Source organism: Sylvia atricapilla, chromosome 8 (genome assembly GCF_009819655.1).
Source record: "Sylvia atricapilla isolate bSylAtr1 chromosome 8, bSylAtr1.pri, whole genome shotgun sequence".
Taxonomy (NCBI): domain Eukaryota; kingdom Metazoa; phylum Chordata; class Aves; order Passeriformes; family Sylviidae; genus Sylvia; species Sylvia atricapilla.
Genome location: NC_089147.1, coordinates 3,537,485 through 3,822,935, shown reverse-complemented (window position 1 = coordinate 3,822,935; position 285,451 = coordinate 3,537,485). Strand labels below are relative to the sequence as shown.

The 285,451-nt window shown below is 46.9% G+C and overlaps 8 protein-coding genes across 10 annotated transcripts; 4 read left to right on the top strand and 4 right to left on the bottom strand.

The window, feature by feature from the left end:
* Positions 1-81,175: 81,175 nt before the first annotated feature.
* LOC136364453 (PHD finger protein 7-like) lies at positions 81,176-83,163 on the top strand. The gene is given in 7 exon segments (XM_066324423.1): positions 81,176-81,262; positions 81,352-81,441; positions 81,574-81,752; positions 81,981-82,247; positions 82,463-82,576; positions 82,736-82,961; positions 82,963-83,163. Coding segments are annotated over 7 exon segments (1,164 nt in total).
* A 253-nt stretch (positions 83,164-83,416) lies between these two features.
* On the top strand, positions 83,417-87,967 carry LOC136364451 (PHD finger protein 7-like). The gene is given in 8 exon segments (XM_066324421.1): positions 83,417-83,651; positions 86,001-86,092; positions 86,182-86,271; positions 86,401-86,579; positions 86,785-87,051; positions 87,267-87,380; positions 87,540-87,765; positions 87,767-87,967. Coding segments are annotated over 8 exon segments (1,404 nt in total).
* A 13,957-nt stretch (positions 87,968-101,924) lies between these two features.
* Positions 101,925-113,740, bottom strand: OAT (ornithine aminotransferase). Its single transcript, XM_066323439.1, has 10 exons — positions 113,608-113,740; positions 110,255-110,481; positions 109,530-109,754; positions 109,308-109,403; positions 107,535-107,662; positions 106,116-106,238; positions 105,332-105,460; positions 104,574-104,687; positions 103,658-103,802; positions 101,925-102,799 (listed from the first exon to the last, which is right to left on the bottom strand). The coding sequence occupies exons 2-10, from the start codon at positions 110,451-110,453 to the stop codon at positions 102,639-102,641; spliced, it is 1,320 nt and encodes a 439-aa protein (XP_066179536.1). The 5' UTR covers positions 110,454-110,481; positions 113,608-113,740; the 3' UTR covers positions 101,925-102,638.
* A 12,247-nt stretch (positions 113,741-125,987) lies between these two features.
* On the bottom strand, positions 125,988-127,920 carry NKX1-2 (NK1 homeobox 2). Its single transcript, XM_066324463.1, is given in 5 exon segments — positions 125,988-126,556; positions 127,490-127,651; positions 127,752-127,763; positions 127,766-127,875; positions 127,877-127,920. Coding segments are annotated over 5 exon segments (897 nt in total).
* A 2,292-nt stretch (positions 127,921-130,212) lies between these two features.
* On the top strand, positions 130,213-201,774 carry LHPP (phospholysine phosphohistidine inorganic pyrophosphate phosphatase). Of its 2 annotated transcripts, XM_066323437.1 has the most exons (8): positions 130,213-130,349; positions 141,452-141,639; positions 141,871-142,024; positions 144,415-144,478; positions 145,373-145,465; positions 151,629-151,720; positions 164,403-164,580; positions 201,076-201,168. In XM_066323437.1, the coding sequence occupies exons 1-8, from the start codon at positions 130,228-130,230 to the stop codon at positions 201,085-201,087; spliced, it is 903 nt and encodes a 300-aa protein (XP_066179534.1). In that variant the 5' UTR covers positions 130,213-130,227; the 3' UTR covers positions 201,088-201,168. The 2 variants fall into 2 exon arrangements, with proteins under 2 accessions (XP_066179534.1, XP_066179535.1); XM_066323438.1 differs by lacking the exon at positions 164,403-164,580 and having other exon boundaries at positions 201,076-201,774.
* Positions 201,775-204,074: 2,300 nt separating this feature from the next.
* FAM53B (family with sequence similarity 53 member B) lies at positions 204,075-248,701 on the bottom strand. Of its 2 annotated transcripts, XM_066323435.1 has the most exons (5): positions 248,593-248,701; positions 231,707-231,938; positions 228,633-228,684; positions 221,297-222,012; positions 204,075-207,870 (listed from the first exon to the last, which is right to left on the bottom strand). In XM_066323435.1, the coding sequence occupies exons 2-5, from the start codon at positions 231,773-231,775 to the stop codon at positions 207,568-207,570; spliced, it is 1,140 nt and encodes a 379-aa protein (XP_066179532.1). In that variant the 5' UTR covers positions 231,776-231,938; positions 248,593-248,701; the 3' UTR covers positions 204,075-207,567. The 2 variants fall into 2 exon arrangements, with proteins under 2 accessions (XP_066179532.1, XP_066179533.1); XM_066323436.1 differs by lacking the exons at positions 231,707-231,938; positions 248,593-248,701 and adding an exon at positions 230,834-230,972.
* A 7,138-nt stretch (positions 248,702-255,839) lies between these two features.
* EEF1AKMT2 (EEF1A lysine methyltransferase 2) lies at positions 255,840-265,311 on the bottom strand. The gene is made up of 6 exons (XM_066323446.1): positions 265,226-265,311; positions 263,420-263,485; positions 262,782-262,896; positions 259,521-259,628; positions 258,459-258,675; positions 255,840-257,702 (listed from the first exon to the last, which is right to left on the bottom strand). The coding sequence occupies exons 1-6, from the start codon at positions 265,279-265,281 to the stop codon at positions 257,575-257,577; spliced, it is 690 nt and encodes a 229-aa protein (XP_066179543.1). The 5' UTR covers positions 265,282-265,311; the 3' UTR covers positions 255,840-257,574.
* Positions 265,312-266,641: 1,330 nt separating this feature from the next.
* Positions 266,642-282,074, top strand: ABRAXAS2 (abraxas 2, BRISC complex subunit). The gene is made up of 9 exons (XM_066323445.1): positions 266,642-266,750; positions 268,029-268,119; positions 270,998-271,034; positions 272,921-272,987; positions 273,406-273,596; positions 274,081-274,200; positions 274,875-274,959; positions 276,502-276,616; positions 279,831-282,074. The coding sequence occupies exons 1-9, from the start codon at positions 266,679-266,681 to the stop codon at positions 280,298-280,300; spliced, it is 1,248 nt and encodes a 415-aa protein (XP_066179542.1). The 5' UTR covers positions 266,642-266,678; the 3' UTR covers positions 280,301-282,074.
* The last annotated feature ends 3,377 nt before the right edge of the window (positions 282,075-285,451 follow it).

Below are 285,451 nucleotides of genomic sequence, written 5' to 3'. Positions count from 1 at the left end.
TAACAGCTCTTGCACTTAATTTGTCAGGGGGGCAGATGCAGCTTCACCATCAGTGCTTCAAGTGCTTAATGTCACAACGTCAGAGGCCAGGCCAGGAGCTGCTGGTGATTTATGTCACTGGAGCTGCCTCAAGCAATAAGATTTGGATGGGTCCCAGCACCTGCGTGGGTGAGGAGTCAGGGATTGAGGAGATTCTTTCCCTGCCTACGTGGATTTAAAGATGGAAGGCTGATTTTGTGATACCTGCCACGATCCCGTGGTGGATTTTTATATAGTCTCATTTTTCAACTGAGATGGAAAGCATTCCTCTTTGGATAAATCTGCTTCGGTTTAGTAAAGCTGGGAGCCTTTCTCTTCTGCTTGATTTTAATACCTAGATTTGTAACTAAGTCCCACTGTAGCTTCTCTACTGACAAAATTTGAAAGTTGAAAACTTCTTGCACGCTGACTTTCAAAAGAACAGACTTTAGCTTAGAAGATTTGGAGTTTGGATGTTTAAAAAACGATGTAAATTACGATTCTTCGTTGTTTTGAAGACAACATATCTGCCTTGTGGAGACTCCTTCCTCTTTCTGGGTTGCTTGCCTTGGGACAGCCATGAAAAGTGAGTGTGAAAAACATGCACAATCCTTTTGTCTTCTTGGTGAGTCACTCCAGCCTCCTTGTCTCTCCCTTCCTGCATCCCAGAAAAAATAGAAAAGCTGCATTCCAAGCAGACAAGCAGCAGCCAGTGCTGGCAGTGACAGGAGCAGGTAAGCAAGCCCAGCATGCCCAGACCTGTGTGTGTGTCTCAGGTATGGGAATGGGACCTGCTGAAATGGAGCACAGGGAAGAGGAAAAAGATCTGGAGAGCTTGGAGCAAGGGCTGGGATTCCCCATCCACAAGTGGTTAGCAGAGAAAATGTAATTGCAAGTTGAAAGCCTCTTGGTTTTGCTGCCATTTATAGCAGCCTTAGTTCTGGGTGTTTGTTTTAGGATGCTGTCCCTGTGGCAGGGAACCATTAATCCATTCCAGTTGCTGTGGAGAAGGAGCCATTGTCAAAGGCAGAAATGCTGTGCAGTGCACAAAGGCCCTCTGGGGTTGCTGGAGAAACATCTCCAGCACCAGCCAAGCCAGTTATCATGTCCTATTCATAGTTACCCTACACATCTTCATCTCTTTTCATGGAATCACAGAATCACGGAGGAATTTGGGCTGGAAGGGACATAAACCCCACTCAGTTCCTACCTGCCTTTGCCCAGAGCTCCATGGGCTTTCCTCCTTGATTAGTTCTTGGGATCTCCAGGCGCATAAATGTTCTACCTCAGCCTCCACAGCTTTGTGTGCTCCTTCCACAGCCTCCCCCGTGGCTGGCTGCAGGATCCCTCCTGCCTGAGCATTCATGGAACCCCTGCACAATCCTGAAAGGACTCTGCTCTCTGCTGCTCCTGAAGATTTTGAGCATGTGGCTCTCAAGCTCTCTACAAAGCTTTAATCACAGGAAAATACAATGGTTTTTAAACAGATTGTCCCAGAGGAAAATAGAGCTGGCAAGCTGTTTTCCGTGTCCAGTGGGCTAGGACTGCTTGTGTCCAGCAGACCCAGCACCAACACTCACAGATTAACTTCCATTAGGACTTCAGGCTTCATCTCCCGGGGTTTTTGCACAGGAAACTTGAGCCCAGATTGACTTTTGGAGCTGGTTGTTGCTGGAATAATTCACCACCTTGAATTATTCATGCTCAGCCATGGTGCAGATGGTTGGTGGTGGTGGCACAGGGTGGCACTGGCACAGGGCACGGCTGGGAGTACCTGGGTGGGAGCAGTCCTCTCCCCACCTGAGATGAGGCAGTGCCAGTGATTTTGATGCCTTAAGTTTGAGCTTTCATGTTTTCAGGTTCTGTGGTGCCCAGGGCTCAGCTCTGAGCTCACAGTCAGTGTCACTCAGCTCTGCACACAGCAGGGACACAAAACAAATCCTTCTCCTGCTGCACACCAAGGACAAATTTCAGCCCAAAAGCACAAACAAGGGTGGGCTGGAGGGAGGGACAAGAAGGATGGGACCTCACAACCTGGAGCTGGAATTGGACAACTAAACTCCAGTATGGAAATGGACCAAAACTTATCAAAGTGTGAGACCTCGTGACTGGTCAGCAATTTTTGTGCCCATTTTGGGTCCACCTTGGGTGTAGCCCTGGCCAGGCTCTCGTCCTGCCCATGGTGGATCCTAAAGGCCTTTCAACAAATATCTACTTTATGCTCTAGCTCTGTCCAGTCTCTGTTTCAGGTCAGCCTTCCCAAGGCATCAATTTCACAGCCTCTGGAGGGTTTAAAAGACGTGTGGATGTGGGGACATGAGGTGGCAGTGGCCTTGGCAGTGCTGGGTGAATTGACACGATGATCCCAGAGTTCTTTCCCAGCCACAACAATTCTATGATTGTGCACAAACTTTTCAGAACTCTCACCACACTGAATGATGTTGTGGGAAGCAGCTTTCTTGCTCATGCACGCTTCAGTGGTTTTTATCCCAAAAAGTGCTTTCTGCTGCTCCTGAACAATTCTTTGCACAGCACATCACATCTTCTGTGCCCCACCTTGGGCAGTGTCAGCCCACACTATCCCTCACCTTAATTGTCCTCACCCAGCACCAGGCACAAGTGTTGCATCACATAAAACTTTTGCTTTATTTCTCTCTTTTTCAACCTTTCTGAAGCACCCAGCTCATTCAAAAGCCATCATTTTCAGGCATGGCCATTATACACTTGTAAATGCTCTGTAAATGTTCAGTGTTATGCCTTTGAATTTGCCTCCCAAAACCAGATTCCCTCAGCTGAACCATTCCCCAGCTTCTTTTTCAGGGTGGCTCCACCACCTGAAGCTTTTTTTTCAAAAGGCTGCTTACTCTTCTGGTTTATTTTGTTGACTTCTGATAGAATTTTCTCCCTTGCTAATGAGATTCCTTGACTCAGTCCACTTGTGCTGCAGTAATCCCAGGTAAAAAAAAAAAAAAATCAGCCAAGAAGATTGGGAGGACTGTGAGTGAATAACATAATTCTGAAACAAATCCACCTCCTGAGCCCCTTGGCTTTATTTGCATAGGAATGAGCTGATACAGGAGGTGCATCTCTCTGCTGAAATGTGTGACTGCTCCTCCACCCAGCTTCAAACAGAAATCCCACTTTTTCCTTGTACAACTCAAATCTGTGTCTGCTGGTCTGGCACTGACCCACATTTTGTGCCCCCAGCTCTCTGGAGACAGGAGGGTTGGGAGCTCTGCTCACCCCCAAGCAGGGCTCCACATTTCTGAGTTCATCACCAAGACTTGAACTTTCCCACGTGGGACTTCCAAACTTTCCCCTCCTCTGTCCATCAGCTCTCCTTCTGCAGAGGGAATTAGCTGACTACAAATTGAGTAAAAAACAAAAACTTCAGTCACTTTCAGGTTACTCCTAGAGAGAGACAAAGCTGAGAAATGACAAATTATTGGAGGGAATTTGTCGAACATCTTCCTGTTTTCTCGGCTCTTTGACATCACTGGGAGCTGGGATCTTGCATCTCTAATTGGCCATAACTTTTTCTTCTTGTAGAAAATGGGGTATTTAATGTAATGCTCATTTTTTGTCCCCCCTGAAAATCTTCTTAGGGACATAGAAATGGATGTTAATGTATGCGAGTCCATTACTGAGTATGGTAATGAAGAAGTCGTGGCCAATGGTGAAGCTTAAATTAAGCACGCTTCAGAAAACAAACACAACTCCTCTAGAATTCCTATTCAACATTTGTAATGGAATAAAACTCCTAATAAAATGTTTTCCCCAAGAAGTAATAAATTCTGGAAACATGACTGTATTTACTTAGGCCTTTTGTAATGAAAACGTTTTTCTCAGGCAGGAAAATGGCTCTTTATGGGAAAATTCTGTAAATATAATTATGCAACTGTTTTCCTGAGGCTTTTACAAACCTGTGCTGCTGCAAATGCTCAGCAGACCAGCAGTCCAGCAGCGCGTGCAGAACTCAGAGAAAACATTTCTCAAGCATTGCAAACACATATGTACTTTTCTTTTTCTGTATCTCATTTATATAATTAAAAACTCCACCAAACCCTCAGCAGCGATCTGAAAAAAAAAAAAAAAAAAAAAAACACAACATTTTTCACCAGGAGCGAGTTCGTTCAGGCCATAAATCCTCTGAAATGAAACGTAACAAATCTCTGCTTGCAACTTCTTGAGAAATGCTTTTTCTTAAAAGCATTAAAAGTAAAAAATGCCATATTTATTTATTTGTTTATTTGCGGGAAGGGAAATAAATGGATTTAAATATATGATTTAATCCAGGAAAAATGCATCGAGTATCATTAGGATTGATTTTTTTTAAAGTAGATGCACACCACCTAAATGCTGTTGTTGCCTCTGGAATTAACAGGGGGCTCACACACACCCTGGAGCCAATGTGATACTGGTTTTACTGGTGTGTGCTGGAGTCACAATCCAAATTAAATGCTCACCACTAAATTTCAGCGGGTTTTTTACATTTTTACATTTTTTACCCATCTTTACATCCCCTGGGGTGCTTCAGGAGGCTCAGAAGGCACAAACCCACCCTCACAGGGATGCTCAGGCAGCTCTGCTGAGATTTGCTCAGGGAAACACCAACTTTCCCTTGAATTTCTGGGATAACAGGAACCCTCCCAGAGCTGCATTCCCTGCTGTGGCCTGGCCAGGGATGCTGAGCAGCACTCACAGAGCTGACAGCTCTGCCTCAAGCCAAGTTCAGGGTTGCTTTGCATTTCCAGCAAAGCAGCTGGAGAGCACCGGCAGCTTTGATCCCAGACTAGAGAGGAAATCCTGAGTATTGAGCTGCCCTGATCCCAGGCAATCAGATATTGCTTCAAATGCACAAGAAAGCTCCTCTCGAGGAGGCTGTGCCCTTCCTCCTCCAGCACAGAAAGGGTTTCAGAGGAATCAAAGCTCGACAATCACATTTGCACAGCACATAAAAGGAGCAGCCCCCTTGGCCATCCTGCCAGCTCCAAAGGCTTGGTGGGATTTGTCACCACATCCCTGAGCTCCGGGTCACAAAAGCAGGGGATCAAAGTGATGCCCTGGGAAGGCTGAGCTGGAACAGAGACTGGACAGAGCCAGAGAATAAAGTAGATATTTATTGAAAGGTCTTTAAGGATATATCTTGGGCAGGACAAGAGCCTGACCAGGGCTACACCCAAGGTGGACCCAAAATAGTCACAAAATGTCTAACCAGTCATGAAGTCTCACACTTTTATAAGTTTTGGTCCATTTGCATAATGGGATTTAATTGTCCAATTCCAGACCCAGGCTGTGAGGTCCCATCCTTCTTGTTCCTCCCTTCAGCCCACCCTTGTTTGTGCTTTTGTGCTGAAAATTGCACTTGTTGTCCTTGGTCTCCATCTGGACAAGGATTTGTTTTGTCTCCCTACTCTGTGAAGAGCTGAATGACAGATACTGAATGTGAGGCTCAGAATCTGTAAAAATGAAAGCTAAAACTTAAGGCATCAAAAGTTCAGGCAGTCTGGGAAGGCATCAGCCCTGGCTGGCAGGACTCAGAGGATGGGGTTTGGAGGGGCTCTGAGGCTGTGACAGCCAAGGAGAGACACTGGAACCCCCCTACACTCCTTAATGGGGTGAAAAAACCTCTCCCATCCCTCTGGGAGCTCAGGGTGCAGCTTCTGTCACTTGTCCTGTGGTTTCAATCCATTCAACCCCCTAAAATATTTTAATTTACAATAAACAATGTGTCAAATGACATCTCTGTACACATCTGCCCGTGTTTCCTCTGGTAAGTTTGTGCTTCACCACATCATTAAAAAAAAAAAAAAAAGAAAAGAAAAAAAAAGAAAAAATAGCGAAAGGAGTTATTTGGGTTTTGTGGCTTTTGGATAGGTAAGTTTTAAAATATTACACAAACATGAAATCATTTTGTTTGGGTTTTCTAGTGCAAAACCGAAGACAAACACAGATAAATCAAGAGCAAATATTTTCTGATTTTCTGGGGCAAAGATGGACTGGAATGGTGATACACTGTGCAGTTCCTGTTAAAACTTCAGTTCACAACATGGTTTCAATGTTTTATACCTCTTTTGCATCTCTGAGAGTTAATTATTTCCCTAACAATATTCAAAGAGGAAGATTCTGAATGAATTATTTTCCAAACAATATTCGAAGAGGAAGTTTCAGCTCCTAAGGCCATTTGGAATAAGTTTGGCAAGAAAGCATCTGCATTACTTAAGGATGATGTTTTTTTACCCTGAAAACAAAATACCCTCATTTCTCTCTCAATTAACTAATTATCCAGGTGGTGACAATGCCAGACTAGAAAACTACCTCTAAATAAGCTGGGAGATCCATCAGTTAAAGCAGTCTAATGTAAAAATTTTATGAAGTATACTCTAGACCATCTGCATTCATATTCATTTCCTTTCTCCTAATTCTGTAATTTCTCATATTTCATGAAGCTTTAATCAGGAGACTTAAGTCTTCTTCTATCTCAAAGTTTTAAACAGAATATGAAGGGCGAGTACTGCTAATTTATAATATTTTATACCCCCTAATCTTGCTGAAGACTGGACTGAAGGAATTATTGCATTTCCATCTCACCTGGCCTGGAAAGAGCCAAAGCCTAAGGAGAGCCTCAGGCTGGAATCACCCAGGTGCAAAGCAGCCAGAGCAACTCTCAGCATCAAACTGCAGATTTTTTCTGTCTCTAACACATGATCACTCAGAGAATCCCAAATTCCCCCCTGATTTTGAAAGATTAACCCCGATTAGGTTTCAAATTTTAATATTTTTAATTAATACTCCAAGGAAGGGAGGGAATTTATTGGGCACGAGGGAGAAAACAGGGATAATTTGGAAATGTATGAACCAGTGAAGCAGGAAAGCTAAAAAATTATTCCAGACGAGAAGAAATAAGTGAAGGAAAGAACTTTCTCCAGCAGCAAGGCTGTGAGGAGACCCACAGGGTAAAACATGCTCAGACAAAGGGGACCAGAGCGGCTGGCCTGTCTCAGTGCCTGTAAAGAGGGACTGTCCCCTCTCCTGAGTGTTTCCTTCAGCGCTGAATTGGCAGAGGAGGAATTCAAGGTGCTGGGGGTCAGTTCCTGGGGTCCTCCTTTGAGCCCATCCTGATTTGTGGCAGCAGCACCCCCAGCATCAGCCCCTCCAGTTCCCTGGGTGCTGCAAGGAGGGCAAGGTCAGGCCACAGCTCGGCTGAGAGGGGGGATTCACCTCAGCAGAAGAAAAAAGCAACTTCTCAGGTTCAAAATCTGCACTTGAATCGGGTTCTTAATCCCACAGTGCAAATCAGAGGAGAGGAGAGGAAGGGGGGAAAGACGTGAGAAACTCACAGAGTCCAGGACAAAAATAGCATTATTAAACACTTTGTCTCTTTTTTTGGACATTTTCCCGATGACTTTTAAATCTCCCTAGGCTTATAGGGAAAGGAAAAAGAAGAATTTACATCCTTTATGTGCAGGTTTTAGAAGACAACCTCGTGCAGTGGTGCCGTAGGGAAGGACTGCAGCTGCAGCTCTCCCACCCTCGTGTCTGGGATCTCAGCACCAGCTGATGCATCTTGTCTGCAGCCCCCCAAAACAGGAGCACAGGTGAAATATCCTGTAAAATAAAGGAAGAGAGAAATGCCACTCAGAAATAATCCTAAAGGGAGCGGGCGGGGGTGAGGATTATGGCAGCTTCAAACAAAAGTCAGAATGAAATGAAAGATTATGCAGTTCTTTTGTTCTTCAGGAGGAAAAGAGCTTGTGTAGCACTTCTCCCCAAACTTTGACAGCCTCAGCAGAGAATAGGAGAAGTATATGCAATTTTTCCTTCCATTAAAAAAAAAACTCTGCCATTAAACGTTACTTGACAACCTTAAATTCAGTAGCTGATTTTGGTAGCTCCACTTTATCTCCAGGCTTGCCAAGTGTAAATTCACTTCTGTTTGTCTCTTTTAGTGAAATACAGCTAGCCCTGCTTGCTCTTGTGCTGTAAAATACAGTCATTCCTTAAAAAACACACATGGAACAGAGCAGGAAAGGGATAAAGTGACTGGGATGTATGTTGGTAGCTGGGCAAAGGGAAAGCACAACTTTTGCAAAAGAAGCTTTGCTGGAAAGATTAATTATAACCAGAATCAGTTTCAGATGCAGCAAGACAGGTTTTCATGGACATTCCCCTTGGCAAATCCCCTTAAATCTGGATTCCATAAGTATGGCAGAGATGGAAAGGGTGGCTGAAATAGGATAGGATGATAACAGGAACAGGAGCCAGCCCCCAAATCAGATTTGTGCATCATCAGCTCAGGCAATTGGAGCCTGGGAAAGCTTTTAAAGGCTCATGTGATCCTAAATGGCTGAGGTGAAAATGTTACTGTCTATGTCCACAAAACACAGAGTTTATTGGAAATGCAGTGAGTCTGGCAGGCCTGAACTGCAGAGGGCTGGTAGTGGACTGGAGGGTATTTTTTTTTTTTTTTAGTTTAATTCCAATTCAAGCATCGGCAGCTAAAAGTTGGGTGTTTTCCTGTGGCCTGCAGGAGCTCTGTCCAAGGCTGTGGAACTGCAGGAGCTCCTGGGAGACCCACCAGGATCAGGAGTGGTGGGAGGAGAGAGCACAGGGATTTGCTGCAGAAATCCCAGAAGAGGCAAACCCAGTGGGAGTAGGGCACAACCTCCTCCAGAAACCCTTTTGGGGTTGGTTTTGAAGCCAGCCCATCCACCCCAGGTGCTTTGCTGCAGGATGCCCAAATCCTGCCCCTGCAAGGGAGTGAGACATTCCTAGAGTACCCAACATTTAGCTCAAGGTGCTGTTTGCACAGTTAAATCAACACAGCCCTGAGGATGTGGTTTAACACAGGAATGGGTCAGTGGTGGCCCTGTCTGGCAGGGCCACAGCAACTGCTGCAAGGCACCTCCTTGTGAAGAGCACAATCCTCCAGAGGTCATGGCTCATCCAAATCACTGCTTCAGACAGCTGAGAGCAAAGACAAAGAAAAAAAAAAAGCAAGGTTAAATCTGTACTTGGCAAAAAAAACAACCAACCAACCAAAAAAAAACTCAACAAACCCCCCTGCAAAAAAAAAAAAAAACAACCCCAAAAAAAAACCCAACACAAAACAAAAACAAAACCAAAACAAAACAAACCCAAAAGAAACAAACAAAAAAAACCCAGAAAAACTCAAAAAAAACACCCCCACACTAAAGTTTCATTAAAATATAAAATAATAATTAAAAAAAAAAGTTTATTTGCTGATAACCAGAAGCCAAATAATTGCAGGACAAGCAATGCAGACAGACCCAAGCAAATGGCACTGGGTGGGTGGGACAATGTGAAGTGATGCACAAACATGAAACACTGACTGGCCATCACCATCCCTGCAAGTGTTCCCAAGCCACGTGGATGTGACACCTGGGACATGGTGGCCTTGGCAGTGCTGGGGGACAGCTGGACTCCATGATCTTAGAGGGTTTTTCCAATCTAAATGATTCTGTGAGAGGGGTTTAGGCCCCAAGGCCAGTGTGGGTGACACCTTAACTTGCCTTCCAAATACTCAGGAAGAGTGAGGATTGGGCTCGAAGGGCAGAGGAGGTGACTGGAGGGGACACAGGAAGGCTGAGCAGACAACAACTCCTTTCCTAACACCAGCTCTGAGGGCTGCAGCAACAACAGGCAATTGATTCCATTCAAGGCAATTGACCCCATTTGGGGCAATTAATCTCGTTCCCATTTGCCCAATTCTGGGACAAAAATGGGATTTTACCACCTGCACAGCCATTATATATTGAATGGGGTGAGGAGGACTCGGATTGAGAGTGGAGGAATGTGAAAAACGGGAGTTTTAGTAGGAGGGAAGATGTAGGGTGGATTCTTTGACATCCCTCTGCAGACCCAGGGCTGCCACCCTGATGTCCCACAATTTACAGTTTGCAGCAGGATTCCTCATAGACTGAGAAAAAAATGCTGCTGAGTATTGCCAAGTGAGTCAATCCTCCTCCCTGCCCTCAGCTCTGGTTTGTTTTGAAGGCACCAGCTCTTCCCCAAGCATGAGGATGGAGTCAGGGGCACAGGGAGGAGGCAGGGAAGGGGCACAGAGAGGTGACCAGACACCCAGACAGCTTTGGCTCCTTCAGAACAAATCCCTGCTTTGGGCACAGCTGACCAGACTGTCTAGGCACTGTATATATAGGATGGAGCAGGAGTTTGCAATTACATTCCATTTCTGTGGTTTACATATAGCAGTGCTTTATAAGCCAAGCACACATCAAGGCTGAGCCTTTCACTGAGCTTTTTCCAGGGAGTGGGGTCCTTATCTCCTCTTAGGAAACGAAAACTCGGGCAAATTTGCTTTTCCAGATTGAAGAAACCACAGAAATGTGAAGGCCATTTTTATAAATAACATCATGCGCCGAATTCCACTATTCCCTTTTTACTGTTATTCACGGCTCAGCTGCATGAAGTGTTTCTTACTGGAACAAATGTGTCTTTATTTTTTTATTTAAAAAAAAAACCCAACCCACCAAAGTAGATTCAGAGCAATTCTTCCTATCAATAAACAAACTAGTTGAAGCTCCTGACTCCCAGTTTTGTCCCAACCAGCCATGATGGTCACCTCCTTTGTGGCCACAATTTGAATTAGAGCTGATCTATTAGAGGAGCTGAGCTGAGCTCCCACCCTGCCTGATGTCCACCAGTGTCACCTCCTGCTCCTGCTCTGAGGGCAGGGAAGCTACAGCAGAAAAAACCAGGATGGTTCACTAATAAGGGCTTTCTCAGTCCATGCCAATGGCAACTCGAATGTTCCTATTTTCAAAGGATACAAGACGTTTCCTAGCGAGGCTGGAAAACCAAACTCATGGTAATCCTTCAGAGTGGAAAAGACTTGCAGCTTGAATCAACAACAAAAAAAAAAAAGGTGAGAATGTTGCCTTCACTCCAGTAATGCCACCAACTCCGGCTGCATCCATCTCTGGGCAGAAGAATGGTGCTTTCATATTACAAATGAGAAAAAAAATACAAATGAGAAAAAAATACAAATGAGAAAAAAAACACAAATAGGAAAAAAAAATTACAAACTGCAAACAGGAGCCACAAGTGGAGATGGGCATTTCAGCCTTAAACTCATCACAACCTGCAGTTGCAGCCCCAGCTATCTTCAATTCTTTGCATGGTTTTTCTAGTAACAATTTTTCAAACAAAGCACATGGAAATCTGTGATGTGTTACAGAGCAAGAGATTCTTGCATGCTACAGCTTCTCCAGCAAAACAGTTCAATTAATTTCAGCAGGGAAATGAATTAAATGAAATAAATTCCAGCTTAAATGAAACGTCCGGAGACCTTCCTGTGCAAGATGTAAAATGAAACACAAGCGAAAACACAGAAAATTGGTTGCAATACCCAGACATTGGGGAAGATAACAGAGATGCCCAGGCAGTTTGGCCTGGTTTTTTTAGCCACAAGCAGCAATTTAGATAGAAAATTTGGACTGCCTGGTTTGAGACCCATCAGGATGTGTGACTTGAGGCTGTTTGAACACACAAGGCCAGCGTTTGTCAGCCTATTGACACTTTATTGTGCCTGACACTTTATTGCTCTCTCTTTAAAGACGGAGCCATTTCCTGGCTGAATTGGCCAGCAGAATTCAGCCAGACCCAACCAAACCCCGAGGAGATGGCAGGGCTTTTAATTCACCCCAGAGACCATGGGAAAAAGGATTTTTTTTTTTTTTTTGGCCCGTTGAAAACCAGAGTCAGTGTTGGAGAGAGAGGATTCAGTGCTTTGCATAAAATGCAGATGAAAATAAAACCCTGCAGCAAGCAGAAGCCGTGCTTTCATGTCATTTGTGCTCCTCTTCTGAAGAGCCAAGACGTGCGCAAGTTGGTCATTTTTCCAGGCACAAGGCATTTGAAATAATTTCAAGAGGGGGTTTCCCATCCTTTAGCTTCCCTCACTGCGAAAAATAGGTGGAAATATTTTCACAATGGAAAATAGGTGCAGGATACTTGGTGCTGCCAAGGAGTGGCTTAACATGGAAACTTTCCTCCCTTCTTTGCTGAGCAGCAAACATGGACCTCAGAGACTTCGTGACGGCCCATTTTGAGGGAAAGGACTGCAAGTGCTGAAAGAAAAGCCACATTTTTTCCCCAAGTATTTTTTCCCCAAGTATTTTTCCCCATATTTCCCCAATTGAGCAGAAGTGAAGGAGAATCCAGCAAAGGCCATTCAGACTGGTAGAGAAGGGAATCGTACACTGAGAGCCTGTTCACAAAACCCTGTACAGAGGAATGAAATCTTTCATTGAAGAACAATTCAACTCGGGTGCGCCATAAACTGCTACTCAGGCAAGTGTCATACCAGAAAATAGAGTTAAAAATCAACCAGGAGGACCAGTAAAGCAGAAATATTACATTGGGAAAAAAGAGTTCTGTAGCCTAAGACATTAAGTTAAAGTTAAGATTGTACCTTTGAAGATCGTTACGTTTGGGGGGGAAGAAAAAAGAGGTAGAGGTAGGTTTAAAAATATGGTTAATTCTCAAGAACCGTGGGATTTTTGCACAGGAAGAGAAAAGCATAAATGTAGCACCATGGTACAACGTATCCATCATCAGATGAATATGGAAATATAAAATAACCGATGAAATGTGTCAAATCTGCCAAAGGATTCAGGCTGGGGAAGATCCATTTTGATGGTTCCAGACAAGAATGGAGCTGCAGTGCAGATGCCTCCACGCTACAGGCAGAGGCTACAATTTAATGCTTCCTTCATAAGGATGCAATTGTGCTTTTTTGATAATCCCACCTCAAAACAGGCCAAGCACAGTTTGATTCTCCCAGGAAAGAAAATCTGGAGAGGACTTCGTCCACCACTGGTCATCTGTCCTGCAGGCAGGACCCTGGGTACACCAGATGGATTCCTTGGGTATTCCAGATTCCTTGGGTATTCCAACCACTGATGCCAGAGGTTCTCACCCCAAGAGTCTGGGGACAAAAATGGAGCTGAGACAGTTGAAATGCTTTTCAAATAACACCTAATAATATCTCAGCTTCTTCAGAGCAGCTTTTCAAAGCACAAAATGTCAGCAGCTTCAGTTTTGTATAACAAAAGAGCTGAGAACTAAGCTTCCTAATTCAGGCAGAATTTTATCACAGGGCAGGAAAGCTCTGATCTCACATGAAACACTCTGAAAGGTGCACCAGAGGCAGATCCTAGCAGGTGCACAGGAATTTCCAAGCCTCTGGCAGGAGGAAATGCATTTTGCATACCTGATGGCCGTGGGGAGCTCAAGGCTGCAGCGACTGGAGGAGTCGTGGCTCAGCCTTTTGAGAGACTCAGAAGGAACTGGAACAATTAGAGCTCATCCTTTTTGGAAGGAGAGCCAGCAGGTGCAACCTGCAGTGGTGGAGCCTGAAAATAAATCGGAAGGAGCTGACAAGAGCAGCTGTGGGGATGGAGGTGGCTTCTCAGAGAATTTTAGAATATGCAGAGCTCCTGGAAGGGAGCTGAAGACGTGCTGTGAATTGCTCTGATGCTGCTGGGAGATTTTGTGCACAGCAAAGACACTCTGGGACTGTGAGAAACCTGCAGATGGGCTCAGTTATCCTCACCTTGTAGCCTGAGCAAGCCAAAGGCAAACATTCCAGCTGGTTAATCCCCAAAATCCACCCCCTAATTCTCCCCCAGCACATTCTGTCCCTCAGGCTGAAGTTGGCAGGGTGCTCCTATCTTTATAGTGAAGCAAAGCCTTAAGATTAAAGAATCCTGGAATGGTTTGGGTTGGAAGGGACTCAATGTGCCACCCCCTGCCACGGGCAGAGACACTTTCCACTGTCCCAGGCTGCTCCAAGCTCCATCCAACCTGGCCTTGGACACTTCCAGGGATCCAGGGGCAGCCACAGCTTCTCTGGGCCTCACATCCTCTAGGAAAGAAAACTTCAGCACTCCTAGACTGAGAAATCACCAAAATCTGGGGCTGAAGGTGTCCATATGGACCTTAAAGCACCGGGTCATCAGAGATTCTTTTGGCCAAAAGCCTGATGCAATAGGCTAGTTTAAAACGACAGATTTGAAGAGAAGGGAAATGATGAGTAAAGCAGTAAATCCCTAAAAACCTGAGTGCTGGGGAGAGAAGGATTTGTGCCATGGATATCCAGTGAGAATGGGGAGGGTGAGGAAGGAAGAGTGAAAGTGGGAGTGAGCAGGGGGTGTGGATTATCAAAGGGACTGGGGGCAGAGCAGGGGCTGTGTGGGAGTGCCAGAGAGCCCACAAAAAGCAGCTGAGGACATGAAAGCACAAGAACAACCAGGACAGGCCTTGCTGCTCTTCCAGTCTGATGTTTCCCTGCCCAAACACATCAAAGATGCTCCAGAGGAGACAAGATCACACTTCCATTACTTTTGGACAGATGGAGAGAACTCCACTACTGAAACTCTGAAGTCGCAAGAGAACAAAAACTTTTGAAGGCTGTGCACAAGAAGCCTCAAGGGAAGTGGAGGCATTAATGCCAGAGCCCCTGCAGCTGGGACCCTCCAGTGTCACCCCATCGGGATCAGGACCACCCCTGTCCCCAGGGACACCAGCTCCAGCCTCTGGATAATGCTGAGTGTCCCTTGGGAAGTGCTGGCACAAGCATCAGAGGCTGAGGATGCTGAAGATGAAGCTTCACAGCTGCAGGTTCTCCTTCACCTCTAGACCTGCAATGATTTGTGACAAATCACTTCTGATGGTGCTGGTTCTGCTCTCAGGCCACTTCAATCCTGCAGAGCTGTTCCCAGGCTGGGCTGGGGCGAGGGGAGATTTCAGCACGTACAAATTCACACTAATTTGTCATCGGAATTACCCCGAGCTGGCAGCAAACAGGAGCACTGCCTCAGAGAGACCAGTTGTGAGAATTGTTTTTAGCACAACATTGGGTGTTTTATGTGCTGTGCCAACTCCTTTTGCAATAAATCAGAGCTGCCCAGCACACGCCTCTCAGGAGGTATAAAAATCACCTGAGAAAAAAGTAAAAAAAAAAAAAAAAAAAAAAAAAAAAAAAAAAAAAAAAAAGTTCTGGCCACTTGCCTGCACTGTAATTCCTTCCAAAGGTACATCCCCCCAAGTCAGACACGGGGGATGAGATGCTGACCCCTGAGAGGGGCCTCTGCAGAAAGGGCCAAGAGCAACACTCTCCCCTAGAGCTCATAAATGGGATGAGCCAAACCTGTTAAATAGCATGGAAAGACTCCCAGGGATTTTAATGGGTTTCATGCTATTCCACGGGATGCAAAGACCCTCTTTGTTCCTGAAAGGGTTGTCTGTCCTAGGGCAGCACACTGGGAGAATGCAGAAGCAGCAGCCTGGGGAAATTAAATTCTATTAACCATTTCATTTTAGTATTGGCATTTGCATAGTTCATTGATTACCTGGCTGTGCAGGCTCCTTCAATTACTTAAAAAAGTCCAAAATGCTCCCAGTCTGGGGTGTTCTTTGCCAGGAGCAGCCCTGTGACAGCAGCAGGGCAGGAAAGAAGGGGGCAAAGAGGCCACTCCAGCACTTCACAGCTCATAGGAGGAAAATGTGGACAGAGGAAGGGCTGATTTATCCTCACTCTTGCAAATATTGTTTTTTAAATTGTTCACTGGGACTATTCACTTGAAAACTCCCAGGGATAACAACACCCTGCCACCTCCCCTGCCTCACTACATCTTTTCCCTCTGACCACAGCACCTACAAGGTCAGCTCCTGTGAAATACTGCCCAATAGAATGCTGTTTCCTCATCAAGGAGGTGATTTAAAGGCAAAAGAGTTGTGATTTAGCAAGGCTCAGCCTTTGGGTGTTATGGGAACATGTCGTCTTGAATCGTAACTCTTTGCTGAGGACAAAAACTAGTTTTAAAACTGTGCATTGTTAAAACCAGATTCAGTGTCGCATTGGTTCCAAAAAAAAGAAAAGAAAAAAGAGGCTGGTTTTAGCAGATGGTTCTTATGGTAGTCAGACTACTCTGTTTTGAAAATAAGGTTTTGAAGAGTTTGGTTTTCCTTCCTGGTGCTTTTCTGCTGCCCAAGAAAAAAACATCCGGTGACTCCCATCCTATTTAGCCCTCCAGAATTATAAATATCATTTCAAAAGGTTTTACAATTGATTTTTGCTTTTTTCCCTTCCAAATTCTGTGTTTCACGCCGTAAATGCATTCAGAAGAGAAAGCAATTCTTTCTTTTCATGCCCTCCTTTGCAACCGAAGAAATAAAAATACTACCCAAAGTTTCCTTTCCATCTATGCCCATACCTAAGAGAACTTAAAATGTTAATTAAAGGGGGGGGAAAAAACAACCTTCTGTTAGAAAGATTTAAAAAGCACCTTCAAATGACTGCACAGCACAGAAGTAGAAGCCATTTGTTGGTGGGTTTTTTTCTTTAAATTTGTGCCCTGCAGCTGTCCCAGGGCACCTCAGGGATTTTTTTTCCATCCTCTGGCTCTTCCATCTCGTGTTTCCCAGAGCTGAGCATACCCAGGACACGCACAGCACGGCTGATGACACAGCAGAGCTGCATTCCAGGCCGTGCCAGCACACCTGGATGCTCAGCTGAGCAGCCTTTGTAGTGCAGCACAGCGTGAAATGGCCAATTTGTCCTGCCCGCAGCAAGGCGTGAAATCCTGAAGGGGAAAGGCAGCTCTGACATTTACCTTTGGGATTTGCTGGTGAGTCAGGAGAGCAGCGCTGCTGGAAAATCTCTGCTCGGGAAGCCTGAATCACAGAATCACAGGATGGTTTGAGTTGGAAGGGACTCAAAGATCTTATTCCACCTCCTGCCATGAGCAGGGACACCTTCCACTGTCCCAAGGTGCTCCAAGTCCCAATGTCCAACCTGGCCTTGGGCACTGCCAGGGATCCAGGGGCAGCCACAGCTGCTCTGGGCACCCTGTGCCAGCCCTGCCCACCCTCCCAAGGAGGAATTCCTGCCCAAAATCCCATCTAACCCTCTCCTCTGTCAGTTTGAAGCCATTTCCCCTTGTCCTGTCACTCCAGGCCCTCGTCCAGAAATCCATGACCCAGCTAATGAAAGGCAATGACAATTGTCCATGAAGCTCAGCAAGATCCAGCCAAGGCACAAAACTGCCTCAACTCCCTGAGACGTTCTCCCAGCCCCACTCTGACCCTGCCCTCATGGATTTCTCCCTTCCATCTAAGCTCATTTTCTTAGCCTTCACACTTCATTCGCTGTGGGAAAGACATCAAAGCCCAAAAAACAACTTTTCTGTGGATTTGTGGAAGGTAAGGATGCCACAGGGTAGTGGTGGGGTGTCCTGGGAAATTGGGAAGAGCAGGAGAACAGCATGGAAAAGCTGCTTCTCCTTCCTCCCCTCCCATGGTGCTCCCTGAAGGGCAGCCCAAGGAAAAAGCCTGCAGGATTTCCAGACCAGGCAGGCGAACGTGAGATCCACGCTCCAGCCATAAATTGAATTCCAAGCGTTAAAGCAAATGGAAGTGGCATTTTGTGAGATGTAAAGCCCCAATTCAGAAGCGGGAATGAAAACGACTCTGGGCGTTTCAAGGGATGTTTGCAGAAATTGTTATGGAAAAATCTCACACGTGGCTGGAATTACCCAGGGAATGGTTTTCTACTGAGAAAATAAAACCAGTGCTGGGCAGGGTGGAGACAAATGTTTTCTTGCAAGAACAGTGCCCAAGATTGGGAATTTGCTGCCCTTTCACAACTGCAGTTGCAGGAAGCTGCCACAAAACATCTTCTCCTGGTTTTAGGGAGGTTTTCTGGGCAGAGAGCAGGCTTGACCTTTCCCAGCAGCTTCCCAGGAAGGTGACTCTGGGAAGGTTACAGAGAGTTTATTCTTCGATTGCAGTGGCTCTGCATGGCTCTGGTCTGTGTTTCTGCGGGGTTATTCAGAGCTACACTTGTAACACAATCCCACCCATTTTGAGGGGATAAATGCACGTTCTGAAGTTATTTTAGGTGAAAAGAAACAGGCTGCACTGCCTTAAATAACTGCTGACCTGCAATTATGAGCTAAGAGCTGCCGCATACAATGTAAAGAAAACCTCAGGATGACAGGAATGGAGAACGTGCCTTTTAACTGAGGCACAGACACATTTCTTGGAGCACACGTCCGCTCAGGCACAGCTCCTGCATGCCATGGATGCATGTGCTGTGCTGCTGGATAATGTGCTCTTCTGAGCAGATGTAAAGACTGAATCTGCTGCTCACTCACTGCCAGGCTGCGAGGGAAACCTGATCACAGCATTCCTTGGTCCATAAAAGCTGGAGTTAGAGGGATGATGCTGGCCAATGCACATGGGAGTAAGAGGGGCTTTGCTGCCCTTCCTGCTGGCACAGCCCCAGTGTGGCTCTGGGGATGTCCCCAGTGCCCAGGGAAGGATCACCCAGGTGGACACTGCTCCACCACCCACCCCAAACCTGGGATGGAGGAGAAAGGGTCTTCTGGCTTCTGATTGTGACAGTGTGAATTATAACGTCTGTACTGTCTCACCCTTCACATGAGACTGAAAATGGAATGAAAGGTGTCCAGAGGAGGCCACCAGGTTGATCTCCATGGGAGGGATGGAGAACCTCTCCCATGAGGAAAGGCTGGGACAATTGGGATTGTTCAGCCTGGAGAAGAATTTGTCACCCTGGCTTCAGAGTGATAAAATCAAGAGTTTCCAGTATCTGAGAGATTGTGATTGAGAGAGACTTTGGACAAGGGCCTGGAGTGACAGGACAAGGGAGAATGGATTCAAAACTGACAAAGGGCAGAGTTATGTGGGACTTTGGGCAGGAATTGTTCCCTGGGAGGGTGGGCAGGCCCTGGCACAGGTGCCCAGAGCAGCTGTGGCTGCCCCTGGATCCCTGGCAATGCCCAAGGCCAGGCTGGACAGGGCTTGTCCCTGGCAATGTCAGGGGGTTGGAACTGGATGATCTTTGAATTCCCTTCTAACCCAAACCATTCCATGATTCTTCAATCCAAGAAAGCCCAAATACTAAAGGAGTGATCTGGATTAGATTCAGCAGAACAACATAACAGAGTGTTAAGAAAAAGGCGATTTCAATCATTCACCCACAAGATTACCTGAAGACCTGGAGAACAGTCGTAAAGTTATATCAAAAATGTAGAAAAATGCAATAATTTAAGAGCAAAACCATTCGAGGGACTATTTGCAAATGGCATTTCATGGATTAAATAAACTGTGCTTCAGTGACAAGGACGGGGCACCAAACTTCAGCCAGGTATTCAAGGACAGCACATGTTTTTGAAGCAGCTGCTACAATTCACCATAACAGCCTGAGTCTCTTCCCACCGAAATCCCAGGGCAGGCCTAGGACTTGCTAATGGTTTATTATTTATTGGTTTATGTTTCATTAACTGAAATATTCTGAGCATTGCACAGGGTTGGCAAACATCATAAAACTAGCATCAGTTTCTGATTCTGCTGCTGAGCTGGTAATGGATTTGGCATAAATAATTTAAACTTTCTGGCTTGTTTCTCTATATGGAAAGTAAAGGTTTGTTGCCTTTTTTTTTTTTTTTTTTTTTTTTTTTTTTTTTTAATAAAATGTTTTGATATCTAATAGTAAACACGCTACATTAAAAGTAAATATTTTATCACCATATTGTCCTACCAGATTGTCTCTCCCATTTACATGCTACAAATGTTATACAGGGGAGTGATAACAACCCTTACAAAAACATGAAAAGTTGATCCATAAGTACTGTGAGATACCTGAGCATTAAAAAAACAGATTTTTTTTTGAATAGCTGAGCTTTCTGCTAGTATAGGTTTAAAAAAAAAATCAGAAGAAAAACAAAGCTTTAAATTTTATATAAAATGGTAATTGTGCATAGAGAACAAATGAGGCCTTGCAGCTTTAGCAGCTAACCATGACTGTGTGTTGGACAGTGTGGTTTTCATTATTGGCAAACACATTGTTAAACATGAGCAGACCCAAAATGTACACATGCTTTACATTACATCTGCACAAGGGAACTCTTCCCACAGCCAGCAGCTCTTTCCAAATCCCAAATGATGACTGTTCTAAGGAGCCCTTGCTTGGAACACTCCTCGTGTGTTTTATGGAACATGCATTAAAAATCCAGGATCAAACAGTGCTGGTTTTTCACTTGTGATTACAGAACTTGGAGCACCAGCAAGTCCAGCCAGGCATAAACCCACATGATGGAAATTAGGCAGCCCCAAGGAGAAATGCCTGTCCTGGCTGGCTGAAAAAAAAAAAATAAAAAAGGATAAACTGATTTTAAATAGTACAATAGTAATTAGCAAGGCTAACAAGGATTTCCATGTGGGATATCACTAAGCACAGAAAAGTATTACATGGAGTGGAGCGGAAAAAAGGACAGAGGAGCTCTGCTACCTCAGGACCACCATCCATGGTGGGAATGGGATATAAACCAGAGCAGCAGGGTTCAAGAGTTAATATCACATGAAAGAGATGGGGAACGAGGGCGGACAAACACTTGAGTGGATTTTGCTGCTGTTAAAGCTGATGGTTGACCCCACTGATGCTATCCACAGAGGTGGGAGATGCCCCATCCCTGGAGGTGTTCAGTGTTGGGTGAAGCTCTGAGCAATCTGGTCTAGTGGAAGGTGTCCCTGTCTGTGGCAGAGGGTGGAATGAGACGGTCTTTAAGGTCCCATCCATCCCGAACCATTCTGTGATTTTACCATTTTATGTTTGGCTCTTTCAAGGTCAGGCCAGCCTTGGACTGCAAGTGTAATCTGAGCCACCAGAACATCTGCTGTGGGGTCTTTCCAGACCATCCTGGCACAAGAGATACCTGAATTGTGTGAGAAAACCGATTCTCACAAAATCTTCAGGCAAAAATGGCCAATAAGCTGAGCTAAGCATGAGAGCTCCAGCTCAGATGAGAGAGCCAGGGCCTCACTGCATCCCCTGGCACCCTTCCACTGAAATAAATGGAGTTCTGCTGATCTGGCTCTCTACCTGGGAAGGGTTGCCAACAGACAAGCTGATGTGACATATCAGTGTTAGAAAGGAGAGGAGAGGAAAAAATCTGTGAGATACCATAAAAAATTGAGGGTTTGGTGTTTCTCAACCTCGTAAAATTCATGAGGTAATTCAAAGAAAATCACAGCCCGTGTTTATGGGTGACCCAACAGATCCAAAGTCCTCAGCCAGGACATTGCATGTGGAAAGAGCTCTTAGGTGCTCCCTGGTTTCTAGAGGGCATTTTCTGCTCTGTGCTGCTAAAAATTCCCTCTAGAGTAACAAGGAAGACTGAAGAGTGACACAGGATGCTGGATTTTTCTGCCTCTTTAGAGCAGAGAGGAATGCAGGAAAAAAAACCCCTTAAATTCTGGTGAGATAAATTTTTCCTCCATTAGTCCAGTGTTTTCTGCTGGGTTTAGGTTTCAAATGAGGATGAACTACAGGTAAATTCCAGGTAAAGGCACTGGGGTTTATCTGCACCTTGGCATCAGGGCTCAGTCCTGATAGTGGTTCACGGAACCCTAAAATGATCTGGTTTGGAATGGACCTTAAATCTCATCCCACAGGCAGGAATCACAGATTCCACTCTCCCTGGTTGCTCTAAACCCCTTCAGCCTGGCCTTGAACACTTTCCAGGGATAATTGTTAAAAAAGCCAGGAGTTATTCCAGTGGCTTCAGGTTGGCCTTACTTCTGAGCTTGAAGGTACATTGCTGTCAGAAAACCAGAGCTGGATTTGGGGAGACGCAGCTAAAAAATATCTGTATTTGTCAAAAATCCTTCCTAAATCCTTCCTGTCATTTCACTTTAATCCTAGATAGTTTATCACTTTTCAACCTTTTTTTTTTTTTTTAATTTAATATTTGATAGCAAATCTCATCCCAGATGCCTGTGCCCACATTACCATTACAGCTACACCTCATCCCTTTGACTTGATTACTGTTTCTGGTGGAGTCTGGAGCAAATCAGAGCTGAGTCCTGAGCAGCTCATGCTGGCAGCCTGATGAAATCAAGAAAAAATGTAGCTCTTGTTTATTGAGAAAGCAAAGCTGCTTCCATAAAAAAGAAGGAGACACAAAAGAGAAGCAAAAATGAAATAGCACTCTGAGGGAGGCATTTCAATCATTTTAGAAGGATTTCAGGGCAAAATGGCAAGAGGAAAAGAGATTCTTTCTCTAAAAAGACAAATGTTATGTTTTTAGTCTTCTCAGAACACATCAAATCTCAGAAAGGATTATTAGGGGCGACCTCAGCTTTAAACTAGGAGGCAGCCTCCTTTCTGTGGGTATGGAATTGTTCCCAAAGGGATTGTATTCTAAAATGGGGGGTGTGGGGGAAATGGCACATAAATTTCTGGGACAAGAATTTCTCTTAGAAGCTGCTCCCAGCTCTCTGCTGCTGTTCAGCACCAAAGTTCATCCAGCCCTGAGTGACACAGGGCCGTGGTGACTGTCACTGCCAGGTGCCATCAGCTGCTGCAGCTGGATCAGGTGAGAGCAGGAGCACAGAGGGAAGGGAACAATCTGCTGCCATCTGGGGTGGGGAGGTCCCTCCCCAACACCTGCACCTGAGGCTGGAGCTGCTCCTGCAGAGCTCCCAGGGAGCCTTCAAATGACTTGTCAGACCTCTCCTTCCTCCTCTGGGGATGGCTAAAAAGAAAACACAGAGCAAAACAACAACAACAGCAACAAAAAAAAGAAAAAAAAAAAAAAAAGAAAAAAAAAAAAAAAAAAAAAAAAAAAAAAAAAAAAAAACCTCACCCCAGAACATGATAAAGCAGAAAAAAACAAATGCTAAAAATACTGAACTTGGCTCCCATCTGACATCAGCCTCCTACACAATCCTGGGAGGTCTCTCAGCCTGCACAATCCCCTTTCCTTTCCTTTGATTAGCCAAGGTTCAATGTCCTTAATTTTGTTACCAGCACTTTATAAGACTGATGGAAAGTAAATCCGGCCCAAGATGATGGAGATGCAAGTAACTTTCTCCCGCTTTTTCATGGCTCTCTTTCCTCCCTCCCTTTCTCATCAGCACCTTGCACACCTTCCTACCAGAAGCCACATCCTGACAGTAAAACCAGACCACAACCACCTGTTGCAGACACATCTTTGCTGCAGTTTGCTCAGTGAAACACAGGAATGCTTTCATGCCTGTCCAAGCTGACTGGTGTTAAAGGAAGGGCTGGATTTTCTGTACCCAGAGACACATGCAAGAAAAGTCACGTCAGCAGAGCAGTACAGATGAGAAACTCCCAGTTTATGTGACCAGAGCCATGCTGGTGTATGTCAGGGACTTGATCTCCCCTCCAGGCTGCAGAAATCAGCTCCTTGGCATCCAGGGGATTTCTGGGATGAGATGCATCACAGCTCCTTAGTTAAGAAAGGTTAAATTACATCGAGAGCATTGTTGGAGGTCTCATTAATATCATTTGCAAGTGTTCCAATGAAATCCTCAGCCCTGGGCAAATCTTGCTCATAATTCCATGTCATTGATTAGTTTAAGCAAGCCACAAATGGCAAAACTGTCCCACTCCCTTGTTAATGCAGGCACCTCCTCTCCTCTGCTGCCTCTGAAACAACAATGAATGCAGCATCCTGAGGCCTGCCAAATGCACTTTAGGCTCATGAAATACCAGCTTTATGTCAAAAATAGGCTTTTTTTGAAAAGCAGAACTCAAGAGTCTGACAAAAACTGAAGAGAACTGCGGCATATCTAGAGAAATTTCAGCTCAGTCCCAAAATTTGACTCTACCTTCCCTTTCTGAAGGTTTTGGAATGAGAGTTTTTGCTGAGGCATGGGCTAGCTAGAGAACTGATTGTCAACTTCAGACTAAGGGTGAAAAACAAACTAAACAAAACAGAAGAACAGTTATGAATAGGGTTCTCAAAAGTCAGGGCTTTCAACATCCACATCCACTGCTGGCATTTCCCAGCCTTCAAAGAGAAAAACTCCTTAATGGCTCACCAAGGTCTGGGCAAGGAGCCTGGGCTGTGAATGCAGCCTGTGCCCTGTTCCTGTGGAGGATCCATCATCCCCAAAGGCATCAGAACCAGCCCCAAAGGCCGAGGGAAGTGAAGGGAATTTCAGTCCTCTGGCAGCTGTCACAAAAAGCCACCACCCCATTTGCTGCCATCAGGCAAATGCATCACAGCAGCTCCCGTCCCTGCCTGGCTCCCAAGTGACGGGGGTTTTATGGCCATTACTGCAGCGAAAGAAAGTGTCATCACATTTACACGGGAAGAAACCTCTCAGTCTTCGCTGCCAGACATGGGCTTCCTCCTCTCCCTCCATCCCACCCTGCAGACGGGCACATCCTGCCCTTTGTCTGCTGCCATTCAGGGAAAACTTCAAAGAAATCCCTCTCTACAGCTCCTCCTGGCCCGTCCTGCTCTCCCAGGGGGGCTACAGGATGACAGCAATTTGAAGGTTTTTCCTTCCTCTGCGCTGTGTTGATGATCACCATCCATCACCACGTTTGGGTACCACGAAGGGCTGGACCAGCGCAGGAGCACGCACCGAGGATTTGTGGCTTCTGCCAGCGGAACGAATATCGCAGAAGGAATTACAGCAGCTCTGGAGTAATGGCAGGCCTTCCTTCAGATGCTGAAAGCGTTTATAGGCTTCTCCCTGAGAGCAGGGTTATGAATGGCTGTGCGTGGTTAGGCTAATGGTTGGGGAAAATCCAATACCTGCTGAACTCCTCCCTTAGGGAGAGGGGAGAAGTCTTGTCTCCAAGCTCTGTGCTGATTGTACCCATGCACTGCTGCTACTCTTGCCTCAATCCCCTCGTGCACATCCCCTCGTCAGGAGGACCTCACCAAGAGGGTTTATAAACCCTGATTATTAATAAATACTGTACTGCACCAAAGCAGATTTGGGGCACTTTAGCAAGTTTAACAGACACTGTATTGCAATAATCCAGATTTGGGGCAGTTTGGCAGGATTAATAGACACTGTACTGCAACAATCCAGATTTGGGGCAGTTTGGCAGGATTAATAGACACTGTACTGCAACAATCCAGATTTGGGGCAGTTTGGCAGGATTAATAGACACTGTACTGCAACAATCCAGATTTGGGGAAGTTTGGCAGGTTTAATAAACGCTGTACTGCACCAAACCAGATTTGGGGCACTTTACCAGGTTTAACAAACACTTTTTATATGATCCATGGAGTTGGAAATCTTCCCTCCCCGTCCCTTTTACCTGTGCCCCTGCCCAGCTCCCTGCAAGGTGCTGCCCTGGGTGGTCACTGCCCCTGTCCCCTCTGTCCCCAAGGGGGACACTGAGGTAGCTCTGCTCCCCTGCTTGTTTTCTCAAGTGGTGAATGTGCTCTTTCATAAACAGCCTTGTCGTGTCTCTGACCCTTTTGTGAACACTCACCCCCGCAGCAGACCGGGCAATAAAATCTTATTTTCTCAGGAAATGGTATCACTTGCGTATCTTAATGAAAATGCTGTGGTTTGTTGTTTTACACGGCGCTGCGAGCACCCAGATCAAAGAATTAACACGAGATTCAAGATCAGATCGAGCTTTTTGAGCGAGCTGTGTACTCCCTGTCTTTGATATGCAAACAAAGAGTCGTTAAATAAATCTGATAGCATCAAGCTAATAAGAGGCTTCGAATGCAGATTGAGCAACCACGAGCTAGCTGGAGACAAGCATTTTGATAAAGCCACACTAAAAGTATAAATAAATTCCAACTTAGAACTTTGGAATCCATTCAAACACAGATCAGAAAGCATCAGCAGTTGTGTGAGACAGTATTTTGTCTCCAGACATGTTACTTTAACAAACTCTGGGGGTTAGGGTGAGGCTGATGGGATTATTTTCATATCAGCAACAAATTTTATTGATGCAGAACTCTCATTATTTGTGGGTGGACAGAGCTCAACTCCACTGGCTTCATCTTAAACAGAGGAAAAGGTTTGAGACCAGCATGGACAGCATGTGTCAACATGCTTTCCTTTTTGTAACCTTTTGGCCTTCTGGAGGACACCTACAGAACACCATGAGCTCAGCTGATGTAGATACTTGGAAAAGAGGATGTATTGTAGGGAGAATTAAAATACAGCTCCTGCTCAGTGGCTGCAGCGTGTCAGGAGAAAAAGGAAGTTCCTCTATCAGTGAGTGAACAAAAGCTGCTTTGTGCTCCAAGTTATTTCTGCTTCTCCACTTTGGGATATTACCATTGGCCGTGGATGAAAGCAAGATTGCTGGAGAACTCCTGCAAATGACTAATCGCAGCCTGCTGGTGCCAGGGATGCCTTCTCCTGAGCACCTCCCATCCAAAGCACCAGCAAGGCACAGCTGGAGCAGGTCACAGGGACCCACAGAACTGTCCCCAAATGTCCCCATCATCACCCATGTGTAGAGTTTTTGCACCCCAAAAGTGGGAACCTCCAGAGTTGAAAACCTTCTCCCACTTTGGAGTTTGCAACCCCTCCAGGCAGAGCAGCTCCCAAAACAGCTGGCAGCTCTCTAGATTTAGGATCTCCTGATTCCAGAGGCAGAGCTGAGCCTTCCCCAGGCTGGTACCCAGCCAAGGGATGTGCCAGCAGCATTTATTCAGCATCCCAGGAGCCTTGCCCAGAAAGCTGCAGGTACAAGGATTAGCGGATTAAAGAGCAATAGGGGCACCTTAAACCCACTCAAAGCAAGATTCTTCCAGGGCTTTTACAACAAATCAGAAGAGTTTTATATTAAGTCTCTGGAATAAAAGAGGGTTCAGATACTGCAGCCACACAGGCTGGCATGCAGTTGAGGCTGTAATCTATGGAAGTTATTCTTTTTAAAGGCACAAACGAGCTTTTACTGTTTCGAAAGGGAGATATGGAGAAGAGGGAGACTGTCACCACGATGTGGTAGCCCATTCTGCTGTGAGATTTTCATACATAAAAGCCACCAGAGCTCAGAGGATGATTCTCAAGAGATCTGTACCTGCCTCTGTGGCTGGACCCTGCACAAAACAGAGCAGAAAAGACGAGTTCATCCCAGGCCAGGGGGCCACAGAATGCCCAGCAATTCCCCAGTCTGGGGTAGGGAAAGGCTGGGGTGAGACTGACTTCAAGGACACACAGGAGCAAAGGGTTATTTCAGAAAATCACACCCTCTCCAGCCCCTCCTCCCATCCCAAGCACCGCAGGAACCATCCAGCGCTGTTTTCCCAGGGAAGACTGAGGTAACACTATTTCTTTTTAACACAGCTCTTTATTGCATGCAGTACTTCGGAGCTTCCATTGCTCCTTCTGCACAGCTGGAGAGAAAACACACACTGGCTCAGGAATGCATGCTCCGAGTGGCCCAGGAGCAGCAGGCAAACCCGGGGGCTCTGCCACCACTTTGTGTTTAACGAGCTCTAGAAAAATATCAGTGGCAGAAGCGAGGTAGATAATCCATCAAACTCAACCCAGCCAAATAAACATTCACCCTCTTAGTGCAACACATCACGGGAAAGGCTGCACACTCCTCTTAATGGCCACATCATCACCAGTCCAGAATTAATGTTCATGCCAGCAGCATTAATTACCCCCACTTTGATTTCTCTCAGGGATGAGGTTTCGCTGCAGTCCCTCCTTGCAGCACTCTTTTTCTCGAGCCCAGGAAAAAGTGTGATGATCAATATTGATTGATCGCTGCGCTCGGTCCCGCCGCTGCTTCTAAATCACAGCAAGCACTTCATCAGATAAATGCATCTGTTTAAATTTACCAAAGAAGAGGCAGTTACACATCAGCTTTTCGGGGGCCAGACAGGCAAGAGCGCGCCGCCGGCTCCTCAAATGGATGGAAATAATTAAATGCCTGAAGCACACGATGCAGACAGGAGTGCTGACACAGATATGACGCTGCTGGCTGAGCAGCAGGCTGGGGAGCAGGGATTAAACTCCCTTCCAACAGCTGGGCTTGTGCCTGCCCCACCATCCCTGGCCCTGAGCCTGCTCCCAGCTGTGGGTGCAGCTTCTGGAAGAAGAGGCAGCGGATTTGTCTTCTTGAGCTGTTAATTAGCACGGGGGTGATGTGGGTTTAAAATCCCTTTCCACCCGAGACGTGGCACGAATCCTTCATTCCCCACCTCCCACGAAAGATCCCTAAACAAATAGACCTCAGGGATGGAACAAGCCCAGGAGTCTGGATAAATATTTTGGGAGGAACAAGTGGGAGCACACCAGCTCCTGAATCCCACCTGGATTTCAGTCTCACACTTCTCTGTTCAACAGCGATAAACCTGAGCAAGAGAAAATGAGATAGAAAGCAGAATTTCATGACAGAAAATAAGGCAAGCACAGGTGAGTGGGACAGGAATTAAGGATGGCAGAAGCCATTTCTTTGTGGGCACTCAACCTCAGGTGTCAGTGACGCCTCAAAAATAAAATCTAAATTCCCCAGGCATGCACAAACTCACAAATGTGTCGCACTTAGAGTAAAATATTTATTTTTTTATTTTGATTTCCATTGAAAACCAGCCCCAGGAACCTACCCAGCCTTTGACTATTATGGGAAAATTTGTTCTATACAGACACAAAGACTGGCAGGCTGTGTTGTCGGGGTATTTTGAGGAAGAAAAAAAAAAAAATCCAAAATTATCCCTGAAGACCATTTTCCAGCAATGTTACCCTAAAATCTTCCATTCTGTACAATCAGGATGGTGGTCAAGTGTGCTGAAAAGAAGAGTTCAGATTTATAGCACCCATGTGCAATATGGGCTCATCAAAAAGTATTAAATCACTGCTCAGGAAAATAAATATTTCCTAACATCCATTCAAGGCCACAGTTGAAAAGTATTTTATTAACAAAATCTAAAATGGGTTAAAAGATAAAAAAAAAATAAAATTAAGCCTGCCTATTTTGCCTTGGCTGCTTCCTCTAGATTTGATTGTAACTTTAGAAAGACAAATGGCACTTACTTCATCAGGGAACAAGCGTTTTCTGTGGCTCAGCTGAGCTGCATCCATAGATCTTCCCTGAAACCTGTGGAGCTCCTCAGCCCCCAGCCCTGGGAGCTGCACTTTCAAGGGCATAAACTTGACACCACATAAATATTATGTGCTTTTCTTACACTTTGTAGCTCAGAATTGATTCATTCTCGAGCACAGTTTCAGGGCTGAGTGTAACATAACTCATCTGCAGCTGGCATTTGCTCTGTGAATAACACACCAAGCAGCCCTTCACCCAGGGATGAAGCCTCCAAGAAAATAACAACACATCTTTTCCCTGCTCACACCACCACAGCCCTTCTTGGGATTTTGCCCTCAGATTTTTTTCCATTCCAAAAAAAGTAGATTTTACCAATTCCTTACACTTCCTCTTCTCTCACTTGGTTTTGTTTTCACCAGCAATTCCAACCCTAACCCAAGAATACCATTTTTGATCATCTACAACAAAGGTCACCTGCGACCAGCCTCTGAAAGAACAGGCAAATCCCTGGATGTTTCTTAATAACTGGTTGTATGTACAGTTAAAATCTGAAAACTAGAAATTCGTTGTTTGTCAACTGATCAGCTTGGTTGGCTTAAAATAATAATATTAATAATAATAATAACAACAGCAATAACAAGATAAAGCAGAATTCAGGTTACCCTGGAAGCAGGCAATTCTCATTAACACCAGCAAGGTGTCAGTGGGATGACACAACATTGCCAGGGAATTTATTCCTTTAATAGTTTTCAAATGACATCCATGGACTCCAACAACGTTCCACGACAGTATCTCCACACAGAGGGTTTGTTACACCTCCCTGGTCTCCCACATTTGTCAGCACTGAATTGATATTGGAATTTAGCCTTTCCAAAAGCAGTGTCACCTCTTTGGGGGATACACCTGCAGGAGTTTCTCAGAGCTCAGGTGTGTCCTGAAGGACACGTTCTGCTGGAAGGTGTTCTTGGGTAAGTGTTGATACTTCTCCACCAAGTGTCCTTATTTCACATTAAACCAGACTTCAGTAACTCTGGTTTTTAATAGGTTGTTTTCAATGCCATCGAAATGGCATCAAAACCATCAAATGCCCATCAAAACCTTTTAGGTTCAGGTTTCTCATATTCCCCATATTCCTAAAGGATCGCTCTGTGTCCATACAGCTCCCGGAATTGCTTTCCTCTGATTCTTATCTAATTTTCTCAGCTGATGTCTTCCAAATCCCCCCAAATCCCCTACTCCAGTGTGGGCTGCCACATCTGGCAATATGGATTTGCTGAAGTCCTCCCCACACGCCTTTGCCAGGATGTTTTACTGCACTGTGGGAAGTGGTTCCCCTCACTGTGCCAGAGCTGCTCACACAAGAGCTGTGGGAATTGCTAGATGAACTCAGAACCCCTTCTGACAACTTCTTAAAAGTGCTGCATTTTATTTTGCATCGCTGATGTGATGAGCAGAAGTTCTTTCACCAGGGATCCTGGCCCTGAGGCTTCTCCAAGGGGCAGTGTGATAACTCTGATCCCTCACAGACTTCACAAAAGGGACTCTCTAAGAAGTCATCTGCAACTTCTTTTCCCATCCCTTTTCGCTCCTACCCCTCTCTTTCCTCTGCAACAGCTTCTTCCCGCCCTTTAGCAATTGCTCCCTGATCTTTCAGAGGTATCTTTGGAGAGAGTGCCACCTCAACAAGCCCTGAAATAAGAGTTGCCTCCTCCAACTTCAGGGATGATGGAAACTCTAAACACACTGACAAACAGCAAAGGCCAGTCTGCTTTTAAAAATGTCATTTTTAATGCCTTAAATGAGGTATGAATTGTAGAATTTCATCTACAGATGCACAATCAAGTCCCTATTCTATAGCTACCTTTATAATAAAGGTCAAAGAATTTTTTTTTTTTTTTTTTTTTTTTGCTGTTTGGCTTTGCTTCCTCCTAAGGGATCAATAAAGTAACTCATATTTCCTTTCTACTTTAACTGTGTTGTTGAGAGTATCTTATCCTAGGCAGTGAACTGCTGGCACTACCTTTTTTATTGCCTATAACCTTTAAAAGAATAGATAACTCAAACACCACCTCGAAAACAAGCAGGAATAAAATGCAACACCAGAAAAACAGCACAGAGCAAAACTTCCAGCAGAGTCTCCTTTATCAAGACTCTTCATGAACCTTCTTTTCCTCTCTCCACACCAGTGAGTTCAGAATGAGAACATCCCATCCCAAAGCATGACTGGTTTTGGGATCACCACCACAGGACTTTGGTGACTCCAGCTCAGTGCCCAGAATGGGGACATCTGGAGAAGCCAAGATGATTTTTGGTGGAGGAGATGCAGAACTCCGATCCCCAATTTCAACAGAGAGGCTGCTGCAGGAATACCTCAATGGCTTTAATTTTCTCCCCTTCCTACCTTGACTCTGAGCACAGACATCAAGCAGCCAGAAAAGCAGGGGGAAAGGAGGGTCACAAAGTAAAGGCTGCTGCAGGAGAAGAAATTTACTTTAATCCCATTCCCAAAGATGACTCATGTTCTTCAGCAGAACTTGAAAGTCAAGATTCTCCCCTTTAAAGTCTTCATCTTCTTGCAGCATTAGTCTCAGTGATTTTCCAAGTAAACAGAGGAGTTTTAATTGCATAATGGGTGCTTCTGCTGTTTTCACAATAATTCCTTTATTCAGAGGCAATGCTTAAAGGAAGCTGTTCATCTTCAGAGGCTGTTGAACAAGGTGAGTTACTGTTCAAAGCAAGTGAAGGAACGTGGAAGTACATTTCAATTGAGTGTTATAATCCATAACTCCATGAAATGCTTGTTACAGTCCCTTAACCCAGGCCAGATCCGAGATGGGACCAGGAAGTGTCTGTTAAAAGGTTTTGCAAATGAAAGGAGGCACAGTGTGCAAATTAATGAACTGTGATGCCCTAAAGAATAACTAAAGAATAGAATAAGAAATTAATCTTCTCCTGGAGCCTGCTGGAGCTGCTTCAGTCCCCCAGGGTGACAATGGACACTGGCAAACGCCCCAAAAGGAAAAAGGCATCAACATTTGTGAAGGACACTAAGTAAGGCAGGCTACCTCCAGAGCAAATCAGGGGGAGCAAGTAGAGAACAAAAAACCCTGAAGTTTATCGAAGAGTTCAAGGTAACTTCCTTTTATAACACAAATATTTGTTTCATGTTACTGGCTGTTCTGTTGTACCAAAAAAAAATATTAAAAAATCAAGTTGGCTTTGCTGTAGGCAGTTAATGCAACTCCTCAGTGCCTGGCAGCATTAATAACAGAAAAGGATGTCATATTTAAAATGAAACCTAATCTAACCTGACACAGTGGATTGTTTACCTCTGACCTTCGCACAGCCAAAATCCTTTTAAAGATATGAAGAGGCTTTGGCTCATTAGGATGAGCAGCAGCAGCCCAGCTTAAGCTGTTTTGCTTGAGAAAGTTGATAAATGATTGTTGTCATGCAAGGTGGAGAAGAAGGAAGCTGGGCAGCAGTGCCAGGTGCTGGGGAAGGTGAGTCAAACCTTCCAAGAGAGGAGATCTCCATTATTTTACACTCCTGGGGGAGAAGATCCTTGGGCTGATTCAGCAGTAAATCAAAGTGAGCTGAAGCTTTGGGCTCCTCTGTTTTGGGTGCTGAGAATGGCCCCACCTGGCCTTGCTCTGCAGGTGAATGATCACACAACTAAAAAAAGTGGGAGCATTTGAAGAGTCTGTGGTCTGTTCAGCCAAGAAAATGCTGTCGAGAGAGATATTGGCAAATAGGTAAAAGAAATAGTTAAGAGGAAGGGAATAAATGTTTATGCCTAGAGGAGAAAGAGCAATAAACATAAAGGATGCAGTAAACATAAAGGATACAACAGAAGAGCCAAGTTCAGTATCAAGAAAAGTCTAATAAAAAGAACAGTTAATCACTGGAAGGAGTTTATCCTTGAAGAGCGGGTGAGAGAGCACCAGATGAGATGTGAGGCTGCTCCTGGTGCTGCACACGGCTGAATGAGCCTCATGGAACAGTTTGGGTGGGAAGGGACCCCCAAAAATCCTCATTCCAACCCCCCTGCAATGAGTAGGGCCTGCTGGTTAGTGCCTGTCCCACGGCAAGGAGAGGAATGCTCAAGTTGCCACCTTGCCTGGGGACTCAATTTTTGGGGTGCTCATGCCACCTCACACCTTTACAGTGGATTTAAAGCTCCTCCTCCACGGAGTGTCCCTGCAGAGGACGAGCTCAGCAGCTCTCCAGCTCCTCTCCCTGCACGGCCCATCCATGATTTATCAGTTCCTCTCCTGCCCCAGCGGCTGCTGTGGTGGGTGAGGGATGCCCACAGTGTCTCACAGCCCTCCCAGAGCTGCTGCTGGCACCATCCCAGGTGCAGCCAGAGCCAGCTGCTGCCTGCTTTTGGCTGGTGGAGCCAGAGAACTTCTGTCAGCTCCACTTCCACCAAAAAAAAACCCCCAAAAAACCCCTGGCTTTTCTCCTGCATGCAGGCAGGTGAAGGAACCTCACATCTCTCAGCTGGGGCTCTGTTGTCTGCCCAGTGATTTCAGGAGTGCCCCTCTGTCTCATCAGCCAGGGGATTAAAGCCCTGACTGATGAAACCCTCACCCTGGAAACCTGGAGAAGCCCAGGGAGAGATGCAGCTGAACTCCAAACCCTGACTCAAGTGGGTGCATTCCACACAGCAAAGCTAAAACCTGTCAGGATTTGAGGCTGCTCCTTGTAGGCAGCAGCTGGTTAAAGGCTCAGGTGGTAGGGTTTGTTTTTTTTTTTCCTCACCAAGTCTCTGCTTAATTCCTACAATTTAAAACAGACCATTACAATGAAAAGCATTAGACTGTCTCAGGAAATAGTTGCTACCCAGCCCTTAATTGTAAAACTTCAGAAAAGGCGTTTTAAATGTAGTGTAGAGATGGAGAGAAGACTTGGCACTCACATCTTTTTTGCCTCATGAAAACTAAGGCTGTAATAAAAACGTCCCACCTTTTTTTTTTTTATGCTATGGCCCACTTCAGAAAACTTCAAAACTCTGGCTTTAGCCCAGCATTTTTGCTAGGATAGGCTGTGGCTTGTAGCTTCAATCATAAACAAAAGTCCAAAAAGTCTCCCAGCTGTAAAATTGTCTATTCAACACTGCAAAATTTTCATGGCTAAGTGCGCTGAGTGCATCAAAATGCCAAATAATGCTGATTTGAACTGTGCAAATGCAGATCATTTTACTCCTCTTGACAGACCCCAAACGCAAAATAAATAGCTGATGATTTCAGTGTTGTTTATACTCAGAACTTCAGTAACCAAGATGAAAAAATACATCTTGAGCTCTTTAGAAATCAGAATCACAGAAAGCACCTGCTCCAGGAACATGTAATCAAAGGAGGTAGAGATGCTCCTAGAAGCTTCCCACAACACTCTTGGCTCTGTCCTTAATGGCTCTTGTGAGTCATTTTACAAACTTCTTTACCTCATTATCCCCTTCTCTGCAGGCAAAGTGTTTACTCATGTTAATTAACAAATCAAAGTGATAAAATTAAATATCAGTAGAGCTGTCTCCATCTTCCTGGTGGCTGAAGACTGCTGCAGCCTGGAGACTGGAATGCTATAAATCAAACCAGTTTTTCAGTGTGGTCCACAGCCTCAGCTTCAATGCAGGCATGGTCAGAAGGGAGAGACATGAGTAAATCTCCTTTTCTTCTTCCATTGCAGCACCAGAGAAATCTGGAAATTTCTAATTTAAAAAGCCAAGTGGCCGTGCACTTATATGTAGCATGCATTGCTTTTAGAAAAAAGGAGGGGTCGTGTTGTGTGATGCTGCTGATTTGAGAAAATTCATCGAGTGTTTAATGAAAACTTTAAGAAAATTATTCAGAGGGCAGCTCGAGAAAAGTGTGTATTTAGTGTTTTTCTGCTGGTTATGTTTGTGCTGAACCAGTGGCTGATTTATGAGGAGCCACCTGGCACAGGTATGACAACAGCTCAGCTGATTTAATGTACAGCACTGATGAAACTTTAAAAAAAATATGAGCATAAATCACATCATCGAGGCCTTTGGGCTGCCTGGATGATTTCCTGCTTGGAAGCACCATCTCTCCTCATCACAGGTGGCTTTTGCTGCCCACAGGTGTCACCTAGTGAGCAGCACATGGGACTGTCACTTTTGCACCACCAATGGCATCATGAAGCTCCTTATTCCTCCTCAGTGTAGCTGAGAGACTTTCTCACACGGCAATGAGTTACTTTGGGTGGGTCACCAATAATTCCCATGCACAATTTCTTCTTGCCTTCTCTACCATGTGCTGGGATTAATCATTAATTTTCATTCGCAGCTGCCTCAACAAGTTAATGAGATCACACTTATTATAAACAGCAAAATTTCATTTCATATGCCAGGCTCTGAAAACCAATTTTTCATTAGTATAATTGAGAAAACTCTACTTTACTTGTCAGCAAATCTCCGAAAATTATATAGAAGTGAGTGTAGTGTACTGTTTAAGTAATTTGCATTCTAGTGTGAAAGGTTAAAATGATAGATGCATGAAACATCTATATTTGCAACAAATAAAAAACTAAGAATGAGGTGAATTATAGTGTCCAAATCTGTGAGGGATCTGATCTGAGCTGGCACCATTGCAGCAGGTTTTTCTACAGGAGAAAAAACCCTTTTCCTACTAATTTCTGGAAGATATGAATGGGGACTTTTTTTTTTCTTCTGCTCATAAAATACAACCTCGTGTTGTCAGACTTGGCTGCCGCTGGTTTTGATGTGGATTCCCTTACTCTGTGGAAATTGCAGAGTTTAATCTCATCTAGACTATAGCTTTCATTTGAAGATTTTTCAGCGAGGGAATCTAAAGCCAGCTCCGTTCACAATTATTACATTGTTCCTTTTAGGACAGGGGTCCAACCAGATGTGCTGTACTCCAGCTCAGGGCAGCCCTCCCCAAAACCATTAACTTCCCATTCCTTTCCCATCTGCCAACAAACTGTCTTTGCTTTTTTTTTGTTTTTTTTGTTTTTGCTTTGGTTTCCTTTGATTGGTTGTGTTGTCCAAACGAACGTTCGGATGCTGTTCTCGCCGTTCTTTTGCATTAAAATATCAATGGAAATCCCTTTGTCTGCACGTGGCTGATTTCCCAGCACAGTTCTCTCCAGCCTTTCCCCCAAAGGAGGTGTTTCTTTTCCTCCAGCAGCCATAAACGCCAGTGGGATGAGGAGTTCCAGCTCTTTCCATTCACTGCAATAAACCTTTTTAGCATCAGTGTGATGGATCTGTTCCACTATCCCCAAGGATAATGGGAAATGTGGAATTCAGGGGAACTAACATTAGACAATTTTGCAAAGTTTTCTCTGTAACATGAGGTCTCTGATGCCATTCCAATTTTTAAATATATTCCAAAAGGGGGAATATATGATCTACCAAAACATGAACACTAAGTGAATCTCTTATGGCACAAATCAGGACAACTTTGATTCACTTGGGCTCTGCAAGCATTTACAGATGGTTACATCCTACTGATTTTTGGTTTTAAATAATCATCTCAAAGTATAACTTATTATTTTCAAGAGTAGGCTGGGATCTCAAGTTCCAGAGTGATCTAAGGAGACAGAATTTCCTAATGAAACAGAATTTTCATTATTAGAATTTCATAATTCTAATTCATGAATAGAATTCTCCAACAGAATTCCTAGTGTGAAGGAGAAAAAAATGGAAAAAAAAAAAAAAAAAAAGTATAAAAGAGTCCTGCTTTCAGCTAGCTAGTAAGGATTTTAAAATCCATTTTGGACATGGCTTCTTTTCCTGTATTTCTAATTTATTTTTTGGTTTGGGGTGTCTTTTTTGGGCTAGTTTTGAATTCCTCATGTATTTGCTGACGATGAGTGTTTCCATCACATCTAGATTGCACCAATCTCCTGCTCCAGGGCTTCTCTTGCTCACACATAGAAGGGAAAACAAACTTTTCCCCACTTGAGTTTTGCTTTGAGAGGGTGCTGGAAGAGGCAGGCACTCCCTTCTCTGCAGAAGAGCCACAAGAAGAGGCACAAGCTGTGCTGAAGCTCAGATATTTGAGTCCTGGGCTGCTGGGTGTGTTGGTGGTGGTGGAATTGCCCAAAAGGAGCTCTGGGCCCCTTCCTCACTCCAAGCTTTGCAGGGTTCAGCTGCAGGGAATCTGCACATCCAGCAGCCCCTGGAGTTTAGGAATGGTTGGTCTGAGCTGGGTTCACATCCCCTGTGCCCTGCCTTGTACTTGTTGAGCTTTGTGAGCTCTTGGCATCTCCAGAGAGCAAAGCCTCTGTTGGTAATTTTTCAGTGAAGCATTAAAAGATCTGTTTAAAGATCTGTTATAAACCAAGCTGTGTGTTTGTCCATTTTCACTTTACTGGCCAGCAGTGTGTAATAATACTTCAAGATGAAAGATGATAACTTCACAGACACAAACAAGTCGGAGCAATAAATGCATTAGTCAAGCACATTGCTGAGGTGCACGAAGGTTTTTTTTAGTGCTAAATCCAATGCAAAAACTAGACAGAGAGGGATCCTCCACTTGAGCTGAACCTATCAAGAGCAAAATATTTCAATGAGACTAAAACTCCTCAGCATAAGTGGTTTGCTTCATACTGTGAGGGAGGATAAATGGTAAAAAAAAGAGATGTTTGCGTTCAAACAGAGGAAACGCAATGAAATTCTGTGGAATAAAGAGGTCACAATGACACAAGGTAGAAAAGCCATAGCTTTGAAGGCAGCTTTTAGTAGGTTCAAAGAGAGTGGATGTCATTAAATATACACTGGGGGCATTAAAAAAAATATGTGGGTGTGCAAGGAGTAACATGGAACAACACAGAGGTACATAAGGGAGAAGGGGTGGAATGGTTACTGAACACAATTAAAGACTCTAAAGAAATAACATGGAAAGTAATGACATGGAATAAAATGTAATTCCACGAGATGATGAGCAATAGGAAGTGTTTCCAGCATGAGAAGAGTGAAGTGTTGATGAAGGAGACTGTGGGCTTTTCAAGGCAAAGAAAATAATTTCTAGACAATAGACTCAGCCTCGGCAAGCAAAAAAAAAAATTAAATAAATTCCCTGCTTCAGTGTTCATAAAGGATATGGAACAGATGCCAAGAGCAGATGTACAGTTTCCAAAAGAAAAAAAAAAAAAAGAGAAACACTGCAGAAAATCATTGCTGTAACAGCTGATCAAGAAATAAAACAATCTCAGCAGTGGGGAAGAAAGCCAAAATTAAACAAAGATTCATCTCACTGTTCAGAAGACATCCAGAAAGGAAATATGAGCCTGGGTCACAAATGTTAAAACAGGGAAGCAAGGATAGACCAAAGGGATATTAAATAGGGATATTAAACTCAATGCCCCAGAGCCTCATCTTTCAACTCAGAGAGAATGAGAGGGAATGAGCCTTAACTTTGTGGTTTTCTTATAAAGGGCTTGAGGTGTTATGACAATAGAAGCATCAGTTTAAAAAGGAAAAAAAAAAAAAAAAAAGAAAAAGGGGAAAATAAGAATTTGTTTTTGTTTATTTCCTCTGAAAAATCCATTTTGTGGCTCATAACTTTCTGGACCATGCCTTCCCTCCTTCCCTCTACAGCACTAGATGTGGACCAAATACATCATAAAATAATTGGGTTTTTCCATTTTGGCACATTCCAGCCACTGAGTATTATGTTTTCAAGATGAAGAAGGACATTTTTCCCTTGTGTTCCCGTGCTTCATAGGATTTATAACAATAAATATGGGCTGGTAGCTGAGGGGAATTGTGCTTTGCAAAGTGGCTATCACCAAAGTAAAGCATCGTGGGCTAAAATTAAACTTGGGGTTTGGGCTGGTTTCCAGCGGTGGGATCCAATTACCGGCGATGAAAGGAAGGGAGCAGAATAAATCAGAACAAAGTTATTCCTGCAGCCAGAAACCAGAGCTGTGCAAAACCTTCTGGATGAGGTGGGGGACAGTTGGAAAACTTTTTTTTTTTTTTTTTTATTTGGAGCACCAGTGAGTTAAGAAGGGAGCTGATGCAAAAGTTCTGGGGAAAACGCTTTCCTGTCAAAAAACACTCAAACTAACAAGACTCTGCACTTCAGCTGAAGTTGGGTGGATTGTTTTAAATTTCCCTGGGAAGCAGCCAAAACACTTCAAGAAGTTACAGTAAATTCACAAACTTATCAAGAGAAAAATAAGGTGCGTTATGATATTTGCAGGGAAGGAAAATGTCAGCACGTGAAAGGACTCGTGCAATAATCAAATGTATGAAATTAATCTTTGAAAAAGAAGTCAAAGGTTAAAATAGAGAATGGAGAAAATGGTGTGTCCTAAGTGCCAGGTGACATCTCTGAAAGCTGTGGGTTAAAGGGTGTAGAATATGTTTTGGTTGGTGGAGGACATTGAAAACATAATGATCACTGGGGATTTTTTTCCTCCTGTTATAATTGTGCAGTCAGAACAGCAAAATGGGGCCATATTCTGCAGCCATTCCTATGTAGCGTGGCCAAAATTACTGGCAGTTTTCTTTGCATGGACACATGGCACAGGTGAAACTTCCTGCATTAGTGAGAAATCTGTGAAGAAAGGAGCCTCACAAGGATTCAGGAGGTGTGGGACACTTGCACTGGCTACTGAGGTTGAGTCATTTTGAACAGAGAGTGGAGTTATTTTTTCCTTTTTTCAGAGACTGAGAAGTAGAAACCATTTACTGAAGAGGAGTATCCACCCAGAGGAAAGATAACATCATGGCCACTTCAGTAAACAAGTTTTGAAAGAAAGTTGAGAGGGAATAAAAATAAGATTTAAGAGGGAGGGAGAGTTTCATCAAAGGAGGTACTACGTGGGAGGGAGTCGTGTTTGTCTTTTTGCTCAAAGTGCAATAACTCCCGATCATTTCCTGCACTTTATTAATAACTGCTCTTCTGTTTAAAAATATTTTAATCCCTTTCAGAGCTGGAATGACTCACCAAGTCTTTTTTCATTGTTAAAGATGATTTCTTCCAGTCTCTCAGCCACCAGAACAGCATCCCCAGGGAACAGCATGGTGCTAAACCAACACTATGTCTATTTTGTTCCCCCAGATCCAGTCTAATTATTCTCATTAAGCTTAACAGAGAGCTAAACATCTATGGTTATTAAAAATAGAAGAGTCAGAAAGCAATGCTGTACTCTGAGCTGTAAAAGAGATGTGAATCTGTCAAAAACCAGAGGATTCCTGCCGCATCACATGGAGATGTGGTGCTATTTTATACCCCAGGAATCACAAATTTGCCTGTTCTTGCTCTCAGCATTCATGAATAAATCATCCTGGGGAGGCTTCATGCTTTTCCCAGCAAACTGTGCAGGGAGGCTCATGTCTGACCCTCTACCCCGCCACTCCAGCTGGAGTTTTGCCTCCAGCTCTGGGTCCCCAGCACAGGAAAGACAAGAACCTGCTGGAATAAGCGCAGAGGAAACCACCAGAGTGATCAGAGGGATGGAGCAGCTCTGCCATGGGGAAAGGCTGGGACAATTGGGATTGTTCAGCCTGGAAAGGAGAAGCTTCAGGCTGACCTAACTGAGGCCTCCCAGTAGCTGAAGGAGCCAACAAGAAAAGATGGAGAGAGACTTTGGAGAAGGACCTGGAGTGACAGGACAAGGGGGGATGGATTCACACGGACAGAGAGCCGGGTTAGATGGGATATTGAGCAGGAATTGTTCCCTGAGAGGGTGAGGAGGCACAGGGTGCCCAGAGCAGCTGTGGCTGCCCCTGGATCCCTGGAGTGCCCAAGGCCAGGTTGGACATTGGGGCTTGGAGCAGCCTGGGACAGTGGGAGGTGTCCCTGCCATGGCAGGGGTGGAACCAGGTGATCTTTGAGGCCACTTCCAACTCAAACCATTCCAAGGATTCTGTGGCAGATGGAGCCCAGCACGTTTGGTTAGAGGAAAGGTCTGGTCCCAATCCATGTTTGCCCCCTGGTTAGTTGTCACCCTGCTGTTTTGCCCTCCTGTGAGGGACACGGAGCTCAAGGAGAAGCTGCAGCTCCAGCCTCCTCCCCAGAGGACAGGGAGTGCCAAAAGGCTGCACTCAGGACAGGGAGCTGCTCACAAATGGCACTTCCCAGCCATGGGAAATGTTGCTTTCCCCCAAGCTTTAATCCCTCCATTTCCATTCTCTGTGCTGTCCCATGTCCCAGTGCAGAGCTGTGCTGTCACCGCAGAGGATGGGACCAGGCCACCACATCTCCTCCTGATGTCAGGTCTTCCAGCCCAGCCCAGTGCAAAACAGAGATGTCATCAAGTCACAAAGGTGCTGTGAGGACACAGTTCTGGCTGCTGGTTAAGTGTAAAAGGGTGAGTTTATGGTGCTACATCAGACAGGGATATCTTAATTTAAAAGCAATTATTTTTGTAGCATATTGAAGTTATTTTCCCACTTGTTGTCTCTGTCAGTGCTGTATGCAGAGAACATTAGGCCTAGGGGATGTTGGCTCACCAGTTTTTGATTTGAAGTCTATGAGAAAGGAAAATGTGGTAGAGTCTCCATTTTTTTTGAGGTCTGTGTTCCAATGCATCAAGACAATAACTCCCTGAGAGATAGGCTATATTTCAAGTGTGCTTTATGAGCTGAAGACAGAATTATTGACTTGGTTCCTTTAGCCTGTCTTGTGCAGGAGATCAAAGAAGGTGTCTGCAATTGTATTCTAGGAACCTGACCAATGCCAGTGTCACAAATCCAACATAAATAACCAGTGTTTGCCACCCAAAAAGTCACAAACATGAGGGAAAAAAAAAAAAAAAAGTGACACAGAGAAAAAATGGAAATAATAGGAGGAGAAAACCTGACAGCTTTCCAAGTGTGAAATTTGTTTGAGAGTAATTATGTAAGAATACTATGCATAGTTTATTCCATGCCAGATCTCCTGGTGAGCGTATAAACATATTCATGCTGTTAATGTTTCCACTCAGAAGCAAATTGCCATTGCACTACTGAGAAATTTGTCAGCAGAGAGGTGGAAAAGGTGGGAATTAAGGTCCTGCTGCAGTAAAGACAGTCTCACTGTGAGAAGTGAGCCAAGCTCAGGCACAGCCCTGCAAGAAGATGTTTGCCACAAATTACTTGGTCCCAGGAGGAGGAGGCTCATTTCAGGAAAAAGAAACTGGAGCTACCTGTCTTCCTCTCACCCAGAACCAAAGCACTGGGAAAGCTTCTTCGGGGTAATAAACAATGGGGGTGTTGCTTCAAGAACATTCCTTCTATTCAAATCTAAATACAATGGATTTTATCTTCACTGGGCTCACTGGGGCCCTCGATTGTCAGATCTGTAACCCTGAGAAGCAGATCCTCATCACTCCCCATTGTTTTCCACCAAATGAAGATCTTCCATAGAAGCTGCATAAATAGCCCATTCATAAAAATGTAAAAACATCTTGCACCAAGACAATAGCCCAACATCATCCATGGTGAAGTTAGCAGAGTTAAACATGCAAAGAATTTCCCTCTCTCCTCCTCCTCCAGTGCAGAATCCCAACCACCACCATCTCTGCCTCATCTCCATTTCCATCACCACTTCATAAAAACTGGGAAGTAAAGATCAGGATCAAAGGCTTTGGTTACCTGGAGAGCTCTTGTGCTCATGATACAAATGGACTGTGATAATGGGCAGTAAAAGAGAGTCTATTATCTTGTCCTCTTTAAGAGGACTTCTTAGGAGTTTTCTTTGATGTTTGCAAATTGGACAAGTTATTGATTTTGTTATTCATGATCCCATTTTTCTTTTTTTTTTTTTTTTTCCTTAATCAGAGTTGGCTGCTTTCCTCTATGCTCTACACACCCAGATGGGAAGCAAATGGAGCACCAGGACAGAAAGGAGGGGTTAATTAATTTAATCCAAGAATAGGTTTCCTCACAGTATTGTCTGCATGGGAACATCCAAGTGTGATCCTTCCCTCTTCCACATGTACCACTTGTATTCTGCTTTGCTGAAAAACTGAGGAAACATTGAATTGTTCATCACAAACCTACATTTGGCCACAGGAGCAATTTCTTTTGGACGTTGCTTGAAAAGAATTAAATGTGAGGAATATAAGAAGGATGTGGATGTAGCCCACTCTTTTACTCACACAATTCCAGGCTCTTGGACTCTTTCTTGGACATAAAATGTCTCATTAATTGTGCCACACCACTAAGAGCATCGTGGCAGCCCTCAGTGGGGATTTACTGGCCACTTCTTCAGGTCAGCACCAGCCTTTACCCAAAGCAGAAATGTTCCTTCTACCTGATTAGGCACCACTGCAAGAGAGCAGTGGGAGGCCAGGGATTCTCTGGTTAAAAGGCTGATTAGCCTTCCTCGAAACAAACTCAAACTGAACCAGGGGTGAATGATCTAGGAAGCAACAAAGTGCATCTAATTGGAGCAGAAATGGAACAAACTGTGCTCTTCCTTTTGGCTTCCTTTTATGTTCTAATGAGAAGTGATAAGCACCATGTCTGATATTATTAAAGAGCTTGAGTGGATGAGCATCTTGTCTTGGGCCAGATGCTGCTACCCTTGACACCAACATAAACAAGAGTTTTCCCTGGTATGGATCCAAGGAGCAGAGGCCTGTCTTACACTGCCACAGCCCAAGTCTGAACCTTGAGAAGCCCAGGCTTCATTTCAGTCCTTCACATTGCAATGAGAACATTTGACCTCTCCCATTAACCCTAAATTAAATTTGCCTTTGGTTTCTCGGGGCAAGGAGGGCAAATTTCCAAAACATTTGGAGCTACTTGGTTCCCACCAGCATAAAGTTCAGGGAAGGTCACCTCACAGCAGTGCCACAGAGGCCAGCCTTGTACATCTGCCCATTGTCCCACGTGGAGCTGCACATCAGCTGTGCTGAGGACAGAATTCACACAGTTTCTCCTTGGGGCAGCTTCTTATCCTCAAAGTGCACTGAGGCTGAAGGAGAAAGCACAGGAATTCCTACAGAAGTCTCTGGCTGAGTTGAAAAGGAGGCACTGAAATGTGCTGCTGTAACAGGAATGTAATGAAAATTCTAATATCAGCACTGGGTGCTGGTGAAATTATCCAGTTTTTTAGTATCAAGCCACAGATTGGTCTGCTGTCCTGTACCCTCGTATTCTTGTGGGATAGCTTAAAAGAAATAAAGGTGCTGCACCAGAGATGTTTGGGATCTGATAAAAATCAGTCTCTCTTTCAGCAGTATCCCTTAACTATGCAACTAGGGATAATATATTAGTTTCAAAGTGGAAGGAAAAAAAAAAAAAGAGGGTAGAAAGTCCTTTCCTGTGTTTAATCCTAAAATTATTTCCTGTAGATGCTGAATACTCTCCCTACAGCCCTGGAGGAGGTTCAGTAAGAACACATTTGACTGTACTTTGAAGTTCACCAAGGGCAGGGCTGTCCCCTCACCAAGCACACAGCTGTACAGCATCCTACACAAGGCAAGAACCAGATCTGAATGGGGTTTGAATGACTTCTTGGTCCAGACAGGAACCAGCCTGAGCCAGCTCTCTTGCCTTGGTGTGCTTTAGGAAGCCGACTGGGATTCTGGGGAACTAAGCCAAGCCTTTGTCCCTCCTAATCTGCCCACTCTGAGTGAGAGGTAGCAGTGCCAGCCCTCAGAAAAGTGCCAGTTGTGTTCTTGAATGCATTCAGATTTCCAGGCTGAAGGTGTGGGCATGGGCCAATCACTGGCTCCCAGTTTAATTTGTTTTCCAGAGGTGTTGTGACCTCCTGCCCACGGAGGGCTGTGCACAGGGCCAGGATGTCAACCCTGGCGTGCACAGCTGCCAGCATTGCTCAGAGGTCAAGCTCCCAAAATTAGGAGACAGTCCAAGAGGGGAAGGAAGAAACCTAAAGCTTGGAAAAAGGCAGGGAGGGGGAAAAAAAATAGTCTGAAGCTTAAACATTTGTGGCAGTTCCTAAACTATAGCAAGAAGGGTTCCTGTCTCTGCTATCCAGTTTGAAGCCAGGTTCAACCAAGAGCCAGGCTTCACTCCCAACTCCACCCTCAACTTCAGCCAGGCCAGACCAATTCTCCCAACACTTGACAAAGCAGATCTATCCCAGGGAAGAGTTTTTCCAGCATGCTGGGAAAAAAAAAATCTGGCAACGCCTCTGGACAGCTTCAGGGATCAAAACACTCTGGGGCCTCTCATTTGTTGGTAAGATTTTCCTACAATTCCTTGTTTAGTTTTCTTTTTATAGATTTTTGTCTTGCCTGTGAAATGACAAACCCTCAATGTGTCTGCTTTATTTCTGTCCTTTTAAAACCGTTCTTAAGAGGGTAGCAAAGAGATGCAGGAGGATGGAAGAGGCTGTGGAGGGACCAGCTGCTGGGTCATTGTCAGGGATCCAGTGGCTATGGACCACTCTAAAATTTGGCTCCATCATTCAGGGCACAGGGGAACATTTTTTGGAGGCTGAGGGACATTAGGTTGTCCCTTTCTTGCTCCCTCCATCCCAGCTGATGCTGTCCCAGCTCCATTTCACAGCACAGGGCAGGAATTCCCATCTCCTGCAGAGTTTAGGAGAGCATTGAAAGATTGCTTCGTGCCAATCCAGCTCCAAAAAAGCAAGCGAAGGCTTTGAACAATTTGTGAGCAAGTGGTATTTTTATCTCTATGGAAATGCTCAGACCTTCAAGCACAGGCTGGATTTCTGCATTAACTCAAAGTGAAGGATCTCATACCCCTGAATTAAATCACTGGGGAGGCCGATGGTAAAGCTGGCTTTATACTGATGGTGTCACCTTATTGTCCCTGAAGAACAGTGAGAAGCTGATTCCAGCCTGTGGGGATTGCATCAGGCTAAATAATATTTATCTTTGCTCATTCAGCCACCAGATTCATGGATTAAGACACAGGTGACTCACTTGACGGGATTCCTAACTCTATTAAACACTATTAAACTTTTGGAGAACTCACAGCACTAAACTCTCACTGAAGTTTCTTTTTTATATGTACAAATTTACAACAGAAAACAAAATCTATTTGGTTTTTTTTCAAGAATTCAGCCAATTCTTGAAGGCAGACTGGAGGCTTGTCCCTAGAATACAGGATGGTATCACATGAATTTCTGTGTTTCAACTCCATTTAATAACACCCGATTTTTCTAACCCGATGGCAAAATAATTTTTTCTAAACCACCAGCAAATTTATTCTATTCTCTCTCTCAAAAAAAATCAAGATGTCCTGATCAAGGGTTTGATGCAAAAGTGAAAGAAACCAGTGATAATCTTTCCACTGACCTCAATAAGCTTGGATAGAGACCCTGAAATAAAAGTTAATGTGTATCAGGAGAAACAGTGAGCTGGAAGTGAAACAACATAGATAAATCTATTGCCTAAAATTGCTGCAGGAGTAGCATTAGTCTGATGTTTTAGTATGGTTACATTCTAAAATACATTCTCTGTGTGGCTAGAGCAAGCGTTTTCCTTAAATGAAAAAAAATGGAGCCAGTCAGACTTCTCTGTTTGAATGCTGATGGCATTTTTCATTTTTATGCCCTTCTCCAAAGCAGAAAAGCAGGAGATTTTGCTGAAGCGATAAGGGAATTTATACATTCAGAACAGATCTGCACTATTATGACTCCAACATGTAATGCTGAGGCAATAAAATTTATGACTGTCTTCCTCAGTGCTTTAATGAGGCATTGCAAGGCTCACTGTATATTTGCAAATGTCTTAACAGATAATGATTTTAAAAAGTACTGGAGTACAGCTGCCAGCACAAATGGTCATAACACCAATTATCTTCCCAGGATTTAGTCATTATGTGGAATCAGAGGCAAAACTGAAGCACGGGCCAGTTTTCTCCTCCAGTCTGTGAGGGAAGTCAAGGGAATATGTTTCTCCAAACCCATCTCCCATTAGCTTTCCTCTCCACTGCTGGCACAATCCCAGCAATTAAACTGAGCCTCCTGATGAGACTTATGATTTTTAATCCGGCGTGTTACGGGCTGTAAGTGGTTTCACTAATCTGTTTTTGGCACACCTGCTCTGCCCAGGTCAGCCCTCCTTGTGACAGGAGCAGGGGGCTCTGGAAAAGGCTCCCCAGTGGATGAGGGGCTGACATCCCACTTGGGTTATGATCCTAAATCCACAATCAGCTCGGAGTCAAGTGGGACCAGGGAGGGATGGGGAAGTGAGCGGATTGACAAAATTAATGGTGGAAATAAATTCCTGGCGGAAAACTCTGCATTCCCGTTAATCCGTGGGGCTGGAAACTGCCAGAGAACTAGTGGGATCTACATTGTTGCCTATCTCCAAGCTCCCCAAACTCTTCCATGGTTTTTGGAGTGAGTCTGTTTGTCTGGGGAGGAAATGGCAAACCATTAAGAGCTTCCATCCCTTCAATGGCCAAACCCATGGGCTTGTTTTAGGTTAGGCCAGGGTATGGGAGTTTGGAGCCTTCCAGGAAGGTGCAATCATAGAATCATGGAATGGTCTGGGTTGGAAAGGACCTTTAAGATCATCTAGTTCAAACCCCCTGCCATGAAATGAGATGCCACCCATGGGATCAGCTTGCTCAGGGCCCCAAACAACCTGGCCACTGACTGATGCTAATCTCACTGTCCCTAAATTCTGAATCAAATAGAAAGTAGCAACTTCTTGATTTCTCTTCAAGAGAAAAACATCTGTGGCCCATTGACCTCTTCAACCTCCCCTGCCAGCTTTTAGAGTGAAGGCAGAGCCCTTTATGTGTCTTTTTTTTCCTGGGGAAACTCAGCTGACCAAGGGAGTACTGGTTCCTGCGAAGAGGCAGGAACCACACAAATACCCAAATACCAATATATTTGGACCAAATACCCCAAACCTGAGCACCTCCACCCTCAGAGGCCTCCAAGAGCAGCCTCTGACAGAGCACAGGGTCAGCAGCTGAAGGCTGCTCCTGGTTTTCAGAGCCCTGCTGGCTCCTGGGGGGTCTCTATTCCAGCAGCAGTGGGTTTGTGAGACACCGAGGGCTGCTCTGCTGTGCAGTGACTCAGCTCCCCACCAGAAAGGCCAGAGCTTTACTCATAGGTCGGGATGAAGTCATTATTCCTGAATTTCCATCAGGCTGGACTGCAGTTCAACCAGCTCCCACGGCCTCAGAGTTTATCTGAGCAATTCCTCCGGGCTGGGTCCGAGTGAAGCCATGGAGACATGTCCAGACACTGCTGTGCCCTGCACTCCTCCAGCACACCCAGTTTATTGCCCAGCTCTGAAGGACAAACCTTTACCATGCCTTCTTGTCTGCTCCCACACCTGACTGGCCAGACAAGGCAGAGATCTGTTTATTAATTTAGCTTCCAGGTCAGGCATGAAAGCAAAGGATGTGATGAGCTCACTGGTCTAATGTCCTTAGCTGCTTGGGTTGATTTAAGCTATGTGTTTTGCTAAGGTCCAGAGACCAATTTTTCCTGTCTAATAAAGCAGATAAATGAAAAGGAAACATTTGCCTCAAAATATTTCATGTGAATGCCCGTGGTTTTTCTCCTTGAAATAAATGAGATTTTTTTTTTATTTTCGTTTCATTCACTTGGATGCACTTCATAGGATCATGGAATAGTTTCGGTTGAAAGAGATCTTTACAGGTTACCCAGTTCCACCCCTGCCATGGGCAGGGACACCTTCCATTATCCCAGGTTGTTCCAAACCCCATCCAACCTGGATTTGGACACATCCAGAGATCCAGGGGCAGCCACAGATTCTCTTCCACCCAAAGACAGAGCTCCATGTGACTCTAAATAGTAACATTTTGGTGATTTACTTTAGCTGGAAAATCCTGAAGAAAAAAAAAATGATGCTGTGGGTTGCACTTCTTCCCATTGTCATACCCTGCAATTTCTTCTTAATCTTAATATTCCATAAACACATGCACCTGAGTATATGGTGCCACTGCAGGATGAAAATTGCCTTGGAACAAGTGTGGTGTAAACCATGAAAGGCAGAGAAATCCCCAAGCCAACCATTAAACACGAGAGGAAATGGTGACAAAACAGCCTGGAGCTGCCTGCCCACACCTGAGACCAAACACTTCTGGAAGCAAAGATCCCTCTGAAACGCCCATTTTGGAGCAGCATCCCATGAGCAGGTAGAATGGGAGCGTGAATTTGTGGATTGCAACATCCAGCGAGGTCAGAGTGAAGACTCAGCTCTTTTATGCACTCATGTTGCTAAGAGCAAGTGTTGCTTTCATTTACCAACCCACAAATCCCATGTGTGGTATTATTTCCCTGTTTTTCTGTGCTAAGAAATGTGTCTTTATAAAACCTCTCAGAAATATTGCTCTAAGGATTCTGTAATTCATTGTAACTCCCAGCCCTAATAACTACAAGGTGATTTTTCATAGATTTCTAAAATTGGCAGGCTAATATTTCTTGGATCAGTCAGAAAAGAAATACTGCTCCATCCTTTGCTTATCCTTTCCTCAACAACAAGTGTAATTACAAAACCATATTTCCCCAGCCCAGGATTTCAGGATTCCCTGTCAGAGCCATTTTCCCATCCTCCAGGAGCCAATCTGAATCCTATTACTCCAGGGGAATGTCAACTGATTCATCTTCCATCCCTGATGGCCGTAACTTCCATTCCTACCTATCAAATATCTGTCACAGCTGCAGTGGATGAAAAGCAGAGAGATTCTCACAAACCTAAAACTGAAAGGCATTCATACTGAGGAGAGAAAAAGAGGGGTACAGAGGTTTCCATTCTGCCCAGAGAGAGTGGGAGAGAGGAACTTCTGAACTCTGGGGAGGGAATAGAGCATCAGCTCCAGGAAAAAAAACCAAACAAAAACTTCTGCTTATGGAGGGATCTGTCTGGTACCATTTACTGCTGTCATTTCATCAGCCCAGAGGTTTAACCTGCAACAGGAAACAGCCACCTGTATGAAAGCCATGAGTGTGAGGTGGAAGAAAAATGGGATTCCTAAGCCAAAAAGAGGAAGGCTCTTTCTACACAAAGGTTATGGATGCTTTTAATTCCAAAGCCCTGTGTGCCAGGGCTGCAATAATTGATGCTGGAACTTGACAAGCCAGATCAATGATTAATGGTGAGTTTGCTAGTTTTGAACCAAGAGCTGCAGCAGAAGTTAAATCCGTTTGTACCCTGTCATAGGAGGGGTGTGCTTTTAAAAAGACAGGCAGAAATTGGCAGGATGCTTTACAAGGAGTCTGGTGGAGAGCTGGATTTTTTTCTGCATCCTTTAATAACAGCTTAATTTCATTTAAGGCATGCCCCATATTCAGGTTACCACAAGCACAGGGTGGCTTATCTGACAAGTGGTTGTGATGGATCTCCTCTATGTTAAACACTTTCCTTCAGGAAGCGTCAAAAACATGATTGATTTCCTTTTATCCCTGTGCCGTGGGGAATTCTGTTGCAATTCCATGCACTTTGTCAGAATTAAAACAAAAATCCAGGCAGGCAGCACTGAGCAAAATGGAATGCAGGCAGTGTATGTCATTGCTTTTGGTGGGGAAGGAGGGGTGGCAGGATTCTCACCTTTTAAGAATCTTTACCCTCAGGTGGAGCACCCCTTTTCCTGAATGGCAAGTGATCTGTAATTTCCAACCTTGCTCTCCTAATCGCTGGAGTGAAACCAGGCTCAGCCCTGTAATGTTGCTAATCCCAGGTATAAAGTACTCAAGAGTCAATCTTCAAGGTCTCACAAAGGGAAATTGCCCTGTGTCAGCAGTGGGCTCCTGACTTGTGCACACAGGTCAGGATCTGACTGATTTGTGACGATTCACGCTAGAGATGCAGCAGTGACAATGTATTATGAACAGCAGCACCGTACTGGGATGCTGCCAGTGGCATGTCCTCCTCAAGAGTGGCTTTTTGGGAGCCCCCTCTGCCCTCCCTGTGGTGCAGGACACGGTCTGTGGTGCCACCATGGCATGGCAGTGACACCAAATTGTGACAGTGACAATTTAAAGCAGTGACACCCCGTCAAGCAGGAAACTGTCAGCACTCACATTTTTACCATGTGAACCCCAAGTCGAGGTAATCAGAGCACAGACTTCTCCTTGCCTGCATGAAAATGCCTGTTGCTGAAATATTTTCAACACAGTGAAAGGTTAATGTATGCATTGCCATGCATGTAATTAACGCTTCTTCTCTTGTAGCACATCACCTTTTAAAATTAGCATTGCTTTTGTCCATTCGTGGCAGGAGCTGTGGCATTTCTCTTCGTTTTGTTCGTATCTTTAATTTACAGCACTGGTTTTCTGCCCTCCGCATGTATCAGCAGCCTGTGCCCAAACAAAACTCATTCCTGAGGCTCAGCTGATCTCTCAGTCTGTGCTTTGGGGGCACCTGGCAGTGTCCAGCAGCGGCAGCCTGCAGGCAGGGAAGGATGCTCTGCTTGTGTTCCCTCTTTATCCAAACCTCCCAGAGCGTCCCTTTAATCTCCCTGCCAGCCCACGAGATGCAGCAGCTCCTCTCTGCCAGTCCAGCCCCTTGTCAAAGCCCTGCATCATCCAGGGATGCTTTAACCCACCCTGCCCCTCTGTCCCAGCTCCCAGCTCAGCTCCTCTGGTGACATTTGGACATTTTTGGTTCATCTGCCGAGCTGCTCCTGCCGATGACGTGTGTCAGTATTCCCAGGGGATGTCAGTGCTGCAGCTTCAGCTTCTTCTGGAATGACCAAGGCTTTATTAGACCCTGACTAGGAGCTGACTCAGTTCGGGGTTGATTGAGGCGTTCAGCCCATTTAATGTCTGAATGCTCAGCGTTGGAAGTGAAGCCATCCCCAGGCAGATGCTGCCTGCAAAGCGTGTCACTGTCCTGGGTCACGCTTCATCTCAGTCTCCTTGAATCCACCCACCCTCGAAGAATCCAGGATAAGATCATTTCCTGGTTTGTGATTTTTACCTTTTGACAAGTTTTTGAGCAGCTTTCAGGTGTCACCAGCCCGAATGGCAGCACATTGTCTTTCTTGAATCAACGCTCGTATCCTGATCAGTTGTCAGAGTCCTGTCCTTTTTCTGTTCCACACTTTGTCCTTGGGCTGCTGAGGGGGCCTGGGACAGGGAAAGCACAGCCTGTCACAAGGTTCTGTAGCCAGGAATGCAGAGGGAAAGCAAGGGGAATACTTGGAGGCTGTTTTATCCCATCCTGCTGTTTATTTCCTCCTTCTTCTGGCTCTGCTCCTCCACATAAACCACTCCAGGCTGGGGAGGCTCAACAGCTTTCCCATGGTGGTGGAGGTAAAAAAGGGGCTAGAAATGCCCTCAGGAGAAGGATGACACCATGAAACCATTCCTCCTCCTGCTATTCCCATCCCACTGCATTATCCTCCACAACAGGGGCAATGTGAGCCGTGTTATGGGAGTGCTCTCCCCAAGACAGGATGCATCACTCCCTTCCAAGCCCCTGAGGAGTTTCAAAGTCAAAATATTGGGGGAAAGAGGGAGGTAAAGGGTCCTTTCTTATGGTAGTTTGCTGAATTATTTTTCATCATTGTAGAAAAAAAACAAAAAAACACACACACAAAAAAACACCACCCAAACAATAATAAAAAAAAAAATCCCTACAAAACAAGGGAGGAGAAGGGGAGAAGGCTTTTAAAAGACCAAAAGAAATAAACACCAACTGAAGTTCCTTTGCTCCAGTTGTCAGACTTGGAATTTTTAATACTTTTAACATATCCAAAATGCCTCTGGAAACCCAAAAGCCTTCTTGGGGTTTTGGTATTTCATTTTAGCTTGATGAAAAATGAGCAAAAGCCCATGTTTTTTGTTTTTCCAGCCTAACACAAAAGTTCTCTAAACAAGGAGGAATATCCAGGTCAACAAAAGCAGGAACAGGCTGCACCATGGAAAAATAAAACATCAGCTCAGTTTCCAGAGAGGTGAAGAATCAAAGGCCTTGTCCCTGCCAGGAATTCCCGTCTCCCAGAGAAACTCAACAAATTCAAAAAGACCAGCCGAAACCTCTCTAAAATGGAGTTTTTATTTTTTTGTTCCCCACGGGAAAAGGGGATTTTACATCTTCTGCCTCTTGCAAAAACCTTACATTTTCCTAACTGAAAGCTGGATAGGTTTCCAGTGTGTCTTCAGTGCTTTACAAAGCACGTTGCATTTTAGCCTCCTTTGCTCCCCTGCCACGGGAAGGGCTGAATTTTTGATTTATATTTCATAGGGGTAGGTGATGATACTTTAAGTCATCTTGGAAAGCTCTTAGCACAAGGAGTCCTGCTGGAACATAATCCTCTGCAAAAACTGCCTCTTCATGAGAGGTATTTGCAGGCTGGCTCCCACCAGCAGGGCTGGGCTAAATCACAGCCAATCATAAAATAGGATCATAAAGGTTCTTTCCTTAAATTGACTATCTAAAGGCAAAAATCCTTCAGCAGGTATTTTAGCCAGGGACTAAGGATACTTTATTCCACTTGAGTAATCCCACTCCCACTCATAAAAGTCCACATTATCTCAAAAGCAGCCCTCTGGATTTAGTTGTGCTTCGTCAGTAAAGCCCAGCCTATTTATTTTTGTTCTTCTCCTGAAAATATTCAGTAAGTTCAAACGCATCACGAGAATTGCACCAAACCAAAAATAATTTTTTTTAAAAGTCGTAATAATAAAGGGTGTGGGGAAGGCTTCCAAGGATTCCTTAGGAAAATTCTTCTTTCAAATTCATGTGCATTAAAAAAGTGTTACTGCATTCCAGGCACAATGACAAAAAAATGTTAGGAACTAAAGCTGGGAAAAAATATTTTGGAATTGGTAAATGGTGGCAGCTTTTTTTTTTTTTTTTTTTTTTTTAACTAGGTCAGTAAAGACCAACTTGTAAAAATCATTTTCATCAACTGCAGAACAACCCTGACTGAATTGCAGCAACATAAAACAGGTAAAACAGCACCTTCCTTGGGAATTTGCGGTGAAAACGTCAGGCTACTTCAGCAAACACATTTATTTATGCTCCACATATTGGTCTAAATTTCAGCAGTGGCCAAGGTGAGCATATTTATCCACGGAGCTGATTCTGTCACCCTTCCTTGGCTGGCATCTAAGAAACTGCACATAATTACTGGAAAATACGAAGTGGGAAGGAACTCTTCTTCCTTGGATTGAAAACCTAAATCATGACACGTCCTTAGAACAACAGAGTCATAAAATGGTTTGGGCTGGAAGAGACCTTAGAGATCATCTTGTTCCAATTCCCTGTTCTGGACAGGGACACCTCCCACCAAACCAGGCTGCTCCAAGCTCCATCCAACTTGGTATTATTGATCACTGGGAGGAAATTCATGTAAACAAAAAATTCATGGCTCCAAAAATGTGTTTCCCCCCTTCTCTGCTCCACTTTGGCTGCCCATGTCCAGCTTTAAGTCCTGTAACTGCAAAACCTCCTGAATGCATCTTCCATTGATTTCTTTTTTTTTTTTTTTTTTTTCTGGATCCTATTTTAGCCTTTTTATGATGCTGGCAGCTGCAATAAAATGTGCAAAGTCATGAAACTCTCAGGGCTGCCCTGAGCTCATCGAGTTTGGCACAAAGGGCAGCAAAGGGCAGAACCTTCTCCCTGATGGACATAGAGAAAATGCTCCTTTCCAAAGCAGGACAGCCACAGAATGCTGCAGAAAATCCCAGCAGGCATCACAGAGGACCACAGGAAAGGACAACCCCTCTCATGGATAAAAACCAGTTGAAAGCAGCAGGATTGTAAAGGACAGAAAGATGCAGGAGGCGGGGAAGCTCCAGCCTGTTTTATGTGGTCTGTAAAAATAAATTCATAAATAAAAAATTTATGGGTGACCTCATTGGCCGTGCTTTCATCTGTAGACACTGCAAATTGGGAACAACGAGGCACTTCAGCAAATTGAAAAAGTCACTGAAATAGAAAGAAGAGGGAAACTGTTTCAAGCAGAACATTGTTATTTTTGTCAAGTGTTTACCAAAACACAAGTGGAAAAATTATTTTGAAAATCCATCTAACTCTGACATCACTCAAGGCTCAGCGAGGGCAAGGGGGATGTGAAGTAGTTTTTGTGTAGATGTGATTTACTTTGTTGTAGAGATGGATGTAGACTCTCTGACTTCATCAGGTAAATTAACTGTACACTAGCCCGAGTCAGATTAGGTAATTGCATTTCTAATTGATCAGCACTCTTACCAGAAGGTGGATGCAAGCCAGATATTTTAAAATATCCCCACTATTCCATTTCCTTCCAAATAGATGTTTTACCTTTGAATTTGAAGTCAGAGCAGCCCCTAACAAAGCAACAAGCACCAGTTTCTCGGCGTGCTGATGCCTTCTGGGCTATTTGAAGTACAGATGCTTTAACACAGTGGAAGTTCTGCCTCAGCAAAGAGCGGCATCACTCTGAGGTAATTATAGATACATACCTTGAATGTCAGGGACTTGCCATAACAGATCTACATTGGAGAGTGGGATTTTTTTTATAAATAACGTGGCACTTGGCACATCTCCCAGTGCAGCAAACGGGGCTGTCATACAAACATTTCCTCCCGGTGCCTCGGGGAAGCTGCAGAGGCACGGGAGCAGCCTGGCTGACACTGTCACGTCCTGCCTGTGGAGATGTGTTAACCAGCACTAAATCTGTTCCCATCCTACCCTGGCTTTGCTGTGCCTAGACGAGAAGAGCTCTGGGTCAGGGGCTGCTGCCTTATAGTCGTAACATATGGGCTCAAGCATCCTCTGAAATTGGAGAAAGGAGCTGGAGTGACACTGCTTGCTAAATGCTGCCAGGAGATCACTGGGATTCATTGCTATTTTCATTCCTCTTCGACAGGGGGAAACTGATTCAAGGCACTTTGAAAATGTCGCTGATGTGCTCTGAAGGCTGGGATAATACGGGCTGAGAGCAAAGGCCAAGAGCAGGTTCTTTCCGAGGAAGCTGGGCATGTGTTAGACAGGCTGGGACCCTCTAAAGCAATGGGTAATGTAACTGCTGCAGCAAACTCCCCTTGCAAGGACTCTCCTTTCCAGGATTCAGAGAGTTCTGGAGCCGGCTTTTTTCCCAACCTCACCCTTCTCTGCATTTCAGCTTCTCCAGGCAGCACAAAAACACCCAAAGAATTAAATATTTGGGGGAAAAAAAAAAAAAAAGGCTGTCAGGAACTAAGGAGATTATCAACTCAGATAGAGAGCAATCCCCTTTCGAAGGTTTGTCTTTGATATGCGTCCCTCGAGGTACATTTAGGGCAGCTCCTATTGAAATTGGTGGCAATTAGGCACTTAGGTACCTCGGTGGTACCTCAGCCTTCCCACTCGCCAGCAGTCAGAACAAAAGCCTTTGAGTGCCAGCCCCTGCAGGAAGAATTCCTTTGGAAAAGGGAAATGGGTTTACAAGTTGTGAACTCAGACAAGGGCATTCGAACAACAAAAAACTGGCCGACTCCTTTGTTTAGTCACAAAAGGCAACCACCATTTGGCTGAAACCTTCGCTTTTTCCACCGCGGCTCCTTAAATGAGCTTTTGGAAGGTCAATTTGCAAGAGGCAGATAAAACCAGCTGCCAGTATGGAAATGCCATCTCAGAGTGGAGAATGGATGTGTTGGGATGCGAGTGCAGATGCTGGGGCTTAGCAGGACCAAAAAATGTCCCCACCATCAAGCAGGAGCTGGGTGAGGGCATGAAGCTCCTGCAGCAACTGTTCTGTGGGGAACTTGCCCGTGCCAGGGCTTCCAAAAAGCACAATAGAACCAAAAAGTTCTTTAATAACACAAGCTTTTATTTATTAAAGAAACAGCACCGACCACTTCTTGCTGGATGCCCTCCTCTACTTTCTCCCCCTTTCCCCAAAAAGATATAGAATGTGTCTCTCTTTTTACTGCACAGCTTCACCCCCAGACTTTCTATCTCATCCAAAACCCCGCTGAAGAGGAAGGAGATGGGACTTACAGAAGCAGAGGCTTTTGAAGAAAGTTTAAAGGGAAGTTCTGAACAGCCTGGCTGCATGAATGCCTGTGTCTGAAAATGGAAAGAATGAGAAGGAACCGTTCAAGGTCATCAATAAAAAAAGTGAGATGGGATTTCAGAGAAAAAATGTTAAGGCTGAATATCAAGGGGAATTTCCAGACAGTGGGTGCTTCCAGTGGTTGTTAGTGGTTTCCTAAGGAAAAGAGATGGATGAGTTATCACTGAAGGCATGAAATGGAGAAGGTGCCATCAGTCAACACTGAACTCCTGGGCAGACTCAGTCCTCCTGCACCTCCCCTAAATCCTTCCCACCAACAGTAAGGTTACCCTAATGTAGGTCCCCAACCAGCCAGAAGCAACCAGATTTTTGTCACACAAATGCAGAAGGCTCTCTGGAACTCTCTGGAGTGGAAATCTCACCAGAGTGTGTGATCCATGCTTAGCAAAGTTTCTGCAAAGTTCAGTTCAGTAAAGTTCCTAAATCAGGTCCTAGAGACACTCCTTTCCAGATTTCATTTATATCAGCATCTTCAGCCTCCAGTTAGAAGGTCCCATATTACTGAGAAACCAGTGGGTTTTCTGCATAGGTTCAGCAATAAAATCACAGGCCAGTTTTGAACTGGTCCAAGGATGGGGCAGCTACACCTTCTCTGGGCAACCTGTGCCATTTTCCTTTTAAATGTAGCCCAAGGTAGAAGGAGAAGCAGGAAAATTAAAGTTTCTGCATTTGTCACACACTTTACACACGAGATTTATGAAGCACACCATCTGCACATACACCAGCCCAAACCACATGAGAGCTGGATCCTCTCCAATAATCTGTTCCTGACATAGCCAGTGACCTTGAAAATCATCAATCTGTGCATTAAAATCGATATAATAATTTTCTTTGTTTTAGTACTTCCCTATCTGTCCCTCAAAGCTGTGATGGAGATGTTGGAAATTAAATAAGAGTTATAATAGATTTGATTCTGCATCAAACAAATCATGTTAAAACTAATGCCAGGTTCCTGGATTAGGCATGTACCTTCTTGTTCAGAATTTGGGCCTTTACCTATGGACCTGAAACCAGATTTTGTCTGAGTCCTTTTATCAGAAGGGAGACCAGAGAGATGCAGCTCTACTTTGAGCATCTGCCACTATAGCTGGGACCTCCTCTTTGTGAGGCACTGTGCTACAGGATTAGATGACAAACAAGACAGTAAAGCTTTTCTATCCCAGAAAGAGAAGATAGATGCCCAGAGATGCCTGAACAAGCATCCCTGTTCCTTATTTAAATGTTGAAACATCGGTTTCTAAATCGATAGCATTCAACTTGTTCAGAGAAAACTGGGTGCAAAGACAGGGCTGTGTGATAAAGTTGTGTCATATTGGCTCTCCAAAAGCCAAAGGCTTTTTTTTTTTTTTCCAATGCCTGTTACAATTGTTCTGGGTGTTGCATCTGAGAGATCCCAGTGATGAAACATATGAATATCAAAGGAGGGAATTACATTTCAGAGTCTTTTTCCTGCTCCCTTCAGGTGGATTCAGAAATGCTTGTTTAGCTTTCATTCACTGGAGATTTTAATCTCCCCAGAAAACAAGAGCAAGTTACTTAGAAATTACTGAAATGACGAAAATATTTCTCCCCCACGCTGGTCACCAGTGAAATTCTTGACATAAAAGCAAAAGAGGGAATAAGAGGGGAAGAGAGGGAATATTTAAGTCACTTTGGAGCAACAAAATACAATTAAATCTGATTAACCATATACTCTCCTTTCCTCCAGCTGCTAAAAAAAATGGTATAGAAACTTCAGTATTGCACAGTAAAAGTGGGTATTGCAATAAGCTGCACAGAGAGTGTAATGACTTGGCTAAAGTCAAAGAGCAAATCAAAATTACTCCCAGGACAAGGACATGGGCATTCACATCTGTCACTGTGTGCCCTGCCCACAGAGGTGATGATGGAAAAGCAAATTCCTGCATCACTTCTTTCTAAAAGTGTCCTGATAACACGTCACTACTTAACACTTGTCCTACGAGTAAAAACGAATGCCAATGAAATGCTAATGTGACATTTTACCACAATCAGGGCATTAATTTAATTATGTAAAGATCTTCATTAATTAGATTCTTTAATTGCTGAGTTTTTGCCTTCCTACGCCTGATCTTATTAGAAGGATCTTCGTGCAATAGTTTCCATTCCAATATCTGTGTAAAGCCCCTGGACCTACAATTTTCTCCATGACCCATTTCAGAAAGTGAATTACTTTCACTGATATCCATGACAGTTTGGGGGTTGTCACTGTACCTCCTACTTTTAATTTAAACAACCCACCTCCTGAACAGGTAGCCCGACCTAAGGCTATTCTTTGATTTTACAGAACATCTTTATAAGAGGAAAGCTTGCATGCACGACCCAAAATATGTTTGACAACAACGATTTTATCTCTTTCTTGCCCCCAAACTACCTGCCCTGTCTGCTGGGAAGCTGGAACACAAGACTTTGCCAGCCTGTTTATGGTAAATGTGTTAAAAACAAATAGATTTCCAGGCTTGGTAGAGGACAGTGTATTTTTGTGCTTCAAATTCAGCAGTGTGGGGATGTGTTTCTATATGTTAATCAGAAGTATTTAGGTGTATATGCCACACCTAAAATCCAGCAACAGGAGCTGCCACTGCCATCAATGTCAAGGCCATTGTTTGCCTTTCCCAAGAAATTCCAAGTGCTCTCTACAGCAGCCAAAAGCATCATCCCAGGATAAAATGTTATTTTTCTTTCATTTTAGCAAATAGATACCCAGGAGGGTGGAGGGCCGGCATCTTACATTGTCAGAAAAATTCATTTCCAGCTGATGATGACAGGGAGCAGAGAACTGTGTGATGATAAACCATCCATTTTTTTCCTCGCTTGGAGGAGCTCAGCACCGTGGTGAGCTGAGGGGAATCGGGCAGCAGTTGAGGTTTGGAGCTGGAGGGCTGAGTGTCCACGGGGTAATGAGGCACACAAACCCTCTGATCCATGGCTCCTTGTCGGCTGTGTGCTCCAGCGCACAGATTATCACAGACAGGGAAGGGAACAGCAGGGACTGTCAGTCAGGAATTGCTCTTTCTGTCTGTCTGTCCTGTGGGAGCTGAGGAAGCTCCTCAGCACACTGGAGCTCCTTGCAGGGGACACTGGGGTGCAGTGGGGACACCAGGATCTGCAGGAAGCAGGACCCGCACGTCCTTTTTCAATGGAGACACCACAGGCCACCAGCTCTGCTCCCACCACCTCCTTCTCATTTGTTTTCCCACTTTATTCTTGCTCTCTGAGGTGGAAATGACTAACTCCTTCCAAAGGACGCTGGTGGAGAACAACTTATTTATGTCTCTTGTTCAGCTGGCCAGAGCCTGTGCAGGAAATGCAGGTGATTTATCAGAGGCTGCTCACAGGCACGCAAGATGGGCTTCCTGCACAGCTCAGGGGCTCTTCCCTTCTTTTATTTACTCTTCTTTTTCACTCTTCCCTTCTTATGAGGGTTTGCAAATTCCTCTTCAAGGGTTCCAACCACGTTGCTGTAAAATTACTGATTCCTGTGATACCTAACAAAGTGCTCTGCCCCTTTCAATGCAATTTTTTTACCCTGCATCTCTATGCTTCCTCACATCTCTCCCAGTTCACAGCCTGCATCCTTCATCAGTCACAACCACAGCTCTGAGCTAAATGCAGTAGAAAACCACTTGAACTGTGTGGTTTTGAAAATGGCCATGAAATGAATTCAGCACACACCATAAATCTCAAAAGAAGTCCTAAAAGCATCACTCCTCACATGCTGCACATCTACATTGTCACCAGGACCTCACAATCCTGAACCTAAAGGTTGAACCAGGAGCTGGGTGAGTAGCTGATGTATTTGCAGGTCACATGGGCAGCCCCAGGCTCAGCAGAGGGTGCCCTGATGGCACCTGCAGATGGTTTCTCACCTCATGCCACGGCACAAATCAGGGCACAAATGGCTGAGCTCATATCCAGCAGCTCTTGCCCTCCTCAGCAAACCTCACCTTTCCCCTCACTCCTTTCTCCTCCTACTTGTCCCTCCTCAGCAGCACCCTGCACTTCCTGAAACAAGCTCATGACACCCTCATTTTGGCATGCCCTTGAATTACTAAGAGGCCAGCTTCCAAAACCTTATTTTTCATGTTCCAAGAGATTGTCCAGTTCCCAGTAGTGCCACATTTCCCAGCATTAGGTGTGATCACAGAACACAGAATCACTTACCTTAGAAAAGGTCTCTAAGCTCATCAAGTCCAGCACTGCCCCTTGTCTCCAAGTGCCACATCCACACAGCTTTTAAATCCCTCCAGGGATGGGGACTGCACTACTGCCCTGGGCAGCTGTGCCAGGGCTGGACAACTTTTCCTGTGAAGAAATTTTAATGCTTGTTTGAAATTATCTAATTTCTCTGTAGCCATACACATTTATACAACACAGGCAGTGCTGTCTGCTTATCTGCATGCTTCCTGGCATTCTAATAAAAAGGACATTGGTATTTCAGTGGGACTCCTCCTGTCAGAACAACTCCCACATGCTCTCCATGGGTTATGGCTGTTCTGGAAACAACAGGACTCTGATGGTGGAGAGGGAAGTGTCACATAATTTCGGGAGCACACGGAGTGGAAGCACAATTCAAAATCTTTTCTCTTATTAATATTTGATGTGTTGTTTTCTTTCATCTGTGCTGGAGACATCAGAGGAGTTAAAAGAAGCAAAATTATTTAAACCCCCACTTTCCTGTCCTGAGGGACTATAAACACCATTTTTCTTCCTTGATGTACCGAGTGAAGTCACTGACAGGTACTGCATTAGGGAGCAGAAACACTCTGTGCTTTTCAGTCTGGTATAAAAGAAGGAAATGCAAACCCAGCCAGGGTCTGCAGCTGGCTCGTGGCTCCTGTGTCTGCTGGTGACAGCTCACGTGTGAGCCAGGAAACAGCTGCACAGGAACAGGGCAGTGACACTTGTCAGGGTGCTGGTGACACCAACCTTCAGGCTCAGCTGGTTTGTTATTCTGTTCTCGTGTGCTTGGCTTTTATACTCTCCCTTCTGGAGTTATTTGTTAGTTTGTACCAGCTCATGGCTGAGTAGATCTGTGGGGATCTCCTGAGGATATAATCACTTTCTCTTTCACTGCTTTGGGCCCCTGCAGTTCTCCCACTGCAATTCCACACAGGGAAGGATCCAGGGACAAATCTAAAGTCCTCCTGATCCTTTACATCCCACTTCAAGCCCATACCCATCAAAAGAAACACACAGAGCCATTCCACTGCCATTGGACTGAAGGGTTTCCAGGAAGCAGCACTGGAAACGTTTCCTGCTTGCACTGACATTCCCACAGGACATCCTCCCCTCCCTGGAAAACCTGCTCAGAAAACAGGCTACACACACGTCAAGCTGCTGCTTGGCTGAAATTGTGAGGAGCAAATAGAATTTTTGATGGGCCTATCACTGTAAAGTGTGAGCTTTAATTGCATTGGGTAGGTCTTTCAGCTTGTCTTGGCACTAGGTCACAAGGAAGGTGCCCAAGTAACTGTGACGGGTACTGATCACAAAATGATCACAAAAATCTCCAATGACTAGCAATTTAAAGAATATTACTTTATCCTTAAGGAAAAAAAAATGGAAGCTTTGCGAAAAAATCATTAATTAGGGCCTTGAATCTCAGACAACTCTGTGTTCAGTGCCAGAGGGTGGGAAAGAAGCACTCTGGAGATGTGGTGGCATTGCTGCTCCTCTTGCTGGGTGTCACCTCTGCAGCTCTTTTTTCCTGGTAGGGAATGGCAGAGGGGATGAGCAGAGGCATCTGCTGCGCTGGAGGCATCTCTCAGGTGGAGACACAGGATGGACCCACGGGAGAAGCCTCAGAGCCCTGGGCTCACAGACCTGCCAAGTGCCTCAGTGCGCCTCACTGGAGCCTCCCTTTGCAGCACAAACCTGTAATAAATTAAATGAGAGATTGATTAATGCAGCTAATGAAGCCACTGCTCTGGAAACTACCAGGACAGGCCATGGGCTGACTGGTGAATGGTTCCAGTGGGATCACAGGGACTGACACCAGAGCCCACAGAGAGGCAGAGAATACAAGTTTTATTTCTAGCAGCAATTCTGTTAATCCAGGTAAATAGTGAATAAAGTGAGCGAGACAGAATTATATTTTCTTAAATGCATTTATCTCCTTATATGGGGAAAAAAAGAAGGGAGATTAAAAGGCCATGTACTAATGCTGATTTTTTTTACTCTGTATTTTAGTTTGCCTGTGCCAAAAAAACATCCATTCAGGGTGGGAAAGCACAGCAAAAGGCAGGAAATATCCAGTGCAAACAAGATGCCATACACCTCCAATTTAAATCCCCAGCTGGTTTCCGGCCATTTTTGCGGACACAGTTCAACTGTGGAAAAATATCCATGAGAGATCTGCCCCTCCTTTCTTCCTTTTCCCTACCTATGAGTGTCTTTGTAATTTTGTGGTTCCAGTAAGTGCTGGTGAGTTTTACAGCTGAATAAACTCAGGAGGCCCCTAAAATGCTCTTCCCTGGGCTCAGAGGACCCCAGCTACCATGGACATCACGGTCCCAAAGAATTTCCTATCTTTTCCCATCTCCCTTCTCCCAGGAGGAAATTCCATGGATCTCTCTTCTAGCCACAAAAAGCCCAGTTTGTTTTGATCACCAAAACCTGGCTGAGAATCATCCAGGAATGAGGCCTCGGGCTGGGAGAGTTCTTAGGGGTTTTTTTATTAGGTTGGACATGTTTTCTCTTTTCTGCCTTTGGTTCATAATTGTTCAACGGAGGGGAGTATGTGAACCCTTTGTAGTCTTTAGATAGCCAAAGCTGGACACAGTAGGCAATCCACACTGGATTCAATCCCAGCCCACAGCAGGGGCTTTGCAAGACACTCTTATCTCAGAAAATCAGGGATTCATGCTTGACCTTCTCATGGCAGATAGAGCTCCAATATGAATCCCTCTGCAGATTAAGATAAATACTTCGTTTAAACTGGTCTAAAGGACACATCCTCCTGCTAGAGTTCTCCCAGTCAGGAGCAGGGGACTTGCCAGTAGAAAGTCTCCCTGCCAAGCTCCTCGGTGACTGAAAGAACAGATTGAGCCATTCTCCATTAATGCAGACCAATACTTAAAACCATGTGACCCAAGTGTGATCACAAAAACAAGGGTGCTAAGCTTTTATACTTTATGACAGCAAAATCCTTCAATAAATCACGGGAATAAGCATCCTCCTGCAAAGCTGGGGATTAAGTGGGGAAGACTTCAAAATCAGAGACACTAAGTTAATAGGATGGGTTTATTTGAGTTGTCTCTCAGTCTTTCTCCAGGAACCACCTGCAGTGATGCTGCCCAAGCTCAGGTGGTGCTGCTGGACAGGCAAAGGATGTGACTCCCATTGGGCTCAGCTGTCCAGCCTCTGACCCACAGAAGGAACAGAATCACTGCAAATCACCATCTTTTCCTTCAAATGAGTTTTTCTTTAGGGTAGAAAAAGTCATCACAGTTTTGTTTTGGTTTCCTCTTTAATTAAAAAAAAAATGCAGGCAGATGGGACCACGTGTGAGAGCATAAAAAGATCTGTCCTGCATCTTTGGAAAACAGACTCCTCCAAACCTCAGACTGCCCTTTCTTTGGGAATATATACTTTTTCAAAAGAGCTAATAATAATCTTATCTCAGAAAATAAGGGATTCTTTCCTGCCCTTCTTGTGGCAGCTAGATTACACGTGTGAATCTCTCTGAAGATTAAGACAAAGCCTTGGTTTACACAGGTGTAGCCCAATCCTCTGCCCAAACCCTGCTGAACTTTCAATGGCTCTGACACCCCCAAACTCCCCCGTGGAAAAACAAGCCTTGGGTATGTGCCTGCACACAGGACAGGAAAGTTGGATTTTTCCAGGGAACGCTGTGTTTTAATTCCTCAAAAAATATCCCCAACAACTGCCTTTAGCTGGTTTTTGCTCCCTGCACCTCAGGTGCCATCACCCATGGGTGCCCAACAGTGGTGTCAACCTGTCATGTGTCCAGCCTTGCACTGGGGTTGCCACCTGAGCACCCAAACTCACCACCCTGACAAGGAATGACAAGAGCAAACACTGGAGTGTCATTTTCCCTGCACAAAAGCTCCTCTGCCTTTTCCAGTGCTTTTTTAAAACACAACTCTCTTCCTATGCAATTGCCTTCTGGATGCTCTGGTGTGACTTCCCACATGTGAATTTTTTCCATTGTCCTTGGCAGCTAGAGGAGTCAAATGCCAAGTGGTGGAAGATATTTTCTATAGCCACAGCATCTGGTTTCCTGGCTGGTTGCTGTGTCAGTCGTGCTGTTGACTGTGGAGCTACCTCTGTTCCTGTGTGGTGTTTAAATCCATGGAGTTGCTCCATCCCCATATGCTGTTTTCCTTTCTCGCTTTTCAACTCCTTTGAACATTTTTCCAGAAATTAATACTTCCTTGCCTGGCTTCCACATGGGTTCAAGATGAGAGATCTCCCTGGAATGGTTCTTCTTCTCATGTTGGGAAGGTTCTGGAGAAATCCTCCAAGTTCATCCACGGTCACATTTGTGATATTGCTGAGAGTTTTCCCGTGGCTTTATGACAGATGGTATTTGCTCTAAAAACAACCATATTTTCTGTTAGCTCAGTGCTGCTCTGTGCTGGTGGTTGTCTCCTTTGGAAAATTATGTGCCTTCCACCCCAAACCACTTTTTACCTAAAACATTTGGAGTGTTGCTTTGTAGGAAGTGTATTAATTTGGTTTGTTCTAATTACCAGAGGATACAACAGGCTGGTCCTCAATGGAAGGTAACTTGAAGACAGAGTTTTTCATAAAACTGTAGGACACATCTTAGACAGGAGAGATGCATAAAGGTATTGACAACAAAACTACTTTGTTTCACTGAAGCAACAAAGGATCAGTAGGATCAGACTCAGCAATTTTGGTGGGGTTTAGTTGTTAATAAGTTTTGTATAAAACCAGATTCTCAGCAGGCTATAAATCAATATATCTTTATTGAGTCAAATGTAACAGCTCAACCAGCCCAGAATCCAGCCCACTGCTTTCATATCTATTTGAGAAATATGGGAAGACAATGCTGTGAACAAAGGAAAGAGGAAAAAACAACGAAAAGAGGAAAAAAAGTCTTTTGACAACATTAAAGTTCTGCTACCTGACAAGCAGTTCAAAGGCTGACGTTTTTCATCCATAAAGGAAAGCTGTCCTGCTGCTGCTGAGCTCAGCACTGCAGAGGGCACCCAGGAAAAGTCATTTCCCACTTGCTTCTAATTAAAATGAACATTTCTGTTCCTCTGCTAAAAGAGCAGCTAAAAAGTGGCTGCACTCATGACATCAGGAGCACTGCCAAGCCAAAATATATGCAGTGAAGAGGGAGAAAGATGGGCAGATAGTGACAGGACAAGGGGGAACAGTTTTAAACCAAGGGAGGAGAGATTTAGATTAGATATTGGGAAGAAATTCTTTCCTGTGAGGGTGGTGAGCCCCTGGCACAGGTTGCCCAGAGAAGCTGTGGCTGCCCCAGCCTTGAAATCTCCATGACCTGAAAGAAATGAATAAAGCAGCTGTAAGACAGCACAGTTCTTCAGCAGACAGGACTGACCACATGTCAACTGAGGACATAAATTAATAAAAATCTCAGTATCTTGTTAATTATGCCCTAACCCATGTATACTCCACAATCAGTAGCTTCACAAACCTGCACAACTCTTCAGCATTGCAATCTTTTCTGTTTTATACTACGACAGGAGAAATTCTTTAGGGATTTTTTTCTTAGGTTGGTTTGTTGGGTTTTTTTTACAGTATGTGGTTATGGGTTACAATACCTAGGAAATTAAGGTTTATGCTACAATGTCAATGTTACCTCAACTATAGAGGAGAAGATTGTGCAATCTCAGAAGACCATCTGGCAAGAAATTATTTTTGAAAGACATAAAAACCAACAGATAGCACTGTTCATCAGCTTCACACCATCAGAAACCATCGGCTTCATCTTTGTACAGAGACCATCCGTGTCATCAGTCACACGATTTAGAGTGAGAAATATATAAAGATTCTGTTCAGTGGCAATTACAGTTATAAAGACCAATAGAGAAATCATTTGCTGTGCTGTCAGCTCAGGGATTACAGATTTCATGTGAGGTTTTAGTGACCTTAGGGCATTAAAAGTGATATTCCTCTTAGCACAGTAGATTGAAAAGTATTGATGAGAGAGTCAAGATGAGAGAACAGCAGCTTGCTAAGACATCCCTCTGCCTCTTCCCATTTACTGCTACATTAATCTCTCCTTGATCTATTAAATTCCATTTTCTTGGACATTTATTCTGGGGACATGTAGGAAACGAGCTCAACCTATATCATCACATCAGCTGGCACCCTTAAAGGACTCCAAAGCCATGAACCCAAAAGGACAGGAAATATGTCACTTGGCAGCGCAGGATAGGAGCTTTCCACCAACAAATGAGTGAGACTGTGACTTCCTTTTCCCCCAATGACATTGGCATCAAGGCTTTTAACTAAAACTGAAAGCATTTTCATTCTGTCAAGTTACAGAAGCACATCACAACCAGTATTATCTTCACAGCAAAAACGATCCTGCACAGACTGAGGGGGCGGCAATATTGACTTCATTAGGGTCAGGAGTCCACCTGCTTGTAGCTGCTCTGCACAGTGTTTATTCACATGAAATACTGGGCAAGCCATTCAAAATCAGGTGGACTTCCCATCCCTGGAAGTGTTCTAGGCCAGGTTGGATGGGGCTTGGAGCAACTGAGACAGTGGGAGGTGTCCCTGCCCATGATAGGGGGTGGAACGAGATGGTCTCCAAAGTTCCTTCTAACCCTCTCCTCTCTGCAAGTGTGCACTGCAAAGACCTTCAGACAGAGAGTAAAAAGTACCAAAAGAGTAAAGTAGACCATAAGCAGTGTTTTACAAACACTGAAGGAGTGCTGCAAACAGCTTCTTTCAAAGCTTTCTGGAGGAAAAACCAGCAAGGCGAAGTTCAAGCAGACACAGAGCGTAGAGTATTGGTTTGATTACCTGCTCTTGCTCTGTAACTCTGATGGAAAATTAATTCACAGCTTTAGAATTGCAGCTTCAATATTAATTCTTAAAGAGATATTACTTCTCTTGAAGAGATTCAGTCTGATTCAGTGGTCATAAGCTTTTATCACTTAATGCCCCTCAAAATGTGCTCCTCAAGGCAGCGAGTGAGTCACCTGCCTTGCTGAGATGATGGGCTGTGACCATGGGTGGACCCAGCAGGACTCAAGGACACTCCTTTCTGCACCTTGGGGAAGAATTTATCATATTCCTGGTCTGGAGGAACAGAAACTCTTCTTCTGCTCCTCACAACAGCCTCCAAATCCCTGTGTGAGCTGTTCAGGCTGCACAGCTGCATTTCAGAGCAGTCTGCACCACTTCTTCACCAAACTGCAGATGAGCTTAGACTCCCTGAGTCACCAAAATTTCTGTGATGAAGCATTAGCAGAGGGAAAGGTGAAAATAAATACTTGAAAATAAAACAGGCTTTCAGCTGGTTAGATTCCTCAGAATCTCCTATTTAACAGAATGAAAATCTTATTTAATCTCTTCTTCAGCGGTGGCCAGTGCTCGAAATTGTTCACAACTTTGTTGCCTACAGACCCCACTAAATGCTAAGGGGGTGGAAGGAGTGGTGCATTTGGCAGTGCTGGGTTAGTTGCTGGACTTCATGATTTTAAAGCTTCTTCCAGCCTTAGTGATTCTGATTCTATCCCTGCTGAGCTTCACTTGCCACCACTGACCCTGTCCAACTCTCCAGCTAGCTGCAACATCTGCAGCCCAACGGAGCAGCCCCTTTACTCTGCAGCTCAGGGAAAATTATTCTAATTTAAGCCAATGTTACTGGGAAAAGGATGAAGAAAAACACTGCAGCATCCACAATTGAACTGGGATGACTCTGAAGGTGCTATAGGTGCAAATGACAGCAGCCTCAAGCCCAGAGTTACAGCCCTCACCTCTGACTGGAGGTGTCCATGGAAAAAACGGTGGATGAACACAGCATTCAGAGAACAAGAGGCACCTGCACTCAGTTAAAGTACTCAGTTAACCAGATCTACCTGTGCATCTAATTTATTTTTCTTCCTTTGTGCTGCCTGATTTGTATTCCCCAGAAATAGTCACTCTTTAGGATTTAGAAAATAATCTGCATGTTCTGGAGAAAATCACATTTTCTTTTTCATCTCTTTGTCTCCCTTGCTGTCAAAACCTTATTTTATGCCTTCCTCTTGCAATCCATTTTAACAATGGCAGTGGCACAGGCAATATTTCTCTGTGCTTGATGAACTGAGGGACACTTGCTTATATAACTGGGGGGACAATGATTATGTCTGAGTCTTTGAAAGATTTGAGAGCACAAGGGGAAAATGCTGTATCCCAGCAGCATCTCACTTATCCTCACATAAAGGAAACAGCTCTGCAAACCAACGTGTCTCATCCATATTCAGAGTTAAAATCAAATAAACCAGCACCTCAGTGGAGTGACTCCAGCCAGCCAGGGCTGCCTCACACAGGATTATCAACTCCTCAAGAGGTGTTGTACCCAATTTTCTTTATTCCAGTTAGGAAAGAGAAAAAATGACTTCTCGCCAGTGTGATATTGGGTTAATGGATGTCTCAAAGCCCCTGGCTGTGATTCCTCCTGATCTTTCATGACATTTTTGGTGTAACACTCCTATCTGTGCCAGAAGCAATGGGTCTAGTTGATAAAGTACAATCCAAAAAGGAAATGCAGCCTTTCACAATGTGACATGTACCTCAAAATCATTAAACTAATAACAAAAGCAATGGCCTAAATCCATTTTCTATTATTTCCACACGTAATTGTGTTTATCCTCAGAAATCAGCTTGTACAATGTACCTAGCAGAACGAAAAGCAGAGAAATGTCCATCATACATCACAAATGGGAGGGAGTTTCTATTTCTACAATTTTGACTTACACTTCTCTAACTGCAGCACTTCAGTTCAAAGTTTTCAGTAGATTCCTCCACTGGAAACAGTCATGATGTTGGGGAAGTTCACAGGGAAAGGGTGTGCAAAACCAGCCCGATTTTTTCACTACTCACTTCCCTTTTATAAGAGCCTGAGAAGGAAAGAGATTCCAGGAATATTCTTGTGCAGTGAAATTACGGGGCTGGTCCTTTTTAAAGGTAGTGATGGTGGTGGTGAATGAGCACTGATTGTTGTTACCTCTTACAATTTAAAAGATAGTTATTGCAGATGAATAATGCAGGAGCTTGGAATCTCTTCCCGAGGCACTTGGAGCCCTGAGTTGAGATGCACAGCACAGGCACATTGCTGTGATTGCCTTCAGTGTGCTGCCTTATTGTTCTGAAACACAGCATAACGATCCCCCTTAAAACATCAGTTTATAAAACACACCCACCAGGAGGGGGGAGGATTTGCACCAACGAACCTCTTACAGCTCCTGTGTCTCGCCAACACCTCAGACCCGAGCTGATCACTGCTGTCTGTTAGAACCAGGAAACACAATTTGGGTTTTTAGACAAAAAAAATCATGTTCCTGCATCACCTCAAAGGTGGCTACGTGTCCTCTGCTGGCTTTCCAAAGGTAATGGGTTATTGATTGCTGCTGATCAGGCAAATGTGCCCCCTGATGAATATGCAGACACAGGTTCAGGAGTGCTCTTGAGCATCAGCATGTTTTCACCATGTTACACGGCTGGGTCCCTCACCCCACTATCCTGGGCTGTTTTTAAACGTCTTTCTTTGCAATATCTGTTAAAATGGAATAATTTATACTCCACTCAACACCCAAGAAATCGCTTTGGAGACTTAAAGTTCCTTAAAAATGCCCTGTCAGCCCTGAAGCTTTGCTCTGCCCCTGCTGCTCTTGACAGATCTTTCCTCCAAAGGAGACACAACACAGAGCCTGGATGAGGCCTTACTGCAAGGGATTGGGAAATTCAGCATCCGTCCAACCTTCCTGCATGAAAACCTCTGCAGAACAGACAAAAACAAAGCGTCACCTTAGTCCACTTCTAAACTCCTGGTCATGTGAGTGCTTCTCTTGACAATTCTCTCTTCTTTTCTCAGTTTCTTATTAAGGGACAGCGTTTTCCTGGCTCACAGCAGTGGCATTGAGTGGTGCTTCAGTAAGGTGGCTCCTCTTTAAATAACGAAGAACATTCTCTGACCTAAAAGACCTTTTTTTCTATGGGGAAGCATCAGGGAGAACTAGGAAGAATTATGGAACTTAAAGCAACGAGTGCTTTCACTGACAGAGCCCTGAGACAGCACTACCAAAATGTTCTCTGTAGTTTGTTCAATGCACAGGGTATTTTGGGTGAGTAGGATTTCTATTAGTGTCTCAATTATGAATAGATGTAAAGTCGGGCAATATTAAAAGCAGTTTCCCAGCTGTTTCAGCACAACAATTTCTTTGTAAATAAGGTAAATGTTATGTCAGAACAGCTGCGAAAGTGATTTTATTGAGTCACTGGGCACAGATATCATGTAACTTACCCTTTAATTATTCTGAAACTTTGTAGATTTCGTTAACAAAAAACATGTGACAGTGGGATATTTATGGATTCCTACAGATTGCCGTGTAATTACCCTTAGAGAGCTCTGTGGTGTGTGCAGTGTGGAATTGTTATGTCTTTATTTTGGTACGTTGCCGTCTTAAATCTCTAAGGCATCCCCTCATTCACCACCACGCCTGGCAGCCTCTTTGCATTCATGTCAAGGGAGGCTGTCAGGGAGCAGACACAAATCCTAACACGTGTCTTCCCTAAAAGAATTGACTTTTGCTGTGTTTCTTATTACTCTTTCTCCCTGAAGGGTAGTAGAAGTCTTTTAGATTGAAAACAACATTGTTGTGCCATGTGTGGAGAAAGTGGAGCTGGCTTCAAAAGTGACTTTAGTGCAAACTGTGCTTCTGTTTAGATGACAACAAAAGCCTCCTTATAAGCTCTGTATACAAGGGACTAGGGATGAGAGTCTGATTTCCACAGCAGTTAAATTGTGCCAATCATAGTCTAAAGCAAGCAGCTCAAAGCAGCAAGCAAGGACAAACCCTCTTGGTTTCAGCAGAGATATTTTATGGGAGCCGGTTCAGAAAGTCCTAAAATGGTCTTAGTTCAAAGGGGCTTTGAAGCTCATCTCATTTTCACCCTCTGCCATGGGCAGGGACACCTTCCATTAAAGCAGGTTGCTCCAAGCCTTGTCCAGCCTTGAAGTCCAGGCTTTCCTGGGAAGCTCCCAAGGAGAGTGGGTGGCAGGTGAAGCCATCACTGGTTTTTGTGGATATGCCAGGACCAAACTCCTCTCCTCCCCTGAGGTGTGTTAGGAGAGCTCCACCTCACCAAAAGTAAGTGATACAATGGTCTCAAGAACTCTGCAGGTCAATAACAGCTCTGGTGACTTTAAAGAAGAGATACCCAGCATTTCTGCTCCCTGACATGAAGGGTTGTGAGATTAATGTGCTCTATTTGTACCTGCGACATTTTGATGGTAAAAGTCTGGAAGTGGCTGCTGTCAGTGCTCCTGAAAAAATGGGAAAACATGGGGCCCTGAGAAAAATTAGATGGGGAATTACAAATAAACTTGTGAGAAGATTGCAGTGTGAAGGGCATCATGGTGTTCTCTGATGGTCTGGGAATTGACTGAAACTTTATTAAATAAATTACTGTGACTAAGTAGCACTTCAAAATCAAGCTGTCCTTTGTTGTTGTTTCTTACTTGATACTACTTTTTAATTCACTTCTTAGTGTCACGGCTTCCAGTGGGAATATCTTCCATTAGGAATTTGGTATTAATTTATTGTGTATATCCTTCAACTCCTAATGAGATACTTGTTCATTAAAGCTTTCATGGAAATGACCATCATACATTCAGCTAAGGGAAGAGTTCTGTGATGTGACACCGGGATTATTTAGTCAAAATAATTGCTGACACTCCAGGAGAACACTGAAGTGTCAGTAATTATTTAGACTAAATAAATCACACTGTGTAAGGTCCTATAATAATAAAAACATTATTGCTGATAAAATGTTATTTGTCAGTCCCCTGATTGTTATCCATGATGTTTCTTTTCCAGTCAAACTAAAGACATTGACCTCCAGCTTTGGGTCAGCTTTGTGCAGAAAAAAATCAGGAAAAAAGAAACAGGAAAAAAAAGTCACACTTTTTTTTTAGCTGACTGCCTGTTTCCCAGAAATCTTAAGGAAGTTATTTTCATGCTATGGTAATTCTATTTATTTACAATGATCTGGTAAAAGAGACCAGAGGAGGCCATGAAGATGCTCCAAAGGATGAAGCATCTCTGCTACAACAGCAGGTTGGGAGGTGTTCACCCAGAAAAGGATCCAGAGGCACCTTAGAGCCCCTTGAGAGGGGCTTTGGGCAAAGACCGTCAAAACTTACCTATCACTGGCCTAAACCTGATCCCATCATCAGGTCACTGGCAGCAAAGACCAAACCAAGCATTTCTTAACATTTAAGTCCCTTCTTGACTGCTCATTTTTAACTGGCTTTGTCACCCATGAGCAACATTTCTGTTCACAACTGATTACATGCCAGCCCTGAGCAGAATGAGAGCGGGTTTGGGGAGATCAAGCAACAATTGATAGATCAAGACTGGGAATAATGCCTCTTTTATCCAGGAAAACTGTAATGGAAATTGGAAAAATGTATTTGATTACTTTCTCAGAGGAGATGATTAGGGAACCTGAAGGCAAAAAGGCTCCTCTATGGAATGGATGATTTGAATTTTAACTGAAAATGCTGAGGCTCAAATGAAAAAGTGTTTTAGACAGCAGGAGAGAGTTTGCCCATTTTTTAAAACTGTTTTTACTATTTGTAGCAAATATATTTGCATAATTGTACATCCCAAGTATCCCAACTGGGACTAATTATCCACTGTGTTAGACAACATACAAACACTCAACAGAGCCAACCTCTGATCTGGGAGTCACAATCCAGCGCTCAGTTTCAGCAAACAACACTTAATAAGCCAAAGTGTTCATTCTCTTTTCTCTTTTTGCCCCCATTTATTAAAAAGGGCTCTTAGCCAAACCCTCAGTGGCCCTTTCAGAAGGCAGAAGAACAAGGAAATATTGTGCCCTGGTTAGTGCAGAGGGCTGAGGTTTGCAAATCAAAGCCAAGTCCCCATACTCTGGAGCAGATTTCATGTCTGACAAGAAGCAGTTCAGCTCCTCTGTGCCTCCAACCTCTATTTTTAAAAGCGTAGCAGCACTCCCCACCCCTTTAGGGGCACACTGAGAGAGAAGGCATTAAGATTTGTAGAGAAATTCCTAGAAGATTTAAGAGACTAATATTTTAAGATTCTGTCACCCTGGGACTAGATGGGGTGGTCACTGGGCACAGTTTTGTTTCCTCATGGAAGCAGTAGAATTTATGGTTTCCCATACTAAAACTCAGCACTTGCAAGGTTGAATGTGTTTCTCCAGCCAACTTTGCTGTCCCTGATAATATCCCTGTTTGTAAATGCCTGTTCCTGCCTCTCCATCAGGTGCACAGAAGCAACTCCACTGCCTCTAACCCAACACACACTCATAAAACCTGGGCTCGTGCTCAAATCCAACTCTACATCATAAGCTGAACCATCAAGAGGAAAATGCCAGCCATAAAACTTGCGCAGCTCCAGCTTCTGGGAGGCTGCAACACTCAATGTTCCAACTGCGTGTTGAGGTCAGGCATGAAAAATGAGCCAATGAAGATTTTTATCAAATGTACCACCAGTTCTCTGGAATGGATTTGTCCTCTTTACTCACACAGGGCAGAGCCTCGCTGCAGGAGCATTTTTATCCCTTATGTGGCCTCCTGTTTTCTGCTTCTTACCTGAGGATACCAACTTCATATTCTGGTTCTGAACTGACCTCCAGCATTCTAAAATGTGTCCCATTCAGAACAGGCTCCCCAGGGAATGGGCACGGCCCCAAGGCTGCCACAGCTCCAGGAGGGTTTGGACAATGCTCTCAGGGGCAGGGTGGGATTGTTGGGGTGTCTGTGCAGGGCCAGGAGCTGGATTGATGATCCCTGTAGGTCCCTTCCAGCTCACGATATTCCATGATTCTACAATCTTTGTATCCTGCCCAAATACCAAATATTTGCAGTGAGATGTCCTATTGAGATGATTACTCTCAAACTTCTACAGCTCCTCCAGAAACTTATTCAGAAGTCAGGTCACTACCAATGGCAGTTCTGGGAGGAACACTGAGCAGGAGGAAGGCTGCTGTGGATGAAATCTAGGCACACAGTAAGAATCAATGATTTCTGTAAAACAACAAAAATGCACAGTGCCCACTTAGAGCAGAGCAGCAGAAAAGCATCAAGAGAATAAACCCATTACTTCCAGACCTAGCCAGACTCCTATACATAGTTCAGTTAGGACCTGTTTAATTACAAGGAATGTGGAAAAGTGTTGCCAACTGTCTCAGATTGCCAAGTGTTTTCCTTTGTGAAGGTATTCATTCATGGGTCGAGGAGCAGAGCTCTGGAATACCACATGTCTACCTCCATGCCCCAGAGCCATTTGGGCAGCACCAGTGTGACTGAAGGATGAACAACGAGATGCATTTGCAGAGCATTGAGCAAAGGAAGTTTACTGACAGCACTGGAGAGCTGCATGGTGTAACAGCACCACCCGAAAGTTAAAAGGTGTTCACTGCTCCAGAGTATCCTGAAGGTCTGCCTTCCTGCTGAGGGAACCTGCTGCCTGCAGGATGCCAGCTGGGGATTCATTCTGGCTGTCCTGGGCAGAAATCAAGCCCTGAGCATCAGGGAAGCTGCCACGGGGAGGCATGGTCAGTACCGACAGCTCTGCCAGCAAATCATCTCCTTACTGACCCACTACCTCCCTCCAGCAAACAGAAACATTGAAAAAAACATAATTCTCCTTCTATTAAAAGTTTCTAGAGAAAGCAAAACAGTCCTATTCAAGAGTCCCTGAATGTAGTAAAATTAAAACTCTGGTTTTGTTGAAAATTCCTACTGGAAAATAAGATGTTACTCTTTGTGAGGTGCCCCACAAGTCAGGAGTTTTAACGGAGCACTGAAGCAATGGGATACGCAGTATCACTACAACATTCACTCTGCTGTAAGGTTATAGGGAAGGAGAACCTGCCCCCTGAATTAAGAGTACCTAATTATGTGTATCTGAGCTTCTGTGACTCCCAGGCTCAGCATGATTTGTGGCTTTGAGGGAAAGCTGACTCCTGGCAGGGCCATGTGCAGAGGCACACCAGGAGCCTGCTGTGACAAGCCTCTCCTCTTCCCCAGCCAGGAGATGATCACAGGGAGAAATCACAGGAGATGATCACAGGGAGAAATCACACAGCTCTGCGCACACACAGGTACTGACATGTGGGGGGTGTTGTTTGGGCACTTTGGGCAGATTTCAGAGCAAGCCAAACAGACTGGACTCCCAGACACTACAGCATCAGAGCACTCAGATAATGCAGACTGGGTGATAAACTGGGGGTGAGGGTAAAAGTGCATTTATCCACTGAAAACTCTTCCCCAAAGAAACACAACTCAGCGTGGTTTCCACAAAACCCCTGGGGAGAAGCTCATGTTCCCAGAGACAACAATACAGACATACAGGCAATGAAAAAATCATCACTTTTTAATGATTCTCTTGGTATCCACCCCTCACCTCTACTCCATGACAGAGGATTTCCTTCACCCAGATTTGAGTCCTTCCAAGCTTTGTTAATTCTCTTTCCTTGCCCGGCAATATACCGCCAGTCTTATATATAGTGCCTCTTGCTTTCTTAGGGATTTGTTAAGGAAAACCAACAGATTTTAAATTGCAATTAATTTATCACTAGACATATTATCTTCAGATTACTTCACCATTGCCTCAGTAGCATTTGGCAGCCCATCTTGGGTGAGGGCAAGGCTGACAAGAGCACATCAAGTCTTTTTTTTTTTTTTGCCTTGCAGGTCTGTAAATACCAACTACTCCCAGGCAGCTGATGAGAAAGATGTTGCTGTGTTGAGTCAGAACCTGCAAGCCCAGGCATTCACCAGGACTGTTATAAATGTGTGCCATTTGCTGAGTTATGTGTGTTTATCTGAGCTCAGGGAGGGGTACAGCTGGGTACCTGGGACTGGGGCTGTTGGCATAGCCCAGATTGTCTCTTTGGGAAGCAGGATGCAGAGAGACTTCGGCCAAGGCAGCTGCAGCACATAAACCACTCTGGAATTCTGCGATATCTAAGTTAGAGCAGTCTTTAGCACCAGGTAGCACTGAGTTTCACTGTTCATCTGGTCATTTCTTAAAACATGTTTATAATACTCCAGATAATGAATTTTGATCATTAGGCTCCCCCCAGGAAAGAAGACCAAGGCACATAAGATGTGGGAATAGATAACAGAGGGTGCAGTCACAGTGCATCCCAGGACTGAGAGGATGCTGGACTGACTGAGTAATCTGTATATAAAGAAAAGACAAAAGGTCGTTTTGAGGGAAGATTTGCACGAAGGAAGCTGGTTTACAAGCAGTAGAAATAAATAATCCTTGCAAACCACTGGAGGTGATACAAACCAGCTGGGATGAGTAGACAATGGGAAACAGAAGCAGATTTTCCTGTAGAGACCCAAGAAACTATATCCCCCTCCCTGCCATCCTGTCCCAGCCCTGTGATTTACACACACCTCTAAGCTCAGGAAAAAAAAAAAAAAAAAAAACCACAACCCTGCTGGGTTTTGTCAGTCTATAGTAAATGCTACATTTTTCCTACACTGAAGAAAAAGTTTGTTTCAAAGCCTTTAAACCTTATGTTTGGGTAAACTTTCCATAGGGCAAGTAATTCTAATCCTATTCGGAATAAATTCAGTTTAAAAGAGGAGAAGTTTGACCTGGGGAGAGTGCCAGGCAATGGAATGCAAGTCAGTCTAATGGACTGCTTCTGAAGTCCTCTGTTTGGCTAGGGAAAACCATGTCCAACAGTTAATTGCTTAATGAAATGTCATCAGGTGGCCTCAAACAGATCAACGTCCCAAGATAACAAAAAAGCCTGGGACATTCCTTCATCTTGTGTCTCATAAATTTGGAAGAATAGAATTGAAAACATACAGAAATGTGCTCCTTTTGCCCTTGAGAAAACCTGACACTGCTGCGTCTGAAGGTAGGAAATACAATGTTCACTGAGTATTTTGGGATTTCTCAGGTGGAACTGCACCATCCCTGCTGTGCCCAGACAAAAACGTGCCATCAATTCATCTGTGAAAGCAGTCCCCTGGATGTTACACAGGCATGGAAAACACACACAAAACTATTCCCAGATAGCCTCAAGAATGTCTGAGATGGTTCTTCCAAGGTATTTAAGGGTATAATTAGACAGACCTTTTAGAAATTAAAGGTGATGAAGTTGTAATGAATGAAATTTTCTTTTAAATAAGGTTTAGAGAATGTAACAGATGAGGCACTGAAAGAGTCGGGGAAAGAAAAACATCCTGGGAAAGTCCAGTTGTCCTGGAGAAAGAATAAATACAAATGAACAGCAGAACAGTCACTCCAAATTTTCTCACAAAAACATTATTTCTTACATCTTCTTTAAAAATTTGCTGTTGCCGTTTCCTACACAGCAAAATGTTTTATTTATGCTCTGTATTTCCTAAAGGAAAATACTGGGAATTGGACCAAATCTCATTGGGAAGAATGATGTAATTGGATATAACATGAAGGATCACTGTTCCCACTGCTTTTACCTATGACTAAACGATTTAATCATGCCCATTGCATCGTCTGTGCTGACGATGAGCTCGCTGTGAAACGCAGATTTTAAAACAATTCCTGCCAACAACTTCTCAACCTTTCACTGTTTCCTTTTTTTTCCAGCCATGGAACTGTGTCAGACAGACTCAAAACACATTTTTATTAATCTGTGGTAGAAAAATCCTGGTCATATCCAAATCTGGGTGTGTACTGCCACAATTATAAAGGCATGACTGCAAGGTGGCACATAAATCAGATTACTGCATGGGAAGCGTTTGCTTTCAGCTGACCAGTAAATAGGTCAGCAGCAGTAAACAGGTCAGGAATTTGGGATTTGAGGGGAAAAATGAGATTATATAGCAAAGGAAGAAAGCATATCCCCATGGAAAGGACGTTGCAAGAAACACAAGGCTTGGATTTTTCTAGTTCCGTATGCAAGAGCACTTTCACAGTGGGGTGAGGAATGGGAAAAAGAAGAGCTGTTTGAGGGTTTCTGTGTATGTCTCTCACATCAGAACTGTCTCTGATGGCATTACCCGTTCATGTGACTAAATCCATTTTCTCACTTAGAACACAAACTTTGGCCAGGACATGAGTGCCATCTGGGCACATAGATGCAGCTCCCCCCAGCACATCTCAGCTGTCCAAAAGGGAACAAAAGCACTGCCTACAGGTCTCCTGAGACTGTTGGGACAATGATACCAAACCATACAGACCGCCAAGATAAAAACACAGGAAAGCCAGAGTATGCCAAGATGAGGGCTAGAGTTGACCTCCAAGAGTATGAGCGATCTTCAGAGGTTTACCATAACTGAAAAGTCTCCAAATCCCACGTGCCTTAAAAAAAGTTTGTGACTCATATTAATAATTAACAAGATCACTTATCAACAAAGTTACCTTTGACAGTGACCACTTCTGCGTACTGCTTTCAATTCTTATCTGCTTCCTTTTTACTCAAAAGTATGTGCTACATTTCAGCATCTCAGGACTAACCTCATATATCCTTTGTTTGTTTCATAAATACACAAACCTGTTCCCTGAGACAGACACAAACCCCAAAATGGCTCAAACATCCTTCCAAGCAGCTGGAGAACAGTGAGATGTCCTCCAAGCCTCCTTTTGTTGAGGCTGAGCCCCATCTCTCCCTCAGGTGCTCATTGCCAAATGTCTGCTCCAGATGCTACCCTAGCTCTGTTCCATTCTCTGAACATGCATAAGCAACTCAATGACTTCCTTTGTGAGGGGCCCAAAACTGACTCTGGAATTCAAGGTGCCTCAGCAGTCCCAGCAGAGAGGGCTGAGAACTGCCCTGTACCTGGTGCCTACACCAGCGCTGCTACAGGCCAGCTGCCTTTGGCTGCCTTGGCCACATGGGCACACGCCAGCTCACACTCGCCTGTCCTCAACCACCACCCCCCAGATCCCTTTCCACCCATCACCTTTCCACATGCAATTCCTCACACCCACACCATGGCCTCAGAACTGCTGTGAGCGGGGGCTGAGTGCCTGACACAGCAGGGGCAGACACCAGGCTTGGGCAGGTCATTATGTCACTGGAGCAAAGACTGCTGATGAAACACTGAAGACAGCCTGGCCTGCAAAATGCTTAGGATATCAAAGTTGGCAAAGGCGCTGATAGGACAAAGATGTGTATCCTGAGACACTTTCATCAGCAAAACAAATCACACCAAATCATACAGGGGATGAAAAAGCCACAGGAGTCCACAACCAACTGCCCAAGAAGTCGCCGGACCAAGAGCACTGGCAGCAACTTGCAGTTGTGCAGCTGAGCAGACATGGTGTCAGCTGTGGGGTCTCCCTGGGCTCTGCGGGATCTGCTGTCCCACCTGTGTCCCCTGACAGCAGCTGCTGCCCTCAGCCTGCTCCCTGCTCCTGGGACTCAGGAGCACGACAGGCCGCAGCACTCGCTGCTCAGTCACAGCTCTACACAGCGCTGTGTCACCCACATTAATTGGGTCACAAATACAAAACTCAGTCCCAGGAGAAGTTAATCCCATGCACTCCGAACCAAACACTACTGTGACGCCATCAACAAGGATGAACTGGGGGAGCCCACAGATCAGTGCTGGCCACGTCACAATGTCACCACTGACATCATCACCCCGGCCTAAGCCATAACACGTGGCTGTGCGACAACACAAACCTGAGAGTCGAGGAGAGGAATACGGAGAAGGAGCTCGCCCCGGCCTGCTCAGGCACAAGGCAAGGGCAGAGGCTTCTGGTGCCTCTCATACATCTCTCACACATCTCTCTCCTTCTCCACAGCTACTGCAATACTGTCAGGAGAAAAATGTCAGCACGGCTGCACGAGAGATGTGACAGCAACTCGCAAAATGCGTCTGGATCCAACACGGCACAGACAGAAACTGTCCCCAGGGAGAAAGGTGACAACACAACTTGCCCTGCCCACAGCTCCCTGGCACTGGCACAGAGCACTTTGGGGCAGTCAGCGAGGAGGAAACACCAATGCCAGGGCCAGGCAGGGGCTGCCCATCTGGGCAGGGGTCTGGGCAATGGCTGGGCCACTGTGCCTGACCTCCCGGCACACACCCAGCAGGGCCCTGGGACTGATCCTGCACAGACACATGCCCACACCCACAGACGTGCTCATGCTCACGCCACTTTCTTTCTCTCTCACCAGCGTGCATGCTGTGCAACAGGATCCAGGCAGACCCCGACATCTGTGGGGACAAGAGAGTCAGGTTCAAACTCTGTGTCCACACCTACTGCCAGGTGACTTCTCTTGGGCTCCCTCCACATTTCTGCCCAGGACGGCCCTGACTTCCTGACCTAACGTGCGCTCGGGGTGGTCTGCTTTGCAGATCTTCGCCAGTGGGCTTTACCCACAAGGGAAGACAGGACAGTACCTCGTTGGGGACACCAGAGGCATCATCACAGAAGCAGCCAAGAAGGTGAGGAGAAGCTCGCACAAGCTTTGTTCCAGGACAGGCTCCAGCAGCTCCTCCTACTACTCAGCAGAGAACCCCCAGAGCTGGCAAACGCAGGAGCTTTGGGCACAGGTTGCTCCATGTCTGGTGATGCAGACTGCCCACAAAGCCCCAGTCCTCAAACACAGGGGGCTGCTGTTCTCTTTCCAGGCCTGCTGCATTTGCTACAAGATGGGGGCCACCATCTCCTGCTGCCAGACGGGCTGCGACCGCACTTTCCACCTGCCCTGCGCCCCAGACGGCCAGTGTGTCACCCAGTACTTTGGGACCTACAGGTAAGGGCTGCCCGTCCTCATCTCGCAGCCCCCACAATCAGCTCCAAACCCGTTCCACCCACAGCAGCCACGCAAGGGAGGAGCCCACGGGGACAGCTCCCAGCAACCTGCCACACGCAGGGGCAGAACCCACACAGGGGCTGGGGCTCCCTCACACCTCTGCCACCACAGCCAAAGGACTCTGCACTTCCCACCTTCCCTCGCCCATTTCTTCCACTTTCCTCACAGGTCCTTCTGCGGGGAGCACAGCCCACAGCAGACGCTGCAGCCACGTCCAAGCCAGGACATCACCTGCACCATCTGCCTGGACACCGTGGAAGACTCAATCTCCTACAAAGCCATGGGGTGTCCCGCGTGCCAAGATGCCCGTTTCCACCGGCAATGCATCCAGAGACTGGCTCTCCACGCTGGCATCGCCTTCCGATGCCCACGTTGCCTGAACCAAGAGCCGTTCATGGTGGAAATGCTCACCATGGGGATCCGACTCTCCAAGAGGTTGGCTTTTCTCCTCCCACCTCACAAGGCCTCAGGCACAAGCCCAGTGCCAGCCAAGCGACTGCTCCGGCAAGCCTGGCTGCCTTCCGGCCCCTGCCTCTTGCCCTCAGCTCCACTGAGGAGCTGGAAACTAGACAGGCAGAGGAGAAGCCCCTGCCAGGAACAGCCTGATGCTGCCTCAGCTGGGCTCAACTCTTTTCCTCTTTCTCTGGCAGACCCCCCTCATGGGAGACTGACCAAGACGTTGGACCCTCAGATCAGAGGCACGGCCGCTGCGATGCTGCAACGTGCCTTTGCCCAGAAGGCAGGGAGCACGCGGAGGCAGACGGGTGAGCTGCCAAAGCAGCAATGCAGGGATCTGAATGGGAGCTGTCTGCCCACAGGCCCAGGGATGAAGAACTGACAGCAACGGGTCTGCCATGGGCACGGCCATCCCTTGGTTGCACAGCATCCTGTCCTCTCAACCACTATCTCCTTTACTCCTCCAGACCCTGGCAACTGTGGCTGTGCAGCTCCTGCACTGCCGAGGGCACCCACCAACACTGCTCCTCTTTGGGCACCAGCACCAACTCTTGGGAGTGCAACACCTGTGCTGGCACAGACACCGGTAGGCACCAAAGCATTCGGAGCCATGCGATGGGGACAGGCCAGGCTGGGCCTGGCAGCAGAGCCTTTGGCACACGGCTTGGCTCCAGGAGGCCTCTGGCTGCCACAGTGGGCCTCTCCTGCCTGAGGCCTGGGTGGCTGTCCTGATGAACCTCCTGCTGTCCCTCTTTGCAGGCTCCACTGGCAAACCAGAGTGTACGAGCCCCAGAACCTCCACACAGCTGGTGTCAACACTGTCCCAGGGCTCGCTTCCCCTCAAGAGCAGCTGCTCCTTTGCCCCTCGGCAGGCCTTGAAGCGGCGCTACCCTGAGGAAGAAGTACAGTCACGGAAGACGTACAGCCCTCCGGCAAAACGCCGCAGGATCGAGGATGGGCCAGCCCACAGTGCTGAGGCCAGCAAGCCCAGCACTTCCAGCCAGGCGGCATCACAGCTGTCCCAGGGCAAGTGTCCCATCAAGACCAGCAGCTCTTCCTCTTGCCCTCGACAGGCCTTCAAACGGGGCCCCCCAGAGGAAGACAGCGACTCAGGGACATCACACGGCCCACCCGCAAAACGCCGCAGGATGGACAGCGGGCCAGCCCAGAGTGCCGATGAAAGCCGCCCCAGCACTTCCAGACAGGCAGTGGCGGGGCCGGCTGAGGGCACTCTGGCGGCCAGCAGTCAAACAGCACGGCCACGATGTCCATACAGGCCTCCATGGATCTTCCATGGATCCATGACGGACAACCGCTCCCAGCCTGGGCCAGTTCGCATGAGACATGTCTGGCGGCAGCGACGGCGGGCAAAAAAGCCCTACAGTCGGCCTGAAAACAACAGCAGGAAAAAATGGCGGCCAGGCCACAGTCCCCATCGCTCTCACCCATGAAAAACACATGGATAGGTAGACACATAGATAGATGGATCGATAGATAGACAAATAAATACATAGATAGGTAGATAGGTACATGGAAAAGAAATAAAGGTTTTTTATGCTAGGAGAACCCACACGCCTCTTCCAATCATTTTCCTCACCCTTCCTACAGGCAACTGTTAGTGGAATGGAGATGGATCATCTGACCAAATCCATTTTCTCACTTGAAACGCAAACTTTGGCCAGGACATGAATGCCATCTGGGCACATAGATGCAGCTCCCCCCAGCACATCTCAGCTGTCCAAAAGGGAACAAAAGCACTGCCTTCAGGTCTCCTGAGACTGTTGGGACAATGATACCAACGCGTACAGACCGCCAAGATAAAAACACAGGAAAGCCAGAGCACGCCAAGATGAGGGCTAGAGTTGACCTCCAAGAGTATGAGCATTCTTCAGAGGTTTTCTGTATCTGGAAAGTCTCCAAATCCCACGTGGCTTAAAGTTTGTGACTGATATTAGTTATTAACAAGATCACTTAACAACAAAGCTACCTTTGACAGTGACCACCTCTGCGAACTGCCTTCAATTCTTATCTGCTTCTTTTTTATTCAAAAGTATGTGCTACATTTCAGCATCTCAGGACTAACCTCATATATCCTTTATTTGTTTCATAAATACACAAACCTGTTCCCTGAGACAGACACAAACCCCAAAATGGCTCAAACATCCTTTAAGCAGCAGGAGAACAGTGAGATGCCCTCCAAGCCTCCTTTTTCTGAGGCTAAGCCCCACCTCTCCCTCAGGTGCTCATCGTCAAATGTCTGCTCCAGATGCTACCCTAGCTCTGTTCCATTTTCTCACCATGCATAAGCAACTCAATGACTTCCTTTGTGAGGGGCCCAAAACTGACTCTGGAATTCAAGGTGCCTCAGCAGTCCCAGCAGAGAGGGCTGAGAACTGCCCTGTTCCTGGTGCCTACACCAGCGCTGCTACAGGCCAGCTGCCTTTGGCTGCCTTGGCCACATGGGCACATGCCAGTTCACACTCGCCTGCCCTCAACCACCACCCCCCAGATCCCTTTCCACATGCAATTCCTCACACCCACACCATGGCCTCAGAACTCCTGTGAGCGGGGGCTGAGTGCCTGACACAGCAGGGGCAGACACCAGGCTTGGGCAGGTCATTATGTCACTGGAGCAAAGACTGCTGATGAAACACTGAAGACAGCCTGGCCTGCAAAATGCTTAGGATATCAAAGTTGGCAAAGGCGCTGATAGGACAAAGATGTGTATCCTGAGACACTTTCATCAGCAAAACAAATCACACCAAATCATACAGGGGATGAAAAAGCCACAGGGGTCCACAACCAACTGCCCAAGAAGTCGCCGGACCAAGAGCACTGGCAGCAACTTGCAGTTGTGCAGCTGAGCAGACATGTTGTCAGCTGTGGGGTCTCCCTGGGCTCTGCGGGATCTGCTGTCCCACCTGTGTCCCCTGACAGCAGCTGCTGCCCCCAGCCTGCTCCCTGCTCCTGGGACTCAGGAGCACGACAGGCCGCAGCACTCGCTGCTCAGTCACAGCTCTACACAGCGCTGTGTCACACTGATTTGGTCACAAATACAAAACTCAGTGCCAGGAGAAGTTAATCCCATGCACTCCGAACCAAACACTACTGTGACGCCATCAACTAGGATGAACTGGGGGAGCCCACAGATCAGTGCTGGCCACGTCACAATGTCACCACTGACATCATCACCCCGGCCTAAGCCATAACACGTGGCTGTGTGACAACACAAACCTGAGAGTCGAGGAGAGGAATACGGAGAAGGAGCTCGCCCCGGCCTGCTCAGGCACAAGGCAAGGGCAGAGGCTTCTGGTGCCTCTCATACATCTCTCACACATCTCTCTCCTTCTCCACAGCTACTGCAATACTGTCAGGAGAAAAATGTCAGCACGGCTGCACGAGAGATGTGACAGCAACTCGCAAAATGCGTCTGGATCCAACACGGCACAGACAGAAACTGTCCCCAGGGAGAAAGGTGACAACACAACTTGCCCTGCCCACAGCTCCCTGGCACTGGCACAGAGCACTTTGGGGCAGTCAGCGAGGAGGAAACACCAATGCCAGGGCCAGGCAGGGGCTGCCCATCTGGGCAGGGGTCTGGGCAATGGCTGGGCCACTGTGCCTGACCTCCCGGCACACACCCAGCAGGGCCCTGGGACTGATCCTGCACAGACACATGCCCACACCCACAGACGTGCTCATGCTCACGCCACTTTCTTTCTCTCTCACCAGCGTGCATGCTGTGCAACAGGATCCAGGCAGACCCCGACATCTGTGGGGACAAGAGAGTCAGGTTCAAACTCTGTGTCCACACCTACTGCCAGGTGACTTCTCTTGGGCTCCCTCCACATTTCTGCCCAGGACGGCCCTGACTTCCTGACCTAACGTGCGCTCGGGGTGGTCTGCTTTGCAGATCTTCGCCAGTGGGCTTTACCCACAAGGGAAGACAGGACAGTACCTCGTTGGGGACACCAGAGGCATCATCACAGAAGCAGCCAAGAAGGTGAGAAGCTCGCACAAGCTTTGTTCCAGGACAGGCTCCAGCAGCTCCTCCTGCTACTCAGCAGAGAATCCCCAGAGCTGGCAAACGCAGGAGCTTTGGGCACAGGTTGCTCCATGTCTGGTGATGCAGACTGCCCACAAAGCCCCAGTCCTCAAACACAGGGGGCTGCTGTTCTCTTTCCAGGCCTGCTTCATTTGCTACAAGATGGGGGCCACCATCTCCTGCTGCCAGACGGGCTGCGACCGCACCTTCCACCTGCCCTGCGCCCCAGACGGCCAGTGTGTCACCCAGTACTTTGGGACCTACAGGTAAGGGCTGCCCGCCCTGAGCTCGCAGCCCCCACAATCAGCTCCAAACCCGTTCCATCCACAGCGGCCACGCAAGGGAGGAGCCCACGGGGACAGCTCCCAGCAACCTGCCACACGCAGCAGCAGAACCCACACAGGGGCTGGGGCTCCCTCACACCTCTGCCACCACAGCCAAAGGACTCTGCACTTCCCACCTTCCTCACAGGTCCTTCTGCGGGGAGCACAGCCCACGGCAGACGCTGCAGCCACGTCCAAGCCAGGACAACACCTGCACCATCTGCCTGGACACCGTGGAAGACTCAATCTCCTACAAAACCATGGGGTGCCCCGCGTGCCAAGATGCCCGTTTCCACCGGCAATGCATCCAGAGACTGGCTCTGCACGCTGGCATCGCCTTCCGATGCCCACGTTGCCTGAACCAAGAGCCGTTCATGGTGGAAATGCTCACCATGGGGATCCGACTCTCCAAGAGGTTGGCTTTTCTCCTCCCACCTCACAAGGCCTCAGGCACAAGCCCAGTGCCAGCCAAGCGACTGCTCCGGCAAGCCTGGCTGCCTTCCAGCCCCTGCCTCTTGCCCTCAGCTCCACTGAGGAGCTGGAAACTAGACAGGCAGAGGAGAAGCCCCTGACAGGAACAGCCTGATGCTGCCTCAGCTGGGCTCAACTCTTTTCCTCTTTCTCTGGCAGACCCCCCTCATGGGAGACTGACCAAGACGTTGGACCCTCAGATCAGAGGCACGGCCGCTGCGATGCTGCAACGTGCCTTTGCCCAGAAGGCAGGGAGCACGCGGAGGCAGACGGGTGAGCTGCCAAAGCAGCAATGCAGGGATCTGAATGGGAGCTGTCTGCCCACAGGCCCAGGGATGAAGAACTGAGAGCAACGGGTCTGCCATGGGCACGGCCATCCCTTGGTTGCACAGCATCCTGTCCTCTCAACCACTATCTCCTTTACTCCTCCAGACCCTGGCAACTGTGGCTGTGCAGCTCCTGCGCTGCCGAGGGCACCCACCAACACTGCTCCTCTTTGGGCACCAGCACCAACTCTTGGGAGTGCAACACCTGTGCTAGCACAGACACCGGTAGGCACCAAAGCATTCGGAGCCATGCAATGGGGACAGGCCAGGCTGGGCCTGGCAGCAGAGCCTTTGGCACACGGCTTGGCTCCAGGAGGCCTCTGGCTGCCACAGTGGGCCTCTCCTGCCTGAGGCCTGGGTGGCTGTCCTGATGAACCTCCTGCTGTCCCTCTTCGCAGGCTCCACTGGCAAACCAGAGTGTACGAGCCCCAGAACCTCCACACAGCTGCTGTCAACACTGTCCCAGGGCTCGCTTCCCCTCAAGAGCAGCTGCTCCACTGCCCCTCGGCAGGCCTTGAAGCGGCGCTACACTGAGGAAGAAGTACAGTCACGGAAGATGTACAGCCCTCCGGCAAAACGCCGCAGGATCGAGGATGGGCCAGCCCACAGTGCTGAGGCCAGCAAGCCCAGCACTTCCAGCCAGGCGGCATCACAGCTGTCCCAGGGCAAGTGTCCCATCAAGACCAGCAGCTCTTCCTCTTGCCCTCGACAGGCCTTCAAACGGGGCCCCCCAGAGGAAGACAGCGACTCAGGGACATCACGCGGCCCACCCGCAAAACGCCGCAGGATGGACAGCGGGCCAGCCCAGAGTGCCGATGAAAGCCGCCCCAGCACTTCCAGACAGGCAGTGGCGGGGCCGGCTGAGGGCACTCTGGCAGCCAGCAGTCAAACAGCACGGCCACGATGTCCGTACAGGCCTCCATGGATCTTCCACGGATCCATGACGGACAACCGCTCCCAGCCTGGGCCAGTTCGCATGAGACATGTCTGGCGGCAGCAACGGCGGGTAAAAAAGCCCTACAGTCGGCCTGAAAACAACAGCAGGAAAAAATGGCGGCCAGGCCACAGTCCCCATCGCCCTCACCCATGAAAAACACATGGATAGATAGACAGGTGGATAGATAGACGGACAGACAGACAGATAGATAGACAGACAGATAGATAGATAGACAGACAGACACGTAGATATATAGGTGTGGTGGTGTGTTTATTTACGTTTAATGTTCATGATTTGTTGAATACGGTTTTCTGTAATGGTTCGTTCTTTGTAAATCCCCATGTTCCTCCCAATGTGGTTTTCCCCAGTCTCGGTTATATGTCAATCATTGGTTATATAACCTCCTGGTCCTGTCTGTCACTCTGGGGCCTCTCCCTGCGTCCAGAAAGTTCCAGGGAAGGCGTCGAGTGATTGGGCTGGATCCAGGCTTCCCCCTCCCATTGTCCCCTGTGTGGTTGTTTCACCTGTCTTTTATGTTAGGAGCCACACCCTTACTGTACCCCAATGGACCCTGGTTGAACCCTCCCCTGTGTAACACCCCTTGTTAAAAGCTGCTGCAGAGACCCTCGGGGTCTCTCTGAGGCTGGTGTCCCGAGGTGAGGACTCCACGTCCGAAGCTCCAATAAACTCATTTGGATCTACCCCTTGAGAGTCCCTCCTTTCATTCCTCCTGCCACAGCCACGCTTCACTCTTGGAAAGCCAAGACCCACTGTGTTGCTGTGGTGCCAGGGCTGGCCAGACTGGCAACACAGGCACCGCCGCAGGTAGGTAGATAGGTACATGGAAAAGAAAGAAAGCTTTTCTTAACACTAGGAGAACCCACACCCCTCTCCCAGTCCTTTTCCTCAGCCTTCACCCAAGGCCACTGTTACTGGAAGGGAGACGGATCTGCTTCCCCAAGGTTGGCAGCACCGTCCCGTGCCGGGTGGCCTTTCCAGACACCCAGCTCCATGGCTGTGCCCTTCAGGCCTTGCTGGCCCTGAGAAGCTGCTGTCAATGTCCCTGCAGGACAGCCCTTGGCTGCTGTGCGAGGTTCACAGGCCTGAGCCCAGCTACACCTGCAGCCTCCGCCTGGCCAGGCCCCAGCCCCCAGCATGTCTTGGGGACTAGCACCAACACAGCCAGGCTGCTGCTGCAACAAGTGTCAAGCTTGGCTCAAAAGCTGAAAGAACCAAGACTTGTGGGCTGAGACACTTTAATCAGCAAAACAAATCACAACAACTCATACAGGTGATGAAATGGCCACAGTAGCTCACAAGCCAATCTCCGACGAGCCACCAGACAGAGAGTAGCGGCAGCAACTCGCCCTGCCCACAGCTCCCTGTCACTGACATACAGTGCTTTGGGACAGTCAGCAAGGAGGCAACAACGATGTCAGGGCCGGCCAGGGGCTGCCCATCTGGGCAGGGGTCTGGGCAATGCCTGGGCCACTGTGCCTGACCTCCCGGCACACACCCAGCAGGGCCCTGGGACTGATCCTGCACAGACACATGCCCACACCCACAGACGTGCTCATGCTCACGCCACTTTCTCTCTCTCCCACCAGCGTGCATGCTGTGCCACAGGATCCAGGCAGACCCCGACATCTGTGGGGACAAGAGAGTCAGGTTCAAACTCTGTGTCCACACCTACTGCCAGGTGACTTCTCTTGGGCTCCCTCCAGATTTCTGCCCAGGACGGCCCTGACTTCCTGACCTAACGTGCGCTCGGGGTGGTCTGCTTTGCAGATCTTCGCCAGTGGGCTTTACCCACAACAGAAGAGAGGACAGTATCGTGTTGGGGACACCGGAGGCATCACCAGAGAAGCAGCCAAGAAGGTGAGGAGAACCTGGCATGAGCTTTGCACCACGACAGGCTCCAACAGCTCCTCCTGCTCCCCAGCAAAGAAGCCCCAGAGCCGGCACACGCAGGAGCTTTGGGCACAGCCGGCTCTGGGGGCTCTGAGCCAGCAGGGTCCACATCCCGCTCCGTGTCTAGAGATGCTGACCGCCCACAAAGCCCCAGTCCTCAAACACAGGGGGCTGCTGTGCTCTTTCCAGGCCTGCTTCATTTGCTACAAGATGGGGGCCACCATCTCCTGCTGCCCGACGGGCTGCGGCCGCACCTTCCACCTGCCCTGCACCCCAGACGGCCAGTGTGTCACCCAGTACTTTGAGACCTACAGGTAAGGGCTGCCCGCCCTGAGCTCGCAGCCCCCACAATCAGCTCCAAATCCGTTCCATCCACAGCGGCCACGCAAGGGAGGAGCCCACGGGGGCAGCTCCCAGCAACCTGCCACACGCAGCAGCAGAACCCACACAGGGGCTGGGGCTCCCTCGCAGCTCTGCCACCACAGCCAAAGGACTCTGCACTTCCCACCTTCCTCACAGGTCCTTCTGCGGGGAGCACAGCCCACGGCGGACGCTGCAGCCACGTCCAAGCCAGGACAACACCTGCACCATCTGCCTGGACACCGTGGAAGACTCAATCTCCTACAAAACCGTGGGGTGTCCCGCGTACCAAGATGCCCGTTGGCATCTTCAAACGGGGCCCCCCAGAGGAAGACAGCGACTCAGGGACATCACGGTGCCCACCAGCGAAACGCCGCAGGATGGACAGCGGGCCAGCCCAGTGTGCTGATGAAAGTGGCCCCAGCACTTCCAGACAAGTAGTGGCGGGGCTGGCTGAGGGTACTCTGGCGGCCAGCAGTCAAACAGCACGGCCACGACGTCCATACAGGCCTCCATGGACCTTCCACAACGGACAACCGCTCCCAGCCTGGGCCAGTTCGCATGAGACATGTCTGGCGGCAGCGACGGCGGGCAAAAAAGTCCTACAATCAGCCTGAAAATGACAGCAGGACAAAATGGCGGCCAGGCCACAGTCCCCATCGCCCTCAGCCATCAAAAACACTGGCCTAAGCCATGCCATGGGGCAGTGTGTCAATGCAAACCTGAGAGTCGAGGAGAGGGATACGGAGAAGGAGCTTGCCTCAGCCTGCTCAGGCACAAGGCGAAGTCAGGGGCTTCTGGTGCCTCTGATACAGCTCTCACGCATCTCTCTCTTCCCTCACAGCTAGTGCACTACTGTCAGGAGGAAGATGCCAGCACCGCTGCGCAAGAGACAGGACGGGCACTCGCCAAATGAGTCTGGATCCAACACGGCACAGACAGAAACTGTCCCCAAGGAGAAAGGTGAGAGCACAACTCGCCCTCCCCACAGCTCCCTGTCACTGACACAGAGTGCTTCGGGGCAGTCAGCGAGGAGGCAACAACGATGTCAGGGCCGGCTGAGGGCACTCTGGCGGCCAGCAGTCAAGCAGCACGGCCACGATGTCCATACAGGTCTCCATGGACCTTCCACGGGTCCACGACGGACAACCGCTCCCAGCCTGGGCCAGTTCGCATGAGACACGTCTGGCGGCAGCAACGGCGGGCAAAAAAGCCCTACAGTCGGCCTGAAAACAACAGCAGGACAAAATGGCAGCCAGGCCACAGTCCCCATCACCCTCAGCCATGAAAAACACATGGACAGGTAGACACATAGATAGATAGATAGATAGGTAGATAGGTACATGGAAAAGAAATACAGGTTTTTTACACTAGGAGAACCCACACGCCTCTTCCAGTGCTTTTCCTCAGCCTTCACCCAGGCAACTGTTAGTGGAAGGGAGATGGATCTGCTTCCCCAGGTTTGGCGGCACTGTTCCTTTTGCCAACTGGCCTTTCCAGACACCCAGCTCCATGGCCATGCCCTTCAGGCCTTGTTCTGGCCACACAGACCATTGAGGATCCAGAAAACAATGCAGGTCTATAGCTCTGCAATTCCCCTTGAGAGTTCAACAGAGCCAGTAAAGACACGTACTCCAATGAGGTGGTATGGATCATCAGCACCAACAGACAAATCATGACTGAAGTCAAGTACTTCATAGAACCAGAAACAGCCCAGGAGACCAGGCACGTCGTCTGCAATTTTGCAGTGTTAAATGTTCCCTGGTAGAATCAGGTAGTTTTGCTAAAGAGCAAGTGCCAGGCAGTGAATAATCCCAAAAGCACCCAGCTGTCAAAAAAGAATGAGGAAGATCTGAACAACAGAAAGGATGCCAAGCAAGATGAAAGCACAGTTGGACTTGTGGGACATACTGGATTGGTTGATTCCTTTTATTATGGTGTCATTTAATTTTCTGTAGTTATCCTTTTATTTTTCTTACAAGTATATATCTTTTTCATTATTTCAAGAAAGCATTGAGGAAATCTTTTTAGTTGATAGGGAAAAGAGAGTGATGCAGACTGTTAGGTCCGATAGTGATAGAGGTCCTCTCCCCTGGAGAGAGAGCCAACTTTAGGGTCAGGTTTGCTGTAATCCCCTTGAAGAAAAACCCTAACGTTTCCTCCTCCCTCTTCCCTAACTGGTCTCCTAGTCCCTCCTTACCTCTCATTGTTTTAACCTCCCTTCCTTACCCACCACATACCTCAATACTTCCAGCTGTACCTTTTTTTTATTATTATTGTTTAAAAGGAAGAATTGAGAGAAGGGAAGGAAAGCAGAGAAAATTTAAACAGTTTTATTTAAACCCCTCCAGAGGTTTCATATCATAAAGATGTCCAGTGCCACCTCCACACAATCTTCTGATCCTCTGGATGCTCACAAGGTCACCAAGACTGGATCCATTTAGCTTTACTAAAGAGAGAAGGGCCATGTACTACATCTTAAAAAGAGAATTAAGAGTACTCCAAGGCCTGGTGATTGGAGAAGGAATCAAAGCATGGAAGGAATGAAGTGGGAGATGACAGCCCAGACCCCCTTGGGCAAAGGAAGCACATTTTTCTAATGCTCCCCAGGTTTTGAAGAGAACACTAGCCTGAAAAGGAGGGCTGGAAGCACTCTGTGATCTGCTGCCACTGCCAGCACTTACTTTCTGTTTTGCAAAGCTTGTTCATCAGTCAGTGCAACCTCAGTGAGCTGTGCTTCCTTTTACTGAGCTATTCCAGATTTCCACATTCTCGTTACTTGTTCTTTACATAAATATTGATCATATCCCAGTTTTCTCTGAAACTGCAAGAACACATTCTCCAAAGATCCAAACTCTAGCATTGCGAAGACAATTGAGACTCTCAGGACTCTCTCATGAGGCACTCAAGGCAGGCACCAGCTCTTTTCTAACAGTGCTGGATTTCACCTCAGGCCTTGTTCTCCCCTCTGTTTAGTAGTTTTACCTTCATTTCTGGAGATGTCGTCTGCTCCAGGCACACCAGGGCATGGTATGGGTTGCATGGGCAGAGCTGGCCCAGCCACAATGAGAAAAAGAAAGTTGTGCCACATGGGTAGGGAGGTCCCAAACACCAGCATGGTTGTTAGACCTTTTTGTTTTAATTTACTTGCTATTGGTTTAGCATGTGACCACCCACCAGCCTGCTGAAGAACAGCGTGGGCAGAGGACTAGATTAAACCAAAATGTTCCTTCTCAAAACCATGCTGTCTGAATTACACACTGGTGACTTTCAGCTTGGAAAAAGCCACCTCCCATCCATGTCTGTGAGCATTCTGCGTTCCCTGGCCTCCCACTCCCCATGAGGGGTCTGAAAGCACAAGGGGTCCTCTCTGCCAGGGATAAAGTTCGTATAGGTTGCCTCATGACAAGCTGAACCTCATACCTGTGGACACAAATAGTGGTACCAGTCCTGAGCCCCACTACATGACCCCAATTCATCTCTACAGGCCCACTAAGACCACAGCCATCCAAAATTATATTCTCTCAATAGCTCCTTCACCAGCAAGAAGCAGCTTTGCTTGGAGAGGCTACTCTGTTGTCACATGATGTCTTCAGTGATGCAAGCATGGTCTGCTCTGAACACAGGCTGTACAGGAACACCCACCCCACCTGGCCTTAATCTTGTTTTAATTTTTGTGCTTTGTAACGTTAACTTCAGATCTGGGAGCTCCAACCCAAGCTCTTCAGCTGAGACTGCACTGCATGCAAATACCAGTCCCTTTCTCACACTGCCTTTAGCCTTGACACAAAGGAACTGTTCTTGTAGATGAGAGAGAGAAATCAAGGACTGTATCAGCAAGGCCACGGCTGTGTTTGTACAGCAACTGCCTGGCATTTATTGCAGTCTGTTACAACTGTTTATATAGTTACTGCAGACAACACAAAATGTCCCAATTACATGGCTCTGGTCCATGCACACACAGTGTCTCCCCTAGGCACAGGCAGCCTGGTGCAGGGGCATGAAGTCCAGCAGTATTTTCATACAATAGCCTGATTTTCCCTGTCCTTTTTGACTTTTCCCTTATAGTGTTCTGATATGTAGAAGTTTCCTTTCCTCAGCTTTCCTGCCTCCATCAGGGTGGAAATTAATGTTTCTGTTCTACTAACGCATTATTCAGAAATGCTTTCAAAAAAAACAGTTGATATTTAATGATTTCTGATTGTTATGGATAAAAGATCAAAAATTATTAAGGAATACTGGAAAAGAGATGGTCTTATCCCAACACAGGTGGATGTAAGGAAACACTCCTGGACATCTCTCTCAGTGGTCTTAAGATGACTTCTGAAGCAAAATTACTTGAAAACTCCCACCACATCCATGTGAGCCCAAGCTCCTTCAGCACAGCTCTAACTGCCAAATTGACCAGCCAGTGGCTATTTTTGCCAACAAGAGCCAGCTGGAAGGTACACACACCAGTGTCTTTCCTCCCAGGACAGCCAATTTGAGCCATAGTTTTATTCCTTACACAAAACCAGGCTCTAGCACAGCTCAATTGAGGCAGGGCAGCCTCAGTATCTGCTAGAAATACCCATGGAAAACAGGGAACTGAGTGTTCAGAAGGTAATTACTCTCCTTTCTCATTTCACAGCTTTTCCAAATGACTGTTATTAGTTTGAAGATTAGGTCTCCCATGTGTCAGACCCAGGGAAGGTCTGGGAGTTCATCCAAGGTCCAGGCCATTGTTTGGTTTGCACATTGTGCCAAGGGTCAGTAGTCTTGAGGGGCTTTCTCAGCAGCCTAAATCATAGCAGATTACTAGGATTATACAGGAATGAGTAGGAGTTGCTTTCTACCCATATTTGTTTGGACTGCTGCCGGTAACAGCCTGGGGATTTTCCAGACAGCACCATTTCTGCTCAGATTTCTCCAAGCAAGCCTGAGCAGAGGGGCAAAAAGCTTTGAGAGAAACAACAACTGAAGATGATTCCTGATGGTAACCTCTTATTCACACTATGGTATATTCAGCATGCTGGGCTGCCTCAAGAATGAAATGACAAGCACAACTTAAACTGGAAATTAAAAACAAAGGAGCATTCCAACCCATGGCCTAAGCCAGCTGCTTTTCCTAAGCAATGCAACTGCAAGAGCCCCAGTAACACTCCCGTGTTTGACAGGCAAAGCAGCGCCTGTGTTCCCAACCTCGGCCAGCCCTGGCATCACAGCAATACAGTGGCTCTTGGCTGGTCAGGCACAGTGTGACAATGGCAGGAAGAAGAAAGGACATCACGACAAGGTTATTCCCTCTCCAGCCCTGCACTCCTCGCCTCAGAAGCCTCAGCACAATGCCCTTTAAAGGGGGGTGGAACACAGGGGAGGGTTCAGCTGGGGACCAATGGGGTACAACAAGGGTGTGGCTCTCAATACAATGGACAGGTACAACAGCCATATAGAGAGAAGTGAGAGGGGGGAGCCTGAATCCTGCCCAATCACTCGATGCTCTCCCTGGAAGCTTCCAGACTCAGGGAGAGGTCTTCCAGTGATTAGCAGGAGCAGGGAGGGTTATGTAACACATGACTGACAGATAACTGCGCTAGAACTAAATGAGGAGGAACGTGGGGGTACGTGGAACGAACCATTTCGTACACAACAACATAAAAACAAGTCATAAATACAAACACAAAACCGGGAGAGAGAAAAATGCACCACCACAAAGCTGTAAGCCTGGACTTGATGATCTTAGGAGATCTTTTACAGCCTTAATGATTCCATGAAATCTTACCACTTGCAAGCATTTGGTGACCCTCAAGACTCCTTACAAGTGATGCTCAACACAGAAGCTTCATGGGCTTCCCACCAGGGTACTAGGAGGGATTTTTAATCTGGTTACAGCTTTTCCCTTGCCTGCTTTTCCTGCTGAGGGAATATTCAGCAAAACACCTCTTTTCACTGCACAAATACAGCAGCTCCAACTGGTTAAGCCTCACACTCGGGATGGAAACATTACAGCAAGGCCCAGGGAAAGTAGTTCACAAGTTTAAAGGTCTATTTAAAATTTTGTCTCAAATCTCCACCTTCTCATTTGCTCTACTTCAGTGATGTGAGAAAGAAATCCTCTTTCTTCTTTTTTTTTTTCCCCTTTCAGCTGTCCCTACGTCCTTATCAGTCAGAATTACTGGGTATTTGCCACACTAGAGGTACAGAAATTCTTCTAACAATCCTCTTCGCTCAAGGGTAGCCACAGGATGGACAGCACAAGTTATGCAGTGACACAGCGCCCAGAGCTGAAACTAAAGCTTGTGTCACAGTTTGGTGTTAGTAAAGCCCAAAAGCAAGCCCCCAGGAGTTCCCAAACTCCAAAAACTCTTCCCTCAGCAATAAATTCTCAGTTTAAAGCCGAGCTTCTGGCTCCACCTGCTGCTGGAAGGATGGAAAAGATGAAGAAGCAGCTGCAGCCAAAAAACCCCAGAATTTAAAAAGAACAAAGGAATAACTAAGGCCTGCTTTTCTTCTTAACTCATTCTCCCAACATTGTTGTTAGGAGACAAAACAGAGATTGTTTCATCATGGAAAATTCTAACAGGTTCAAGATGTGCAGCTCTTTACTTGGTCATGACCACCAGGCACTTGGGTCCTATTAAAAATTACCAAAATAGATTACTTTAGAAAATACTGTCTGATGACACAAATTCATGGGGTTTGTAGCGGAAAAAAACCCAGGTCAAGGCCAATGTCATAAGCATGATTCCTAAGATTGCCAGCAGGAAGGGCAGAAAAAGGAAACCCTGCATTGTATGTTTTCCCATCTCCCCCTGTTCACTGTGTGGTTCTTGCCTCTCAGTGTTTCACATGGTCCCCTTAAATCTTGGTTTACATTTACCCACAAACACTCTATTTTTTTCTTTTTGTGCCAGTACATATATTTAATGATTTCATGCCAAAACCCACACGCTTTTCCCTTGCCAAAGTGCACAGGTGCCAGCACAATTGGGAATTATTTCCACAAACAAAGCACCCAGTGAAGCCAGGGGCTGCCCTGGGTGCCCCAGGAATGCTGGTTTGGCTCTGGGGTGCTTAGATTACCTCCACGTGTTTGCACAGCTCTGAAGGCAGGGTCACTATTCATTTAGAAAAGCATTTCATATACCTGATTTAAAGAAACATCACAAGCTACTTCACAAAAATACGTGCAAGTGATACGATGGAGACAGATTAAGCCTTTACAGCCAAATTCATAAAAGCAGTATTTTGCAGTTACATATTTTTGCCTTTAAAAAGTTTTTTTGGCATACAGTTCTTGCTGAAGAAAACTAGGGTCTCTGGATAGGCAATGCAGAGCTCTTTCAAGTGCCACTTTAAAGATAAATTTCAATTACAACAGAAAAAAGCAACGCCATTTCCCCACTTGCATCTCTACTTAATGCAAAGTTAAAAAAGATATGTACTAGGAAGGTTCAGAAAGGGCATTCTGTGAGATTGCACTTCTCACTTTTCCACCGCCTACGAAGTTATGATGCAAAAAACAGACTCATTTCATGTAACATATATTTCATTTGCACATGTCAGCGTGTATATTACCCTAATTTGTAAATTATTTTCAGTTTGGCCTCCTTCAAATTAAAATTTGCTCAGCACCAGCAGCCTTTGGCTGAGCTGCCTCCACTTGAGCAATCAGTGGAACAAGTACAAACCCCAAAGCACTGGATTTCTGGCACTCGGCGGCTAAGGGCACTTTAGTTGTCTACATTTTTTGGGGAATAAAAGCCCTGAAGAAATTTTCTAAGGCTAATTAAGATCCCAGACAACAAAAGCACAGACAGGTTTTACAAGCACATTAGTTATACAAGCAGCAGTATTTGAGTTTGAGAGGTTTAAACTGTGTCACTGACGACTGGCCAAATCCCAGTTTGGGATTGCCAGAAGACACAAAAACCACTTTCCATGATGAAGCAAACCCCCAAAGCAGACAAAACATTCCAAAGGCAGACGAACTTTCTGATAGCCTATCATTTTGTCACTTTACACAGAAGAAGAAGAGGAGCTTTGACATTCCTTTTGGCCATCCAGCTCTACCTCCTAACTCACAAACAGCTGCCAACATGGTTCTTACTGTCTGTGAAGTGGAAGTTGGCTGGTGACAGGCTTAGTCTCTTAGAAGAGACATCCCGTATCTGTCTTCATTTCTGAAATAATACATATCATTTTGTACTTGTTCTGGCATTGAACTGTAACAAACCAAACCATCAAAACCCTCTGTCTGCTCTAGCTCTGGTTCCAGACACACACCCTGGCCCTTGCTTACTCAAAGAGGGCCAGAGAGCTTTCAGGTTAAAACAGAAAACTCAATTTACCCCGTCATTACATAAGGGCAATTTAGGGTGACTTGTCTTGGGAAAGGCTACACATACTCTGATTTTCATAAGCTTGCAAAAAAAAAAAATTGGACTCGTGAAGCAACTGACAGATAAATTAAAAGCTCGGAGATTCCACAATGGTGTACTAGAAAAAAAAAAAAAAGAAAAAATAATTCAAGTTATGAAAAGTCTTGGCCTATTTGAACTGCCACCAGAAAGTGGGCTGGGTAAGATCTGAGCTCAGCAGCAGACAAATATTTTCAGAGTGCAAATGAGGAAAGCAATTCATGGAATTTTACATACAGTTCTTTATTACACAAATAAAAAACCAGGGGAACAGCTTCAAAGGTGTACTTCAAGACATCTTCAAAAACAACAAAAAATCCCTCTACAATACTGGGCACAAACTACAGGACAGCAGCCAAACCATGTGAACTTGACTGGCTCATCCCGGCATTAGTGAGGGCATGGGGGAAGTAAGGAATTGCAGAACAGCAAGAGAACAAAAAAAAACACTTTTAACCAGAAAAGGAACCAGAAACTAAGACAAACACAAACTTTACGTACATAGATGGCTGTTGCACAAGAAGAAAATAATGCTCTGTGGCCTGAGGGACATGCGAAAAACAAGATTCACTTCTTCTGTAAATTTTAAGAAATAAGTTTAATAAAAGATAAGACGATTAGGAGATAAAAAAAGCAAAGTACGGTCGGTTGGGTAACTTGGCACTCAGCCAAGTCCACAATCTGCTATTTTAGAGACTTTCTTTAAATACCCTTTCTATTGTATTAATTTGTTGAATATTCATATTTTTCCATAAACTAGTTTCCATATTCCAGGGACTGTTTTGCAGGGCCCCTCCTTGGGTCTGCCTTTTTAGAGCTGCGTGTTTCTGGGCTGTGTCTTCATTATCACCTCCAGCTCAGGCCTTGGTCCACGCTTTCTTCAGATGGGAGATGCTGATAGTTGGTGTATCAATAGCAGAGTCTTCTTTACGTGTTCACTGGATGTTATCCCGGCCAAACAGACGGTTTAAGCAATTACTATATCACTACCACCACTATGTCTAATTTTCTTTACTAACAGCAGAAATAAAAACTTATATCCTTACCACAAAGTTATTAATCATATAGCACACACCTTGCAAAAAGCCAACTTTATAATAGGCATTTATAACAAGGCACAATGACAGCATGACACACACGTGGCAGGAAATTTGCTGACAGCAAGGACAGGGAAGCACCAAAACACAGACTGGAACCTTCTGCTCTACAGCCCCTTGTGGCAACAGTGGCAGAGCTGGGGCAGGGGAACAAACCCAAGCATGTCCTTCATCCTTGCCTTATAACTCTAAAAAAAGTAAACTTTTGTGCTGCCAAGGGTTTTGGTGATTTACCTTTCGGGCCTCTGAAAGGTGTCCAGTCAAGTGTTTACCCTGTGGTTTCTCTCAGGTATTTCCCTCCTTGCCCATGGGGTTACCTAAGCCCAGCTTTCAGAAAGGTCCAACTTCCTCGGCAACACCTTTCTGCATTTTTTTATCTTCTTCCAAATGTGCGGAAAACCACTCTGCCAAAGGCCAGTGTCCACAAAGGAGACAGGGAAGCTCTGCAGAAATCAATTCTGTTTGAATGCATGGAAAGCTCACCGTGCCCGCTGCCTGGGGGGTCTCTGGAGGTTTTGGGGGATGCAGCCTCCTCTTACTCCCGGTGCCCTCCTCCTTTCCCCACTGGCTGCACTCCTGGGCAGGCACAACCTTCCCAGCCAGCCTGGACCACATTCCCAACACGTTCCCTCCGACACGCTCCCCACATTCCCCACCCCTCCTGTATCCAGTTATAGGGGCTGTTCCTGCACTCTGCCATTCCCTTTCCTCCAGATCTTCTCCCTGGCTGTTTCCTCCTGGTTGGCCGGGCATTTGGAAAGGCACAGGCGACCCTCCTCTGTCCCTAGGGATAACAATGTCACTGCCACGTTACACCTTGCAACAAGGAGGCTTTTCCAAATGGAGCTCAGTCTCACTTCACCTGCAGCTGACACATTGTTCTGGGGTGACTTTATGATGTTTGTGTCCCCATTCGTCTCTTTAGCCCAGAAGTAAATTCTGCACCTTTCCAGACTGGTTCTGAGAGCAAAGAGGGGGAAAAAAGCAGCACGGGGCTTGTTTGCAGAAACTGCACTCACTCCTCCACCTTCTGCTCCTAGACAGTCAGCGACAGAGAGCTCTCCTTTACTTTTTTAGTCAGTTTTTGCTAGCTGAGGCAGAAATGTTTCCTGAACGTTTTTTGGTTTTGGTTTTTTTTTTCTTTTTCTGCGAACTGTTTAAATCCAGAAAAACACCCGGATCTCAGGGCTGCACCCACCGGGGTCCAGGATGGCATTTTCCAGCACCAAAGGGACTGATAGGAGACTGGATGAGCTGGGTTAAAACCCATGGCAAGGATTTTCTTCTCAGTTTTGCCACCTCTCTTCAGAGCGACAAGAGGTTTTATTGTTTATTGTTACTCATTTTTTGAAATGCTTGTGAACACTGCTTATTGAATAAACAGCTTTTTCCACTTTTCTCGAAGGAATTTTTTTCCCCAAACCAGTTAGGGGAGGGGCCACTTAAATTTACTTTCTACAGGAACCCCATTCGGAGGTTTCCTCACAAAATTTGCCCTAAACCAGGACACGCGTTTTTCTGTCTCACCTAAAGGAAGGAAGGGGAAATGTTGTCACCTCACCCACCACATTGTGTCACTGCCATGAACTAAGGTGCCTTCCAAATCCCAAAGGATTTTTTACCACTTCACAGTAACAACATGTGACTGTATTTAACCCCCATGCTCAGCAAAGGGAACATTTTGCACTGTGTAATTAATTTGGTTTAGTTCAGCTAAGAAAAATCCAAGTTTCTATGAGATTTGCTCTTTTTGAAGACTCAGAGTGTTTTCATTGCACATTAACGTATTTTTTTAATGCAAAACATGTTTTAATATAATCAGCCAGACGATACAAAGTTTTGTAACAGTAAAAACAGATCTGAATGTACAGATCTATTTTACAAGATTGCAAAGCCAAACACTGAGACCAGGCTTGAAAACAGCATCTCTTGTCATACAATCAAAATATTGTACACACAGAACACAGCTCGATGCTTCTCAAGTTCACCAGCACAACACCCAGTTTGTCAAACCTTCAGATTTAGAACTTTTTTTTTCAAGCTGCACGTGAAAAACACAAATTCACCCATAATGGTAAGTGCTTCCATTCTACAGACATCTTGCTGAAAGGCAAAAATTGCCAAATGCCATGTTTTGGAGAGTGATATGAGAGTGCAAGGCAACCTAATATATATATATAAATCACACTTTAAACTTTGGCCAAGACTTATACCAATTAAGCAGATTTCTATAGGTATCTCCCCTCAAATATTCCAACTTAGCTGTTCAGTACATACAGAACTTTATTTCCAAGTATGCCAAGACTGGAAAGTCTTTCAAAAATCATTCTGTATTTTCTACAGAGCCGTTATAATTTAAAGACACAGCTATGCTTTAATAGTCAAGTCCTCTCAGACAAAAGGAAGGAGAGATGCTTGCTTCAAGAGCAGCCCTTCATCACGCACATTCCAACACACCCCCTCGGCCCAGGCGGCAGCCGGAGGGTAAAAGAGGCGTGTTTTCAGAAGGACAGGATGGTCTTGTGAATGATTTCGATGCACTCTCGGATTTCATCCTCCTTGATGACGAGAGGCGGGGCCAGGCGGATGATGTCGCCGTGCGTGGGCTTGGCCAGCAGCCCGTTGTCGCGGAGCCGCAGACACACCTTCCAGGCATCGTAGTCTGCAACGGGAGGGAGGGAGGACATCAGACAGGACACTGAGGACACTCCCAGAGGTGACACACCTGCAGCACGCGGTGCTGTCTGCCAGCTGGCAGGGAGGTGGTGCTGGGGGTTCACAAAAGGGACAGGTCACTCTGAGCAGCTCTCTGGAATTGCACAGTGACACTGCTCCAGAGGTGCCCTTCACCTCAGCACACAGAGAGCTGCTCCTTCCCAGCTCTGTCTGGCACTCAGTTAGACTTGAGAATAAATTTTAAAAAGGAGGCCATGTGAAGTGGAAGTAAGGGAACATGTGGACAGGACTTCAGAAAAGGTAATGTTTGTGTAACCTGGATTTCAGCCCATCATCGTGGAAAATGACATCACCTTCCTGCAGCACTTCATCCTTTGAGCAAGTACCTTGATATTCAGATTTCTAATATAATTCAAGGCGTTACTCCCTAGAAGCTTGTTCTCCATCATTAACCTTTTTCTTCTTTCTACCCTCCTGTATTCACTGTACTCTTCTAACTCTTCTGAAAACAAGTAATCTGGCAGGAACTGGTGTTCCAGATGTGGACAGTTTTCTTCCAAAGAGGAGAGATAAAGGTATTTATTTGCTGGGAGACAGATTCACCATCAGATTTGAACATTATCAAATCATAAAAGAGTTCAAATAATTTAAAAACAATTGTTCGGCCTTTCTTAGTTAAAAAAAAATAATGGCACACAGTAACTTAAATAAATTTTCAGTTGATACTACAGTACTATAGCCATGTTCTGAACACAAACATCTTGTCTACATGCCATCCCCTACCTAAAATGTAAGTTGAAAATAACTTCCTGCTGTGTTTGTGCAGCTGATTTTATTTCCTCACCTTTGGTTTCCCGAATTACGATTGCATTTAAGAGCCCTTTTCCTCTTACAGCAGTTACAATATTAGATGGAGTCTTCATGAGCTCACTTCTTAGCAGATTACCCATTATTTCTGCATTTTTGGCCAGATTTTCCTCTTCAATCACCTGAAGAGAAGACAGATCCCCAGTCAGCTGAAGGGCACTGCATTTGTTTTATGTACCATGGGAAAGGATGGATAATGACACTGATCCTGCTGAGACACAAAAGCTGTTGCAGCCACAGTGTCCCTGCACAGGCTGCAGGTCCCAGCAGGTTGGTACTGAGCCTTCACTCATTCATGTCTACAAGAAACAAGAACGGCTCTGAAATTTTATTCTAAATTAACTGCTCTTTGTTTGCTGTTATTTGCAAGTAAACAGTAAACCTCTGAAGGCTCTTAATCTGTCCAAGTCTTAGTACTGGGTAGTGATGAGGTTTTCTGTGTGATTTGTGTCAATGTAATCAATTTAGCAATCACAAAACAGTTGAATTGCACCTTCTGGACAGGACACTGTAGTTTCTGTTTGAGATCCTGTTCTCAAGCTCACAGAGCAGCAGCTTCTGCTGATATAGTGAAAAAAGCCAATTTTAAAATGTCTTCATGAAATTAATGAAGATATTTGACCAAATTTACATAATTGCCTTGAAATTTCCCCATGATAAATCTTATTTTGATATTTAAAGCTTTAAGATCATAAGAACACAGAAATTAGGACATATTCCAATAAAAAAATAAACATTTGTTTTAGGAGCTACAGATAACCACTACCAATTTTCAGTTCTTATTTAAAGCTAGATTTCTACCTATAGCATGAAAAATAATACCATTTATTTAAGCAAAGATCATGAGACCCTTTTAAATTTCAGATTCCAGATCTCTGTGCCCACACACAAACCTCCAGTGCTGCCATTGCCACACGGCAAGCTAATGGATTTCCTCCATATGTGGATCCATGTTCCCCAGGTTTAATGGTCAGCATAATTTCATCATCACACAGCACTGCTGAGACCTAAAATGGGAAGGGCAGGAAATTCACATATTTAGGAAAGGAACCTTTAAAATCTCTGAGGCAAATTTTCCCTCAGAGCTCAGGAAATTTTCAGCCTGTGGTGATAAATTACATTTACATTCCCAGCTAGATCTGACAATCCCATAATTAATCCCTTAAATACACTTAGCTATAGTGGCAACACAACTTGCAATCACAGCTGAGGGAAATTTCTCCAAACTGAATATTATTTCAAGAGTTTAAGCTTCAATACTTGGTTTAACAACTCAGAAATCCTGTCAGTTGGCCAAAATAGTTCAAGGCATTGTAATTTCCAGCCTAATCAGCAGGAATTTAAGTCACTCCAAGAGGATAAAATCAGCCATGCAGGCATGCCAGACAAATGAAATAATGCCAGTTGTTCAGCTATAAAGGTAGTATTAGGTATTCCATTATTTTGTTATGTCTCCCTCAAGTTGGATTGTCTGGTCATAAATCATAATTAGCCTTGCAAACAACAATTTCCAAGTACAACAAACATCAGATTTATTGCTCTTCCAACTGGCAGATTTTCAGTGTTGATGACTAAGGAAAAAAATATTATTCAACAAATGCTTGAGTAATTTGGTGTTACTTCAAATTATTGGTATTTCTTTGGTACTCACAGGGTATAAGCCACCAGAAAGGGCCTTTCCAAGAAGAATTATATCAGGTCTCACATTTTCATGATCAACAGCCAGCATTTTCCCTGTTCTGGCTAAACCAGTTTGTATTTCATCAGCAATAAACAGAACCTTTAAAGAGAAGAAAAATCCAAACAGAACAGGGAATTACTTTTACTCTCATTCTTAACCCAATTCCAACAATACAATTTTTGAGGTATCCCAGCAATAATGAAGACAACATTATTAATAATACATCAATGTCTTCCTTTGAAGATATGAAAAGAATTATGAGTAGCACTTCCAAATTAGAAATCTGAATTCTGTTGGAACAGAGACCACTGATTCTTAAATCAGAAGTCACTGATAACCATTTTACTCAGTGTTCATTCTGTGACCTGTTATTGTTACTGATTCTTGGTAGCAATTATGCACATCAGCAACAAAGATTCTGGATAGCCATGGTAATTGAAAACTTACAATGTGGAACAGAAATTAGAAATTAAACTAATGTAAAATAAATCCAGTTGAAGAATATTAATTAGAAACTTAAATCAGTGACAATAGTAGGAAATAGTGAAAAATGTGCACTTCTAAGAAGTACTTTTTAGTGAGATACTACCAGGAAACACAAGAGGTATCCCTGCATTATTCCAGTGAAAGAAAAAGAAATTATTAAATAGCATATGAAGTTCTACAGCTTGCATAGAAGGGTGGTTACCTTACACCAGCAAACACAGTGTATAGTGTTAAGTGTTCAGTGTTTAATGTGACAGTGAATTCTCACATTGTGTTTTGTGCAGAGGTCCCTCACTCCTGTGAGATAGCCTTTGTCAGGAACAATCACACCTGCTTCCCCCTGGATTGGCTCCACCATGAAAGCTGCCACGTTGGGGTCTTGAAGGGCCCGCTGCAACATTGGGCACAGGGAGAGGAGAGACAAAAAGAACAAGCTTTTACTCAGGACAAGCAACAGAAAATACATGTAACAGAACCTGACTGTAGCCCTGGTGTTCCTCCTCAAAGGATGAGAACAGCTTTCCTGTCAGGCAGCTCTCTGTGAGTGCCACTCCAGTTCCGACACTGTGTCACCACTGGCGGTGTAAAACCAGCTGCTGTGCTTGCTTGGGAAGGTACAAAGCTTGCAGACTGCAAACCCAGACAAGCAGTTTATCAGATCAGTTCATAAATCACCTCAGAAATATCCTCAGTTTTGTATTACCCCATACAACACAAACAATTGCTCAACTCTTCCCTTAAAAAAGACGAATGGAGCCCCTCCAGAACATTTTACCTTAATCCAAAGTCCACAGGTACATTCCTGCACTATCAAGTTCAAGAAGCTTTAGAAGTCCACAAGGCACAGGAGATCTAATGATTCCCAGCATGAATTTACTACAGCTTTTCTCAGCATTTCCCCAGGAGCAGAATGAATTCAGTCTAATGAAGGCATTAGATACTTGCAGGCTTTCACCATGGGCAGCCCGGTGGAGGTTCAAACCTGAACAAGCTTTTCCACACTGCAGCTACAACCCACTGAGAGACCTCTGTGTCCCCTAACCCAGCTCCAAGGAGAAAACCAGCTCTGTTCCTATAATCCCTTAACCTCCAAAGCCCACTCACTTGTATGAAGCAGACCCAACAGGAACAGAGGTTTTTACTCACAGAAATGGTACATAATCAAGGTCACCCCTCCCCAACAGCTTTAACAGCTGTTGACAAGATTAATTTCAGAGAACACTGGGAAATACTGGGAATCACTGGCATTTCAGGAGCTTGTGAAAGTGCAACAGCAGCCTGGCATGGTTTTAAGGATGCTGTGAAGCTGGAAACAAATATTTGCAACTGCAGTGAATTCTAGTGATAGAATCACAGGGTGGTTTAGGTGGGAAGGGACCTTAAAGCTCATCCCATCCCACTTCTTGCCATGGGCAGGGACATTCCCACTAGACCAGGTGGCTGGGAAATCAAACAGATCATGTGGTTTTCCTTTCACATCCTAAAACATAACTGAAAATCAAAGCCAAAGCAGAATTTACCCACATTTCCTATAAATAATTATAACACATTCCTTACATATATCTACTTAGGGATATCCTCATGTCAAAGCACAGGTTTCTAAGTATAAACTTCTGATTTTCCTTGCTATTTACCAAAGACACATTGCAAAATGACTTCATACAAGAGAACAAAATCTGTCAAATACCTCAAGAGCTGGTAGATCATTGTATGGGATGAGTTCAAATCCTGGCATGAAGGGTCCAAAGCCATCATAGCTGGATGGGTCAGTAGAACTGGAGATGGCAGACATTGTCCTGCCCCAGAAGTTGCCAGCTGGGAAAATAAAAGGGGGAAATTGATACAAATTCAAGATCCAGAACACTTTAAAGGACATCACACTTTCCACTTGGTGATGCATTTTTAGGGTTATCTAACAAGATATTAACATCCTCCACCTAATTGTTACTATTTTGTGTTAATGCCATACATACACTCTGTTGCTATATCAAAAGCACATATCAAAAACCAAAAGAAAATTATGCTCTAAAATCTGACAACTGTACAAAATCATTTCCTTAAGTTTTTTTAGTAGTCTGGAACACTGAAGATAACTCCAATAACATCTTTTTATTGAAAATGTTCAGCTTTAATGCAATTATTACTTATAAAATATAGGGGGTGGGGGAAATAAACCCCTTTAATAATTTAAATCCTAAAAATAAAGCTGTCAGTAAGCCCAAATCAGAAAATGTATTTCTGAGCATTTCAAAGTTCCAGAAGAACCTATTTACATATCTAAAAATATTGTGATTTGCACTATTTTATTCAGAAACAGCAGTTAAAATGTCCAGGAGCAAACATGTCCATCACCAATACAATCATGTCCTCATTTTAATATTCAGTTAAAACAAGAGGCTCTCATTAATCAATAATAAGGTGCTAATAAGACTAAGGAAGATTAAGGGTTCAGTGCCTTCAGAGCTCACTATCCAGCAGAGAGTCTGTGTCAAATTCTTTTTAAACTGATGTTCAAAATCATTTCTTAGCTCTCCAAAAGAGCTTTTTTCTGCCAAAATGGGGAGCACATCCCCTTTATCAAAACGAGAAAACACTTACTAAAATTTGCCAGAAGAGCAAAATTAAATATATAGAGAAAAGAAAAAAGGAGAAATATTTGTTCAAAGAATTCCCAGAAGACATGAAAAAAGGAGAAAAAAAATCTCGCTTCTTTTCCAGAAACCATAAAGCAAAATTCAAGTATGCACTGCAATTTATAAATGCTGCCTAATGACATTTATGGCTACTATATGTACCAAAAGTTAAAAATAGTATTTGCAGCTACAATAAAAAAGAAGTCAGTATTTAAATAGTAAACTTTATTCTGGAAGGTCTTCTAAAATACAGAACCATTAAACAAAATCAGTATTGACAAAATTGCTTTTATCTGCAGCCAAAGAATACTAAATATAAGATTTGTTGTTGTTGTTGTTGTTGTTGTATATGGGTTTTTAAATTCTTTTGTTTAAAAAAATCAGAAATCTCTTCAGGGCCTGGTACCTTCTCCCTGTTACAGAGCCAAGCAGGGCAGGCAGGTAAAGAAGGAAATATCCCAACAGAGAATCAGGGGTTTCATTATGTATTTTAGCAATGTTGCTTTTACTTTCATTATAGGATCAAGGCTCCAGTGTGGCTTTACTGGGTTAATGCCAGTTTCTGGAAGACCTGGAGAATGCAAGACAAAAGCCCTGGTAGGTGAAGCCAAGAGGGCAGATTAACAATCTGTTGTGCAATCTGTGAGAGGTGTGACACCAATCTGAGGAATTAATCCATAAGAAAAGTTATGTAGGAACAACAACTGAGGAATAAAAAATACTGCATTTTAAGTGATCAGAAGAGCATGGAGGACTGGATGTGCTTTCCCTGTGACTTCAGGCTGCCTCCCAGTAAACCCATCCTCAACTCCCAACACTTCACATACCTGCAAAAATGATTTTAGCTTTGTATTTTGGAATTCCTTTCACAGTGTAGGCCCATTTCCGAGCCAGTTTACAGGCAGTTTCTCCAGCTTCCACTCCTAAAACATAAAGCAGCACCATTATCAGTCTTCCCCATGGAACAGGCCATCAGTGCAGCAGAAAATGTTACACAACCCTTGAATCTCAGAGAGAAGAACTAAAATGGAAACAAAATATTTCTTTACCTGTGTTCATGGGAAGAACTTTGTTATAATTGAACATTTTGGTGACCAGCTCCTCATATTCCCCAAGGACGTCGTTGTAGAACGCCCTGGATGTCAGGGTCAGTTTTTCAGACTGAGCTTTCAGAGCATCCACGATTTTTGGGTGACAGTGGCCTTGGTTGACTGCACTGTAAGCACTCAGAAAGTCAAAATACTTTCTACCTTCAACATCCCACACGTAAACACCTGGGAAAATAAAGCTGTGGTAAGTACACAAAATAAAAGAAGACACAAAACAAAACAAAAAGAGGGTTTCTCAAACGTAATTAAAGACCAGAGTAAATTTAAATTAAGTGATAATACATGAACAGCCCACAAGGACTTAGACAGGGTTCCAATGCACCTTTTCATGTTCACATTAACGTTAAACCTCTCCACGCAAGGTAACAGAAGAAATTAAGTTGCTTGAAAATTTTCTTGCTGAGTTATTCTGGAAATTATCAACACTTTAAATCATTTTAGAGAGAACACCATAATTTTTTCAGGTGCCCTTATGCATAATGATCCAGCTCTCTAATCAACAATTCGCTGGCTTTATTTCATCAATGATCTCAATCCCACCCCCCCAAAAAAAAAACCCCAAAGATTCAGAAATCAATCAGGTCTAAACCATTCTGCCATGATCTCATTCACCTACACAGACACACCCCACCCACAACCACTAGGAAAAACCTGAATAAAATAACCTTTTCCTCTTTCCAGAGCAACAGGCAGCGGGTGATAGTTGTGGGCACCATATTTGGCCTCACGTTCAAAGATGAAATCAGAGGAGGGAGGCCCCTGGATGGTTTTTTTAGGAGCAACTGAGGTGGCAGAGCTCAGTGAGGAGTGGAGGCCTCGGCAGAGAACAGCAAGGCTCTGGGAGCGGGTTAGCTTGGAAAGCATGATGGCCTTCAGGAATTCTGAGACAGATCTGGAGGGGAAAAAAAAAGAAAAAAGTTAATAATTAGCACTAAGAATACCTCAGAAGAAATGTCTGACACGACTGAAGTGGTTTTACTCCCAAGATTACAGGTTCCTCAACTATTTTGCAATTCAGCCAAGAAAGTTTATATGAAGGATAAATTAACGTGGGATTAACATCAAACAAGTGATTTTTTCTATTCTCTACACTTACAGAAACAGAAAGAGAACTAAACAGTGTGACTCAGCAAGTCTAGGAACTAGTTACATCAATTTTCCTGTAAGTGTTCCTTTTTTCACTGTGCCTCAAATTCTGATTTATTCATATAAACTACAGTAAGAAAGTTAAGTTCATTCAATTTCTTGTTCGACTGAAATGCCCATTTTCTACCAGGTTGTCATCAGACAAATCATGTCACAAACTTCCATGATATTGGCTGTCCCTGGAAATGTCCAAGGCCAGGTTGGACACTGGGACTTGGAGCAACCTGGGACAGTGGGAGGTGTCCCTGCCCATGGCAGGGGGTGGCACTGGATGAGCTTTAAGGTCCCTTCCAACCCAAACAGCTCTGGGATTCTGTGATCCAAAAAAATTAATGGAAAGTAAGAGTGTGTCAGTTATTCATGATCATTAGAGCACTCTGGATTTTCCCAACAATTTCCTCTGAATACATAACCTTGTATTTTCACCACTTAGGGATAACCTGAGGGTAGCATTTCATGAGGCAAATGCACTTTGATCTCTTCTCCATGCTTGCACCTCAGTCAATATAAAGATGCTTCCCAGAAAAGAGGACATGAGTTGGCACTTGGAAAGCTGTTTGAGGAAGCTCCTCCCACAGCAGGGAACAGAAGAGAGCCAAGAGTTCCCAAAGCTCAGGTTTCTGGTCTCACAGAACATCACACTTACAGACTGGCAAAAGGATTAAACCCCAAAGGACGATCACAGATCACAACAAGTGCTCTGCTTATCAAATGCAGCCTCCCTGTAACAAACTCCACAGCAAAGTGAAGAGCTGAGCAGCCTAGGCACTGCTGCACCAGGAGCAGACTGCAAAACCTACCCAAAATGCAGGTATTAAATACTAACAGGAGGATGCAAGGATGGCTGACACAAGGGTGCTGTTGTTTCAGGCTGCTTGCAGAAGACAGAAGTTTTAAGTCATGGATTTATTCGTAATTTATTTTGGAAAAAATCCACACCCTTAATGTGTTGCCTTGAACAAAAAGGCATTTCTTTCAGCAGACTCCTCAGGTATTACTTTGCTGCTCCTCACTCCTAACCCAAGCCAAGATTATTTTTTTTCTCCATCCACCAAAATCCAAGTGTTCAGGAAGAGTCAGTATTCTCCACTCCAGCAAGAGATGAATGCTGCACAACTCCGGGCATGTTTCCAGCTGTTAAAGATTAGCCCTTTGTGTTAATACTTTTGAAGATTGTTACTCAAGGATTTTGCAAACGAAAAAGACAAATACTTCTCTGTGCAAGAAAAAAAAAAAAATTTGATGACTCAAAATTTCAACCTGCTCAACCCCTGAAATGTAATTGGTCTGTGACATCCTGGCCCCTGGCAGACCTCCATGGCAGAGCAGCTAATCCTATCACAAGTATTTTGGAGATTTTCCAGACATTGCTGAAATGAAAGGTACAAAGAAGTTAAACTCTTATCTGCCCCGTATCAGAGGTACCTCTCTGCATGAAAGATCACAGATCCCCAGTTTGAGGTTCTTGTTTTACTTCCTGCATATTGGAAAATATTAATCAGATTTTTTTAAAGGGGCTTTTTTTCCTCCATGAAGGGAATTGCCCTGAAAACTGTGCTAGTGAGGCCACATCACTTTAGCCAAGGTTTGGAAAGTTACATGGAGAAGAGCTGAGAATTACAGATTAATCTGGAGTTAAAAGGAGGGGAGAAATTTGAGGTTGATGATCAGCAACACAAGGTGAACAGAAGTTTCAGGAAAGAGGAGAGGTATAATAAGGAAAAAACCCGTGCAAACAAAATGAAATAAACTCACTACCAACTGTGAGAATTATGATCGTGCACTGTAGCAGGCAGTACAGGAATCATTACACCAACTGGAAGAGGTCTTGCATCAGAAGAAAAACCACTCAAAGCACAGCTATAAAACACTTGAACGGCTTTGCTCAACTGTTGAGCAAGATCATTTAGACACCAGCCTGCAGATTGCACAGGTAAATTGAATGGTTGTATGTACCTGACACTGAAAAACACCCCAAGGTAAGTGGGGGGTGTTGTTGAACACATGAAAACACTCAGGTTCATGTTGATAGAGTAGAGAGGAATCGGTGCAGCCTCTACCAGCTGAATCAAAGGGGTGAATGCTCAAGGGGACAAGCAGGGGGGACATCAGTGTGGACGTGCCAAGCCACCTCTGCAGACCAGCACCACAGCAGGAACAGCTCAGGATTAGACTGGCAGACAAGAATTGCAGGATCACAGAGGCTGGAAAAGATCTCTGAGATCACCGAGTCCAACCTTGTGCCCAATCCCCACCTTGTCCCCAGCCCAGAGCACTGAGTGCCACATCCAGTCCTTCCTTAGACACCTCCAGGGATGGGAACTCCACCGCTGCTCTGGGCAGCCCCTTCAATGTCAAACCACTCTTTCAGTGAAGAATTTCCTCCTGATGTCCAACCTGAACCTCCTCTGGCACAGATTGAGCCCGTTCCCTCTCCTCCTGTCACTTGTTACCTGGGAGAAGAGCCGGATCCCTACCTGGCTACAGTCCCCTTCCAGGGAGTTCTAGAAAGGGTTAAGGTGATAAGGTCCCCTCTGAGCCTTCTTTTCTCCAGAAGGAAATAAATAAAAAAATAAAAAAAAAAAATTAAAAAAAGGAAAAGCAATAAACCCAGCGGTGAAACACCAACCAGATCCTCGCCATCTTCCCGCCAAGGCCACGGCCAAAGACACTTCAGAAACAAGGATGTGGCATCGCCGAGCGGGGCTGACACAGGCACAGAGGAGGGGACGGGCTGTCGCCTCCCCCACTTCCCGCACAGCGACATCGCTCCCGGGGCCTTGCCGACTGGGCCGGCTGCGGCGGGACAGAACCGGGGCACGGTGGTCCGGAGAGGGGCAGGAATGGCCCCCGAGGGCCGGACGGGCCGTACCTGGTGCCGCTGGTGCTGCTGGAGCTGCCGGAGCTGCTGGAACTGCTGGAGGTGCCGGAGGTGCTGCCGGTGCCGGGGCCCGCGGATAAGAGGCGGATGCGGCCGCGGGCCACTGTCACCGCTCCTCGCCCCGCCCCTCTGGGGTGACGTCACCAAATCGCAGCGGCCGATTGGCTATCGGGGCTGATTGGCAGCCACCGCCCACGCGCTGCGGCACCTCCCCTTGGCGCGGGGGTTCCCCATTGGCGGGCGCGAACAATCCGGGGCCCCGCCCACCCCGTGCCTCAGGGGCGGTGCCCGCAGGCCCCGCCCACCGCATCCCCCCGGCCCTCAGATCAGGGCTCCGATCCCCCTTCCCTCCCCGCCTTCCCGCATCCCTCACACCGGCACCCCCGGCCCTCAGAGCAGGGCCCCGATCCCCCTTCCCTCCCCGCCTTCCCGCATCCCTCACACCGGCACCCCCGGCCCTCAGAGCAGGGCTCCGATCCCCCTTCCCTCCCCGCCTTCCCGCATCCCTCACACCGGCACCCCCGGCCCTCAGAGCAGGGCTCCGATCCCCCTTCCCTCCCCGCCTTCCCGCATCCCTCACACCGGCACCCCCGGCCCTCAGAGCAGGGCTCCGATCCCCGTTCCCTCCCCGCCTTCCCGCATTCCTCACACCGGCACCCCCGGCCCTCAGAGCAGCTGTCACCCCTCAGCCGCTGTTGAGCCCTCGAGGAAGTCTGTAGAAAAGGGCGAGGATTGACCAAAAAAATTGAGAGGAATTGGGAAAACATTCCCGGGAATGGGAAGTGTGTGGGATCGTGGTAGTAACTCCGCTGGTGGCTGCGGGTTCCCCAGGGATGTGATGGCAAGTGCTCTGTGTGTGCTCAGCCCTGACCTTTCTCTTCCCAAAAGATGTTGCATGAGCTTTTTCCTGATCTACATCAGGAAAAATATATAATATATATAACTAACAGAAAATAATTCAAAATAACAAGGATTCACTAATTGTGCTGAGGAATTCCTCAGGGAGCTCCTGTGCCAGGTGGTTTTGCCTACACGCACCAATGTCTTCCCCAGTCCGTCACGGTCCATTCAGCGTACCCATGCCCTGCCCTTCTCCACATGGAAGGGCACTGATGGAACCCCGAACTTCAGGCTCTGCTGCCTTGGGAGAGAGGGAGGGAATGTGCTAGGAATGAGGTCCAAGTGTGCTCTGAGCAGGAGCTTTGAGCTGGGACCAGCAGGTCAGCAAGGACAGGCTGGAACGAGCCAGCACAACCCTGACCTTTCCCCGAGCTAAATTACACCTGGAGAGCATGTTGTAACCAGAAGATCTGGACGTTTAAGGGGAACTGTGAGGTGTGTTTCATAAATACATTCTGGTTTTCATCCAGAAAAATCATAGACTTGTTTGGCTTGGAAAGGACCTTAAAACTCATCCAGTGCTACTTCTGCCATGAGCAGGGACACATTCCACTGTCACAAGTTTCTCCAAGCCTCAGTGTCCAACCTGGCCTTGGACACTCCAGGGATCCAGGGGTAGCCACAGCTGTGCCAGGGCTTGCCCACCCTCCTAGGGAACAATTCCTTCCCAATATCCCATCTAACTCTGCCCTTTGGCACTGGGAAGCCATTCCCTGTGTCCTGCCCCTCCATGTCCTTGTTCCAAGTCCCTCTCCAGCTGTCTTGGAGCTCCTTTAGGCACTGGAAGGGGTCTCCCCAGGCCTTCTCCAGGCTGAACAATTCGAATTCTCTCGGCCTTTACTCCTAGGACAGGTGTTCCATCTTGTTGCTGTGCCCTCCTCTGGGCTTGCTCCAGCACTCCAGGTGAGATCTCACAGGAGCAGAGTACAGAAGAAAACAGACAATATTTCACTTTTTATTGTATCCATCTCACTAGGAAGAGCAAAAAAAGAAAAACAACCCAAAAAGAAAAAAAAATGCAAACAGAAAACCCCCTCAGTCTTAGTGGTAACTTCTGGGTGCCTCTCGCTCTTTGTCCATAAATTGCCCTGAGAAATTTATCAGTGCTGGAAAAGAATTTATTTCTTCTGCAGAGAAAACATGATATCCTAGTTGACACACAGAGAATTTGCATAGTTTCCCCTCACCAAAGCAAGCCACTTGAAAATATTCCTGAACCTTGTCATATCTTCTAACAAATTGCTCAAACCTTGGATGTCAGGGAGCAGCACCACTTATTCCTTTGGAGAGCAACGCCCTCGGAGAAAATTTTCCCAATGTGCAGTCAGCTTGATGTAGCGAGGGCTGGGAGGAGAACAGACAATGTCGAGCTCTTTATAAACACACAAAGAATTAGGCTCAATTTGCTAATATGTTTGTGTCTCCTACTAGCCCAATTCTGCCAGCAAACAGTGTGCCCTGCATCTGCTGCCAAAGATGAGTTCATAAAGCACCAAAAGGTTGTGCCTTAGGTGCTAAATTGCAAAATACATTTCAGAGTCATGACTGCTGAATGAATCCACAGTTGTACCATGCCCAGTTTCTTAAGTCCAGAGGCAGTTATTATCTGGGAGCTATTGAAACTCCTTTGTTTCTAGTTGAAGTTATGATTTTTTGTGAAAAGCCTAAAATTTTAGGGCTGAGAATAAGCAACGACCTCTCTGCTTTGAGTATTACACATTGTCCCAGTTCATTCTGCCTCTCTACTCCACTCTGATGAGATCCCACTGGAGTTCTGCATCCAGCTTTGGGGTCCCCAGCATGGGAAGGACAAGAACCTGCTGGAACAAGTCCAGAGGAGGCCACTGAGCTGATCAGAGGGATGGAGCAGCTCTGCTGTGAGGAAAGACTGAGGGAATTGGGGTTGTTCATCCTGGAGATGTTTTGGGGTGACCTCCCTGAGGCCTTCCAGTACCTGAAGGGAGCTGACAAGAAAGATGGAGAGAGATTTTGGACAAGGCCCTGGAACGACAAGACAAGGGAAGTGGCTTCCCAGTGCCAGAGAGTAAGTCTAGACTGGATATCAGAAAGAAATTCCTTCCTATGAGGGTGGTGAGGCCCTGGCACAGGTTGTCCAGAAAAACAATGGCTGACCCATCCCTGGAAGTGTCCAAGGTCTGTTTGCATGGGGCTTGGAGCAACCTGGGATAGTGGAAGTGTCCCTGTCCATGGCAGAGGAGTTTGGAACTGGATAATCTTTAACATCCCTTTCAGCCCAAACCGTGATTCTACAATCTCTGGTGTAAGAAAAAAAATCACATTATTTTGTTGGTTGCATACTCACGTTTCTTAGGTAGCTTTATAGGACATGGTCCAGGATTTGCAATCCATGAGATGAATGGGATTTCCCCAGGTAAGAAATTGTTGGTTTAAGGGTAGATTGTTTTCTGCCTTGACATTTCATTAGCATGGCAGATCACTTACCTGTTACCTCAGGTCATGCTAATGATGCCTTCTATCTATTTAGCCACTAAAATAACATGCTGGGATCTACATTCCTTTCATTTCTTATAGATTCAGCTCAAGAGCTGCCTTTTACCTGCCTTCAAATACTCTTATTCTTAAACTCACCTCCAATCTGGTTTAGATTTCATCCAACCGCATTCTTTTCACAATAAGCAGAAAAGTACAGAAAGAAAAAACTTGTCCAAAGGATTAAGTAGCACCTATCATATAAGGAAAATACACATCTGAAAATGTAAAGAATGCAAACTAAAGGCAACCAAGATCAGCTGAAGTTCTGAATCTTGGGTTCTGCTCTGCCTCATGGAGCTGAAGGCAAACTGCCCCAAGAGGTGGTTTCAGAAGCCAGACATGCAGGAAAACAGCAGATTCCTGTCTGGAAGGCGGAGATTTGAAAACAAGCAATAAACAAACAAGCAAGCCTCAAGCAAGAAAAGGCTTGCTTGCTTTTGGATTCCCTAAGATCTGAAAGAAGAAATACAGACATAATGTGGAATGCACAGATACTATATGTAAATGTATTTTTTAAAGCTGATATGAATTGTTTCGGAGGTTAAAAATTATAAATATGAAGTAACTCTCAAACTGGAATCTAGTTGATCAAGACCTGAAAGAAACTACCTTCAAAGCTCTGTTTAGTTTAAACCTGCTCAGTTTTATGTAGGATCAGTGTCATGGCTCTCTTTCCTCCTTTGTTTTTGGTATTTATTATCAAGACACAGAAAATATCCACTTTTCTTCTTTAAACACTATCAAGTTGGAATTTTAAACCGTTCACATTGTGCACAGTAGCATCTGTTACTGTAGATCTTGGAGGGATTGCTCTTAGCTACATGAAGTATTTTATGTGAATAAAAAAGAGAAAGCAGAAGCTTAATGTGTACTATTTAGTTACCTGTGGATACCTAAAAGACTCCACATGACAGGAACCAAAATATAGAAAAGGGAATCCATGAAATGTTCACATTTTGCAGTAATTTGCCCTGCAGAAAAGAGGAAAACTCTGACCTACTTGAAGAAAGAGGGTTATTATATTCATTCTGCTAATCCAGAAAATAGAATTTGACATGTAAGTAAACCATAAAGTTATAAGAAGGAACAAGTTAAGTCATGCCAGTTGTTAGAAGTAATTCCACAGCTCTGTCTCTGGCAGGGGTGCTCATTGAAGTCGTTGGGAATTAGGCGTGTGAAGAGACTGAGGAATTGCATCCCACTTACTGTGGTTATTTAGAGGTGGAGTAAATAACAGGGAATTGTGTGTTGGTTTGGCTGCACAAGCTCAGCGTGCGCCAGGGATTCACATGCTGCTCGTGGGAGCAGCTCAAGCACTGGTGCCAAGGCAGGATTGCAGGACCCTCACTCGAGTTTAGCACTGACTTAGGAATGCTGCAGGAAACCTCCAGCGTTCCTCAAGAGCTGATGTTTCTCCCCCTGGCACCGGTGTTCAGTTCTTCAGTGGTGTGGGACAGTTCCTCACCTCAGAGCACAGGCTGGAGATGGAGTTCACCAGGAGGCTCAAGGTGCAAGTTCATCATTACCTAAAACCAGCACACATCTACAGAGCTGGCACAAGGACAGTACCAACTCTCTTCCCACCCACAAGCAAAGCCGCAAAGGGCTTTGTCCTTTCTCTCCCTGTTGAAACTCTGCTGCCACTCAGCAAAAATGAAAAATAGGCACTTTTCTGAGCCAAAGGCAGGTTTTGAAGGCAAACCTCACACTCCACATTGCCCTGGGGAACGCAATCTTCAGTCCCAGTCAGATAATGAAGGACACAAAGCTACTGGAAAGTCACCAAAGAAAGCTAAGAGGATGGTGAAGGGTCTGGACAGGAAACCATACAAGTGGCAGCTGAGGTCACTTGGTTTGTTCAGTCTGGAGGAGAGGACACTGAGGGGACACCTCACAGCACCCTACAGCCTCCTCATGACGGACAGAGGACAAGCAGCACTGCTCCCTGCCCTCTGTAACCAGGGATGGGAACAAGGGAACAGCTGGGGCTGTCTCAGGGGAGCTTTACATTGGACATCAGGAAAAGATTTTCCCTTTTTCACCCCAGAGCGTGGTCAGGCCCTGAACAGGCTCCCCAGGGCCTGGGCAGAGCCCACAGCCTGACAGAGCTCAAGGAGCATTTAGACAATGCTTTTAGGCACAGGGGAGGATTACTGGATTGTTCATAGTGCGTTATATAGAAAAATGGCTTTCCACGGCCCATGATTGTGTTATTCTGGTTATTTACTGACAGTAGAACTCTACATTAAGACGTATCTTGCAGGACAAGAAACCTTAGCCTTTCCTGCAGCACAGCTAGAATATTTCACAGTGCAGTGTGTCAGAACAGTGCAGCAACAAATTGTAATGCATGCAAAGCAGATCTGCCTCTCAAGTCCACTTAGAGATTTCTCTTTTGGCTCATATCTTTCGAGATGGTTTGGCACAGCATAGCACAGCCCCCTCAAAATAATGCTGTTTTATTGGATGGGTGTTAGTTAACCCAGCTTAAAGCACCACAAACAGCCCTTAGAGCTGATATTCCTTTTGAAATATCAACTTTGAGCTACAGTTCATACTTATCTTCCCTGATTTGTGTGTTGGCTTATTTTACAACGATTTCCGTGATACTCTGTTAGATGACAGCATGGATAACTGAATTACAGAATCAAAGGAATTTAAATTGCTGTCTTCTCTCAGGCTTTGTTCCCCATGTTTGAACTTACACTGTTATTTTCCTCTGGAGCTCAACAATACCTACATCCAGAGCTCCCACAAATGAGGTGAGACATTTTATTTCCGTGTGAAACCTAAAGGTGAATTATAAGGTCTTTCATTTCTTGGACTTGTAGTTAATTTAATGAGCCTTTTTACACACATTTCTGGCGAGCATCACATTCCTTGGAATCACACTAGCAAAAAGACACAAATTGGAGAGAGCTTAGGAAAAACAACCTTTTTTTGTCTTTGCCAAGACAGATTAAAAGAGCTTTATAGCTGGCATTTTGTAGCATAAAACTCACAAATGTTAAAATAAAATCCAATGAAAATTAGAGTGAGACTTGGATTAAATTTCAGGCTTTCAAGTGCCTTGGATGTGACCTTGCTTCTTCCTTGAACAAATGTATTTTGATCTGGATCTTGAGGACCTGATGCTTCCTAACTTCCAATCTTCATTCTTGGATTTTATCAGGACAATGATGTCTGGAAAAACACCTTTACATGCTCTCCTGACTTTGAAAATCTGACCCAGATGGCAGCTCTGAGAGCATACAGAAAACGAACATAAATACTTCTAGCTGGGTAATAAGAATGAATACCTTGTCAATTTGGTTAATCTCAGGATGGAGCACTGAACATCTGGATATGCTTTATCTCAGGAGCTGGGAAACTTCTCAAAATTCCAGCATGACACATCCCCACCAGCCCTGCTGTTGCAGAGTTTGACATTGCTGCCACCAGGATTGCCAACCTTGCTAAATGGTGAGCACTCAGCTCTGACCTCAGGGCTGCTGTGGTCAGACAGTGGTCAAGTTACATAAAGCAGGTCAGGCTTTAACTGGGCATCACTGAGGTGAAAAGATCAGCGAGGTGACCTATTGCATCACCTGTCACTTGTCATTACCCCCGATGTGCTGGCACTTCCTGCACTTGCCCAGTCAGGACAAAATGATCCTTAGATTTTTCTAGAATATTAGATAATTCAGAAAATTAAAGGAGTTTTTTTGATACATCTTAGGACAAAGGAATTTGCTTTCAATCCATTGTTTCAAGACAATTTCTTTCATCATAAATGTTTTCAAAAATCACACACCTTGAGATATGGAAATATGGAAAGCATACTGACAAAAGGAAGGAGTCTTCAGAAGGACCTTTACAGAAATTGCCTACTCTTAAATTATCAAGTGCCTGTTCCTTAGAATGGACAAATAAACTGGTAAAGAATTTACTTCATTCTTTGCTCTCTGCAGCTTGTCTATCAGAGTTCCCTGCCCTTGACAGGGGTGTTGGAACCAGATGGTCTTTAAGGTCCTTTCCCACCCAAACTGTTCTAGGATTCAGCAGTTGCTCTTCTGGAGCAATTTCAGCGAAATGCAGCAAATCTCAAATTCAGCTTGTGCTTTACAGGGTAATTCCATGGAAGGGGGTAGATAATAAGGAAAGCTGTCAGTCCAGTTGTTACCCACAAACACCATGGGAGGTGTCAGATGTTGGGACATCATCACAGAACTGATCTCACCTGACAGGACAAAGTTTCCACCACCCAACTCTGTTGTGTCAGGTTCTTAAAGACCCACAGATACAAAACCTGACATTTTTGAAGGTTCCCATTTTGCAAAGCTGATGTAATTCATATATTCTCTTCTTTTTTTCAATGAATGTTTAAAGCATCTTTCTTTAAACAATACCAGTTGTTTATGATCAAAGCTACTATAATAAATCAGCGTGTGTAGAAGAAAAGAGAAAACTTTTATTCCTATTGATCTTGTACATAGATCTGGTATTACTCAAAGTGTTTTCAGTCTGTCAGAGGCTGCTCAGTGGAAAAGCACAGCTCCTAAATACTGCTAAACTCCTTTTGCTGTGTTGTCTAAGCCCCATGGAATGCCACATTTTTAATTCTATTTTTTTCCTGTGGCATTACAAAGAGCACAGAAAAAGCAATGATGAGCTTGAGAAAGAAGCCAGCTTGGGAACTCTTCAGTGTTTGAAGGGGAAAATCTCAGAGAAATTGAGTTTAATATTTGAGCTACAGTAGAAAGCAGTAGTAGTGTTGGTACAGGCTCCATGAATCACAACCACCACAGAACAGCTCCTGTGAACAACATGGTAAAGATGCCAGCTAAGAAGATAAAGCAAACCTGTAACAAGCAGCTCATAAATTAGATGTATATATCATTATCTTCCCAGAAACTCTTACTGAGTGCACTACCAGAAATGAGGCCCACAACATGAGTTTGACAACAAAGTGCTGTAAAGATCAAGGTGACTTCAGCTAATACAGGATCATGCTGGAAAACAAAAACAGTGTTCAGGCCTAGTGATGCAAGAACATTATTATCAATTTTTCATCAGGAGGGCCTCACCCACCAAATATTTTGCTAGACATGTCATCTGCCTGTGAGTTGTAAAGCTGCTGAAAATCAGACTTTGCTCCCATTCCTGAGAAGTATTTGGGACCACAGCAACACTTCTCATGCATTCCTGCGTCACCAGAGAACACTGCCATGTACCTCTCAACCTCTGCTGCCACCAGGAGGTGACACTCACATGCTCCACAGTGACCACAAAAATCAGTGGTGACGTCTCTCCTCAAGGAACTGTTCTGCCAGAAGCAGGGGGAGTAGGAGACTTCTTAGCTCTCGCTGTTCCTTGTCTTGGGTCATCTCTGGCTCTCTCTCCATGGTCCTACTTGATCTCAGTGAGGAAAAATCTGCAGGTGGAAAACAGGGGAGTCTGTTCTCACCTCTAGAACCCGTGTGTGGGTAGCACAAATCTTATTATTATTATATCTAATAATAATGAGAGAAGGAGAGAGAGATTGCTAGGAAGGAAATAGACTTTAGTTTAACTTTTCAGTCATGTATTACACAACAAATCACATTGATTTCCTTCAAGAAAAATGCTTGGTCACTGGCATGTCAATAAATACATTTTATCTTTTGTTCCCCCATGTATTTAATTTTTCATTGTATTCTTCCAACTTTGCAAACTCAACTGCATGAATTGTTGTGGATATTTTTTCTTAAGTACAGACCTGAAAGTCTGGTTAAATTGACATTTCTAACGTTTCCCTGACTGTGATGTCACAGTGTGCCTGCTTGTACTCGTTTCATTATCAGGTCAAATTAAGTCTGTTTCCAAAGTGATTTTATGGTTTTTGGATTCAGAGTTTGTGGTAGTTTGGGCAGTTTGACATCGAGCTGCTGCTGACTGTTCAGTGCAGACACTGTCAGGTGCTGAATCACAGAATTGTTTGGGTCTTAAAGATCACCAAGTTCCAACTCCCTGCCATGGGCAGAGATGCCACCCACTAGATCAGGTTGCTCAGGAATGAGAGAGGCTCCTAACTTTCCTGTTCTCTCTGGAGTGTTTGAATTCAAAGCTCTTTTAATTTAATATAGATGCATTTTTTGCATAGTACTTACTTGTGATTCTCTTTAACATCTATATTCAGCTGTGAGTAAAGTCAATTTCTGTCTGTGCCTGAAAATATTGCACAGATCTTTATTTAGAATTGTTAGAGATAATGGATACTCAGTGGGGCTTTTCTGAAGGTGTTACCAGTGCAAATGGCCTCATCTGGGCAACACAAAGTTGGACTGCAATTGCTGTTCCTGTTCCTAGGACTGCTTGGAACTTCAGCTGGAATAAATGTCCAGTCACCACATCCCTAAGGAGAATTACCCACCCAAGCAGTGCCTGCTCAACAAAGAAGGGAGGGAAGAGTCTGTCCAAAGGGCTTGGAAGCATTTAACCAGGAAAACTTTGGTGGCCTGGGATCAGAGCCACAAAATCTGCATTCCCATTGATGTGCCATGCAGAGGTGCAAGTCATGCAAAGTGGGGACCATGACTGCTGTATTCTCTGGAAGTAACTGTAAAACATCTTTTGGGATTCTGTTCTAGAAGTCATTTAATAGAGTGATGGGAAAAAAGAAAGGCTCGAGTATCTCTTGCATAGGAATCAATATTTCCTCCAAAGTTAATACAGTTTTGGCAAGGGTAAAATTGCTGGCAAAGCAGAGCCTTGAAAGGTTTATGAACAGCAAAATTCACATTTTGACAGGAGAGACAATTTATACTATTTATTTTGAATTGTAACAATCCCTGGTTTTTTGCTATGATTTACACTTCTCAAGGAAAAGAAGTAACCATGTGAGCATACCAGGGCACAAGCCTGTCTTTTACCAGGGGTCTGGGTACACTGTGGGTAACCAACCCTGTCATGCTCTGGGAGCCTCTTGGAGTGACAGCAAGGTGATATCAAGAGCTGGGTTTTGCATGGACAGTGATGACAATCACAAGTAGGAGGCCATGAATAGTCGAGAGGGTTTAGGTGTAGTTAGTCCTAACGTGAGGCAGAGAAAATGGACTAGACCAGCCTACAGGAATGCCTCTCTCTCCACGCAGGGCTTGAGCTCTTAACTGCCCATGACAGGCCAGAAGCGGACAGAGTTTGTCAGCAGTGGTGGGACCTGATGGCTCAGGCTCTTGGGACTGCTGATTGCCTGGCCAGAAAGGCAGTCAGCTCTGGATGCCCCCCAAGCAGCTGAAATGACCCCATCTTTTCCAACTCTAACTTAAATTAGGGTTAAAAAGTTCCTTTAATTAACCTCCAAGAAAACTCATTCATACAGCAGCCATGACTTCCAAACCTGTGACCTGAGGTGAACTTTGAGAAGACACTGGGTACCTTCTCTCCCTGTGGGAAGACAACCTCAGGTCATTTCAGCTGGCCTAGGCTCAGGCTTGTGGCTCTCACACCCTTCATCCCTTCAAGGCTGGAAGTCACCAGGGTGATTTTTACAAGAGAAAGTTGTCCCATCAGCCCTCTCCTCACAGCCAACCCCAGAGAAGATGAAGTATCCCCCCCCAGTCACTGATATGCAACGGGGGACATCAAATCCACACCAGGTGGGCCAACAGTCCACAAAGCAGGCAGTGCTTCATCCAAGGACAATTAAAAGCAATAAACAGGGAATAATTTAAAAACCCTTTTATTTAGACCAACACAAGATCTAGATAGGATTTATGAGCTAAGTTTTTTGGTTGGAAAGCCAGTGTGTACTTTAAAGCATTGTCAGAGACAGAGAGATACAGTCTGGAATAGTGTGTTGTAATAATTTGTAAAACTGCATGAGACAGATTTTTTTTAAACCAATTACTTCCTGTCGGTTCAGGGACAGATGAGCTCCCAGTTAAAATTCCTTTTCATTCCAGTGCTTGTAACGATGAAGATGAAATGTGATTTTCCTTCTAACAAATGCTCCAAAAAGCAAAACCAGAAAAAGCATGTGTTTCTCTGTTATGGAAAATAGGTCTCAGCATGCTGGAAATTCTGTGTTTTACTTACTTTCTACCACAAAAGCCCCATTTTTAAAGAAATGAATAATGTAATCATTTTCTCTGATTTATGTTTTCTTTTCTGCCTCATTTGACACTAATGCTGTGTTATTACAAGAACAACTGTTCTCTGCGAAAAAGAAGATCTTTAGATTTCTTATCCAAAACCTGTGAAGTCACTGGGAATAAACTGCAGAGAAAGGCAGAGAAGACATGAGCAGCAGTTGAACACCTTCCCGCTGACCAGGAAGATTTCCTTCTTGTCTCCCGATGACACGGAGCTGCATTTTCCTGCACCTTCCCAAACAAAGCTTTCCTGCAGGCAGGGTGTGAAGAACGTGACTGGCAGTTTTCAGAAACGATAACGAACCGTGGGTCAAACAGGGCTCAGCAGAGTCCCACGAGCACAGTCAGAGCCTGGGGACGTCTTCACTGGAGAGCATCCCTGGGATTCGACACGGCCGCCTGCACCCGCATCAGCATCAGGATCACGGCGGTGCTAACGAGTGCCACAGCTCCCGGGCCCTCGAGGGTTCAGACGTGTGCTGGCAAGCCGAACGGCAACGAGGAGCATCTTAACAATGAACTTGGAGAAGAATCTGCAGGGAATTAGTGTCAGGCATGTGTAAAGAAGGTTACTTTCCCCATCTCCGACACCTATAATTACATCTCAAAGGTGCTAATAAAATCCAGTGGTTACAGTGGGTTGTTTTTTTTTTTTTTATTTTTTTTTTTTTCTCTGTGTGTCAAAGTTAAGCACGCTGCCGTGACGCCTAGGAAAAAAAAAAAAAATCAACTTTCTTACACTTCAAATCGCCACGCAACCAGCAGAAGTGATGACGGTGTTCCCCGCTGGGTCAGAAGGGCTGAGGCACGCTTCTGCCTCCCGGGGGCTGCCCCGGGACTGGCGCCTCAGAGGTGCGGGGCGTAGAAGGGGCCGAGGTACGCGGGGCCCAGGAAGGGTGCGAAGGGCCCGGCGCCCAGCGGGAAAGGGGCGGCCGGCGGCACCAGCACGTTGGCGGCGGCGTAGGAAGGGAAAGTCTGGAAGGGCAGAGCGGCGGGGCCCGGAGGGCTGGAGCTGCCGCCGACCGCCGCCGCCGCGGGGGATGCTGCGGGGGCCGCCCCGTCGGCGCCCGGGTGCTGCTTCTTCCACTTGGTGCGGCGGTTCTGGAACCAGATCTTCACCTGCGTCTCGGTGAGGCTGAGGGACAGCGCCAGGCTGAGGCGCTCGCAGACCGACAGGTACCGCGTGGCTCGGAACTTGTTCTCCAGGGCCACCAGCTGCTCGTAGGTGAAGGCGGTGCGCGCCCGCCGCGGCTTGCCGCAGCCCGGCTCTGCCCTCCGCCGCCGGGCGCTCCGCGGCGAGCCCGGCTCCTCCGGCCCGGGCGGGCTCGCGGTCCCGGGCCCGTCCCCGTTCGCGTCCTCCTCGTCGCGCTCCTGCCCCGTGTCCTCGGCGCCGCTCTCCGCCGGGGCGTGCGCATCTAGGTGAGAACGCGGGGCTCGTCAGGGGATAGCGTAACCTCCTCCCGTCCCCCCTCCGAACCCCGCGCTCCTGCTCCGACATCCCACCCTCTCCCCAACGTAAGGGCAATCATTAAAAATGCAATAAAGGGGAGAAAAATTCCGCCCGTCGTGCGAGACCCCCACCCTGCGTCCCTCACTGTGCCACCGCATCCGCGGTGGGGAGAGGGGAGCCGTCGATATGGATTTCTTACCAATTAAAAAAGAAGTTATTAAAGTCCCCTTCTGAAGCGAAATAAATCCCCTCCCCCCCCGCCCCCCATCCCTGCGCTAATGGAGTTTCAGATTTGCGAGGGCCAGATCGATAGATGTCATCTATTAAAGGTAAGTTTTAATCGAACAATATTAGGATCAGGCCGGGGGAAGGAGGTTTGAAGTGGGCACCTGCAAGCTGCGGGCAGGAGATAGGCGGGAGTCGGTAATAGGATATCGATCACCGGGAGCTAAGGCATCCTCCGGTGGGGACGGGCTGAGCAATTACCCAGCCGGCCGTCCCGCGGGCCGGGGCATCCGACCGCTGCCGCCCCGGGGAAAGGAGCGCCCGGGGGCCGCCCTTGCTGGGGCAAAGAAACCCGTGCGGTGCCTCGGTACGAGCCGCGGCCCGTCCGGCGCCGGGATGGGGCGGCGGCGCGCCCCGGTGTGTGCCCTCCCTCTCGGGCGGCAGAGGATGCTCCGCACGCCGGGAGCCGGGCAGCGCGCACGGATATCGACAACTTTTCCCTTTTGCATCACCAAGATTTAAAATCCAGTTCCAGTCCCTCTTCCCTCCCTCCTGCGGGACCCCGAGCGGGGAGCGCGTCCCGCCGGGCGTGGGGCCGAGGGTCCCCGTCTGCCGGCGCCTCCACCTGCGCGCCCCGCCAGCGCCGGCCGGAGAAACTCGAGCGCGTTCCTACCATGTGCCTCTAGTTTATTCCTCCCGCTGCCGGGAGCAGCAGCGTCCTTTCCTACTTCAACTCTTCCCAAACTTTTCTCCCGCTCGCCCGAGCGGGGGGCGCTGCCCCAGCTCCCCGAGGCCGGTTCGCGTCTTCTGCTGAATTTCTGGGGATCCAGGATGTCTAAGATGGAGAAGGAGATTTTATGATGGATGGGGGCCGCCTTGGCCCCGCGGTCCGGGCATTCCGGCATCCCACCCCACCCTCCGCGCTTCCCGGAGACCTGCTGGCTCCCAGCGCGGAGCCGGCGGAGCGCAGCGCCGGGCGCGGAGCCGGGCCGCTCCCGAGCCGCACGCTCGGCGCTGGCGGAGTGAGCGGAGGGGAGGAGGGTCGGCCGGGGAGGCGGAGGGGCCGGCGGCGGGGTGGGGGAGAGGAGGGGGCAGCGCAGCCATTGGCACGCCGCCCCCGCGCCCCCTCCCCGCCGCGCCGGCTCCGCGGGGGCGCAGCGGGCGCCTCCCTCCATCCCGACCTCTCGCCGACGGGGCTTTCCCGTTACCTGCCCCGGGTTGGGCGGGGGGACGTGCAGAGAGATGGGCAAGGGGTGGCCAGGAGCTCCCTGCACCTCCGCCGGAGCAGGGATGCGGCTGCACCCGGCAGCCCGACGGCAGCTGGTGTCCCCCCGGGGCCCCGAGAGCCGCCGGCTGCACCTGTGTCCCCACCCTCCGCTGAGCCACCTGCAGCTCCCCCGGTCAGTGTAGGTCCAGCGGGGTGAGCCTCGTGTTCAGAGGGACACAAAGAGGAGGGATGGTTCCTGCATCCCTCTGCTGCACTGGGCAGGATCCAAGCTCCAAGAGCTGCCTGTGCCAGCAGCCACTGCTTGAGATGTGAAGCTACTGACCGATCCTCAGGGAGAAAGGAACAGCTTTTCGTTTGGGAGCAGCTTGGGATCAGCAGTGTAGTTCAGACTCTGGGCCACTGCTGCAACTCTCCCGTGGTGAGTTCCCAGTTAGTAGGCAGGGAAACTGAGGCCTGCCGTGCTGGAGCAGCTCCTGCCCACTAACCCCCTAAACAGCAACCTACCCAGCAACTCCCACACAACCCTCCTTGTCTTGGGGGAAAACACTTTGTTGTCTGTTCACACCTACAGCTGGGACAGGGTAGGTAGGTGACCACAGAAGGAGGCCAAGCCTCCCCACTCTGCACCAGCCCCTGACCACTCCTAGCCAGTCCTGCTTATTGAAAACGTGCTTGCAGTGTATTTCTGCACACTTGTATCTGTTCAGGAGGATGCTTTTCCCTCTCCTTGGCATTTCAGCATTTGTTGGTGCCACAAATCATCAGATAGATTGGAGAAAGTCACCCTTCAGCCGAGGATGGCAGCCCTCAGTAGGAATCCACTACTCCACCAGCTTCTATTCCAATGGAGAGATGCAGAGCACAGCTCTCCTCCTCTTCACAGCTGCCTCAGCCTCAGCAGAACGTGGCCCACAGATAGTTTTTGGCATAGGCCTTAAGATAAGAGGAGAGCATGAAGATGAGATGATTATGTGCAAGGGAGATGTGATTAAAAGTAACTGTTACTGTTCATTATCCAAGAGCCCATTTGGCATGGGTCTCTGGGGTAGAATACCACAAGAATGTAGAAGAGAAGGGAGCTCGGGAGCTGAGGGGATCACACCCACCCACAAGCTACAGGTGGCTAAAGCTTGGTTTTGGGGATGTGTGAGGTGGTGAACTGGGGAAAAAATCTGGTATATGTGAGACTACAGATACTTCTGTTCGGGTCATTGGGTCTGCAGGAGCAGAGAATGTAAATTGCAGCATTGAAATGGATCTGTGAGCTACAAGACATTTTCAAATATCGTCAGTTGACATGTATATACACAAGAGCCTAGAAACATACATGCATGTGGAAAGGCACACACTCCCGGATTAGTTCCAGCACTCTCTGAAGTTGGTCCATTTCCCAGCTCAGGCATTAAAATTCAGCCCAAGTGCTGTCTTTAAATTGCTTTGATGCTAGGTGGGTTTCAACCCTGACCTGTCCTGACGGCAAGTGATGGCTGTAACAAGCTGTGGATCAATATTCATAGCGGGTGTCCTGGACTGATAACACTATCCAAGACAATGTTCACTATCTCTGCAGACAGCTGAGATATTGTGCCATTAGTAATGTTGTTTTAAATAACCTGATCCATTTCTGAGTCTATTTAATGAATTTCACAGTTTAGATATTATCTTTAGGGAGAAGCCAGAGGCTATTCCAGGAGCAGCGATGCAAATCAATGCTGCCAAGGCTCCTCTGATTTCCTTAAAACAAAATAGACTATAATTCCACCACAGCTCCTTATACATTCTGGGAGTCGTGCCGCGCTATTGATGGCATTAGCAAACTCGAGGATATTTGGGAGAAACAATCCTATCTGTAAAGCTGGAATACACCCGATAACATCTTATCCGCGACTGTAAAATTCTTTATGTGATGAGCCAGTGGGGTTGTTTTTTGGCTTTGTTTTTGTGTGTATGTGTGTGTGTCCCATGAATCACAGAATGACTTGGGTTGGAAGGGACGATAAAAATCATGTCATTTCACCCCACTGTGGTGCGTGGGGCTGCCACCCGCTTAGGGCGGGTTGAAGGCTGGCGGGGCGGCAGCAGCCCGGGCGCTGTCCCCGGCGGCGGCGGGGCGGAGCGGGGCGGAGCGGAGCCCGGACTGCATTTCCCGGCAGCGCCGGGCGCGGAGCGGGGCGGCCGCGGCCATGGCGAGCTGCGGCTGGGCCCGGGCCGTGCGGGGGCTGCTGCTGGATGTCAGCGGGGTTCTGTACGACAGCGGTGCCGACGGCGGGGTGCCCATCGCCGGCTCGGCCGAGGCCGTGCGCAGGTGGGTGTGAGGGTGAGGAGGGGCCGCACGGCGCCGCGCAGAGCGGGTTTGGCTGCAGCCCCGCACACGGGACGGGAGCTTCTGGGCTCAGCGTGCGGCTTTTCAGGATTGTTTAAGTGAAGGGAGGCCGCAGAGCTGATGGGGAGAGGGGTTTGGGCAGGCGTGGTTCTTGCTGGTGTCGCTGCACGTGTGGCAGCGATGCCTTAGTGTGAGGCTCAGAGCTACACCCCCAGGCAGCCCAGCGTCCGAAAAACACGACGGCTAAAGTTTAAGGCATCAGCAGGTGCTGGCGGTATATAGGAGAGCTGGCACTATCCCCTGGTTAATCATTTTTAAAACGTTACCCACGCTGGTGTTTCTGTAAAGTGACGAACTTTGCTGTTAAATCAGCCGGAGCTTCAGGGAACTTGCAGCCCAGAAATGGAGAATGTCTGTGTGGGGTTAATGATTGCCCAGCTTGGGAGTGACTCAAAAGCAAAGGGTGGCCTTGGTGAGTTACTCCCAGTGCCCACAGGTAGGAGAATCCTTCACTTTTAACTGGGTGATGCTGTCCAAGTAACATAAACTGAGTAACTTTAACTAAAGTAACTTTAATTAATTAGGTTGACTTGACGATGTGTCTGTATTGGCCGTGCTTGACCAGAGGAGTAGGCTGGGGCCAGGGCAGAGCAGTGGCCACAGGGATAACTTTGTTTCAAGACAACTATTGATCGTGTGAATTTCTGGAAGAGCCTTTTGGCTCTCTGATGTTTCACTCACCCATGGCAGAAAATCCAAATCTGTTTCGCCTGGCAAGTGTTGGATGGGGCTTGGAGCAACCTGGGATAGTGGAAGGTGTCCCTGACCATTTTAAAGGATTGGAACTTTAATGTTCCTTCCAGACCAAACCACTCCGCGCTGCTGCATGTACCCACTTGAAATGTTTTAAATATCTAAATTCTGAATCCTGTGAAACAGTGACAGTGCTTTTTGATGAGCAGCTCTGCAGCTTCTTTCCTTTTGGGGCCACTCAGTGCAGATACACCTTGGACGAGTGTGTTATCGAGCAGGAAAATGTGCAGGAAGAAATATTGAATTCAGTACAAATAATCATATGAGGTTAGTTAAATACGTGCCTAAATGTTGGTGGAACCACCATTGGAATGGAAGCAGGTGGAGTAGTGGATTCCAACATTTGGTGGAAGGGCAGAACTGGAGAAGATCCAAATGAAGTGGTAATAACAGAACTCTTTGCTACTTGCCTTTTTTTTTTTTTTTCCCATAATTATGTCTTTGTTCATATTTCTTGAAACACGTGTAGGATGCACAGAAGATGTTATCAGATGGATCAGAATTCCCAGTGCTGTCAGAGAGCAATATCTGAAGTAAGTTTAAGGCTTATTGAGGCTGGTTTGTGGTGCTCACCTGGCCAGGAGAAGCTGCAGCTGCCAGGACAGCCAAGGGGAGAGCAGCATTCCCAGGAAATTCTAGGCAGAGGGAGAAGTTGCTTCTATTGAAATCCTGTGGTTCTTCCAGGGGATTGTGCATATGCAGAGCACAGCCTGGGACAGCCCAGATCATAGCCAAGGCCTCCAGGCACAGCCAAACCCAGCATAAATAACAACAACTGCATAAATCCTGCCAGAGATCAGATCATTCCTTTAGAAACCAGGACATCTTCAGTAATACCTGTGTCGTGCTTCACCAGATGCTTTTGACGTTGTTTTTTTGCTCCTAGATTTTAAACTTCATTTTCTGTCGTGTTGCAGGCTGTTATTTAATAACCTTTGTCACTTCATTTGCTGAAACTTCCTTCATGGAGGCAACATAAACTGCAGCCCAGCTTACAGTAATGTCAGAAATATGCCGATGAAACAACAGTAAAACTCTGGCCTTGGGGTAAATGTAGGAAATTATGTGCTTTCTCTGGAAATCTGAGAACCTCTAAACCCTTTTTGCCTGTTGGTCACAGGAAGCCCTCGGCAGCTAATCTGCCTTGTCTGCCTGTCTGGAAAGGGCTGCAGGGGGCTTTGAGGAGGGTTTGGAGATGCAATCCAGCAACAGGCTCTGGAATGCTGTGCAGGGAAAGCTGATCTCGTTTGGCCATTGAGAAATGACCAAAGAAATGACCAGGATTTGGTGAGCAGTGGAGAAGCAGTACTCATAGCTGTGGGAACTGGGAACAGCAGAATGGAAAAGTGCCAGGAAGGGGAAAAAAACCCCACCGAACCACTTTGTTCAGGTCATTCGATGTAAGTGGTGAAGAATAATCATTTTCCTTGGGTAAAGTCAAGTAGCCTTATTTATCTGCCTATTAGGTTAGTAATTGTTCTGGCTCACACCATTTAAACTCTTTATTGACTCATTATCCTATTGCCAGTTGGTCATTAATATTTGTGTCTGCGTCACAGTACAGATGGGTGGTTTCAAGCAGATGGATCAAAGCCAAAAGGAGCTCTTTTTTAATTAATTCCTTTTTTTTAATCAATGAAAGAGTCATAATTGCAGGTAGCAAGGAACCTTATAACTAATTCAAATTGCTGTGATCCTCTTCTAAAGGCGCTGTCTAACATCTTTCAGTGCATATATATGCCCAAGAGAAACCTTAAATATCATTTTGATAACTCAGAGTACAAATAGGATTCTTACAACAGGACAGCTGACCTGTTCTTTTCAGACTGTCTTGCTACATCATCTCCCCATTACAGCAATTAACTTAGTGTAACAACATGTAGTACACTCCAGTAAAAACCATAAGCAAACATACTAATTTGTCATTGGTTTCATGTGACTGGAGCTGTCCTGACCTCCTAAAACTCCATTTGCTGCATTATTTCTCTTGTTTTCAGCCGAATTCTGCTGTGCAGCTGTTTGAATTAGTGTTTGCAAGAGCAGCAGTGTAATTTCTGCCAGCAGAATGTGGCCTGGTTTCTGTTTGTGATGGCTGCAGTGGGATGCTTCCTGTTTGTTTGTCTTTAGCCAACAGTAAAGTCAGATGGAGCAGAAACGTGGTCAGAGAAGCTGATGGACACTGGAACACCCTGAGCGAGGTGACACTCAGTAACCTCTCAGTGCTGGAGGGACCTTCCTGGGAAAAACTTCAATAGTTGGTATAAACCTGTTGTGAAACACCAAGTGTAACAGCTGGGAATGCGTTGTTTATTGCTGAGGTACCTGCAGCCCTGATAAACCTTACCTGTGAAATACTGAAGAGTTCAGTACTGAGAAGGGGTTGGTGGGTTGGAGGCTCAGAGGATGAACCACAGGAGTGTTGGTTGAGCAGAGCTTGTCAAGGGATAAGGTGAATCTGGATCCTTGTTACTCATCCAGACTGTGGCAGCCAGGCACAGCCAAAGGCTGTTGGCACCCCTGGTTTAACCCCTGGAGCCAGGAATGTCTCGAAATTCTCCAGGGACTGCTGTTGTTATCTTTAGGCGGAGTATTAGAGCAGTGGATGGCTAAAAGAGCCCAAAGTGGCTCGATAAGATAATTTATCCCTTTAAAACTTTTTAGACATAATGTTTCTTGATTGTTTCACTTACAGTGGCGTATCGTTGTCGCTTTGAAAGAGTTTGTAAACCCCACCCCTCTCTTCCCAGCGTGTGCAGTTCGCTGGCAGATGCTTTTGGAGCAGATCAGAAAGCCCATGGACAAGATCAGAAAAGGCCATCGGTGACTTAAAGGCTTCTCCTGGAGCCGGCCCTACCAGAGCCTCAGTGCCGTGCTGTTATTGTCTTAATCGATTTACACAGCGCTGACACGAGGTGAGCTAGCTGCTTTTTATCTTACAAATAGCAGGGAGCTGCTCCCTTACAAGACAGAAGGTGGTTAAACACCCATAAAAGATGCTCAGGCTGTGCTCTGGCATTTGCATTTACAGCTGTGCGCTGATAGTGTGTCCATTAGCATATCCATATGAAAAGCACACAGTAGCTGGACGTTTACAACATCCTGTTGTTGGGCTGGGAGGGCGCATCTGTCAGCGCAGCTTTCTACAGAGCCCCTGAAAAGGGCAGCGGAAATCTGGGGAGCAGGGAGGCTGGGGAGCAGCTGGGCAGCCCCGTTAAAATAAAATACCTGCAGAGTCTAACAAGGGGAAGATTGTGAGGAGAACAAGCGGAACCGGGCTCGTAAAACAATTCAGGGCGTGGGGGGTTCCGACCAGTTGGGAGCTCACAAAGGAGCCTTGTGGAAGTTTGTGTGCCACGGGGAGGAGGAAATCTTTGTTGTCACAGCGGATAAGGTGGCTTAGGACAGGCTGTGCACGTGTTCAGAGTTCCAAGGCTTGCTGTGCTTTCGGGACGTTTGATAGAAAAGTTGTTCCTCCTAGAAAGAGGCTTTCGAGTAAAGTACACAGACCCTTGTGTAAATATCTGCTAATTTGGTTTTGTGCTTGACCCTCTTTGCACTTTCTACCCAAAGAAACCCGGTGACCCAGGTGTCACTGCCCTCCTAAAGCAGCAGACACACAAAAGATGAAGCACTTCTGTATTGTCGTGTAGCTGTTCCCTGGCAGAGCCAGAAGGGGATCCAGGAATTGGTCCTCAGTGGGTGCAGAGTTGTCTCAGCTGTGCTCCAGTCTGTAGCATTAGCTGTGGTCTCAGTTCTCTGAGAGCAGTGGGTGTTCCTAACCCGTATTTGCTTTCCTAATCAGCAGTGTTCATAATTTATTTGGAAAGATTTTAATCTCTGAAGTTGTGGGTGCTCACCTGCTCTGCTGTCTGCACGAATTGTATGAGTAAGTGCTTGAATTTTTGGAGTTTACACCTCATTAACCTTTAGGGTCTCAGAAACAGAATTCCATCTTTACAGACAGGTTCTGTTTGGTTACAAAGTGAGAGTTCAACCCTGTCAAAGATAACTTGGTTTTGAATGAATTTTTAATGGATAATTCGCAGCTTCGTAGTCTCATAGTATAGTTTGGGCTGGAAGCAACCTTAAAGATCATGTACCTCCCTTTTAGCACAGAATAAAAGCTGTTGGGGTATAATTCACTGTGCTGTCCATAAAAATATTTTGCTTAATGCCAATAAATGTATCCCAGAACTGTTCATGCTGACTGAATCCCGAAGATCATATATTTTTTTTTTCTTCACAGCTCCCAGAGTGGAGATTTACCAGCTATTTAAGGTCTGCCAGAGTTTACTTATTGAACCACTTGCAGTGTGGTTAAAGTCTTTTAGGTGTGATACATTAAGCTGATTTGGTAATCTTCAGCCTTAAATGCATCTTGTTACTGAACTTAATGGACCAGGTTTGGTTTTTTTTTTTTCTTATATTCTGCTTTGTGCTTCCTTTTTGCACATTTTCTTCAGAAGTACATGTTATTTTTGTTAAATACTGAATTCTACATTTTGCTGTTGTGGCATATTGTTGCCTACAAATCTGTTGTTTCCCTGCTCTTCAGGGAGGTAGACTGTGATTTATGGTGTTGGGAAATTTGTGAAGTTATTCTGGTATCCAGCTGTATTCAATGGCCTTTGTAGAGAATTCAGGACAAGATGGACTTTCTGTTTGTTTTAGTATGTAACTTCCAGGATTTCTTTCTATCTCTGAAAAATTCTAAATTATCAAAATACCTAAATAAAGGCATTTCTGGGTCTTTAAAATTTGCTTTGAGCTACAATTTAGTGATTTTTTCCCCCCTAGTTTTAATTGTCAAACACTGTCTCAAAGTGATGTTTCCAGAGCCTTTACTTTTGTAACTGTACCCTTCCTTCTGTCACCCTTGCCCACCCTTAAGTAACATTGGCCTCTTCTTGTGGCTCCTTCATGTGTGCCTATTAACCTGCTTTTATTCATGTGCAAAGGTAATGCCCTCCTATTTTTTAATCCCTTTTGCAATCCCTCCTTTGGATTGCCTCCAAATTATCCCCTTCTATATTTAGAGAGAGGTGAGCCATCTGGGGCTGTAGAGGAAATTGTGCTCTGGAGATAGCAGATGTAGAGATGAGTTTCAGGCACAGGAATGCAAGAGGGACTGGGGCCAAGGAGTGCTGTGTGTAAGGATTTGTCAGGGCAGCCTTGCTACGTGGAGCAGAAAGTTGGATCACCAGAGAACCAGGGCTTTAATAAGCCTGGCTGTCCTCAGGAACAATGACAGGACGTCAGTGAAGGGAAACACCAGGAGGTCAGGGGCCAGAAGTGGCATCAGAGATGTGACAGCAGGATTGAAGCAGTTTGGATGGGCTGTGGTGGTAGAAATCAGGAGAATGGAAAGTTTTGGGCACTGGGATAGAGAAGGAAAATCCTGGAGTTTTATCCACAGTCCTCTGATTCCATTGATTGCATTCCAGTCTGAACCCACCAGGTTAAAAAACACCGGGGAATTCAATGTTTCCATGGAATTAGGAGGGGCTTGTACCATGTAAGGATGGGCAAAGGCACTTACGGCCTCCTTCTGGCTTCTGAAATAATCACTTTGCCTGTTATTGCAGAAGCTGAAATTGCTGCTGGAATGGCAGGAATACAGATTTGCAGAGAAAATACAGCACATTTTTGCCAAAAATACACTTCTTAAGCAGAGCAAATGTGCTCTCCTCCCGCAAGGCATTTCTACAGCTGGACCCCAGAAGGGGTTATTGCTCTGAGCCAGTGCTGAGCCAGAAAATCCTTTTGGATCCTCAGGTGTGTGTGGTGCTCCCAGGGGGGTTCTCCTGGGAAAAACCTGCAAGATCAGGAGAGGTTTTACCTGGGGCATCAGCACCCTGGCCCTTGCAGAGGGCACTAACATTAGCTCTGCCCAGGTGGGAGGATGGTGTTGCTGCACAGGTCCTGCTTTTACTTTCAGGTTTGGTTGCAGGTGCTGTTGACTCCCTGGGTTTCAGACAAGGTATCAGAGAGCTGAGAGGTTTACACTGAAGCACACTCATATTTGTCCATTGATGCAGAAGAGTCAAATAGCTAAAGTGCTCAGCATGCTTTCTTTTAAATTAAAAAAAAAAACCCAAAGCACTCTGAAAAACCAAAAGTGGGATAAAAAGCCAGTTGTGGAAATCTTGTGTAGTGCATTTCCAAACCCCTTTGAAGTTGATTCTGGACAGTCTCCAAGCTCAGGTTTGTTGCCTCAAAAGGGTTTTCTGCCCCACTGCCCATCTGCACAGGACCTCTGGCTGTGGGCTGCACTTTCCCCCATTCCTGTCTTAGGAGAAAAAACTCGACTGCAAAAGGCAGTGGTAAAAGATGGGAAATGTGAAGTTTAGCCTTATACCTTTTCCTTAGTTGCTTCAGCTTTGTGCAAGATAATGTGAATTCAAGTTTGATGATTCCCAGTCCGGATTCCAGGACCATTGCATTTCCTATGGGTGTCACAACCTTTACATCACGTGAAAGAACAGGCTTTGTGTTTTATGTGCCCAAAGGCTGCCCATAAAGGTTGGCAAGGGCAGTTGGCTAAGTCTGCACAAGGTCAGTGAGGATGTCCAATAATTGTCCTAACACTTTACCTGTTATGGAGCAATAATGAGAGTTTTTTTCATTATTTTCGGGTGAGTGAGCCTGGCAGATGCTGACAGCCAGCAGATGTGTAAAGTTCGAGGTGATTTGTAAGGGACCGGCTCATCTGACGCATGGTAATTGCATTGTGGGACATTGTCACTCAGCCCCGTGTCCTGCTCCAGCAGAACGAGGTAAAGGTCAGTTCAAAGAGCTGCCGAGGCATCAGGGGCAGCTCAGGGCTGAAATGAAACCCCTGACATCCATTTCCCCCCTGGGCAGGTGCTCACAGTGTGCCCAGAGCCAGGTGGGTGCCCCACGTGTGGATTTAGGGATTATTTGGGTGACCAAGTGGTTGTTTGGATCTGGAGTGGGCTTAAACCCCTCCTCTGGTAAGGCTGCTGTGGGAGCTCAGTGCTCATCTGTCCACTTTTAATTTGGGGCTTGGAAGGGTTTTTTGGTGGCTTTTTCCTTCAGTGCCTGTGTGTTGTGGCACACAGAGCATCAGAGCGGGCACTGGCAGCACAGCCTGTGTGACACACAGCTGCAGGGGACAGTGGCCTTTCCATCTGCTGCCATCCCCTCCAAGAAGGGCTCTGACAAGTTTCTTTTGCCGCTTTGGCTGAGTTTGGCATTTGTCACACCCTGAAAAGTCAGAAGCTGCTCTGCCTCACTCAGGTGAAGCTCCCCTGTCCCTGCCCTTGGGCATTAGGAGTGGTGGGAGCAGTGGTGTTGGAAATGGAGTGGGTTTGTCTGATGCTGAGCCTGCTGATGGCCCCAGACAGGGAGGGAGAGGCAGCCTAGGGATGTCCACAGCTGCCTGGAGCATGCTGAGTCTCTGCAGCATGGAGAGCAGTGCTGCCTGTCTGTGTGCTCACCTTGTGCTCTAATCAGGATCGATTTTCCTGGTGCTCACGGAGTTTGAGTGGGATCTTTATCGTGGCCACGATGTGTGGAAGGCAGCTGAGGGCCTGATTGACTCTGGGTTTCCTGGGTGTGCCTGTGCTTCTGTAATGGACCTGCTGATAAATCTGTAACACGCTGGGGATCTCGATAAAATGTGTGTCGCGTATTTCATCTCCTGCTGCCTCATTCTTCTGCACTTGCAGGTACCTAATCCCTCGCTCTTTATCTTCTAAGACATCACATTACAAATCTTGTTCTTTATTCTTCTGACATCCCCACACTTGCCAGCAGTGGAAATTGCAGTACCTTACCTTGCTTTGCTGGGAGTGTGAGCAGTGGGCTCAGTTCAGAGGCTGGAGGTTTCTCTGGAAGCTTTGCAGCCCTGTAGACTCACTGAGCAAAGCATCATACCTGTGAGACACACATCTTCAAGTCACCTCTTTTAGTCTCTCCACATGCAAAACCTGCCAGAGCAGGGAAACTGAAGGAGAGTTCTGCTGTAAACATTATTGGGGCCAGTTTTTCCCCCATGCAGAACTGTTGGTAAAAGCTCTCCCTAATTATTTAAACTCTGAGTTAGCAGTTGTTTGCTGGCCTGCAGGCTCTGCTCACCATCCCTGTGCTGAGCATCCAGTGATGGATTAATCCCAGTGCATATGTGATACTGAATGTGCAGCTGAGTGTGGCTATTCTGTGCAGGATTTGGCAGAGTTTACAGGGGTCTTGTCAGAGATGCTAATTGGGAAGGGAAAGGTGACTTTCCATTGGACAGGTATTTTTGTAGAAATAAGTCTTCTCTAGAGTTTTGTGGATTTTTGTTTCATTTAGTGTTCCAGGATGTTTTTAAAAGTCTTTTTCATGTGTCCCATCTTTTTGTCCAGCTTGGCCTAACTCTTTATTGACCTGATCCTGAGCATTTCCTGAGCTCATTTGTTGGGGTGGTAATTGCTGGTGGCCATGAAGGCATGAAGCAGTCTGGGATGTGTCCAGACTCTTGCTTTGCTCAGTCCTTTCAGAAGTGTCACTCTGGTTTTCATCCAAAAAGCTGAGAGACAAGTGAAGTTTGCAGAGAAACTGAATCTGTGCTTTCACCCTGTGAGGGTGCTGGTTTGTCTGTGCAGGTGTGTGGTTGGTGTTGTCCCTGGATTCATTATGTTGACCTTTGAGGAATAGAAAAAGCAGATTCTAATTCAACAAATGTCTGCTTCCAGGCATTTGAGAATCATGGGATTTTCCCCCCTAAGAGTATGCAGGGAGCCTTTGCATTTAGAATGATTTTTTTTTTTAACCACAGCACACTTTATTAAAGTTTGTTGTGTATCCAAATTACACTGCTTTGCTTTTTAACTCCAGCTGAAACTGTGTCTCGAATAACAGATGTGGAATATTGTCATCTCACTGTCACACCAATTGTTCATTGTTCTGAGAAGGTCACATCATAATTCATTAACAATAATTATTCCCTGGGTACACCCTGCACTTCTTCACTCAATTGCTTCATTAACTTGAGAGTGAATCTCACATTCAGTGCTCCAATCAATGAAGATATATTTATAATGTACAAGTGGATGCTATTAGTTACAATATATTAACTGCCTAATTTAAAAGAGAAAAGCTATCTTTATGAAGGGCAATTAACCACTAAGTGTAATTGATAATTCGCATATCTATGATTAGGAAAGACAAATAATAAGAAAGAAATGAATCACCAGCATTATTAAAGAAGACATTGGCATGCAGTTTGGATGAGCAGAAGGGGCTCTCTGGGTCAGGACCAGATTTCCAAGAATCCTTTGATAGAAAATTCATCATCAGATCTGTTGTCTTGAGGTGGCTTTCGTGTTTGCACCAATCAGTTGAGATCAGCTTCCCTACAAAATGGACCCAGCATGTTTTGTTGTCTTGAGAATCCATGCAGATAAGTCATTTTTCATTTTAATACGAAGAAGAGTCATAATATTTTTATAAGAATTTATGAGCCTGGTTCCAGACTAAGTATCTGAATCTGCATGTGCTCGGGTCCTCAAAGATAATTATGCACAAATTCACTTGAAAACTGACAAGAAGTAGGCATTTTCACATATTAGAGGAGCTAAGTGAAACTCCCTCAGAAAAAATGTTTTGGGGTTTTCTTTCAAATTGTGGTACATTTTCAGTGCTTCCCATTTTCTGTGGCTGCTTTGAAATACATTTGGTCTCCAAACAGCTGACAGCTCCTTGGGGAAGAGGCTTTTTGGGGACATCCACAGCTTGGGAAACAGCTGCTCAGAGGCAGAGGGGATTCACAGAGTCACAGAATGGTTTGGGCTGGAGGGGACCTTTAAGACCCCATCCCACCTTCCACTATCCCAGGCTGCTCCAGGCTGTGTTCACCCTGGCCTTGGACACTTCAGGAATGGGACAACAACACAACTTTTGCAGAGGAGCCATGCCCTTGGCTCTGGACGCTCGTGGCCGTGTTTTCTTCTCCTGAAAAGCCATTTGCCTGTAAACATCTGTGAATGAATCAGTTAAAGTGCCAGATTTTCCGGGATCATCCACCAAGTAACAGCACAGGTGCTTTATGAGAGATTTAAATGTGACTGGATCCATCCCAGTGTTGGTAAAACATCACTGAACTAACTGGCAGCTGCAGTGCCCAGGGTCAGGATTTCAGGTCCATCCAGTCACAGCCAAGGATCCTGCTCCTGGTTTGGAACATCACCTTCGCCTTTGTAGCAGAACTGGCGCTCCTGTCTCATTTCCTTCATCTAGCTAACCCCTCTGCTGCCTTTCCCCCACAGGATCAAAGCCTCTGGGCTGAAGCTGCAGCTCTGCACCAACGAGACCCAAGCCACCCGGGAGAACTTTGTGAGGAAGCTGCGGGCTTTGGGCTTCGATGTCTCGGTGGCTGAAGTGACGGCGCCAGCGCCGGCCGCCTGCCGCCTCCTGAAGGAACGTGGCCTGAGACCTCACCTGCTGGTGCACGACGGTGGGACAGCCCTGGGGACACAGGGAGGGAGGGGAGATGCTCTGTTTTCCTCTTGTTTTAGGACAGAGGAATAGGTGTTCTGAAGAGCGCTCGATTCAGAGGTTAATTTATTTTTGCGCGTGTTGCCGAGGGTGAAGGGAAATGCGAATCTGGGGAAGCGCCGCCCCTTCCATGGGATCTGAAATCATGAGGGATTTGTGGTTTTCTGAGTTTTTTCCCTTCCTTCTGTAGATCTCATCCCTGAGTTTGCTGAGGTTGATAAGACAAACCCAAACTGTGTGGTTCTTGGAGATGCAGCAGAAAACTTCACCTATGCAAACCTTAATGAGGCTTTCCGGCTTCTGATTGGGATGGAGAAGCCTGTTTTGATCTCCCTTGGAAAAGGGTGAGTTAAGCTCTGTTTTCTTCCTCAAGTCTCTGCATTTTTTAATAATATCTTTAAGATATTATTTAAAAATATAAATAAAATAAGATATATATACTTCTGAGGCCAGAAATCAGTGTGGGCACACTCAGTACCAACTTTTCAGTTTTTAGGCTGCGTGCCTGGGCTGAGAGCCTGATCTGATCAGGTGTCTGTCAATGAAAAGAACTTTTGGTGCTTGAAGAGAGCCTCAAACCTCGTAGGAATCATGGAGATTTTGGATTCTGATATGTGTGACCCCCAAGTGAGTATTTAGTATCTCAGAGATGAGAACTGTTGGTTTAACTGCTGCCTGTAGCCACGTGTTCCTCTCTGAACTGAGTATAAATGATTTTTCACACTGAAAGAAACCCAAAATTTCCACAGGCCATGCTTGGGGAAAGAGCTGTTGGTATAGATTAGTGATGCAGTTTGATGCTTTTGAAGTGGCAGATCAATTGTTTGGTAGTTTTAATGTCAGACAGCATTTTTAATCATTCTCTGCCCATTAAAGGTGAATTTTGACTTCCTGCTTTCACACAGAGGAAAAAATCCAGTCAGGGAGTTTGAATGTTTTCCTGTAGATAATTGATTTAGATGTATTCTGAGATTTTAAACAGGACGTTATTAATTCCTGTGCTGAATAATGACAAATCCCAATGAGTTATTCTTACCTATTGTGTGATGCATGGGTTTAAAAGAGACTGTGCATGTTTGTCTTGGGGAAAGTGCAGTGACAACTTTGCTCAGTGGTTCAATAGACTGTAATGGGCATGAAAACCCTTCTTAGTTTGTGGATTATTGATCCAGCTGGGGAGAACTTATCAGTGGGAAGGAGCAGTTAAATTCATTGTGTTGCCTTACCTGACAGTCATGCTCTAATCCTCCAACAGGGGTGAAAAATCCTTATTGTCCCTCAGAAGGATAAGGAGAAAATGTTGGCCCATCAGCAGCATGGCTAATGTACATAAAACAATCAAATTTCGTGTTATGTAATACTATATTTCAAAATTAAATAGAGGATCAGCCTTTGCTTAGGAACTGTATTGTCATCAATGCAAAAATGCCTTGTACCCAGTGCATGTAAAAATATTTATTTGGTCTTTCATTGATAGGAACAGCTCTTTCTTGTTACTTCTTTGAAATGTTAAAAATACGTCCTTTTTATTAAAAAACAAAGATTTTGGGATATTCAGAGCTCAGTTTTCACCAAGAGCATATAGCTTTTTAATGGCTGATCATTGAGGTAATGTGAATACAAGTTCTCTGGTGAGTTCTCTGACTCAAAGGAGGAAGATTATAAATGATAAAAACTCTTCTCCTGACTGGAGAAGCCTCTTTGATGCAAAGGGCCATATACAAAACTCAGCTTCATTTTTAACCTGCAGAACCTGCACTGCTGGGTGGACCTTACCAAGGTGCCTGCCTTGGGCCAGCAGCTTGGTTTTGGCAGAAGTTTTAGTTCATTCCCTAGAAAACAAAAGTGTCAGAGTCACTGAAGCAGAATGCCCTGCTCCTGGAAATGGAGTGATTTACATTTAGCATCTGTTTTGGGCTGAGAGTGGGAATTGGCTTTGTAATTTCTTCTGTCATGCCACTGTCAGAAAATTAAGCTGTTTACGCCAGACTATAGAAGGTTAATGGCTGTTCTAGCAAAGGTCAAGTGGTCATTTTAAAGGAAGGCTATGCTGAATAATCGAAAATGGCAGAAGGATAAGGCATAAAATCTTAGCTGACTGCTCATCCTACCTTTTTTTCCTGTCATATAGGAGCCTGTCTTGGCTCTGCCCAGAGCTTAGAAGACCTGCATGAATGTGAATTGCTGGTCCAGAAAAACTCTCTAAAGGCACCTTCTAATTCCATGAGCTTCGTGGCAGTGGGAGCATTTTTAGAAGGAACAGAATTCAGCTTGGAGGGCTTTCTTAGTGCTGATAGACAGGATTTCCTGGTGTGGGAGGCTGAGACACAGCAGTGATGGTCCTGTCTGGAGTCTCCTTGCAGACACACTGAGGAGGGGTCACAGCTGCTGGTTGGGGCCAGCCTTCATCTTTTACCTGCCAGGTGTCTGTGTCACTGTGCAGTGACACACAGCCCAGTCCATCCAGGTCTAAGCACACTGAAAAATCCCTTTGAACCAGGGAAGTTGTTCCCAGATGAGCATCTGGGATCCTTTCCCTGAGAATTGCATGATCCTGAGCCTGTCCTTCCCTTAACTCCCAGGGTTAAACCAAGACCTGGGATTTTCAGATTGCTTGACTTTTTATGCTGCCATATGGACATCTGTAAAGGCCCAGAAATAATAAAATGTGGTTTCTTTGTCTTTAACTGCCAACGTTTTCATTTCATGGGAACTTTATCACTTTCATTTCCAGACGCTACTATAAAGAAACTGATGGTCTGAAACTTGATGTTGGAGCATATATGAAGGCATTAGAGGTATTTTTATAGCTGGAATTATGCTTACTCGCCCTGTCCACCTTGTTAGAAGAGTGACTGGGATAAATATGGGTCATCTCCTGTAATTACTCACCTTATGGGAGGGAGTTCTCACACACTGAAATTTGTTTGCTGCATTCTAAAGATGGGTGGATTCATTTCTTTTCTGCCTTTGTTCGGGGTTTTTTTTGGTTTAAATTTGTTTTACTTAAACTGTGAACTTTTTATGTTGTCGTACCTTTATTGCAAGTGAGGCCCTTGAAAGGAGGAGTCAGACAAGAAAAGAGTGGAATATTGTGTGCAAGATACCCAGCAAAACCTGAAGGTCCCTGTTAAGGCTTTTATTTGTCTAGGAAAAAGCAAGAAATTTTTTTCAGCATAGCACTGATATTTAGTTGCAGGAAAATGTAACTTCTAAAATCTGCTTTTTCAAATGTAACTTTTCAAAACCCAGATTTGAAACTCGAGTTTTCACTTGAATCAGTAAAATTATGCCAGGTGGTTGAAGAAATCCTCTGCATCTTTTAAGGCCCTCCAGTACTTTTATATTTTTATATAATGGATATTTGTTATATTTCTAAGAGTGATGCACCTAGCAAAATGAGCAGTACTGGAAGTGAGTTTGAAGATTACTTACTGATGGAGAATGTGAAAGATTTGTACCTTGAGGTGTTCCAAGAGCATTTTCTGTCCTGCCACAGAACTTTATAAACTTCTGTTATCCAAATTCTCTGATATTCACCTTCACCTGCTAATCCACTGTGTTATTTAAGGGCAAAAATCAATAATCCCAAAGGTTTTATAACTGGAGTTATGGAGTTGAACAAATCCTTTTCCAATCAGCATTTTTTGTGTTGCTCTCTTTTTTTTTTTTTTTCTTTCTTTTTTTCCCAGTATGCTTGTGATGTCCAGGCTGAGGTGGTGGGGAAACCAGCAAAAACGTTCTTTGAGTCAGCCCTGGCAGAACTGGGAGTGCCACCAGAGCAGGTAAGGTTGAGGTGCCATGACCACGGGCTGTGCTTCATATTTGTGCCCATTGGTGCTTTTTTCCTGCTTTGCTATAGCTTTGAAAAGTTACAAAAGAGGCTGAAGGAGAATGTGACCAGCACTCAATGCCTAGCAGAGGTAAAAAAGGTGCCCTAATGCCTGACAGTCTGTTTGGAGACTGCAGGGTGATGGAATTGATCCCAAAACGTCATTTATTTCCTGTGCTACCACACTGACTACCTTTTATTTTTAGTAAAAGGGAAAGACAGGAGTGAAATGTTTTATAATTTTGGTGAATAGCAAGCACTGACTGACCCCCAAAACCTCCTCCTGTATTTCTGGCTTTCCAGAAACATGCTGAATGTGCTGTGCTTCCTCAGTACAGCCCATTTCCCCCCTTTCTCTAGTTGTTCTCAGCTCCTCTTTATTGATTTGTTGTTCTGTCACACAGAACATAAGGATGAGTATGAGAAGCCTCACAAACAGCAGTGAATTACAGCCCAATAATTCCATCAGGGGGGTTTGGGTGACGTTATAAACAACAGGAGTGAAGTTTGGGGTGGCTTGTAGGTCCCTGGAGCCTGGGGATGAAATTATGGCCCTGTAATTCAGTGTATGCTTGGGTTTTGCTTTATTATAGAGTGGGGAGATGGAAAAGACCTGGTGGGCCATCTAATCCATCTCCTTCCCCATGCAGGAATGTTCCCTGCTCCACAGTTATTAATGTTTTGCCCACAGTAGTTTTCAGAGAGCCAAACAACTGTCAGTACCCTGGGGATGGTGTTCAGCCCAGTGGATCTTGTGAGAAGTCAGCTTTTCCTGAGATTTATCAGGATATTTCCCTTTTAAACTGCATCTCCCTATTTCTAGTTTTACTCTAGTTAACAACCAAAATAACTGCTTGCCTTCCTGGATATTTTCTCCATCCAGTTATCCCCAGACTTGTTATCATTGCAGGAGTTGTTTTTTTTTTTTTGGTTTGTTTTTTTTTTTTACTAAAACTGTGTGGTTTAGTTCTGCTGCTTCCCTCCATTCAGTCCCCCTGTTTTTTTCTGTGCTCCCTTCAGTCTGTCTGTATCTTCCTAGCAATAAGATAGCCCAGTCTGGATTATCCCTGGAATATCCCAGGTGCAGAGCTCCTGTCTCTAAATCCTTGCCCCAGAGAACAAACCTGATTTAATGCATCACCAGGCTGGCAAGGATGGTCCCATGGGGTGAGCCCTGGTGAGTGGTTCCCATCAGCATCAGGAATATTTGGTTTGGGTACAGAAAAGCAGGAATAGTCCTCATCAGAGATTTTTTACTCATTCTCTGCTGTTTGCCACATCTGCTACTGATGCCTAACTTTATATTTTGTCAGAGTTTGGGCTTTTTTTTTTTTTTTTTTTATACTAATGTTAAATCCCATCAATCTTTTGTAGTGAAATGTCTAGTTTGTAGGTATAATATTTTATATTTAGAGAGTTGGAAGATGAAGGGAGTGTGTGCCTAACCAAGGAGGAGTGCAGCAGACACCACTGGATAATTGCACCAGTCACTCCATGCTTTCCACCTTGGTAAAAATAATCCACACTGCTGGAGTTAAAGCCTGGGTCGTGATTCACACGTGTGCAGGAGGAACAAATTCCAAACAAGCAAACTGCCTTAACTCTGACATCTTTTCCTAACTTTGGAGTGCTTGACCTCCAGTGTGCTTTGGAGAAGGATTTGCAGGTTGGTTTAGCTCGTGGTATACAGTAATTAAATCTCAGTATTTTCAGTTTAAAACCTCACTACAGTCACTTCAGTAAGTTCCTGTAATGCACTGCTTTACATTTTAATCTGTCTCCTGAATGAACCCTGCATTTGTAGTGACATGACAGGGGCTGGTTTTACTTGCCTTTGCTTTTACCAAATGTTTATTCCAAGAATTTTTTCCACCTGTGGAATGCATTCAATCCATTCCATCGTTAAACCGTTTTGGATGAGCTGTGCTTTGGAAAACATACTACAATTTTCTTTCACTTGGCTTTTAATGAAAAATACCTTTTTAATAAAGCTGTCTCACCACAGTAATTTGAGACAGTGGCAATTCTGAAATTCCTCAAGCTGCTTTAATCAATAAAGTTATCACCAGTCGTTTCCCTTGATAACTGCTTCTTACTGAGACCCTGACTCTGCCTTCTGCTGCTGAGATGTTTTCAGCCTGCACTTAGAATAAGAGGAACTCCCTAAAGTCCAATTTTCATTTTAACCTTTCCTCAATGGCCTAGAAATAACAGATTGCCAGTATTACTTTAATAGATTGGAAATTTAAACCTCTTAGAGGTAACCAGACCTATCTTACAATTCAGTACTATGACAAAGAATAACACATCTTAAAGGTTACTGAAATGCCTAATTCATGTGTTTTAAGGCAGCTGTAACAGTGGATGATTTTTACAGCTTTATAATAAAACCTAAATAATGTTAAGGTTCTGGTAGTTTTATATAATCATAAAAAGTTCTCTCTGTAGCAAATTATCCTGCTTTAATGGGAGTTATGGCAGGTCGTGCTGGAGTCCATAAACTACTGGTGGTTAAGCAATTCCCATTCCTGCCACCTGCAAGCCTCAGGTGGGAGTTAGTGATGCATGAGAGCAGAGAGAGGTCACCCAGGGGTGGCACAGGGGACCTGCTCCTGGGCCAACATCCCCTCCTTGTTCACCAGCCACAGCAGGGCAAGATCTTCCATCCCAAAATAAAAAAAGTGGCCAAGGGAAGTTTCAAGCTTCAGTCCCCACAACAGGGCAAGATCTTCCATCCCAAAATAAAAAAAGTGGCCAAGAGAAATTTCATGCTTCAGTCCAGCTGAAAGCTTAGTGAGAACTGTCTCTCCCCACACCTTTGGAGTTCTAAGATAGAAACAAAATTAACAGTTCTAAGATAGAAAAAAAATTTAAAAAAATTAACTGAAGCCTGAGATATTATTCCTTGGGCAAAGGAGAACAGGGTGAAAAGTTGATGTGTTGTATTTCTTGTGTAAAGGGATTTAATACATCAAGGTTTGTGTATAAGCTTTATTTCCTTACGGTCTTGGCACATTTAACTTGATTAAGGTTATTAAATCCATAGCAGAAAATCTGTTTAGGTATAAATATGTCTGACTCTAGAAGCAGTCTCTGTGCTAATATTCTGGTGGAGTTAGCACACTGCCTTCTGTGCATCATCTCTTTGAATCCTGCACAGGCCCCAGCCTCCAAAATCCCCCATCTGAGCTCACCCTGGTAAACACTGCCTGCAACACGAGCAGGGCTGGGTAAATCAGGATATTCTCATCTCTCTGCCTCCTTCATTTCCTTACTCTGTAATTCCTGGTCTGATCAGACATTTTTCTGTGATCAGTTAATAAATGCTAAAACTGTGTTTGCAGGCAAAAAACTACCTGAGATTCCCACTCACCACCCCATCAGCATCTCTAAAGATTTGTTAGTTTTGGCTGCTCAGCTGCATTCAGCTCAGGGTCTGTGGCACAGGCAGCACCAGTGGCATTGCTGACTGTAGGGGTTATTTTTTGCCTTTCCACCCCAAATTCCTGGGGGTCATGGTGACCTCCTCTGTTCTCCCTGCCCCTGTGGGGCTGAGTGTGATGGGAACCCTTTGAGAGCAGTGTTTTCCCTCAGCTTGGGCACATCTGCTTTATTTTCTGTGTGTGTACAACCCCACACCACCTCTCACCATCTTGGGGAAACAGAAATTACACCCGTCCTCCTTCTTTGAGGATTTGTCTTGAAACCCAGAGAGGCTCACTGCAGTTTTTCCCCTTCTTTTTAGTTAATTTGTAGCCAATCTAATAAAGAGTAACTTTTGCAGAAGGATTGAACAGATTAATGCTGTGATCCCTGTGTAAAATGTGAACACGAATGGAGATCTTTTAATTCCTGCCTTCAGTGGCTATGTGACCTTTCAGTTTTATATCTTTCTCTCTCTTCTTACCATATTGCACTCAGAGAGGAAGTTAAACCCAGGTTTGACAGGTAGAGTTTTTTTTATTTCCCTTGACAGCGCACCTTTTGACCTCTATCTTCTTGCCAATGATTTTTTTAAATCCTAAATGATTTGGGAATAATTGCTCCTCCTTTAGTGATTATTGCCCTTCACCGATAGTAAATCTGTGAAATCCCTGGGGGCTGGAGCACATTTTTGTATGCGTGTGCCACAAGCTGGCCTGGACAGGCATCGCTGCTCAGCTGCAGCTGCACTTCCAGAGCTGCCAGAGTCTTGCAGGAAAACTTCCCTGGATGGGGCAAAATGCAGCAGAGGAGGGGTTAGTGGGCTGCCCTGCTCTGCCCTTTTCTTTTGCCAGAGGAAATTCTTTTTTTGGGGCTGTTAGAACACAGGACTGAAATTGTCTTTACATCCTGAATGTCGGGGTTTGGGCTGAGCAAGGGCGTGTAAGCGGTGCAGGTCTGTTCCCTGTCACCCTCAGGGAGGTGTTGGAAGGAATTTCGTGAGAAAAATGAATTGAAAACTCTTAAAGCCAACGGTTGATTAATTGGTTAATGGTTAATTAGTGATTAAATACCCTGGAGCCGCTTGGGGGGGAATTGGTGATGGTGGTTGGCTGGAGATGGTGTTGATGGTTTTTACAGTTCTGCATCCCCCAGTGGGATTATTCTCTTTTCCCTATCCACATTTACATGCTTTATTGACCAATTGCTTAAATCTAACCCACCATTTTCTCCCCATTTCATGCTGAATTGCTGGTTTGGAAGGGTACTGAGGAATGGTGAACTATCTACAGGAGAAGCTGTCCCAGATCTACACATTTGTAGCTCAGTTTGGTTTATAAATGCTCTCAGAAAATTTCGGTGTATCCTGAGATTTCCTTTACATACAATGTAATACATGGGAGAAGATCCTGTTGCAATTAAATAATTCATAAATGATGCTCTGGAGGTTTAGTATTTTTATTCATTCTCGAGCAAAACAGAGCTGGGAAGGGATGCAAATTCAGGCAGGAATGTTTGGAGTACCAATTTTGGAGGGTGCCATGGTGGTGGAAGCCAGGCAGTTAAATTTATGAAGCAAAAGGCTGATTTAAAAGATGAAAATAAAATGGTTAAAGATGCAGCTAACTTTGTATTAGACAAAAATCAGCTTTAATACAAAAGGTGAAAAAAGCTGATTGATAAAACCACATTACAGACTTTCAAATCTGTGCTTTCCCAGTTTTAGCTGCTGCCTCTGTTACCTGCAGAATAATCCAGAATACCTTTGGGAGGTGTAAAGCTGATTTTTTGATCATTAATGGAAAATTACTGTTTTGTAATATATATATATATATATATATATATATATATATATATATGTTCATACTGGGTTTTGTTGAAACTATAAAATGGTATCCCCCAATCATTTTAAATTAGAAGAATAGAATAAATATTAGTAATTTGCAATGCAGGATGATAAGCACTGGAAATTTTGTAGATGTGATTGTCAACAGAAAAGACCCCTGGTGGATACACTCTGTTCTAATAAATATCTTTAACAGAGGCAGGAAGGTGTTCTGTGCACTCTTTTCATCAAACACCAGACAAATTTTAGCACAACCAGTTAGTTACGTTTTTGGCAATCTACTGACTTTTGTTTATTAATATTGGCATATATTAAACGATGGTAACACAAATGGTGCCAGGCCTGTGCACATCGTGTCATACTGTGCAAAAATGAATAAATTCCATTTTACAGTGATTTCTCAAATTTCTGTATCAACCTGGGAACAGGTTGGGATCAAGCTCTCAGTGATTACAAGCTTAAGCTTTTGACCAGCCTGTAGAACACCAGATTTAAGAAGTTAAGCTTAATTTAAGCTGCTTGGAGCGTAGTAGGGACAGATTGTTAGGAACAGAAGAGGCCTGACTTCATAAAACTCACCATTTTCTTTTGACTGTGCCTTGAATCCCTTTGATTTCTGTGATTGATTACAAATTGTGCAGGTATGTGCTGTGCCAGTACATTGCTGGAAGAGCTCTGGCATGAATTACCCTCGGGGTAGGATGACTTTTAATCAATACGATGACAATATTATCTTGTTTAATTTGTCCGATGGCAGCATTAGACCTGAAATCAAGCTGTTTGTTATGTCAGGGGAGGGTGACAAATGGCAGAAATGAACTTTCCCTGTATTTCACTGCCCTGACAGGCCATCATGATCGGGGATGACATTGTGAGTGATGTCGGGGGAGCCCAGCAGTGCGGGATGAGAGCGCTGCAGGTGCGGACGGGCAAGTACAGGTCAGTGCACACCCTGCACATCCCAGTCAGAGCCACTGGGCTCGGTTTTCTCCATGCCTTTTGCACCTCCTTTCCCCTTGGTGTCAATGTAGGCTTGTGTTTGTTGTCTGCCCAAGCACCTCCTTGTGCAGCAGAGACTTGGGTGGATGCTGGTATTTTCTTTTAGCAAAACACTTTGTGAAAGCAGCAAGAAGGGGAGGACAGAGTGTCTTTGATCTTTTGAAGAAATACTTCCTGCTAAATGCCTGTTGTATTTTTTTCATCCCACTGCATAGAACTGATGTATTTCCTGGGGTTTGCTTATTTTTTTTTTCCTGCTGCTGCATGGAAGTGTTGTACACTTGATGTAAGATGTGTCTGAAACCCGTGGCCGGGTTAGGATTATAAAATTAGACTGTTGACTCAGCCATCCCTGTAGGTCATCTCTCACAGCTTTGGGAAGGGCTCCATATGTCTGTCCTTCCCTCCAGACACACATTCAGCACTGTGGTGTCTGAAACACGAGAGCAGCTTCTGCAGCTCTCACCTTCCCAGAGTGCAGGATCCTGCTGGGCCACCCGTGGCTCCAAATGGCCCTGCAGAAACCCCTCCTTGTGCAGGTGTCCCCCTGATCCTGTGCTCTCACTGAGCTGTCACAAGTTCAGCTGCTGAGGGGGGCCCTGAGTGCACCTCTAAACAGGACATGAGCCAGTGCTGAGCAGGTGCCTGAGGCAGGTTAAATTTGAGATCAGCCCAAGGTGACTCCAAATGCAGTGGCAGAGATCTGTCCCTCCGCTTGACATTCTGATCCCAACACTCAAAATCTTGTTTTAACCATTTTCTCTTACCCAAAACGATGCCTCCTTATGGTAGGGTTCAGCCACATCCTTTGTCATCTGATGTCATTTGTATTTTCACAGTTTTTCTTCACTTTCAAATACTGAGTCTGTAAAAGAAGGATGCTCCTTTGGGGAGGGATAAAATGTGAAAATCATGCTTGCCATAAACTATCTGAAAAGTTATTTTGTTCATTCTCAGGTCAATCTGTTCCTCAAATTTCCTTTTTAGTTTGTGTAAGGGGAAGAAATAATACCCTGTGCCTTAATTCTAATGGACCAGTAAGTGGTGGTTTCTGAGGAAAAAAAGTCAGGTACAAGTGTATTGTATTTTCTATAATTTTAAGATAGTACATCTGAAAATCAGATATATCTGGATAAAGCTTGGGAAATCCCAAAGATTAAAAAAGTAGTTGTATACTTTGTGCTTTTGGGATTATTTATCTCTAATCTTTGCAGTCCCAGGAGCTGGACTTGATGATCCATGCAGGTCCCTTCCACCTCAGGACTTTCTATGGTTCTAATCCCTTTAGGCTCCTGATGGAGAAAATTAGGATTCAGTGGTTGATTTTATTCTGATATTAATGGGGTCATGTTGGAAAATCCACATTTTGTTGCCACACAGATACAGGTGCCAGTGAAGAAGGTATCTTTGCACACAAAGGTGAATTAGGTCCTTGCTACTGACCAGATCTCTCCTGTTCCATTCTTTGCCCATCATAAAACATGCCCCAGGTGATGTTGCATCCACACTGTTCAGGCAGCTGACATAAACTCTGTGTACACAAACACACATAAATATGTATAATCACGTGCTGGAAAAACATTTTCTTGTATCAGGTTTGAGTCATGATTTCACAGCTGAATGGAAGTCGCCAGCTGTTTGGGGAACAAAGATCGTGTTTCCTCTTTCAGTGTGTGGTTGGTGTTTTCTCAGCTCAGGAACTATTACAGAGCAGTGAAATAGGGATGAGTGCCTCTCTCAATTCCCCATGTCGTGCCAGGCCTGCTGTCAGCATCTGTGAATAAAATGAAATAACTCCGGTTTGCCAGGAGAGGTCAGAGGTGTGTCCCTATTTTTAAGAAGGACTTATTTAGTGTACTCAGAAAATCAAGGCACACAGCGAGGGGAGACGGAAAATACACAAGCAACGGGCAGGATAAATTATAAATAAATAAAATGTCATTATTTGGTGGTAGGGTTAGTTTAAAATCGGACCTATAAGATATACAAAGGTCCTGTCTTTCCCTTGAGCCTTTGAGGACACGGAGTTCTGTGCTGCACCCGAGCACCTCTGGATGGCATCGTTGGCTCGTGCACATCCCTGCCTGCCACAGCCTGTGGCTTCCCCACCATCAGGGCTAGGATTATAAAAGTCCGGGGCTGTTTTTCCGAAAGCCTTTGGAAGCACAAAGGTGGCAGAGTTTTGCTGCAGGCGTGGGCGCAGTGCTGGTGTGGTGGGATTGTCACCGCTTTCAGTCACAGAACCACTGAAGGGTTTGGGTTGGAAGGGATCCTGTTGTCCCCACTCCTTCTTTACCCAGAGGGTGTCCCCGGCTGGCATTGTCACCTCCAGTGCACGAGGGGCAGCTCTGCTGCTTTCAGGGCTCAATGCAGTTTGCATGAACATTTTAGGGAAAGGTTTTTCCTCCAGAGGGTGCTGGACTCTGCCCAGGTTCCCCAGGGTATGGGCACAGCCTCGAGGCTGTCTCAGCTCCAGGAGTTTGGACAACACTCAGGGACAGGGTGGGATTGTTGGGGTGTCTGTACAGGGCCAGGAGCTGGATTGATGGTCCCTGTGGGTCTCTTCCAGCTCAGGATACTCTGTGATTCTACAGTTCTGTTGTTTTTAAGGTCTGCTGCCCTCCCAGTGCCCACCAAGGTTATGCAGGGATGTGCCTTGGGGTTGCCTCCTCCCCAGGCTCTCACCCTCCTGACCTCTGCAAAGTCTTCTCCACTGCTGGCTGCTCCCAGGATGAGATTCAAAATGTGGATTGAGCTGCTGCAAAAACATTCAGTTTTGCACCACCTTGCACAGAGTCTTGCAAGTCGTCTCCTTTCTCTTGCTTCTCTTGGATCTTTAAAGTCAATTAAAACCTCTGCAGCCTGTTTCCTTTAATATGGCACACTTTGACTGTTCCTCCTAGATTTCAAGTGTTGAACTCTTTCTCAGTAGCCAAAGCAGGCATGGCATAGAAATGCTACAAATCCTGTCTGCAACATGGAATAAAACTTCTGCTGGCACAAGTCAGGGCAGAAGTGGGAAGGTGAGGAGGATAAGATTGGTGTGTTGGGGTGACCTGACACAGGGTGAATAGCTGTTGGCCAAGTCCAGCCTTCCCTAGGTGTAAATTCCAGGTGCAAAGGGTCAGTCTGGGCTGCAGGTTTCTCCTCTCTCAGTTTGTCCATGCCCAGGACAGATCAGGCCAGTGCTGCAGGCTCCTGGGGGCTGTGAGATTTGTCAGCATTGGGAAATGTGATGCCAGATCCAGAGTTTCTGTGCACACCTGGCCAACATCTTTCCCATGAAGGGAAGAACGTGTTCTTGTCCCCTGCTCAGGATATGTGCTAATTCCACTTGCAGCTAATTGGCCTTGACATCAAACCAATGATTCCCACAATAACTATTGATTCTGCAGTGCTGTGTAATATCCTCGTTCCTCTTTGCAGCCTGCAAGTCAGAGCAGAGAAAAATGACTTTGAGGCTTTTCCAAGTGTCTCCCTGTACATCTGGAAACAGTTCCAGGTGTGTCAGATCACAGATGGGCCTTGGCAGAGTGTAAAAATTGCTTCCCCCCCCCCTTCTCCTCGTTGTTATTTACAGGTCTTGATTTGTGAATAATGAACTTGCCGTTGCTGGTGTGTGGCAGTAGCCAGGAATATTCATGGCAGTGGTGCCCCTGCTCACCTGTGAGCTCTGGGGTGGCTTTGGGAGGTGGCAGTGTGGATTCATCCCCTCCCAGTGCCCACCAGGGGTTTCCTTCCTTTGATTAGGGATTTATCTCATGGCCATGGCTGATAGTGACATCAGAGTCAACATCCCTGAGCTGCCTCATTACAGACATCAAGGATTCTCCAGGGGTGGAGGATAAAAGGATGGAGGCCCATGGGAGCTGCCATCTCCTGCCAGCTCTGCCACTGTTCTCCAGGAGAACTGGGTCAAGTTACTTCATGTATCCCTACTTTTTAATTATCCTCTGAGAATAATTATCCTGACATCCGTAATGTCTGGCCTGTGATCTGTTCCTCTTGCCTGATTAAAGAAAACACACAGAATTTGTAGTACATTGGCTTGCCAGGAGAGGAATCAAAATGGGACCATGACAAAAGTTGGGACAGTCTTTTAGGCTGCTATCATCAGCTGACTAAGGATTGGGAAAAAAAGAGGTTGTGTCCTTAAATGAAGTTATAAAAGTATTCTTAAAAAAATTCCACATGTAAATAAATTCACTGCTGTCACTGTGTAATTCAGTGAAAGCTCATGACAACTTCAGTGAAGAAACAGTCACCTCTTGCTGCTCTGCTGAGGAGCATCCCTCCACCCTCCCTTTCTTGCTCCCTGTGTTACCAGCCCAGCCAAAATGAACAATTTTATGAGTTCTTTCCCATCTCCTGGGTACCAGCAGTGTGTAATGAGAACGAGCAGGCAGAGGCACTCCCTTTGTGCAGAAACACAACCAGAGGCATTCTTAGGGCCTCACATCCTGATAATTAAGCCTGTTTCAAGTATTAAATGGAAAGAATTCCAACCCATATTTGCACTGTGAAAAGCTGTGTTATAATTCATGTTGGTTAATGTCTTTAACAATGTTTATTAAAGCCGGTGTCAGTGAGTTGAGTGTGATAGCTGCTTGCAGGCACTCCCAAGGCCTTATCACCCTTCATTGCATATTCAAATTACGGTTTGCTCTGTCTGTGAGAGGATCTTCACATGTTTTTATCAATTTCTTGACCACAATTTGGTTACCATAATATTAGTATCAGCTTTGTAGAGGAAGCTCAGAGTAAATCCTGCAGTGTGCACATCTGATCACAGCCTTTCATCTTCCCAGTATATTCCAGTGTCCAGTGACAGAAATTAGTAACTCATGCATAAATTTAATTATCTTCAGTCTAAAAGAGAAGTGTGAGTGTGAGGGGGGTTTATTATCTGGTAATTTATTTATTGGTAGCATAATAAACCTCGAGGGAGCACTGTGTGCTCAGGACACAACCGTGCTGTGTGCTAACGTGCTGTTCTGAAAAAGAATTAGTCTGAATATCAGAAAACGATCAATCTGCAATGAGAGTAGGATAAATAAAGGAGGGATGGATCAGGTGAGTGAGGAAAAGCAGTATTACTCAGGAGTCTGCCTGACTTTTCCCCAGCAGCCCCACTGCAGTCACCTCTCACCTGCAGCACTTCAGGAGGCAATGTGCACTTGGCAAAGCAGGGTGGCAGTGACCACAGCAGCTGCAATTTTGCTTCCCCTCTTGCCTCACATCCACCCAACTCGTGCAGCAGCAGAGACAGCTCAGGTTTCCATTTCTCATCTTCTGAGGCTGATAAAGGGTTGGAAGGAGAGGAGCTGGTGCCAGGATCTGCTACCCAAAGCCAGAGGCAGCAGGACCTGGGGGGGACACGTGGCTCAGCTGCTCTTGATGTATTGGACTAAACCACTTCCAGGCCCTCTCTGCCAGCATCCAAAGCTAATGGCCTTTCTTCTTTCATTCCTTTTTGCTCTGGTGCCTGGATGTCTTGGCAGGACATGCTCTTCCAGCCTGGGCTGGCAGCCACCCTTCCTCCACGGCCACGTGCGCTCCTGCCCTGCCTGGGCAGCACCAGAGCCTTTGGCAGCTGCTTGTCCAAAGGGTTTGCCTTTCCCTGCTCCCTGCAGATACACAATTCCTGAGGTGGTGGTGGTGGCAGCTCAGGGGTTTTCCAGGGATTTCCACAGAGTGTGTTCATCCTGCACAGCACCCATGACCCGGGAGATGCTCCTCACGTGTTTTTATCCCTGGTTTTTATCCCTGGAGGCTTTTTCTCAGCACCTGCACAAGGCTGCAGTGAAACATTCTCCAGGGAAAGAGCCTTTCTCAACACTTGTCCCTTGCAGAACGCTGAGCTGTAGTGGCTTGTCCAGCCTTTGACAGCATTGATGGATTCCATACCAGTGGAAAACCACTTTATTTCCATGAGAATGCGGATGAGAGTGCTGAAATGTGCTGTGGGAAGGGCACAGCTGCACAATTTGGGTTTGACTGGAGATTTCCTTTTTTTTTTAAAAGCACAGGTTCCTCTTCTCTGCTTATCTTTCTCCTGCAGCTAAATATCCTCCAGGCTCTTTGGAGCATGGGGTCTTCTCAGAGAGGTTGCTGTGATTGATAAAACCGAGGCAGAGTGCTGTTTTCAAAGGCAGAGAGAAGCAAATAAGAGACGGGCCAAGTCAGCTGCTGATGGAACTCCCTTGAAGCAAATGGTTCAATATCTGAAATTTAATCTGGCTTGGGCCCTTGCTCGTGCTGTAAACATGCTCAGGAGCAGCAGTGCCAGAACAGTGCCTTGTGCTGGCACCCTGCAAGCACAAAACACCTGAGCATTCCTGTTTTAATGCTGTTCTCTGTGCCCATGGATGCTGGAGGGTCCCTGCAGGCTTAGCCACTGACTTTTTTTTTTTTTTTTCTACGAGTGGGTTCAGCCAACAAACCCAGGGTGGCTGCCTTCCATCCCTGGAAGTGTCCAGGGCCAGGTTGGACAGGGCTTGGAGCCACTTGGGATGGTGGAAGGTGTCCCTGCCCATGGCAAAAGGTAGAACTGTCTGGGCTTTAAGGTCCTTTCCAACCCAAGCCATTCTGTGATTCCAGCAGCTGCAGAGGGGATGCAGAGAGGTTTTGTTGGAGTGCAGGGGACAGGGGCTGCCAGCCTGCTCAGGACAAGGGAACAGCCCCAAGACACAGGAACTGCTGCTGGCTGGGTTCCAGCCCCTTTGGGAGCTGTGATGAGACTCACTCAGAGTAAAAATAAAGCACCCAGCAGTGCCAGCTTCGGGTCTGCTGCAGGCTGGGATGTGTCTGTGTGAGTGCTCATGTGCTGCAGCAGGAGCATGAGTGCAGTGTGAGAGAAGGGCTTGGGGTGCAGGGCAGCTCCCCAGGCTGCCAGCACTGCTCCTGGCTGGGTGCAGACAGCCTGCAGCTGGCCTGGGACGTGACTCACGTTCACACTTCGCCCCAAAAACCTCCACAATTGTCACTTGTCTGTGGTTTTGGGTGGCTGTCAGCAGCGGGTATGGTCACACCTCAGCCCTGCTGAGATGAGCTCATTCAGCACACGGGGCTGGTGTGTGGGGCCTTTGAACTGCAGCCATCCCTAAAAACCAGGGATGTGTGTCTGGGAGAGCAGAGGGAGAGCCTGGCTGCTCTTTGTGTGGATCTGCAGCTCATCTCAAAAGCTTTTCCTTAGTTAACTGCTTTGAGTGCACAGCAACACATTTCTTGCTTAAATGGCCAAAGCACAGCTCACGCAATGAATGAGCAGGTCTTGCAATTAGGGAAATTAGTGCAAAGATTCTGATGAGGAGCAACTTGGGGGGCTCAGCTCAGGAGAAAACCTCAGGGGGGACCTTCTTACTCTATAACTGCTTGAAAGGAGGGTGCAGCCAGGTGAGTGTCAGTCTCTTCTTCCAGGTAACAGCAGGACAAGAGGAAATGGCCTCAAGCTGTGCCAGGGGAGGCTTAGATTGGATATTAGGGAAAATTTCATCACAAAAAAGTTTGTCCAGCCCTGGCACAGCTCCCAGGGCAGTGGTGAAGTCCTCATCCCTGGAGGGATTTAAAAGCTGTGTGGGTGTGGGACTTGGGGACATGGGTCAGTGGCACTTAGAAGAATTTGGGGAGGCAGGGTGGGGTGGGAGCTCACAGGCTGCAGCCACAGGGCCCTGCTCCATCCCCATTCCCAGTGCAGACTGGAGGGGACACGTTTCTCACTGGGTGGATTTCCAGAGGGCTCTGTGGGGCAGGAACAGACTCGTGGAATAACAAGAACTGTCCAACTCAGCTGTTGGCTGCACAACACTGAGTTCAGGCCTAAAAATAGAAGGATGTCTGACCCTGAAGTGAAGGATTTTCACTTGAAACCCAGCCTGGCACCCACCCAGGGTGACATCATCCAGAGGGGAAGTTGGAAGAGCTTCTAAATTCGTTTCTTTCCGTGGAGAAGTGCTAAATGTGTGTGTCAGCAGATAATCAAGCAGCACATTTGCTATGGCCATGAATCAGGGGAGAGAGGGAATAGGGAAGGAAGGACCTGAAGGGGGAGGAACAGGGTTGGAGCTGCATGTTGGGAAGGAGTTTTGGGAGTGTTGTCTGTGTATAACTCGAGGCTGGATGATAAGGTCCCATTCAGGCTGAGTCTGTCCTGTAAAAAATGACATTTTTCTTTCCTTTGAAGTGTGCTAAAAGTTACTGTGCTGCTCTCAAGGTTCTGACTGTGAACCCACCCAATGGTGTCTGGTGATATTGCCCACATCTGTGGGTTGAGTCTGTGTGACTTGGACTTGCAAGAGCATGGATACTGCTGGGGGTGGCCATGGAAGCACCTGAGATGGCCAGGGACTCACTGACTCCCTTGGATTCAGTGCTCTGATATTTGAAGCAGCTTTCCCCAGGCTAACCTTCAGGGATTTGATCCAAATCTCTGCTCATGTGGCACAGATGACCTTCCTGTTGTTGTGCTGTGCTTGAACACAGCTCCTGATGCTTTTGTCCTAAGCTGCTTTTTCTTCTTTAAAAGTGACAGCACGTATAAAATGTGGTGGCAGCTTTCCTCTGAAACTTGATGTCTTTTCCCTCTGGATGCTGCCAGGCAGCTCCTGTGCTCATCCTCTAACGAGGACACCTTTCCCTCCGTGTTGATGAGCACATGCTGAAATCTGTAGCTCTTTCTGGATCATGAAAGATCAGTGTGATACAAGCAGTCTCCTTTATCTGTTTTCCTTCTGCCTTTTAAACTCTCATTATGTATTTATAATGCTGTTACAGCAAGGATGCCTGGAGCACAACCGTGGGCACTGTTTGGTCTCTGGGTCCCCAGTGAAGCTGAAAAAGCTGCTGTTGCTGTGTAAACACTGATTTCAGGAGCTGATTTCATGTGTGCTGCTGGGCATTTTCACCCAACTCTGATAATGAAAAAAAAGGAAAGAGTCTTACCATGTCAACGTAGACATCTGATAGGAAACCAATTTATTGGTTAGAGACTGAGAACAGGCTTCAGGCATGGCAGGCCTTCCTTCTTGTGGTTTTAGTACCTTTAGATCATCACAGCAGTGAAACTTCTCCTGCAGACAAACTGCTCTGTAGACAGCAGCGGGCAGAAATGAGCTGCCTCTCACTTTGTCAGCCTTTGGGTAGGATTTGTCTGAGTAAGCACGAGGATATTTCTGGTTGTCTGCTGGGAAATGATGCGGCTGCAGTTGCGAAGGTGCTACGCTGGCGTTGGCTGAGCCTGTGGCAGGCAGAGGATGGCCCAGGCAGGGTCAGGAATTTACTGCCCATGCCAGCATCAAGCACACGGCCCAGCCAGGAGCTTGAACACTTTGCCCACGGTTTACCCTTTTTCTGCATGAAAGCTTGAAGCCTTCCTGACCCAGGGACAAATCTCTACTTGCAGCCAGACTGTGAAACCTCTTAACTTTTGATCCCTGGCGCTCTTGACGAGGTACAGCCCAACTGGAGCAGTTGGGTGAGTGGCAGGGGCCTGAACCTGAGCAGCTGGGATAAATCTGGTACTCCAGGAGTGAATGCCAGTCCTGCTGCAGCTCCAGCACAGACCCTTCATTTCAGGGAGCATTAGTGGAGCTGACAGATGTGAGAGTGAGCACACGCTGGTTGAGCCTGCTCTCATTGCAGACGGGGAGCACTTTTATTTTTCCTTGCCTGGTTGAGATGTTCTAGCAAACACTTGGCTTCCTTGTCATCCTTAAACTATGTGGAGAGGTGGGGAGTTGCCTTTTGCCCAAGCAAACGGACTTCTGCTTTGAAAAGTCCCTTCCTGCAGTTTTTGGCATGACTGATCTCTCTGTTCTCAACAGCCCCTGAGCTTCATGATACAGTTGTTTTGTACAAAGCTGTATTTTTATGTGCATAAGCTTTTAGAGCTCTTTGAAAACACATCCCTAGATGTCTGTGCTGTGGTTTTAAGGGAGAGCTGGAGATGGGGGTTGCTCAGGAGGGATTGTGAGACAGTGGCCAGAGGCGTTGGCAGACGCACGGCGCTGGCCAGAGCTGCTGCACGTAGCACAAGTTGTCAAATAACATCCAGATAAAAATACTGCATATTAAAAAAACCATTACAGCATTAATTAAGCCATATTGTGCATTTACTCTGAGGAGCAGTGCTTGATGAAACAATTTCATCCCCTTCCCTACTGACTCCTCATCTCCCCATCGCACTCTTGTTGGGAGACTCACAGAGCAACATTTTCCCCTCTCCAGTCATCCTGGTTTTTTTTCTGCCATGTCTTTCTGGTCTTTAAATACAAACATTAATGCATTTATTTCTGGAGCAGAGCTTTGAAATCCTTCCCTGTGCACGCAGGGCCAAGAGGCACAGCTCAAAGCTGGCACTGGCCACAGGGTTGGGTGCTCACGTGCTCCCTTTGAAAGGACTCGAGCATTTTGTGCAAACATATGTTGGAAATGCCACTCGTGACCGCCTCAGGGGCATCGTGCGGGCTCAGCCCTGCTGCAGATGGACTCCCAGCTGGCCCTGGGCAGGCACTCAGAAAATCCCAGTGCCCTGAGGAAAGCCTGGGAATCACAGAGAGGAACAGCGGGGCAGGACAGAGGGAGAATCCACTCCTCTGCGGGGCAGCACTGACCTTTCTCATCACAAGAGCTTCTCTATCTCCATCAGTGCATCAATCAGAGGTGCTGATCTCCTCTGGGAGCTCACAGAGCCTCTGCTGAGGTGGCTCTTCCTAGGATAGGAGTGAGAGGACAGGTTTTGGCTGAGGATGTGGAGGCCGGCTCCTGTTCGTACAAAGTGGGTACAAAGAACTCAATAGAAAGGGAAAATAATAAAAAAAAAAAAAAAACCAAACCTGCCTGCATTTCAATCAGCCTAATTAAAGTGGCTTTTTGCAGAGGCTGGCAGGCCCAAAGTGATTTGTGCAATTAAAGCCTTTTGTGTTTGTCTGATGGGGTTTTTTCTTACCTCACTCATTTATGGGGCCATCACCTATGTGTATTCTGTGGTTTTAAGGTTCGAAATAAGGAGCTGCATCCTCAACTGCTGTAAGAAGTGGAGTAAAAGGGAAGAGCTTTGCTGATTTACACCTGTGGTGCTCTGGATGCCTGGAAATAGCTTAGCAAGTGTAAAAGGGAAAGGAGAAAAAAAAGGTTTCTCCATCCATCTGGAACACATTGCATCCGTCAGGGGAAGGAGAGGCATTTGTGAGAGTGAACGCTTCATTTATCAGTGTATGAGCTATTGAAAAGCCTGGATGTAGCTGGGATAATTATAACCCAGATTAGTCTTCTTGGAATGGAAAAGTAACGACAATCCTAATTTTACCAAAGCCTCTGAAATTTATTGCCTGTTTGTTTAACACCCCGGACCCTTTCCTAGGGCAGGGGATCCGATGGATTTATGGAGGTGCAGTTTGGTGATCTGAGCACTTGGGAGTTTAGATCTGCGTGGCCCTGGGGGCTGCTCTGGTTGTTTTCACTGTCACCACTTGGAGGCCGTGGGAACTGGGGATGCAGATGGGAGCACAGGCCAAACATCAGCTGGATTCACTCAAAACATTCTCCTTGCTCTGGGCTCAGCAGGTGAGGAGGACCTGGCCACCTCCAGCTGTGGGTGGGAAGGGAACAAAGCTCCTTCCTTCCCCTCTTCAGGACCTGCCCATTTTTCCTTCCCAAATATTTGGTTGTTTTTGGTTTTTTTTTCCCCTGCATGTTTTTCCCATCCCTGGAAGTGTCCAAGGTCAGGCTGAATGGAGTTTGGAGCAAACTGGTCTAGTGGAAGGTGTCCCTGCTGGTGTCTGGGATTGGAACTGGTTTTTAAGGTCCTTTCCAACCCAAACCATTCTGTGATTCTCTGTAAGGAGAGGCAAGTTGTATTCAGAAATTCTCCATGCAGGGAAGGTCAGAGTATCAAATATTTGGAGATATTTGGAGCTGGCTGCAGTTACCCTGTGCCAAGCCATGGCTATCACCTGTCCCTCACAGAGTCTTATCAAAACTGAAAACCTCTGCTAGATGCATGAATAGCAGCACAAGAGGGAAAATCCCTTTGGAACAAAACAGGCTTTGTTAAAGAACAGAGGTTGTCCAGAACCTGGGAAAAGGCACGTAAAGGAGCAGAGCTCTGGACCTGGAAGCTTCATTTGCTGCTGTCATTTAATAATAGAGGAAAATGCCTGGGCTGGATTTTAATAATAGTTTCTGGTCTTTTTTGTAATAAGTTCATAACTTTTAGGCCTGTCTGCATTTGTGGCTTTATGAGCTGTGCTGCCTTTTGGCTGAATATTTACTCTTTTCTTACCACAAAAGTGTCTTTCCAGTGCAGCAGGAGCTGAAACACAGAGCCTTGGTTTCCTGTTCAACTCCAAAGCAGTTTGGGATTTTAGAGTTTTTGCAAGCAGTCACAAAACCCCAAACAACAAACCTGAGAGATGAAAATGATTGTCCAAAGAAGACAGAAGGGAATTTTTTTCCTTTGCATCCTCCTGAATCAGGAGTTTAGTCCAAGGGGTTCAGTAGCTCTTGGGGACTTTGTGCTTCAAGACATGATCCAAATTCTCCCTAATAAAATACAAAAGGCATTTTTCCTTCAGGGCACAAATTCTAATGTAAAATCTCTCACATTTTCCTAAACCACTGTCAGAAACTGGCCACTGTTGAAAGTGGAATGCAGAATTAGCTCAGGCTGCTTGTCTGAACCAGCGTGGAGGCTTTCTCCTGCTGCCCCTTCCATGGGAACACACAGAGGGGGGCTTGTCACCAGTATTGTCACTGGTATTGCCGTGGTGTCACTGGGAAGGCCACCAGCTCTGATGGGACAGGTAATCAGGGAGACAGGAAGGGTTGGGATGTGTTTGGGGCTGGATCAGGAGGCTTCAGTGTCCTCGTTGCCAAGGCAGCATCTTCACAGTCCTGTGCTCCCAGCCCCTGTGCTGCCATCCCTCGGTGCCTGACTCACATTTCTGCAGCATCCAAGTCCTGAAAAGTCTGGCTGAGCTGTTGGGTGGGGTGGGATGCTGGTTTATGAACATCAGTGCTTTGTCACCTGGGGGTTGCAAAACAGTTGGGCTGAATGTGACAAAGGAAAGAATTTTTGCATGTGCTTGGGAAAATAGTGGGGCAGTGGCAAAAAAATGAACCTCCCTTTGCCCAGAGCAGAGCAAGTCCCCTCAGTGCCAGCTCTGCCCCACATTTAACCCTGCTGTAGGCACATTGCTGTTCCTGGGAGCCAACAGCAGCTCCAAGGGCTGGGAAATCAAAGCGACTTCCTGAGGTCTTTTTATCTCACAGGTTTCCTGCTGCAGCCTTGGCAAAAATGGTGCCAGGGAGGGATGTGGCAGTGGCTGTAGCTCCTGCTGCCAGCTGTGCAGCAGCTGTGGACCAGGGAGTGTTGCCATCTGCATGTGGCAGTCTAGAGATGAGCAGGTCTGGTCCCTCCCTGTCTGAAGCCAGTGAGAGCCTTTCCATCACTCCTGACAAGCTGGAAAAATGTCTTTCACCTCCCAAATGTATCACTTTTTTCCTGTTCTTTTAATTTTTTTTCTTTGTTTTAACTTTTAAAACATCACACCCTCCAGTCACAAGAAGCAAGACTATTCTTGAAATCCTGACCTGGGATTGTTTTCAGCTGCAAAATGCTGTGGCAATTTCCTTCTGTGTCTTGGGGAAGGATTTTCATGTAAACATGGGGTGTGTTAGAAGTTGCTCTTGGAAGGTTTTGGGAAGCGCATTATAGGAGAAGTTACATAGGTTGGTTGAGGAGGGTGGGATGGAGTAACTTCTTACCTTCCATCAGTGCCTGAGACCCTCTGTTCCAGCTGCAGTGAGCATCATTTAGCTCCAAAGTGCTGCTTCTGGCACCCTCCTCCCACACCCTTGTGTGGCCATTCCTGGGAGCTTTGTCCCTGCCAAAGCACAGCCTGTCACCAGGAGGAAAGGACAATTAAAAGGAAGCAGTGGAGTTTGCCATATGAACGTTTAAACCTTACCCAGGCTGAATAATAATAATGCAGAGGGTTGTTCCATACAGACAGATGCTTCCTGGATTGTAAGGAGCCACTGGATGTGATGGGAATGGATAAACAGCTTTGCAGGTCCCAGTGACTGTCCCTGCCTGGCTGCAGGTTGCTCAGGGAGGGGATTTTGTGAGCAGCCCAAATTCTGGTTGTTGAGAGGTCTGGATGATGGAATTCTCTGTCCCATCTCCATCATGGGCTGCTCCTGCTGGGTTCAGGGAGGGTCTACAGGGGCACATCACCAGTGCCAGCAGCTCCAGCTGCCTCCTGGCACTGCCTACCTGCTCTTGGACTTCCTATACCCTTCTCCTGGGAGCAGAAATCATCTCTAGGTGGCTCTGGGCAAACCAGGAAAATCAAAAACTTCCCTCAGTCCCCTCTCTGCTGCTGGCATTGTTCCCTTCTGCCCTCCTTCCCAGCCCACCTCCTGCACAGGGTGACATTGCTGAGGAGGGGGTCCCTTTGCTGATGGCTGAGCTGGTCCCCCTGTCTCTTTGGGATGGTGTGGGGACACCTCACAGGCATCACTTCCCAGGAAAAGCCAGGCTCTTCTCAGAAGCTGCAGAGCCTCAGGGACAGGCTGTGCTCACCCTCCTGACTTCACCTGGGCAGTGTGGCTCTACTGCAAGCTCTTGGGAAAGGTGCAGGGAGACTTTTTGGGGAAAAGCAAACCAAGGCGTTGCTGGGCTCTGTAGGTGGAGAGGAATCCAGGGAAGCGGAGTGCTGGCCCTGCTCTGAGCCAAACCCACACACACACACACACACACACAGAGCCAGGTAGGTTTTATCCAAGAGAAAAACTCAAGGAAAAACAGACCCAAAAAGCTGTGGTGCTTGTTCCAGCTCACGTGCACCTGTGTTTTCCAAAGGGAGAATTCCACAGTCCTGGGGAGTGGCTGGAGACAAACCCTCAGCCCCTGGCACAGAGCATCGTGTCCGTGCTGTCCTGACAGAATTACAAACTCACTCCTCCCAGGTGGCCATCCTTGGAAAAGAGGCTGATTGCCAAGTAAATCCAGGAGCTGCTGCCTTTATAGGGAGCTCCTAGAGGATTGACAAGGCAGTAAAACAACAGTTTTCTATAGCAATTGCTCTGTGGGGAATTTGGTCAGATCGCTGCGTTGCAAATGTACAGAACAGCCTGCCTGTGGAAATCCTTGAGAGTGTGATAGGATTTAATCAATCCCATTTGTTTGGATGGAGAGGCAGCCCAGATCTCCGTGGCAGATGCCCAGGAAATGCTGGAGGCAGCAAAACCTGTTAAACAGGGCTATGTGTGGCCCTGTGAACAGAATACACCAAATTTGCCTTTTTTTTTTTGGACTCAGTCAACCCCTCCCCTTATTACACCCCAGTCTTCACTCATCTTGTCTTTTTCCTCGTTTTTTGCCCTTCTCTATCTCTTCGCCTCAGACTCCTGTTTTTATTTATTTGTTTCTCTATAAATTGTGCCTTGATTCTCTCTTATGCTTCACTCTGTGCTGGAAGGCCACAAGAGGCAATTGGGTGTGATGTTCTGCTCTCTGTGGGACATGGGATAAACGTGCTGGGGGTCCTGCTGGGTTCCCAGGGATGCTGTGCTCTGTGGTGTCCCTTCAGGAGAAGGTGACGTGGTGCAGAATGAGCCCCCCACCAGCAGTGGGCTGGGGAGGTGGGTCCTGTCCTTGGAGTTGCACCAGTTCCACACAAATCCAAAATATCCTAACTGTCTGTGTTGTTTTAAAGGGCTTTTATTTCGAGATAAGTGACTTTCTCAGGCTTGTTTTTCATTCCCTTTGAAAACTCTCAGTTCTGCTGCTTGTCCAAGCTGTGCACAAGCAACAAATAGTGATAAAGACCAACCTATTGGCACAGGAATGCAGGGGCCAGCTGGTTGGACTGTGTGTTTATTGGACTGGAGATACTGGCAGCATGGAATTATGAAGATCTGCTGTTAGTTTAGGCTTCTCCTCTGTCTGGTTGGGCCAGCTGTCCTTTCAAATCACAGGGAAGTTTTGTGTAGTTATGGGAGAAAAGTTTCTTCTCGTGCTTTATCCAAGTTTGCAGTTTGCTCACCGACCTCACGTCGTTTGCCACCGCCTTCACTTCTTCTCCATGGCAGCCAGTTCTTTCCCTCCCTTTGTTTCCTGGATCTTTTGCACAGCAGAATGAAAGAGGACCTTTCCAAAGGGCCAGCACTGTTGTAAAGCCACAGGAGGGCTGGGCACAGGGCTGATACTCCCTGGAGTTGCCAGGTTTATGGAGGAGCCAGGCCACGTGGCTGTCACTATGTTGTCGAGCTTGTTTTGGGAGATAGTGTGGGAGAAATGTCCTTTATCCTCAGATTGCTGGGTCTGCCATCCAAGGGGACACTCGTCAGCAATTTCCTATCTGCAAATCATAATTACTGGGACGGGGAGGAAAACAACCCTGGGACAGTGTTGGTCTTACCTGCTGCGGTTCTTAAAGAAAAGGCACAACCTCCCGTAAAGAATCTCCCCAGGAAGTGAAATATGGCATTTAACATCTTTCTAAAATAGCTAGGATTCAAAAGGCACCCAGGTGTTGCCTCTTTGCCTTGCAGAGTGTCTGGATAAAGCAAAATCTGGTGATTTTGGTACTGTTAGAGGGCAGGCAGCACCAGCAGAAGTGAGATAAGCAGAGATCTGAGCCTTGCTTTTCCTGTCATAAGCTGGTCTGGTGCACTGAAAGGCACTTGGGGGAGGAGGAAGACTTTGCTGGTGCTGTGCAGTGGCTTGGTGAAGATTGGCCCATCCTCATGAGAAAATCCCGGGGATTTCTGACAAACCCTCCCAAAATCTTGTTTCTCCTGTCATTTCCAGGCAGCAGCCCAGCCTGGTGTGGTTTCAGTCTGGTACCTGCACTGGGCTGTAGCTGGAAATGGAGGAAGCTTTTCCTCTTTAAAGAGCTGCTGTGTCCCTCCTCTGCACTTCCAGGAGTGCCATAATCTCCTGTAGGTCGAGCCTTACAGCATTCCTTGGGCTCTGCCTCCCTGCCAGTTTTTCCTGGACATCAGTGGGCTCACAGGAGCAGCACACCTGGAGTGGAAATCCATCCTCTGAAAACTTCTGCTGCTGGAAGTCCCACTGCACCCGTGGCTCCTGCAGAGCATCACTGGCCTGGCAGCCTTTCCAAGCCTGGATCCCACTTGCAGCCTCCAACTTCACGTGGGAACAAGCCCTAAATTTGTGTTCTCCAGCAGAGCAGCAAGTCCCAGGCCCTGGAGCCACCATTCCAGTAGATGGCATCAAAGACAGCTCGTTCCTCTGCTGGATTTGGCTCCAAGGGCTCTTTTCCCACAGTTCCACTCCCCACAGTCCCATTTCCCAACAATTCTGGGGCAGATATTCCTGTAAAAAAAAAAAAAAAAAAAAAAAAAAAAAAAAAAAAAAAAAAAAAAAAAAAAGGCAAGATCCTTATAAAAAGTAACCTGTGTACTGGTTTGCTTTTACTTCATTGTTCAGTGACGTGTCCCATGTCCCTCACCAGCGTGGTGCCCAGTTTTCCCCCCAGCAGTAAGGGACTGGGTGCTTTCTGCTCACTTTTCTTTGGCCATTCAGCCATAATCTCACCTGAAAAATGCATTGAAAACTTAATTATAGACTTTCAGGTGCAGGTTTTGATGTCTGAATTTAGTTTACTTTATATTCATGTGTGTAATATTTGCATATGCAGTGCCCTGCATCATAGGGAGATTAAATCTTCCTTTTTCTGTTTTTATTTATGAACTGTGAAGAGAGCTGGTAGTTGCTGGAGGTCATTGATCTACCAGACATGAAGAAATCCCTCTTCTTGACTCCAGCCTGTAGGATTTCCCACGACCAGCAGGTCTAGCACACGGCCTGACTTCAGCTGACACATCACATTGGAAAATCCAATCACTGCCACATCACATCTTTAAAACTTGATCACTGACTCACCATTATTTCTGATCTCTTTGGGAGCATTCCAAAATCAGGCTCCCCACATTAGCAGAAGGAGGTCAGCAGTAGTGAGTGAGTACAGGAGGAAGGAACATCAGTGTAGTTTTTACTTTTAAACTTAGACCCCTGTGATTTTTAAATGTAATGACTGTAACGTATCCTGCCTTTGGGAAGTGTATTCCAGCTGCCTCCCAGTGCTTGCATTAGCCAGTAGACTTAGCAGGATTTTATGGATCTATTTTCAATTAAAAGGAAAGAGCTGGAATTCCTTCCCACTGGGTTTGCCTTCTGCTCTATTTGTAAGTTCAAAAAGAAAAAAAAAAAAAAAAAAAAAAAAGCAAACTTTTCCTTCTTTACTAGGCCATAGATAGCACATAAACTTTGGGCTGTACTCTTCAGTCTTCACCTGCTCAAGGTGACTTTGGCTTTTTTCAGGCTGGGCTAGGAGGATTTGGGCTGTTGGCTGAGGTTTGAGCGAGGCAGAGCATGGCAGGCACATGGCAGTGTCCATGGCTGGAGGTCCTGCTGGCAAACCCTGTGAAATTACAGGATGCTTGGTGTGTCCCAGGCAGATTTTGGTTTGTTCTGTGCTCAGAGCAAGACCACTGCAAAAATCTTGTGTAACAGAGAGACGTGACACAGAGCTGTGCTGGAGAAAAGCAAATCTGCATAATGCATCTGTTGAATGGATTAGGTCTGAAAACAGGATTAAGCCCTCCTGAGGGCTTGAGGTGGCAAACAGAGAGCTCAGCTGGGCCAGTGGATGGGCTGTGGCGTGGTCCCATTGCAGTGCTGAGGGTGGTGTTGGCACTGGTGGCAGGTTTCAGTGGGTGCTGGTGCTTTGGTGGACCCCTGAGGCTGCAAGGGGCTGTCAGGCTGATGCCCACCAGGGCCAGGGCCAGCTGGGAGCCTCCAGGTGTGTCCCTGGCCTCCACCTCAGGTGGGAACAGCATCCTCCAGGGTGAGCAGCCCATCAGTGCCGCTCCTAAAACATCCCCACTGCAGAGTGGTGAGGGAGGGAATCATTGCAGATTTAGCACATGGCTTTTAAGGCACAAACTAAGCCCAGAATGCTGGTAAATTTTCCAATACCAGCAGCTAAATCCCTCTCACAGGGTGAAGCTGGACTGTGTTTTCCAGGTGGGATGTTCCACTGTGCTGCCCAGTGCCAGGGAAAAGATTCCTTCCCAGGAAAAATAATGAAAGGTGCCTGTCCCTTTGTTCCTGGTTATCCTGTTCCCTGGGAAGGAGTGAGCAGAGCCTGAGGAACAGGCCTCATGGGGAGAGGGGGGATTAAAGGAATGAAGCTGAAAGAAAACCACCTCGATGCTTTGCAGGAAGGGATCACAGTGCCTGGGGCCATTCAGGTGTTATCCTGGTTACAAGAGCTGGAAAGCTGAGAAGAGGGAGAGGGGAGGTAGGAGGGACCTCTCCAGGTGACACTTTATAACTTAAGAGATTTATCAGGCACCTGAAGTCTAAAAAAAAAAAAAAAAAAAAAAATACAGCATTATTAATTTTGCTGAGAAGAGACAGGTGGCTGTGCTCTCAGAATGCTGCTGTGCAATGGCAAAGCCTCTGTCCCAGCATACTCCTCCCCATTTGTAGTTTCAGGAAGGTTTACACAATAAAACACCTCACTCAGCAATACCTGGAGGCTTCACTCCAGGGATCAGTCCACAGCCCTTGGCTCTCACATGCAGTCCCAGGAGACAGGGAGACTTTGGCTTTGCCTGCACTGAGGAATGAGGGAATAAATAATTAATTCTTCCTGGCCTGTGCAATTCACCATTTATAGTCCTGCAACAAAATCCTGCACTCTGGTTTTCAGAGAGCTGGGGACAGAGAGAGGAGGGTCCTCTCCATTCCTGCAATGGGAAGCCTTGTCCTAAATGTGGACAAAAGATAAAAGGAGTATGTACTCTACAAAAAAAAGGTGGAAGTTGTCCAACAGCAGCTCCAATTTGACTTATCCTTGTCTAGTTTCCACATTGTTCCCAGATATGTATATATCCTGACCTTCACAGATTTGGCCATTAGTTTTGGGGAAGTCTGGAAAATTCATCTACTTGTTTCAGCACAGGCAGCACATTTCCTGGCTGGGATGCTGGGCATAGAGAAGATGCTGGGCATAGAGAAGATGCTGGGCATAGAGAAGATGCTGCTTTTCAGCCTGATTTGAGCAATCTCCTTTCCATTTCAGATTTTGCAGAGATTTCAATGAAGGTTTCCTCTGTAGCTGTGCCAGGGAGTGCAGCGAGGGGCAGGTGATGACTCAGAGCCAGATGGTTCATGGTGGGGTGTCAGGAGCACAAGGACATGTGAGGACAGAGCACAGGAGCCCGGGCACAGCAGGCAGCCAGAACAACCTGTCAGCAGATGTGGGGGAGCTGCCCTGGCCCTACAGCTCCACTTTTCCCCCAAAAACACCACCAGATCTGACCACGCCATGCTGGCCTGTGCAGCCCAGCTGAGCTCCTTGGGGAATAAAGGGTGCCACTCTGGGGTTTGGGGTTTGGGGCCAGCTGCTGTCTGCCATAAACAACCTCTACAAACTGAGTTTAGCTGGTCATAAGTTAGGGACACAAAATATAGAGATGATAAGGGAGAAAGGCCTCACTCCCCTCATCACCTGCTGTGAAGGACAGGCTCGCAATTAAAAGTTTTCTGTAAATGCTAATTAAAATGGACTTAGCTAATGACTGATTGGTCTTTTGATTGCATTAAGATTCTGAGTGTAATGAACTTAACTGAAGTATGGATTACAATCTTGTTCTAATTAAAACAAAAACGTGTAACACATATTAGCACATATAAGAAAGAGTTTTAATGGCTGTTTGGGATCAAACTGTTGAAAATATTAATGTGTTGTCTAAAGCCTGCAGCACTTAATTAGATTAGTGGGATTCAGGTTACTTCAAATGATGCATCCAGATACGATTTTCCTGTGCTCTCAGGAATAGAGGGAATATAGATCTGGATTGGTACTTCCATGCTACCCCTCCTTTGCCCTTCAGAATCCTGACTTCCTCAGTCCCCTCCAACCCTGTGGAATGTTTGTAAGTTCTGAACCTTTTGCATATCTAATTGCTGAGCAGGAGGTACCATTTGTGCCTTGCTTTGGGCACAAAGAGTAGAGCCAGGGGGGGTTGTTGTTACCTTTGCAATAGATGGACAGAGATTAAACAACACACTTTGCTGCCAGCAGCCACAGGGAAAAGGTGTTTAGTGTTGGTACAGCAGCAGTGGCCAGGGAAAGCTGTGATCAGAAAAGTGCAGCAGAGCTCAAGTTGAAATGTCAGGAATCCAGGGGGTCAGCAAGGGCTCACAGCTCTTGTCTGGGCTGTGCTACAGCTCTGCCACTCACCTCTGCAGTTCTAGAGGAACTGACCTACTTTAATCCAACTTTTTAATGCCGGATGAAGAAGGGACTGCAAACAGGGTGTTCTCCCTGGAAAGCACTGGACTTAATTTCATCCACTCTTTTGGCAGCACCTGTTTCTGCACTTCTTTAAGACAAAACACAGAGCCCTGTCTTTCTCTCTGGATGCTGCCTGGGGCAGGAGAAAGCCATTTGCTGTAGGTGGTGTCTCCACCCAGCTCCTACCACAAGTGACATGCTTGCGAAGAGTCCCTGCTTCTGAGGCCTCTCCAACCACCAAAGAAAGTATTTTTGAATATCTTGTGATCCTTTTCTCCCAGTTGTGACCTTCAGCTGTCTTCAGTAACCCTTCCTGTTTCTGGAGGGTCCTTGGGAGGGCACAGTGGAAACACAAACTCACCTCTGGAGGGAACAGGATCCCAAAACTACCAGTGAGACACAGGCAATTAAGGCATTGACAAGCTGGTGCATCATTTCTGTGGATTTGGTGCCAAGATTTGATTTTTGAGGAGCAGCCCAGCAGATGTCAAGGTTCCAGGTGCCCCAGTATGGTCAGGTCAGACTGACAGGGCAGAAGCTGGTGGAAGGGATCTGCTCTCTAATCTGGCTTCCCCCCAAAAGACAGAGAGATCTGTAGGGAGAACTGGGAATGTTCAGCTCCCTTGTGCTCTCCTGGCCACGAGGAGCAGGGAAGAGGCTCTGTAAGAGCAGCAGTTGCTCAAGGGCAGGGCAGGGCTGGGGAGGAAAATATGTGAGCTCAGGAAGAGCGTGTGGTTATGAGTCAGGGTGTCACCGAGCAGCTTGTGAGGTGACACTTAGACCAGCCTGAAGTAAAGGCTTCCTGTCTTCAGAGCATCTCATCTGGGTCACACTTGGAGCAAACCAAGCTCAGCACAGCCACGCAGCAGCACCTCACAGCAGCTCAGGAGTGAGGTGTGGGATTTCTTGCAACGAGTCTGACAGTGCAAACCCTTCTGGTCTTGGTGCCACAGCACCTCCAATGACACATCTGTAACTGGGGCCACACAGCTTCCCCCAGACTGTGACACAGCAGCATGTCACTATTTTTATGGCAGCTCTGGTCACCTCTCTCTCCCCAAATCACTGCCTGAATGGTAAGTCTGGGATCATCCCAAACCCCCTGACAGCACTCTGCAGCTGCTGAGCCCTGCCATGGCAGTGGCATGACATCTGTGAGTTTTGCAGTTCCAGGATAATCTCATTTTAGAGATTATCTGGCCATGGTTAACTGGCCGTGTTAACCCAGTCAGTAGCTGGTGTTTACTCAGTTTATCAAGTCCTTGGCTGTGCAGGCCTGGGTGTGCCCTGCATTGATAGAGGGAGGAGATTTTACACTAGAATTTGGAGGTTGATTTAGCAATCCTGCTTGCCTGATGTCCGAGTCTGTGGTGTGAGTGTACAGGCAAGGCAGAGAGGGTTTGAGCCCAGTGAGGGCTGAATTGCAACCATCACCTCTGCAAAGAGAGGTACCCAAGCCACTGAGCAGAGAGGAGGAGTAGCACTGAGTGAGTAAACCTAATTATGTGCCAGAGAGGTTGTCAGGGGCTGAAGGGACAGAAGATGCTGTAAGATTAACTCATTAGCTTGAGATAATGTCACTCATGGTGCAGCACAGAGAGGAGAGAGCCTGCAGCCAGAAGAGGCCATGTCCAAACAACTCAACACCCTGAAATAAAGACAAGCTAAGGACAAGGATGGGACAGGCTGCCCAGGGCAGTGGTGGGGTCACCATCCCTGGAGGGATGTAAAAGATGTCCAGGTGGGGCTTGGCACTGCTGGGGCTGGACTCTTTGAGATCTTTTTCAACTTAAAAATGCTTCTGTGATTCTAAGGTGATTCAATCTAATTCAAGATATGAATTAGGACTTTGGGAAGCCTCAAATGCATGTGAGTCTGTATCTGGCCATATAACCCTGGGGAGAACTGAGGAAGTTAGCAGGCACCTGAGAGCAGGAGGACACTGTAGCTCAACAGCCTGGATGCGATTTACTGAGAAAACTCCAGCTCTGTGTTCCTCCAAAAGCCACAGATTTCGCTCCTGAGGTTTCTGTGCCAATAATCTTGTTAGTGACAGGATTTACATGTTGACATGAGGAGAGGTAAAGCAGGGTTAAAAAAAAAGATACCACAGATGCTACTTCATCAGCCCCAGCTAATTTTCATGCAATTCTGGTTTCAGATAAAGAGCCTTCCCTGGGTTTTTTGTAGGAGAACAGCAATGCAGGCTATTCAAAGGGTGATAATACATGGCTCTCGTGGCTAAAGCCTCCTGCTTTCTGAACACACATCCTCAAGGAGCACAGCAGGGAGCAGGGATGTGCCTTCAACTACACTGCTGCCAGACTCAATCTCTTCCAATCTCTTGCTCTGCTCCAGCTTCGGGCAGACAATGGGAGAAAAATCATTTTGAGTGAAGCCCTTGCCCACAAATTGCAATTTGTGCTGAGAACCAAGCAGGAGCAGGCAAATTTATTTGGTGTTCTGGCTGTTTCAGGGAGTTATGGTGAACACTGAACCCTGCAAACATTCAGGAAGGGGCTTTGTTAAAGCAGAATAAATGCATTAGATTTCCACTGAAAACAGAGGAACTGAGTAACATCTTCAAGTGTTTAACAGAACTGCAGCCAACCACGTATGGCTGTTTTCACAGATCCACAAACTAGATACTATAAAAAAAAAGGAAAAGAAACATAAAACAAAGGAAATCCACTTTAGCTGAGATAAACTGAACCTGGACACATGTGCAGACCCAAAAGAACAAGAGGCACCTCACAAGGCTAAATGAGCTTGTTGTTCCCAAGAGTGTCAAGTGTGATCGACTGTGAAACAGGAACGCCAGCCAATGTTTCTTTTAGTAAAAGGGTGAAATGAAATGCTGGTTTTGAAAAGTTTACATAAAGTTAAGTGAGCAGGATAATCCCAGCCTCTTAGAACAAACTTCTCACACTTGACAACGTAGGCAAGAAGAGAAGTGTGAGCAGAGCTCTCCCCTCATGTGTCCTGTGTTTTTTGTCCCTAATTCATGACCAGCTGAAGTCCTTTGGTAGAGTTTGGTTAGGAAAGACAGCAGCTGACCCCAAAACCCCTCAGTGCCATCCATCCTCTCCCCAAACAGCTGGCTCAGCTGGATGGAGCTGTACAGGCCCCGTGGTGGGCTGGGTCAACTGAGATCTGTCCACTTTTACACGGTGGTGCTTTAGTGGAAAGTGGAACTGTAGGGCCAATCCAGCTCCACCACATCTGCTGACAGGTTATTCTGGCCTTCTGCTGTGCCTGGGCTCTTGTGGCATCCTTTGCCCCCATCATCACCCCAATCCAGGTGGGATTTCCCTGCCCTGTGTGCAGCATCCTGACGTAGCTCCAGGGACGAGTGAGCTGCAGCGATGGGCACTGTCCTCCCTCACAGGGTGGTTTGGGCTGGAAAGGACCTTAAATATGATCCAATTGCACACCTTCCATAGCCCAGGCTGGCCGTGCCAGGGGACACTGGGCTGCTGGGAGGGCAGGTCCAGGCAGCCAGAGCCAGCAAGGCCGTGGAAGCTGAGGAAGGCAGCACTGGCTGTTGGCCGAGCCGCGGCAGCAAGCTGTGCCTTTCTGCACTGGCAGCCCTGAGATCTTCTCCAAAATTGCTTGTCTGCAGATAATAATGAATAGTCCCTTTATGCACAGTAACTGAGTAGTGCTGGTGTCGCCTCCCTGAGAAAAATCAGCAACCCTTCTCGAAGGGGTGGAATTATGCTCCTTTGGTCATACACAGGCCACATAATTCACCGTAATTTTATTATCTCTGTGCACTCAGAACTACACCACATGGCTCTTCTGTAAGTGGTGAAGGTAAGAGGCTACACCAGCATGAATTTTCTTTAATACGATTACACCATGATAATAGGCTCTTAGAATAATTCAGCTTCTAATGATTCTGTTCTTCCTCGCTTCCACATGATCAAGGGCAATATGCATTAAAGTTGCAGAGGCTTTCTTAATTATGGACTAGTAAGTATATATTTTATCTATCAGCTGTAATATCCAAGGGAAATTTTTGTTTTTGTGGGAAAAACTTACTTGGTGTTGCCATTTCCAAGGCTCTCTGTTGAAGCTTGTGCAGGCCTATGATCAAATTTCTGCAATATAGTCGTGGTCTTTTTGTGGGAAAAATCCAAGTGTTGAAACACAATGCAGCCAACCAAGCTGTCTGGAAGGGGATCAACCTTGTAATACTTTAATCTGATTAGAAAAAAAAAAAAAAAAAAGAAGTAGTAGTAAAAATTATAAATTATTTCTTCATGCAGATGAGTTGCCTAACATCAGGCATTCAAATTAGGAAAGGTTGGCTCGACTCCCCCGGGGCCTCAGTTTCCCTTTCAGTAAAACAAATGAAAGAGTCGTTGGCACTTTCAGACCTGCCTCGGTGGGTTATCCCAGCTGGTTTGTGCTGCACCCTGGGAGCACTGAGAGATTTGGTTCCCTGATGTTTGTAAAACTCTCTAAGATCTTCCAAGAAACATTTCAGAGCTTTATTTTAACATTCCCAGAGGCAGCTCTGGGTAACAGCTGTCACCCAGATTATACCCAGTCCTTGGAGAGCACAATTTTATCCACGATCCTACCTGGCACTGAAAGCTTCCAGCCCTCCGTGGTGCAGCTGGCTTGACCTTCAGTGCTATCTGAACCTGCTCTGCCATGTGCCGACCTCCCTCCAATCTCTGCTCTTCTGGATGAAATACGGTTTAACGTGGCCTGCTCTGAACAATAGCTCCTCAGTTAAATTCATATCAGCATCGTTCCTGACACCAGTGGGGAGGGTGGAGGCCCAGAGCCACACATCTATTAATCAGGGCTGGGTGTCACTTTGCGATTCAGAGATGGTTTGTGTGGAAGGAAACTGAGCTCTGCAATGAAAGAGTTTTGAGGTTTGCCCTGAAAAGACTTGTCACCACTCGTGACGTGCTTCCCCACCCCAAGGCTGGGTCTCTGTGGCTTACAAGAGGGCAGAATTCACACCAGCTGATGAGTCTTGGTGGATTTTGGCCCTTCTTCGAGGACTTCTCTGGATCCACCTGGGGAAGGAGGGAGACACATGTCCCTGCATCTCACAAATCTTTGGAGTAACATAAAGAATGAGGATTTGCAGCAGATGAGACTTGCACGGGAGTTGTTTGATCTAAGGCTGCTCACCACTTGGGCATGGTGGTTTTTACCTGGCCATTGTGGTTTTCACCTGGGAATAGCAGCAGGAAACTTAATCCAGGTGGGACTTCGGGGTTGGAGGGGGAGCATCAGCCTTGCAAGCACTGCCTTGCTCTGCTGGCTGGAAGAAGGGTTGTGTAACCCAGCACTGTGAAAATCATCAGCTCCTGAGCTCTGCCTGCACTTGGTCTCTCCCTCCTTTTCCAGCAGAGGGGAAACAGCAGAATTTTTTCCAGCTAGATGAGGCAGAGGGGTTGGGAAGTGGGGAAAGATCAGGTGAGTTTTCCTCTGCAGTGGAAAGGCAAAGGCCTTTCCCCACTGCTGTTAACCAGGAGGATTAAAGAGTGGGTTCTTCAGACACTCCTCAGCTGTCGACCCTGAGCTGAACCCTTGGGTTAGGAGCTGACTTTTCATTTGGGGCTGACAGACTTGCAAGCTAAATCAGAGCCCAGATGGCTTAGAAAAGCCCAGAGAGCTCCAACCTGAGAGCAGCTCTTGCCACGCACGTTCCCATGCTCTTTCAACAGGCCGGGGCTGCTGTGCCAAGTGTGATTTCAGAGGAAGCTTGGAAAGAAAGTCCAGCCCCGTCTGTCATCCTTTATTTTTTCAGAGAACTTCTGGTGCCTTTGCCATGTGCAGAATAGCTGAGAGAAAGGGCTTTTACAAACCTCGGAGCTGGGCTTCTGTGCGTCCTGCTTCCCTTCTTCCTAAGATGCGTTCTCTTCCTCCGTGAGTCACCCCGTGCACGAGAACAAGAGACTTTTTAGGGCAGAGGAGACTAAACAGCAGAAGCTGGGCTCTTCAGAGCGGCTGTGCCGTGGCCGTTTGTTCATGGATCTGGGAGCATCTGTCATCTTTAGCCCCGGGGAGATCAATCCCGAGGCTGAATGGCTGCGCTGTGTTTGTATGCGTGGCCGCGCGCCGTGCCGGGTGGCCGCCTGCCACCCCTCGCCCAAGGTGGATGTGCTTCAGAGCACTTTGCACGTATAAAAATACTCAGTGCCTGTGGGTGAGCTGCAGACTGTGCCAGTCTGGCTGTTCAGACGTTTCCTGCAGTTTGCTGCGAGAGCTTGGAGCTCCAGGGCTGTGGGATTTGCCTCGTTAGCGGTAAAACGGCGCCCCAGGAGTCAAACCTGTCCTGCCGTGGGGACACCTGTGTCTGGTCATGTCCCAGGGAGGTGTCTCTGCTCTGATCTTGGTCTGGAAGGGGGTTTTGGGGACCTGGTGGCTGCTCCCTGCTCTTCCACGATGTTTTAGGGCTCTAAACACTTCCAAAAGTGGCTTTGCAGGTGTCCATCCAGCCTTGTCTCGACACCCAGCTCCGTGTGCCAGGCAAGCACACCTTGGCTCTGAGCAAGCACCCCTGCTGCTGCTTCATGGAGCTGTGAGATGGAAAACTTCTAATTAAAGCCAGATTATTGGTCTTGGCCCTTCTTGTTAGTGTTTTGATTTGGGGTTTTCATTTTTAAGTCCCTTTAAGATGTCTGGATAGATGATATCAAGGTTAATTTGTTTGTGATGGAAGAAATGTTTTCACATGGTGGCTAAATGTTGTTGGAAAAGAGCAGAATTAATAGCTGCTCACTTAATCCTGATTAAACTGGCAGCTGGGAGATATTGATCAGTGTGTTCACAGCAAACTATCCCTCTCTAATGCTTGGGGTAAACAAGCCTGGGACTGTGGTTACCTTAACCCTTCCCACATTGGCAGCCCCATGCACTGGGCAGGACCTGAACCTGTGCATCCTCCTGCTCCCCAGCAGAAGGACTTTGTCTGGGGTTAGCTCCCTGGGGTATGGCCAGGCTGGCTTTGCCCCAAAATCTCCTGGGATTGCAGAGCAGTCACCCAGGTCTGGGTGTTTCTGGGGAGCCCTCTCTGCCTGGGACCCGTGGTGGCCCCCACTCCTGGCCACTGCTGCAGTCACCACATGGATGCTTGGAGCAGATCAGTGTTTCACAGAATCCAAAAAAGCTGCTCAGGGGGTTAGCAGCAACTGATTTTAGGAGTTTAAATAAAAAACAGGGCTTGGCCAGAGCGGGCAGCAGCTTGGACCTGACCCCAGCTTTGCTGATGTTCCCCATTTCTGCTGCTTCCATCACTGTTGGACATTTCTGACACACAGTTTCTGGGGGCAGATGGCAGGATAAAGCCTTGCTCACCTCTCAGCCCACCTGTTTGATCATGCTCTCACCCCCAAAGTCATAAACCAGAAGCAATTTTGAGGCTGCCAAGAGAGGGAAGGAGGCTCAACAGCCCCAGCTTTCCTGCTCAGGCTTTATTACTCTCAGCAAACACATGTTCCACATTCAAGGCTGTGCATTCTTAATGCAGCCACTGCCAGGCTGGCCCAAAACAACACAAATTGCTCTGGCTTGGGTCTGTCTTTGCTATTCCCAAGGTCATTGCATTTTTGTACCTCTGGCTGCTGCACTGTGGTTGGCTTCTTGTTAACACTGACCAGGTCTGGAAATACCTAGAACTGACTTCAGCCTCCCAGGGAATGAGTGGGACTGCTGGAGTGGATGGAGAGTAACATGACGAGGAACGTCTTTCCAGAGGGCACTCAGAAATGTGCTTTTCTCAGGGAGATGAGTACTGCAGGGGCTCAGTGTTATCCTTGGCAGAAATTCCATTTAGAAGAGCACTATTCCTGCTGGAGGTACCATAACTGCAACCAGTACTGGATCTGGCCCAGAATTAATTCTTTGTGGTAGATCTTGGTACTGATCCACTGCTCAGTACTTCTGGGAAAGATCAGTGTTCCTTCTGTGAATGTTAGATAAACTATTTTTCCATGGGGTGAGTAGGAGATGCAGAAGGGAACTGACCTCCCTGATACCTTGGGCAGCATTGCTCCCAAAAAACAGCAGCTCCTTCTCCCCACCTTTGCTCTGCTCCTCCATCCTGGTGCTCTGCTCACCTCACACATGATGGGATCCCAGGTATCCGCAGGAAAATATGTCCCCAGATGTCCCTCCTCACGTGGCACGTGACAGTCTTGCAGGAATGTGCACTGTGTGCTGTAAGGGCAGGCACTGTTTCAATCACTGTCTCTGGACAAGCAGGCTCAGGCTTCCTGTTCTCTTGTTACCTTTGTTCCACCAAATGTTTGGTGCATCCACACGGTAGCTGACTTCCAGCCCGCTCCTGTGTCCCGTGTGCTGCAGCCTGGAGGATGGATTCCCTCCAGGATGCAGATGGGCCTTTACCAAGCATTCTCTTGCTCACCACAGGGCCAGCTCATCCTCCTCCCATCCAAGTTTACAAGGTACAAAGCCGTGGCAGATGAAACCCATCTGCCATAGGTGAGTGGAGTTAAGCTGTTTTACAGCTGAGGGAGCAGGCGTAAATCAAAGTGGGGAAATTGATGGAGTTCTGGCTTTATTGCTGGGGCTGTTATTCTCTTTTTCACACTGGCAGGAGCGTCGCTGCTCCAAGCTTGTGGTTCAGTTGTACCTTCAGGCTTCAGTGCCCTTCAGTGGGTCAGTGGCATCGCTCAGCTCTCCTTTGGGCTGAAAACCACCGTGCTGGCAAAGGCTCCTCCTGCCCCTCCCCAGGGACTCGACTCCTGCGAGCGATCCTTTGGCATATTTGCATTTGGATTTTCTTCATTCCAGCCTGGGCACGTTCTGGTTTTCTCTGCTGGCTGCTCAGCCATCGGGCCCACTCAGGACTGACCGCAGCATTTTTGTGCTTTGTAGGATTCTTTCAGGTCTCAGGGAGGTGCGGGGTGAGTGGTGGGAGTGTGTGAGGGCATCCAGAGGGATTTTGCCTCGTGCTCATTGGAACCTGTGAGCTGTGAACAAGAAGCTACATTTTCTCCTCAACTCCTGCCAAACCTTGGGCCTTTCTTCCATCCTCCATATGCTGCCTTGTTGGCCTGAACAGCCATCTCTTAATCTAAGGCTGTCTCGGGAGAGCCAGTTAGTAAAACATCCTTAATTAACCTTGCTGGGTTCAGCCTAAAATCAAACCAGACCTCCTGAGGTGCTGCTCCACTCGTGTCAGCAGCTGTTCTCATTTGTAAGAGAGAAGACACAGGTGATGTTTGCTCCTCACAAGTTGGGATCTGATGTGCCTCCCAATGCTGCTGGAACAGGGTGTGGACCTCCCATATCCCCATCCCTTGTCTCTGCTTTGATTTGCCAGAGCCTTGCAGTGGCTCATTGCGTCTCCTTGCTCTGTTAAAAGCTGAACTGGCTGAAGCTGCAGCACTGAAGGCAAAGTTGTTTTCCTATTCAGAAGCAAGAAGGGTGGGAATTTGGGGTCATTCCTCAACAGCCCATTTCCCTTGAGCAGAACAAGAGACTCTGCTCTTGGGTTACTTACCCCAAAGAGCTTCCCTGTGGGAGGTCTGGTCCTCTTCCCCTCCTCTGGGACAGAAACAGGGATGGGAGATAGAAGGATCTGGCCACATGGATTGAGATTTGGACAAATCAATGAATACATGGGTCAGTGGACAGATAGGTGGTTGTTTTAACATCTGAGGCAAAGAGAAATGCTCCCTTCTTTTATTATTATACCTGGAGACATGGAGCAGAACACTCTTCATTGTTAAGTTAGAAGACTTTAGGGTAGGCACCGATTCCAGCTTAGGTTTGGAAAAATCCGGTGGAGGCACAGAGTGGATTCATTCACAGCAAACGAGACCTGAGACAGTGGAAGGTGATGGGTGGGAATTATCCATCAGGTAGGACAACGCTTTTGAGGGAAAATGAAGAGGCTCCTGCTGTGACTGCTGAAGTGAGTGCATTATTTCTGTCTGTCTGACTCCTCTCCACTCTGCCTGGAGCGACGTGTGTTTGGTGGCCCTGCAGAGGAGGCAGCTCTGTCTCTCATGTTCACGGCGCGCTCGCGTTTCCCCCTTCCTCGTCTCGCAGCTCAGCGTCACTGATACGATGACAGAACGTGTTCGGTGCACAGAACTATTAAAAATGTAGCTCATATGGTGCTGATGGGAGGCTGACATCTCCTGAATAATTTATTTTAACTAGAAAGATTTGTAACACTTCAGCGTTAGCAGGACGCTTTGTTTTAACTCTTCCCGGGGCAGCCGCTTGTTGGGATTCTCTTCTTTGGGCAAGAAGTGGCTCAGCCTGTTCGAGGCCAAAGCCACCTCCCTCAGGGACAGTCAGACTGCTGGCCATGGTCTCTTGGAGTCTGGAGAACTCCAGAAGAACTGCAGCAGGAATCTGGAGGTGTTGGAAGAAGCAGTCACAGTTGGACTGCCCCTGCCTTGGGAATAGCGAGCTTTTTCCAGTGTGGAGGATTGAAACAGGCTGTAATTACTGGCTGCAAAATATTTACAGTAAGCAAGGAATGGCTGGCCACCTTTAGTTCCTGGCAGCAGTTCCCTTCCTTGGGGCAGTGACTGTAAGTACTTCCTCTGAGGAGTAGCTGCTGCCATCCTCCTCGTCCAGGGGGAAGAACCTGATGTGTTACTGAGCCAGAGGTTTGTGCAGGGTGTTTTCCAGTCTTAACACTCCTGTGATTCCGTGGGTATGGATGGACAGAACCTCAGGGCCATTGCTTTTGTGTATGCGTTCAGTAGAAACTTTGTGCAAACGTTTTTTTTTGCACACAAGCCAACAACCTGAATTTCTAAATTTATTCTGGCAGAGATGCAATCATGAGGGGGGCTTATCAGTTGAATTCTGGGTACCAGTGTTGTCAAGATCATTTCTGTGCTGATTATCTAAGAAGGCTCTTCCTCCCTCTTTTTTATCATTACACACAGAGAGACAAATCCTGCTGTCAGCTACAGGGACGCAATTCCCACTCAAGTCAAAGGAAACTGCTCAGAAATGACCAGGCTTTATCCCATGCTTTATACACAAATATATCACTGACATTGCTGTGCCCACACCCCGTGCCTGCTTCAGGCCAGAGGGGCTCAGTGGTGACTCACAAACAACTCCTCCTCATTTTCTCTCACTCTTGTTCCTCTTATTGCTGGTTGTGTTCCTTGCCAGGTTGTTTCACTGCCTTTCTCCAGGTTCCTATCAAAACTGAGTTTAACACCGTAGGTTAAGACACAGTCTGTCCTTAAGGGCTGCAAAATCCATGTTGGTGAGAGGGAATGGGAAGACAGAAATCCTGCTATTTCTGGCTTACACATGAAGTCCTGCAATGCAGAAGGTCAAACTCTGAAGTTCTTAAAGTCAATGCCAAAGTCCATTTCTGGCTCCCAGCTGGCCAGGGCATCATCCCAGTTTGTGGCTGATCCATTCTCTTTTTGGCCACGGATTCATTCATCACTCTGAATCTTCTCCCTGCCTAATCTTGGAGGGTCTGGAAACACCTCACTCTTCTGTATCTGTTTTTCACCTGAGGAAGATCTGAGGTGCTCACACAAAGGGGCAAGGTATTGTTACTCTCATTTTTCAGTTGTGGAAACCAGGAAAAGCCAAGTGATGTACCTGAGGTGTCAGAAGCAAAAGCAGGTTCTCCATGTCCTCTGTTCCTTCCCAGCCTCTCTCACAAACCCAAAGAGCAATAAAATGAAACAAAGGTTCATAGCAAGAAAAATTGGATTGGGACCTGCAGCAGCCCAAGACCAACCATGAAGACCCTGTGGCTCAGTAGCAACCCTGGAGTTAATGACCTCTGCAAAACTGTATTTTTATGTAACTAAATTCCAAGAAAAAAACCTAAGTTTTTATTCATTTTCGAGACATGAACTAGTAGGAGAGAAGAGACAGAATCTTTAGGTCAGATTTATCTAAATCCATCACCTAGCAAAAATTTATATTGCCAATAAATACACCCTAGAAACTAGTCCAATAAATTTTTCCAATTTTTTTTTTTTTTTTGAAACAAGTTGTCTTCCTGCTTTATGTATCATTTTAAAGGAAGGCAATTGAATATAAATTTTCTCCATCTACAGAGAAATAGACATCCAAATGCATGTATGTGTCTGTGAGTGTCCGTGTTTTGAGGGTAGTGCTGACATCTGTGTAGGGCATGTTGGACTGAGCCTGACTGACTTCAAGAGCTGCTGGAGTGGAAACCAGCACTGATCTCCAACCTGGGGAAAATTCTCCTCAATTCCAGCTTCTTTGTGCATTAGCAATTACTTTCAAATGTTTGAAACCTAATAGCGGTTGCCAAAATCTGCATTGCCTCCCAAGGAAAAACTCTTTAATTTCTTCGTGTTTAGAGGCCAAATATGTGGCTAAACTAAGCTTGATGATAGCTGAGGTTTGGTTTTGGGCAGATTGTGAATCCATGTACAGCTAGTGCCTGGAATATGCACACAGCTGGGACTGTGCTGGGGCTGCGTCTGTGGAAATGTAAAAATATTACTCTTAAAAAGAAGTTAATCTTTCCCACATTTCCTGCTATGGTTAGAGGTGATTTTTTTCTCATTGTTTCGTTCTCAGCTGTCTCAGTGCTTTGAGTCCTCCTGCCCTGAAAGTCTTTTCTTGCAATCATTTTGTGGCCTCACGTATTATGTACACATGAAAAATGGTTGGTTGAGTAAGAGGTTTCTTGGTTTCAACCAGAAAAGAAATACATGAAGTCACTAGAAAGCCGACTATTATGAAGAAAAGCTCATATATACTCATAAAACCAACCAGATATGACAGGCCTGGCTGCGAGCAGAAGTAAACTGGTTCAATTTTAAGACTTCATGTTTTAATGGCTGTGTAATACAAGTGCCCATTTGAACTCCACTGGCTCTGCCAGCTTCCCACTGCCTCTTTTACAGCACGGGGTGCAGGCTCAGGGCCACATGAAGGTGTCAGATGGAGGAGGATGTTTCCTGCAGCCCTGTCCCTGCAGCAGCAAAGAATATTGCACTGCTTCAACACTGCAAGGAGAGGGTTATAAAATTATCATGCCTGTAAATTCCAGATGCAAACTATGTGATTGCAAAGCCCTGCTCCTCGTCCTTGGTTAAAATGACTCTCTCCTAAGCCTCCTCAACATCTGCCTGGCCTGGAAGTGCAGTTTTCCCTGTGCTCATGAACACCTTGTGCTGGGACTAAAAGGTCTTTAAAAAAATAAATAACAAAACCCCACTTGTGCAACTGATGAAGTGTTTGCTTAGGATTAGGTGCCATGGTTAATATAAGCATTAAAAAATGTCTCTGGCCACTGTCCTGTGTCACAGCAGCCTCATATTTCCTCTCCTCTGGAGACGGATGTGCATCTGGTTTGAGTGGCTTTTGTCCTATTCCCTGGCCACAAAAAAAAAAAAAAAAAAAAAAAGAAAAAGGCATACTGGGCTTCTAAGGATGGAAAGTTATGTGGTGGTGCTAAATATATCAGCGTTCCTTGGACCTGAACTCCGGCGAGATAGTGTTGTTCCAGCAACACTTCCAGCACTGCAGGCAAGGCTGCCTGTGAGGGTTTTGTTTTGAAACAGGGAGGTTCATCCACGTGTAAGGGCGGCTCTGGGAGGGTTGGAGCACCAGGCTGCCCTTGGGAAGCTGCATCTCCAGGCAGGGCTGAGCCCCTGGATGCGTCTCCTCTTCCCCGGGGCGATCGAGTTACACGCCTCGAGCTTTGCCATAGTAGCAAAGGAAGGGGAGAGTACAAAGGTTATGGAAAACAAAACATTAATTTTCTTGACCAGCTGTGTTACAGGCAAACTGCAGCTTTATTTATACCCGCGGCGTGGTGTCCATAAATCAGGGCTGCTCTCCAGCAAGGCATTTAATGAGAACTATTAGATGATTTCATGATGCACTCATTGTTACCGTCTGATAAAAACCAGCGGTCCCTCCGAGCACCAGGACTTTGCAGTTGTAGCTTTTCGTGGGGGAAGGAGGTGTGCAGGGGAAGCCAAGGCCACAGCAGTGTCAGATGAGTTCTGCAAACCTCTCTGGGCACATCGTGTGGGAACCATCCATCGGCCCAGCCTCCTTGCAGATTTCAGTCAGGGACATGGGCTGTTTACACGAAGAGCTTTTGGAGTTCCTGTAGCTCCATCTGTAGAGAAAATACCTGATGTGGTCTCTCCTCCACGTGCCACAACGAGTCACAGCATTGCTGTGGAGGTGGGTGCTGCTCCCCCAGCCCGTGGTGCATGAGGAATCACAGGATGGTTTGGGTCACAAGGGACCTTAAAGCTCATCTAATTCCAGCCCTCTGCCATGGACAGGGACAATTCCCACTAGCCCAGGTTGCTCTGGCCTGGAGCAGGGAGTCAGGGAGCTCCATAGAACCCTGCACAAACCCTGCCTGTCTTCCATGCTGTTCTTGGTATTGGTGACAGTCCAAGCCAAAGGGACCATACAGTGTGGCATCCTGGAGGCTCCCTGTGACCCTGGGGCTTGTCCACACGTGGTGAGGGGGACACAAGTCTATCTGCAGCCCTTCCCCCAGATTTTCAGGCTGGAAAGGCTGGATCTGATGTCTGCACAGAGCCCCATGAGGCTCCTTTGTCACGAGCAAACCCGAGCACTAAAATCACAGGGATGGCTAATTTATGTGAGAAGGTTTTCTATGAATCAGTGGGGAGGACGTTGTGCCCAGGGCCTTGCCCCTCTCCAAGTGCTTAATTGCTAATCAGAGGCTGGATTCAGCAGCTCTCATTCTCTGGCACTTTCTGTCTCCATCAATAAAACTGGAGAGGCTCTTGCTTTACAACAAAGATGTTTATCTTGCCCGAAGTTGTGGGAAGCTGTGGGAGGCTGTCCTTTCTTACTGCAGAGCTCTAATGGGGTAAACAGTTGCTGTTACTTACTTTGCAGCCAGATTTTTTTTCTGAATGGGGGCTGGGAAGAGGATTCCTTAATTAATCCTTTGGGAAAGTGGCTGGGACTCTGGCTTCTTGTTCTGGGTTTGTATCTAACTAGCGTCTCCCAGATACAGAGCAGTGAAACCCAGGTCCAAACATCACCTTGCATTTCTGCATCCTTCTGATGGGTAATTTTTCTTCCTCCTTCAAGCCACCTGTCCCTTTCTCTGGGATGGAGCAAGATGGTCTTTAAGGTCCCTTCCAAGCCAAACCATTCCATGGTTCTATGATATTTTTTTTCCCCCCACAAAAACCAAGTGCCCTTTCCTGGGGAGGGAGCAGCTGTGTGTGAATGGCAGCATAGTTTAACATTGACTGGGTAATTATTAAATTCAAATATAAACAATCTTAAAACCTGCAGAGTATATTGCATATGTGATGAGCTGCTCAAGCAACTTGTACCAAACACATGTGGGATTCTTAAATGTTCATTGCTTTCTCAAGACATGCCCATTTGCAGGGACTTCAGACAACTCCAGGCTGCCCTGCTGTTTTTTCCATCCATGTGAGAGTATGAAATGAGAGTGAGGTGCATAAATAGGTCTGGAGGAAGGTTTTCCATTAGCTGCAGGTCATAATTTATGGTGGGAAAGCAACTGGCAATTAAACTCTTTACATTGCTGAGCATTAATGTATAGTGCTGTAAGTTAGAACACTTCCTTTAATGTTTTACTTGGTGAAGATGAAGTCTGCTAAAGCCCTTTCCACACAAGGGCTTGGGTGGTTTGTTTCAAAAAATTCTTTCAATTTTTATATATTATAATATTAAAACATTATTTATATATTTATATATATTATATTTACAGAGCACACACTCCCCCAAAGCCACTGCTTCATTTTAGACTGAGAAAAAAACCTCAGAGGATTGATCAGCCCTCCACTGATTGCTCTGTGCTGCTTTGAATGCAGTTTGAAGGGGATTGGGTTATTGTTGGGTTGTTTTTAAGTCCATAGACAAATATCTCCACCCTGAAATGCCTTTGGAATGTGGCAATATGTGCAGACCACAGTCTTGGCTGTCCCACCTCCAGCACAAAGTAGACCTTTGAAGTATTTGAAGTATTAGATTTTCTCAAAGGTATCGAGCATGGTATGTAAATAAACTTCATTTAAGCCAGGTTGAGTTACAGAAGCACAGCTAAAACCAGTATTATGGGCTGTTCGTTCTACAAAGGATCAGTCTTCACTTGAAGCTGATGCAAAGGGAGGAAACTGGTCTCAACCACAATGCTCAGAATAAAAGCAAATACTGCAGATACCAAGAAGGTGAAGCAGTTACCATGCCACTGCTTTTGTTTGTTTGGGGTTTTTCCTCCTCTGTTCTAAAGCTATTTAGTCTTTTTTATTGATTTCATGGTTAAGTGTCCCAAATTCAGTCTGATGCTAAGGAATGGGGAAGCTTTGGCAGCAACACTGGAGGTGAAGAAGCCCCTGGGCACCCCCTTCATTCCCAACCCTCTTGGGCACCCCGCACAGCCTGATCCTTGGCTCCTGGGTCTTGGAGCTCAGGAAGGGCTGACTCAGAAACCATCTCAGCCCTGCAAGAGTGAATGTGGCAGGGTTTGAAGGCAGAAGTGGTGCCTGCTGCTGTTCTGAGCGTTCCAGGTGTGGTACAAACTCTTCCTGCTGGATGGTTTTGTGGTTCCAGGCTGCGGTTTGCACGTGTGATAACAGCCAGCAATAAACTGCCATGGGAAATGTCCAGTCAGTCCCACAAAAACTAATTTATCAAAGCTCTTTGGAGGTGGCCACAGTGTTTGTTAACCATTTGTATTTATGAAAGTGGAAGGGGCTGACAGAGAAAATGATGCCGGAGGATGTGCAAGTTAGCACAGGACACAGACTGAACCTGTGCAAGTCCCTGAACTGAAACCAGGGCATCCCAAATGCTTCACTGCCCAAACACAAGTATTCACCACTCAGTTGTTGCAGATTTGGGATTATCTCTTTGACAGCATACAGCAAAATCCCTGTTGATGTGACTGGGACTCGGTATCTGACAAAACTCTTGGAAGGCTTCAGCCGGGGCTTGGCTCTGAGTCTGCACTGAGCACACAGCAAGGGACACACGAGCAGCCTCCATCCAAGGAGCTGGAACTCGGAGCTGGAAGGAAGCAGGTACAAGCCTTGGCCTGTTCTCCCTGTCCAAGCAGAGGGCTGGGTGCCAGGAGCACGGGGATTTAATCCCTACACCAGCAGTGTTAGTCCAGCGCACTTTCCGTAATCCGTTCTCAAGCACGAGCCTAGATGTGGTTTGACACCTTGAAAAATGTGCTCGCTGGCTTCCCCCAGCCCAGCACTCCCTCCTGCGTCCTGCTGGGGTGGAGGAGAGCCAGGAGGAGGAGGAAGAGGCCACAGCCATCCCTGCAGCACTGGTGTTTCACGTTTCCTGCAGCCCTTCCAAGCAGCCCGGGATCCTTGGACGCAGCGCGGTCGGTGAGCGCAGCGTGTCCTCATCCTCTGACAGCTTCCCACCTTTGTGAGCCTCATCTGCAGAGGACATCCTGCCTTCCTCTGCAGGGAGACGGCCTGGCCTCAGGTCCCCATTGCCAAGTAAAAGAATGAAAGGGATGCAGTGTGGGCTGGCTGTTGCTGGGCCATACAGAACTGTGGTGTTCTCTGCTGGATTTAGGATCTCCCTCCCCAGCGACCCCATTCAGTATCCTGGAGGCTGCAGGCACACAGTTTTCTTCATTACCTGCTTAACAGCTCAGCAAATCTGGATTTTTTCATCTTTGTGAAACAAAGCAAAAAGCAAATCTGATCAGCTCCCATCACCTCATAGAATTGTGGAATGGTTTGGATTGGAAGGGACCTTATAAAGCCCATCCAGTGACACCTCCTGCCGTGGGCAGGGACACCTTCCACTATCCCAGGCTGCTCCAAGCCCCATCCAAGCCTCTTGAACACTTCCAGATATTGGTAAATATATCCCCCAAGCAAATGAAGTTTCATTTCCTTGGCACTGTGGCCATGGAAGGGAAGGCAGGCAGACATTCAGGCTGTGCAAACTTCCAAAGATAAGATTATGAAGATCTCGTTTACAGAGTTACTTAAGCAAATGATCCATAATTTGGAATAACTTCAGTAAGGTTTCTGCTTTAGAAGGGGCAGGAGTTTCTGAAGAGTAGGGCTGAATTATCTGAGTGGCTCTGCTTGCTCAGGTGTCTCTGAGCCCTTCCAGAGGGCATAAATGTAAAAATATTACTCTTAAAAAGTAAGCACTGACTCAAAGCTGAGGCAGAACTCCTGGGGTTTAGTCCAAAAGTATATTCCCTTTTGTTATATCAGTTCAGCATGAGCACATTTAGGAGGTGGGTTCCTGACATCCTTGAGTGAGGTTGGATGTAATATTCCTATCTGGAATCTGGTCTGGGAAGAGAAGTCAGACAGACCCCATGCCATTGCCCTGGCCAGGCCGAACAGTTTCGCAGACAAAAATATAAATTGTGCCTTAATTTTCCAGTGTAGGTGCTTTTTTTGCTTCCCACGTGAGAAAGGTTCTGGAGCAGGGTGGTGCTGGATCCCAACACGTGTGTGAATTGGCTGTTCCTGCCCTTTGGAAGGAGAACTGGCTGCGTGTCTGTCTGCTTGGGTTTCCTGGGAGTGGCACAGATAGCTCATAGTTTCATTCTCATTTAAAATTAAAGCTGATTTAGTGAGCAGCATCTGGAGACAAATACTATTCTCCTTAGGGTAGCTCAAATTCTTCTTTGGTGAGAAACAGTCTTTTAAAGCTGTGACTTGGAGTGTCTTGTCTCCAAGGTTGCATTATCAGTGCCAATCTGGCCTAATAGTTTTTAAGTCAAACGTTTTTCTCCAAAGAGCATTTGAAACCTTAAATTAAGACTTCTTTCTTTTATAATCTGCAAAGCTCCTTTCTTGCTAGAATCTGCATCTGCCAGAGTTCTGTGACTTAAATCTCCATGAGACGCTTTGCAAATGTAGAAGCCAGCATTCATTTTACACCTTTCCTAGGGATTTTGTAAGTGATGTATTAAAGGAAAGCAATGAAATATTCTCTTAGGCTAAGGTCTTTAAAAGTATCTAACAGAGTAAGATGTCTGAGCCCACTGAGCTTTACATTCAACCCTTGAAATTAATCTTTCTCACTCCTGTGTAATATTAAATCTGATTAATAACTAATGCATCAGCTCCATTTAAGACGCACATCTGTTTGTGTGCATGCACAAAGAAAATATTTATGTCCAAATTCTTTCTCAGGGGCGTTTAAAATTATTTTCTACTGAATTGAGTAAGGTCATCTGGCAAAGCCGAGCAGGTCATCAATAATTAATCCAGGCAGGCAGAGCTGAGTCTCAGGGTGCTTGCAAACACCCTGTTAGACTGGATCGTTTGGCAGAGCAGGGGCAGCTCTCAGATTTTCTCAGAAAACAAGCAAATGTGCGTTTAACTTTGGAGGGGGAGAGGGAGGCTTTGCTTTTATTGGAACCAGCTGTGCTGTGCTTTGCACTGCAGCACTTGGTGCATCCACATGTGCAGGCAGAGCTCCTGGTGCCCCAGTGCTCCCCAGCCAGGGGTCACTGCACTGGCACCGACATGCCTGGCATTCAGGGCTCTTTTCCTCCTCACAGCCTGCAGGAACGCAAGGGGCTGGGTTTATCTCACTAAACTTTTATCTAAACTGTATGAAAAGTTAGGTTCTTTACACCTAACTCTGGCTGTCCGAGAACTGGCTCTGGGGTATGAGCTTGTCATCTGGTTTAAATAGAGTCAGTAGGGAAAAGAATCATCTCTTCCAGAGGTTATTTCCTATCCAGACTTGTTATCTAAGAAACTGGGATGAACATGGGATGAATAAGAAGGGGGAAGAAAGCTGGTGGAGGGTCTGGAGCAGGAGTCCCATGAGGAGCAGCTGATGGAGCTGGGAAGGGGCTGAGCCTGGAGCAAAGGAGCTCAGGGGGGACCTGGTGGCTCTGCACAAGTCCCTGCCAGGAGGGGACAGGTCGGGCTGTGCTCCCAGGGCACAGGGACAGGAGGAGAGGGAACGGCCTCAGGCTGGGCCAGGGGAGCCTCAGGGTGGACGTCAGGAGGAAATTCTTCATGAAAAGAGATGCCCAGGGCAGTGGTGGTGTCCCCATCCCTGGAGGGATTTAAAGGACCTGCAGATGTGTTACCTGGGGACATGGGTCAGTGGTGGCCTTGGCAGTGCTGAGGGAACAGTTGGACTCAGTGATCTCAGAGGCCTTTTCAACCTGTGATTCTGTGGTTGTGTGTGTACTGTCACCTGTCCTGAGGCTCCCGGGGAGGTTCAGGTGACCAGCCTGGGCAGAGCATCTTGGTTTTGGACAGCCAGCTCTGGGTGAAATGGGTCTGGGCCAGCCTGATGGGAAACCTCAGGTGACTGAGGGTGGATGTCCCTCTGCAGCAGCAGAAGTGGTTTGTGCTCTCAAATGTTTATTGTTTCCTCTGGTGGCCCAGTATCACCAATGTACTCCATCACTGTGTAAGATGGATGGCAGTGGTTTCCATGGGGCTGAGGGTGTCAGTCCCTGGTGCAGCAACTCCCTTCCACCTGTGTCTTTTCAGGAGTCAAATCCAGCATCCCTCACCCAGCATGGAGCCAGGCTTTAGAGCCATGATGGCTTCACCTTGGGGTTAGGGTTGGGTGAGACCACAGCAGCTCAGGGCCCACAAGAGACCTGGATTATGGGCAGAGAAGAAGGGACCAGAGCCCCTTGAGGCAGAAGGGACTGACTGGGTGTCCCCCATCCTGTGCCCACCAGGTTCCAGCTCTCCCTGCCGTACCAGCTGTTCCCAGGACACGTGTGCAGCTGTTTTGGGATTAGCTGGCTGGGAACCAGTCCAAAACCAGATCAGGCATGTGTGCTGCTCCCTCTCCTCCACCATAATGCTGGTATGCACACTTTCAATGCCTGGCCCCTGCTGAACTGCTCTGGCTGTGCAAGATGAGAGATCTGCGCAGTTTTGACAGGAAAATTGCTGCCCAGATGCCGGAACACCAGTGCTCTGCTTGTTTAAATATTTGTTCAAACCAGCTTGACTTTCCAGTGCGTTTTTCCATGAGGGATTTTTGGAGGTAAGGGAAAGAAGTCAGTACTAATAAAATCTCATGCTCTGGTGTAATGACATGAGAGCATTTAGCCAGGAGTACCCTCTGTCCCGACAGCAGCGCTTCACGTCACGTCTCCCCATCACCATCCTGCCTTCCTCCGTGCCTCTTCCTTGCTGTACAGATGTGTGTATGTCCTCTGCACAGACTTTCAGGACTTTGAATCTCCAGAGCTCTTAATCTGGCATGTTCACATGTGCTGGGTTTCCTGAGGGAGAAAATAACTAGGGATGGGTGGAGGAAAAGAGCTGCCGTCACTTCCTCAGCGCCGTGTGCTCCGTGTGGAGGGTGCCCTGCTTGCTGCAGAATTGTCAGGAGCTGGGGCTGCTCAAGGGTTAATTTGCCATCACCACAGTGAATGTCATGCCTGGGGAGTGCTGGGAGTATGGGAGATACTTGTGCTGACTCTCTCCCAAGCTTTTTATGTGAACCCCACGGAATTTTGCTCCTGCCAGCCTCCAGCTCCTGATCTGTTCTCTCACCTCTGGTCATTTAACTTCTTCATTTTAACAAAATCCCACTTGCTCTCCTTGAACCTCTTCCTATCTTTGGTTACAATCCCCATTTCCAACCTATTCCTTGCTTCCCAGAGTGATGTCCTGCACCAGATCTTGGCAGTTTAAAAAGACCTGGTGGAAAACCTGGTAGAGCAGAGTGCAGCAGGGACACCGAGCACTCCTCATGCACCTCTTTGATCCCTACAGTGCTCTCAGCAGCTTCTTCTAAAGAGTTATTTCTGGAATTGTGTATCTGAGATCCTTGGCTAGAGCATCTCCATGCAGCCAACTGATTAGAAACTAACAAATTCCAATTAAACATTTCCAATTAAATTTTCAGCCCATATATGTTTGAAAAGTACAAGTGTTGACCCCAAGAAATGTTTTGAAATTCAGAAAAACAAGGATCTGGGGGATGGCAACCTTCCAGTGCCTAAAGGGGCTGCAGGAGAGGGAAATTGGATGGGGCATGGAGTGACAGGATAAGGGAGAACTGCTTCCCACTGCCAGAGGGCAGGGCTAGATGGGATTTTGGGAAGGAATTCCTCCCTGGAACAGGTGCCCAGAGCAGCTGTGGCTGCTCCTGGACTGGAAATATCCAAGGTTGGGCAGGGCTTGGAGCACCCTGGGGAGGTGGAAGGTGTCCCTGCCCATGGAACGAGATGATCTTTAAGGTCCTTTCTAACACAAACCATCCCATGATTCTGTGATTTCTGGCATCTGGCAATTTAATTTCGTTTTATTTTTAGGTAAACCGTGCAGAAGGATAACTCCCTATGCCCTCAATCTTAGTATTGTGATGTGTGGAGATATATTACCTGGAGAGGTGTTGGATTTAAGCTGGTTTATTCTGCTCAGTTAAAACTGCAGCACTTTAACATGAACGGGAACAATTAAGTCACAAGCCCACAGACTTCCTTCAGGTGTTAGCAAACATTTTGGCTGTAATTTGGGATGTGTGAATTTAAAGGAGTCACAATTAAACACAATTAGTGACGTGTGAAGTTCTGGGAGGCAAGAGGAGATGAGGATTTTGGGGGAGGATGCTGGTTTACTCTGACATAGGTTTGCTTTGCTCAGAGCTCTCCAAAATCCAGTCTTTTAACCACAAAAGCCTCTCTTCCTATCCTATGGATCTGTCTGTGATATGAGAGGGTCCAGGTATGGGATTTCCTGGAGTTCTGGGAGCTGCTCCAGCCCTGGGTGCTGTTACTGACTTTGGTGCAGCTTTTTCTCTAATTTTATGATCAGGAAATGTGCTTTACAACTATCCCTCTGTCCATCAGGGACCTGTCAGTCACTGTGATTTATCTGGGTTTTCATTGCCAAACTGATTAAATTGCATGTTTCACAAAAGGAAAAAAAAAAAAAAAAAAAAAAAAAAAAAAAAAAAAAAAAAAAAAAAAAAAAAAAAAAAGAGTGAGTTTCACTCATGGCACCAAGTCTAATAATTGCAATTTTTTTTTAAAAAGCAACCAGCAAAGGTTACAGTGTCTGTTTGCATTCCTCATAAAGAAAACCTTGTTAAACCCAGTCTTGCATATTTTACAGCCATGGTAAGAGCCACTGAAGAATATGCTGTCAGGAGAAATGGTCTCAGGCTTTTTTGTCTCATTTTATGGAGCAGGAGTTGGTGCTGGTAAATCAGGGAGTTGGTGGGAAGTCGGAATGGTGACACAGAGATGTCCTGGTCAGAGGGTGAGTGGTGGGATGGGGTTTGCTGTGTGACAGAAGTGGCACTGCCGGGGAGCTGTGGGACAGCAGAGCTGGGATCAGGTTTGCCAGATGACTGCAGCTCTGTGGCACTGGAGTGTGGGGTCATTTGTCTTCTTCAAATTCACTTCGGTGCCTTGCTTTTGCCCTGCTTGGTGTTTTTCCTGCCTACCCCGATTTCTGAAGGGCTGTGTAAGAGCTAATTTTACCCTGTGATACCCATCAGGTGGCAATCCATCCGCTCCTGCTCTCTCTCTCTCTCTCCAGTCAAGTTTCAGCAGGTCTCAGCCTGAGCTGGAGCCCAGCACTGTTCCCATCCCTGTGACCATGACACATCCATGTCAGCTCCCAATGTCAGCTACCTCCCCTTGGGCTTTTAGCTGTTAAATGTTTTGCCCATGCAGTAACCCAGCTGTTTCCTTTTCTGTTCCCTGTGTGTTTTGCTGGGGAGGAGCACAAGGGAGGTGCTGGGAAGGTCATTCCAGCCAGTGTGTGAAGTTTCCTGGGACAGCATGAGGGGAAGGGCTGGAGCTCACACATCTCCTCTTAGCTCCTGGTGGGATGGTTTGCTCCCAGCTCGTAGAGACTCTGTCACATTCCAGGTTCTGCAGATCCAATTCCTTTCCCAGCAGTGATTCCCTGTGAATTCCCAGCCTTTGGAACGGGCTGACAGCACCATCCAATCCTCTCCTCAACCCACACACCACACCTGGAATCCTGGCTGCTGTGGGAAACAAAAGAATTAACTCAAAGTCTGTGGGTTTGGGGTCACTTTTTTATGTGTCATCTTTCCTCTGTATTTGCCTCAAAGACTCCTAGCAGTTCCTGAAAGGACCAGGCGAGCCAGAATAGATCCCTTCATCCCTCAGAGATGTTCAGCTGCATCTGGCTGAACCGTCCCAGAAAACTGCACAGAATTTGGAACAACTCCAGGCCATTGCTGATAGCTGAGTCCAGGCAGGGAATCCAGCCTGTCAGGACAGACTTAGCCAAGTGGAAATCCGACCCACACAGTAAGTGAACCTTCTTACTCTTGCAGAAGCTGATTTTTTTTTTTTAAATCAGCCCCTTACAATTTGGTTTTACGCTTCACCAGGAGGAAGCCATCATTTTCTAACAGGCAGTAGTTCTGATACTAGACTTTCCCTGATAGCTGGAGCTTCTCTTCCCAAGTGAAGAGTTAAAATTGCAGAGCCAGTTTCCTGCAGCACCCTGCTGCTTCCTGAAGTCTCCAAGTGCAGCACTGATCTGAACTAACCAGTTTGGTGTGGGCTGAGGGTCTGGCTCAGAGCACAAGAGCTGCTGCAGCCCTGCAGTGATAAATGACCCCTGGGAGAGGAGGATGTTCAGTCATCTCCTGAGGAGCATCTGATGGATGTGAGTAACTGGGCCCTCAAGAGCACTGTCTGAGTTGCATCAGGTTAAAAATAATTCATATTGTTCACGTGCTGTGATGGCACTGGCGCTTTTGGGTGGCTTTTCTTTTGAAGAACACATTCTCCTAACGTCACCCTGTGTCCCCATAAGGACCACCCCAGATTTCAGAGGGATCCTGTGCTGAGCCACTCCTTTCCCTGCCCCCTCTGTATGCCAGCGAGGTGGCCACCAAAGGCAGTGCAGAAGTGTCCCATTTCACAGTGCCATGGCCAATTTGGGCTGGAAAACTGTGTGCATTTCCAGGCCGTGGTGCTCAGCCACTCCAGGGAATCCTGCTTTTCAGAAGAGAGTGTTTCCCAAGGCTGTAGTTGATTTTTCACCAGCAAGTTTGTACACTGGCCAGGAGTGCTGACAGCTCAATGTTCAGCTGCAGTATATAATTTTCTGTCATTCTGATTTATGCTCTTCCCTGCAACCAGAGTCCCGTGTGAGAAAAAAATCGGAAGGAGTCTGTCCTAAAGTTAGCTCCATGCTAACTTCTTCAACTGACCTAGCAAATTAAAGATATTTTTAGATTTATTTATTAATTTCTTTATTTCTGGGCTATGAAAGAAGAAAGCATTAAAAAGTAACCTTCACTGTCAGTTCTGTGACCTGCAGTTGCCGTGGGGTTGCTGTCACTGCAAGAGAAGCTGAGCAGGATCCGTGAGACCAAGATCTGCTCTTGGCTCAAGCTTCCACCTGCACCCAATGACCTTGTCCAGGGAGGCTGTGACACATCAAAGCAATGCCCAGGACATCAGGGTCGAGCTCCAAAACACTTCTTCCCCTCAGGGGCCCTTAAAACTTTCATTGGCTGGTGTTTCTTTTAGGAAAAAGCCCAAATTCCCCAGAGAAGGGGCTGGTGTAGAGCCATGGTCTCTGCTCCCTCTGGACAGCAGAATAAGGGCTCATCCTCCAGCATCTTGGGTCTGCCCAGAAGGTTTATGGCACAGCTCTCTCTTTTGCCTCACTTCTGTCACCCAGACTTGGGCTCCCGAGTTGTTTTGCTGCATTTGGGGTTTTGTTTCTTGGCATTAGAGTTCGGGGATTATTGCTTGCAGTTCCCTTCTGTCGGATGCTTCAAGAGCAGCTCTGAGCCAGAGGGGGGGAACAAACCCATCCCTTGGCTGGTTTTGTGAGCCACAAAATGCCTGTGAGACAAAGGAAGGGGCCACATGAAACAGGAACTGTGGTGGCACTGACAGGGACAAAAGCTCCACGCACGGCCCTAGGAAAAGGCAGGAGAGCAGGGAAACGTGTTTATTCCAGCTCTCTGCTTTCCTACAGAGTTCAGACAACTTTATTTGGTGTGTTTTAATAGTAACTTGAGTGGATCCAGGAGTGTGTTGTGATCCTCTGGTATTTAGGCAAATGGGTAAAAAGACCTTATTTCTTATATATACATAACACACACACACTCTTTTCAGGGACACGTGAAGTGTGTACAGGACTTTTCCTTGATGACTGGCATTTAGCAGCTGAGTTACAGATGGATTTCTGTGTAGTCAGCACAGATATTAATCACAAAATCCTTTTAACAGATCAAAGAGTGCTATGTAATTGAAAATTTCTTGTAGAGGCATTTGTTTCAAGCAGTTCTTAAAATTTCCTCCTAATGTGTAATCGAGGAAAGGAACATTTTTTTCAGGGTGTAAAATGCAAAGAGACGTTTTGTTTGTTGCTTTATTTAGTTCTCCACTCAAATTAAGGATTAGTGACAAGAAATTGCTATTTTACTGCGTGCCCAAAGTTATTTTTGTGTTCATCAAAGCCACTTGGTTAAATTAGGAGTGAGCAATAATTGCCTCTGAAAGGATGGATACACACTGGATTTTTACTTGCTTTATATGTGAAGGTTTTTCTCCATCAGCAAACTCTTTTTCAGTTGAGAAAAGCCTAAAAAACATCGTAATTATTATTCTCATTGCTTCCTGGCCCTGTAACAAGATAGAATTTGGACATTTAAAGAAAGACCCATCCACCCTTTAAATAAGATGCAGAATCTGTTTCATGGAGCCTGATGCTGGGCATGGCTTTGCAGGTGACACAAGGAAAGATGAACATCAGCTGAAAATATAAAATCATTTTATTTTTCTTGGTTCCTAGCACAACTTTGCAGCAAGTAAAGCCTCAAGCACACGGTGTGGGCTTCCAAAAGAGGCCATGCCTTTGTGAGGAGCTCACGGGCTCGGATGTGAGGAGCACAGCTGAGAAAAGAGCAGGAAGGAAACAGCCCTGGGGAGCTTCAGTGCTGGGACTGAAGAAATTATTTGATGCTTGTACAGACAAGCGCTCACCAAATCCTGCACATCATTAATAATAATAATAATAATAATAATAATAGTCATCTCTCTGCCTCCCCTGCATCCGATGGGAAATGCGTCTTCCCCACGGAGAGGCTGTGCTAAAAATAAAGGTTTGCCCTTCCCAGGGAGCAGGAGAGGTGGGAGGTGGACATTTGGGCTCCCATCTCTTTCCCAAAGGAAGGTCATTAAGTGTATGAAGTACATATGTTTTCCCTTCAGCAGCTGTTGGGTTTCTCAGCCCAAGAGCCATAACAGGACCATGAGGTTTGGGAAATTTCTGCCTCCCACATCTGCCCCCCTCCCCGGCAGCAGTGCTGCTGAGTCAGCAAAATGGCACTGTGCAGCTGTGCCTCGTTAGGCCAGTGCTGCTAATGAACTATTGGCAAAAAATGGCTTCAAGTCACTCTGCTTTGGGGTGGTGATTTGGTGGAGGGTGAGACTGAACCTTCTGCTGATGGTGCTTCAAACCACTGGTGGGTTTGCAGGAGTCCTGCAAAATTAAACCCTGGCAGAACCTTCCTTTTCACTGAAGTGGTGAGAAGACTTTCTGTGTCTCTGAATTGAAAGGGAATTGTTCTTTTCTTTCCCTACTTCTAGGTAAGAACTGTGGGAGAATTACTTATTTGTGATTTTGTAGGCTCCCAGGCTTGCAGTGAAGAGTCCTCACAGAATTTCTGTTCCGTGCTGCTATTGCCTGGATGAAGAAGTGCCATGTAAAATGCAGTGCATTGATTTGGATTAGTTAATTAACTGAGTGTAGGTTCTCTTCCAGTTGAGTTTGCAAAGTTTTGCTGAGCTCATTTGCACAAAGGACATAGGAACCAGTTGGGCGTGTGGGAAAGACCTGGTTATGGGAGAGAGAAAGGGGGAAAATGAACAGGAGAGGGAAGAATGTGAACCTCAGGGGTGCTCCATTGGTGCTGCCTGGGCTCTGTGGGCAGCAGGATGACCACATGGGGCTTGTTTGGGATCCTGCCCTTGCCCAGCTGTGCCCCTCTGTCTCCTCCCAGGCCGTCCGATGAAAACCACCCCGAGGTGAAGCCTGATGCCTACGTGAACAACCTGGCTGAGGCCGTGGACATCATCCTCCAGCATCTGTGAATCCCAGCAGGAGCAGGGGTGGACCCTCCATGGAACCACTTCCTCCTCTCCCACCTCCATCTCACCTTAAACCCAGCCCAGCCTGGTCCAGGGTGGTGGGCGCTGCCTTCTGAAATATTCCACATAATGGTACTAAAATGATCTGCTGACCTCCCATCCAGGGGAGCACCAAACCTGCTGGCCTCTGGCAAGTCTGGAATGTCCTGCCCTTGTGCCTGTGGGGGGCCTCAGCCTCCTCTGGGTGATGCTGGGGGGCTGTTCCCCCTTTTTATCTTTGCTCACACTGGGGACCCAGCCTGAGAGTGAAAAACAGGGAACCCAGGCACCTTCCCAGGAATGGATTTACCTGTTTAACCCACGGGTCCTGTGCCTTTTGGGGTGCCTGGGATGGGATGGGGGCTGATGGAGGCCACCAAGCTCCTGGGTGTGCCTTGGGTGGCACAAAACCCCTGGGGAGGGGGACAGCCCCACATGGCCTGGCAAGGCAGGAACTGTGGTTCTGCCAGGATCAGCCCACCTGGAGCAGCCCTGGGTGAGGGCACAGGAATCCAGTAACACATTAGGGAATAACTGCTCCATCCTGTCAGGAATAAACCTTTTCCTTTGGATCTGGCCTCTTTGTCCTTGTGTTCGGTTGGATCTGCGCTGGCAAGGATGTTTACAGACCTGAAATGCTTTTCCCGACCTGGAAAAGCTGGAAAAGGCCATGGCACTGATGGTCTTTGCCTTCCCTCTGCGGGAAGGGGGTGTTGTGAGCAGCCATGGCTGTGTGGGAGGGGATGTGGGGTTCCTGCCTCTCCCCAGTAAAATCCTGGATGTGCAGTCCCTGTTCCAGGGAGCTGTGGGGGAGTCAGACACATCTCCAGCTGAAAATGGACTTCTCAAGGGCATGTAGTGATAGAACAAGGGGGAATAGCTTCAAAAGGGTGAGTTTAGATTGGATTTTGGGAAGAAATTCCTCCCTGTGAGGGTGGGGAGGCAGGGTGCCCAGAGAAGCCGTGGCTGTTTCATTCCTGGGAGTGTCCAAGGCCAGGCTGGACAGGGCTGGGAGCAGCCTGGGATTGTGGATGCAGGGGTGGAATAGGATGAGCTCTAAGGTCCCTTCCAGTCCAAACCATTCTGGGATTCTAGGATTCTGTACTCACTGAACACCCCCTGGGACTGATCCTGCCCTACATGCCTGCTGAGACTCTGCTGCACCAGATCAGCTCCAGCTCAGCCCCCTCCTGCTGCCAGAAGTGCTCAGCACATCCAGGCCCAGGACAGGCACGAGATTTGCCTTTTTTCCCTAATCAGAATAAGGATTTTTTTTAAAGGACCTGCTCCCTGCCTCCAGGCATTGCAGCCCTTCCCCGGGGGTTTTGGTTTCTCTCCCTGTCAGTTTTCAGTGCAGCTGCTGCAGCGTGTGTGGTAACACCTGGCCGTGCTGCACCTGCCAAGGGCATGGAAGGGGCTCAAAGTGGGTCAAAAAATTAAAAGGTATGGGGTTGTTCCATCGAGTCCTCTGCCCACCCTCACTGACATGTGGTAGTGTTTGCAAGGGTCACCTTTTAGAGGCAGAAGTCACCTTTTAATCAACGTAGCAGCAGCTCTGTACCCTCTTGGGCAAGACTGTTTGGGCTTTAACCTGCTTCAGATCTTCAAGGGGCCATGGAAATATGTAATTATGTTTGTGTTACATATATTTAATATATATCCATACTCTGAGGCAGCATGTGCTGACCCCTGTCTGCATTCAGCCACTGCTCTCTGCATCTGCAAGCAGGAGGTAAAGGGTAATTCCAGCTCTGTTTCCAGCAGTCCCAACAGCTGAAGATGACCCCTCTCACTGAAGGACACCAAAATGATGTTCCCTGTTTCTGGAGTGTTGGAACACTTGTTTTTCAGAGCTACCAGCTGGCCCTGGAACTGCATAGCACGCCTTGGGGACAGCAGGGGAAAGGGGGCTGGGAATTAAATTCTAATAAAATAAACTACATCTGGGAAAATGACCTTCGTGCAATTTTTTTTTTTTTTTTGGGTCTGTTTTTGCATGTTTTATCCTCTGGGTAGTGGTTCAGCCAAAGTGTATGGTACTGTCAGCATCCACACACATGGAAGGATGCTGTAAACCCTGGTCAAACGTTCAGGCTGTGATGGATCACTGAGAATTTCTTTTTTATCCCCTAATTCTTCCTTTTTTGTTCTATTATACTAAGCCTATCACTTCAATCTGATTAAGTTTAGGCAGATAAACATCCTGCCATCTGTCATGAAAGTTTTAACACTGTTTGCTTGCTGGAGGAAGTGCAGCCGTTTTCCTTTTTGGGTTACAAAGGCTGCAGGGAGATACTGCCCTGTTTCCCCAAGAACTTACTTAACACCCTCGTGTGCCCTTGGCCTGCTGTGGGCTCTGAGTTTAGATTTGAGTTTAGACTTTGGTTTAAGAGGCAGGATATTATGTTTGTCCTTAAACACAAAGAAGGAGGTGCTGCTTGCCACTTCAATTTGCATTTTGTTGTTTCTATCTGTGGCTGTGTTACAGCTAAATGACAGGCTGGGGAGGGTGGGAAGGCATGGGAGGTGTCCCCCCACCATGGGGAGAGCTCAGTGTGTCTGTCTGCACGTCAATGTCACAAAATCCATGTTCTTGTGCAACCCATGGCTGGGACACCCCAAAGGAGGGTCCTGGTTGAGAGGTTTCCCGACCTCCACCCATTTTTTGGGACATCCCTTCCCAGCACCTATAGAGATGTCAAGGAGGTGCAACCAGGAGAGGAGAGGAGAGGAGAGGAGAGGAGAGGAGGAGGCTCCATCAAACTCCAGCCACAACCCCGAGGGTCGGCGATGTCCCCAAACTCCCACCCCAAACCCTACAGACGCGCCCGGCCGCGGGGACAGCACAGAGAGGCGAGACACGGGCCGGGGCTTATTGAACCAGGAAGCTTTATTTACACAGTAAAAGTAACAAGCAATTTCCTGAGATTGAGCTGCTCTAGTGCAATCAAGTCATGGAGGGGGCAGGAGCAGCCTCCTCACCCACCCGCAGAGGGGACACCTCGGGCAGCCCCTCCCGGGACACGCACGGCCCGCGGCGCTTGTGCAATTGCCAGCGAGACTTGGCTACTACAGGTCATAGCTTCAGAAGGCTTTGTTTGTATTCTTCTTCCCACATTTTTTTTGTTTTATTTCGTTTTGTTTTATTGTGTTTTTTTTTTTTTTAATTTGGCCATCCTCTTCTTTTTCTTTCTTGAACACCGAACCCACACACGCCGCAAAGCACTGCTACAATCCTAGAACATCCTACGTCAGTCTGCTCGCCTGGGCAGCCAGGAGCTTGAAACAATGCACTTGAAACACAACTTTATTGGCCAAACAGGCTATGCTAGCACGTGGAAAAATTACAGTCTATTTTACAAACGCTTCTTTTCGTTGGTTTCTGGTTTTTTTCTTAATGTACTTTTTCATAGGACAGGCTCAAAGAGCTACATCTGCACAACACACAGCAAACTCCCGTGTGCCTGCTAAGACTTTCCATGTTAAAATCCTATTGTTTTTGCAGGATGAAGAACCTTTATTGCTGCTGCCACAGCTTTGGTGTCATCCCAAAACGGCTGCTGCCCAGACTGGGTCACACCTTGGACAAGCCACTGAGTCCCTTCACAATAATGAACCTATTTCAGCTACCTAGCAAGGAATAACATCCCTTGTCTGCATATTAGTTTAGGATCACATTCTGGCAGCTGGCAGGGGTTTGCCAGGGGTTTGGGGAGTTCCCAAAGCATCTGTGTAATAGGTGAAGTCCTTTACAAACCAAGAGCAAGACTCCCAGGGGATGCCCTGCTCTCCCACTGCGTAGGGGATGGATCTCCTGACACCAGGGGAGCAACGCCACTTCTGACTTTACAATCAACAGGATGTCCCCTGAATCTGAGGCACATACTATATTATATTTAATATTTTTAATTACTTTATTTATATATATATTTATATATATATAAATCCACAAATGTTTTACCTCTACAGAGAGAGAGAGAGAGAGAGAGAGAGAAATTTTAAAAGTAAGGCTTTCTTAAACTCAGAATAAGTACGTGAAATCATACAAACCCAACAAGAAATACCCAACAGAACACCACCGTGGCCTCAAAACTGTCGCTAACTGTAGTCTGTGCCTACGCCAACGTGCCCAGTGTAAGGCCATGACTCATTGGAGAAGCGTTTTTAGTAAGGCAAACGGGTTGTGCTGAATGTAAACTGAATGCTACAGCTACGTCCAGGACAGCTGGGCCATTGGCCACCAGGTCCAGGACAGCTGGGCCACGGTCCATTGGCCACCTTCCCACTCTGAGGGGGTTAGCATGGCACCAGGAGCAGCCCTTGGAAAGAAAACAGAAGCCCTTAGGAATTCCAGCCCTGGGGATGCCCACGTGAGAGCCCACCCGGAGCTCTGCGGCGGCAGCTGGGCGTGGATTTGGGTGGATTTGCCCTTTGTTGCTCAGCTGAGGAGGTGCCTGTGGCCACCAGGAGCTGTGAGCCCCGAGGCCAGGACGTGTCAGTGGTGGGGAGGGACGGATGGAGCATCAGGAAGACTCAAAGCCAAGAACTGTGCTGTGAGGGTGCCACTGCAGGGGCACGGACAGAGGGGCAGCAGCCTGGGGAAACACTGGCATGGCTGGACTCTCCACAACAGGAGGGATAAAAATCAACCCAGGAGATATTTTCTTCTAAGTGATGCAACAAGCGACACTTTAAAAAGAGCTGGAGGGTTCTCCAAGATGAAAAGACATCCCTGTCATCCCCTCCCCAAATATCTGGGGCTTGTCCTGCTTGTCTGGAGGGAGTGGGCATGGCCACAGCCACCAGCAAAACCTCAGCAGTGCCAGGACAGGGGTAATAACCAATGGGTTCCACTGCGGTGGGAGATGCCACACGCATCCCAAACCGCCGTGGAAAAAAGTGCACTAATATAACCAGAAATGATGAATGAAACCTGTACCAGCAGCTCTCAGCCTTTCTGAGCTATGGACCCTCAAGGCATTGACAGTGGGGGTGCTGAACCCCTTTAAAAACGTCCTCTCTTCAACTGCTCTTGGTATCAATGGTTTTTTTCCTTTCTCGCATTTGCAAAGCTCAGGAAGTGACCCCTGAACTTGAAGGAACCAGCAGAAGGAATCCAGAAGATGCTGGAAGCCATTTGTACAGCTTTCCTAGAGCTTTAGACAAACAAACAAATAATAAAAAACCCCAAAAACAACTCAGAGGGCGAAAAAAAAAAAGTGTCCTTCTAAACCTGTTAGCAAGTGGACAGCTTATTTTTAGCAAAGAGAATTCATATCATACAAACATAATGGTCACCACTTTATCTGTGCTTTAAAAAGGCACAGGAAGAGGAAAAGCTTTCAGTGCTGCTACCTGGATTTTCAGCCTTTTGCCAGCTGACTTTGTCAAGTAACCCCTCCACGACATGCCTTGGGCAGGCAGCCCTTCACAGTAAAGCCAAAAAAAAAAGAGGGTGGCAGCCGTGCCCTGGGTAGCAAAGTGGGCACTACTGCTGGTAAATGGGTAAACAGCCCAGCCCTGCTCAAAACAGAGAGTTGGGAACCCAAATGAGGGTGGCACTGAGCCTGAGTAGGGTTTTTTTTCCCAAAAGAGTTGAGAGAGGGGGCTGGGAAGAAAAAAAAAAACAGGGAAGGAAGGCATTTGAGCATCCCCATGCAGCACCCAGCAAGTGCTGCTGCGGATGCCGCCCCACATGGGCCAGGGATCTGTTTAATTCCTCACCAGGAAAAGGAAAACTAAAAATAAAGGAGTAAAAATCCAGCTCTTGCCATTATTAAATTCAAGCAAAACACTTCACTTGTGATTTCCTTCTCACGGCACTGCCAGGGACACGGAGCCAGGGGGGTGCTGGGGCCGCTCGGGATGGGGCTGGAGAAAAGGAGCCGCGGCCACCCCGGCGGCCACCAGCCAGTGCTCGGTTTGCAAATCTCAATATTCTGCTTTTCCCTCCCTTTCTCTAGCCCCAGGGGTGCTGGTTTCTCCCTGTGCACCCCTCTCTGAACGAGCACAGCTATGGGAGCACAGCCAGCTACATCAGCTCTACCCTTACCCTGGCAAAAGCCGTTTACTCGCGGATTCCGAGTTTTTTGGCGATCCCCGTGCCTGGTTTCCCCGTGGGACAGGCACTTTCCTCTGACTGGCTGATCTCTGGCTACAGTAGTTACAAAGAATTTCAAGATTTACACACGCATGCACACGAATTCCTCTAAATACCTGATGAAATTTTGGCAAAGCTGCTTGGTCCCCTCCAGCTGGCAGGAGGGGAGCAGTGACAGAATCCCGCAAACTCGCTGGCAACGAGGAGCCCTCCACGGCTCTGCTGGCAGCCCCAAAGCCCCAGGGCGAGAAGAGCTGCTCCCTCCTCAGTTGTTTTCTATCTGCTCGATGTCTATCTCGCCGTCCAGCTGGAAGAGGCTCTCGGTGCCCGTTCCGCTGCTTCGCCAGGCCGCCCTGTCCTCCTCCTTCCCGGCGCTCTCCTCCTCCTCCTCGCAGGACAGGTCATCCCTGCTGGCCTGGCGCTCCTCGGGCCTGGCCCGTGGTGGCTCTGGGACCGGGGTGCAGGCGGGGGTCCTGCCCGGCATCACCTCCGGAGCCCCGGGGAGCCGCGGGCAGCCGTCCTCCGCCGTGCTGCTAAGGCAGGTGAGGCTGTTGAAAGTCTGGCGGTTCTGCAGAGGCAAGGGGAGAGAGGCAGCTGAGGGGAGAATCCTGAAGCTGGGACAGAAGTTACACCAGCTGAGTTAGGAGTCTTCCCGACCCCCACACCGGAGCTCCCTCGCTCAACAGGAAAGAAGCAGAGCAGCAGGAACACTCAGCGGGTCCCCAGGAGAGGGAGAGATGCTGCAACCTTCCACGTCCCCATCCCTGGTAGATCCTGTGACCCCCCTGTCCCTGTGAAAGGCATCAAAACCAGCCCCATGCCTGCTCTGGATCAGTCCCATCACCGTCTACACCCCGTGCATCACCCAGTTCCACACGTAAGGCAGAACGGAGCTCACCAAAAATGAATGAACGTTTCCAACAATTCCCTTTATCAGCCAAGAAAAACTTCAGCCCTTTCTTTAAGTAGCTGGAGCTTGTGTCCTGCTAAACCCTCCTCTGTGATGGCTCATGTTTCCCTCACTGAAGACCAGGTGAGCACAGTTCTCTGAGTCTCCACGCCTGGTTACCTTGGCCAGAAACCTGATTTCGTTTATGTAGTGTCACATCTTCTAAACAGTTTCAAACTCTGAGAACGACAAGGAGCACGCAGGCATTCCAAACCCTCAGGAGCAGGGCATGCAGAACCTCCCAGGGGTGCAGTCTGGCCACGAGCAGTCCTCACCTGCCAGGGAATGCCTTTAGCCCAGGTTGGTTTGTAAAAGAGCAAATTAAACGCTCATTACTGAGTGCCAATGGAAAGAAGGAGGCAATGCCAGTGGCAGAGTGTGTGCTCTGAGCAGGAGGAGCCTGAGGAGGATCTCAGCAGCCTGTGGAGCCTCTCATCAAGCCAGTGTGTGATGGTGCATTCACTTCTCAGTCATTTGGGCCGGACACTTCCCATGGGATAGGCCTGAATGGGAACTCAATAAAAACCTGGGAGGAAGGCAACCCCCTCATTAGCTAGAGATGTTCACCTGCTACTGGTCCATTTTGGGTCCCTCATGACAAGAAAGAGGGGCTGGAGAGTGTCCAGAGAAAGGAATGGAGCTGGGGAAGGGTCTGGAGCACCAGGAGCTGCTAAGGGAGCCAGGAGAACTTCAGCACCCAGCAGAGCATTGGGGACACAGAGTGACAGGGCTGCTGCCTGGATCTGCTCTGGCTGGCCCAATTCAGGACCAAACACACAGCCTGAGACACAACCTTGCTCCAAAACATCCCCACTGGCTTCCCAGGGAATTAGGCATGTTTGCTTGAGGCTTTTTTCATTCAAATCCAGGTAAGCTGGGAGCAACTCCACCAAAGTAACTTACCCCAGGCTGTAAAGGAAGGAAGATCACCCATTTACACAGTCCCTAAGAGAGATGCAGGGGCTCTCTATCACATCTCAATCAGTTCTTAACACACCAAAGGGCCTTGTGCTGTGCTGGACTCATACAGGACCATTGCTCAGAGGCTGTGGGTGCTGCACCACCCCATGCACACCATAAAAAGTGTCATTGCAGAGGCTTCTCTATCTAAACAGAGAAGTTCCCGCTGCCCCAGGAGGAGTTGGCCACTACCCAAGCTGAGGGCAGCTACATTTCTCATGGCCTTCAGTTTCTGAAACCTTCAAAAACCCACAAGCCCCAAGCCCGTGCGAAAAAAGAGGCATTTGTTCTATATTTATGCAACTGCAGCCAGTCCTCACGTCATCCTGGTCATATTTTTTACGTCCCAGCCATGCCTCTGTCGTCTGGGTGCTGAGCATGCGACAGCTTCCAGCAGGGAGCTGCACACTGTGGTTAATGGACAACTTGTAATTACCACTGGAGAAGGCCCGAGGACATAGCAGAAATATTTTCTAAGCACTTCACAAAATTTGCAAGCATATTTCCACCAGTTATTTAGGCACTTGAAAAGCCTAGGTCTCCCATAAGTCAACAGCCCTCTAAGAAGTGCAAATCCCCTCTACAAACAAAACTCTGGCACTTTTGGGAATGTTAATTTTTTTTTTCCTTCTTAATTGAGCTCATCTCTTGGATCAGGCGCTTCCCAGGGTTTGGTACCCAGGTGTGGTGGACATGCCGGGCTGCTACAGGTGGGATAGAGCATCCTGAGAGGATGGGAGATGCTCTCCAGTGCTTCAGAGGAGATGAGTGACTCCTGTGGTGGTGAGTGAAGGAGGATGCAGGCTGCAGAGAAACTCAACAGCTCCACAGCACGTTCCTCCCCTCCAAAAGAAAAGCGTTTCCAAGCTCAGACATGTCTCAGGCAACAGCCACGAAGTTACTTGACTTTCAGGGAAATTTTGCATCCTATGGGACTTTGGCAAGACAACCAAGCCTCATTTTCCCTGCTCAAATCCACACAAGCTGCAACCCTTGAGTCATTCCAGGGAATGCAAGGGGATGGAAAACCCCTCCTGATGGTCCCAGGGGTGCCAGCGCTGCAGCAGCTGCTGGTGGAGGAAGGCCACGTGCTGGGCAGAGGAGCTCCCTCTGAGGCAGCTTGGACAGCTCAGAAAGCAAGTTTTCACATGCACTGGCTGCCACAAAATCCCACAGCTCACCTTGCCAGCGGCTGGGGTCAGGAGGCTCCCGCCAGGACGGTGATCAGCAAACCAGCATTCCATGGGCTGGCTGTAGAGCAGCCACCACCATCAATGCAGTGTCTGTCTGGAGCCCTTCCAGTTTGCTTAGCTCTTTTTTTTTATTTATTGGGTGAATTTAGCATGTGCTGAGCTGGCAAAACCGGGCAGTGAAGTCCCCTACTGATGTCAGAAAAGAGCAGCTTTGGCTTGTTCCCCATGGTCAGGCAGCTCTGGGCCCCTCCGAGCTGCTCCACAACCTCGGCCTCCAGTGCCAGGCAAAAAGGGGTATCAGGCACCTCAGATCCTGTTGGTCTCAGGGAAACTGTGGGAATCCAACACAGAAGGCTTCTGGGAGATGTTTCTGGCCATCCTGACTTCACCCAGTGAGCACCTGTAACACACTTACACCCAAACCACCTTTACAGACCACCAGGACCCATTTTGGACCATTTGAGGTGCTGGTTTTTCTTCCCCCAACCCCTCCCAAAGCTGCCTTAATCCAGCACGCTGGGCAAGTCCTCAGAGAGAAAATGAGGCATGGCTAATGGAAATACTTGAAAAATCATCTAAAAATGCATAAATAAGGAATTCTTGGTCGCTTGGGAAAAGCTGCTGGGCTGCTCCAGAGCAAAGCCCTTCTTGCATGCTGGTGACCAAGCTCAGGCTGCTTTGCTTTCCCACAGAGTTTTGTGATGCTCCACACTGTGCAGGGACCAAGATTAGAATTAGAGAAGGCTGTAGGAACTGACTCACCCCTCTCATCCATCCTTTTCCTCAGGTTTTCCCTCCCCTTCGGCACATCAGGCACGGGGCTGGAGAAATCCCTCAGCAGCATTCCTCCGTCTGACTCTTCCCATGGTAAAACACCCAGCGGTGAGCTCTTCCCCAAAACACCTCCCTGCAAACACGGTGCCTCTACCAGAACAAATATCAGCACGACTGGGATCCCTGTGGTGATCAGGGCTTTTGCTCAAACACCTTTTTTTTTTTTTTTTTTTTTTTTTTTTTCCTTTTTTTTTTTTTCCACCCTGCCAGGTGATTGCCGCAATTTTCCCGGGAAAGGTGTAACGCTACAAGCTGTCAGCAGCACCGGCCCTACCTCCCAAGCTGTCATCACCTCCTGTTAGCACACTGGGCTACAGTTGCTTCAGAAAGCTGAAAATAAGCGGGTGCCAGAAGGGAAGGGGGGAAGCGGGAATGGTGAGCCTCTGCCAGCCCTCCCGAGCCAGCAAAGTCACCTCCACTGGGGGATTCTCTGCCTGGCTCAGCTTCAAATCACTCTCTGAGGCAAACATCTCCTGGTAAAACGCCTTCAGCCTGAGTTGTTACCTTTGTGTCGTTATATCTAAACGCTTTGGTTGTTCACATTACGGTAAACCCTGCCTGGTGTTTGTGCCAGCTCATCCGTGCTGCTGAGGAGGAGGGACAGGTGCTTGAGACCGGAAAATGAGGCTGGAAAATGGGTTTGATTTGGTTTTTAAGCTCTGCAGAACTTCGTTACGGCAGTGATTTGGGCCATGCACACACACACACACACATCACTCGGGTTCAAAGCCCTGCACTGCCTTTAAGGCACCCACAATCTCCTCCAGCTCCATTTCCAGGCTGGTTTCCTGGTGAGTGGAAGTGGAAGGGACACAGGGAGGGAGCTGCAGCAAGCATGGCTTAATCCTGAGCCTCCAATAACCAATTCTCCTCTTTATAACAAAGGAGCATCTCAGCAGCTTTGCCAGCAGGTCCAGGCTGCAGCACTGGCACAAGCACATTCCAGCCTCAGTGATGCCCCAGCACTCCCCTTGCTGCAGTTTGGCCTCCCCAAAAAGAGGGAGGCACCCCCACCTTGCCCCAAGGAGCACTGATGACCACTGCCACACGTGTTTCCCAATATCTACACTTGGCTCTGGGGGAAGGTCAGGAGGCTTCTACCAACCCTGTCCTCTCACAGAAGGAACCTCTGAGTGATGAAGTGTTGGGAAAGAAATGCTGGAATACCTGAGGAAGGAAAACACAGGAGGCAGTGATGGAGGGGTGTGGAAAGCAAAAGGAGCCCGTGTGCCTGGTGCAGAGCAGAGCTGGGTTAGAAGCAGTGTTGCTATGTCAGGGAGCTCAAACTCATCTGCTCCTCTATTTTCTTTAAAAAATTTATCAATGGAGGCATTTATCATATGGAGTACTCCACAGGCAGCCCCACAGCCTCCAACAGGCCAAGGTGCTGGACAATGTGCCTGCAGGAACATCCCAGAAGAGGGGATGGCTCCCTGCCCTGCCCCAGGGTTACCCTATTCCTGCCCTGGTCTTCAGGGTCTGCCTTCCCAGCTTTTCCCTTCTCACTCACTAAAGAACAACCTTTACTCAGCCCCACAATCCTCATTTTGCAACAGGCACCAGTGCTTATATGGTGCATTCAAAAGCTTCAGCAGACAATTTTGCTTTTATTCTGTTTGGTGTGAAAACCAGCTTTCATGAGCAGGCTCAGAAATACCTATTATCCACCCAAGTCACTTCACACCACAGTATTAAACAAACAAAACAAAAAAAACCCAAAAAAGAGACTTTAAATCATTAGTAGTGATGCTGCCTTTGGAGCCTGTGGAGATAATCTGGGTTTACACACAGCTCTGCCCTTGCCTTTGGAGTATGTAGCTGCCTCAGTGACAGTGAGGATGTTCAGGGAGACTCCATAAGTGCAACAGAAAAAGCTGTTTATGACCCACCTGTGGGAATCCCTCTGGTGCTACAGAGCCCCGGGGAGATGCTGGAGAGATGAATCCCAGAAATCATGGAGAAATACAGCAGGCACAGCAAGGCAGGGAATCAGAGAGCAGTGAACATCACTCTGGGGCTCCACTGTCCCACCCCAGCACAGCCTCCCAACCCATCCCTACTCATAATAATAACTGGAGGAAACCCTCATTTCCTGCCAAGAACAAATATTTTCCCTAACAGACACTGAACCCTTATGCTATGAGCTGGAAAAATCCATTTTCTCAGACAGGTCATTAGTGATCACTTGGTGCGTGGTTCATTTATTTACAGGTTGCCCTTCTCAGCCTTTCACCTCTGCCTTCTCCTCTGCATCCTCTTGGGATCCAGATCCCTGGAGCACCACAGGCCCCTCATGCCAACACCCTCAGCACTGCCTGGAGCCCAGTGGGGACAGTGGGCTGCTCTCCCACTCATGGTTTTGCAATCCCATGGGCTTCAGTGGAAAAGGATAAACCCAAACTTCACTTGTCCTCAGAGCTGGTAAAACTCCAGGATTTGGAGTGGCTCATCTTTGGAAAAATTCAGTGATTTGACTTGTACCAAGTTAGGATGAAACATTACTAATATGCAATTATTCTTTTTTATTCAGCCCTATTCCATTTTCATACGTCATAGTTTTCAGCAGAGAAGTAACATTTCTATTATGCCAACTGTGGTTCTCACGTCAAGGCCTAAAATGATAAGGCAGAACCTTATAAAAATTAAAACCAAACTTCATGTCACTGTTTCAGCAGCACTGAAAAGAGAATATCAGCAAGTAAAGGGATAAAATCACATTGTGGATGGCCAAAAATCCAAAATGTGTGGCACCTGCACCCACTGCCCCCACCTACCAAGACCTCCTGCAAGTCCAATGCAGACTTGAAATACACCTCACCTTTCTGACACAGTCTCAACCTTGGACTAACCCTGAGCATCTTTCTCTGAAAAGGAAAATTTATTTATTTATTATTCATTTATTTATTTAGCACTATTTCCTGAAATGCTTTGCCTTCCTGGAATGCTTTGGGAGATTTTTGCAAGGCAAGTGCTTCCAAGGAACTCCCAGTAGCTCCTGCCTAACTCAGGAGTTCCTAGAGTGCTGGGGGCTTTTTGTAAACCATCATGAAAAATATTTTTTTGTTTTTTTGAGCCAAAATGCCACTTTTGAGCACTCCTTCAAGGGTGAATCTCTGTGCTTTTGAAAGCTTGCTTTTTTTTTTTTTTTTTTTTGGAGTCACACAACATACAAGGCTGGGGACAGGAGGGTTAATGAGCACGTGGTGAATCAGATGTGCATCCTCGGGATACAATTGGATTTTGTCCATGTTTGGGACAGACACTGCCAAGCTTTGTTTGTGTTCCCAGCCCTGTCCTCCCATGTGAGTGTGAACAACGGGTGCAACACTCAGCCCCGCATCCCTGGGGCTCATGGTGGGATGGAGCTGGGAGCAGGGGATGGAGGATGGAGACAGGAGCAGGAGATACAGCCAGGAGCAGGGGATGGAATGGGATGGCACTGGGAGAGACCTCAGAGCCCCTGCCTGTGCCTGAAGGTGCTGCACCGGAGCTGGAGAGGGACTCCAGACAAGGAAGTGACAAGATAAGGGGGAATGCCTTCATACTCCCATCAGGCAGAGTGAGATGGGATTTTGAGAAGGAATTGTTCCCTGTGAGGGTGCCACAGGCTACCCAGAGCAGCTGTGGCTGTCCCTGGATCCCTGGAAGTGTCCAAGGCCAGGCTGGATGGGATTTGGAGCAACCTGGGATAGTTGAAGGTGTCCCTCCCACCTTCAAACCAGTATCTCATCACATCTGACAGTTTCTTTTGATCCTACCAAAGGCTTTTTCCCACCAAGCCACAAACTGACCTTTGCAGACTCTCATTCCTGTTTATTTAAAAAACACTGGGGCTTGGAAGCTGGAGTCTCTCTCAGAAGTTACATCAATAGCAAACTATTTCCTGGGATACGTATGGCATTTAAAACCTCCAGTTTTTTGCCTATCACTACATTTGGAAATATTTGTCACCGGCTCAAGTGGGTGCTGACGCCAACCAAGACCACTGCCACCTCTTCTGCCCTCTCCAGCAAGCCTGGAAGGTGCCAAAATTTACACAGAAAATCTTCTTATGTGAAAATTAGAGATTTTTACCCCTCAAAGAAAAACTTGGGTGCTCAGAGAGGAGAGGTGCCTTCTCCCACCCTGCAGTTTGAAACTTCTTCCCACCCAGTGCCAAGACCAGCCAGAAACGTTTCATACTGGTGGGCTGCTTACTTCAGCTCTGGGAGTGTACACACTCCTTTGTGCATGGATCCTCTTGGAAGCTGCCATTATTCCTAAGTTTGGAAGGGAAAACAAGGCAGAGGGGCCAGCCAGGCTCCCAACCATCATGAGCATTACACACTGCACTGTGTCTGGAGACCCTCTGGACCTCCAGCCCAGGCTGGAGCTGATTTTAACCCTGAAAACCACAAGAACCACACGTCCTCATTTCAGGGGGATGCTCCTGTGAGCCCTGGTGCAGATGACTCCATCCTCTGAAGGCACGTGCTCCTCGCAGGGGCAGTGAAGTCACCCTGTGAAAGGCTCTGTCTGTCCAGGCAGCCAGGGAACAACGTCAATGGTCCCCTTGTGCCCAGACCCTTCCCACAACAGGCACAAAGTCTCTCTCTAACTCACCCTCATCAGGCACACCCAGGGCTTCACCCTCACCACCTCCTCAGCTGCTGCCCACCGCTGCCAGCACCTTCTTATCCACCCATCCCTCACAGGGCAAAAGCTGTTTGTGAACTCATAACCACTCATAACCCCAGGATGTTCTCCATAAGCCATGGAGATGCAGAAGAATATTGTATTTTAATTGCTTATTTATCCTAGAGTAGCTATTCTCTGTCTCATATACTGCAAGATGTTACATAATACAGAACTTCACAGAGGAGAAATGCTTTGACAGCTACCAGGGAATTCTCAGTAGGTACAGAGGTACAACCTTTGTAGAACATAAAATGGATATTAGAGGAAACTCAAGAGGAAAAAAACCAGGAGTACGGGATTTGTTAGGAGAGATGTAACTCTTCAGACTGCAGCTTGTCTGAAGGCTCACAGAGGGACTAAAACCTTGAAGAGCCATCAGAAATAGGACACAAGAGCCACCTTCAAGTCTTGATATTACCAATACACAGGTCCTACAACTGGGAGGAGCCAGTATCTCATCACATCTGACAATTCCTGTCAGCAGTGCAAAGCCTTACATGCCACAGAGATATTTGTGCCTTTCTTTTCACGGAAAGTTGTATTTTCAAACTCTACAGCACCACCCTCCATTTCCAGCCAGGGCTACTTCTGTTTGGGGTTTGTGCTGCAGGGAACATGGCTGGGTTGAACAAATACATATATACATTAAAAATTAGAAAAACAGAATGGCTTGAGTTGGAAGGAACTTCAAAGTCCATCACAATCCAACTCTGACCTGACTTGGGCAGGGACACTTTCCACTACACCAGGCTGCTCAAAGCCATATCTAACCCGGCCTTAAACACTTACATATATTCTTGAGATAGATATATATATAAATTATCCACTTAAAAACCACATCTGTATAAAGGACAGCTGTGTTTGGAACCGTCCCAACACAAATTGAAATCTCTCAGTGGCCACATCAAAATTTCGGACGGCAGGAAGCAAAAAGGGGAAGAGATAGCGAGGCTTTGCATGGCCACAGCTGGGGATTATTGCAAATTCCCACTGAGGGGGGCAGTCACTGGTGTGAGGGACGTGTCATGTGTCCCCTGCAGCTGCCCAGAGCCTGGTGAGGGAAGGCAATCTGCACACACCAACCTCAGGGCTGGCCTATGGCTTGGCTTCCCGTCAGTGACTCAGCCAAGCCACCAAACCCAGTGTTTGTGCTGCCACGGGACATTTCGGCACACCCCGCCCCAGATCGCAGGAAAAGTTCACGCTGCGATGTCAGAAAGCAGCAGATGTGGAGGTGGGACATGGCAGGTTCCTCTGGAGAAGAATCCACACACCATGGGGAAGGAAAACCCAGCGGGTGTCTCTCCGCTACACAGCGTCCCTGGCAGAGTGTGATTTTGTTTTAGAAAATCCATCTTCTCACCTAAGTCACACAGATGCTTCTCTGAGTGACTTGCAAAAGGTAAAACTACTCATTCCTGCCAAAATCAGCCCAGCTGGAAGGATTCCTGGGGTCTAAGCCACCTCCTGCCACCTTTGCAACATTCCTCATCTCCCATTTATTTTAGATGCACCCACATCAGAAAAAGAAAACCTTGCTCTTTGAAAAACCTCCCAGTTCATAGAAAAATCTGATCCCAACCATTTCTGATGATGGCCTGCCGGTACAGACACAGTGCCTGGGGCTGTGAGGCCAAGGGCACTGTGCCTGGGAAGGAAAGCTGTGAGCAGATTCATTAACACCCTGGCAGAACAGCTGCTGGGATCAGGGAGGCGGGATGTGTCCTCCTTGGCCTTGTGCTTCACGTGGAAAGAAGGAATAAAAGCTGAGGCTGGAAAGCAAGCCCAGACTCTACACTGAAATGAGAGGATGGTTCATGTCCTCATGTTCAGGAGGTCAGAGATGCCAGGCCAGGTACCCAAACTCTCCTTGATTGGGGTGAAGAAAAGAAACCAGCTTCTTCCCATCTCACTTGCCTCTGGACTCAGGAGAATTAAAGGACACCTCCTTGTCATCCACTCACCTGACTGAGCCCCCCTGGATCACTCCCAGATTGAAGGCAAAGAGGCACAAGGCAAAGAGTTCATGTGCACTTAAAAGGAGCAGAAGGATTGTCTTGGTGCCTGTGGCTTTTAACAATTGTTGCTATTTCAATGACAACCATGTGCACGGTTTGGTTTCTGCCCAAAGTTGAAGCCTGTCTGGTTTGGTGCCATATGAGTAAATAATAAAGGGAGGGATATGGGCTCACCTTCCTTCTCTGGGCTATGGGAATTGAAGACAGAAGAGACACAACCAGGATTTTGAGGAATGAAAGGCAATATTTTCCTAAGTATTTTCACTCCCAGCCTAACTTCAACATTTAGATTTCTCTCTTAATTAGCCCAGTTATGTAGCCATGTAATTGCTTCCAGGAGTGGCTCCCTCCCCTCCTGCCTGGCCTAAATATCCCTCCCGGTATGAAGAAAACATTTCTTTCAGGTCAGATTATTTTTATTTTGATTATGGTACCAGGTTTCAGGCCTACAAACACATGTGGTTACCAGCACGAGTGAAAAATTAACCAATCTGCTGCCAGAGCCAGATGCTGATCCAGTACCCAGCATCTCAAAGCTCAGTTCCCACTTTGACATTAGCACCCAGGGAAAGCCCCATGTCTCAGTTTCCCCATTTGAAAAGTGAATCTTTTGTGGGTAACTGGAAAAGTCCAGTCTGGAGACTTTGGCTGTCCTTTGCTTTGCCCATTGCACGAGGTGTTTCTACCCCATATAAACCCAGACTTGAGCACACGTGCAGCCGCACAGACACTTGCCATTATTTCAGCTCTTCCTCTGAAATCACCCAGCTTTGCAGTCTCCTGGGCTGGGAACATTAAAAGCAGCCTGGGGGATACCCAGATGTGCAGGGTTTTCTCAAGCACATTTATTCCCCACGAGGAATTATTTGGTTTTCCTGGCATTCCCATCCCGGGGAGGGCTCTGACCATGCCCCACCAAAGGCAAGAATGTTCCCCATGACTTGCCTCATCCTGCTTATCCCTCTGTGCCAGTCCTCCCACGCCAGGAGCCGCCTGCCAGAGCTCTCCACAACCCCTCAGCTCTGGAACCCTGGCCCTTGCACGGCTTTGCTTCCTTCCCACTCTGCTCCAGCCCTGCCCCACACCCAGCAGCACATCCCTGCCTGGGGGATTCACCCGCTGCCACGGGCACCTGAGCCTGGCTGGGTTTGCTGCCTGCAAACTGAAAATATCCATGGGACCTGCTTGGACTGGATCCCACTGGGGAGTTCCTTAGTGATGCTGTTGTTGGTTGTTGGTTGTAGCAACCGCCGGGCGTGCAGCAGCTCCGGCCACCCAGCCTGGGCCACAGGGACAGGAGGGGCCGGCAGAGGGGAGCCACTGACATTAGGAGAGATGCTGCACCAGGGAACACCTTTCCCTTTCCTACAGAGCTCGTGGCAAACAGTGTGGAGCTTCCCACCCTTTCCTTGTGGTTCTCCCAGGGGATGAACCACCCCAACATCGAGCAAGGCTGAGGGTTCAGGCGTTGCTTTCTCACTCTGGAAGACGTTTGGATGTGGAGGACAGCAGCCAGAGAAAACAAAACTATTCCTCAAGCTGAGGGTTTTCCAGGAACATGGACTGAGCTGCTTTTGGACATCCCAGTGATTCGATTTTTTGTCATCTTTGGATCACACACCCTTGTCAAAGCCATGGCCATCCAAATTATAAACATGTGCCTGGGCTCTGCATCCACTGGAGGGAAAGAGAAGCTCCTGCTGACCCTCAGGATCTCCCTGGCCAAGCCCTTTTTTTCAAACCAGCCAACAAACTTTCCCCCTTGGGCTGATGCAATGGAGAAGCTGCCTCAGAACATCCTCAGAGGGCAACAAAGGTCTTTCCAGGCAGAGCCTGGACAGTCTCCTCCTTCCCTGTCCATCAAACCAGAAAACCACAGAACGATCCGGACTGAAAGGGCCCCTAAAGCCTCATTCCACCCCCTGCTATGGGCAGGAATGCCTTCCACTGGACTGGCTTGTCCCAAGCCCCATCCAGCCAGGCCTTGAACACTTCCAGGGAAGTGAAATGATGCTTGTCTGCTTGTGCAGAGGGAATCAGGGGACAGTTGTGCTATTCTGCCCTGTGGCTAATAAAATATAACAACACATGTACGTGGTTTTTACTGTCCATCCAGATTATTGTCTAATAAAATAAGCTTGGCATAATAAACCCTGTTGCTGCGATTTGTGAAAAGACAAGAGCAATCCTCATGGTTTTTGCCTGATTTTACCCAAATATGTGACTCCTTCACCCTTTTTATCCTCTAAACTCCTCTGGAGGATGAAAAGATGATCTCTTCTTCCAATACCACTACACTCCTTCAAACACCCTCTGCACTGCCAAGCACAGAACACCGTAAAATATCATGTTCTTGTAAGGCAAAAATGCACACACAATGTTGGATCCCACCCATATGGAGAATTTCTCCCAGCAGTTTCCCTGCAGACAACAAGGGGATGCACCAGACAGGCTTTGCTGGCCCCAGCACCACAAAAAACCTTTAGGGCAAACAGGTGACTCTGGGATGAAGCACAGCAGGCTTCCATGGGCCTGCAGAAGGTGACAGCCCACCCTGGGAGGTGGCCAGGGTGTCCCTGCTCCCGCAGTGAGAGCCTCAGGGCCTTCACACCCTCCATCATCTCCATTCCACACTGAGCTGACTGTGTCATTGACTTTGTGACTGTAAATCACTGATGTGGGAAATGTCAAATCATGAAACTTCAGGAAATCTTATGAGTGTGGAAGGGAAACACTGTCCTTCAATGCAGCCTCTTGCTCTGTCTCTTGCTAATGTCCAGTCACTTGGTCCAGCAGGGAGAGGAACAAGGAACAAAATCCTCCCTGATTCGTGCTTCAGATCTGTTATCTGGCTCAGTGCAGCAGATCGAAGAGGGAGGTTGTGCTCTGTGTTTGCAACTGAAAATGAAACGTGATAACATCTCCAGAGTGGAAAATTACAGAGCGTAAGAGCAAGTAAAGGCTGTAGCAGTAAGAATTCAGCATCTGACGGAGCCAGCGCTGGGTGTCTTGGGGTGCTGCCTTCGTCTCACCATGGCAGGCCCAAGGCTGCTCTCCCCTGAGCTCAGAGTGTGGGGTTTAACACATTCCTGCTCAACACTCATGTGGGAAGGAAATGACAACACGGTGGACTTGGCATGCCAAAAAACCAGCGCGAAAGAGAAACGAGTGAATTTGCTAAAGAAATCCGTTTAGAAGGGATCAGAACCCATCTTCTGCCTGGACAGAAGGATGTGTTTCCCCATAACACGAGGGGTGATGTTACTCCTCGTGCCTCACACCCACCCTGGATGAAGCCAAAGGCTCTTGCGCACAGCAGACACCACCCGAGCGCCTTGCAGGAGCGGCCCCGCCGCCTCTTACCTGGGTCATCTTGGCGAGGTCCAGCGAGGGCCGCTGCTCCTGGACCTCCTCCGGCCTCCTCCGCTTGATGCCGACCTTCTTGTCGTTGAGGACGCAGGGCTGGGAGCGGCTGCGGGCCAGGCCGGCGGCGCGGCGGCCCAGCTCCGGCGTGGAGGCGGGCGTGCTGCTGGCCGACGGCGGGCCGTACTCCGAGCACGAGAAACGCTCCTGCGAGCAGGACAGGGACCTCTGAATGTCCGCCCTGTCTCCGCCGTGCCCTCCGCCAGCCGATTTCCCGGGCAGGCGGCCGGCCAGGGCGGGATGCTCGCCGCAGAGAGGGTTGGAGCGGGCGGGCAGGCTGAAGCTGGAGCTCCTCTGCATGGTGGCGAAGCCATTGGAGTAGCGCTGCACGCTGCCGCCGCTGTAGCAGCGCCTCTTCTCCACCGGCGTCCACACCTTGGAGCCCAGCGGTCTCCAGGAGGTGCCGCAGGACGACATCTCATCGGAGAAGGACAGAGAGCGGCACTGGCGTTTGCTGGGAGGAGCGGAGGGGTGGCCGTGCGGGTCGCTGAGGCTCAGGTCCTTGATGAGGTTGGTGACGGAGCAGGTGGCGGCCGCGTCCCTCGGCCAGCGCGGGCCCTCCTCGGCCTTGTCCGACAGGCAGTCCCAGATGCTGGCGCCCGGCTGCTCGAGCTGCAGTGGACATTTCCTGCTGAGATCTCTCCATCTGTCATTTTCTGGTTCAGAAAAGGAAAAAAAAAAAAAAAAAAAAAAGAAAACCCACACGCATTAGCGTTAATTAATTCTGCGACTCGCTTTCTACGTCCATCAACAAAGAGTAGCATATGGGGACGTTTTCCAGTACAAATTAATTAACTCTTGGAATATGGTTTCCTGAACTGCCAGCAGAGCGGGTTGTGTGGTGTAGATGGAGAGAGAGACAAAGTGACAGTCCCAGCAGGAGCAAAACTGCTAGAAGAAGATAAAAACATGCCTCTGAATATTCCAGGTTGCTCGAGCTGAGGGGAATTCAGCGGGGTAAAATGTTGTGGCTATTGGTTTATCTCTGTGCTAAATCATGTGTCACATGTGGGCGGTTTGTCCTGGGCTCCACAACTGACAATTGCCTGGATTTACAGCTGAATTTTAAAAACATGGAATCACAGAATCGCTGAGATTGGAAAAAGCCCTCTTGGATCATCCAACCATTCCTCCAGCACTGCCAAGGCCACCACTAACCCATGTCCCCAAGGGCCACATTCACATGGCTTTTAAGTCTCTCCGGGGATGGGGATTCCACCACTGTCCCAGAGCTGCTATGCCAGGGCTGGAGAGCCCTTTCCATGAAGAAATGTTCCCTAAAATCCAATCTAAACCTCCCTTGGTGCAGCTTGAGGCAGTTTCCTCTTGTTTTATTACTTTTTTACCTGGAAGGAGACCCCCACCTGGCTGCACCCTCCTGTCAGGGAGTTGCAGAGAGTGAGAAGGTGCCTCCTGAGCCTCTTTTTCTCCAGGCTGAGCCCCCTCAGCTCCTTCAGCTGTTTGTATCAGACTTGTGCTCCAGACCCTTCCCCAGCTCCCCACTGATAGCGGAGAGAGGATTAAGGAGGGTGATCTCATTCCCACACTTATCCCACCGACAGCAAAAGGAGAAAGCAAAGCACCCTCAGGGCTGGGCTGCCCTGCAAAGGACGGCGCTCTCTGCAGATACACCTTCAACGCTCAACAGGAAAACCATGGCAGGACAACCCCACCGGCTGCTGCAGTGGAAAAAACTCATCAGCCAGCAGCCTTTACCAGTGCCTGTTTTTGTCGTTGGTTGCTGCAAACAGAGCCCAGCCGGGCTGGAGAACCGTCGCTGCCAAGTTTCACATGATTGTATCTAACCCGTGCAATATTTTGGGGGGCTTTTTCGGGTATTTCCACTCAGGCAACTGAAGGATGGATAAAAAGCCATGCCCAGCCCACAGCTGCAGGTACCAGCCTGGTAGGGAAGATGCAATGGTGCAGAACGCTTCTGACTAAGGTTTCAAGTCAGGAGGTCAGATTTGGGGCCCCTTGCACCACTCCTGGCCGATTTTCCCATTTCTCCCTGCCTCCAGCTGCTGCCATAACAGCTCCAGCCACAAACAGCCTGGCCCTGCCCGCAATAACCGCACGGCACTTCAACTGTTGCTCTCCTCATTTTAATAAACACAATGAAAAGTGAGAAATCTGCGCTAGACAACTTCATCTATGTTTAGATCTTTATTATTTTTCCTCTGTGCTATGCTGCCAGCAGAGAGATTTCTTGGGTCAGGTCAGCAGACAAAAGAAACAGAAATAGAAGCCGATTTTTCATGGCAAGCTGCCACGATCCTCTGGCCGGAGACTGTACAAAAGGCCTTGGTGAGGAGGATACGGGACACCTTCCTCTTTCACCCCTGCTTCAGCACAAACAGCTATAAATCTTCCAAACCTGGCAAAGAAAATGGTAAAAGCACCACTATTCCCAGCACCAGCTTGGGGTTATTTGCTTTTCCCCTTGCACGATGTGAGCTGGCACAACCTGGCCCCTCCAAGTGCCCAGCCATCACTGACCAGTCCCAAAACACCAGATAGCCCAGAAAATGGGTGTTCTGTGCAAATAGGAAGTAGGTTGCCTTGAAAAAAATTGAAAACGGAGTAGCCTAAGGGCCAAGGGTATAATTAAAGAACTCTGGAAAGCCTTATTGAGGAAAAGCAGCTGGTTTTCTGCTCAATTTTTAAAGACTAAGATTCCCATCCCAATATGTTGATAACGATAATTGCACTGGAACCATTAATTCTGCTTCAGGTAAACATGTATTAATTTTCTTAAGCTACAAACCTCAGCCTGATTTACCCTGAGGCAGCAATTTGTTCCAGGATAAAACCCACCATGAGAACCCCTTGGTCCGCAAGTGGCTGGAAAACTCTCCTTTACCTATTGGAAAACAAAAGGGCAACGGGAGAATGCTGTAAGTGAAGCCTGAAGGGCTCTTGCCCTGCTTAAAGTGGTCCTTCTTGGCTGTTGGTGTCCCTGGATGAAATAGCATCTTACTTCTGGATTTTGACTTAAAACTGCAAAAATGAACGCTGACACCTCCACAAAACCCAGCTGTTCTCTCACAAAACCTTCGCCGCGTCAAACGATCCCTCATAGTGCTCGTGGACTGGAGTCACACCCCAAAATTGAGGAGATGGTTGTTGTCTCCATCCTTGAGAGCTTTGCAGTGCCCCACAGAGAACAGGATCCACCCTCAGAGCATCACAGCCAGGTTTCCAAAGGCTGAGCTCCAGGTTTTGCGGGATGCATCAGGCACTTTGCAGCTCAGTGATGGCCCTGGGCTTTTGAAATGACTGCTGTGCTCCTCTGGTGACACAGAGTAAATTTTAATGACCACTCGTAACCACAGAGAAGGGTGTAAAACCAAAACGCTGACACAACTTTAACTACAGCGACACAAATGTGCTGCTATAATATTTTTACAGTTCCTTTTTATACATAATGCATGATCCTTCTGCTCAAGTTTCCTCTACGTTCTTTTCCCATGAAATAATTTACATTAATACATAATTTATTATGGCAACTTGTAAAGCAATTAGGAGTTTCAATCAATTTTTCTTATCCTTTTTGGCAGATAAATTCTGTTTGGAACCTAACCCAAACATTTGTCTGCGCACAGGTGCACATCCAATTCCCTTTTTACGTCCCACGTTGTTCAAGTTGAATTTTGGTCTCACAGTCCCTGTGCACAGGGGAAAAGGCAGCCTGCATTTTCCACTGCCCCCTGTTTATATTCAGGAGATAATTTCTAAGTGTGGAACACATTTAGTGGTTGTAATTAGCTGATGGCAGTGACAGGGAGATTTCCTAGTGCAGAAATAATATGGAAATACGATGGGCAGAGCTGTGCTTCAATGGGAAATGAAAACAGCAGCCCCAAAATCTGCTCTGGAGATTAAACACATCTGTGGGCTGTAGGCTCCTTGTGCCAACAGCCTGCATGGGGGAGGGAAATCCCTGACCTTGACAGTGAAACGTGCCCAGCTCTTTAGAGGAGAGGTGTCCCTGCTCCAGCCACACCTCACCAGAATTCCCCAAGCAGCTTTTTTCTCTTTGCAAGGAGAAGCTCTTTCTCTTTTTCTTTCTCTTTTTCTCTTTGACTGTGTTTGAATGTGCACCAAGACGCCCTATGCTGATGGCCTTTCCAAAAGAACCCCAAAATTCCAGAAAACCCTGGTTTGGAAAGAGGAGGCATGCAAACCTGGCAGATGCTTTCAGGATGCACTCAAGGGCCATCACTCCCATGAAGGGATTCAAGGTTGGACTTGATGATCTTGAAGGTCTTTTCCATCATTAATGATTCCATGAGCTGGCTTTTCTCCTGGTTTCTCGGCTTTTCTCCGTCACCCAAGGATGGTGAAAAGCCACTTCCAAAAAAAAGCTGTGCAACAGTGAGCCCAAGGCTGCAACCCTGCCCTGGCATGCTCGGAATGATGGAGTTGCCAAATGTGGTGGAGGAGTGATGTGAGAATGCCAAAGGCCAGACAAGCTGACCTGTGTGCCCCAGCCCTCACCCTGCTCTGCTGCAGCACTCAAGGAGGACAAACTCTGAGAGAGCCCTCCAAGGGAAAATGGAAATGATGGCTGATTTGAGAAGAGCGCTTCCCAGAGGATGAGTGCAGGATTTGTCCCTGATGGGCTCAAAGCCATCCTCCTCCTCCTCCCTTTTACAATCAGGGCCGGGGCTGGGATCCTGCATGTGCAAGCACCTTGTCACAGCCTCAGTAAAGCCCTGCCTGCAGCTTCCCTCAGAGATAATTTCTTGCTTACATAGAAAACAGGAGGTCACAGCTGTCAGCACACACCTACTGAGCTTCTCTTACTAGGCCAGGTTGGACAGGGCTTGGAGCAACCTGGGACAGTGGAAGGTGTCCCTGCCATGGCAGGATGTGGAATGAGATGATCTTTAATGTCCCTTCCAATTCAAACCGGGATTCTACTGCTTTTGACTTCCAATATTGGAAATTTTCTCTCTTTGGGTGGATGGCAAAAGACATGGGCAGGGACAATGTCCACTATCCCAGGTTGCTCCAAGCTCCATCCCACCTGATCCTGAGCATTTCCAGGGACAGGGCAGCCACATCTGCTCTGTGCCAGGTCCTCACCCCCCTAATGTCAAAAATTTTTAATGTGCTGCCTTTTTCTAGCACAGTCACTGCTATTTTCACTGGAGACCAGCCACAGAGACTGCTGAGGAAGGAAAATGGGAAAAAAGGAGGAAAAAATTCAAAAAACTATCCATCAACAGGACAATTCTTACACTCCTGGGTGTCTCAAGGACCCATCAAGGAGAAGAAAAAGCAGTAGCTGTTGAATTTATAGTTTTAGGCATTTCACCTTTAATCTTCCTTCAGGCAAAGGCCTATATAAAGATAAAACCCAATCTTTTTACTAATAGTGTTATTTCACTGGCAGAAATATTTCTCACAAATCTAAAAGCCAAAAGATTATTTAGGTCACCCTGAGAATTGGACCTAACCATGCATCATTCAATATATCAAGTCTTTAATAATGTTTACTCAATATACTGAGTTTGGTTACAATCTCTGATCCATTTTCAGATTCTTGCAGTGTTTAGTACCTTACAAAAAAAGCTCCAAGGTTTGGATGATGCTCTCCCTGGCAGAGGCTGGGCTTCCCTCTCCGCTGCTCCCCCATGACCATGGGGTCCAGAAATAAGCTGCCTCCCTGCCCAAAGCTGCACTTGCCCCAAAGACTTCAGAAAGACTCTTTTCTACAATCCTCTTTTGTCTAAAAGCCCCCAAAAATCAGCCAATTTCCCTCCAAACCTCCAACATAGATAGGACTGTGAGCCTTTGCCTCATGTTGCCTGTGCTACCAGTCCAAACTTCACTGTGTTTATTTATCTCAGTGCTTTCCACCAACAGGGACTTGGCCCTTTGACCTGAAATATTTTTTGAAACCCAAGTTTGGCATTTCAATAGTAATTCATTTAAAAAGTCAAGCAAGTTTTTGTACTGGGTTAGTCTGTGGTTGTGGCCCACATTTGGGGACATCAAGAAGAACACCCAGGGAAGATAACTAAAATAAAACCCAAGCCAAGCAATGCCCTCACAGGAGGGTTCCTCTTGAGTGGGCATGACAGAGACCACCACAGGGCAAGCTGAGGTCAAAGAGGTGACATTCAGTTCCCTGAGAAGGAGGATAATTTGGCAGCCATGAAGACCAGCACAGCAGAGCTATGAAAATGCAGAAGGCTCTGTAAAAGCTCCTAAAGACAAGCTGCTTCTCAATTAGGCAGAGACTCTGTGTATCTGCTGAAGAGTCTGCCAGTGCCACAGTGCAAGACAAAACCATCTGATTTGGGTTCTTTCTTCCTCCCTCATGTTTGAAAGGCAGGAGAGAGGGGAACGGGCTCTCTCTATCCCTTCTTGACTTTGAAGCTTGTGATTTTCATCTGAAAAAAAAAAAAAAACCCACAAATGCTCTCCATGTCCCCACACTCCCAGTGGCTGGAGCTGGGGAAACATCTCCTGTCAGTGCATGTGCCCAGCTCTCATTAACGCTAATGAGAGTTGTGTCCATGAAGAAATGGGGCAGCCCCTTTGTCTGTGGAGGATTGGCTTTCACAGCAAGGAGCTTGGCTCAAACTTGACCTACAATTTTAATTGGGTTTTGAGGCCTTGCCCAGCGATTGGCTCCCCGCTACGAACGCCAAACAGCACAACACAACAGCACATCCTCTGGCACTATCGGTTTTTCAGGATCATGGGCCAAGGCATCAATCCTCCATCCATTTTGGTGGCTGTTCAGCATAAAAATTGACAGCAGGCTCTGACATAAAAGGTATCAAACATATTATAGCGTGGTTACTGTCAACGGCAAAAATGAGACATTTTCTTTATTGAGATCTGTCCAATCGCTTTGGTAGAACATCTTAGTGATAACGCTGTTATTTATTGCCTGCATCATGCAAACAGTCAAGAACTGCAGTCTTGGGCTGGATGCTCAAACACAACCTCAGACCCCAAATGTTTAGAATCTCAACTGTAAGAGTAGCTCTACAAATAAGCAGATGTATCAAAGGGGAGGGGAAGGGAGATTAGCAATTCACTCAGCAGTGGCAATGGGGCACAACAACCACCTCTGGGGAGGAGAGTGGCCCAGGTGTGGTGGGGTGGGCTCCTCTCCATCCCTGCTGTGGGGGCCCACCCCAGAGTCTGCAGGGCAGTGGATTTGAGCGACATCCAAAGGTCAGGACATCCTCCCACCCATCACGGTGAGGAAGTGGGAGCAGAGGGAACACGGAGAGAAGTTTCTGTTACTTACCCATCACGCCACAAGAGAAGAGGGTAGGTCCTTGACTCATCTTTGGAGTGTGCTGCAAACAACCAGAAAAACTATTCACTTCTCGCAGACTCGACCTGGGCATCAGACACCACCCTGCCTCCAGCCTGGGCAAAGCTTTCCATGGCCCTGTCCCAGCAGGAACCAGACCCAGTCACCTTTCCTCAAGGGAATCAACTTTAAATAAACGCTGTGCAGAATCCTTATCAAGGCCTGAGCTTGCAGATCAAGGGTCCTGCAGCCAGCCCTTACCTCAGGGAAGAGCTGCAGTGAGGTCCCTATCCCCAGGACCCAAAACTCTGGAGAAACTAAAATGGGAGCCGCAATTCAGTGGTAATCCTGGACTGGGCAAGAAAGGAGCAAAAGTGGTATCTTGAACCTCATCCAAGCCCATTAAGACCTTCTCATCTAGGTACAAAGCAGCTATTTAACTTTTTTAAGCATATAATGTGTTTCTAAGGCAAGGCGTCCACACCTCAGCGCTTCTGAGGAGTCTGCGCTCAGATTGTGCTGATTTGCACTAAAAATAGGGGGAAATGCCACTGCATGGATACAAAATAATCCTGGTTGCTTTTCACACTCTTTTTTTCCAAGAATTTTCCTCTTGACAGCATAAGAGACACCATCAGACTTCTAAAAATGAGCATGGATGGGTTCACATCTAATAAATCAATGTTATCCACAGCTGCATGCCATTTCAGCTATGCCTGCAAAAACACACTTCCATGCTAATTGTTCCTTTATTACCCCTAAAAATATCCATATTCTGGCTTCTGAAGTGTCTATCCTGGCAACACCATCCCATCTGACTGAGACTTTACATCATCTGAGGGAAGCACCAGCACGGCCCCCACGTTCATCTGCACTGCCATAATTGTGTTTTATCTGGCATTAGGCCACTGCACTCACACCTTCCCTCCTGATCCAGGTTTTACATGTTGCCTGCTCACATAACTATGGAATCTCAGAGTGGTTTGGGTTGGGAAGGACCTTAAAGCCATCCAGTTCCACCCGGGCAGGGACACCTTCCAGGTGTCCAGGTTGCTCCAAGCCCATCCAGTCTGGCCTTGGACAATTCCAGGGATGGAGCAGCCACAGTTTCTCTGTGCCAGCATCTCCAATGCATAACGAGGACAACAACAGTAATGTACCAAATGATGGCATCTGAGCAATCCAATCAAGGATCCAACTTCATATACAGAACGCTGGAAATAGTGAATATAGAGGGATAGGGAGGCATAAAACAACTGCAGGGTGTAAATGTGGAGAAGGTAAATAAGGGTCAGTCACCTTTGGAGCATGGGCCTCTTTTCTAGGCAAAGTAAGGACATCTCCATCTGTCAAGCCCCACCTTATGATCCATCAGCAGAATTAATCAGGAGGCAGAGAGGACAGGCAGCTGTCTCCAAGGAGCAGCCAAAGCGGAGCAAAGATGGAAGTGGGACAAGCCCCAGAGAAGGCAGAGGCTGTGCCAGTGCACATCTGTGTGCCAGCCCCAGAGACCAGACACTGTCTGCAAAGGCAGGAGGGAGAGCAGTCTGACACATGTCCCTTATGGAGTAGAATTACCATTTTGTAAGAGTTTTGTCTTTATACCAAATTGGGAGCTGAACCAAAGGAACCCACTGGCTGTTGGCATTTGATACTGCCCCAGTGCTCAGATCTTTATTTCCTTTGGGTTTCACTTTTTGGCTTTCCCCATGAAGTCAACAGAAAAACTCTTGCTTTCTTTAGTGGGTCAGCCTTCTTGTGATTGTCTGCCCCAATTTAACAGTCCAGGCAACCCAGCAATTCACCTTGTGTGCCCAGGACTATCCCTGCACTCCTGACCCAGCCTCAGAGCTGCGGGAAGCACTCGGCAAACACGTGAGAGCAAAGTTTTGTGTTACAGCTCTGCATCTCTACCACCTGCCATCAGACACCCTGAGCACCCAGCCCTTCCCTTAGGAGTAGAAGAAATTACTCTCATCTGCCTCTCTGCAGCCAGTTCCCCTTCACCTGCCCTCCACACTTCCCAGGGCAGAGTTAGCGTTGAATGTTCAGGCTTCCCCCTTCCCACCCTGAGATGCTGCCTTCCCAGCAGGAGCTAACACTTCAGCAAGGGTATTTTTTTAATGTATCAATATCCTTCCCAAATTTCACCCTTTTAAGGCAGGATTTTCCACTGCCTCTGGCTTGCTCACCTTCTCCTCCTCCTTTCACTGCCAGGGCAGCCTGCCTTCACCCCAGCACACTGTGCTCTCTGCTTGGGGATCCCAGCTGGACAGTTTGTCACCCTCAGCAAAGTCAGGCATTTATATTTCTTTTATGTTCAAGAATGCCCATTTATGGCTCATCCTGCCAGATGCTTCCTGCTGTGTTCCTGCACACCCTTATCTGAGGCTCTCAGAGCACCCTGCCTTTTGGTGGAGTTTCTTCTCAGACCATGCCCATCTCTCCAGGAGAACAGAGGGGGAAACAACCACAACCTTGCTCTGATGGCTCTTCATCACCCTGCACCTCCTCCTCATTTGCTCTGACCCTGCCTCCAGCCGTGTTGCCCCTTATTTCCCCCCTTCCAAAGGCACACTCAGCCCTCACAGCATCCTTTAATTTGTCTGCCACCCCTCATTTGCTGTTTTTGATGTTGCCTGCTCGTTCAGCACGGTGGATTTGCACCTCTCCAGGCTCCCAGCGAGATTATGTACCACAGCACTGCCCTTCAACATCTCCCACTTAATCCTGCTTCCCGCTTGCTCATCCTCCTATTAATGATGAGCATCTGTTCGCTGTCGGTGAAGCAACTTCTCACCTGTGTTATTCACAGCATTGATTTGATTGGTTTTGTACTGTTTATCCCATTGGGTGCTCAGTGAAATCCACATATGCAAAAGCCTCAGCGCTCCAATCATTTACTAATCACCTGCTCCTTGGATATTAATGCAGCTTTGTAGAAATCAGTGCTACAAAACCATCTAGAGATCCACCCTTGCAGGAAAGAAAACCCTGATTACAAAGCTGCGGCAAAGTTCTTGGCAGCGAAAAAGAGCTTTGAACAGATATTTCACAAAGCTTACCAGCTCAGTCCTGCATGTTACGGAGTCAGCACCTTTGTTTTCCCGAGTTTTGGTTAAGATCATCACCATGGTAATGCAGTCCTGCCTCGGAGTCCATCAGGGTCCAGGCAAAGGGTGCTGGCAGCTGGGGGCTGGCAAAGCTCCTCTTTCAGTCCATGTTCCCCAGGGAGAGGCTGGGCCCTGCCGGCTCCTCGGGGGATGTGCAGGGGCAGCCTCGGGTGTGGAAAACTCCCTGCACAAAGAGACAGAGAGAGGAACAGCCTTAGAGGACTTCCCTGGAGGGTGGATGCACTGGGCAAGGGGCAAGCACTGCCCAAAAAAAACCCTTGATGATGGTTGCTTGAGGGGTGTGGTTTATTTTAGGATCTTAAATGTTGTCGGTGTCCCTCTGCTCCCCATCAGCACAGAGGTGTTTCACAGGATGGGGCACTCACAGGAGCTGCTGGAAGGTACACGAGGTGATCCACAGGGACACAAGTATTTCAGTCCAATTTATAAAGTTCCCTCTGAACTCTCCATTTGGAAAGGGGATTCTCATCCCCTATACTGAAGATACAAAAGACATTGAAAGAGGAGCTCATTAAAGCTCCAGCGTTGATCTCACAGAAACCCTTTGTCCCCAGATGTCCAGCAGATGTCCAGCAGAAAAAGCCTCTCCAGCATCATTATGGCTGTGAAATCCCCTGCATGCACCTATCCCACCCCAGTCACTCCATGATTCCCAATCTGTGAAAAGCCCTTTAGGGAAAAGCACAAGGCAAAGAGTTGCCTGCAAGGAAGGAGAGAGAGCTCCTTGCCCTGAAATCCTAAGGGCCACACCATGCCTCTTGATCTTCACCTGTTTCTTAGGTAGTTTTAGGTAAGAAAAGTTGAGGTTGGGCAACAAAGAGGTTCTTGAAACAAAAACTGCAAGCCAGCTCACACAGCACTGCCCAGCCCTGCCTCACCTCCTGGCATCCTCCCCAACAGACTTATTCTCTTGTAAAGCAGACAGATTGCAACTCAAATCTGATTACTGAAATCAGCGTTTTCCCCAAATCACTCCCCTAATCCTGTTTCGCTGTTTTGCTGCTTTGCAGTTAATGCAAACAACCAAACCCACCATTTGCGCAATCCAGAGAGCACAAAACGCGGATCTTGTACCATCCAGTCAAGCCAATTGTGGCATTTAATGATAATAGATGAAAATATTCCACTAAGTATTAACCCTTATTCCGAATTGATATGGCTGCTCTTCCCAGCTCCTAAATCTTCCTGTCCCTGTTTACTTGGATTAGAGCTCGCAGTGGTGTTAAGAGTAGCTCATTTAAAGGCCAGCTGGCTGGTAAAGAAAAATCACCTTCTATTATTTTATGAGGACAAAGTTCATGCAGAGTGCAAAGCCAAGATTGGGAATCAATACATTTTGTGGAGATTTACTGTTCCCGAGGGTGCCTGGTACAGTCTCCGGCTTTCTGTGGGATATCAGTGGACTCATAATTTACAGTTTACTGGCAACTTCGTCATAAACCTCTGGGCAACCCAGTGACCAAATGAAAACTGTCAAATAGAAAAGTAAACATCTCCGAGTGTCAAAATGACATATAATTTGTGAGCAGGGTTAGACGGGATATTGGGAAGGAATTCTTGGCTGTGAGGGTAGTGAGACCTTGGCACAGGGTGCCCAGAGCAGCTGTGGCAGCCCCTGGATCCCTGGAAGTGTCCAAGGCCAGGCTGGATGGGGCTTGGAGCAGCCTGGGACAGTGGAAGGTGTCCATGGCAGGGGGTGGAAGGAGATGGTCTTTGAGGTGCACTCCAAACCACAGCGTTCTGTCATTCTGTGGTTTCTGTCACAATCTTAGCTGTCCCCGATCCTGACAGAGACAGGAGTGCTTGCTGCAGTGACAAACTCTCTGTGCTGGGAGGACACTGCCACAAAGATCAAACAAGGGCTCAGAGCAGCATGAAAGCAGCTAAGCACACTCACCAGGTATGATTTCTTCAGGAATAATTACTCTTCCCTTAGGTGAAGGTTAATGCTGCAGCAGCAGCCTCAGATACACACCCGGGCAGGAGCAGCAGCAAGTACAGGCAGAGGCTCCCTGCCCTGACACAGCATCACACCTCCCTGCTCCTCTGCATCCCCTGCAATTAACACAGCCCTAATGACAGGCAGCGCAGCAAAGTGCTGGCAAGCTGGCAGCCACCACCACCACCCCCCAGCGTCGGGGCTGAGGCACACTTGCAGCTATCAGCGATTTTACCCACTGCCTTGTTGGGTTTTGGAACCATCCCCATGGAGAAACCGCAATAAAAAAGGGAAACTTTCCAGTGAAACGTGATCTCTGGCTGCCCATCCTGCCTCGCAGGGCTCCTGACGCACAGTCCTGCCCTGTCACATCCTCTCCATGCAAACAAGTGCCATGGGACACAAACTGCAGAGCCAGGATGGACCCTATTGATGCTGAGGAGGAAACCACTGTGTATTTATAGACTGGATGCTTTCACACACACACACACATGCTAATAAAAAAGGTACTCTGCAGGGACCATTAATTACTTTAAAAAATGTATTTCCTCATTTGCAATCAGATAAAGGAACTATCTTCATCATGATGTCAAGGTTAAGTTTAGACTCCAGCCATGGCCACTGGGATTGACACAATCTCCTGAGCTATATGAAAAGCCCCTGAGAAACTCTAGTGCACAGCAATCCCCAAATTTTAGCAAACCCTGTTTTCTACATGGTTCAGAACAGACCAAGCAGAAGCCTCATGTGATCTTTGCAGAGGCAGAGGTGGGAAGAGGTTTCTCAGAGCTGCTTTCCAGACAGTATCACAGCTATGGAGTGTTGGGCTCAGAAAAAAAATTGAGTGAAATTATCCCACTCTCATCCACAGGCTGGGAAGATAAACTCTGGGGAGAAAAAACCTGCTCCTTACGAGGCACAAGCACAGCCTCAGAGCTGCTCATGGGGGATAAACAGCCCTTCCCTGCAGGGAGGTCTCACACATGACTGGTGTTCACACAGCAGGCTCCAAGCAGCACTCACAGCCGTGCCCTGCTCACCTGCCACGCTGAACTGCACGGAAAAGACCTCAAGATTCAGCAAACTGTTTGCCAGATGCTCTGCCACAGCTGGAGGGAGCATGAACCAGCATCACATGCTCATGCAAATGATGAAAAACTTCCTCACAGAAAGGGTTACCAAGCCTGGAGTCCCCATCCCTGGAGGGATTTAAAAGCCCTGTGGATGGGACATGGGTTAGTGGTGGCCTTGCCCCTGCTGGGGAAACAGTTGGGCTCCATGATCTTAGAGGTGTTTTCCAACCTTACCAACTCCACAATTCCATGAAATACTCCTCATGAAGACAACTGAGGACCAGCATCACACAGATTCCCACTTGCTGTGGGATCACCACCCTCTGCACAGAAAACATTCAACCCCTGTCCAGCTCAATAATCCATCTCCAGACACTCACACTGACAGAAAACCTGTTTACAGTGGAAAGGGCACACGGGAACGAGGAGTTGGAGCTGTATTTTGCATACTAATACACCTTGCAAGCAGAACAGGGTGGATTCTCTCAGAATATAAATCACCTGCCCCTGCTGGATTTTTAATGCTGATCAAAGTGAAGAAGCCATGGCCCAAGCAGGACCCCACTCCCTACCCCTGCCCCAGCAGCATTCCCTGTGCTGTGCTTGAAGAAAATGGCTGAGCAAGGAGCCACTGTGATTTCAGGAGTTTGTTCAATGCAAGTTGTGTCTGAAGAACCAAACCTGATCCCTCTAAGCATGATTCTAGGGCTTCCCACCATCCCACTGTTGCCAGTGAGACAGAAATTCCCTCCACTCTGCACATCTTGATTTCTCTGTGCAGTCAGACCCCTGTGGGGACCAGGCACTACACAGCCGGTCATCCCCACCCAAACCCCACAGGGGCTACAAAGTACTGGGGGGAATGGCCAAAACTGGTGACTGTAATTGAAAATTGTGGTGTTTAAGGCTTTCTGCAAGCACAACACAGCAATATTCACCCAAAATAAAAATCACACCTTTCTCCCTATCCTTCCTTTTTTTAGAAATGATTTGGGGCTACACTGACTCTCCTCATTGCACAGCCTGTCTCACCCTCAGGGCTTTGGACAATGCCAAGGAATGCATCTTCAATTTCTTGACTTATTTAGTCATGAATTTGGAAAAAATCCATGAAGTCTACCATTTGCATGTAGCTAAATTTTGGTTTATTTCCTCACTCAGGCAATAATTTGTATTCTGCGATAGGGCTGAGTGGACTCAGTTCTGGGCAGTTTGTCCCCCTTCCTTGAGCACTAATCTATGTCATTAGAGAATACTGAGTTTACTTAGGGGGTAAAAACCTCCAATAAATGTGCAAGATGCCATCCAGAGCCCGAGAAGAAATCTTTACACTCTGAAAACGCCCCATGGACTAGTCCTGAGCCAACAGGATCATGAGTCAGCTCACGTGACTTTCAAAGGATGAAATTTCCACGGGGGAAGCTGCTTCAGGATTGTCCCCTGGGCCTCTGTGGAGAGCAATGGGCTGCCCCAGGATGCCCAACCTTGGGAGGAGAAAGGCTGCAGCCCTGCCCATCTCCCCCTGAGCCTGCAGCCAGCTCCTCCTGCTCCACAGGGTCTTCCCCAGCTGCTGGAAGGGCAAACACCATCCAGGACACCATGGCTCTCACAGCGTTCCACTCCTGCCCAACTCCTGCCTGCCAAAAACTTGTGCTGCCCCATGCTCCAGGTACTCAGAGATTACTAGCCAAAGAAAAACAATAAGGAAATGTCTTCCTCTGCCTCCTGCTTGCATCCAGACTAGACTTTTCCAGGGCTAACAAGACAAAGACACACTTTGGGCACTAATTAGGAAGTAAAGGACTTGCCTGCACATGACACAGCAAAGGGGGAAGCAGTGTGTGAGGTGAGCGTGGCTCCATAGGTCTGTGCAGCTTCAAGAACCAAAATCACCTCAGTGCTTATGACCAACAGCTTCACACAGGAACACAGGTTCTCACCGACACAGCCCAGAACTCACCTGTCCTGCCAATGTAGGACAGCCTGGATGGAGCCAACATCTACAGCCTGGATGGAGCCAACATCTACAGCCTGGATGGAGCCAACATCTACAGCCACGCTGGGAAATCCACAGCCAGAAGGAGCTCGAGGTCTCCCACGACAGCACCCTTCCCACAGGGCCACATTAGGAACCAAAAATGCCATGTGCAGCCACCAGGGATGGCCACATGCAACCTGGCCCATGGAGGCTGAGATTAACCCTCACTGCCAGGAACAACAGACATACCAGGGTCCTGCCCACACCCCAGATGAATTACCCAGCCAATAAAACTCTATCATTTCAATGAGTATTAGAAATAACTCTATTATTTCAATCCAATCTCCTGCTCCACGTGCCTGGGTACTGCCTCAGCCTGACACCAAACATCCAAACAGCCCCAGTCTCTAGGGAGGGCCTGAAATCCAAGCTCCTACCCACATCTACATGCTTGGGTTGAACCTCAACAGCAGGCAAGCTCTCACAAAGAAAGGAATGAGAGGAATTAAGGAGAACTACACATCATCTACTTGAGTACAAGGTTTATTGCCCCCCCTGTGCTCTTAGGGAGTAGGAGTGGCAGGGGAATGAGTCCTGTACACACCAGCAGCGGGAGGACTGAAAGGACAGGGCAGGGGCAGAGGTGCTTTGTCTCAACATCTTTAGCTCGAAGGAAATGGTGCTGGCAGTGACTTTGCCTTTTCCTCCCTGGCAACTGAAAAGGAAAAGAAGAAAGCAAAATTAGTCACTGCAAAACAGCGACCAGCAGGAGAGAGGAGCAAGCGAGGAGCCGTGGGAAGAGGCAGGACAAGGGGGAATGGCTTCAAACTGAAAGAGAGTAGGTTTGGATTAGATATTAGGAAAAAATTCTTCCCTGTGAGGGTGGTGAGGCCCTGGCACAGGTTACACAAAGAAGTTGTGGCTGCCCCATCCCAGGAGCTGTGGGCCATGCAGACAGAGCCTACAGCATGGTCCCGGTCCCAGTGACCACAGAAATCACACGTTTTCTCTGAGCAAACCTGTAATGGTTGCCTATTCCCCTCATTAGGGGACTGCTTCTACCTTTGAGTAGTATTCCCATGGAAGTATTGGGCCAAGTATTGGGTCTCTGGAGGAGAGCAGCTGAAGCAGCAGCAGCAGTCCAGCCTGCTGGCCCAACAAACCATCTCACCTTTCTGTGGGTTTCCCCCGCCGCCCCAGTTGTGAGATTTATTACAAGAATTTGCAGTGGTCTGTGAGACACTGTGAGTGTTGGCCACGCTCCCAAAAGCTGAGGAATTGCTGAATTGAGAATTGCTTTGGCTGCTTAATCTCAACAGCTAGGGATGCTGAACAAGGCAGCAGGGTCTGGGTTTACTTTTAATTACTGCTCAGAGCGTGCTGCTCGAGTAAACAGACACACGAAAACAATTCTTGTTTCTTCCTTATATTCTTTCCCCATATACAGCCTGAGATGTCTGAGCTGAAGACAATAAATGGCACCACCACACTGCTTTTACTGACTCACTTCTCAAGCACAAACAACTCCAAATAGCACACGAACCCCTCGGAATACCTGTCTGTATGAAACAGCCTCCATCTGCTTACAGACACACGCTAATGCTCTCAGGGTTAGAATCACTGAATGGTTTGGGTTGGAAGGGACCTTAAATCTCATCTCATTCCAAACCCCTGCCATGGGCAGGGACACCTTGCACCAACACGTGTCCAGGTTGCTTCAAGCCCCATCCAACCTTGCCTTGGACACTTCCAGGGATGGGGCAGCCGTAGCTTCTCTGGGCAGCCTGTGCCAGGGTCTCCCCACCTTCAGCTGGGGGGATTCTCAGCCAGCCCAGGTTTCCTTGCTGGCTCCAGAGCTCTCAGGGTCCCTGTGAGAAGGAAATCCTGGAGGTGCAAAGCAATTTCAGCACTGCAGCACCGACTGTAACGCTGCTGCTCATCAGTGAGCACTGAAAACCCACCCAGATGAAGCAGGAGCAGGATCTGGGACATCTCACTGTGTAATTGGGGAACACTTGCCAAGACCCACAACATCATCATCGCTGTCAGAGCCAATTTGGATGCTGCATTTAAGTCAGACTTCTCCCTTCTGCAAGGCTGAGATGGAGAACAGGTAGAGGCTGACAGCCCTTATGGACATGCCTGGATTTAAAGCAGGATGTATGGATCAACTGCCAAGCTCCACATTATCTTCTACCCCCTCCCCTTTATGGATAAATAGAGGACTGCACAACCCTCACGTGAAGCCCAGCAAAATGATCACTTAGAACCTTCCAAAAATTGAAATGATCTCCCTGAACTCAGGAGGCAGGATTAAAGGAATTTCAGATGCTTTCAGTGGACAGGGTGCCACACGTGCCTGCTGTCACCTGCACCCTCACGCTGTTTGCATTAGACCAAAGTACTCTGGCTCCTGGGCAGGCTCTGGGGGTTCATTCTTCAGCTGAGAAAAGGCTTTCAAAGAGCTCTTGGGCTCCTGAAAGACGAACCTGGAGCCTTTATTAATCCTCCTAGCGACCCAAAGGCACTTTTCCCTGCTGTTTGTCCCTCCGTTGCCATCAACACCAGCAAGGGGAAGGCACAGTGGAGGGAAGGAAGGAGCCCTCCAGGGCCAGAAACCTTTACCCACACTGCCACCTCCGTGTCTCCGAGCCCTGCATCTTCCACAAATCTCTGTAAGGAACGAGCAGCCAAACATCTGTGAGTTGTCTGAATTAGTGTGAATTTGGCAGACTGAAGAGCAAACTCGCATCGCCCCGCAGCCTTCGCATTTCTTGTTTTCCTCGGGTTCATTAAATACACAACAATCTGTTACCAGAAGACGGTTCCTACGTGCAGGGGCTGCCAAGGAGTTGGGTTTGGTGGCTCTGGTGGAGATGGGGGAGTGTTTGAGGAGCGAAGGGGGGGCTCTTCTTGGTGCAGCAAGGCAAGGAGAGGACAGGCTGCACCCACCCTGCCTCCCCCAGCCGCCATCCACCGCGTGGCAAAGGTTATCTCTGCTGTCAGAGCCATCCTGGAGGTGATTCTGGGAAGCTCCAAGGGGAACAGAGCAGAGTGTGGGACAAGCAGGAGGAGATGCCTCCAACAGCCAAGGATGTCATCCTGCAGCATCATCCCAGCTGTGGATGTGCAGCATCCAGATGCAGAAACCAGGCTCTTCCCGGGTTATTCACACCCCTGAGCAGAGCCCTGGGCAGGGGGCATCCCTGATCCTGAGGAATCTGGGAGGTTCCCAGATTCTGGGGGGTTCCCAGCACGAGGCCCAGGCATGCAGGGAAGGCACTGCCAGCACCCAGACACAGACTGGGCTGATGCTGGGACGGGGAACAGCTCTGGAGGCTTCACCTTCCCTCAAAGGAAGCCTTTCGCTACGAGGGAAGTCAAAGCAAACACCCACTCACCATGTTTACCCGCCTAAATCAAAGCCAAAGCAGCACTGAAACGTGCCCGACAGCATTTCCACAGACTCATTCATGGAGAGTTTGGACTTGGCTTTTAGCTGGTGTTTTTAATATCGCAGGGAGACGCTGCCGAGGCTGGAATAATACGGAATCTGTTGCTGTAACACACTCCCGGCTCCTGAGAGGTGTCAGCAGCACGTAGAGCCCAAACCTTCTGCAGGTTTGGCTCCATCAGGGGATCCCTGAGGGCCAGCAGTGAGATGCTTCCCGTGGGGAACAGCTCCAGCAAGCCTGAGGTACCACTGCCCCAAAGCAGGGTATCCCACCAGGGCATTGCCCAGCCAGAGAAGTAATGCCCACAGAGGACAGTTTTCCCAAAATTGGGATGCTTTGTGCCCAGAGATGCCCCTGATTCCATTGGAGTAAAGCAGGATGAGCTCCACTGTAGCTTAGCTGCCAGAAAAGCCCAGATTTTGCAGCCAGTCTCGGAGATGAGGAAATTTTTTTAAAAAGTGAGTGGAAATGCAAACAGCCCCTGGTTTTATTTGGGCTGGCAGGAAAACAGTCCTGCCCTGCACCCCTCGAACTCATTTATGACAGTGTGAATAAGTAGTAATAACGGGGAAAAAAGAAATTAAATATCTGTGTTTTTCACCCCGTAGGTCTCCATCTCTGGACAGTCTCCATATATCCCTCTTTCTCTCGTGCCATGGGTGAAAATCAGGATTTTCCTGAAAATCACATTCCCCTGTGCCACAGAAAGGGGAAGCCCCAAAGGACAGAGGGCTTGGCCCCAGCACCAGAGTGGTGTGAACCACAAAAGCTCACTCCTGACACAGCATCCCGAGGAGAACTGACCTAAATGCTGCATCCCATCCTGCCTCCAAAGCTGCCAGGAAGGGAACCACGCCAGGTATTTTGTCAGTGCACAAACATGAATGATTGCCCAGGACAAATAGGGCAGCAAAAACGTCCACCTTCATCACACGGAAAAAAAAAAACATGTATCAACTTGCAACCCCTAATGAGTGAAGGAATTAATGAATCCTGGAATTTGTAAATCATTATGAAGTCCCTAAAATAATGCCAGCACCTTAAATCAATGAGACTGCGAGTTAAACATCAGGTTCTGTTAGACAACAAGGTAGAGGGGGTTTTATAGATATTAAGGACAATAAGAAGTCGCACTGACAGCAGCAGAAGGAATGGTGGAAACATTAGTCAGGATGCAGAAAAGGAAGAAATAGACAATATAAGCATTACTGTCCCGAGCAGAAAGGAAAACAACACAGTCACATTTGTCAGGAATAACCTGAGATGATATTAAACAGCAGGCACTAAATATAGCTCCTTCTTAACCAACAGCTCCAAATAAATGTATACCTTCAATTTTATAAGATCATGCCAAAAAGTCTCCTGAGCCATCACCGCTGATGGTCCCTGGGGACAGGCACAAGCCAGCCTGGGAAACGTGGTGGGTGAGATCTCAAGCAAGGTTTCAGTGCAAGGTCAGGGAGTCAGGAATCACAATTACAACACCAAGGAAAGAGCTCTCCCCTCACCTGAAGGCTTTGTGCAGGTGAAAGAGAGAGCTGGTATAACACTGGTATAACACAGCTCATTAAAGTGCACAGCAGTGGATGACAGCTCCCGATAACGCTTCACTGGCACATCTCAAACAGACCTGTAGGTAACTGCTGACACTGGCTGCAACAGAAACTACACTGCTCCCCTATGCCGTGCAATATTTCTGGCAGTAATCAGGAAGGAGACAGGGAAAGCAGTGCCCTGTAAGTGACTGGAGACCAGCAAAGTGCAGAGAGCAACGTGGTGATACAGAACGGAGAGCAGCAACCAGCACAGTTGGTTACAGAGGTGTTAAGATGCACCCTAAAAAAACTAAAACTGCTTAAAAGCCACTCACCTCAAAGGCAGGGGCGTGTGCCCAGGCTCCTGCACGGTGCAGCAGGTTACCCAGGCATGCAGGGATATCTCCACAGGCGGGATGAATCTGGGGTCTCCAGGAGGAGAAGGGATGGCACAGCCTCTGTGCTCTGCACTCCAACCCTCTGCAGGCACCTGGAGCCTCCTCCCACCTCTGACCAAGGTCTGGGGGGCTTCAAGACACAGGTACAGTACAAGAGTGGGGGAACGTGGAGTGACAACTGCTGAGGATGAGCTGGCTGCCTCAGAGAGGGCAGGAGAAGCTGAGCAGGTCCCTGGGAGGGAGCAGACCAGCAGTGGGACACCTCCCAGCACAGCGGGAAGCTGGAGCTGTGCAGATCCCAGGGCAAGGGCAAAGTGCAATTTTTTTTTTTTTTCCTGAACAACACAGACAATAATCATTGCAATAAACTACAGCAGCACAAATGACTGCACGGGGCTCTCAGCCAGCACTACAACTTTATCTCTGCACTGGGGGCCTTTCTAAAAGACACTGAATCATAGAATCATTAGGTTGGAAAAGACCTTTAAGATCACGGAGTCCATGCTCTAGCAAGAATTAGCTCAGACAATTACTGAAAATGGTGATACACGGAGCAGTCCCAGAAGCAGGGCTCTCCTGGCTCACTACACCCCGAGTGGGCTGTGGCATCCCGTGCCCAGCAGCCCCCACACCCCAGGGTGGGATGTTCAGGGATCAGGAGGGTGCAGTGACAGAGCAGCTCCTCCACAGACTGGCCTGGCTCTTGCCCAGCTCCTCTTGAAGCTGCCACCTTGATGGTGTATCCTGGGGTTCACAGGACAGGCACAGGGAGGGCATCCACAGCACAACCCATCGCACTGCACAGCTGCAACTTTTTTCTTCACATCGAGTTTCAAAACAGCACAAACCATTGAACAACCCAGAATGTGGGTGAGAGTTTCTAAATGAAACATTTGCATTTTGGCAATGCACGTCTTCATTAACCACGATGCTTTCATTCTGAGAAGTACCATCCACTGCACTTTATAACTTATATCCCTTTCATTTATAACACAGCTGATAGCCCAATAATCACAGAATGGCCTGGACTGGAAGGCACCTTAAAGAGCATCTCATTCCACCCCCTGCCGTGGGCAGGGACACATTCCACCACACCAGGTTGCTCAAAGCTCTGTCCAACCTGGCCTAAAACATTCCCAGAGATCCAGGGACAGCCACGGCTTCTCTAGGCTTTCCTTTTTTTCTGTTTTTCTGAGTTAACACAGAGTCCACAAACTCAAAAAATGGATATTTTGAATGCTTTCTGTATCTTTATAATTATAACGGCTCTTCAGCTTTGGCACACAATTGTAGCTTTTGGCACCTAATTCGTAATATTAAAACTTGTCCTTTCAAAAATATTATACAATATTCATTTGTACCAGCTGGGACAAAAAAAAAAAAACCCAAAGCACTTGGTAACAGGGATAATAATATATGAACTTGAAGTAATTTCATTGCAGTGACAACTATTGCCCAGCACACCAGAAGGCTGTTCTCAGTAAGGTTAAGGCAAGCACAGAAACACAAAAATCACAATTATTGTGACTTTCCCACATCACTTGAAACAAGAAATGGCCAGCTCCACCTGGCCTAACTGTGCTGCCAGGCTGTCCTAAGCAGAGAAGACCAGTTTTCTGCATTAATTCCTTTTCCTTACAATTAACATTTCCCATTGGTGCAGAACAGTGATGATGACACTTGTACAACTGGGGCAGATGAGCACAAAGGCTTGTCTGGGGTCACTGCAGGAGTTGTCATAGGGTAAAAGACAAAAAAGAATCTCAAAGGCAAATCAGTAATAGATTTTAACTCATCCCCTTGGCTTTAGGAGCAGGATGAGGGGTGAGTCTCTTGACCCCCTGCTCCAGAGCAGGCGCTGAGACCAAAGCCAGTCACTGATGCACCTCGGCAGCCACAACCTTCTGCATCACCTCCCTAAGCCCTGCTCCTCCTCAGCTATCCAAAGGACTCCTGGTCCTTCCTTTCAGGGGCTGGTTTTGAGCAGAGAGAGGCAGAGCAGGTTTTCCAGCTGCTGGATCAAAGCTTGCCAGATCCCATTTTTTACAAACCCTGGGAGACGTGAGGATTTGTAAGCACGGAGCGGCCGCGGAGTCAAACTCCTCTTTCACCACGGTCCCATACCTACCACACACCAGCCCTGAGCCCTGGCTGCTGAAAGCAAAAAGCCGTGGCCAGGAGCCACAAACACAGGGAATGATGTAGCCCAAGGGATGCCTCAAATGGACTACAGAGGAGTGACACCAATGATGCTGCTATATTTAATCCTCTAAAAGCAAAAAACCATGACCAAGTCTCCCTTGGGTACACTTTTAGGAGGGAGGTGGAGAAACTCAATGCACCAGAACAGATTTTTTTGCACTCACTCAACCAGTTCTTAAAATATTACTCCAATGAAGTGATTACTGAGCCAAACTCGCCTGGTACTTCCCCCCCATCCATGGGGACCCACAGCCTGCAGTGTTGGGAGCAGCCACGCTGCACACAGGGTTTGGTGCTGCTCCTCCAGGTCGGTCTAAAGCAGTTTACTCCTCCGTGCATTTCAGAGAAACTTCTGACATACCAAATCTTATTTATCTTACCCAGCATAAGATGCAATGTCACACGTATCCAATGCCACAGGCTACAAAACTCATGGATAAACCACCTGAAGCCAGGAGAAATTCTAGCTGGAAATTATCTGCACCACCACACTTCAGTTTTCAATCCCCACCCCACCTGCTGATGACTAAAAACCCACACATCCACAGCCTGTACCGAGATGCACCATCCCAGCGAGGTCTCAGGAACTGGCTCTTGCTTGGGAATTTTTGTCTCTCTAAAGGCAGCCGACTCAGAAAAGTTTGGGAAAACAAAACCAGCCCATGGATCTGCTCTCTCCAGTTCCCTGCAGCAGAGCCACGTTCTGCATTGCTGCTCTACAGAAACGGCTGGGTCACAGGCAGCCAGGCTGGCACGGAGTGTGACCTTGGAGAAATCCTTTTCTACAACTACAACACGGCCACTGCTCGTAGGGAGACTTGTGGGCAGAACCAGAGCTCCAGGGCTCGGGTCTGCCAGTGTCCTGAGCGCTTCCAAGGAATTTACAGAAGGTCTCAGCCCAAAAGAGAGTGGTGGCACTCACCCCATGACACGCTGGGGATCGGGGACAGGAGGGGAGCAGCCCGAAGGCTCCAGGACAGGGCAGGCTGGCAGGCACAGAGGAGTAGCACGGTGGAAAATTCCCTCCTCTACGCCCGATTAGTTTATATTTAGCTCTCTGAGGAGCAGACTGTTGTTTTGGTGATGTTTTTTGCCCAGCCCCACAGGGACCCCTGCAATGGGAACTGTGGCTGCCACCACACACGTGAGACCCACGGCACTCACAGCCCTCTGCTTCTCGGCAGACCTGCTTTGTTGTTTTAGTTCTGTTTCTCCGAGTCAGCAGGCTTCCTTCCTCTTCCTCCTCCTCCCGTTTTGGGAGAGAAAGGAGCAGAAAACACCAGCCAAGAAGAGAGCTTGCTGGAGGAGCTGCAGAGGAGCAACATCCCAGCCCCTCTGCTACCCTGGTCCCCCATAGCTACGGGAATAAAACTTGGTTTTCTGAAGGTGTTTTCACTCTAGGAGAGAGTTTTGGTGAGTGCAGATCTGACACGAAGGCTCTGCTCGCCCTCTCCTCCCCTGGGATGTGGGAAGGAGACTGGACCCTGCCAGGCTGAGCTCTCCAAACAGCTACGAGCATCTCTGGCACCTTGCCCCATCCCAGCCCCTTGGTCCAAAGTCTGCCCTGCCACAGATTAATGCTCATGAGGACTATTTCCCAGAAACATCATTTGACAAACCACGTGACACAGGAGGGGGAAGGGGACAAAACCAAAATCACCCTTTCAGTATCACCCGTTCAGTGTCTGTCCCCTTTTCCAGCTGAAATTTTACAAGGCAAGTGCAAACCACCTCCATCCTGACAAATAAAAGAAAAAATTCTGTGCAACTTATAAAAAAAAGAGGAAAAAGGAAGAAGAGTCTCAAACCATACAGCTGCCATTTGAGAAATCAGAAATCAACCAGCAATAATAAACAGACAAGTGGGACAAACAAAGCTCATTCTCCTCCCCACCCATCAGGATACAGCCCATGGCGTCAGTTCTGCACACAAATACAGGTGTTTTGACAAAAAGTTGTGTATCTTGTTCTGCCTAGACTTTTGCTGAAAGTGAAGCCAGTCTTCGCTATTAAAAAAAAAAAAAAAACAAGTTTCATATAATTAACCAATGCAGATTTGGGGATTTATATTGGTATAGGTTTGCCTATTTGCATGCGTGCATATTTATACTCATGTATTTATTTATGCAGGTATCCACAGCTGAAAATTAACCTACATTGGTGCTGGCTCTGTCCCACAGTCTGCTTGATCTCCGTGTATAAAAATCTGCATCTCACTCACACAAATCAATTATCCACCGAACCGATTTGCACAGATTTTTTTCTGTGTAAAGTTTTACATTTCCAGCAAAAGGCCATCTGCTTTCTATAACCACTGTGGTTCCTGGACACCTCGGCCCTGTGCAGAGCTGGAAGTGACAGAAGTTTCCCTCCCTGCTCTGGGTTGAAGCTGGAAGTGAGAAAGTGTGGAGGCAGAGATTGGGCAGTAAAACCTCCGGCACGCGTGGCCGTGCTCCACGTGGCTGTGCTTGGCAGGCTGTCCTCCCCTGCTCTTGAAGTGGAGACAAGGAAACAATTCCACGGCAGGTTGTTTTGGCTGGGTTGTTGGGTTTTTTTTTTTTCCCCCCACTTTGGAAGCAAAGAGGCTGAGTGCTTCTCCCGATAAAGTGCCTCCAGCCCTAATCCTGCCCCCCTGAGCAGGGCCGTGCCAGGGCTGGCTGTGACACACCCACCACCACAAGCATCCTCAGGCTCCACGGGAGTTTTAAAAATGAAGAAATAAATCAGAAGCTCACTTCAAACCTGCACCGAGCCACGAGAGATAAGGACAGAGCAAACCGCTCTGAAATTCAGGTTTTTTTACTATAACTCTAATTAATCTGTTTCATGACCCACCCCAAATATTTTCTCTAGAAACATTATCTACACTGTTTTGGGGTTTCTTTATTTCTTTTCTCAGCCCTCAGACAAGCCCTGGTAAATATTTCTGCCCACGACAGAGGCAGGCCAAGGGAATTTGGGCTTAGTGATGGCAGCAGCACCTCCTGTGTTTGGAGATACCCAACACTGGGCAGAGATGCTCACAGCCCTCTGTGCTTTTACTGGATTATCACAAAACACTGCTACCTCTGCAATTTGCAAGTAGTTTTTAATCTGTCAAAATAGGCTTTCAGTATTGCTTGAGGATTCAAAAGGAAAATATGCACATCTGGTTTCAATCGCCAACCGAAGTTTCGTCTATCAGCCTATTTCATAACAAATTACGCTTACTTTTCACTCCAGAGGATTTCCTAAGGAGGGGATGAGCTGCCAAGGTACACCAGCGTGTGTGGAGACCGCACGGCACCGGGAGGCAGCGGCACAACTCGGTGACAGGCACCGCGCTCTTGCAAACTCTCTCTGTGCGTCAAGTAAATTAAAAAATTACTGAGGAAAACCCCCTTAGCCGTGAAAATCTCTGCGTACAGCTGTAGGTGAAACCTTCCCGTACCTCAGAACCTGATCGACCTGACGTCACTGAAGGGAGAAACAAGACTTACAGGCTTTCTAGGACAACCCCGCTGCCAGGGCACTTCGCACAGCAAGGCGCTGCCGTGTCCCATCGCAGCGGCGCCGGGCGCTGGAGACCCACCCGGGGACCGGCCTGTCCCCTCTGTGCTGCTGCCTCACACGTGCCAGGAGTGAAATCCGAGGCACGGCACGGTGGGAAGTGTGCGCTGGCCCTGGGTGAGCCGGAGAGCATCTCTGCGGGGATGCTCAGCCACGGCTGCCCTGGGCTGCAGCCCCCCGGAGACCCCCGAGCCCGGCGAGTTCTGCACCGAGCCCGGCGGCAGCCGAGTTTCAGCCCCCCGGAGCAGCACACTGTCGGCCCGGAGAAAGGAATGCACGTGTTGATCCTTTCGCAGGAAATCATTCCAGCGGCAAAGGCAGAGGGCTCGGGGCGGGTGAGGACCGCTGGCTGCCCGCTCGCCAAACTCCGGAGAGCCGCCCGTGCCCGCAGGTCGGGCTCGGCATCCCGCACCCCCCCGCCGCTCCGGACACACAGCCCACCGCTCCACGCTCCGCCAGGGCGGCTCCTCCGCGGTGCCCCCCGCTCACCCCGGGGCGGGCTGAGACCCGACGGCACAAAGGCGGACATCCCCAGCCCGCTCCGCGGGGATGCGGTGGGTACCACCCTCCGACCCCATCCCCTCCGAGCCGCCCCGTCCCCGGGCAGGGCGCCCCGCCGCCCTTTGTCCGCTCCCCTCCGGCACCTCCCGGGGCGGCACGGCCCCGCTGCGCTCCGGGCATCGCTTACCGAGCGCTTCCCGCGGTGGCGGCGGAGCGGCCCGGCCGGGCCGGCTGTGGGCGCCGCTCCGACCGCGCTCCGCTGCCGCCGCCACCGCCGTGCTGCGGGCGGGGCGGGCGGAGGGAGGGAGCGAGGAGGAGGAGGAGGAGGAGGAGAAGGAGGAGGAGGAGGAGGAGGAAATGTGCTTGTCACTTCCTGAGCGGAGCCAGCGCCGGCAGAGCCCGGCCCGCACCTGCGGAGCGCCCGCCCCGGGGACCCGCGCACCGGAGCGCTGGCTGCGAGGGCGGGCGGGGGAGACCCTCGGCCGCCGCCCCGAATGGGCTTCCCCGGGGTTAAACATCGCCAGAAACGGCGTGTGTGTGGTGGGGGGAAAGTCCAATAATAATAAAAAGGGGGATTCGGGCAGCGGTGAGGCGCTGCCCCGCGGGGAGGCGCGGGCTGGCGCAGGCAGCGCTGCCGCCGCATCAGCGCCCGCACTCGGGCCCGCAGCCCGGGATGCTGCGGGTGCGGCTGCCGTGGGGCTCCGCCGCCCGTTCGGAGGCCGAGAGTGACTCCTGGTGGCACGGCCGGCCCGGGGAGGAGCAGGAGAGCTGGACTCACCAGCAGCTCATTGAAATGTCCCCGCAAGAAGAAGCGCTGAAGTTTTGGCACATGGCGAATAGACACCATGCGCCCCTGCACCCAGCAGTGAATAAAACCCCCACTCTTTATTTTTTCTCAATTTTTCGTAGAATCATTGACTGGTTTGGGTTGGAAAGGACCTTTAAAGATCCTGTAGTTCCACACCGCTGGCATGGGCAGGGCAGGAACAGCTTCCAATACCCCAGAGTGCTCCAAGCCCCATTCAACCTGGCCTTGGACAATTCCAGGGATCCAGGGACAGTCAAAGCTCCTCTGGACACTGTGCCAGGGCCTGCCCACCCTCCCAGGGAACAACTCCTTCCCAATATCCCATCTAACCCTGCCCTCTGTCGCTTTGAAGCTGTTCCCCCTCACCCTGTCAGTCCAATCCATTGTCCCAAGTCCCTCTCCAGTTCCCTTGAAGGCTGTTTGGGAAGGGGCCGTGAGCCCTGTGCAGCCCTGGGAGGTACATGTGCTTGGCTTCCCGTGGGAATGGCCTTTAGCAGCGCTGAGCACTGTGACATTTTCCATCCACGCAGGCTGCACCGTGCACAGCACGCGGGCTCCTTCCGAGAGCGAGCGTAACGAGCGAACAAGGAAACTACATGACAGCTAAAAGGAAGATTTAGGGCTCATTACAAAACACAGCCCAAGCATTAATCTTAAACATATGCGAGCAGGCAACACAGATGTCATCAGGAATGAATCTGGGGCTGAATTTCATCCACCCGGCTGGATGGCCGGGCACGGTGCTGGGGATGGCGTGTAGGGACAAGTAAGGGACAAGCAGGGGACAAGTGAGGGCATGAATGGCAAGAGAAGCTGTAGCTGTGAACTCAGCAGTGCTCCTGGTGTCCTGCCCTGCCGCAGCACAGCCCAGGACAACAAATTAGTGTCGAGGAAGACTTATCAGGTAGGATTTAATGCAGTGAAGAAGTAAGAGGGAGGCAAGCAGAAGTAACGGGCACGTTCTTAACAAGGGAGCAGCTCCCACCAACACAGCGAGGGCTGATCTCAACAAAAGTGGCTCCGTGCTCAGCACACATAAAACTGAGCAGGAGTGGCCAGTCTGAGTGGGTGATGAACAGGGAGAAGGGTTTGATGATGTGGAGGGGCTTTTGCATCATTTTCCTCCATCCCACTCAGTATTTGCTTTTCTTATCACGTGTTGAGACTGGTAGCAATAAAACACTTGCTAACTCCTTTTCCAGAACTTCGGGAATCAAGTCTGAAAATGTTTTTTTATGGTTTCCCAGTGGAATATTTCAGCAATAAAGCTCACAGCGTAATTGAATCCATTCCCGTGGCAGCCTTGGGCTCCAAGACTCAAGCAGAAAGTTGTTTTCTGTCTGCTTCTGCAGCTTGCTCCAAACCCAGCATTTTCTGCCTCTCATCCTCTGTGCTTCCCAACAGATGAGCTGGCTGTGGAGAGTTCCCAGCACATGTGAAAGCCTGTTGCTGAAGCACAAACCTGTTTTCCACAGACAGTATTTTCAGTCATGTTGTTCAAATAACTGGCTGCCCATAGGCCCTTGTTCTGGACAGTGCTTTTTCCCTTTGTCAGAAGAGGGGGTGGGAAAAAGAAATAACTTTCAAGCTTTAAAGAACTGGCCAAGAGAGTTTAGTCTTCATGGACGGAAGATTCATTCAGTTCATTTGTGAGCTGATTTCATTTGTGTTTTTGTCTCAGATGTCAGTGCCTTTGCTACCCACTGAGTGGGAGCCTTCCTGATGGGGATGGAAACCATGGATAGGAAAAAAATCTAATGATCCCCACGGTTCTGGGGTCCAAGTCATTAAGACATGTCGATGTAGGAGTGCTAAGCCCTGTGGATAGACAGCATTTCCTTCACTTCCAGTACACAGGATCTGGCTACAGTTAGAGCCTTCTTTCCATGTAGCCTTTCCAACGCTTCACTGTCTGCTCCAATTTGTTGTTATTCGAGTCATATGCACCAAGGTTACAAATAATTTCAGACGTTTGTCTCTTTCACAAGGACTCTGCACTTCTACAAGGTGTCTGCAAGGACTCAGATCCTTCTGAGCACCTGAGACATCCTAGGTATTCATGGGTCTGTCCTTCTGCTTTTGCTGCCAGGCAAAGGACAAAGGTAAGGGGCTTGCCCAGGGCCAGAGGGTCAGTGTCCCAGGCACAGGCTGGTGTCCCAGGCACAGGCTGATGTCCCAGTCACAGGCTGGTGTCCCAGTCACAGGCTGGTGTCCCAGCCTCTCAGCTGTGCTGAGTACCACATACTCACAGGGACATATTGGCTCCACCAGTGGTCTCCAGGAACACAAAATGGAGACCAGCTTCAGAGCCACCCTCCAGTTTCAGGGGAAATCCTCAAATTTGCAAAATCCTAATAACAGCAAGCAGAAGTATTTTTAACCAATATTTCATGCCCAGGGAATGAGCATATCTCTGTAATATGACCAATGTGCTGTGTGTCAGAAAATATCTGAATCACAGATGCCCTAAACAGGTGAAGCATTGCTGTGCAGAGGGTCGAGATGAGGAGTGTAGTTCTGACTGCGTTTGGTGTACGATGGGATTTCCACCAAACTTAAAAATCCCTTTATTAAGTCACAGGCCATTTGCTGCACACATGCAAGAGCTTTGTGTTTGCTGCTTCCCTCCCTGCCTTGGCAGAGGGCGTGACACCTGATCTGGGTGCCCCAGCCTGGGAGCAATGGAAACATTGATGGATAAAATAAATAGGCCATGAAATACATATGTGAGCCTTTCTCTTGCCTGAGTGTGCTTATCACTTTGTCAGCCACGTTTGGGTCTGAATTGGTTTAAGATAAGCCCAGAGTTATTTGTCCATCATTCACAAAGCCCGAGGCAGCTGCAGACATGCCCAAAGCATCACCTCGTCTTGGATAAGCAGCAGTGCAGCACCCATGGAGTTAAGGAGCCCTGGGGTAGGGCAGCAGCCAGCAAGGCTAATTACTACTGAAAACTGGGGTGAAAGATCCTTCTGCTTGAATTTCAGTTCTCAGCCCCATCAACAGCTAAAATTTCTTGATACATGCACACTCTCCTCACCTCTACTTGACACGTGACACTGTCCATGCATACCTGGCTGCTGCAGTGACTGTGCTGAGGTTTGTCTCTGCTCCTTCACCGGGCTCTATTAGCTCTGGTTCTCCAGCACGGGCTCATGCACTTGTGATTACCCAGAATTTATGTGTTACCTGGCAGCAGCCAGTTTGCCTGACAGCACTCAGCTTAATTTCCAGTAACACAGAAATGGGCTCATTTCAAGTTATACTGTTACCTAACGAATGGAAATTAAGCCACAGGTTGGCTTTTCCCTTATTTGTGTTAAACAAAACACGCCAGCGTTCCTTTTCCTCCTTTGTCTGGAGGCTATAGCACCTCATCCCCTTTCACTGAAAGCCCTTGGTAGCCATTAATTGCTCCTCAATTTAGCTGCTAGCACAAGGGTTAGGTCATGCTCAGCCTACTTGCAGCCAAAGCATGGGATAGAGCCGTGCACCACCCGTTCAGCCGGAGCAGGTAACGCTGTGCAGGGCAGCCTCCCTCTCCTCTTATCCCAGAAAAGGCAGCAAGCAACAGGAATTCAAAGGCAGATCTCCTCACGGCTTTGCAAAGCCCTGGCCCAATTATGTTCTTTGTGCTCTCCACGTATTTTACAGGAGATGATTCCATAAGTTAAAATGCTTGGAGGGCCTATAAAATAAAGCAGTTATTGTTGCAGCAAGCCATGTTCTCCACCTCTCGGCATGCCAAGATCAGGGAAGCAATCCTAGTGCCAAAACACTGAAAATTTTGCTGTATATTGCTAAATACCACACTTAAAGATTTTGTCTGGTATGAAATAACATAAAATTTGGCAGCCTTACACCAGGCACCCTGGCTCACAGCAGAACAGACATAGCAGAGTATATGCACAGGCAGATTTTCCTCACAATGGCTACAGTGCTGCCAGTGCATTCCTGGAATGTAGAAATACATGGAAGCCACTGTCAGCAATGAAGGGAAGCATGCTGTGCCTAATGCACCAGAAAAGCTATTCAAGAACTCATCCTTACATAAAAATAACTCCAAAGAGGCTTTGTCAGCTCAGCTTTGCAGGTATCTGTTCGCTGTGCCTTGCACACCTGGCCTCACCCTGCACTCCTGGGTCCAAACCCAGTGGGGTTCTAAGTGAGGGATTTTAGTTCACCCCCTCGTTTGACTCTTTGGGCTCACAGGTTTCACAGCCAGTGCAGAACTGAAATAATTTTGATACAAGTAGTATGAGAGAACATTGTTTGCTCTCCAGAGAATCACACCTGAGATCTGGGTGGTGGGACATGCACTCCTTCACCCAGGTATAACGAGCTCTGCTGTGAACAGCAGGTTTAAGAACTCAAATATCTGAAAGTTCCTTTTTAACATTGGTTGGAAAAGTACAAAGTAGAAAAAAAACCCAAAAGAACCAAACCAACCCTGAATCTCCTTTGTTACAGGTGTTAAATACCTCGAATGCCATGATACAATCAAAGCAGCTGGCTGGCTATTCCCAGATTTCAGAAATGGTGTTGCAACAGTGGGTTTGAATTCAAGAAGGTGAGCCCATAATGCAAACAGCTATTTCAGTCTCAATAATGCTTTGCAATGATTCTCTCAATAATGATTTGCAGGAATATTCTCCTGATGGGACAGAGAGCCTGTAATCACATGCTGCATCAATGCTGGCCCTGTCTGGAAAAGCAGCTGCCATCATTCTGTTGGTGTTTCTGATGTAACCCAACAGCTCTTAAAAAACAGTTGTAGCTCCCAGAAATTCTTCATGTTACACCACAAAATTATACTGAGTTTCAAGAACAGAATATTAATTTCATATCTTCTAAGCCTTCAAAAAAAAGAAAATTCAATTTTTAGAAAAACAGCCTCTGGACAACACTGCAGGCTAGGTTGGGGAGGGTTTGGAGTAACTCAGTTTAGTGGAAGGTGTCCCAGGCCATAGTGGGGGTTGGAATGAGATGGTTTTTAAAGTCCATTCCAACCCAAATCATTCTGGGATCCTATGACTATTCCTGCTCCTTAAGGACCATCAAATGAACATGCCTCTCTTGCAGATTACAAACTGGTCACCAAAAAGGAAGTCAAGGAGTAAGGAAACATTATCCTTCCCTCTGAATTTTCTGTGTTCATTCAGTTATGCCACAATTTTCATGTCTGGTATTTCTCACGTTTTAATCCCTATAAAAATGATTATGGAATACTTATTTCAAGAAAGTGCTGTAATGCTGAAAGGGCAAAGGCTTTCTGTCTTGAGAACCCATTTACCTCACACTCTAGCAGAGTCCCATGTGTAAAAACTCTCCTAGAACAGACATCTCAAATCAATAACTATTTCATTAATATCACTTGTTCACCTCTCTCAGATATTTCATCCTGACAGTTCAGTTCTGTGCTAAGCCCCATAAAACTCCAGTGTAAAATGCTCCAAGCTCTTTCAGTGGCACAAAACCTGCAATGCACTCAGTGGCCTCTCCCAGTAAATGCCTCAAAGGAGAATCCCCAGACACAGTTTTCTTGGCAATGGGAGACATCAGGAGCCAGGCTTGAGCACAAATGTTGGTGGAGGTGCTTTGTTTGGGCTTAGGCACTAAAAGCCATCCTCAGTCTTCCAGGGATAAAAGGTCAGTCCTGAAAGAATTTCATCCTTCAGCATTCCGTCAATGAACCAGGGAACACAAACCCTTTCTGTTCTGCCCACGTTCTATGCAAAACCACTCCAGGAAGGTTTGCCAGCTCCACAGCATCATCCAGCCTCAACTGAGCTCTGCAGGAACAGCCTGTGGGCTCAGCCACCTCTGGGATCCACGGAAGATGCTAGTCTTACTACCCACAAACCTCATATTTGACAGTGAAATCACAGACAGAGTTTTCTGATAGCAAAACAATAGGAGCAAGATGTGTTTCAGATGCTGCATTTATTCATTCTCCTGCAGCTGGAACCAAGAGTCACACAAACTGTGTAGTCATGAAGATTCCAGCCTTCAGGAATTCTCGTGGAGCACCACCCAACTTCCAGCAAAGACTTGCTCCTCCTAAATCACTGCTTATTCCTCTGCCTCTTTTTCTAAGTTTTTTTCACTGAAATGCATCAACATTTAGAGATCACACCACCAACAACCTCCCACCAACATGAACTGTCCCAAATCAAGGATAGTCCTGGACAAGCAATTTCCAAATCCTCATAGCCAAAAATACTCCTGAGTCAGTATTTGAGCAGTTACCTAGACTCCATTATCCAGAAAATGCCAGGTTTCCAACAGAGTAGATTTTAAATAATAAGCCTTTGGTTACTGTTGCCTTAAAATAAAGCTCCTAAAACATGTTTTACCAGCATTTTTCTGCTCTCCAGTGACACCTGGAAGTGCTTGGGACTGAAGGAATATGCAAACTACAGATCAGCTGCAGAAATCCTTATTTTCAGGCAATTTTAAGAAGCTCATTTTTTAGCTTTACAAGTTTTATAAAAATACTACCCAGAGAACAAAAACTAACAATAATCAGTTCTGTGGGGAGGAGAAAACAATCCTTGCCCTGAGCCTTACACATCTTGTGAAGTGGGAATCTATGGTTAAATTCCAAGTAATTGATTAAAAGAAAATCCATGACAGGCCTGATTTTATTTTCATTCCATGATTAAATACACATCATGCCTTCATTAGCAAAAAATTACAGATGGGAATAAAACAGATGCCCAAAACACATCCTGCCAGAGTCCTTGAAAATTAAAATTTCTTTGTATTAACTCTACCTGATGCCAAAAATGTCACAGGCTTTTTACTGAGGCTGTTATCAGCAGTGTTCTTTGAATCCTTTGTACTGCTGTGCTTAAAAATCCTCTCTTTGGATTCCCAGTTACATTTCTTAGCCTTCCAGCTGGCTGCTGGGCAGGGGCAGAACACAGGACTACAACAGTTACCCAAATGGAAACAAGCCCATGGTTTTGACCCTCAGTTTAGAACCCAAGTCTGACCAAATATGCAAAGAATTATTCTGAGACTGATTTTTTTCAGCACTGCTGATAAAACCATTCTCCCAATTGAATATATTCCATTTTGCAAAAAGATGCAGCAGTAGGATTCCTACCTTGAAAACCTCCACAGATGGATCACAGAGGGAGGACTCAACCCCTCTGCAAATAATGCCTTGATTCCTATTCTGGGAAAGGACTGGAAGTATTTATTGACCCTTAGAGATCTCCTGAGGCCTGGGAACGAGGAGAAGTGTGGAAAGTAGGAGAAGCAATTCCCTGATAAGCAAACATGACCTTGCCTGTGAAACAAAACCTGATTGCCTAAGAGGGCCTCCTTGATGTTTGAAAGAACAAGTTTATTGTCACCTGCAAATGTGTTTGTCGAGGCATGAAGAAATCTCATTTTCCTGCCTTTCAAGCAACAGCAATATTCTGAGATTACAAAACAAGAAATGGAGGCAACGAAATTGAGCAAAAGGATTGCACGCTGAAGTTTTTAAAATACGTGTATTTAAAAAAAAAAAAGGAACAAGGAATGGATGGTTCTGCTTTGAATTCTTTTGGATTTATGCAGTTAAAATCCATCCTGAGAAATTCACTGGAAAACTTCTTGTCATTGTGGCTCTAAAGACATTCCTATACAGCAGGTTAATAATGAAGGAGGCACATGTCACACACCAGAGGCTGCAACATCACACCTTTATGTATTCATGAGATCAGAGAAAGGAACTGACCAGGCATGAACACAGTCAGGAAAGGGAGACTTCAAACCACTCCCTCTGTGGGAAAAGGGCTGAGCTACTTCAGAGGAGACACCATTATGCTAAGTCTGAGAACCTCAGAAAATCTGAATTTAAAGTACCAACTGGTCCTTTTTTTTTTTGAAAGTGCTGTGGATTTTGTATTCATTTCCCTCAACACCTACCCTCGTGTTCATTAAAGATCCAGTACTTACATTGCAAAAGCTTGTTCCCTATTCCACTGCCCAACAGAGAAATGAGATTTTTGCTTTGTAGGTCACTATAGGTCTATATCCTCTATAGGTCACTGCTTACCAGCACAGAAATTAAATATCAGAAAATCTTTATGTTTCAAACACAAATATCATTCAGTTATATTGGTCTCTGCATTTAGCACATCTGATTTCCCTCTCTCTTCCAAACTTGCAGCTCCTCTAAAACAAGTGAGGTTGTAGCAAGGACACAATTTATGGGCAAATTATGCAAAGCTGAAATGTTTCTAGGGCAATGTTTTATAGTCCCTCAGAGCTCCATACATAGTATTTTACTGTGCACTCTAAAAGCATTTATTTACACACGTGTCTGAGGTTTTCTGTCAGGTTTAAAGTTCAGACTTTTCTCATCTAATCTAATTTGTCCAAGATGGATGGCCTCACTTTTTTCCTTTGGAAAACCAATGCTGTTACACTGTTTCCAATTCTTCCTCCAAAGCAAAACTTGGGTGTTGGCAGCTCCTCCAGAATTTCAAATCCTGCCAGACAGAAATTGAAATGCTTTTATTAGAAGGAAGTCGTTTTATTCGCCTCTTGGATAACCCTTTGCAGGCCATTCTTTATTCGTCTGGAAAACTTGCAGTTAATCTGTGAGTTTATGGGACTGTATTGTTACACTGCATCACTGCTTTATACAGCTGAAACTCTTCCACGGATAATAAAAATCCTAGCTGGCTGACTTGCACAAATTAATGGCAGAAAAGATGAGAACTTTGCCAGTAATTTCGGTTCCCCAGAAGGGATGGTTGTTTCAGATCCACACTGAGTTTCAAGCCTCAGGCACGAGATTCAGGAGCTGACTGGCATGTAAAAAATACTCCTAGATGGATCAAAAGGGCAGCTGGGGAAGTGATAGGAAATGTCACAAACTTGCCAGTTCCCCTAAACATGGGTAACAATGTTACCCCAATTTCGGAGCAATCAAAGGGTGAACTGGGTCTAATAATCAAGCACCCAAACAGTATCAGCGGGCCACACACACTTTCCCAGGATAATCAGATCGAAATTCCCAACCTCCAAAATGCCGGGAAACCTGTCCTCCCTTGGCCCTGGCAAACACAGGAGCTGTAAGTCCCGAGGAAAACAGAGGGAAGACAGGCTGGAGCATTTACTAATCGCTTTACCTCCTCTAATCCTGATCTGGGAAAGTCAATATGCTAACGCACACATTAAAATTCCCTCATCCCTTCCTTCAGCAGCCCCACGCTGGCAGAGGGATCTGTTCAGCTGCTTACCTTCTCTGAACTCGTTCAGCAGCTCCTCCTTGGTCCAGTTGCAAGAGGTGATGAGGAAGAAGCCCTCTGGTCTCAGCACCCTGCGCAGGGATCCCACGTACAGCTTCCTCTTCCCCGCCGCGTCGCTGGGGTCGAGGCTTATGGCATCAAAAGTCCCCTTGTCAATGCAAATGTCAAAGCCTGACAGCTCAGCTGAGGGGGCCAGGAAGTCTTCTACCTAAACCAGAAGTCTGCAGCTGTGAGAGCAATCTTCTACTCGGCAGCTGCTGAATCTTTAATGCAAAGCAAGGCTTGAGGATTCCAAGCTTCAATCCTGACAATGGGTGTGCTCAGGGAAGGGTAACTCACAGTGCCACGGCAGCTTCTTTCTTCTCTACACATTGTGTGATGGTCGATTTGCTGTAATCTAAAGCTCAAACTAGCACACTTGAAGCTCATTCTTTAAATCATTATTTGTACTTTGATCCCTGCCATGTGCCAGGCGCTGCACAAATGCAGAAGAACAGACAGAGCCTGCCACAAAGAGATTTTACAGCTGACACACAGGAGCAGAGACATCACACAGGTACAGAGCAGGAGGGTAGAACAGCACAGCAGAGAGCTCAGAATGACAGGCAGCCACAGAATCCCAGCATGGCTGAGGCTGGAAGGGGCCTTTGGGGGTCACCTGCTCCTACCCCTGCTCCAGCAAGGCCTCTCAACCTTTCTGCTGTTCAGCTACTGGTAGGGATCCTGTCACTTAAGGATTTCTTCCTCCAGCTCAAGTCTGAAATTCAGAATGTAGCAGCTAAAATACAGAACTTGCCACTTGGTAAGCCACTACTCTGCTGCCTGTTCCAAGCAGGGAAATCTCATTAGAATTACTGACTGTTACAAACAAAAAACATAAAGACCAAAAAAATCCTCCCGTAAATAGATTTATTTGGGTAGAGCTCTCTCACAATGAATCTCAAAAGACATCATTCATTTAGTATACTGAGTAGATCTGAATATCAATTACCTCATTTAATCTTGGGCTCAATTGCTTTCTATTTCCTCAATTACCTTTCTCTCAAGACTTACCTTTAATTTAATGTTAGACATCCCTTCTTTCTCTCTTATTTTTTCTGAAAGCTGTATTGCAGAAGGTGAATAATCAATCCCTGTGAGATTCATGTAGCCAGACTTTGCCTAGACAGAAGCAGAGAATCATAATCAGTGTGACAGCAATTGTTTTTATCCAGCCAGGACATTCCCTACCCATAATCTATCTCATCTCCCCTCCTCTTAATAACAGGTAAAAAACACAACTCACCTTCTACTCATTCTTATAACTGTTACCATTCCAAGAGCTCAATAGCTGAATGAGCTGAAATAACTTTATTCTGCCCAAAAAACCTCCCCACAAGAACTGGTGACTGAAAGCTGGTTTATGTCAAGTGGAAAACTGAGCACAAAGGTGAAAAGTAACACCCTGGAGGGGAACAGGCTCTCTTATCTGCGCCAAAAGTAACTTAGAAACCAGGAATTTTCAGTGATGACACATGACAGATGCTTCAAAACAAGGGAAAAAACCTCTTTGACATGTAACATTGGAGATTGAGCAATTATTTAGTTTATAACCCAAATTTGAAGAGCCAAAAGACGTAATACAATTCACTAGGACAGAAATCCACTGCAAAATCATATATTTTTCTAATTATTCATGCTAATGTCTATTTGAATACAAGTATTTGCATGCTGCCAGGTGTCTGTATCAGCAAATTTCAGGCAGGTTGTGCACCACATATGACAGCACACCGAGACTTTGTTAGTCTAAGTTTGTTGGAGATAAGGATAACTCAGGTGAGATCCCAGCAGCCCTTTGGCAAAGCAGGTGGGCTGCTGGCCTCAGCTGGAGCTGGGCACGTGGAAGGGGAGCAGGGACACATGTCTTTGCTCTGAGGCAGAAGGTGAAGGGATCAGATTGGGGTAGAAGGTATAAGCTCAGGGTATCCCATGTGTCAGTGGCTCTGGCAAGATCCAAACCTGATGGAAGAGCTCTGATCCTCTGGCCAGCTGCAGGCTGTCACAGCAGAGACAGGGAGGAGGCTGGGCTTTGGAAAAAACACATGGAGTGGTGTTAAGCATCCAGCTGCCTCTCTGCTTGCTCCAGAGGCTGACACCTCAACTGCCAGGAAAACGATGAGGAGTTTCCACAACTGTGCTTCCTCCTTGCGGCAGCCCCTCAGGCCTGAGCTTGGTGCTAACCAGCTGTTCTGAACCGAGGGCTAATCGCAGCTGAACACAAAGACACCGTTGTTTGCATGGGATGGAGAACATTTATTGCTCAGGCTCCTGCCCACGTTCCTCCCTGGAGCAAAGCAGGCTTCCTCAGATGCCTGTGCTGAAGGTTTGGGGGTGGAGGAGTAGTTCCCACAACAGCTCCTCTGTTTGCAAAGGAAAGGCTTGAGTCACTCCAGGGAGTTCCCATTCACTCCTCTAGTCTCAGGGGCAGAGAAGGAAGGTTTAGAGATAAACAACATCAAATGCTGCAGAACCTGTAGGGCCTGACTGTGACAGGAAGGGATCCTTCCCTCGTGCCAAAGGTGACCACGCTGCACCCTGCAGCTGGCCTGCTGCCCTGGAGGTGATTTAACAGCACCCTGCTGCTGCTGCTTGAAGCAGTTTGAAGAGCAGGAGGAGTTTGGAGCATTATCAGCCCTGCCCTGTGTTTAGGGCTGACACCTCCACTCAGGTGAACACTCTCCACCTCAGAGAAGTTTAATACTGGTGGTTCTCACATTACTTATAAAAATAAGAGGAAGCCAGAGCTTTCTGTGGCAGCAAGGTTCCTTCAGAAGAGCTGGAATTTTTGGAAGGTTTATAAAAAGAATTATGCCACAAATCCAAGCTACCACCAGATCCCTGAAGTTCAGAGGGGTAGGACCACAGTCTACTAAAAATATAAAAACAGCAAGGGATGCCACTTATGTGATACTTATGTACCCTCAAGTAGCTCCCTTGCAGAGAGCTGCTAATAATGCCCCCTATAACTGAGATTTTTCCAGTATTGCCATTTCTATCCCATGATGGAGTCCAACTCCAGTGGCAGAACAGTCCTATGGCAAAAAGGAAAAAAAGCTGCCAAAAGAATTCCAACTCTATTTCCAAGCCTTGCAGCTAGCACACAAAAAATTCCTTTTATATCGACTAAGCAAGTGAGATCCTGAATTATTTAGCAAAAATAAACAAGGTAATTTTTGAAGCCACTTTTCAAGAGGGAACTGGACTGAAAATTTCCTGTGAAAGAAACCACAGTACTGTGAGGTGCTTAATGTAAGGGAGGAGGGTTCTCTCACAGGAGTTAATAGTTTTTAAAAGCTATCAAGCTGTCATCTTCCCATTATAGTATGAAAAATCAGTTTCCCATTTGCAAGTGGAGTCAGTATAAAACTCAAGTCTTACAAATAAGATTTTTCTGTTGGGTACTTCAACTATGATAAAGCTATCACTGCACTCAACAATCACCATTATCAGGCTAATTTCTCTTCATGAGATGAGCAATTTCTGCTTTTGGTGACATAAATTCTCCTGTGCTGAGCTGTAGCAGCCAGTCTCCATAAAGGCTTTAAAGTCTCCTAAAATCAAAGCCCATGTTAAAAAAAAAATTCCACTTTGAACCTGACTTTGGCTTTCAGTCTTCCCAATTCCTACAGGAACTAATGGAACCAATGGGGAATGCAAAACAACAGAAGCTGTGACAATATGACAGCTCCTTTTTTTACCAACTCCCCTCCAGTATTACACAAAAACAAAAACTCAAAAAGAGAAAAAAAATATATACTGGCTCTCCTGAACATCTTGTGCACAACAAAAACATCATAACACTTCAGAACATACCTGATCAGATTTCCCACCCTGACAGAAATGGACACTTCCTTAAAAGAAGTGTTAACAACTTTTGAAGTCATTGACATAAAAGCCCTTGGGTTTACCTATTTTTTTTTTACATCAATAATGAGTGTTATTATCAGAACTGAGTGCAGAGAAAGGGTCTGGTTTTGTACATGAGGGTACTTTGTAAATTAGCCAACCTAATTTCCTTATCTGGGGGAGTTTACACAACAATGGGAAGAAATGCAGTTTTAAATGTAGGGAAACAGGAGGGTAAAGGTAAAACAAGGGATGCTCAGGCTGATTGATTTAGATAAATACTTCAAATTTTGAAGCCTGAAGCACTGACACTTTTTGCATTTCACACAGGCTACAGCTCCCCATGACTACCACTGCCACTTGTGAGAACTGTATTTAAACTGCTCTGGTTCTGTATAAAAAATACACAAACTTTGCAAAAATACCAACCAATTCCACCAGTAAAACTCCATTCCCAGTCCCAATGTCAAGCACAGAGCTGTCCAGGGGGACCTTGTGCTTTTCCAGCCACCTGATTATGCGCACCATGCTTTCTTCTCCAAACCTGGAAAAAAAACAGGTAAGGTAATTAAAGCAGAAAATAAAAGTGCAAAAGGTACAGCAAGTTTATTTCATCACTCACTCTCTCCAGCTTTTGCAAAACCCTTTTTACTGTTACTAAAGTAAAAGCTGCCATAGCTTATATTCCGTGTTTGCTTTGTTCAGGTGAAAATTAATCCTGCAGCCTTAAAATTCACTGGAAGGCCAACTCTGGCAGGTGAAAACATCCATATATTCAAAAAGGAAGCAGCGAGGGCAACTTGTGTGGCTAAACCTGAGCTCAGGGATAAAAAGCACGTATGTCAGTAACACAGACCTCAATTACCAGCTCAATTTCTGTGTAATGACACTTGTCCAAGTGCAGCTGAGCAATCCTCACCGTGAAATTGGGCAAGAGAAGAACTGCTGGTTTCAATGGTAAAACTCCCCATCATTTTGTCAGCAACTTGAATTGCTGGCTGTGGTTTTGCAATGTCTTTTACAGTAAAGAAACAAGAGAAACACTCTGCAGGAGTTATTTTATTTACCAGATTTCCCCGGTATCTCCAATGTCTTGAAAAGTTTGCAGTTCTCTTTCGTACGCAGCATCCCAGCTGGAGTCGAGGGAGAAGAAAGGAGAGGGCATCATAATCAATACTGGGAAGTATTTAAATTAAAGAGGGGATGGGAAGAAAAAATTGAAAGATAGATTTAGGCTAGATATTTGGAAGAAATTGGCTGTGATGGTGGTGAGGCACTGGTCCTCAGCATAAGAACACAAACATGTGGGAGAGAGTCCAGGAAAGGCCTGGAGATGTTCCAAAGGCTGGAGCCAGGCTGGGAGAGCAGGGGGTGGATTCATCTGGAGAGGACAAGGTCCCAGGGAGACCTCAGAGCCCTTTCCAGTGCCTTAAAGGGGCTCCAAGAGAGGGACTGGGCTAAGAGATGGAGGGAATGGCTTTAAGCTGAAAGAGGGGAGGTTTAGGTGGGATTTTGGGCAGGAATTGTTCCCTGGGAGGGTGGGAACACAGGGAACTCAGGGAACAAAAAGCTGTGGCTGCCCCTGGATCCCTGGCAGTGCCCAAGGCCAGGCTGGAGCAGCCTGGGACAGTGGGAGGTGTCCCTGCCATGGCAGGGGTGGCACTGGATGGAATTTAAGGTCCCTTCCAACCCAAACCATTCCATGATTCTGTGAAAAGATAGGAAGGACCTACCCTCTGCATAGCAGCGCCACTTTACAGACTCACATAATCCCTAAACAAACAAACTACTACATAAACCAGAGGCCGGTTCGTGTCGAGAGAGGACCTTAAAGACCTTTTCTTTCCACTCCCCGCGCCGTGGGCAGGGCCGCCTTCCACAGCGCGGGTGGCTCCGAGCCCCGTCCCGCCGGTGCCGCCGTGGGGCACACCCGGTCCCGCCGTGAGGCACACCCGGTGCCCGCCGTGGGGAACACTCGGTGCCCGCCGTGAGGCACACTCGGTGCCCGCCGTGAGGCACACTCAGTGCCGCCGTGGGGCACACCCGGTGCCGCCGTGGGGCACACCCGGTGCCGCCGTGGGGCACACTCAGTGCCCGCCGTGAGGCACACCCGGTACCCGCCGTGGGGCACACTCGGTGCCCGCCGTGGGGCACACTCGGTGCCCGCCGTGAGGCACACTCGGTGCCGCCGTGAGGCACACTCGGTGCCTGCCGTGAGGCACACTCGGTGCCTGCCGTGGGGAACACTCGGTGCCCGCCGTGAGGCACACTCGGTGCCCGGTGCCCGCCGTGAGGCACACCCGGTGCCCGCCGTGAGGCACACCCGGGCCCGCCGTGGGGCACACTCGGTGCCTGCCGTGGGGCACACTCGGTCCCGCCGTGAGGCACACCCGGTGCCCGCCGTGGGGCACACTCGGTGCCCGCCGTGGGGCACACCCGGTGCCCGCCGTGGGGCACACTCGGTGCCTGCCGTGGGGCACACTCGGTGCCTGCCGTGGGGCACACTCGGTGCCCGCCGTGGGGCACACCCGGTGCCCGCCGTGAGGCACACCCGGTGCCCGCCGTGAGGCACACTCGGTGCCGCCGTGGGGCACACTCAGTGCCGCCGTGAGGGACACTCGGTGCCGCCGTGGGGCACACTCGGTGCCCGCCGTGGGGCACACCCGGTGCCGCCGTGAGGCACACTCGGTGCCGCCGTGGGGAACACTCAGTGACCGCCGTGGGGCACACCCGGTGCCCGCCGTGGGGCACACCCGGTGCCCGCCGTGGGGCACACCCGGTCCCGCCGTGAGGCACACCCGGTGCCCGCCGTGAGGCACACTCGGTGCCGCTGTGGGGCACACCCGGTGCCCGCCCCGTGCCCCGGCACTCACTGCTCCCTGGTGCCCAGCACCGAGGGGCTGAAGGGCCCGTCCCCGGCCAGCGCCATGCCCGGCCCGCCCCGGAACCAGCGAGCGCTGAGGGCGGAGCGGCCGCGGCCTCTCCCGGGCGGGAGGACCCGCGCTCGGTGATCCGGCCGTGAGGGGGGCACGGTCCACTCCCAAACCTTTATCCTTTTTTTATCCTTTTTTATCCTTTTCTAATCCCCGCGGCCACATAAAATCCGGTCCCGGGAGTGATTCCAAGGCCGGGTTGGATGGGGCGTGGAGCGAGCCGGTCTGTGCAAGGTGTGGCTGCCCATGGCAGGGATTGTAAGTCAGTAAGTCAATGGTCCTTAAGGTCCCTTCCAATTCAAACCGTTCCGTGATTCCATGACAATCAGCGAAATATCTAAACGAACTATTTATTCTTTTCAATATTTGTTCGTTGCAAATGTCACGGACGTTGTTGCTGTTACAAGGTTTATTGCAAGGTGTTTTAATAAGAAAATGAGAGTGATAAACTGCGCTGCCGCACAGTTGCCTCCTGTATAATTCCGTGTGTGTGAAACACGGCATTTCTTCCCAATATCCCATCTAATCCTGGCCTCTGGCAGTGGGAGCCATTCCCTGTGTCCTGTCCCTCCAGCCCTTGTCCCCAGTCCCTCTCCAGCTCTCCTGGGGCCCCTTTAGACTCTGCCAGGAGCTCTGGGCTCTCCCTGGAGCTTCTCCTCTCCAGGTGAGCACCTTCAGCTCTCCCAGCCTGGCTCCAGAGGGGCTCCATCTCCTTCATCACCTTTGTTGCCTCCTCTGGACAAGCTCCAGCACATCAATGTTCTTCATCACGAGAGACATTGAGGGGCTGAGCACGTCCAGGGAAGGGAACGGAGCTGGGGAAGGATCTGGAGCCCCAGGAGGAGCTGACGGAGCTGGGAAGGGGCTGGAGAATTCCTGAGGGAGCTGGGAAGGGGCTGAGCCTGGAGCAAAGGAGCTCAGGGGGGACCTGGTGGCTCTGCACAAGTCCCTGCCAGGAGGGGACAGGTCGGGCTGTGCTCCAGGGCACGGGGACAGGAGGAGAGGGAACGGCCTCAGGCTGGGCCAGGGCAGCCTCAGGGTGGGTGTCAGAAGGAATGTCTTCATAGAAGAGGTTGTCAAAGGTTGGAAAGGGCTGCGCAGGGAGGTGGTGGAGTCGCCACGCCTGGAGCTGTCCAAGGAACACCTGGACGTGTCACTCAGCGCTCTGGGCTCGGTGACAAGGTGCCGATCGGTCACAAGTTGGGCTCGATGGGCACGGCGGTCTGTTCCAAACTCCATGGCCCAACTGCTCGCACAGATTCCCACCCCCGCCGTGCGGGTACCCGGCTGCTCCCCGGGACTACACTCCCCATGATGCCCCGCGGCGCCACCGGAAGCGGGCGTGCGTCCGGCGCGCGTGTGCCGTGGCGGCGGCGGCGGCGGTGTGTCCGTCATGGCGGCGTCCATCTCCGGCTACACCTTCAGCTCCGTGTGCTACTGCAGCGCCAACAGCAGCGCCGACCACGTACGTGCTCCCCGCCGCCGCCCCGGGCTCGTGGGGCTCCCTCACGCTGTACCACGGCCGGCGGCTGCGCTGCGGAGCTTCTAGGCCGCGCCGCCGCCGGTGGGGCCCGGCCGCGGGTCACAGCGGGCGGGGGCGGCCCCAGACGGACACAGCGGGGCGGGATGTGGGGTGTCCGGGCGGGATGTGGGGTGTCCGGGCGGCTCCCCGCGGGATGTGGGGTGTCCGGCATGTGAGGTGCCCCGGATGCTCCGCGCGGTATCCCGGGTGTGGGGTGCCCGGTTTGCTCCTTCCCGGGTAGGATGTGGGGTGTGTCGGCTCCTGCCTGGGATGTGGGGTGCCCGGGGTGTTTCTCCCGGAATGTGGGGTCCCCAGGATGCTCCCCCCGGGATGTGAGGTTCCTGGGCGGGGTGTGGGGTCCGCGGGATGCTGCCCCCGGGATGCGGGGTACCAGGGCTGCTCCCCGTGGGATGCTCGGGCTGTTCCCCGGGATGCGGGGTGCCCGGGCGGGATGTGAGGTCTATGGGATGCTGCCCCCGGGATGCGGGGTGCCCGAGGTGCTCCCCGCGGGGTGGGGCTCTCGCAGGACTCGGGTTGTGGCAGGAAAACGCTCCTGTAAAAGCTCCATGAGCGGCTTTCCAGCAGTTGCGACTGACCACGGGCGCAGTGCAGAGCCGGGGTGTTCCCGAATCCCTCGGTTTTGTTGGCACATTTTTAGCCTGAGCTTGCTCTTTTTCTCTGCACCTTGTGCCAAAAGCTCTTGATTCCAACTCAGTCTCCTTCTTCATCTTGGGTAGGGATGGAGAATAAATTAATTTACCTTGAAATTGCCTTGCTTTTAAATTGCCTTCTGGGTTTTGCAATCCCTGATGTTGTTCAGGGTCCAGCCACACACACTAAAACCTGTGTGAGTCCCTGCGGGTTTAAACTCCTCTTCCCTTGGCTTTGCTGGAGCAGAGCAGCATCATGCTCAGGCCTCCTTCTTTCCCCCATAGCTGGGGCTGGGGCAGAGCTCTTCCTTTTGTGATGAGTTTCCCATGTGTAAGTTGTGTGTAGAATGTTCCTTTTGGGCAGCCCATCCCTGTAGCTTTGTAAAAGGATGCTGGCAAAGTAGAAAACCAGCTTTGGTGAAACCTCAGGGCAGTTTATATCCACTGCAGCTCAGATGTGTCTTTCAAACTTCGTCTTTGTTTCAGTTTGAAGCTAAGAAAGTTACAGTAAATAACTGCATATAGTGTATTTATTTCTATTTTTAATTTTTTTTTTCTTTTTAAATTGCAGGAAGGATTTCTGCTGGGAGAGGTGAGACAAGAAGAGACTTTTAGCATTAGTGATTCACAGATCAGCAACACCGAATTTCTACAAGTGATAGGTAAGTGATGTAAATTTGAGTCCTTCTGCTCAGGCTTCACCTTTTCAGGATGTTTAATTAAGAATTGCTTCTCCTATGAGACCATCACAGGGTGTATCAGACTTTCAGGATCACATTTGCTACAATGTCTCTGTGTTTGTGCTTGAGATGTGAGGAAAGGAAACAAATCTTTACAAGTTACTGGGCCTTTATCCACCTCGTTTTATAGAGGAAAGATTATACATTGGAGATATTTGCCTGCATTCCATGGTGGAAAAAATTACTGAGGGGAATTTCCTGCTTGATACCATTGCCTAAATACAGCATGTGCTCAAAATAAAATTAATTCATTACTTAATTCATTGATACCGAAAGGGGCAGATTATCAGGTTTGGATGAGTGGCTGGGAGTTGGTGACACCATGAACTGTCACAGCAGGATTGAACAAGGAATATTTGTCAGACAATTTGTTGATAAGCACAAGTTCTGTATTGCTGATGTGTTGTAAAAACCAAACAAAGATCAAAGATCTTGCTGTTAAGTGTTGGTTGAAGGAGATTGTTTTAGACATGAGCGAGAAGATGATGCATGTTTGTTTTATAGAAAATAGGAAAGCCCTGAAAGAAACTGCCTTTTTGTTTCTGGATATATGACCAGCTGTTAAAATGTATTTAAACCTCCTTAATGACCTGGCTTTGTGAATGTGATCCCAGATAACAGAGCAGGGTGTGCATAAAGCTCAGTGCAAACACAAACAGCTCTGGACTGACTCTCAGATGTTATTCTGACACAAAATAGGTGATTTATGAACATATGCAGAGGTACCACGTTACATCCCAGGAGATTTCCCACCTTGCAGTGGTGATGGTTTTGTGCTCTGGACTCCAGAAGGTGGAGGAGTTTTCCTCTTCTGGTTATTCCAAAGAGAACACGGGGGGTAAAGTGACTAAATTTAGGAGCTAAATTACAGAAGATAAAGGTGTAGCATTTTTTGTGCTTGCATATAATCACTGTCAGAGTGTCGCTGATGGCTCTGTGTGTTCAGACAAAACTGACAGAGCCGGTCATTTTTAGGTTTTTAAATTAGCCCTTGCTCTTCAGTGGTCACTGATCTTAGTTATTGTTGGCAGTGATGCCACCACCTGCAGCCTTGGCCTGGTTTCCTAAACCAAGTGTTTGTGGTGTTAAAAATTGCTCCCTTTTTAAATCACCCCTCTGTCACATTATTGGTCACAGTGATTTCATGACAACGAAAATTACTAATTCCTGAAGAACTTCTGGGTATTTTTTTTTAATTTGACGTTTTTACTTCAATATTCATTAATCAAAATTAACTCTTGAACTCCCAGTTCAGCTCACAAGATTGACAGTTTTGTGGCAGTGTTGTCACAGATGACTTTTATCTTTCTTTTGTGTTTCCTTAGTGGTGTTTAAATATATAAGTGTGTGTACATAGTATGTGTACTAGATACATAAATATATATAAATAAGTCATTGTGTAAACCTTACATTTAAAATGTTGGCTGCTTCGTGGGGTCTGAGCAGGAGGTTTCTTGGTTCCTGTTTCTCAAAACTCAAGGTCTGTGTAGCAACATCATTACCCAAGAATGAAGAATGTTGTTGCAGTCAATGTATTTGCTGGAAGGGATTGGTCTAAGCTGGAATCATTGTACTCACAGGCTTTGTTAGCAGATTGTTTCCACAGATGCCTGCATGATGGTGTGAAAATATTAGAGTTGGTACAATTTTATATCAAATAAGGAGAGTCAGTAGCTCTAACAGCAGCATCCCGAGGAGTCTTTGCCAGTGAGGATGTGCAGTTTGTCGGGCAGGGTGCCTGGAGCGGGTGCTCAGGGCCTTGTTTTGATAGACACCAAATGTGCTGAGATGTGGATGTGAGCTGGCTGCTGTTCTGGGAGCTGTGCTCATCCTCTGGTGCCTCTGCTGAGGCAGCCCCAGCAGCAGCAGGGGCTGAATCACTGCAGGGAGCAGAGCCTGAACAGAGTTCCTGCTCAGCTCCGGGGGGTTCTGCTGGAGGAGCTGGGAATGTTTGTGCTGTGTCCTCACAGGATCCCTCACAGGATGGTTTGGGTTGGAAGGGACATGAAATCCCATCCTGTCCCACCTCCTGCCGTGGGCAGGGACACCTTCCATTAGACCAGGTTGCTCCAAGGCCCTGAAAAAAATCATGCTTGGTGTTGGAAAAACAATGTAAGATAGGTTTTTTACTCTTTTCTCACTCTCCTCTGAGATTGCTGACATGTTACAACCTTTGCTGATTAAATAAGCATCTCAGCATTTATCACAACCTTTCCAATGAAAAAACACTGCCCTGACTTTTTAATATTTCATATAACAGAATTATAAAGTGCAGCTAAATGTTTTGAAATTGCTTTTAACCCCTTTTCTCATTAGAGATTCTGTTTGCCTTGCCTCTTTAAACACTACAATGTATACTATTTCAGAGATTCTCTTCCCCATCCCTTTTTTATTCCTTGCTGCTGTAATAATGTGTATGAATGCAAGTAAGTTGTTGTGGAAAGGTGTAGAAAAAAGAAAAAAAAAATCAGAAATGCCTTTGTGAGGAGTTTGTAACTATTAAATATTATCAAAAGTGTGTATTTGAGGCTCAGATAAATCTCTGTGTATCTGAGCAAGTGTATGCCTTGCTTATTAAAATATTTTTCTGTGTAAAAAGGCAAATGATGAAGTGAAGGCAGTTTTCTGGGTATGGTGCTGTGTCATTGTGTTGAGACATTAAGGGCACTGTGTGGTCTGACACAAATATTTCAGTAGCTCTGACGTGGAAAGTTCATGCAAGATATGCCACTGTAATTTCTCTTTGCCAGGAGCAGTTGGACATATGTCACTTTTTTATTTTTGTTTGTTTGTGTTGCAGAAATCCATAACCATGAGCCTTGTTCAAAACTCTTTAGGTAAGCTTCTTTTGTTGTCTTTGCTGTGGTGGCTGCAGAATATAAAAATAGGGAGCTCCCTGCAATACATTAGCATTTCAAATGTCCCTGTCAGTGTTTGCTCATCTGATGGTTTTACAGAAGCACACAGAAATGGCACCAACCATGACCATCAGAGTTAAAGTTTACATTTGTAGTGCAGCTTGGAAGGGGTTTGTTTCTCTGTCTCTTTGGATTTCCATCTTGTGCAGCTGGTGGAGGTAGGGCAGCAGTCAGGTCAGCTCATATCACTCTGATGATGAGGATGAATGTCAGAATCAATTTAAATTATTGCAGTCTTAGGCTGGCTCTGGCTGGGCCTGCTGGGTCCCTGTGTGCCCTAACCCTGGTAACTTGCTGGGTTAACAAGTTGGTTTGTGCTTAGTGGTACCAACTTGCACCAACTAATTAATGTAAAAAATTCAGCTTTCTCATTATTTTTGCCTTCTGATCTACTGAACTCCAGAATTTAAATTAAATATGGGCCTAATATATTCTATTTAACAGCTTCCATCTATTTACATGTAGATTATCTCTATAGTCTTCGCTTGTTACACAGTGAAGCTAAAGCACTGTCCAGAACTCCTTTTGAGAAGGAATTCCCAATTAATCTCCTCTTGTCTTGAGAGATTTCCAGCCAATTAAGAAGACACAGTACCTTAGACATTATGATTGACACTGGTTGCATTCAAGAGAAAAGCTGCAGTCAGTCACTTGCTGGCTGATAATTACAGAGAGGGTACTCTTAACCCAGAGATTTAAATGCCGCAGACTCCAGCTTGGAGATAATATCCCAGTGTCTGCTCAGCTCCTCCTGGATCCCAGGGATGCTTTGTGCAGCACATATCCACACGGGTCACGTTCCCTGCTTCCCCCAGGCAAGTAGCTGGTTGTTAGTGCCAGAGCTGCTGGAGGAAGGGGAGCAGGCAGCTCTCACTGCAGGCTGCTGCTCAGGAGAGCTGATGAATTCATTTACTGCACAGCACCAGAAACTCTCACAGCTTGGACACTTTTGATCAGGAGCAGAACATGCTGTTGGTTATTCCTGTAAAGGGTTGGATATCCACTGCTTACCAGGGTTATAAATAAATACTGCAAACATGAATTGAAAAAATGGTGCAGATGGAACGTAGTGTCTCAAATTGCTCATCAGTTGTAGTCTTGAGTTTTCCCAACAACTTTCGCCTTGAAGCAAATGGTATTTCCAGTCTTATTTACCAGCAAAGCACTGAGATCAGGATTTGGTGTTTTTTTACCTAACCCCCTCAAAAGCTGAAGTCATAGACCCCTAAACCGTAGCATTTTCCTTCACTGCTTTAGGTGTTACTGTCAGCTCTTGAAAGAGACCAAGGAGAAGAGTGTTTTCAAATGTTTTTCCTTTTATCATGCACTCTGATCTATCTGAATTTCTAAACCTGTCTGCATAGGTAGATTTATAAACTCCTAAATCTGTCGTGTCCACAAAATAACAACGTGTCAGGGTTTGGGTTCAGCTGTGGAAGCAGAACCATCTGGAAAGGCCAGGATATTTTGAATTATTGCTGACTCTTTTGGTTTCAAGGATCCAGCCATTTGAGTGCAATGGCAGGATTGGAGCTTAAGAAATTGGCTTGAAGTAGCATCTAAAATGGCCCTGCTTTCATTTCTTCTGGGCTGGTAGATTATCAAAGCAGGGTTTTACAGAGTGCTGGTCAAAATAAAATTGCACAGTGCATTTCTGGTTGGTCAAAATAAGGCTCTGGAAGTTGCTTTTGTATTGTCTAGAATGCCATCTACTTGTAGAGCACTCAAAGTATAAATTATTTACTTTATGTATAATATGTGTGGATAAACTGTACCTACCTTTCTCTCTTCCTTCTTTTTTCAAGTTTTTATGACTATGCAGGCAAAGTTAATGAGGAGAGTTTGGACAGGATTCTCAAAGACCGAAGAAAAGTAAGTTTTCTATCATTTCCTCCTGTTGTAAGCATTAGAAACAGTGTGTTTGAAAACAAATGAAAGAAAAAAAAATAGGTAATTAACTAGAATAAATACTTTCCTTCACAAATCTGATGGTTTGTTTTGATCCTAGGCTTATCCTGTACAGAAGCTGTTGGATTTGTGGTGCTTAGATTAAACTGGGGGCAATGTCTAATTTCCCTGAGGAAATTCAAAGGATGTAAATGTAGGTCTCCAAAAGTGTAGGACTGTATTGACCATCTCAAACTCAAATCTCGAGGAATTCAGTTTGTTTTGTTGTCCCAAAGCTTTTGGGTCATGGTGATGCCACAATTTCAGGCCCTGTATTCTCAGAAGGTCCATCTGTGTCTCTCAGGTAACACTGGGGGTTTTTCCTGCTCTGCTTTGATTACAGAACGTTATTGGATGGTACAGATTTCGGAGGAACACTCAGCAGCAGATGTCATACAGAGAGCACATCATCCATAAACAGCTGACACACATCCTTGGAGTGCCTGATCTCGTCTTCCTTCTCTTCAGCTTCATTTCCACTGCAAATAACTCAACTCATGCTTTAGAATATGTGCTTTTTAGACCAAACAGAAGGTAAGCAAACTCTGTCAATGAGTCCTCACACTTTGTTCTGCCTTTTACTGCTATGCTTTAAACTATTTAGGAGTTTGTACAACTTCACTTAAAACAGGCTTTGTGTTTGTGCAAGTAATTTATAAATTAAAATTCGGGTGAGCAAAAATTCTTTTCAATCTCTAAATTATCAGACAAAAAAAATCTATTTTAAGAGACATCAGAAACTACCGTGTTTCTTCTAGTGGATCTGAATGTGTCTCTGGTAGTTTGAGTGCACATTTCAAAGGTTCTAAGAGGTGTGGAGATGGCTCTATACTAAGGGAGTTTGTGATCCTGCATTTATTTTGAACACAACTTGTAATATTCAGCTACTTTTATAACAAACCCAATGCAGAAGCTTTAAAATTAAATGAGTTATCATCAGAGGGGTGGGATAATTCAAGGCTTTTGTTAAGAATCTTTTTCAAATTAATCAAGAAATCTTTCTGAACTTTCTCTGCAGGTATAATCAAAGGGTGTCACTTACTATTCCTAATTTAGGCAACACTAGTCAACAGGAATACAAAGTTTCTTCAGTGCCAAATACTTCTCAGAATTATGCCAAAGTTATTAAGGAACACGGGTAAGGACTTCTCCTTTTTAAATAAAGCAATCATCAAACTCTACACTCTGTACCTCACAGAGGATACTACAAATGTGCACGTTGAGCAGCAAAATACCACTTCTGGAGGAGAGAGATCAATTTCCAGAGTGGATTTTTTCCTGATTAGAACTGGGTCTTTTAGAAGAACCAAGAGAACTCAGTGCACTCTTCAGAAAAGCAGAGTTGGTGTGGCCAGTCCATGCTGGGGCCCTTCATGCTGGAAGCTTCTGACTTGATTTCCACCCACCACCCCAAGGAATTCTGTGTGCATTTGAACTCTGCCTCAGAAGCATTGAATTCTTGATGTTTTAAGTATTCTCAATTAAATGCCATCAATTCAAAGTAGCTTTTCTGGCTGGTAACAATGAAATTATACAAGCTTAAAGATTTTGGCACAAGTTTAATCTCATTCAAATGAATGAGACTTTATTGTTCCAGAAGGAATTTTGGTATTGAATATGCTGCTGTCCAAATTTTTGTTTATGACAGCATGATACATTTTTAGCAATATCCTATTGCTCAAATAGCATATTTAGCAATAAGATACATTTAAAAAACACAACTATAGACTGCTTAACAGGAATTCAAAGACAGCATGAGCTAGAAACCTGCATTGTCTTTTCTCACTATTTCTGCTTTGTTTTTGTTTTTAGTACTGATTTTTTTGACAAAGATGGAGTGATGAAGGACATCAGGGCTATCTATCAGGTTTATAATGCACTTCAGGAAAAAGTACAGGTAACATCCTTTACTCCATGTCGGTCTGTATATATGTGGCATCTTTTATTCATCCTTTGGTTAAAGCAGGAGTAGAGGAGATTTTTAGAGTTCATAAACAATTATCATGAACTGTAGGAAAATAAGGCTGACTTTAAAATTAAACTTTTCCGTTTCTATTTAATGTGAGCGTTTGCAGTGGCTTCTGTGAAAGTGGTTGGTACGAATAGGACCTTTTTTCTCTTCTGGAAGTAAATGATTCAATACTTAGTGATTTATGGGAGGTGTTAGTCATTTTTAAGGGATTGCAGTGAAGAGAAGCCCTGCTGAGGGCCGCAGGGATTTGCAGAGGTTTAAAAATGACTCCTGGCTCTGGGTACAGAGCATGAGCAGAGCACCATCTGTTAGTTAAAACTTGTGAACATTTTGTGTGGAGCATGAGTGAATCCTGCTCCAAATGTGCCAAAGCATCTGAAAATGCCTGGAGTGTCAGCTCTGCTGATTGTGAGCTTGTCAGTTCACAGCTTGTCCTGTGTGAAGAGCAGTGGAGCTGTGCTGCCCCGGGAGCTCACACATCTGCTAATTGTGCTGGAGTCACAGCTTGTTCCCAGGCTTTCCCTTCACATCTGCCCCGGGGGGATTGGTGTCTCTGCTCCAGCTCAGCTCTGCCGGTCGGCTCCTGGAGCAGGGAACAAGGAGTAATCCCTCCAGCCATCCCCTGCACCTGCCTGCACACGGGGAGCTGCTCTTTCTCACTGGGAAGTTGCACCTTCCAACCTCCTTTGGAAGGTGGGTGAGGCTGACACTTCCACGGCAGCTTCAGGGAATAGGAAAGTTTCTCTTGAGAGATGTGTCCATTAGCTAATGGCATTATTCTGTAATGCTGCTCTTGCCAGCAGCGTGGCTTTCCTCTGTGCTCTGCTGTTGCTTCAGTTACTGCCTGGAAAAATGGAAATGGGCTTCTTTAGGCTGGAGAAAAGGAGGCTGAGGGGAGACATTGTTGCTCTCTTCTCCCAGGTAACAAGCGACAGGAGGAGAGGAAACCACCTCAGGTTGCACCAGGAGAGGTTTAGACTGGAGATTAGGAACAGTTTTTTCTCTGAGAGGGCTGTCAGGCATTGGAACACGATGTTGGAATCATCATGCCTGGAAGTGATCATGACCAATTTCTTAATTTGATAGGATCACAGAATGCTTTGGGTGGGAAGGGACCTCAGAGCTCATCTCATTCCACTCCTGCCATGGCAGGGACACCTCCCAGTGTCCCAGCTTGCTCCAAGCCTCATCCATCCTGAACACTTCCAGGGATGGGACACTAACCAGCTTTGGATCTTATTACAAATCTTCTGTCATGATGAATTATTTGGAAATGCTTTTACTATAATGCAGGAACAGCCAGTAAAGAAAACAATCCTGAGGTTGAGTGTTTCTGCTACAGTCAAATCCTGCTTTTAGTTTTGTGCTTCCATGGCTTCTTGTCTGGTAGTAACTTTATTAATGTTGTCCTGAAACTATTTCCAATATTTTTGCCCAATCTTAGCATACCTTATGTTTTTCTCCCAGGCAGTATGTATAGATGTAGAAAAAAGTGAACGTGTTGTTGAATCTTTTCAAGCTGAGGTAAACAAGTTAAAAAGGCAAATCGCACAAAAGAAGAATGAAAAAGAACAAGAAATAAGTAAGTTGCCTTTTAATTACCTTTTTTTTTTTTTTTTAAGAAGCAGATGCTGTGAGGAGAAAAGGTTTTGTGGAGTTAAAAGAATTGTTGTATTGCTGATAACTCATGGAGAAAAGCCATCCCATTGGGAAGGGATGGATTTATGTTGAATGACACCTGAGCTGTGAGAGTGTTGCAGGCTTAAAATACAGGAGAGACAACACTGTAAAGAAAGAATGAGCAAGTCAGTTCTTGAAATAACACAGGAAAAGATCAGTTGTAGGAAAAGAAAAGTGAGGGGAAAAAAAAAAAAAGCTAAAAGCTGGAGAGATTCTTTTTGAGGGAAAGAAACAGGATACTGTGCTCACAGGCCAGGAGCTATCCATGGTTTTATAAACTCTTTCTTCTCACTCCCATTTGCTGACTTAGTGGTAAAGATGTTTAGCACTGAAATACCACTTTTCAGCGTTGAAGTAAATCTTTGTAGGTGTTGTTCATCTTATTTTGCTGCTCCATAATTTCCTGAGTCAGTGAGCCTTGCTGTGTGAGCAGATTTGGCTTCTTGCCACACTGTCCCTCCTTCCTGAAAACTGAGTGTGGCCTCAGGAGACTTTGGTTAGCAATAGATAAGTTTTATAAAGCATTTGGTTCTTTCCAAACAGACATTGCTGATCTAACTGAATTTGTGAGTGCAAGGGAAGACTGAAGGTGGAGAGTAGGGACAGAGAATAGGCAAATGGGAAGTAAGATCAAAACCTAAATAATTCATAAGCACATTACACATTTCAGCAAACACTGCCTCTTTTTACCCATGTTTTGAAACAATAAGCAAATAATGAAATTGTGTCATTTTAGCTACGAGCTGTTCTTTGTTATTTCTGTATCCTGTTACCTAAAGCAGTGTGTGACAGAAAGATGGTTTAGGTGGGTGAACACCCTGAACTCTGCAATGGGCCTGCTGCTGCTGTGACTGGTATTTTAATTTTCTCCAGGCAGCAAGATACTGTTATCACATGAGCATTTTAGTGCACAGTTTGATCTGTCAGCCCAAGTTCTTCTTTCTCTGAACCTCAAAGACAAGGTAGCAGAGCCAGGATTAGCCCAGGACCATTTAAAAGGTGGAAGTAAATGAGTCACTGCTGTTTCCTGCTTGGCTGTAGATGAAGTAGGCTGGGAACTGCTACTATGGGGAAGCAGAGGTGGGTATTTAGTGACTGGAACTGATCCCAGCACAGATGGGAAAAGCTGGGGGAGGAGGAGGAAGAGCAGTCAGTGCTTGACTCTGGGTACTACCAGGGAGATGCAAATGCTGGACTGAGAATTCATGCCAGAGCAGAGAATCATGTGAGAGGGCTGAAACAAGAAAACATGCAGCTTGGAGCTCTGCAGTATTTTTAGATGTGAGTAGTTAATTACTGAATCTGGCCTTCTGTTCCCTCACTTGCTCGATGCTGGGAGAATTTCCTCAGTTTTAGTGAGGAAAAGGGAATTTGATTCCAGTTCCTGCAGGACTGTTGTGTGAGAGCTTGGTGTTCTTACAAACTTTGGGTTAACAGGTTAGGACTTCAACACTCCTTTATAAAAGGCAGCTGAGACTTCAGTTGCCAGATCACTGAAGTAGTTCTGTGATAGCAGGATGTTCCAGGCTTTGGTGAGTGCTGTGCACTCCCCAGATGCCAGGAAATCTCCCACTGCAGTTCTCCTGTTGTGGTCCAGAAACGGAGTGCTGTTATGTAGCCACTTGAGGGAAATTCTCTTTTTATTCCCAAGAGACATCTCAGTGGTTATAGGAGCTCTCACCCTCCATTTGGGGTTTCTCCAGAAATATGGTGTTAGAGTGAATAGAGCTGATCCCATTGTGTCCATCACCTTACACGTTCCAGTGTCAGTTCTGGCAGGTTTGTTGGTTAATAACCCCTTAGGAACCAGTCAAAAACTTCAGCCTCTCCCAGTGCTTAACAAAACTTCCTGCCAGGAAGTCTTTCCTTGTGTCTCGTGTGCAGTACTCAAATTTACCATTCTGCAGCAGCCTCTTAGGCACATTTAAGAGTAAAATAGTTTCTTCAGTCTTCCCTACTAATCCCAGTTATTCCTTTTTAGGTCATGATTATTAGATCTCTGACGAGTCCTTGTGTTTTGTAGCATTTATCCCGTTTCCCCTATTTTTCAAATTGTGGTGTCCATAGTTACATATATTCTGGTTGTATTTTTAACAACTGCAGTGAAATGATCCATACCTGTCTCTCCACAGCTGAGCACACCTCATGCATATTGATATTTATGGTTTACATAAATCAAGTTTCTTTTCTGCAGGAGGATGCAAGTGTTCCTTCTTTCACAGTGTTTGCAGTTCATTATTCCTGTGCACGTCTTCCTCAAATTATTTTCCAAATCAGCTCATTTAAGATGACTTTCACATTCCCGTTCTGACACCCTGCTATGCTCCCAGCTATAATTCCATCATTAGATTTTTAATGTGAAGGCGTCTTTTAAAATAATAATTTCAGGAAAGAAGATATGGTTATTTCTTTGCGGTAGTTATTAGATTGTCCTCTAGCACAAGGGACATTGAAAGAAAAAGGATAAAGTGATATTTTTAAGATACAATATCAAATACTGATTATCGTGGATGAAAAGTGAGTTGAGATTTACTGAATAAGATGCAGGTGGAGAGGAAGAGGCAGGTTGAGCCCTAACACAGCTGCTTTTTGATGTGAGAAGAGCTGAAAAATACAGAGAAAATTTTAGGTGGAAACAGCAACAGGTTGTGGAAACATCCTGTAGCTGTGTTTTTTGGGAGCTTAAACTGGAGGAAATGATCTGTACAGGATGACTGCGCATGAAAGTGTAGCATGCTCGCACTTGGATAGTTTATTTGCTTTTTGACTCATTTTGGGTTTGAAATGGGATCACGGGGATAACTGAGCTGTGCTGATCCTGATGAGGTTCATAGCTGCAACTGCTGGATTTAGGGAAGTTTGATGTGCTCAAAGAGCAGGATAAAAGATTTGATGTCAGGAATAGTGTACTGATGCCTCAAATCAGAAGTATGAAAGATGAGTGGAGCAGGCTGAGAGGACAGGATCCAGTGCTGGGGCTGGAAAGCCGTGCCAGGGATGAGCATTTGATAACAAGCAGAAAGAAAGAAGAGAGGACAGGCGAGGTGATGGCAGCTCAGGTACATGGAGCACATTGCCAAGAAAGCAATAAGCACCCCCTGTTCTTTGCTTTGCAGGAATGCAGCAGGCAATTTTAAGCAGGCAAATGCCGACAGATAACGTGGAGCCCACGTTTGTCCCCCGGATGTCCTACACTGGCTTTGCCGTGGAAGGCTGCACGCTCGAAGACTCCGACGTGTCCGACCCTCCCCCGCCGTACTCGGATTTCAGCACAAGCACCCAAGACAGTTCTGGCAGCCCCGGGCTCCTGGAGAGCAGCAGCGTCTTCATGCCTCGGCCCCAGGCAGTGGGTTCTTCCAGTTACGTCCCCACAAGTGCGGGATTGAAATACTCTGGCAATGGAGCATCCATGCCCCCTTCCCAAAGAGCGCTCGCTGACAATGCTGACGAGTCAGAAGACAGTGATTATGAGAATTTGCTCGAACCCACAGAGTCCTCTGACAGTGAATACTCACAGACAAGGGAGTCCCGACCTTCAGCACATCCCGATGGCGATTCCAGGAACACTCAAACTTCTCAGATTTGATAGGGGGGGGAAACAAACAAACGACGACGACAAAAAAATCCACAATGACACTGGTTTTTTTCATAATTGTTACCGAGAGATTTTGGGGATTGGACCCGGAGGAAATGAACTACACAGGATTACTGTGCACACAAAAATGTAGAAGACTTGCACTAGATGGTTTATTCACCTTGTGATACATTTTGCAAGTTTTATAATGGAATCATTAGGATAATCAAGTTGTACTAATACTGATGAGGTTCATGGATGTACTGGTAAAATTTAGGCAAAATGAAATTTATAGAGATCTTGTAGCTTTTGTTGCCATATTTTCTTTAAGACAATAAATTGGGATGTAGTAACTAAGCACAGTTAGTCTACAGATAATGTTCTCAAATCAAAACTTACCTCTTGCACTATCATGCCTTGAATTTTAATTTTTGAAAGGGAATAATAAATATATCATCCGCCTTCAGAATAGCTTTGTATGGTAAGCCAAATTGGCCTTTGCAAGCAAAGAAATTTTGATAATTCTCAGAAGCCTGATTGGAAAAGATGTGGTCAACCTCCTTCCCTGGGCATGCCCTCATCAGAGGAGGGGTTTGGTCTGACCTTTTTTACAAACAGAATGTGTCTCACTTCAACTGATGGTTGCCTTTTTTTCTGTAAAGGGTGTCGAGGGGGGTGGGATGCCTGGTAAATCATCCAGATGAATGTCATAAATAGAATTATTCTGGTCTCACTGGGTTTACAATGACTTTACGCCACACTAGCCTCATTTATTGTCTCATGTGTTCTTTTAGCATAAATATGAAGTGCACATCCAGGAGTAAATGACCGACAGAAGTAGTAAATCCCATCATGATTGGACTTTGGAGTCTGCAAATTGCGAACATCAGAGACTGCTACTTGCATTTTATTTGCATCTGAGTATTGGATTTATGCTTCTAGATGAGTTATTTTATGTGATAAATAGGGGATAGGGTAGGAGAAGATTGTTTGGAGAGTCCCCTGGGTTTATTACCTCTTTTCCTCTGGGTGAAACATGTAAATGATTATTTTAATTTGAATTACAGCTCTTGTCAGAAAACTGCCATTTGGGATAAATGAAGTGTGGTATATTTAGAGAATTTCATGTTTGGATGCACTTACTTTTATTTAAATACTGCTTGTATGCTAACGTTGCCCAAAATATGTGAAATTGTGCCACTAAGAAGTTTGTATTATTGGACTTTATCCCTGATGTGTAAATGAGAAAATACACATTTTAAGATGAGGTTATCTGCAGCATTTATCACTTCGAGGCATCAATAGCCACTTCTTCAGTTTACACCCAGAACAGCAAAGCAGTTGTTTAAAATTTTTAAATATCTCAAATTTACATATGGAAATTTTAGTCTTTTGGATCATGTCCATAGGCAAAAGTCTGTTCATTACCCTCTCCCTACCTGTACTCAATTAAGCAAAATAACTTTGGGGAAAAAAAATGAGATGTTAAAATTGCCACTCTTCTACTGAGTGTTTCCACCTTTAAACATCTAGTGCTCTGGTTTTAACTATTTTGCATTGTTCTCATTAGCCTTAACTGGATGGATTTTTGTCTTGGAGTGTTGCAATCCCTGGAACAGAGACCTTGCTGTGGAGTCACCACCCGTGAGCACCTGTGGCTCAGGTGGAATCAGAATTGACAGGTTGGCAGCCACCGTCTTCATTTTTATTCTGCACAAAAACCTGCAAAATGTACATCTCTGACGAAGCAGTTAAATGTGACAATAAAATCTTATTTAATCCTAAACACAGCTTTTAATGCTTGTCAGGTTGCAACACGGGTGGAGGAGCTCACTGGGAGGCAGAAGTGCAGCTCAGAAGTGGTTTGGTCAGGCTGCTCTGCTTGGGGGACTGAGGGGGTGTGGCAGAGGGAGTATTCCCTGCCTCACACATGTGCTTATGTCCATACAAGATCCTTGAATTCTGGGGTTATTTAACAAAGAATATTAAAAGTTCTTGGTTTTCCATGCTCCATGTGGGTGGGACAGGTGTGTCATCGTGCCCTCCAGCCAGTGCCTACCTGCAGGTATCTTCATTCACCATAACTGCTGACTCATAAGAACAAAGGATGTGGGGGTGTGGCTTTATTAATTTTTTTTTTTTTTAATGTAGGTAATATTCTGGCAAAAATGCACCCCTAGACTTTGCAGTTTTCATGATAGTCCTGTTAAAAACGACACTGCTGGGTTGTGATCCATCAGAAGGCCACAGGAGCACCTTTAATCCTAAATTGTGGAGTTTCCCACCTGTGAAACAGCAGGTTTCCAGTCTCACTCCTGGGCAATCCCTGTTGGTGATTCCCAGGAGCAGCGTCTGTGGCTGTGTTCTTTCTCTAAGCAGCTTTGATGAAAAGCTGCTGAAAATTGGCTTCTGTGTTCTTCAGTTCCAAATCCTTCAGGAGTTCCCCTGGTACCACAAAATGTTTTCTGGTTAATTGTGAGAAACCTGGAGCTGCTGTTTCCTTTATTTCCAAATTTCCTCTTATTCCCCCTCTGACTTGTTGCTGGTGAGAAGAACAGGGCTGCACCATATGGGAAGGCTCAATGAATTAGAACTATCACATATGCTTACAAAAGGAAGCATCAGCAAATATTTCTGAAATTAGCTTGGATTGACACTCTGGGAGTCTCCAAGTCCTGTCTTTGCTTACAGGATGGAAGATGCTGGCAGAAAGACTCATGAGCGTTGTTAGTTTTGGCATATTCATGACTCTGCAGGTTTGGAGTTCATGTCTCACAGCTCTGGGGACATTTCACTGCCTCTGACATGTCCTGAGTTAAAATGTAAAGAGAAGCTGTTACTGTTGGTGTAGCATCAAGATAAGATAAGCAAACTGATAAAACTCCTGTTAAGTGGGGAGATGTTCTGAGCACACAGAATGTAACTAGAACCAGTCTGAAACTTTGCTTTTTTTGGTGCTGCAAGGTTTATTTTAAGGTTTTTGTTTGTTTGTTTGTTTGTTTGTTTGTTTGTTTGTTTTTTTTTGTTTTTTTTTTTTTTTTTGATAACAGACTTGCTGTGCTTGGTTTTTCCATGGTTCTGCCTCTGAGCAGTCTGTAGATCAGCTGAAAAGGTGTTGGTTTCTGGCTTCCTTTGAGGTGAATCTTCCTCTGGCTTTCTCTTTTCTCTCCAATATCTTTGGTTTCACCCACATTTCTCTGTGTTAGATTTCTGTGTTAGATTTAGTAACTTTATAGTGCTCTCTTCTGTAGCTTATGGGAAAAAAAAAAAAACCCAGAATTTAATTAGAGTTTCATTAGTAAACTGGTAAGTACCTGGACACCTTCTAGTGCCTGAAGAGACTCCGGGAGAGATGGAGAGGGTCTTTGGGCAAGGGCTTGGAGGGACAGGACACAGGGAATGGCTTTAGGCTGAGAGAGGGGAGGGTTAGATGGGATTTTGGGCAGGAATTGTTCCCTGTGAGGGTGGGCAGGGCTGGCACAGGGTGCCCAGAGCAGCTGTGGCTGCCCCTGGATCCCTGGCAGTGCCCAAGGCCAGGTTGGACATTGGGGACTGGAGCAGCCTGGGACAGTGGGAGGTGTCCCTGCCATGGCAGGGGTGGAACTGGATGATCTTAAAGGTTCCTTCCAACCCAAACCATTCTGGGATTCTATGAGCTGTCTGAGCCTGTGGTCAGGACAGTGACAGGAATATCCTGTGGCTCAAATTCCCATTTGTCCCCCTGCAGAGCTCTCACTACTATACCTGTCACACCTCATGGAACCAAGAGCAAGAATGTCCAAATTGTTGACTCTTGGTTTTTTTTTTCTCCTCACTCACCTATAAATAACCTTTTACTGTGTAGCAGCATTTTGGCTGAAGTTCCTAAAAGAAGTGAAAAAGGAGATTCCTTTGCTGTGAACAAAAATACCAGGATTCCCCTCTGGGAACAGCCAGCGTCATTCCCACTGGTGGAAGCAGAGAGGCTTCAAAGGCAGGGAGAGCAGAAGTTCAGGAGACCTCACTCTACCAGAGCTCCAGCCCGGGAGATTGTTCTCATTCTGAGGGAATTTCAGGCTCAGCTTCCCAAGGCAAGCCCTGCAGATGAAGATGGATGTCAAGGCAGGTCAGCTGGATCCAGTAAGAGTTACCTTCAGGAAAGAGAGGATCATCACAATCCCATCAGCTCGGGGTGTGGGTGGGTCAGGAGTAAATCCAGCAGCAGGCTGTGTGCCAGTGGAAATCGAGGAGGTTTTTCCACCTAGGAAAGTAGTTTTTTCCTCTTTCTGACCTTTAAATAAGATGGTAACTTGCACATCCTTGTCTTTTCCCTAGGCATCATCCAGAGAAAACAGAACACCTTATTGCCTTTTCCAGGCTTATTAGGGAGAGGTGCCTGCTGAGCTCTGCAGAAGGAGCTCCAGGCCACCAAGGCTGGGAAAGCTGCTGCTCTGCAGCACTCCAGGTCACTGCAGGGTTTTGCATTAATTATTTCCAGCTCTCCTGAGGTCCTGTTGTTCCCTGCTCCAGCCTCTGCCAGCACCAGGGAGGTCAGTACTCACCTGGTATTAAAAAGAAGAGTTGCTTGTTCCCCTCATGTGGATTGGTGTGCCATGTATTTATTTCCTCTGGCTTTATTGGAGGAGGTGTTAGGAAGGGAAACCTAAAAATCCACCAGAGACAAGTCAGTAACAGAATAAACACACAGGTGTTTTAAAATTCTTCCATTATAAGCAATGGGGGGTTTTTTTAACTTTTACCGGATTTATTTTCCTGCTCAACGTTTTGCTTTGGGCAAATGTGGGTTGTTTTATTTTTTTTTTTCCAAAGGAGGAAAAATAATACTGCTAAAAATTTTTCCCTTCAGAAGGCCCATTTCTACCATGAGGATTGTTCCAACAATTTTTTTTTTTTTGGTGCCAATTTGTGATTTTTAACACATTTTCAAGAGCATGAGGCTGCTGTAGCTGTGAGCAGGGATCATTGGTGGTCTGTAATATTAATAAGGAATAACCAGTTTTAGCCATAAATGCAGTCAAATAAAATGTTCATACTCAGCCCTTACAGAAAAAGCCCTTTCAATGGAATAATATCACCCAAATGCTGTGGCTGTAACTTTTTAGCCTGAGCAGTGAGAGTTCCCAGCTGAGAGGTGGCACAGAAGGCACTGCTTGGTGTTCAGCA

Coding starts and splice junctions, on each gene's coding strand:
- LHPP (XM_066323437.1), top strand. CDS start 130,228: ATGGCGAGCTGCGGCTGGGCCCGGGCCGTGCGGGGGCTGCTGCTGGAT. Junction 144,479..145,372: donor CATATATGAAGGCATTAGAG/GTATTTTTATAG, acceptor TTTTTTTCCCAG/TATGCTTGTGATGTCCAGGC. Junction 151,721..164,402: donor GTGCGGACGGGCAAGTACAG/GTCAGTGCACAC, acceptor AACCACTGTCAG/AAACTGGCCACTGTTGAAAG.
- EEF1AKMT2 (XM_066323446.1), bottom strand. CDS start 265,281: ATGGCGCTGGCCGGGGACGGGCCCTTCAGCCCCTCGGTGCTGGGCACC. Junction 262,897..263,419: donor GGAGATACCGGGGAAATCTG/GTAAATAAAATA, acceptor TTTTTTTTCCAG/GTTTGGAGAAGAAAGCATGG. Junction 257,703..258,458: donor GCTGAACGAGTTCAGAGAAG/GTAAGCAGCTGA, acceptor TCTGTCTGGCAG/GATTTGAAATTCTGGAGGAG.
- ABRAXAS2 (XM_066323445.1), top strand. CDS start 266,679: ATGGCGGCGTCCATCTCCGGCTACACCTTCAGCTCCGTGTGCTACTGC. Junction 273,597..274,080: donor CTTTTTAGACCAAACAGAAG/GTAAGCAAACTC, acceptor CTTTCTCTGCAG/GTATAATCAAAGGGTGTCAC. Junction 276,617..279,830: donor TGAAAAAGAACAAGAAATAA/GTAAGTTGCCTT, acceptor TTTGCTTTGCAG/GAATGCAGCAGGCAATTTTA.
- FAM53B (XM_066323435.1), bottom strand. CDS start 231,775: ATGGTGATGATCTTAACCAAAACTCGGGAAAACAAAGGTGCTGACTCC. Junction 222,013..228,632: donor CTTCTCTTGTGGCGTGATGG/GTAAGTAACAGA, acceptor TTTCTGAACCAG/AAAATGACAGATGGAGAGAT. Junction 207,871..221,296: donor ACCTCGCCAAGATGACCCAG/GTAAGAGGCGGC, acceptor TTGCCTCTGCAG/AACCGCCAGACTTTCAACAG.
- OAT (XM_066323439.1), bottom strand. CDS start 110,453: ATGCTTTCCAAGCTAACCCGCTCCCAGAGCCTTGCTGTTCTCTGCCGA. Junction 109,404..109,529: donor AGTTCTTCCCATGAACACAG/GTAAAGAAATAT, acceptor TTTATGTTTTAG/GAGTGGAAGCTGGAGAAACT. Junction 104,688..105,331: donor TTTCTGGTGGCTTATACCCT/GTGAGTACCAAA, acceptor TTCCCATTTTAG/GTCTCAGCAGTGCTGTGTGA.